The following is a 254,773-nucleotide window of genomic DNA, read 5'->3' as shown; positions in this document are numbered from 1 at the left end:
TTGTACAATTCATGGCTCCATTTCTTGAAAGGTATCATTGGGAGGCATATGCACTTAATTTCTGAGGTTACCCCAGACATAAAAATTCAGAAGATTAAAGTCAAGTGGCCTTGGAGGGCAAGTTGCAGACTGTGCTCAACCTATCCGTCTTCGAACATGCTGGTACAATAGATGGCGTCATTATCAGCAGCAAAACGCACCTGTGCCTTATCGTCCATGTACCACACACAAACCTTAAAGTTTGATGGGGCTTAATATAAAAGTTTACAGTGTGTGAACTATGATCATGCTGAAGTTGATAGCACCTCGTTACCACACGTTCATACAGCTCATTTGCGGGCTCATATTTACTAGAATGATTTCGCTTCTGTCAGCATATTCTTTCACACATCAGTTTTCAATAGATACATAAATCTCGTATGGCTCACAGATGCACATATTTTCATTTGACTTCATTTCAGTGATGGGTGTATAAATTTAAATTGGTACTGTCACCAGTAATCAAATGCAGGCCCACAACGCAGAAAGTGTGAATGCTACCGTTTAGCTACAGAGGGAAATGATTACAATTATGAAATGAGTCTGACTGGATGTTATTAGCCTTAGGGCAACTTGACTAATATATTGCGACTGCTTTTCACAAAGAAGCAGCAAAATACCGAGTGTTTTACCAATTATCAGAGATGAGGAGCAAACTGTTTGCAGACATGGAATTGTGCATATTTGTCGACTGTGGTGCCGTTCTTCTCGACTTCCCCACTGTATAGCTGACAATGATATCCAACGTAGTGGTACTTTTTCTATGGAAATTGCATAATAGCAAAACTTGATTGCTAATCACAGTGTTCATTAAGTCTCACTGAGTGTTCTTCTTTCATGCAAGTACTTTTTTCTATATCCGCTTTTCCAAGACTCTTGCAAAGTTGCTTTTTATGTCTACTGTCTCCATAGTGACTAACCAACAAACAAAATCATACTTGGAAGAAAGAAACTGTGTGGTGTAAATTACTGAAAAAGAAAAATAAAAGCGCAAGAAAGGAAGGGAAATTAAAAACTAGCTAAAGCTACATTGTCTTCTGCAGGCAGTGAAAAATTTTATGAAGATATACTGTTGCTGGAAGAGTTGAATCACTGCAAGGGAAGATAAGAGCTTAATTTATTTACTCATTGCCTGACTGTTCCTTGTATTTTATTTGAGAAAACGTGTATTATTAATGTAACCAATGAAGTAAAAGTAACATGATTTTAAGAAAATGATGAATACAGTACAATACTGACTATTTATTCAGACCTCCTTCACAAAAATGCAGCTTTGTGAATTGATTGAATGCAGACATCTCATTTCCTGCCTGTACGTACTGCGTGCAGATCACAACTGCATCATGAAAAGTACATTTTCCTCCTGTACCGTGCGGTTCTAGGCGCTACAGTCTGGAGCCGAGCGACTGCTACGGCCGCAGGTTCGAATCCTGCCTCGGGCATGGATGTGTGTGATGTCCTTACGTTAGTTAGGTTTAAGTAGTTCTACGTTCTAGGTGACTAATGACCTCAGAAGTTAAGTTGCATAGTGCTCAGAGCCAGCCTCCTGTACCAAGTGCACCATTTCATGTTATGTGCAATTAAGACAAACTTTATAGCAATTATCTTAAAATGGGCACAAGTTTATGGTCTTAAATTTCTTTTTCTGTAATCAGATTTAATACATACACTTTAAAGTCCAGGTTGGAATATCAGCAATTATGAAAAGGATAGATTCCTAGTCATCATATAAAGATGACACATTGAGTTGCAGAGAGACACAACAAAAAGACTGTTATACACTTAGCTTATGGCCAAAGCATTCTTCAGAAAAGAAAGGAAAAAAAACACACACACACATATTCACGCAAGCAGGCACACCTGATGCACACATGATCACGCACAAGGGGGCCGCTGATCGCAGTCGAAGCCTCAGGCCAACAGTGCTCCGCTGTAGCCAGGATGCCCTGTGATTGAGATGAACTCGTTGCCGCTCGGCGCCCCCAGTACGGGCACGCCCACGGAGCCGTGTACCCCTGAGGTCAGCTGCCGACACCTACCGCACCGGCGGCTGGGAAGCTGTCAGTCGCGATGTCCATGAGGTCCCGTCACGGTCGGATCACGTGCCGTGGGCCAGGTTGCCGTGAAGTCCGGGCATCAATCCCTGGCGGCGCCTGTGACCGAGACCGCGCTGCGGCCTGTCCTGCTGGAAGTTCTTGCTGTAGCCAGTCAGCCACGGTGCCGACCGGACTCGGGCTGACCTCCAGAACTGAAGTTGACATCTGGCGGCAAATGGATGACTCCTGCGAGCTGGAACAGACTTCCGGAATCATCACCTACGAAGATTGAACATTCGGACATGGACCGCGTCCGTCCTCAGATCCGAACTGCTTCCTAATGGCTTCTGTCCATTGCTGCCTGCGCTCCACTATTTATATCCGGCAGGAGGACATTTTTTACCCTCGGTGGTAGCTTTTTTTTATTACTCCCGCAGTATATTGCAGCATAACTTAGCGTACTGGCCTCACTTCCCCTTACTCAGCACTCTCCAGGCTTTGCTCGGCGCTCAGTCTGTGTGTGTCCTTGTGTCAGTCTGTTGGTAGACTGCTGCTGTCAGCAAGGCTATCTGTGCGTGCTTATTTCGCAATGCCTCGGTTGCCGGCGTGCCTCTGTTTTGCCATTCTCCACTGCGTAAAGCAACACTTACTACATGTGGCCGCAACAAAGGCAACGGATTAGCACTTGAGAAGAGTAGGGTTCAAATGCCTGTCCAGCCACCCAGATTTATCTTTTCTGTGGTTTCCCAAAATCAATTAAGATGAATGCCAGCACAGTACATAACAAACTGCCAGTGCTGCATGTTTCACAATTTAAAAGCTAGCACTCCAATCTGAGCCTGTAATTTGGTTTCTGCCATTGACTGCTGCTGTATCCTGCTATTAGTGCGTGTGAGTGTGCTAAGTGCAGTGTCACCACTTGTGTGTACTTAAATCGACTGCCATCTATAACAGTGTGGTCCGGCCACAAGATACTGCCTGTAGATAGAATGTACACGGTGCAGTCTCTGTAGTGCCATCTACCAACGACTTGCATATATATATATATGCAGAGCAGTACCAACTCATTCTCACTTTGTTCTTTTAGTTTGTACCACTCACGTAAGCTGTTCTGTTTATCATTTAAGTTGCACCTTCTGAATGATTCTTTTGTCTTGTTACATGTCGAGTCACAAGAGGTTTATTTATGCTACTGTTCAGAAGTTTACAAATAAACCCACATTTATGTTACAGCAGAGTCTCACTAATTTTTACCCCAGTAATCTGAACGTTTGGTTTATCTGAACATGAAAAATGTTAGTCTAAGTATGGAAAACTGTACGGTAAAGTGCTGTACATAAACACTATTTTAATTTACACAGTACAGTAAACATGTATTAGAAAAATTGGCAAGAAAACATTAGGTTCAAACAACGCATAACAATGAAAGAAAAGCTGTCAAACTTACTGAAATACAGTGGACATTTTATCCCTACTTTTTAGATGACAATAACTCAGTCATTATTTTTTGGCATAATGATGACTGTAGATTGTAGATTGTATTTTATTGGTCCTGTTGTCTACATAGCAGCTTATGCATAAGACATTGGACAAGTCAAGTTATAAATATACAGGCTGAAAGTAATTTCAAGGCATACATATTTAAGCTTACAATAATACACTTTACACACAAGTATTTATATAACACATTTCATAAATTTAAATATTCTTCAATGGAATAAAAGCAGTGATGCTGTAAATATGACTTTAGAGATTTTCCAAATGTATTGACCTCAGTGATAGCTTTTATGTTTTCAGGAAGTTTGTTATAAAGCTTAACTCCCATGTGAAAAGTACCTATTTGGCACAGTGCTGTGCTGATTTGAGTCATATGTAAGTTCCTGTTTTGTCTGGTAAAGTGCTCATGTATATCACAGTTTTTTTGTAGCCTCTGGTCCTTGCCTATTACATTTAATTTAAAGAACAAAAGGGTTTCCATAATGTATACACACGGTAATGGGGGAATACCAGATTTCTTAAACAGGGGTTTACAAGAGTCTCTAGGCTTGCACCCAAACAAGATTCTAATGGCCCTTTTTTGTAGTTTAAAAGTGCTATTAGCTATTTTAGAGTTTCCCCAGAAGGTGACCCCATATCTAAGACGAGAATGAAAGTACGCATGATATGCATTCAATACTGTTTTCTCACTACAGCATGATTTTAATGAACAAAGAAGATAACATGTTTTGCTCAGTTCTGCATTGAGACATTCAATATGCTTATTCCATCTGATGTTACTCTGCAGCCAAAGTCCTAAGAATTTGGTTTCAGTACTGTTACCAACTGGTTCGTCATTGATAGAGACTGATGGGATAAACATGTCCTTGTTAGGAACGTTGTGGAATTTTAGAGCAACGGTTTTCTTACTGTTTATTACAAGCTGATTACTCTGTGCCCAGCTGCTAAGTTGTTTCGTGACCGTGTTTACTGTCTGCTGTAACTGTTCATCATCGTCTCCTTTTAGTAGAATCGTGGTGTCATCAGCAAATATGATTGATTTGTGTGCATCAATATTTAAGCTTAGATCATTTATGTACAGAAGAAACAGAAGGGGTCCCAATACGGATCCTTGGGGTACACCACATTTTATTTGTTTATAGTCAGATAAGTGATTAGATACAGTTTTTAGTTCAATATTTGTGTGCTTGACGCACACTGCCTGCATACGATTTGTCAGGAAGGAACTGATCCACTTGTTGGACAGACCTCGAATACCATATCTTTCTAGCTTTGATAGCAGAATTTTATGGTCCACCATGTCAAAAGCTTTTGACAAGTCAATAAAGACTCCTATTGTTTCCTGTTTTTTGTCCAACAGGTTTAGGATGGAATTGATGCACTCATAGACAGCAGTTGTCGTTGACCTCTTATTTCTGAATCCATGTTGTTCATTACATAGGATGCTGTTTTTATTTATAAATTTCATAAGTTTCTCATACATAACTTTTTCCAGTACTTTAGAGATGCAGGAGGAAATTGTGATGGGTCTGTAGTTATTTACATTGTCTTTATCCCCTTTTTTAAATACAGGAATAACTTTTGATGTTTTTAACACATCAGGGAAAGTGCCTGCCTGAAGTGAGCAGTCGCATAAATGTGTGAGTACTTCAATTAGGTTTGATGCGCTCTTCTTTAACATTGTTGCAGGTATACCATCAATACCTGCCGATTTGGAATTTTTTAGTCCTTTTATTGCTTTAGCTACTTCATCTTGTGAAACAGAACTGATGTACATTGATCCTCTACATGTACTTATTTTATATTCATTTGCCTGGATGCTCTTAAAGTTTGATTGTAACATATTTTCAGCAACACCTGTGAAATAGTTGTTAAATGTGTTAGCTACTTCTAAGGGGTTTGTTACTTTTTTATTTTTATGTGATAGTGTTATATTTTTCCAAGGTTGTCTGTATTCTCCACATTCTTTTTTTATAACACTCCACATAGCCTTTGATTTATTAGCTGAATTATAAATTATTTCATCATTATGCATTATTTTTGCTGCTTTTATTACTTTTCTTAATATTTTGGAGTATTTTTTATAGTATGCGCGTACTACAGGTGAGGAATTTTTTGAGTTACATATTTCATGAAGTAGTCTTTTCTTCTGGCATGAAACCCTTATTCCCTTTGTGATCCAACTGTTTGTTCTAGAGTTTCCCTGTATGGTTAATGTTTTCAGTGGGAATGCAAGTTCAAAGAAATGGGTTAATGTATCAATGAAAGTGTCGAATTTTTCATTTATATCGTTCATTTTGTACACTCCTAGCCATTTTTCTTTCTGTAATAAGTTGTTGAAGTAGTTCACATTATGCTGATTATAACTTCGATATGCTGTTCTAAAAGACATGTTGTTAATAATACTGCCTTGTACTTTTATGCTTAATATTTGAGCAAGATGATCACTAAAACCTGCACTGAAAATTTTTAGTGAGGTGTTGTGTAAACTCTTCTTTACTAGAAACTGATCAAGAGCTGTTTGACAAGTTTCTGATACTCGGGTAGCTGCTTTTACTTCAGCCTTTAAATTGTAGGACGTTGCAAGGTTCAAAATGGTCTCCCTATTTCCACTATTCGTGAGGAAGTCAATATTGAAGTCACCACAGATTATCAATTCACAATCCATTTTATTTACTTTATTTAGCAATGACTCCATTTTGTTTAAGAAAAGTTCAAAATTTCCGGACGGTGATCGGTAAACTGTAGCAATAACCAGGTTGAACTGAGTAATTTTTATAGCTGCAATTTCATAATCCTTTTCGACATTTGCCCTAGTTAAGTCAGGTAGTGTAATAAAATCTACATTATCCTTTGTGTAAATTGCTACCCCACCCTGTTTGCTGTTATTCCTGCAGTAGTAAGCAGCCAAGACAAATTTGTTTATTTTCGTATTCTGGATTAATTCTGGGTTAAGCCAGTGCTCTGAAATGCATAACACTGAGATATCATTAAGTTCATGTGTTAATAGAACGTTAATTTCATCGATCTTATTACGCAGGGGTTGCACATTATGGTGATAAATTTTTAGTTCGGGCGTATTGACGATTTGGTAATTGGGAATCATATTTACAGCATCACATACCTCTAGTTTAAATTAGGAACGTCAGCAGCGTTGTATTTTCGTTCTTCTTTCTTGTTTATTTTGTTTTCCTCGCTGTTGGAAGGATGTTCAGGAAGCTGATAAATTGTTCTATCCCTTACAAGTCTTTCTTTGATTATTTCACTAACACGATCACAAACAAATCTTTTCCCATCATAGTTCAAATGCATTCCATGCTTCGTGTGCAGATTTCCATGTAGCTTGCTTATATCCAGTACATCGCACTTAGTATATTGAGAACACAGTTTCCTTATTTTAATGTTTGTTTTCCGAATTTCTTTGTTTACACACGAATTATAAATCAGATCATGCCTATGAGGAAGTGTGGCAACTACTGTGTTTCTGCATTTATTGGCTTGTAAAAAATTCTGTAGCGTTTTCACGCAAACCTCTGCTTCATTTTTTGCCACATCGTTTGAACCCATTATACAGACGATAAAGTCATTTTCTTGCATTAATTTCGTCTGAGAGTTAATGTCTACAACATTTTTACATCCCGCTCCCGGTTTCACTACACTAGTCACTGCTATGTCGCGATTTTTCTCACGGAGCATGCTGGATAGATTCCTGCCATGACTGTCTGTTAGTAATAGTACACTACTCTTTTTCCCTGATGATCTGTGTTTGTTGTTGACATTATTTGAAAAAACGCTATTCATTTTCAGTTCACTGTCTTTTTCAAGTTCACGATCATTTGGAGAGTCGTTATCACAGTCACTTGTTTGCAAAACATGATATTTGTTTTTCTCCGAAAAAGGGCATTTTTAGCAGATTTTGTTGTTCTTTTTGTAGTTGGAACACTATTTTTGTACGGCACTTTTACCCACTCGGACGATATATTTCTTTTGTCTTGCATCACTTCACTAAGTGTTGGCTTCGATCGCAGATCCCGATTTTCTTTCTTGAGTGAGTCAATATCGCTTCTCAAGGAACTGACTATGAATTGTAAGCTAGCAATTCGTTCTTTTAGCGTTGTTATTGCAGTGTTACAATTCTTACAAACACCCTTTTTAACAGCATAACTATAACTATTTCTCAAGTTAGATTCACACACTTCTAAAATCGCGGCCATCTTGAAATCCGTTATACGACGCATAGCTGCATCATCATCTTATAAACATCAAATCAGCAGGTGTAGCAGCGGGCTGTCACTCCAAATAACGTAGAGCAAGGTCAAGGGCTTCTGCTGCATCAATGAGTGGCACCAGCTCTCCTTTGTTGCTTTCAGGCTCATTGTCACTTGTTTTTTATTTATTTATTTATTTATTCATCCGTGGAACAATAAATATTGTATGGATGTCGTCAGTTTACAACTCATGAGCACATATTTACATTTACAAAGAAACAGGTTTCTCATATTTTGTGTAGTTTTTATAACTAGTCACACACATTTATAATTACATAATATTTTGGTGATAATGTCATACGTTGCTAATAATCTACATCTATGTTAAATATTCTTTTACAGTATAACAACTTTTACTTACTAAAAAGGTTTTAAGCTTTTGTCTGAAAGTGAGGGGCTCATTTATTTCTTTAATTTCTTGTGGTAATTTGTTATACAGTTTTATCCCATTATAAAATATACTTTTTTGCTTCTTTGCCTTGTTCTTTCTATCTAGATGGAGGTGGTGACAAGCTCTTGTTTCATGGTCATGTATTAGGCTGTTTGTGTTATACATGTTGAGATTTTTCTTAATGAACATTATGTTCTGAAAGATATACTCACAAGAAACAGTTAGAATGCCTAGCTTTCTAAATAATTCTAGACAGTGGGCCCTGTTGTTGCTGTTTGTTATTATCCTTATGGCTCTTTTTTGTACTTTGAACACAGTTTGTATGTTACTGGCACTTGTTCCCCAAAACATGATCCCATAAGCTGAGGACTGAGTGTAGATATCCATTATATGTTATTTTAAGACAGGCATTATTGCAAACCAGTGCAAGGATTCTAAGAGCATAGCATGCTGTGGATAATTTCTTTGCCAAAATGTTGACATGGTTTGTCCATTTCAGTTGGCTGTCTACATTCATCCCTAAGAATTTGGTACTTGTTACACATTCTAATTCATTATTATTAACTTTTATTCTAGTGGCATTGTGTTTTTTGTTCAATTGGAAGTTAATATAGTTAGTTTTCTTTACATTTAGGGTTACTTTATTTTTTAATGACCAGTTGTGGACATCATTGAGAGCCTCGTTTGCTCTTTCTGACAGTTGTGTTTGATTTTCATCTGTTAGTACTATGTTGCTGTCATCAGCAAAAAGTATTTTTTCTCCATGTCAGATACTTTGTGGGAAGTCGTTAATGTATATAAGAAACAATATTGGGCCTAATACACTTCCCTGTGGGACGCCTATATTCACATTTTCTGGGTCAGACAGGTGTTTTATAAGGGAATTGTTTGAAACTTGTGATATCTCAACTTGTTGACCTCTGTTTTCCAAGTATGATTTGAACCACTTCTTTGTCACACCTCTTATTCCTATTTGCCCTTGTGTCACAGCAGTCCAATTCTTCCTGGTCTCGAGTCACAGCAGCAACTAAATCAGCATCAGTATGGTTCTCTACACATGCCCCATCTGCTGCCATCCATTCATCTATGTCTCCTTCACTAGCTTCTTCACATCCCGGGATAGTCTGTATCATTTGTGGTAGATTTTCTTCTTCATGTTCAACTAGGTTCTCCTGAAATTCAAGAGATGTCCACAGTTTTCTCCACGATTTTCTCAGAGTATTTTCTGAAATATTCTGCCATGCCTCAGTGGCCCAATAAACAACATCCTTCACATTTTTATTTTGTCCACTAAGGGAATGCTATCATCTTGGATCATCATTCTTAAAAACTGTTTTCTGTAAATGAGTTATAATGTTGCAGTACACTCTGGTTCATCGGCTGTAGAAGTGGTGTAACATTTGGTGGCAAAAACTTCGCCACAATTTCTCCATCACATAATTTCTCAATGCTGGGGTGAGACGGGGAGACAAATTATTTTTCTTAGAAAACCATCAAACAGAGGGAACAAACTGGCGATGAAACCATTCTTTGAACAGCTTACCATCCATCCTTGCTTTTTTCTGGTTGCGATAATATACGGGCAGGGACTTCATGTTGCTGTTTTTAAAAGCTCTGGGCCTAGCAGATTTGCCAATCAGCATTAAAGGCAACTTGTGATTACCAGCAGTGTTGCTGCAAGCTAATAAAGTCACACGATCTTTGTACATTTTAAAACCAGGAGCATGCTCATCTGCTTTTGATGCCAGGCTTTTTGTTGGCAATGCCCTAAAATTAAGGCCAGTCTCATCAGCATTAAAAATTTGTAGGGGAGAATACTTTCTCTCTCTTATCATTTTTTCAAACTTAACCAAGTATTCCATTGCTGCATCATGGTCAGAAGAAAGCTTATCTCCAGTAATTGTTAGCTGATGGATTCCATTGTAACCTCCCCCTTACTTATCGACCTTAATGACAGTGAAAAATTAAACCGCGTGTACCTAATGGAAATTTGGGAAAAGAAATCGTCACCGAAGTCAATTTGTCGGTAAAGAGGGAGGAAAGGGTTACATCTAAATGAAAGGAAAAATGCAAATGAAACTAGAGGAAATTAATTTTGAAAAGGGGTAAAGTTAATAAAGAAAGTAAATGTGCGGCCATTATGTTAACAATTAACTAGCGGTAATTAGATATTTGAGATTTGGGGGAAATTACGGTCGCCAGTCCTATGGACAATTACTATAGTAACTGAAAAAGAAAGGTTATTACCCATATAATTAGCACTAGAAGCGTGGCAACTGAAGGTTGACACCTGTAGTGTGAAAACTGAAAGTTTGTCAGAAGTAATAAATTTCGCTACACTCTGACTTAATTTAGCAAAAGAATTAATGAAACCGGAAAATCGAAAGTTAATTTAGTGACTGAAGTTAATAGTGAGCTTTCTTTCTGAAGCACATCGAAATTCAGTAAAATACGGTTAGTCTTGGACTACCTCAACAATCATTTCAAAAGCTACTTGAATCTACGCAATTTAGAAATAAGAGATTTAACTTTGAACTTGAATTAAATTATTCTGAACAATTAACAATAGTAAAATTTAGTACGTACCAAGCTGAGCTGCAGTCACAGGTAAGCTAAAATACGGTAACAAAACTCGCACTCTTAATTTGTGCTTGTGTAATCTAAATTTTGTAGCCAGCTATGAATACCTTAACTGAACTTTGAAATTAAAGCAGTGAAATCGAATGATGCTGGCGTTTGAATTTCAACGACACTCGGGTTCATTCCGGAAAAGGAAGGGACCCTGCTTGGTAATGCAATTGGGACAATGAGCAACAACCATTCATGCTAATTTGCTGTAATTTTGTGATGCAACAATTTTAAAAGTTTGAAAAGCTGAGGTCTGCCATACAGTTCTAAAACTTTACGTGCTTCCAGTCTTCCTTGTTGGTTGATTGAAGGTTTGAAGCCGTCGATCGAGGAGGTGGCGACAGTCACTCATTGTCGGCCGTCGCTGCTGCAGACGCTGGATGTTGGCGCGCCTTCTTCTCGACACGGTCACCAGATGAAACGGGCTCTTGACGTGCGCCAGCTAATGCTTCCCGTCCGTGACACCATGTCAGAAACTATCATCGCAAGTCGAGCGCAATTACATTCTGCCAAACCCTGAAAGTGCGGCAACTTGCCGGAGCTTCACACAACACACCTGCTCCACTGCACCACCCCAGCCATACCCTCCCTCTGCCTGCGCTCCACGCGGCAGAGTTAACGCTACCAAAGATCCTAAACACTTTGGTCCTCCACATGACCTATCGATGTATTCGTTCGATAGCATAGTTTTCCCTAGGCCAGACCCAGCGTATAAATACAAATAATATTCACAAAACAAACCAACATAAATGCATATATATATACAAACAGTAAAACAATTACAATATATAAAGGCACAGAAATGTCATATATTCAGGTAACAAAATTTATAGTACAATAGATGGAAATAGGAGGATATGCATTTCCGGCGTTACACCATGACATTTTTTGATTTTGTCCAACTAACCCTTACTCACACTAAAAGACTCATCACCATTCATTAACTTGATCAGGTAAACAGCCTTCTCCCGAACCAGTGCTCTACTCAGGGGAGTTCCACTTTCTCTTTCCTGTGTAAACCAAAGGAAAAGAGCTCCAGCCACTTTATCGTACTGGGACTGTTACAATGTCTGCCAAATTTCGAGCATTTCTCTGAAGACATTGCACACGACTGTTCAAGCTCCACTCGGTTCTTCTTCCATTCACAAATGGTTGCTTTACCAATACCCAGTTCCGTTGCCAGTTTAAATACATTCTCACCATTGTCTATCCACTTCAAAGCATTCAGTTTTTCTTTGAGAGTTAACATAGTATGTTTCCGTTTACTCATGATGAAAATACATACACCACTACACCTGAATGAATACAAGACAACTGTTATGTGTGCCAGTGATCAATAACTAACATAAACAAACACTTTGTGAACTAACTGGCAGTGCACTGACCTCAGACACTACAAAGGTGTCAACAATTCACAACAACAAGGGCAGGGAGTGAGAGTGAGGCATTGTTCCCACACTTGTTCCCATTTGTTACTGTGGTGTACCTACTTATCTTCTTGGTATACTTCACTTGAGAAACTCGTTACCTTAATTCCGAGTAATCCGAACAAATCGGTAATTCGAACAAGGTATGGTCCCAGTTAGTTTGTACTAACTGGCCTCTACTCTACTTGGACTGGTTTCATGTATTACTTGGTTACTACATGGTTGGTGATGAGGATGGAATGGTTTCTGCATGTGCAGTCTTTACGTGCTGTTTCATCATGTTTAGTCATCATGGACGCCGTGCTACCAGCCGTGATTGAACAGCTTACCTTGGCAATGACAAATTGTTGGCTTCCATTAAGATACAGGGTACTGTTCCACTGCTCTGTCTGCCCACTTTTCCTCCAGATAATGATTCAGCCAAGGATTGGGAAGCTTACAAAAAGAAACTCACACCATTTCCTGACTTTCGGTGTGGCAGATTCGGATTTGTGCAAAGCCTTGTTCCTCTCGTGGATTCCACCCAAGGTGTACCAATTACTGTGTCAGTGTGCTCCTTTACAGAACTGGCAGCTCTTACTTTTGATCATTTGCAGTTTAATGTCCAGCTACCACTGCAAACAAATGCATGTCATAGTGGTTTGTTTTGTTTTGTTTTAGGATGCAAAAACAACTAGGGTCATAGGCACACATGTCGAAACTATAGAATACAAACACAAAGAGGGGAGTTGAAAATGACTATACATCAATCCCAATCAATAGAAGAGAAGACAGCTAAAATCAGGGGCATGGAGAAAGGTCTATAAAATATGCTATAGAGAAACAGAGGTCCAGAACTAAAAATTAAATGGCCTTCACCACATTGCTACAGATAAAAAGTAAAACTTGGTTGACGACCTGCATGTTGCTGCATGTTGATGTAAAATGTCTGATAACTCACATGGCAAACACAAACAAGAAATTAAGTAGTTAAAAAAAGAGCATTCCATCAGGAAATGGTGGACCTTCAAAAGTTGAGTGCAATGTGCACAAAGTGGTGGGGGAGCACCACTTAACAAATGGCAATGGCTAAATAGACAGTGTTCAATATGCAACCAAGTTAAAATGATCTCCTCGTGGTGAGAGGGCTGAGTGGAGGTCGTCCAAGCCACTGGGAGAGGCTCAATAACCTGGAGATTGTTCCCATGAAGGTAGGTCCAGTGGTGATGCCAAAGTGACACTACCAGCTGACAGATGACAACACAGAGATCATCAGAAGGAATGGGAGAACTAGTGGGCTGAGGCATGAGGACTTCAACCAATGGCAGCACCATTAGCAGCCTCATTTCTTGTCAGATCAACGAGAACAGGAATCCACATAAACATAACAGTGGCTCCATCAAGAGTGAGCAAGCAACAGCTTCCCTGGATCTGTTGCACTAAGGGATGGACGGTGTACAGCACACAGAGCCTTTGAAGGGCACTAAGAGAGTCTGAAGAGATGACACAATTGAAAAGCCTATGTTGCCAGGTGTACTGCGTGGCCTGATACAGCTCTGCTGTAAATACCGAGCAGTGTTCCAGAAGTTGACACCGAAAAATGTTGGTGCCAATGCCGAAGGCACATCTGACACCACAGTCAATCCAAGAGCCGTCAGTGTCCATGAAAGAACTATCACGAAGTTTGATGTGGAGGTCATGAAAGTGAAGGCAATAGACTGAGGCTGGAGTACTGCCCTTAGGAAATGAATGAAGGCCAAGGTGAACAAGGTCTGCCACATGAAGCCAAGTTGGTGAAGGGTACATACCCAATGGGAAAGTTGTAGGTAGCGGGAAGTTAAGCTGGAGCCAAACAGATGCCATGATGATGGATAGTGTTGAGATGGTGTAAGAGGGATGAACCTGCAGATGCATAAACAAAACACCCATAGTCTAATTTCTAACAAACAAGGGACTGGTACAAACAGAGGAGGGCGAATCGATCCACTCCTCAGGAAATACCAATGAGGACACGTAGGACATTGAGGGAGCACACAGAGCGGGCTGATAGGTAAAACACATGGGAGGACCAAGAAAGTTTCCTATCAAGCAGAAGCTGGAGAAATTTTGTAGTTTCAATGAATGGAAGAGCAACAGGCCCAAGTGAAAGAAACCAATTGCGCCACCAGAAATTCATACAAACGGTTTTGTCAGTAGGAAAACAAAAACCACTGTTGATGCTTCATGAGTAAAGATGAGCAAGACATCACTGCAGATGCTGCTCAATGAGACAAGTCTTTGGAAAACTGCAATAGATGGCAACATCGTCAAGGACAAGGGAGCTGGAGATTCCCGGCAGGAGACAGGCCACGATAGGGCTAATGCAATAGCAAAGAGAATGATACCCATGACAGAACCCTGAGACACACCGTTTTCCTGTATAAAGGTAACCGACGAGGCAGAACCTATATGTACCTTGAAAACTTGGTCTTTTAAAAATTCCTGAAGGGAACAAGGCACCAAATGTAGAGAGTACGGAGGATACCAACCTCCACCAGATGTCTTAGTCTTTCTCCAAATCAAAAAACACAGCCACAGTCTGGGATTTCCGCAGAAAATCATTCATGATATGGGTGGACGAAGTGATGAGATGGTCAATTGCAGAACGGCACATTCAAAATCCACACTCCACAGTGGTTAGTAAATTGCGAGACTCGAGCCACTAAACCAGTCGGGCATGAATCATATGTTCCACCACCTTACAAGCACAGCTGGTGAGAGAAATGGGGCAGTGACTGGAAGGAAGGTGTTTGTCCTCACTGGGCTTGGGTATGAGTATGACAGTGGCTTCGCACCAGTGTCTGGAAAATGTGCCCTCTGCTCAGATGTGGTTGTACGTATAAAGTAGAAAGTGCTTGGCTGCAAGAAAAAAGGTGCTGCAACATCTGAATCTGAATATCATATGACCCTGGGGTGGAGGATCAGGATGAAGTGAGAGCACAACCTAGCTCCCTCATAGTAAAGGTGGCATTGTGGCACTCACAATTCTGAGAAGAGAAGGATATCGCCCGAGCATCCTCTGCTCATTCCCAAATGGAGCAAGGCAGGGTGATAGTGGGAGAAGCCCAAAATCTCCACAAAATGGCAGCCCAAGGTGTTGGAGATACTAATAGGGCCACTATGACATCAACTGCTAATGTTAGTATGGAAATTGGGGGATTGATCTTGGTCTCAGAGACCTGTTGGAGGTTGGCCCACATGATGGGAGAGAGAGTGGAACTGTTAAAAGAACTAGTGAATGAAATCCAGATAGCTTTTTTGCTATCCTGAAGAACACAATGAAACTGTGCACACAACTTTTTATAATGAATGCAGTTTGCCATTGTAGGATGATGGTTAATATCTCAGAAAGCACATCTCCATGCACAAATTGCATCATGGCATGGCACAGTCCACCAAGGACCAGGACATGGCATGGTAAAGAGGAAGTGTGAGGAATGGAACATTCTGCAGTGGTAAGGATAACATTTGTAAGATATTCTACCTAGTCTTCACAACTGGGGAAGTGCTGTACATTGAAGGTTGCCAGGGAGGAGTAAAGCCTCCAGTCAGCCCTAGTAGGCTGCCATCTGGGTGTGTACTTAGGTGGGGTAGAAGTCAGCAAGCAGATACCACATGGGAAACGGTCGATCGAGTGTGAGAACGGGCCACTCAAGACAGCGGGCAAGCTGGGAGTGCAGACAGATAGGTCCAAATGGGAATTAGTGTGTGTAGAATCTGGAAGGAATGTGGGCGCTTCTATGTTAAGGTAGAGGAGGGTAAACTGACTGAAAAGATCTGCCAAATGGGCACCTCTCGGACAGGTTCTGGGAGAACCCCAAAGGGGATTATGCACATTAAAGTCACTGAGCAGCAGAAAGGGGTGAGGTACCTGCCCAATAAGCTGGAGAAGTCTGCCCTGGAGTCATCAGATGATGTGTTAATTATGAACATCATCCCTTATGATTAGCATGAGTCCTCCATAAGATGGAACACCATCCTTGGAGCGAAAGTTAAAACGGACTGGGGAGAAATTTGAGAGCTCAAAGTGGTCATAAGGACACAATTTTGTTTGCTGAAGGCAGAGAACAAATGGACACTGGTTCTCAGAGCAGCCGTAAATCCTCTTTGTTGGATCGAAGACCACAAATGTTCCTTTGGACGAGAGTCATGATGTGGAAAAATGAAGGGGTGTCACCTCGGCAGCTGCTGTGTGCCAGCCTTTGAAGACTTGCTGCTACAGGGCACAAAGGTAGGAGGATCCTTCTCCATGATGTTTACAGAAGTGTCAGTGTTCTCTTGTTGGCCTGTGGAGAACAGGGCAGAAAAAAGTTTGGTGGTGTGCACTGGCAACACGGAGGTCAGCCGGCCAAGGGTATCATGCGGTGACTCCATCGAAGAGGATCTTTGAGTCAGCAAAGGAGAAGACCGATAGACTTTGTTTGACTTCTCGGATCCTTTCTGATTGGCAGAGGAAGACTCAGATGTTGGTTGGCTGGAGGGCTGTAGGAAGTCTTCAGGGGAGTATTCCTTCTGTCCTTTCCAGCCTGCCAGTTGTGTAGCTGGTGACTTCGCCCTGTGAGGTGAAAGTTTGGTGGCTTGTTGCACAGCTGGAGGAGGAGATGGGGATGCTACCATGATGCTGGGCGATTTCACAACTGCAGTGCTAAATTTGAGGTCACATGTCTGCATGGCCATGTCCTTCGTGGGGTGAGATGTAGCAAGAATAGTACTGTAGGTGCCAGATGGTAGGACACAGGGTTTCTGACTAGGCAACAACTTGCAAGCGACCAGGTAAGGCACTTTTTACTTCAATCAGATCTCCTGGACAGCCCCCTCATTGAGATACAGGGGACAACTGTGGGAGGAGGCAGCATGGTCGCCATTGCAGTTGATGCAGCTCAGTGAAGGAGGTGGACATTTGGCTGGGTGTCAATAGGACACTCGAGTGTGGTTGTAATGATGACATTGGTAGCAGTGCATCAGGTTTGGTGTGATTGTAATAATGATACTGGTAGCACTACATTGGGTTCAGTTGGACTGTAATAGCTTCATAACCTGCTTTGATCTTTGATGGAATATCCATTCTATCAAAAGTGAGGAAGAGAGTGTGTGTGGGCACTAAGGAGGCATCTACTTTTTTCATCACCCAATGGACTGCAATGACACTCTGATCAGAGAGGTAAATTTTGATTTGTGCCTCGCTCAGACCTTCAAGCAGCCTAGTGTAAATAACACCATGGGAAGAATTTAGCATTTGATGAGCCCCAACACAAACAGGATAGCCATGGAGGAACAAAGGTGTAAGCAGTTGTTGTGCTTGAGGATCAGAAGTAGTCTCCAAAAGCAAAGTGCCACTGGTAAACAAGAGCAGGATTTCACAGGACCGGCAATTGCATCAACACCTTTCTAAATAAGACACGGATCTACCACAGTGACAGACTTACCATCTTCAGTATGTGAAACCATGGTGCATCTGAGAGAGTCTTTGAATCATTAGTCTCATTCCATTTATGTTTCATAGCCATTGACTGTAGAGATGATTGGCTCATTGCGAGAAAATCCTCCATGATTGCCACATTCTATTATGGTGCACTCCTTCCAACTGGGGCTCCCTTCAGAAGGGGTTGCATCTGAATTAGGTGATTGTTCACACCTCCCAAAGCCAACAGAGGGAGCAATCGGCAATTTGAGAAGGTAGCAGCTCAGGCAATCACCTCTCCCTGGGCCTGGCCTGTGCCGGGGGTACGTGTAAACCCTACCTGTTGACACGGTGCTGGGAACTACGCATGACCCAGTCACCAGTTACACATCATGTGCATGAGCCAGCCTTCAGGAGTGCACAGGGAGGAAGAATAAAAAGAGGATTCTCAAATGCCGAAGCAGAGGAAGCATAGAAGAGGGTGAATGACGAAAGAAAAAGGAATGAAAAACAGTGGAGGATATTCTAATATTGACTACCAAAAATGCAGAATACATTTCCAAAAACAGCCCAGACATGTTCCCCAAGGGAGGGGAAAAATAACAGGAAGAGGATAGACATTCAGCATGGAAATGAAAAGATGCTGCAAATTCATTGTACTGAAGCACAAACTTGCCAAAGAGTGGCGAGTGCCTTTGGGGAATGTCATAGTGGTGCGAACTGAATTCTACCAATGTCACAAGGAGCCAAATAAAAGTCATACAGGGCCTGGGCAGCCAAACTTAACTGTCTTAACCCTACCTAAGTGGCAGTTTGTTACTGATGCCCATAATGACTCTTATGGAGACTGTATGGTGCATGACACAATTATATGGTTAGGTCCAGAGAACGAAGTGTACCATAAGGCTTTGCTCTATGAAACCCCATATTGGGTTTTGCAAATAACAAGGCATTCAATGTGTGGGCCAATGTGGCTGTCCCTGACAGGAATTTATGGTAGTAGGTTGAAGTCTCTCAGGCAATGGGAGACCAATTATGGGGCCATGTGGCAGTAGTGTCTCAAGACTTGCTCACTAGGATGACAGCTAGCTTGCACAATGAAGCAGCAGTGGCAACAGTAAACATGTGGGCCCAGTGCAGAGCAGACCAAGGCTGGTCCAAACAACTGTGACCCCCACAGCGCCAGCATCAGCATTTTGTTTTTGTCTTGTCCTTTCTGTTCTGACCAGCATGAATGTTTGGTGTGCCTAAGCACTGGGCTACTTATAATGCATGCCAGAAGAAAGGCCACATTGCCTCCATGTGTCGTTCACTGATAAGAATATGAACATAAACTGTGTGGCTCCAATGCTTGTGACTTCTCCATAGTTGTTTATCAAGTTCAGCGCATTTCACGAAGTGCTCTGGCTGTAGGTTGTTACAGGTGCTGCTGTGATCTTGTTGAATTTTTAAATTTATGTGAGTTAAGCTTGCCACTGATTACACCGGTCACATGAAAGCCGGTCATTTGTGACAAACAGAACATAATTTACAGAGCCTGCCTCTTACAAGTCAGTGGCTCGTTCCATTACATTTTTGGTGGTTTGCTGAGGCTGGTGTGGAGAACTTGTTCGGGATGGATGCCTTTCAGGCTTTTGGATCTTCTGTCTGATCAGGCACTATGTTCTCAATTGGAAACACTCTTTGAGGAGTTTTTGGATTTGTTTTCAGAATATATAAGGTGTGCTACAAATATTTCTCCTCACATTTCTTTGAAATCCACAGCTCATTTCTGTCATGCATCTGATCTTTCAGGACGACAAGAATAGGTCTGTTCTTGTTGTAATGCAACCTATTATGGCTAGTGAATGGTTGTCTCCACTAGTTGTAGTTCAGAAGCTATCGGGGAAACTTCGCCTCTGTGACAACTGCAGTACTACTGTCAATGCGCAGTTGATCGTGGATATGTATTTGATATGTATCCTTTCTCACACCAGGAGGAACTGCTGGTGTAAATACCAGGTAGCCAGTACTTTTCTAAAATTGATTTGTTTGAAGTGTATCTGCAGGTTCCTGTGGATGAAGAGTCTCAGTAAGTTCTGGTTTTAAATACTCCTTTTGGTCTCTATTAGCATTTGCACTTTCCTTTTGCTAGTGTTCCTGCTATTTGTCAATGATTTTTAGAGCAATTGACTATGCCTATCCTGGGCTGCATTAATTAGCTGGATGATACTGTTGTCACAGGTCCCTCCATGGTTGGTCACTTGAAAAAATTTCCACTTTGTTTTCTGTCTTACAGTCTGCAGGATTCTGATGTAACCTTGTGAAATCTCAGTTTTTTCATCATTCTATTGTTTATTTGGAGTTTTAGGTCTCATGGAATGGGGTTTGCCCTCTGCCAGACCACATCTATGCTGTTACTATTATGCCTCACCACTTGGACACGAAGGAGCTTCAGTCCTTCATAGGGAAGGGGGCGGCCACATTGTCCCACCTGTTCCATGCCTTTTTATGCAAGAATGTGCCTGTTGACTGGAGCCTGGATTGGGAACATGCTTTACAAATGTTGAAATCCAAACTACTCTCGGCCCCTTGTTTAGCTATGTTCTCTCTGTATCAGCATACAGTTTTGGTGACTGACACCTCACAGTATGGCCTCAGCACAGTCCTAGCACACTGATATGCTGATGGCTCTGAACGACCTGTTGCTTTTGCCTCTAAATCTCTCACTCCAGTCCAGCAGTGTTAATCCCATGTCAAAAATACAAGGCTCTTTCCATAGTCTATGCTCTCCAGAAATTTCATGTATTTTTGTATGTCTCCAAGTTTCACATTATTACTAACCACAAACCCTTAGCTTCCTTGTTTATCTCTCATGTGTGCACACTGCCTACAATGCTGGGCACTGTTCTTGTCTCGCTACTATTATGAAATCCATTTTCAATGTATATCTAAACATGCCAATGTGGATACATTGTCCTGCCTTCCTGCGGGTCTTGATTCTGACTTTGATGATGAAGAATTGTTTGCTTCCATCTTGATATTGAAATGCAAGCCACAGTTAAGGATTTCCCAATTATGAGCTTGTGCATAGCAGCTGCTATTGCTGCTGACCCAGTTCTCTGCCAGATGGTCCAGTTTGTTCAACAGGGCTGGCAAGATAAAACACAGGGCTGGGCTTCGGACATTCTGCACAACTATTTTTCATTACTTTTATTTAACAATGAAATTGGCCAAACAGCAGTCCACTAAGGAGCCACTTTATTTTTTTTTTCACAACCAGTTTCAGCAATTCATTATGCCATCTTCATATGCACCTCTCAAAAATAATCAATATTGGCATGTTTCTGGATGTCGCGAATTCCCAAGTGCTTCCTTCAAACACTTGACTGTTACTCAAGCAAGGATCACCGGTGTGGGTACAAGGGTTTGGTTGCTGGCACAAGTGGGTATCAGCCAATATCAAGTATTTCTGAGAGATGCATATAGAGCCTGAAGATGACATTATGAACTGCCGAAACTGGTGGCAAAAATAAAATAAAATAAAACAACTTCTCAATTTCATGGCGTTTTGGCAACTTTCATTGGTTTAAGTGGTTGACTGTCTGCTGTCCCATGTTCACTATGGATCAATGGACATTTTTCCCTACAGTACCGCCTCTCTGTTCTTGACGGTGTTTTGCTGTTTTCCATTGCAGTGTGAGGTTCTACGCCTTCTCCATCAGGGTCATTGGGAAGTTTCACACACTAAACTTTTACCTAGGAGACACGTTTTTTTTTTGGGCAGGGGTTGATGGCAAAACTGTCAGATTTGTTGGGGCTTGTGATCACTGTGCCCAGCAACAGGTAGCTCCCAGGGTGTTCCCATTGTCTCCTCCACACCAGCCATGGGAACGCATTCATGTGGACCTTACTGGTCCCTTCTTGAATTCCAATTGGCTGTTGGTTGTGGATGCATTTTCCCAGGTTTCTTACATTCTCCGGTGTGAGTCGACATCAGCTGAGGTCACAATTCAAATGATTTTGAGAGTTTCTTCTATCAAGGGGTCGCCTTATACCTTAGTTTCTGATAATGATTCCCAGTTTGTTTCGAACACCTTCCAAATTTTTTTGTTCCTGTCATGGAATTTGTCATGTTACAGCTCCACCATTCCACCCTCAATCAAATGACAAGGCAGAATGACTAGTGTGTAAGTCCCAAATGAAAAATTTTATGATGGGTCCTTCATTATACAATGTCCTTCTTTGTTTTCTGAGCACATATTGCTTCACACCTATGGAGAAGCAAAGCCCGGCTGAGTACTTCATGGCCGGCAACCACATATGCTCCTCCACCTTCTGCGGCCTGCACCACTCCTGCCATTCATTCAGTGCAGGTGCAAGGGTTTGGTCACCAGCCCAAGTTGTCTGCTGCTGGGGATGCCACCTTTGCGATGTCCATATGGCTGACAGACTGGTGGCACCCCACTTGGACCAGTTGTGCCTCTGCTCTCCGCCTAAGACTACCAGTTCACCACTGCGGCCCCAGCCGCCATAGCCCACTCCACCGCCCTCCATCTTGAGCCCACAGTCGCCTGTTGTGTAGGTGCCCACACCCACTGGCTGCCTCTTCCACTTGCAACGTCCTGGGGTTCCAGCTTCCCGGCGCCAGTCCGCCTCTAACCTTGGGTCTGTTGCCACAGCCCTCGCCATCATCGCCTCAGCCATCCTCACTGGTGGGTCCGACCCTGCCTCCTCCACTATACCTGCCTGCTGATGAGGATGCAGAAATAGTAACTGCACCCACGTACGTGATGCCATCGTTAGGCACCGCACAGGGCTACCACCATTGGACGTGCCCACATCTCTGAGTGTTCTGGCCCTCTGCTCCAGTGCCTGCCCAACACAATGACCCGTCCCCACCGTTGGCATCTGTTGCCGCCACTGCGTACCCAATGAACGTGACTCTCATTGGGCCACTGGTGTCTCCTCTTATACTTGGACATCCTCTTCATATCCCTGTGTCCAGTGTTGTATTGCCGCATGTGTGTACTTAGATAAACTGCTAACTGTATGAGTGTGGGCCGGTCACTAAGAGGCAGATTGTAGAAAGTGTGCACATGACATGCTCTCTGCCATGGTGCCTACCGGCAATTTGTGCCATGTAAGTACGCAGCAGTGCTGAATTACTCTATGTTATTCTTTTGTCTTGTTACATGTGGAGTCATGTACGAGGGTTGTTTTTTAAATAAGGGCCGTTTTTATTTTTAAAAAAAAGATACAAATACTTTTGTAAAAAAACTTTTTTGTTTTATGATTCTACACACTTTTACCTATTTTTCTACATAGTTGCCTTGTTTATTTAAGCACTTGTCATACCGTACAACTAAGTTTTTAATTCCCTCTTCAAAGAATTCGGCCGCCTGCTCCGACAGCCAAGAGTTCACGGCCGCTTTCACTTCATCGTCGTCATTGAAGTGCTGCCCACCAAGATGGTGTTTCAGGTACTGGAAAAGGTCAAAACCGCTAGGAGCAAGGTCGGGGCTGTATGGTGCATGGTCCAAAACTTCCCAGCCAAAAGAATCAATCAGATCCCGAGTCTTTTGAGAGGTGTGAGGCCTAGCGTTATCGTGCAGGAGCAAAACTCCTTTTGTCAGCATGCCGCGCTTTTTGTTTTGAATGGCTCTGTGGAGCTTCTTTAGAGTTGCACAGCAGGCATCTGAGTTGATTATCGTTCCTTGTGGCATAAAGTCCACTAGCAAAACACCAAGCCGGTCCCAGACACAGTTGCCATTATCTTGCACTTTGACAGCGTCTGTTTGGCTTTGTCATTGATGGGTGAGGTTGTGTGTCGCCATTCCATCGATTGTCACTTGCTTTCGGGAGTGATATGGGATACCCATGTTTCATCTCCAGTGACAATTTGACTCAACATGTCATCCCCTACTTCCTCGTAACAAATCAAAAAGTCCAATGAAGTGGCAAATCTCTTCCCTTTGTGGTCCTCTGTGAGGAGTCTGGGTACCCACCGAGAACACAGTTTCTTAAAGTTTAGGTTTTCAGACACAATTTTGTACAAAACCGATCTTGAAACTTGTGGAAATTCCAAAGAAAGAGTGGAAATTGTGAATCTTCTGTCCTCACGAATCTTTGTTTCGACTGCAGCCACCAAATCATCAGTGATCACAGATGACCGGCCTGAGCGTTCTTTGTCATGGATGTTTTGACGGCCATTTTTAAACTCTCTAACCCATTGATGCACTTTACCTTCAGTCATTGCATTCAAGACATAAACTTCTGTTAACTGACGATGAATTTCTGCAGCTGATAGGCTTCTCGTGGTCAAAAAACGTATCACTGACCATATCTCACACGCGGCGGGCGATTCAATAATTGTAAACATTATAAAGTAGCACAGTGATGCGTACACGTCAGCTACAGAGCTGCAACTTGCATCAGTGTGAATGGGAAGGATGCCAGCAAGAGGCGCGGTGGCTTGTTGCGGCGTCCGCGCGAACTTCGGGACTATACGCGCGAACGGCCCTTACTTAAAAAACAATCCTCGTATTACTTGGTTACTATAATTCCATCTTGTTATTAGCACAGTGCCGCTTATACATCAGGGCCTCATTCAGGGTAACACCTAAGTATTCGGGTTAGTGCTCCAACAACTTTCCTATTCTTGTAACATGGAGGCATCTGGACGCATGCCTATTACTGAGATGAAACTTACACCTGGGCTTTAGTGGGAACCCCACTTAAATTGGTTCTGGGCATAGCATTGTTTCGGTCTCTTTAGGTTCAAATGGCTCTGAGCACTATGCGACTTAACTTCTGAGGTCATCAGTCACCTAGAACATAGAACTAATTAAACCTAACTAACCTAAGGACATCACACACATGCACGCCCAAGGCAGGATTCGAACCTGCAACCGTAGCGGTCACTCGGTTCCAGACTGTAGAGTCTCTTTAGGGGTTTAGTGGGTCTCGCTTAAGTCTTCAAAAAGATACTACCTTAGACAGCCACAGAAATAGAACATTGGCCACTAATGAAGGCAAGCAGAAGAGAGAGGACTGTATTTTTAAATGTGTAAATGTATGTGTGTGTGTGTGTGTTTTAACCATGCCCTAGTTGCTCTTGCTTTGGAAGTTATTACATTTTGAATTAGAATAAATTTTAATCACTCTACTACAAGATCTGGAATACTTTTGTTTCCTTAATGTGGTTAAAACGAAACCCAAGTAGTTCCTTTGAAAATGACAGGGCAGATTTCCTTCCCCATCTGTGTCTTAGGAGGGTAATTTGAAAAGTTCTCAAATTCAATAGAAAGAAATAACTTCCCTTAGTGAAACTTTTTTCATTTTTCAATGTAGTACCTCTGAACATTAATGCATTTGGTCCAGTGACGTCCCAAAGCCTTGACCCCTTCCCAAAAATTAGATTCCTGCAGACCAGCATAATATCCGTCAACTTCAGCAGTCAGTTCTTTGTTTGATGAGAATCTCTGTCCACAGAGGAAAATTTTGAGCTTGGGGAAGAAATAGAAGTCTCATGGAGACAAATCAGGCAAACACACCACAAGTGGCAATGGTTTGTATCTTAGTTCACGTATTTTTGCTCTGGTAATGACACTCATGACTGAGTATGCATTGTCTTGATGAAAGATGATTTTCTTCCTGCCCATTTTTGCCATCTTTGGCTCCAGTTGGACCAGGAGTATTATCCCATAATTGTTTGACCAGAAAGAAGATAATCTATCAGCAGAATCGCTTTCACTACTAATGCCATGACCTTTCCAGCTGTTCGTATTGCGTTATCTTTCTTTGATGAGTCAACGTATTTCCACTGCTTTAACTGTTCTTTTGTCTGTGGTCACCATTTATCATTTATTGCCATAGCTACACTGTTTGCTAGTCAAGACTGGATAGAATACATCAGGGTTACAAGATTAAGATTACACAAGCATTATAATACAAGAACAAATTAGCATAAGTGTGCATAATAATGTGCATCAGTAGAGCATAACCCTTAATGACACATACAGTGTGAACTTTTTAACAAATACATGTTGATTTCATTTCATACAGTTGTGCACTATTTGTGCAGTCAATTTGCTGTTCCACTGTCAAAAAACTAATTTAAACTGTACAGTGGTTTTTGGCATAGATTTTGTAGCATCTTTCCTTCAGATGTCACTAATTCCAAGAACAGGCTTTTAGTATTTAGGGTACTGAACATTTTAATAGCTGCTGTTGGAAAAATACCCCATGTTATGGAAATTTGACAGCTTGGGGTGTTTATGTTTTCCTTGGACTTTGCTCCTGTTGATGAATGTTTCATGATCTTCTTCCACTTACCTGAGACAGGTGAAGACATATTGAGTGAAAATTGTCATCATTCTCAGACATGTGAAGATGGGCTTGATGTGGTGTAGTGATACTTCCCATTCCTTAAATGAGAATTATCACATCCTTAAATACATATGTCAGAGAAAAGATGTTTGTGACTGAGAGCAGATGATAAGTAATGAGCACCAAACTGTTTGGAGGTGTTCTAAATCATGTGTGATAACAGAGCTAATGATCCAGTGACTGTATGGAAGTGGGTATCAGTCAGATGAACCTACTTGCTGAGGTGGAGACAGGAGTCCCATGGAGTGAATGGTGCAGAAGAAAGAGCTCCAGGAAATCTAAGAACACAAAATGTCAAAGATAACAAATGTATTGTAAATGTTAATTATGAAGTGGAATATCACATATTTTATGGTTGTAGTGCAGGGAGGAAGCTGTTCTCATTTATCATGTAGTGAGTTGTAATTTTGAATATAACATAAGAAGGTGAATTGAACCTCACTTCTTAATTATGTGGGGAATGAATGAGGATGAGAAGTTAATTTTTGCCACCATTATCTGCAGCCTGTAAGGAGGCACAGTCTGAGCCAAGTGGCAGAAAGAAAGCACATAGATTGAGGGCACAGACTAGCTGGACCCTAATTAATAATACTTAATGGCGACTGACTATTCAGTAAACAACATTCATTGTATATAAAACGAGAGTGTAGGTTACAACTTATTTAGGGGCTTTGTGCACGAGGTGAGGTATAACAAACCACCACGCAGCTCAAGTCAACCTGAAACATTTCACGTGGCGATGTTAGTAGCTAAAAGACAGATAAATTGTAACAAAAGAGCCAAATCTCAAGAAAATTTCGTAAGAAAGCGCCAAGGAGAAAACAGGTTGCTAAATGTAATGGGAATAAAACAAGCAGATGTTCTATATGGTACAGATGTCAAACTGAACAAGAAACGAAAAATAAAATTGAGTGAAAAAGGAAGAAGGACAAACCAGTATTCAACCAATGAAAGAACACAGCCTACAAGCAGTCACCTAATGATTGCAGCACACACATAGCTGTCAGCACATTGCAGCCTACATGCAGTTCGCCAGCAACACACAGTCATCCACAGATTGCAGACCACACCCAGCACATAGCCGTGAGCAACTAGCAATTGATACACAGTCGATCGGCAGCACACAGTATAAAGTTAATGGTGAGCTGTACCTGTGACCAATTTCAGAAGTTATACATGCTGTGAGTATACAATAAGACAAGTAGAGAATACAATTAATTTTAAAATTAAGAATGTCAATATAAACGATATGCATATAGAGATGAGAAATGAAATATTTGTTTATGCCTGCCATCACAAGAATGAGGACTACATCAGAAGAAATGAATTTAGAAACAATTTTGGGAAAATTCAATGAATTTACTATGTAGATTCAAACTCAGTTTAAAGAAATTAATAATAAAACTCAGTCATCAAAGGAGGAGGCACTTACCAGTAATATGACAGAGTTTCTCAATTTGATGAGAAACTTGAGCATTTGGAGGAGTGTTTAGTGAATACACTAAATCATAAATTAAATGTTTTTAAAAATGAAACTCATACTGAAATGCTTAAACAATGTGACATTATACATAATGAAATAGAAGAACATATTAGGAAAATTCAACTGATGTAGATAGTTTGCAAGAATTTGCAGTAAAGGAATGTAAACTTGTACAGAATCAGATCTCAGGTGCACTAAATTGTATTGAACTTTTAGAGCAAAGGAGCGAGAACAGATATACCGTTTCTTCACTTGATATCTTTACATGTTTGGAGAAAAAAGTACAGGCCTTAGTAGATAAAAAATTTCAAGAGTGTGCACGAATTATAAATAGTGTACAGCTTTTCAGGGATGAAGTACCTCATTAAAATAATGAATTTAAACAATTGTGAGATGAGTAAGCTAAAAGAGACAAGAAATCACAGAAAGTCAGTGTAGAGGGAAATCCCCAGATAAAAATATTTTATCCAAAGAACTACAATTTGGTAGTAGCATGAACCGGTGGCGTCGATACGTCATATCAACAATAGACAACATTAATCTTCGGGATTCAGGTCGCTCATCCGAGCCGCCGTGTTAATTCAGTCTGTTTTTATACCTTGTACTGTGTGCATGTGGATGATAATTGTCGAAATATATGTATGTGCAGATATTAGTGCGGACAGTTGATTCCATACAATGCCATTCATATCCTGTTCCCATACTGGTGACCCCGAAGTTTCTACGTCTTCTGCGACTTCCGCGCCAGGTGTTGTAAATCAAGAGGTTATGCGTACACCGCCATGGCTACCTCACCCGACGCTTTGTTTGAAGATTTGGAAGCCCAATTATGACCGCCAGACCCCTTCAATCCTTTGCCAATGGCCGGCTATCCATTATTCCATAGTGATTCGCGATTTCCAACCATGTTAACCTCAAATTTTGTTGTTCTACAACGGTCGAGTGCTACACTGTTAACTCAAACAATGGACTCGGGTTTCATGCCGCTGGACTGTGCTTGCCAACATGTGAAGTGGATAATATTCAGAACTGTGTACCTACCGATCGATCGTGTAATGTTCAAAGTGATCTACATTTGCACACGTACTTTGACTCTCAACAGGCTGCAACACCAGAGTCCTCTGGAGAACCTCACAAGCGTCCTCAAACATTGCACTCCGTCCACTCGTCCGCCCGGCTGACGGGTCGTTTGTATGTGACTGACATTTTGTCATGTCTCGATTTCCTAGTCGACACTGGTGCTGACGTGTCTATCATAGCTACATTGATGGCTCCCCGCTGCCTTTTCACCGATGAAGTCACTTCAACAAGCTGTCAACGCATCAACATTACAAACCTCAGGCTCTGTCTAAGTTATGGTGCACGTATCTCCTCCTCTGCATTTTCCATGGACTTTCTACACTGCCAACATCAATGAACCAATTCTTGGTATGGATTTTTTGTCCCATTACAAACTCTCTCCGAGCGTAGTTCAGGACTCAGTGCTACACCGTCCCACTAACACTCAGATACTGTGCTCCCGCACTTATGTTCCACGTTCTGTTTCTCTCGCGATATGTGAGTAGGTATATGAGTGCTCCACCCTCACGGGTGACATTGTGACCTGCGTCACTAACCTACTGTCATAATATGAATCGACAGTACAACTCCGCTAGGAAAACGATGAGCTGAAACAAAGAATAGCACACACTTACAACAAGCTTGTCATGGCTCGTACCTCACTACTGAAACTGCAGTCCACAGTCTCGCCACCTAATCGTGTTTCTCCAGCAGACACCAGCTCAGACACTCATCAGGTCGGTCCAAAAACATTAACTGCGTGTGACGACTCGTGTCCAGTAGACTTACCACCACGTTCACTACCGTACGTGTCAGACAGTGCTTCTAATAACAGTCGTGCACATGATACAACCACACCCACCACGCAATCGCCCCAAGTGTTGATAAACATTCCCCCTCTCTCGTGCACCAGCCACACGACTCAGCAGCCATCACTGTTCCCCGCGCGACAACAATGCTGCTCTCGCCCGTGCTGGGTACCGAGTGCGAGGTTGACAGCAGACAGTCACCGCGCATTCCAACCCACTCCGCGCTGTGCGCGCAGACACCCTCTCCAAACAAGCGCACACCACACTCGCACACTAGACATGTGACTTTTGTGCTGCCTTTTCCCACTCGCAATAATGGCTACGCCTCAGTGAATTTAGGACCTGTCATTGGACTTTTGTCATTGCAGATGTGGCAGAGTGCATATTAGGAGCAGATTTTCTATATGTATTCGGTATTGCGATGGACATTCGGTTATCACAGCTTAGAAGAGGCAAAGAGGTGGTGCATGGTCATGTAGGAATAATCACAGAGAAGGTACACGGTCCGGTTGGAGTGACAGAAGTATGCCGACTTAGAGAACTGTCAGCGCAGCCGATAGCCGGGGTGGCCCGTCATACAGTTCACCACATAAACACCATGCAGGGGCCTCTGGTCTCCCTCAGACCGAGAGGGTTAGTCCCAGACAGATTTGCAGGCACAAAAGCTGAGTACGAAGAGATGTTGGAAATGGGAGTGATACAAAGGTCTGATAGTGGATGGGCTTCGCCTTTACATTTAGTGCAGAAGAAAGACAGTAGTTGGAGACCTTGTGGTGATTATAGGTTGTTGAATGCCCGTACGATACATGATCGTTATCCGGTTCCCAACATTCGCGACTTTACAAATAAATTGGCTGGAGCTGAATGTTTCAGTGTAGTCGACTGTAAAAAAGCATACCACAAAATACCGGCATCTGACAGCGACATACCGAAGACAGCAGTCACTACAACTTTCGGTCTTTTTGAGATTTTACGCATACCATTTGGTTTGAAAAACACTGCACAGACATGGCAACGTTTCATCGATGAGGTGCTGCGAGGGCTAGATTTCACTTTCGCCTATTTAGACGATATACTTGTGTTCTCAGCGATAGCAGCCCTCCACAAAGACCACCTCAGGACAGTTTTCAAGAGGCTTCGTACTTATGGTGTAGTGGTAAATGACACCAAATGCAGTTTGCATAAAGATCGGGTGACTTACCTAGGTCACACAGTCTCAGCAGCTGGCATCCGTCCTTTGGAGGAGAAGGTCAAGGTTATACAGCAGATGCCTCGTACGTTAGATTTGATTTGCAACAGTTGCGGAGGTTCCTTGGTGTTTTAAATTTTTACCGCAGGCATCTGCCAGGAGCTGCGGCTTTACAAGCACCACTCACAGACGCTTTGGCAGGCATGAACACCAGGAAAAATCAGAAGCTACAATGGACAGCAAGCATGCAGTGCGCATTTGAGCGGATCAAGGAAAGCCTAAAGCAAGCGGTTTTACCAGCTCACCTAGAGAAAGATGTGAAGCTAGCTATTGTTGTTGACGCAAGTCAGGTGGCGATTGGGGCAGCGTTGCATCAGTGGACTGCTGGTCCCTGGCAGCCTATAGGATTCTTCTCCAAGAAACTCACAGACCCACAGCGGAATTGGAGTGCGTATGATAGAGAGCTGCTGGCTGCTTGTGAAGCCATAAGGTATTTCCGACCTTATGTGGAAGCCAGACCATTTACATTGTTTACAGATCACAAACTGCTCACTTTCGCGTTCTGCAAGTGTACGGATACTCTGTCACCTAAACAATCCAGGCAACTGGAATATATAAGCCAGTTCACTACTGATTTATGACATATTAACGGGGCAGAGAATACGGTGGCAGATTACTTCTCATGAGTTGCGGCAATAAAGTATTCAGTGAACTATGCTACAATGGTGAGAGAGCAGAAGGATGATACACAACAGAAAGTTTTTCGGCAGAGCACGCCCACCGGGTTGAAGTTAAAAAAACTGTGTCCAGAAGGTGAGACAATACAGTTATGGTGCGACACCTCACAGTGACGGCCTAGACCTTTTATACTGGAGAGTTTGCGCCAGGAAGTATTCGAAGGGTTACATGGTTTGGCTCATCCGGGACCCCGAGTGAGTGTAAAATTAATGACAGAGCGTTTTGTGTGGCCAGGAATTAAGAGAGACTGTCGGAAGTGGGCACAGACGTGTCTGGATTGTCAAGGATGTAAAGTGGGATGCCATGTGAGGAAGCCAGTGGGTAAAGTTGATGGGCCAACTGGTCGTTTCGAACATGTGCATCAGGATATTGTTGGACCGTTGCCAATGTCCGAAGGCTATCGGCATCTATTGACAGCAATTGACAGATTTACGAGGTGGGCAGAAGCAATCCCCATTTCAGACATATCAGCAGAGACAATCAGTCGGGCGTTCTTGACAACATGGATAGCACGGTTTGGATGTCCAGTACATGTCACAATGGACCAAGGACGTCAGTTCGAATCCTCCTTGTTCCTGGAGCTGGCAAACATGTGCGGGTTCTGCCATCACTGTACCACAAGTTATCATCCGGAAAGCAACAGCGTGGTAGAGCGGTGGCACCGAACACTTAAGGCTGCGTTAATGTGCCATGGCAAGAATTCGTCAGCAGCATTGCCACTAGTGTTACTAGGCATATGCACTGTTATCAAACCCAACCTCGGAGCATCTACAGCAGAATTAGTATATGGGGAAACCTTACGCCTACCCGGAGAGTTTTTTCAGAAGAGTACAGGTGAGACGGACCTACCGTACTTGTTAATGAGAGTAAGAGCTCAACTGGCCGAGCTTAGGCCACAACCAGTGACACGACATGGCATTAGGCCCTCGTTCATACATCGAGAATTGAGCAAATGCTCGCATGTAATGTTGCGAATCGACACAGTCAGAACTCCACTGCAGCCACCATATACGGGACCTTATAAAGTACTACACCGTACGGATCAGGCCACGACTATCCTAGTTTGCGATAAGAGTGTTACTGTGTCAATAGACCTGGTGAAGCCAGCTCACTTACTGCTGGAAGATGTAAGACAAGAAGAGGAGGCGGGCCTGCAGCAAGACGAGGGGCCCCTGCAGGGTACAATGGATCAATGGATGGTAGGACAGTGAACCGGATGAAGCCACGAGGGGATACGACGATGGAGGAAGTACAGCCAGAAATTCGGACAAGAGCCGGGCAAAGGGTCCGGTACAAGTTTTCGCACATTGCTGGAGCTCCGCTCCACAGGGAGGGGACTGTGTGGGAGCACGCAGACGAATAGTTGTGTGTGCACAGTACAGGGGCAGCAGCAAAGACTCTAGTGTGCACACAATCATTTACTCTTTGCTTTTTGTTTGTTTTGTCTTAGATGTTCCATGTTAATGTCTGGCTCATTGCTTCAGAATAAAGCAGAACATTAAGAATAGGAATGAGTCTATCATTAATAGAATGGAGCTACGTAGTGGCTACACACTGTTTCCTCTTTTCACTTCTTCTCTAAAAAACTATCAACAGCTCAGAAGACATACTCCGCTTTCGACAGAGAACTCCTTGCGGTCTACAAGGCCACAGCTCTCTGAGACTGTGTGTGTGTGTGTGTGTGTGTGTGTGTGTGTGTGTGTGTCTACTGCTGACAAAGGTCTTAATGGCTGAAAGCTTTAATTGTGTGAAGCTTTTTATTGTGCCTATCACGACTCAGCATCTCTGTTATATGTTGAGTAGCAACTTTCCTTCTCTGGTTTGTTACATTCCATCCTGGATTTCCCATTGTTTGACTAAACTGTACTTAATTATGTACAACACAACAAAATTCCAGAAAAACAATTCTTTCTTTCTTTCTTCTTCTCCTCCTCCTCCTCATCATCATCACCATCACTATTTTTGCAACTGTTGTTACTATTATTGGCAGTGGCTATAGTTGTATAAAATTGTTGATGAGCATAACTGTTATTCAGCAGATGCTGTTAATTTCACATTCTCAAATTTATGTGAGCCTAAAATTTGTGGACACCCAGAATGTATTCACCCACTGGAAACACTAGTGGTAATACAGATGGAGTTAACGTCTGCTTAACACAAACTAGTAATGTTATGAGTGCATAAATGGAACACAAGGTGAATTACAAGAACAAGTTAAAGCTAAAGCTTACATTTCTGAATTATTGAACAATTTACAAAAAGATGATTTGTACAAAATATTACTAAAGTACATTACAGTATTTTCAAATAAGCCTGATTATATATGTAGTTATAAGATCAAAGATGATGTTCCTTTCTTTTGCAAACTGTGTCCTGTACAACTGAGTGTACGCCCAGCACAACAGAAAGAACTTGATAAGATCTCGGACGAACGAATAACAGGATGTAGTTCAGTGTATGTAACAACCCATTAATGGTCATGCATAAAGCCATAGGGGGAGTACATCTGGTATTGGATGCATGGACTCTGAATAAATATATAGAAACTGAAGGAGATAGATGCATCAGTATAGATGAAATTTTGACAAAATTCAGACAAGCTAGATATTTAAGTTCAATGAATTTCACCTATGGGTACTGCAAGGTCAAATTGGACAAGAATTCAAAATTATTTACAGCATTTCTGTATGAAAGTAAGTCATAGCAATTTTTAAAGTCTTTGGTCCCTTCACAAAAAAAAATCACCTGTTGCATAATAGACCTATACAATGCGTACTTTTTTTTACAAGAATAACAGAGTGACATTAGATGCATAAAGGGGTTGCAAAATATAGTTCCTAATGCATTATCATGTTCACCATTAGGAACGAATGAATGACATGGTAAGCACACAAGGTCCTGGAGTTATCTTTGACATAAGCTTTCTAGCATTAAGCTATACAAATAATGAGTACAGAACTTAGCTTCATATATTAAACAAGACATAATTAACAATCCATATTTTGGTGAGAAATGGACAACATTGAACCAACGAAGAACAATAGACAACAGAATGTCAGACTGGACTATCCAAAAGAATGTGTTATTTTGGAGAGTCAAGAGAATTAGACTAAAATGGAGAGTGTGCATATCACAAACAGTGGAGTTTGACTTAATAAATTTTATTCACAGATGTGCAGATGTGCACAGATATGCAAATGTATAAAACACTCTTGATTCTGTTTTTTCACTCTCTTACTTCTTAACTTTGAGGACCAATTCTGAATTCCCTCTTTTCATATTCATATGCCTCTATTGTTGTGACCCTTCCCTGTTTTCTGTGTTAATGGCAACATTCGCCATGAAGTGATTGTAAAGTTTACTTCAGTGGACTGGCCAAGGATCAATGCGCACGCTCACACACAAGTGCACGTTTTTGTGCACTTGCAAACACACACACACAAACACACACACACAGTGTGTGCAATCATGCACACGATGTGGGGAACATTATAGGAAGAAAAACAGTTTTTTTAGGAGTTAGTCTTGTATTTTTTTTTTGAGGGGAGGAATAAAGGGACCAGGTGTCAGAATAACCCTAGGATAAGGGTGACATCTAACACATAGAAGGAAAAGGATTTTGGAGGACAGTAGCGATAGGAAGAACAGACAAGCAGGAGAACTGTCTGAAGAAAATGAGTCTGTAGGAGTCTGGTGGGGATGCAGAGATAGGAAAAAGAAACAAGGGAGAAGTACTGGAGTATGTGATGCACTTTATGGGAGTTTGTGGGTAAGTTACCCCAGAGACAGGAACTTATATCGGGTTCAGGTGGACCTAAGAAAGGGAGGACCCCAACCACTGTATGGGAAGAGAGGTACATCACTTTAGCAAGAGTACAAAGTTGGAGGAAAGAGTACTTAATAACTGGAAGAGCAGTGTTGAGAAACGTTCGACGAGCATTATTATTTGCACAAGGGTAGAGGCAATGGGTAAGGGAGCATTTCCTCTAAACTGATTAAATAAAATTATTAAAGTTAAGTAATTTACCTGTTAATAATAATAATAATAATAATAATAGCTTTATTCAACATCGAATGGTACAATGCACATGTACAAAGAAACAATAATGATTAAAGTTATTTGTACAATACACAAGACACATTCTTCTGAATATGTCATTAATTTACAACAAAATTACAATAAGATGTTTACTGATTTCTATTCACATAATTTCACAAAGCATTTGTTGTTCTTCATGTTAGTATGGTACTCTTCTAATGTGTAGAAAGGGTGTTTTAATACTGCTCTAGGCAGTGCATTATCTAATTTTATACCTGCATACTGAGGCCCCTTTTCATAAAGTGCTGTCCTGTGGCTGCCAATGTAAAATCTTTCTTTATTTCTAGTATTGTACTGGTGGAAATCTGAATATGTGTTTGGGTGCAGTCTTTTCACAAGCAATATGGCTTTTACAATGTATGTGTTTATAACAGTTAACACCTCTGTTTTTGGAAGCAAGTTGTGACAAGATTCCCTATATTTTGCTCCACAGATTATTCTCACTCCTCTTTCTTGAAGAATGAGTAGCTTATCTAGATTAACTTTGGTTGTTGCCCCCCAAATTTCAATACTGTAGTTAAAGTGAGAGGAGAAAAGAGCATGGTATGCAGTCTTTAGGACTACAGTGCCTCTACAGAACTTGCTAATAGTACTGATTGCAAATATATTTTTTGACAACTTAGTTGCTAGGGAGGCAATATGTGTGTCCCATTTCAGGTTGCTTTGGATTGTTACACCAAGGAATTTTACACTAGACTCTTTCTTTACCAATTCGTTGCCAATGTATAATTTAATTTCATTATTCAAGCTTCTTTTCTGAGGACACTATGTAATCTCAGAGTGCCCTGTGATTTGATCCTAGAATTATAGATAATATTTACCTTCTCAAAGGAAGAAAGAGATTTTCATGATAAGGAGTAATGAAATACACTGCTGGCCACTGTAAATGCAACACCAAGAAAGACGAGAGGTAGCACAACAAAATTTATTTTGTAGATAACATGTTGACCAAGTATCAAATGATTACGTTTACAGACGTCTGTGACGTGCTTCCTGCCAGAATCAGTAGCCAGAGTAGCCGCCATTGTTGGAGATCACCGCTGCCACACGTCTCGGCATTGAGTCAAAGAGACGTTGGATGTGTTCCTGGGGTACAGCAGCCCAAGCAGCTTCCACACGTTGCCAAAGATCATCTGGTGTGGCAGCTGGGGATGTAATCTGGGTCACTCGTTGAGCAACCATGGACCACATGTTTTCTATCGGCGAAAGATCCGGAGAGCGAGCCGGCCAGGGAAGCAATTCAATCTGGTTATTGATGAAGAACCTTTGGACAATGCGTGCCACGTGTGGTCACGCATTATCCTGTTGAAATACCCTGTGGCCGAGCCCTGAAGGTAAGGAAGGACAACTGGCTCCAGCACCTCGGATATGTAGCGCCGGCTATTTAAAGTACCGGCAATGCGTACTAGAGGCGTGCGAGAGTAATATCCAATACCGCCCCATACCATAATACCCGGTGCAAGACCAGTGTGGCGGTGCATATGCAGCTGTCCAGCATCCTCTCTCCACGGTGTCTCCACACTCGAATCCGACCATCGTGGTGCTGCAGACAGAAGCGTGCCTCGTCAGTGAAGACAACGTCATTCCATTCTGCCGTCCACATCCGTCTGTCATCACACCATTGGCGACGGAGACGTCTGTGGTTCTGCGTCAATGGTAGACGAAGCAATGGACGTCTTGCGGACAGACCACTCTGCTGTAAACGGCGTCGAATGGTACGCGCAGACACTGGATGATGCGTTACAGACGCAATGTGCTGTGCTATGGTTCGGGATGTCACTGAGCGATCCGTCACTGCCATGCGCACAATTTGCCTATCAGCACGTGCAGTGGTGCACCAAGGTGAATGCGATCGACCACGTCGGTCCGTCGTACCCTCCTGCATCCAACAGTCACATATCCACATTACAGTTGTTTGGTTTCGTCCAACACGACTAGCGATTTCTCTGTATGATAATTCACAATCTCGGTAAGCCACTATCCTTCCACTGTCGAACTCTGATACTTGATCAAAAGATGTTCGCTGTTTTCTACGAGGCATAACTGATCGTCTTGTGAAACAACCACAAGGTAAACACACGTGCCGAACGTACACTCGTCGAAATTGACAAGCCTTAAATGGCGCTATGAGGTGGCGCCACAGGCGCGCGTATTGTGCATCTGCGCTGAAATTCTAATCAATTGCATATCTCATCGCTGCAAACTCATGGTGTAAATTTCACTTGATTCGGATGCTTCCTTCAGGGTGTTGCATTTACGGTGGCTAGCAGTGTATGTTAATGGTAAAACCAAAAACAAAGAAATACTTACTGCAGTAGTGAAGCTATCATGTCTATTTAACACTGGTATATTAACTTTAGTTGAATGTGTGGTTGCAACATCTTTTCTCTTAGTGGAGGGAATATAGTGATACATCCCATTCCTTGAATAGAAGTATCACATCCTTAAATACATATGTCAGAGAAAAGATGCTCATGACAGAGAGTACTCAATAAGTGGTGAGAAACCCATGTTTGGAGGTGTTCTAAATCATAGGTGCTGATTGGGCCAGACAACCCTACCTGCTGAGGTGGAATAGGAGTTCCATGGAATGGACAGTGCAGAAGAAAGAACTCTATGAAATCTAAGATCATAAAAAGTCAAAGACCACAAATGTCTTGTAATTGTTAATTATCAAATTGAATATCAGATCTGTTATGTATGTAGTACAGAGAGGCAGTATACGAGTTGGCAGCTGTCCTCATTTATCATGTAGTGAGTTGTCATTTTGAATATAATATAAGAAGGTGAATTGAATCTTGCTTCTTAATTATGTGTTGGAGTGAATGAGAACACAATGTTAATTTTCAGCACCTTTATCTGCAGACTGTAAGGAGGCAAAGTCTGAGCCAAGTTGGAGGAAGAAGGCACACAGATTGATGGCACAGACTAGCTGGACCCTGATTAATGAAACTTAACGTCGACCGAATATTCAGGAAACGACAGTCATTGTATATAAAATTGTGTTCAGGTGGCAATTTATTTCAGTGTTTAGTACACGAGGTGAAGTATAACAAACCCCCACATAGCCCAAGCCAACCTGAAACACTTCAGTTGTCCAGTTTTCTGCTTGATGTTATGACTCTTATTGATTTTGTTTATAGTAGTAGATTTTCTTGCAACCTGTAGAGTGGCCCCAAAGGAACAGGCCACAGCTGATATTGCTGTGGAACAGTGAATTATATACCATTAGCAAATACTCGTCAGTTATAACAGGATTTAGTTTCCTCAGGAGGAGTATGACTTGTGACAGTTTGTCACATTATGTGTGCACTGTGTTCTTGCCAAATGAGTTTGGAGGCACTGTTCTTGCAACCATCAAATCATATTTGGAAAACAGAAGTCAGACTGCATCATTCTAATGATCACTATTGTGTGAACGACAGCTGGAATATGATGTGCCATGGGGATCAGTAATGGTCCCCCCTCCTGTTCTTAATTTTTGTGAATGATTTAAGCACTCATGGACAGTATTTGCAAGAGAGCCTGAAGCTCACTTCTTGCACTGTTTAGGTATTCTTTGTCCCTGAGGCTACATACCAATTTTTACAATTTTTCTTCATTTATTTTCATTTTGTTTGTAAGAAACCATTCATCTGTAGCATCAAACAAAGCATCTATTACTTATTGAGCCTTCTAACATCAGTGCCTTTTGAGCACAAAGTTGTGTCACGTGCAAATTGCAAATACTGTCCACGAGCGCTTAAATCATTCACAAAAATTAAGAACAGGAGGGGGGACCATTACTGATCCCCATGGCACATCATATTCCAGCTGTCGTTCACACAATAGTGATCATTACACTGATGCAGTCTGACTTCTGTTTTCCAAATATGATTTGATGGTTGCAAGAACAGTGCCTCCAAATGTATATTTACTCAGCTTGTTTAGGAGATCCTTATGAGGAATGCAATCAAACACCTTACTAAGGTCACAAAGTGTCAGTGCTACAGAGTCTTTTTTCTCGGAACTGTTCTTTACCCTAGTAACAAGACCTCGTGCTGCTGTTGTTGCAGATTTGTCTTTCCAGAAACCGTGCTGTGTATCTGTGAACAGTTCGTTAATTTCAAATTAATTTGATTCTTGGTCTTTCATTGCAGTATCAATGAGTTTAGTGAAGACTGGAACTAACGAGGTTGGTCTGAAGTTTGCTACCAAGGCTGGGCCATCCGTTTTATAAAGTTTCAGAAAGTCAGGAAATACACCTGTCCGTCTTAGGTGGTCACAACAGTAATTTGTAACTAGGAGGCAGGAGACAGAGCAGGGTAGTTGTGCACACTGCAGAATATCAATAGACAGTGCTATAACTGAATAATCAAACACATTTACTTTTCTTTTGAGAAGCAGTCCTGTAAAACATAGCAAGCATTTCCAATCTCTGTATAAAGTCTTTCGTCGACTCGACAGTAAACTATCTTTCTAGTTGCGCTGGTTCTCGTAGACCTAACTAACTGTGAAGATGGCAGCCACTGCCCAGTGGAGCCAAGCTGTCAAACTGAGGAGATAATCTGCGCTCATGAACTGCCCACTGAGTGCTGCAATCAGTGTCCTCCATGCGAGCATCAGAGAGGGCGCTGGTGTTCTGTAATCTTTCGGGAGAGGGAAGGTACGGCATATGATTTGCATACGAGGTGTGGCTAGAAAAAAACTGGATTAGTACTGGTGAAACAATAAAATGAATGCAATAAGGCTGAAAGTCGCGTGGCCTGTCACGTGACTCTCGCTCCGTCTACTGCTCGAGTTTCATCTGCCTCCTGCACTCAGTCTGCCCGTGGCGTCTGTTTTAAGTAGTTGACGTTTTGTCTGTGCGTCGGAAAATGTTGAGTGTACAGAAAGAACAGCGTGTTAACATGAAATTTTGTTTCAAACTAGGAAAATCTGCAAGTGAAACGTTTGTAATGTTACAACAAGTGTACGGCGATGATTGTTTATCGCGAACACAAGTGTTTGAGCGATTTAAACGATTTAAAGATGGCCGCGAAGACACCAGTGATGACACTTGCACTGGCAGACCATTGTCAGCAAAAACTGATGCAAACATTGAAAAAATCGGTAAACTTGTTCGACAAGATCGCCGTTTAACAATCAGAGCAGAGCAGCGATCTTGTCGAACAAGTTTACCGATTTTTTCAATGTTTGCATCAGTTTTTGCTGACAATGGTCTGCCAGTGCGAGTGTCATCACTGGTGTCTTCGCGGCCATCTTTAAATCGTTTAAACCACTCAAACACTTGTGTTCGCGATAAACAATCATCACCGTACACTTGTTGTAACATTACAAACGTTTCACTTGCAGATTTTCCTAGTTTGAAACAAAATTTCATGTTAACACGCTGTTCTTTCTGTACACTCAACATTTTCCGACGCACAGACAAAACTTCAACTACTTAAAACAGACGCCACGGGCAGACTGAGTGCAGGAGGCAGATGAAACTCGAGCAGTAGGCGGAGCGAGAGTCACGTGACAGGCCACGCGACTTTCAGCCTTATTGCATTCGTTTTATTGTTTCACCAGTACTAGTCCGGTTTTTTTCTAGCCACACCTCGTATACTGCCACACTGGCACTACCCCTCAGGGTCTGCAGACACTGACGTTCACACTGGTGAGCTTTTCACTGCCAGCACACAAGTCTTGTCTAATGATGACACCACAACATCGCAATGAAACATGTATTAATTACTGCAGTTAATGTTAAGAAATTTCATAGATAATTTTCTTGAGAACCTTAGTGGACATCCCATATTCTTCTATATTCTATCCGAAGGTTTATAAGATTTTACAGTCTTTATTATGTCATGTTTTTGTAATTCTTTTCAGTTCATCATGGTGTGCATTTTGTGATGTATGTGTGATGCAGCTGCAGGGTCTATATTGAGTTACGGGGATTGTACTTATAGTGTTTCCACAGCGCCAATAAAATAACTGTTTAAGTCATCTGGACTACATACGTTTAAGTGAGAGAGGGTTTTCTTCCTGTGTTCATTGGTCAGGTGCCAGGCTGCCTTGCTTGGGTTGTGAGCTCCTTTAATGAGCCTATCATTGCTTATCTGGCTTCTTCCACACCCTTTCTATGTCTTTTTGCATGTATCAACTGTAGAACACTTCCCTTACATTGCGATCTGTTGTGACACTATAATAGCAATCTTATACATTTCAATTTTTTTCAGCTCGTCAGGGTACCACAGGTTTTTTTTTTTTTTTTCATTCTGTGGCTGTTTTGTGAGATGCTCGTAGAACGTTTTGTGGTCATCAGTGGACAGATATACCGTATTTACTCGAATCTAAGCCGCACTTTTTTTCCGGTTTTCGTAATCCAAAAAACCGCCTGCGGCTTAGAATCGAGTGCAAAGCAAGCGGAAGTTATGAAAAATGTTGGTACGTGCCACCACAACTAACTTCTGCCGTCAAATATATGTAGCGCTACACGGGCGTGCTTTGTAGGCACAAAGATAAATACTGGCGCCAAAACCTCTGCGTCAGTAAATAATTTTTATAAAAAAATTGGAAAACGAGCTTTTTTTCTCTGCCGCGAGTTTCGACCACTGCATTTTCATACATTATCCAACGAAGTAAATACAAATTCCGTATTGTTCATCTTCGAATGTAGCACAATTTCAGTGTACTACGAAAATCTGACTGGCAAGACTGACTGGGATGTTTGTCAATATGGCCAACTCTACGTTCTGAATTTTTTCCTATCTGTGAGAAGAGATGGTTGCTAATCGGAACCTGATGAAATTTGAATCACATACAGTATTCTCTTCACCATAAGAATAATACGAATATAAACATTTTGCCATGTATTCTTTCGTGTTTGTTGCTATCTCATTTAAATCCTGTCTGCCTAATAAACTACGAAACTAGAGTGAGACAACAGCAAAGGCGGAAGAATATACGTATCGTGTCATGTTTGTATTCGTATTATTCTTATGCCTAATAGTGATACAGTCAGAAATGAAGCACGGCAAGTGACTAGATTTTTAAATCTAAGATGACTCTAATTTCTGTGCAGAATTTGATGTAATAAAGAAGCGGCCGCAAAGATTTTCAAACGAAGAAAATTTTCGCCTAACTCTCGTTCAGAACATGTTCTATCATACGCAGTCTATTATTTGATTCTTGTTGATCATTATCAAAGAAAGCAGCAGTGTAAGTAACGTCTCTTGTCATTGTTTCGCTAATGCAAGCCATGCCGCGAGCCGCAACAGGCCGTAAACACGCACTATCAGAATGCGACAAACAATGCATGACACAGTGCAGTAATGCATTTTCAGCTTAAGAGTGACGCAAACACCTATAACAAAGAAAACGGCACTTATCAGATCAAAGCAAAATAAGCAATCGATTCAAACCAGACGAAGCACGTGAAAAAGGAAGGGTACCCGTATAAATACGGACGGAGCGCCTGACGCATAGCAATGGCTACGTGGTAAAGCTTAACTGCTAAGGTTACGACTCGAACCAAACTACTGTAGCTGTATCGTCATTCATTCGACCTAAATTGTCTCATATTACTATGAACCAGCTTTGTATCGATTTGGAGGTGCGGCCTAAAACTTTTCTCTCCCCTTGAATTTCGAGTCTCAAATTTCAGGTGCGGCTTAGATTCGGGAATTTTTTTTTCCTTTATTTCGAGTCTCATTTTTCAGGTGCGGCTTAGATTCGAGTAAATACGGTAGTCAAATTTGGCTCTGATGATCTGTAAAAGCTCTTTAAATGCATTAGTCAGTGCTGTTTCCTGAAATCCAGGTTGCCACTGTACTGCAGATACTGCTGTCAAATTGGTTCAAATGGCTCTGAGCACTGTGGGACTTAACATCTGAGGTCATCAGTCCCCTAGGACTTATAACTACTTAAACCTAACTAACCTAAGGACATCACACACATCCATGCCCGAGGCAGGATTTGAACCTGCGACCGTAGCGGTCGCGCGGGTCCAGACTGAAGCGCCTAGAACCGCTCGGCCACACTGGCCGGTCTACTGCTGTCAGACAAGCTTTTAATGTTTCCTTATTTATGATACTTTTTGTTAATAAAAACAAGCAATAAAAATCTTGTTGGTTGCCCTGAAAATGGGTCAAACATTGTTTGGAGATTTCCTTTCTGAAGCATTTCTGTTCCTGCATTAGGAGTTGCAAGTCCATCTAGCAGACAATTTTCACTGTTGAAATGTGATATGTCCATTTAGGTGACATCCCTACTGCATCAAAACTTTCTTACACGTTCAGTCAGCATCCTCCATGATCATCTTAAGCAATTTAAAAATAATTTATGAGACAGTGGCACACCTTGGTCGAACACTATGCAGATCACTGTCCAATCTGTATCAAACAAATGTAAACTTGTTTGTGCACTTCGCAACAGCTGAATATGAAAGAGCAGAGTCCCCAGTGTTTACTGAAAATAGCTATGAATGTCCTTTGCTTTCATACCTTTCTGTACCACATAGTTAATCACTGTTCAAACACCAATTTTTTCCGTCTTCACAAATCACTACACAGGAGCAACAACAACAGAGACACATCCACACCATAGGTTTCCACCCAGTCTGGAACACCAAAATATCAGAAATGTACACCTCAATTGTAATATGGAAACAGAGAATGACAGCAGTGCACCTTAGGGCCAGGAAGTGAACTCTGAGTACAAGAAAATATAGTGCAAAAATCTGTGTTTTTAATTAGAAATACCCAGTTTAGACGATAATATCTTGGACACTTGTACTTTTTAGGTGCTCCTTGTGGTCTAGTATGAGGGGCATTCAATGAGTAATGCAACACATCTTTTTCCTCAGCTAATTTCAGTCGAAATATGGAGAATCTGCTGTGGCTCACCATGGAATATTTCCACTTCAGCCCTTTAGTTACATTAAGCTTCGATAGATGGCAGCGATATATGTAGCTTTCAAAATGGCATTTGTAATGGAGGTGTGTTCCATCAGACAGCGGACACTGAGTCTGTCACTCCTGCAATGTTGGAACGTGTGGACACTCTCATACATGATGATTGACAAATCACAAATAAACACCCCACTGCACAACTGATGTCTCTGTTGGTAGTGCTGACACATTCGACCACCTGGCGGGGTATTTACAGGTTTGCACCCACGGTGGTTCTCGCTGCCGAGCAGAAGACCATAAAGAGCAACGAAGGATCAACTGTGCAGAGTTGCTCATGTGTCACGAGGATGATTGTGACAATTTCTTGTCAGACATTTTCACAGGCAATGACAAATGGGTTCATCACTTCGATCCAGAAACAAAACAGCAATCCATGGAGTTGTGCCACACCACTTCTTCTCTGAATAAAAAGTTCAAAGCCACACCACAGGTGGCAAAGTCATGGCGACAGTTTTCTGGGAGTCTGAAGGGGTCATTCTGTTTGGTGTCCTCCCTCATGGTGAAACAATCAACTCACAAGTGTGTGTATCCTCAAAAAACTGAAGAAACGACTTCAGCGTGCTCAATGCCACAAAAACACGAACTTCTCCTACTCCATGACAATGCAAGGTTTCACACAAGTCTGTGCTACCACGAGGACTTCACAAAACGTCATTTAACTGTTCTTCCTCATCCACCGTACAGCCTGGATCTCACACCTTCTGACTTCCACAGGTTTGGCCCAATGAAGGATGCACTCCACAGCAAGCAGTATTTGGATAAGGGGGAGGCTATTGATGCAGCAAGGTGTTGGCACTGACATCAACCAGTAGAGTGGTACCATGCAAACATACATGCCCTGCTAGTAAGGTGGTATACGGCCATCGCACTGAACGAAGAAAAAGTTGAAAAATAGGTTTTTGTATCCAAAAGAATGGGGAATAATATGGTATATAGGAATCCTGAATAAAACCAACCTGCTTTCAGGAAAAAAATATTGTTTTACTTATTGAATGCCTTTCATGGTGAAGTGCGTGCCAGGAAATCATACGGTTTTTGTGACCTCGCAAAGTATTATATTCAAGACATCTCAGTCAAAAAGTATGATTAACTTCTTGTAACTGGGATTCACAGTGACATCATGGTCATTTTTCGACTAAAGTTATTTATTTGTAAAACCCATTATTGCAATTTTGATTGTATCACCATTATCAAGAGGAAATAATTGACCCTTGGGACATACCAAAAGGTAGAAATTATCTGACATGACATTATACAGAAGGTGGTTTCATTGGGGTGAAGTTGGTTTTGTCACATAGTGTTCTGTGGAAAGTTGTTCCTGCCTACAAATCCATGTGTGAAATGCTTGGTTTAAATGCTTTAAAGTATACTGTTCCTATTCTACTACAATGTAGTTCACATCCATTTTTCATAATTTCTCGCATTTAATGGAGATCATCATATTAGCAGCTTTTCACAGAACTGGTATTTAACTATAGTACATCTTGTCATGGAAAGAATAGGCTCTATATATTTCTGCTTTGAATGATGTTGCCTCTTGCAACTGAGTATGCCTTGTAGTCTTAGTGACTACGGCACTTGTCCTTGCGAGTCCTGAAACTCAACAGAAGTTAAATAAATGTGTTCACATGTAATTAACAGGTGCTACAAACAATACATTTAAGCATAAATCAATGTAGGCTACTACACTCATCCTCCCAGTCCACTGAAAAGTAAAAGCAAGTATTACACAATGTCATGCTTTCATCATTGGACCTAGTACTGAATTCTGTACAAAGTGAGTTAACAGAATGCAGTAACATTCAGTAAGGTGCAAGTACATCAATACTATACCGAACAATCCGATGTATAAATATGCACATCAATGTAGGATATTTTTGCTGCGTGGGAGTAATAGTACTAACTACAGACTCTGTCACAAACACTACAAAGTATACTGAACAGCAAGAATCGACACCAGTTAAGGCAAAAATACATATTCAGTCCATGACAAGATGTAATAAAATACACTACAAAGTATACTGAACAGCAAGAATCGACACCATTTAAGGCAAAAATACATATTCAGTCCATGACAAGATGTAATAAAGTTGAATATCAGCTCTGTCATAAGCTGCCAACATCGAGTTCTTCATTAAATGTGAGAAAGCACACAAAGTAAGTGTGAACTAAAATAAAGTAGAATATGAACACTATACTTACAATGGAAAATCCAGGATGGAATGTAACAATATTATGAAAGCAATAGTACTCACCATATAGCAAAAGATGTGGAGTCCCTGAAAGGCACAACAAAAAGACTGTTGGAAAGTTATCTTTTGGCCAACATGGCCTTTATCAAAAATAGACAAAACACACACACACACGATCAAAGTCTCTGGTAGCTGAAGCCAGACTGCTTCAGAAACACATTATGGGAGAGGCAACTGGTATGGGGTACAGAGGAGGCTGGGGCAGGGAAGGGGAGCAGTAGCAGGGTAGGGGTGGGGGATGGTAAAGTGTTGCTGGGAAGCATGTAGGGACGAGGTGAAGAATAGGGCAGCTAGGTGCAGTCAGGAAGTTAGATGGAGGGTGGAGGAGAGATGGGGGTAGACGAAAACGAGAGAAATAAAAAATACTTGGTGTGTTGCTGAAATTGAGCAATGTGTAGTGCTGGAATGGGAACAGTGAAGGGACTAGATGGGTAAGGACAGTGACTAATGAAGGTTGAGGCCAGGATGTTTATGGGAACGTAGGTTATATTGCAGTGAGAGTTCCCACCTGCGCAATTCACAAAAGCTGGTGTTGGTGGGAAGGATCCAGATGGCACAGGCTGTAAAGCAGTCACTAAAATGAAGAACATTGTGTTGGCAACAAGCTCAGCAACAGGATGGTCCAGTTGTTTCTTGGCCACAGCTTGTCAGTAGCCATTCATGCCGACAGAAGCTCGTTGGTTGTAATGCCCATGTAGAATGCACCACAGTGATTGCAGCTTAGCTTGTAGATCACATGGCTGGTTTCACAGGTTGACCTGCCTTTGGTAGGGTAGGTGATGTTTCTGACCAGACTAGAGAAGGTGGTGGTCGTGGGAGGATGTATGGGACAGGTCTTGCATCTAGGTCTATTACTGGGACAGGAAGCAAGGGGTTGGGAGCAGGGCTTGTATAGGAATGCGCGAAGGTATTGTGTAGGTTCAGTGGGTGGCAGAATACCACTGTGGGAGGGGTGGGAAGGATAGTGAGTAGGACATTTCTCATTTTGCCGAGAAAGTAATTCAGTTGCTACAGTACTGAGTGGCACTGTGTCACAAGGCAAGACGGCGGGACTTTGGGAGGTGCTGGATGACTGGAAAGATAAGGCACAAGAGATCTGTTTTTGTACAAGGTTGGGAGGGTGATTATGATCTGTAAAGTCCTCAGTGAGACATTTGGTATATTTCGAGTACGACCACTCGTCACTACAGATGCGATGGCTGTGGGTGGCTAGGCTGTATGAAAGGGACTTCTTGGCATGGAATAGATGGCAGCTGTCAAAGTGGAGATATTGCTGATGATTGAACAGTCTGATATGGGTAGTAATGTAGCCATCTTTGAGGTGGAGGTCAACATTAAGGAAGGTGGCTCGATGGGTTACAAGGTATTGAGGTTCTGGAGGAATGTGGGTAAGTTGTCCTCACCCTTGATGCAGATCATGAAGATGTCACCAATGAATCTGAAGCAGATCAAGGGTTTAGGATTCCTCTATGTGACTCATGAATAGGCTGGCACAGGATGCTGCTATGTGGGTGCCCATAGATTTGTTTGTAGGTAATGCCTTCAAAGGAGAAGTAATTGTGGGTGAGGATATAGTTGGTCATGGCAACTAAAAAGACAGAGGTGGTTGGTTTGGAACCTGTTGGGCACTGGGAAGGCCATGGGCTTCAGGGATGTTAGTGTATACTGAGGTGGCATCAATAGTGATTACAGGGCACTATGTGGTAAAAAAACAGGAACTGTGGGGAGTCGATGGAGGAAATGGCAGTTATCTTTTATATAGGAGAGTAGGCTGCGGGAAATAGGCTGAAGGTGTTGGTCTATGTGAGCAGAGATTCTTTCAGTGTGGGCACAGTAACCGGCCACAAAAGGGTGTCCTGGGTGGTTAGTTTCATGGACTTTAGGAAACATGTAGAAGGGCAGGGAATGGTAGGGTTGAGGATAGAGATGGACTCCAGGAAGAGGTTCTGGGATGGGCCTAAGGATTTGAGGAGAGACTGGAGATCCTGCTGGATTTTTGGAATGTGGACACTGTGGCAAGGTTTGTAGGTGGATGAATCTTACAGCTAATGGAGTCCTTCTGCCAGTAATCAATGCGGTTAAAAACAACAGTGGTGGAGCCTTTGTCAGCAAGTAGGATTATAAGATCAGGATCAGTTTTTAGTTGGTGAACTGCGGAGCTTTTTGTGGGTGTAAGGTTCCTTGCATGTTGAGGAATTTGGGGAATGATGGTAAGGCAAGGTTCGAGGTTAATAAATTCTGGAAAATTAACAGGTGGGTGATTTGTGGGCCGTGGGGGTGGATCACAGTTGGATGGAGGAGTGAATTGAGTCAGGCAGGGTCCAACATTGGTCTTTGTTTGAGTATGATTGGTAGGGTTGGCGGCAAAAAAGTGTTTCCACTATAGAGACTGGAAGTAGGAGAGAAGGTCTTTAACAAGTCCTGCATGACTGAATTTGGGAGTGACGAAAAAGGTGATGCCTTTGGGAAGGACTGATACTACTGGGGGTCAAGGATTTTGAAAGGAAGTTTCATGACTGTGTTTTGGGTCTGTTTAGGTTCTGGATTCTGTGTGGTGGTGGGAGGGAGTTTTGGAGGATGGTGTAAATGTAGCAGGTCTGCGAGACAGGGTTTGTCAGCTATGAGGGAACATGGGGAAGATTTGGAGGCTGTCGTAGTGGTGGTAGATAGTGTAGACCAACGTGGGAGTAGGAAGTTGCGGTGGCCCGGTGTAATGTTAAGCTCTCTCTATACAGCTTAAGCGTTTTCGTGGACTTACTTGTTGAAGAATGCTGGTTCTGCTTTCTTGCAGCGCCGATGTCTTCTGCTAGCACTGGACGCTTCTCCAAAGATTTCACTGCTAGGAAGGGGAAATTTTCACTCTCTCGCTTCTTATTTAAAAAATAAGCTACTCTTGGAATACCATTCAATGCAGCAGAACATATTTATTTCCACTTTGTACAAAAAAACAACTAAATTTTATGACGTAAGCCCACACATTACCGGTCACCCAGAATCAGTTCATTACACGTTTTTGAACACAATTAATACATAAGCTTTTATCATGGCTGACTATCCACGCCCAGTCCACGTACTCTCAACAGCAGTTCAACGTCTAATAATCAGTCACTATTTCGAGTCTCTCCATTTGTTTTTTAATAATACAATGCTACATTACTCTTTGCAGCCGGCCACGGAGCTTCCGGGCCGTATTTGCTTATTCTTGGCATGTCACGCTGAACACTTGCCAGCGTCGACGAATTATCTCCCTTCCAGTTTCACCTGCACAAACAATAAATGGGTGCAGTATCCCATGCTCATCCTTACGCCCTGCTTTAAAATAACGCATGTTCGAAACGGCTGGAACACAAGTGTCTCCAGACTTTCGTAAAATTCTGGGGGCACTATAAAGTGAGCAGGTTGGAGTGTTTTTTTGAGGTGGTGTTGTGTTGCTCTACTTCCTGGAAGGCATGAGCTTCAATGCATGTTATGGGATCCAGGAATTTGGGATTGCATAGTAGGCATTGCAAAGAGGTTTGGGCCTGACTGGCACGGTCCTGCAGGACTATGTTGCTGAGGACTAAGGATTGGCAAAATCTGAACGGATGGAGGTCATTGTGGAAGGAAGGGTGGCAGCCAGAGATGAGTAATTTGATGCTAAGGCCATATGGGGGGATTCCATGAGCCATGCAACAACGCAAAAACAGTATGTGGGACTGGGTTCTGTCTAGGGTAAGGAAACTTTTCTGCAATGATGCTGATGGAAGGAGCAAGGATCTATGATAGTAGCATCAATACAGACCTTCTCACAAAGCCTCCATCACTGTTCTTTTGAACTGCGAGGATTACTTGGTACAAGGACTCCATCAGCTGTCAGATTCATCCACCTACAAACCCAATTCCAGAAATCCAGCAGGATCTCCAGCCTCTTCGCAAATCCTTAAACCTTTCCAGAACCTCATTCTAGAGTCCATCTCTCTCCTCTTCCCAATCACTCCCCACACTTCTACCTTCTACAAGGTTCCTTAAGTCCAAAAAACCAACCACCCAGGACACCCCTTTTTGGCCGGTTACTGTGCCCATACTGAAAGAACCTCTGCTCATATAGACCAATGCCTTCAGCCTATTACGTGCAACCTACTCTCCTATATAAAATATACCAGCAATTTCCTCCACCGACTCCCCACAGTTCCTGTTCCTTTACCACACAGTGCCCCGCTTGTCACTAATGCTACCCCCTCCCTTTACACTAGCATCCCTAATGCCCATGGCCTTACTGCTGTTGAACACTACCTTTCCCTGTGCCTGACGGATTCCAAACCAACCACCTCCTTCTTAGTCGCCATGACCAACTGTATCCTCACCCACAGTTACTTCTCCTTTGAAGGCATGGAACCCACATGGCAGCATCCTATGCCAACCAATTCGTGGGCCACCTAGAAGAATCCTTCCTAAACACACAGACTCCTAAACCCTTGATCTGGTTCAGATTCATGATCTGGATTGAGGGTGAGGACACCTTACCCACATTCCTCCAGAACCTCAATAACTTTTCCTCTTTTGCTTCACCTGGTCCTACTCAACCCAGCAAGCCACCTTCCTCAATGTTGACCTCCACCTCAAAGATGGCTACATCACTCTGTCCATATCAGACCTTTCAATCATCAGAAATACCTCCACTTCGACAGCTGCCATCTATTCCATGCCAAGGTCCCTTCCACACAGCCTTGCCACCCATGGCCATCACATCTGTAGTGACGTGTGGTTGGTCTCAAAATATACTAAGGGTCTCACTGAGGCCTTTACAGATCAGAATCACCCTCCCAAACTTGCACAAAAACAGATCTCCTGTGCCTTAACTTTTCAGTCATCCAACACCTCCCAAAGGCCCACTGTCTAGTCACAGAGGAGCATTTCCCTTATGACTCACAACCACCCAGGACGGGAGCAACTTAGTTACATTCTGCGCCAGGGTGCCCTAAAATGAGAGATGTGCTACCCACTATCCTTCCCATCCCTCTCTTCTGTCGCCCACTGAACCTACACAATACCCTTGTCCATTCATATACAAGCCCTGCTCCCAACCCCTTCCCTCATATGCCTGTAATAGATCTAGATGCAAGACGTGTCACGTACATCCTCCCACAACCAACTACTTCAGTCCGGTCAGAAGTATCACCTATCCTATCAAAGGCAGGGCCTAATCATGTGATCTATGAGCTAAGCTGCAACCACTGTGTTGCATTCTACATAGGCATAACAACCAACAAACTGTCTGTTGGCATGAATAGCCACTGACAAACTGTGGCCAAGAAACGACTGGACCACCCTACTTCTGAGCACAATGTTCTTCATTTCAATAACTGCTTCACAACCCATTCCATCTGGACCCTTCCCTCCAATACCCGCTTTTGTGAATTGCTCAGGTGGGAACTCTCACCGCAATATATCCCATGTTCTCATAACCCTCCTGGCCTCAACCTTTGTTAGTCATTGTCCTTATCATCTAGCCTCTTCTCTGTTCCCATTCCAGCACTACACAGCGCTCAATTCCACCAATGCACCCAGTCTGTTTACTTCTCGCCTTTTCCACTACCCCCCTCTCTCCCCTACCCTCCATCTAACCTCCCAACTACACCTAGCTGCCCTACTCTCCACCTCATCCCTACACGCTCCCAGCAATAATTTACCATCCCCCACCACTGCCCTGCTTCTGCTCCCTCTCTCTGCCCCAGCCTTCTCCTTAACCCAATCCAGTTGCCTCTTCCATAATGCGGCACTGAAGCAATCTGGTTCCAGCTGCCAGACTGTGGTCACGTGTGTGTGTGTGTGTGTGTGTGTGTGTGTGTAGCTAAAATTCCAAAACACCGTTTGTTGTGCCTCTCTGCTATATGGTGAGCAGCAACACACTTACAATGCATTTAAATGTAGCACATGGATTTGTAGGCAAGAACAGATGTCCAAAGAATAATATCCAATGAAACCAGCTTGTTTTGCATGAAACAATTTTGGAACCATTTACTGCACCAATATTATGAATGTGAGCAAAAACCAAGCACAATACAAGCAACATATTCAGAATACAATTCTAAAAGTGAAATAAAAAATCAATCCAGAACACAATGAAATGAAAACAACTTCTCTTTACCATGAAACAAGAATTAATGTGGACAACTTTAAATTAGCCAATAAGAAATGATAGACTGATAAATGTGCAGCACTCCAGGTGGCCCAACAGTAAAGGAAGGTCGTGTTACTGGAAGTCCCCTTATGAGTTTCTCCCCATGCTACTCCGAGTATCAACTCCTCATGTATTCACTCATAAAGAACTCTGTCTGAACAGGCCTTGGAGGCCCAATAGTACCAACTGACTACGGTGTCATCATCAGCCAACATGTGTCACTAGATGCAGATGTGGAGGGTCATGTGGTTAGCACACTACTCTCCCAGCCGCTGTCAGTTTTTGTGACCAGAGACATTACTTGTCAATCAAATAGCTCCTCAACTGGCCTCACAAGTGCTGAGTGCACCCCACTTGCTAATAGTGCTCAGCAGTCATGGATGGTGACCCAACCAAGTCAAGTGCTAGTGTGAGGGGTACTGGTATTACCACTGGGGCACAGCTGTTGGCTTACTCATAAAGGATCATCTATTATTATGTGGGAATCTCATTCCACTAGCACTAACATGTGGCAAGATGCAACTTTTCAAACAACCCTAGTGTTGTAGTTTCTACTCTGTCAAACTGATCTCATAGCTGAAAAGACACTAAATACTAAACTCCCTTTCCTTTTTTTATATTTCCTCATAATACTTCCATTATATTTTTCCTGTTTCTCAGTCACTTGTTAATCCATACCACTGGTGACTTGATTCCATAATTTTTTTTTCCTTAATCACTAGAAAATAATGTGCTTATGACATACAAGGCATAAAATGCAAGTTCACTAATTATAAATTTAAAAAATCTACTTACGGAGTGGCAACAGGAAAAAACAAACACAAAAGTTAAGGAAATGTGCAAGCTTTTGGGGTTAGTGATACCTTGTTCTGGCAGAAGGATTGAAGGGGAAGAGGAATGGAGGAAAAAGACTGGCAAGGTTTAGGAAACGGGGAATTCAGAAAAGCCGCCTAGAAACTGGGCGATGAAACTTTGCAGGAAATGTTGAGGCCAAAGAAATTAATGTAAATTATGGCCAGGTGGGAGGCTAGAACAAAGGACATGTTCTAATGCCAGATCCCCCCTGCAGAGTTCAGAGAAATTGATGTCAGGAGGGAGAATGTAGATTGTACATTGATGAAACAGGACTCAAGGTCATGATCACCACATTGTAGAGCATGGTTTGTAACAGGATATTGTGTGTTGCCAGTATACACCCTCTGTCTAAGCCAATTCATTTTTACTGGTATCTTGATGGTAGCTATACCAATATAGAAAGCCATATAGTTTTTACATAACAATTGGTACATAGCATGTGTTGTTGCACAGGCAGCTCTCCCTTTGATAGTGTGTTTTGCCAGTTACATGGCTGGAATTGATGGTGATAGGGGGGCACACAGAGCAAGTCTTACAGCGGGAATGGTCACGGGTGGGAGCCACAGGGTAGAGAAGGACCAAGGTACTGACCACAATATTGCAAAGACTGGAGAGGGGGCAACGAAAAGCTGTTCTAGGTGTGGTGAGCAAAATGTGAGACAGAGTGGACCTCATTTCAGGGAATGATTTTAGGAGTTCATCCCCTTGTCAAAGTAGCAAATTAATACATTCAAGACCACGATAGTACTGAATGACAACAGATGTACTCTTAAGCTGTGTTTGGCGGGTGGGGGGGTGGGTTGCTCAGCAGTACCAGGATTGGATGTGATGGTACAGGAAATCTGTTTTTGAACTAGTTTCATGGGGTAATTACATCCAGTGAAGCCTGACGTGAGAACCGTGGTATATTGCTATAATGAGTCTGTATCAGAACAAATATGTTTGCCTTGAATGACAAGGCTGTATGGCACGGGACATTTGTCATGAAAAGGTTGGCAACTCTCAAAATGTAAGTATTGTTATTTATCAGTAGGTTTAATGTGAACAGAAGTTTGTAGCTGACCCTCAGTGAGGATGAGGTCAATGTACGGGAAAGTGGCTTGGGATTCAGAATAGGAAATTTAATTGACAGAATAAATTTAGACATTTGAAAAATTTTGGAGCCCGAGAAACCTTCAGGTTTTCAAATCTCTTCTGGTGCAGTCCCCAACAATCAGACTTTCCTTCTCATCCTATTGGGTATGTCTTGCCTGACCAGGGATTCTGGGTGACTTTTCTGTAATTCTCCCCACTTCCTAAACGTCGCCAGTCTTTTCCTTCATCCCTCTTCCTTCCTCTACAACCCTTCTGTCAGAAGGAGGAGCCACTGGCTCTGAAAACTTGCATATTTCCTTAAATTTTGTGTGTGTGTGTGTGTGTGTGTGTGTGTGTGTGTGTGTGTGTGTGGTTTTTTTTTTCAGCCACTGTTTGGTGAGTACTCTACTTTATCTCTCCAGCTACATTATATTTTCAAAATAGATTATTTTCAATGATATATAACGTCATCAATTAACTTCTTGACTCAATCACAACAAAATAGTTAATATCTAGAAAGAAACAAATTCATTTTGTGTCAAAATGACAAAAACACATTGTCAAAATGACAAAAACACATTGCTGATAACATCATTGTATCATTATTAGGAGAAGACCACAAACTAATGTTTGAAAATCAAAGCAGATTTACAAAGAAATGAAAACTTGAGAATGTTCTCACAAAATACAGTATGAAAGTTTGAGAAAGTAATAAGAAATAATGGTTGTAACCAGTAAAATATTTTAAAGAATAAAAGTTTTAATTAATATGAAAACATCCCTCAGATTTTTCAGGCATGATTAATAGTGCAGATCCAGGTGTCCTGCCCAAGCTGCTGTTTTTGTTTTATGCATAATGTTTTGACTACCAACCCAGCCATCTGGATGGAGTCCAGGAAGCAAGCACACATAACAGAAAAGCTCCCAGTAACTGAAGAAGACAGCTAGGTTCTTTGTCGAAATACTGTGAACAAAATGCAAACAATAACTCAACAGAAGACCTGGAACCACGCGTCATTAACATGAAAACAATAAAACAGATAGCAAACTTTGGGCAACAATAATTCACAGACTGCAACCCAAGAGAGATGTTCTTAACAAAACATAATAAATTAAATGAAATATAAAAAAGAAACTGACAAAATAATTTAATTGGGTGGATAAAAAAATCTACTCACAAAGTAGTGGCAGAGCACACACATAAAAGAAAGTTATAACTAGGCAAGCTTTTGGAGCCAGTGGCTCCTTCTTCAGGCAGAAGGGTTGAAGGGGAAGGAAAAGGACTGGAGATGTCTAGGAAAAGGGGTCAATTTCAAGAAAGTCACCTCAAACCCTGGATCAGGTGAGACTTACCGAATGAGATGAGAAGGAAAGACTGACTGTTGGGCACTGCATCTGACGAGATTTGAAATCCTGAGAGCTTACAGGTGAAACTCAGTGTAATATGCAAGACATAGATTACTGCTTAAACATAGTGCATGTGTTAATAAGAGTGAAAGACCAAGTGCAACAAAACAGAGGTGGGAAGAGTGTGGTGAAAGATAAACGGGTAAGACAATGAAAGATGTACAAAACAGAGTGAAGAAAAGAGCAGTTACTTTATGTTAATTTCTTCTCGCTCACCATTTCTTTACAGTAATTACTCTTTTCTTCACTCCAATTCAGTTTTCTACATCTTACATTGTCTCACCCATCTATTTTTCACTGGCCCCCTCCCACCTCTGTTATGTACAATGCACTTAGCTTTTCACTCTTATTAACTCATGCACGACATTTAAGCAGTAATTGCTGTCTTCAATATTACCGTATCTTTCACCTTTAAGCTCTCAGGTTTTCAAATCTTGTATGCAGTGCCCAACAATCAGTCTTTCCTTCTCCTACTGGCCGGTAAGTCTACCCTCACCCACAGTTCTGAGTTACTTTCTTGGAATATACCTCTTTTTCTAGACCTCTCCTGTCTTTCTCCTTCACCCCTCTCCTTCCCCTTCAACCCTTCTGCCTGAAGGAGGAGCCATTTGCCCCAAAAGCTTACCTAATTATAACCTTCATTTATGTGTGTGTCTACTATCACTTGGTAAGTAACTTTTATATCTATACAAATAAATTATTTTGTCAAAAATTGATTGTAATCATTGTTACAAAAAAGAAACTTTGGTAAACAAATGAGCAAATAAATATAATTCTGACTACTCAGTGTTATATCATAACCCTCTCTGCTATGTGGGAGTGATTTTTGAACTTGTCAACAAAATGATAAGGCACATAAATGAAATTCCTGGTGGTCATGGTGGTCTAGCAGACAGGGCACAAGACTTCCGGCCCCCTGGAGGTCTTGGGTAGCACCAGGAACGGTCCCCACTCCAGTCTCGCCAGGAGTTCCAGGCCCACTCAGCCTGCTTTCAAGCTGAGTACCGCAGGTCGCTCCTGGGGTAAAAGGCAGCTGGTATGATGAGCTCACCATAATCCACCTCCTAGTGCTGTGGCGAACAGAATGCTGCACTCAGGCCAGATGCCTGTTCATGGGTTGAGTGCCACAAACTTTACTGTTTTATCTTCACCAGATGAGATTCTTACAGCACCTAAATGGTGTAACTTTGAGAGCTAGAGCAAACAATGTCACATAAAAGAAATCGTACACATGGTGTACAAACATACCAATCATTATTGTACCATTGTGTTACAAATGTCAGTATTAAATATAAACAACAGAATGATCAAAGGTGCCCTTCACTGTGTAGTGGAGTCCCTTACCAATGGATAAGCATATAAACCAAAATTGGAATACAACTATTTATATACTTGTTTTCTTCTGGTTATCCCAGATTTTCCAGTGTTAAGTGAAGGCTAAGTATGTCAATTATACATTTAATACACTGTAGTTTTCTTACAAATAACACACAGCAACATTTTCACTTTGAAATCATTACAATTGTTTTCAAAGGAGGGCACAGACGTGTAAATATGTTACACAACAGAGTCTACGAAATCACTGATGTTCCTAAATGTACTGCAGCCATTTAGTAATTAAATGACTCAGTTTAAAAGTTTTAATGATGCCAAAAAAATAAAATTAACTACATTTTAAATGTGTTTAGTGAACAGGTTTTAATACAAAAAATAATTGGTTGTACATCTTTGTACTGTCATTACATCGCATTAAAATGAATTTCCTCATCTTGAAGAAGTATACACAACTTTTTATAAACATCATCTTTTAATGAACACCACTTTCAGTTCAAAGCATTTTATGGTGGTGAAACAAACTCATTTAAAATCACAGTTTGTGCCTGAATATGTCATTTCCACTTGGATGAGCATATCTTTGTTCCTAACTTGCTGGTTCTTAGTTGCTGTTTCTCCTTGAGGAATTCTGTGTCAGGTTCCAAAACAATTAATGACAAAACAGTCATAAACATTTCCTATGAGGAAAGCAAGATTTTCTCAAACAATTGCCTTATAATTCTGATTCCAACTGTATGGTTAATTTCATCAGCTAGCTGAAAACATGAGTCTCCATGATCTCAAATTTTATATACCAAGAAAGGAAAGCCATTCTCATCCCAAAGATTGGTTTAACACCACAGTGCTTCAAAAGACATGGCTCTATTAGAGGTGGTATGCTCTCAACTTCCTCCATGCTTGGAACTGTTTTACAGAACCAGTTACATGGGAACCTACAGTTTAATGATGACTCTGAACCACATCATAACTTGGTATTTTGTACATTAAGAAATCAACGCCAGAGGTGGAAAAAAGTGGTTGGTGACAGAAAAAGCCCAATTAATGGCTGGTCATTGAATCCTGGATGCTCCCATTCATAGTCTGCTCTTTATCTAATGAATTACTGAGCCACAGAATATGGCCAAAAGTAACTTTGAATTGAATATTCATAATCTCTCAGGTTCAGAGAAATAGTGGCTCCTATGTTTATTCTCAAACAATTACAGCCTAAAAGTTTGTGCAGCCAATTCAGCACACTAATATTTCACCTCTGTGACAAACAGAAAATTGATGAATTTCACATAGGTTGACTACAACCATATATTTCACATTTATCTTGTTTACACAATCACCAACATAAAAGTGGGCCCTGAAACCCATTAGGAGATTATTAACTAGAGCCAGATACTGATTTGTCAAATGGTTTAACAGTCACAGAAATCCAATCACACTAACATACTGTAATTTCACTAGTCATTGCATGGTCTGCATTTAACATAAATGGTATTTTGAAACTTAATGGAAAATTTTTCACACATTTCTGTCCAGATTTGGACTTCATGTTTCCTCACTGATCTTCAGAGACAGCTGAATGCTTCCACACACATAATATTTTCTCGAGTGGATGACAATTTATTATATTTAGTGCCTTCTTTGTGGCATTGTTACACACAGCTCCAAAGAGTAAGACGTGAAGCAATATCACACTGATTTAGTGCTGCTGATTTTCTGTTACTGAATGAGATACATTTAGTTGATCTATAATTTAAGGTTCATGAATAAATTAATCCATTGGATACAGTGAAAAAATTAATTACTCAGTGACTTAATCCTCATGGTCGGTACAACAGGATGACACACATGCTCAAAGAGAAACTGTCCTGATTTTCAACAGGAATAATTAAGCCTGGTCAATGTTCCTGCTTGATCCAGTATAATGCAATGCACCACCTTGGTATTCTAGCATGTGCCAATCTTTCAAATCTGGGAGCTGTTTTCATTTTATTTACTGACTGATATGGCTGGGGTTATTAAAATGGCATTTGATCATCTGTTCACTGCATTTTGTATATCTCATCACAGTGGAGAAAATCTAAAAATGTGGAATAAGTCAGAAAACACTTTAACAAAATAGAAACATAATTAGCCAGAAAGCTGCTACTTTGAATAACGCTACCGTTTTCTCAGTTACATTAAATAGCTGCCGTTCATCTCCAACTGGTAGCTTACTATCTGCACAGAAACAATGATCATACCACAGAAACCCTTGTTTCACACTAACAAGTTCAGGTGACAGTCTTACTGAAAATATTGTTGTAAATACTTTATGAAAAATAACACCTAAATTGGAAAATGTAGGTGAAACGGTGTAAAAGGCATCATTAACTGCCTTGTATTTATCAATTTTATTTAACAGCCAATAATGTACACTACAAAAAGAACACGAATTCTTTACATAACAGCGCCAAAAGCAATTGTTTCTACGAAAAAGAATCTTGAGTTAATCACATTTACATACAGAAATATACATATACAAGCAAATAATGGAAAGCACGACAGATCTGTAAGAACAGTCAACCTTCCAAAATTCAGCCATTCAACTTTTGTGTTCATACATACAAAAATATTGGATACATTATTAAAGTATTTGTTTGCGTATATACACAAATGAGATTTCCTGCACTCTTATTATGTTACTATTTTACAATACTGAGAAAGTATGCATTATTACAAGCATACCCATTAGAAGACAAAGTGTACTTGCAGCAGTTATCAAAAGGTGATTTTCAAAACATCCATTAAATAAATATTTACTGTAGCATTTACAAGTTTTACATTCACAAATACACATATCTTAACTACCCAATAACTTATTTACATGAACAAAGACTCAATACTACTAACTGCACAACAGATTTGCTATAGGGATTATGTTGAGAGACAGGAAAAGTGAGAACAAGAGGGAGAAAAGGGGAGAGGGGGAGGGACAGCAGTGGTGATGAGGGTTAGTTCCTCATTAAAAACAAACTTTTGCTTCCTTAAACAATAAAGCTTATCTCTATTCAACATAGTAATATACAATGATACAATGAAGCTATTCTTGAAAGGAGTTCTATGTACTGAAAAAAAAAACAATGGAAATAGAAGGAAAAAACTATCGCCATTACAGCAAGTTGTCATGAAAATATATGTACATATTCATTTTATCTTATATCTACTGGTCTGTGTAGGAATATATGTTTACACACACCTTTCCTCACTCTAAATGTCACAGTGTACTGTTTTGACAGTTACATAAAAGATCAGTCAAATAAAACGTAGTACTTACTCAGCCTGTGTTCAGTTCACACACGAAGAAAATACATATGATACGATGTATTTAACATTCATTCACAGTGCTACTAAAAAACCTGCATACAACAATTGACTTCATGGAAAATTCCAGATGATTGCAAATGTAAAAGGTGGAAAAGCACCTGAGCAGAAAAGGGATTAATGCTGTGAAAAAATGAAAAATGAGGATTCATACTGCTTAACTTTCAACAGTATAACCAAACTAACCCCATAAAGAATATATAATCTGAGTGACAAAACCAAAATCAGAATCCTGTTTCATGTTGCTTGTCACAAACATTGGATTTGTATTTGGAGGAGCAACTTTTGTAGAATCTTTGAAAGTGAATTTCACTGGTGGGCAGTGCTCAATGTTAGAAAGCTTCCTACACAAAAAGTATGTGTTACTTGTGTATATTTGAATTTTATAACCTGTATTTTTCTGCAGAAGAACAGGATCTTTAAGGCTAATGTCAAATGCAGACCCATAAGGAACTTTCCCAGAATAAACAGTATGACTGATTGGGCTTCCCGAAGAGTCTAGAACAGTAACAATAAAAGATTCATCATAATCTCTGGGTCCTAGAGGTCCCTGTTGAGATGGAAACAACAGTGTTGGAACTTGGATTCCAAACAGCATTATGGGAAAATCAACTCTTATCTCCAAAGAAAAATTTTTTCCACCAAGATTTCCACTTGGTGAAGCTGTAGGCATGGCAACAACAGCCATATGGGGAAATGTTGTAGGTGACGTATACGGGGGAGTATTGTATGAAGCATAAGGTGGCTGGGCAGATATCGGCTGAACTTTACGTATACAGCGCAATTTTGACAACTTCCTTGGTTTATTATCAACTGTGAAACCTGTAGGCATTGGATAACATCCAGGTACTGTCATATTCATCAGCACAGCATAACTTTCCTCAATAGATAATAAACAAGTAGTAGAATTCTCCGTAGTGTACGCCACTTTTTCCACAAACTGCTCTTTATTTAGTGCCAAAAAACGCAGTTTCCTCAGTATATCTGACCCAATAACTTCTCGTTTGTTGTTCCTATCAGCCGCTATGTTCACTTTTTCACACTGATGTTCAGCCCACTTATCTACTGCAGTGTAAATATCTATTTCTGGAACATCAAAGCAGTCCAGGTCAACCATCAAAAGCACAATATTGGCATCAACTTTGATAAAATTGTCATGCCGAAGAATTGCTAATGGATGTTTTCTGATGAACTGAAATGGAGGGAAAAAAACATGAAATTACATATTCATTCATAACTTTGTATATTTTCATTAATATGCAAAATTAACTGAGAAGGAAATACATATAAAAGGAAACAAATCATATTACGCCCAAAACAGATAATCACAAATTGAATGTCAATGTACCTTTTCACATTCTTCCTTAAGTGATGTTTCTTGGGTGTCTGATACCAACTTTAATATTGACCAGATATTTTCAAGATTTAAACTTTTTGATAAAACTTTGGCACTTATTTCACATAGATGAGGCATCTGATATGTTACTGCAGCTTTGTACAGCAAACAAGCATCTTCTGATGATTTGATGATTGGTTTATCCAAATACATGTAGCTGGAAGAATTAATATTCCATTAAAAGAGAGAAAGAAAGAAAGAAAGAGAGTGAGAGAGAGAGCAACAAAAGCACATGTGTTAGTATGATACTCAAAAATCCTGTGGAGCATACATGCAATGAAGTGAGTATGGACAATGTAACACTCCGTCTTGGCTAGTTTTTCTATTGTATAACTTTATAATTTTGTGTGTTTCAACTTTGAGCAATCTTACTGCATCTGTCAGATAAAAAGACACAAATGAGAGGCATGCAACTTACACATCACAAAATGTCACATACCCTGCCAGTCCAAAAAGTTTCAAGACCAAGCTAATAAAAATTACAGGAAAGTTAAGATGGTGATTTTAATGCTTCAGGTATTCTACTTATTCTCCCAGCACTTGAGTGCAATGCAAAGAACATTCATACAACCACACAAAACTGTCACAAAAGTCCTTCTTTGGGATGGTGATCAGCTCATTTGACACACTGGCTTCATTGTTGGTTATGTCATGTGAATTTCTGAAATATGCCATTTTGAAATTGGTTAGTACTGATTACACCAAGTTTCATCAACCAGGACAATTCTTCCCAGAAAAGAACTGCTTGCGTTTTGCATTTAAATCATTAATTCAAATCATAGTAGGTGCTGTTTTTGTTCAGTAGTTTGCAGGACAAGCTTTTCACACTATTTTCCCTTCTTCAAAACATTCTGGAGAATACCTTGAACACTGGATTTAGAGATGATGTTCCACTGCAGTTTGAAACACAACAATGCTGCACACTATGGCCACATACTCACTACTTAATATTGCCTATTTACGACTGACTGGTCAAATGCGCATCTGTTGTTTCCAGTTGTTAGTTCAAGCTGTCATCATAGTTATTGTGCTAATGTTGCTTATCAGGCAGGAATTAAATCAGTCACTGTACTTTTTGGAGGGATGGTGTGTGCCTATAGTATACTGTTAGTGCAGATTATTCCATAGTACAGTTTATATGTTTACAAATTTATTTATTTTACAGAAAATGACTATAGGTCTACTACCAAAACTTTTAGATACTATATTCAAAAGAGTGGCTGTACTAATGCCCCCCCAACTGCCACAGCTTGCTTTATGTAGGGCAGCTATGTCACTAAACACTAGCACTAGTTCATGGTACACTTATACATTGAAAATCTTGACGAGATGCTATGGATTCATGACCTAATAATATGGTCTGTTTGCTTCTATATAAACGTATGTTACATTTTGTACTCTGTAAGATAACTGCTTCTCATTCATGTCTCTTTACCTGACAGATTCTGAAGTTTAAATGTCCTAAGTTTATACAATAAAAGTGTGATTAAGATGGAGTCTGGAGCAATTACAATTGTGGTCTTTTTTAATTATTTTATGTCACTCATTCACAAAATGAGTGTAGATAACTACTCATAGTAGTGGACGTATAGGGAAGTACAGAAGCACTTCTCTCAGAACATGTTTAAGAACCTATCCAGAGCTCAGTATAAACAAAAACTGGAACATATGATCATCCACCACTCCATACAAATACTACACAGTGAGTAGTTATCTTCATTCATCTCACTGCTTGAAGGCTTTCTAGAGACTATAAAAAAATTTCTTATATTACTTACTCAAGCATCAAATGAAATATACGAGGTTCCACATCAGTTATGGTAATGGCATCTTCTGCTGAACGAGTCAATAAAATTTCCTCAAATTTCACACTTGACATGCAAAGAACCATTTTATGCGTCCGTATTGTCTGAAATCAAGTACTTCAAATTACATTATGAATGGAAAGCCTGCACATTTCTTAATTTAAACTTAATAGATTTTGATTGTAACAGAAAAATAAACAAAATATACTGTATTGTGATATTCACAGAATAATTTATCAACCAGAAATAAAGCAAGGTAATTAAGTGTATTAAGGAGTCCACCCAAAATTCTAATAGTGGACCAAGTCTGAAAATCTTTATGTTTCCAGGGCCATCTTCTGCAGTAGCTGTTATATATCAACTATTACTGCATTTTCCCATCTTAAGCTTACTGCAAATTACAAATGTTTTTTACTGTAAGGAAAAAAACCTCAAGAACGAACCCTGAAAATGATTTGTAAATAAAAGCCCAATGTGTCTGATGAAAACATTCTTAAAGTGCAGACAGCTTAAGATGGAGGTAGAAGGGGGGGGGGGGGCAATGATAACTGAATTAAATCATTTAGTCCAAAAGTTACAAATGCATTATTCTGGAAATCATTGTTGTTTGTACATCCACTTATTGGAAACTAAACTGATCCTTTGACAAAGACTTCACAAACAAGAAACATATTAGAAACAATAAGATTGTTTCAGACCTTACGGCATGACACAAAAATTATCTTTCATGTTTTCAAGACAGTACAGAAGATTTCTTACAATGACAATGAGATAAAGAAGATATTTACACTATGTGATCAAATGTATACGGACACCCCCAAAACATATGATTTTCATATTCAGTGCATTCTGCTTCCACCTAATGTCAGGTACTTCACATCAGCGACCTCAGTAGTCATTAGACATCGTGAGAGAGCAGAATGGGGCACTCTGCGGAACATACGCACTTCAAACGTGGTCAGGTGATTGGATGTCACTTGTGTCATACGTCTGTACACAAGATTTCCACGCTCCTAAACATCCCTAGGTCCACTATTTTTGATGTCATAGTGAACTGGAAATGTGAAGGGACACGTACAGCACAAAAGCGAACAGGCTGACTTCGTCTGCTGACTGACAGAGACCGTCGACAGTTGAAGAAGTTTGTAATGTGTAATAGGCAGACATCTATCCAGATCATCACACAGGAATTCCAAACTGTTGCAGCAAACACTGCAAGTACTATAACAGATATGCGGGATGTGAGAAAATTTGGATTTCATGGTCGAGCAGCTGCTCATAAGCCACACATCATGCTGGTAAATGTCAAATGACACCTCGCTTGGTTTAAGGAGTGTAAACATCAGACAATTGAACAGTGGAAAAACATTGTGTGGAGTGACGAATCACTGTACACAATGTGGTGATCTGATGGCAGGGTGTGGGTATGGTGAATGGCCAGTGAACGTCGTCTGCCACTGTGTGTAGTGCCAACAGTAAAATTCAGAGGCAGTGGTGTTATGGTGTGGTTGTGGTTTTCATGGAGGGGGATTGCACCCCTTGTTGTTTTGCAGGGCATTATCACAGCACAGGCCTACATTGATGTTTTAAGCACCTTCTTGCTTCCCACTGTTGGAGGGAAATTTGGGGATGGCGATCGCATCTTTCAACACGATCAAGAATCTGTTCATAATGCATGGCTTGTGGCGAAGTGGGACACGACAATAACATCCCTGTAGTGGACTGACCTGCACAGAGCCCTGACCTGAATCCTACAGAACATCTTCGGGATGTTTTGGGATGTCGGCTTGGTGCCAGGCCTCACCGACTGACATCAGTACCTCTCCTTAGTGCAGCACTCCGTCAAGAATAGGCTGCAATTCCTCAAGAAACCTTCCAGCACCTGATTGAACGTATTCCTGCGAGAGTGGAAGTTGTCATCAAGGCTAAGGGTGAGCCAATACCATATTGCAACCCAGCATTATTGATGGAGGGTGCCATGAACTTTCATTTTCAGCCAGGTGTCCGGATACTTTTGATCACATAGTGTATGTGGAAGAATAGACCTTACTAGTCCATGAAAAGAATGTGGTAAGACACAAGTGTAATATTAATCATAAATCCATGTATAAAAGTAGCAAAGTCCCATAAGTATAGCAATATTTCTAATGTCTACTCCTACACCTATAATCTGCAAATGACTGAAATGTAGATGGCAGCAGGTACTTTCCATTGTACCAGTTATTAGGGCTTTTTCCTGTCCCATTTGTGTATGGAGCACAGGAAGAATGATTGCTTAAATGCCTCTGCGGATGCTGTAGTTAGTTTAAATTCATCTCCGCAATCTCTACAAGAGCAAAGCCTAGGGGGTTGTCATACATTCCTAGATTCATCACTTTATATTAGTTCTAGAAATTTTCTAAGTAGGTTTTCATGGTATAGTTTGCCTCTATCTTCATGTACCTGCCAGTTCAGTTCCTTCAACATCTTTGTGACACTCTCCCATGGATCAGATAAATCTGCGACCATCCATTGTGCCATTCTTTGTATTTGTTCAATACCCATTGTTATCCTATCTGGTATGGGTTCCACACACTTAAGCAATATTCTAAGATGGAGAATATGAGTGTTTTGTACGCTGTCTCCTTCATAGACTGATTGCATTTCCTTGGTAGCCTGTTCTACCAATGAACGTCTGTCTGTCACCTGCTTCATCTACAGCTGAGAGTATGTGATCATTCTATTTCATATACTTAAAAATTGTTGCGTCCAGGTATTTGTACGAGTTGGATGATCTCGGCTGAAACTACTGATATTGTAGTCACAGGATATTATATTTCTTCATTTTGTGACATGCACAATATTACATTTCTGCATTTAAAGCAAGTTGCCAAACTTATCAACTGAATATTATTGCAGCTTCTTTCCGACAGTACTTCATTACAGAAGGCTGCATTATCTGCAGATTACTATTAATATTGTCAGCAGGGTCACTAATGTGTCAGTCAGACCGTCAGCAAGAGTGCACCGCTAGTTCCTGCTGCTAATAAGGCGAGTACACCATTCATTTGTTGCATATTTTTACTAGCTTCAAACAGGAGCGACTTATTTTCAGTTATCTGTGTAGTTACTAGTTTAATTTTGTAATTTCTTGCGTGTTTGAGTGCTTACTAGGCACAACTTTTATTTCAATAACAGTGTAGTGTACAGTACCACCGTTGCTATCGACCACTGTATCAACTCTCGTATTGTGCAGGCTTTTGTTTGTTTGCTTAGAACAGCTCGCTGTCAGTTAGACCATCAGCGAGAGCGCACCACTAGTTCCTGCTACTAATAAGGCGAGTACACCATTCACTTGTTACATATTTTTATGAGCTTCAAACAGGAGTAACTGCAGCAATGGGTAGGAACTGTGATTGTTGTGTACAGATGCAAGCTGAGCTTGCGACCCTTCGCTCACAGCTTCAGGCTGAGTTGGCTTCCATCACACAGCTTGAGGCTGCTGCCAAGGGGCGTCACTATGGGGGATCGGATGCGGGGATGTGAGGGGCGTCGAGCATGTCCCACATGTCCTCCGATCGATCCACTAAACTGCTGTGACCTTCCCGGGTACTGCCTGCACTGAGGTTGACCCCTCACCTGTGGTCGAGTGGGAGATCATTCCAAAGTCTGGCAGGCAGCGAAAAACTTTCCAAAGGGCCAACTGTAGGGCCACCCCGGTTAGTTTGCTGAACATGTTTCGGGCGTTATCTGAGGCTGACAATGTCTCTGAGCCAGGTGCAGTCGTCCACCCTGTTACAGAGGCAGCTTCTCGGCCCACAAGATCTGGGCATGGGTTTGCTGGTAATTGGGAGCTCCAACGTTAGGCGCGTAATGGGGCCCCTTAGGAACATGGCTGCCAAGGAGGGGGAAGGAAGCCAGTGTGCATTCCGGGGGGAGTCATTCTGGATGTGGAAAGGGTGCTTCCGGATGCCATGAAGAGTACAGTGTGCAGCCAACTGCAGGTGGTGGCTCATGTGGGTACCAATGATGTGTGTCGCTTTGGATCGGAGCAGATTCTGTCTGGTTTCGGGCGGCTAGCAAAAATGGTAAAGACTGACAGTCTTTCTTCCGAGATTGAGGAGGAGCTCACCATTTGCAACATCAATGATAGAAATGACTGTGGTCCTTTGGTGCAGGGCTGGGTGGAGGATCTGAATCAAGAGGGTCAGGTGGTTCTGTGACCGTGTAGCCTGCAGATTTCTTGACTTGCGCCATCGGATGCTGGGTTTCCGGGCTCTGCTTAATAGGTCAGGAGTCCACTACACACAGGAGGCAGCTACACGGGTAGTGGGGGCTATGTGGAAGGGACTGGGCGGTTTTTTAGGTTAGGGGGTCTCAGGGAACCACAGAAGGGGAGTCTGTCTAAAAGTGGGCAGGTAAAACACAGTCAGGTAGTTGTAGAAACAATTGGTATTGTAGTTGTAAATTGTCATAGCTGTGTTGGAAAAGAACCAGGGCTCCAAGCCCTAATAGAAAGCACTGAAGCTCAAATAGTTGCAGGTACAGAGAGCTGGCTAAAGCTGGAAATAAGTTCAGCCGAAATTTTTTCAAACGATCTAACAGTGTTCAGAAAGGATACATTAAATACAGTTGGTGGTGGAGTATTTATTGCTGTCAGAGGTAGTTTGCCTTGTAGCAAAATTGAAGTAGATAGTTCATGTAAAATAGTATGGGTAGAGGTTAAACCAGACAATCGGACTAAACTATTAATTGGATCATTTTACTGACCCCTCGACTCAGAAGACATAGTTGCTGAACAGTTCAGAGAGAACTTGAGTCTCATTTCAAATAAGTATCCCACTCATACAATTATAGTTGGTGGTGAATTCAATCTACCCTCGATATGCTGGAAAAATTATACGTTTAAAACCGGTGGCAGGCATAAAACATAATTCGAAATTGTACTGAATGCTTTCTCAGAAAATTATTTTGAACAATTAGTTCATGAGCCCACTCAAAGCGTATATGGTTGCGAAAGCACACTTGACCTTTTAGCAACAAATAATCCTGGACAAATAGTGAGTGTTGTGAAGAATACAGGGATTAGCGACCACAGGGCAGTTACTGCTAGGCTGAATACCGTAACACCTACAACCATCAAAAATAAACCCAAAGAATATCTATTTAAAAAAGCTGATAAAAATGCTCTTAATGCCTTTTTAAGAGACAGTCTTCACTTCTTCCGATCTGATTAAATAAGTGTAGAAAAGTTGTGGAATGTTTTCAAAGAGATAGTATCAACAGCAATTGAGAGATATATACCGCATAAATTAATAAGTGATGGTACTGATCCCCCATGGTACACAAAACGGGTCAGATCGTTGTTGCAGAAGCAACGAAAAAAGCAAAATCCCCAAGATTGGCAAAGTTTTACAGAAGTTCAAAATATAGTGGGTACTTCAATGCGAGATGCTGTTAATAATTTCCACAACGAAATTCTGTCTCGAAATCTGGCAGAAAACCCAGAGATTCTGGTCATACATAAAGCACACCAGTGGCAAGATGCAATCAATACCCTAACTGCCCGATAAGAACGGTGAAGTCACTGATGACAGTGCCACTAAAGCAGAGTCATTAAACACAGGTTACAGTATCTCCGGATGTAATTAACATTTTACAATGCAACAAACGGCACTGATTATGTATTTGTTTATATGTTCAGATGTGCTAACAAAACTAATGGGGTTCCATTAAAAAAACGTAGGTTTGTGTTAAAAAACATACTGCCGTGCATTTTTTATGGTTTCTATTAACCAATTACACTAGCCCCTCTCCTCACGTTCGGTCTGTGGAATCGATTCGTCAGTATTTGATGTGGTTTACGAAATATATCCAGCGGTAATGTTAGGTGACTCACCCTGTATATCACAGAAATCAGCAGAATTGGCACATAACCATTTACGGTATGTTGACATCACAATTAACATGCTTTGACATCCAACTGAAATCATGATGATGAAACAAGTGTTTTGAAATGTACACTGGCAAAGAAAAACATAACTGAAGAGACAGTAGCTTGATTTTATTATCAAGTTTAATATAAAATCATCTCCTATATAGAATCCTTTATATCTATTTCCTGACTCACAGTGACCTAGTTTTAGTTATTAAAGTGTCAGTAATGTCATATCTATTGAACTTACAAGCCATTTAAAAAATTATATTATATATGTTGGCAAAACAAAATATACGAGACAGTGTTCAGATCCCTATTATGTGTTTCTTTAGAAGAGAATGAAAAATCATAGTCAAGTTTTCCCACTGAGAATAGCAGAACACTGATGAATCCATCTTTTACACAGTATGGTTGGAATCTTAACTGGGAGCATATATAGAGTCATAGCTTACACTGTCTAATGATGATGACTACACAGCATATAATCAAAATACTGTACATCTTCTAAGAAAATTGTGGTAAAAGCTGGTTATCACCAGTTTACAGCTGTTTCCTAATGATATAATAGTTGCGCAATATTTTTTATGGGAAAAGATGAAACCATTCTCAAGCATTGTACCGACACAGCATCTCTGTTCAACCATATAAACTAAGTTATCAGTATTATCACAGTCAAGAAAAGAAAAGAGAAGCAAGTGAAGCTATACAATATAAGATCGGGACAATAAAAAGTCTTATTTATGTCTCTCCTTCCTTTATTTCCAACTTGTTGAGTGCCGTGCCACTACCAAATTCGCAAGTTTTCAAATATCATCTATTGGAAAATGATAACCATAATAAAACTTATTATTATTTCTTTATTATGTTAATTTCCCACCCATCATATCTTTCATGTTCTCACTGGTGAGAAATACTGAGTGATTTCCCTCCTTAAACCTCTAGTTGTTCCTTTCTTTCCTCACATTTTTGGATGAGGAAACTGATTTCTGAAGCTGATATTTGTGTTGCCTTTTGTTAATGTCTGTTTCTGCTGGGGCCTATTACAAAAATAGAAAACAATAAACAAAAATGAGGAAATGCAATAATTCATCATTAGCTGACTGACCCACAGTGTATAAAATGATGTAACAGCATAGACATTACCAGCATTAAAGCTACTGCTTTTTCTCTAGTTTCAGTACCATCTCAGTATGTTTATGTTGTCTCAGTGACCGTGTGTGTCAGAATGTGTATTTAAACTATAAAAAAGAGTAGTAGTTAAGAAGCTAGTAACATGTGTTCTGATGTGTATTTCTATGCACCACACATCAACAATCTGCAGGTGAGTGGTGTCTTTCCTTAAATGATGCATCATAAAAGCAATGCTTTTGTATTTTTAATTGCAGCTTCATTTCGTGGGAAATTTCCTGCATTAATTCAATTCATGTCATTTCGAGCACTCCAAATTAATTAAATAAAAAAAATTGAGTTATTCTCTAACAATAGTTGCAGCTCTCAAAACAATAGAAATGAGACATTCTACGCATTAGCAGGTAATCTCCAGAAAGTTTAAAAGAGAATTTAAAGCACAAATGACCAAAATATTAATTTCTGAAACTAAAAACAATACACTTCCACCACACACTAGTATAATTAATGATGAACATAAAATCAAGCTCGATCCCCACCTAAGACTGGAAGTAAATGCTAACCAATTATTCTAATTTTTTTCATTGCTAAATGCAATTTTGCAATAGCAATAATGCTGTAAAATGCTATTACCATACTGTGCATAAGAATGATATTACCATAGTCTACTTCTCATTTACTGTAGTTTACAATCTACTCGGCCCAGCTACCAATTATAATACTACACAAGGTATACTCCTAGTAACACCAAACTAGAACAGCTTATCCTTATGAAACATAAAAAATTTATGATAATCATCTGACTTGGCATACAGTATAAATAAAGTAACACAGTAATTAAAATGACATGTCTGCAACACTGACCTCTACGGCATCACCACTTCCTACAAGCAGCACGCAGTCACTGAAACTGGCTGAAGTTCTCAAATATTCCAACCTTTCTTTCACGTCAACTTTTGAAAGCTGCCATTTTGAGTTTTCCACTTTTGCATAAAAATTAAACAAAAATCACATTAACACGGGTACTTGAACCTTTTCAAAACATTTGTGATAAATTATTACACACAGTAAGGAAAAAAATCAATGTGACTCTACCTATTGCCGTTCCTTCATCTGCATCACCAGCTTCCATTTTGCTACTGAAAAGCAAAAGTATTGTCAATATTATAATGCAAATCGAAGATGGAAACAACACATAAAAAACCGTACAGGCTATCACTAACCTACAGATGAATGATAAACAGCACATACAAATATCTGAAGATGAGGTAGTTGCTACTGACATAGAGTGTACACTTAAAATCTAGTGCAACTGGCCTATCCTACTGTTTGATTAAATGATGATGGCGTCCTCTTGGGTAAAATAATCCGGAGGTAAAATAGTCCCCCATTCGGATCTCCGGGCGGAGACTACTCAAGAGGACGTCGTTATCGGGAGAAAGAAAACTGGCATTCTACGGATCGGAGCGTGGAATGTCAGATCCCTTAATCGGGCAGGTAGGTTAGAAAATTTAAAAAGGGAAATGGATGGGTTAAAGTTAGATATAGTGGGAATTGGTGAAGTTCGGTGGCAGGAGGAACAAGGCTTTTGGTCATGTGAATACAGGGCTATAAATACAAAATCAAATAGGGGTAATGCTGGAGTAGGTTTAATAATGAATAAGAAAATAGGAGTACGGGTAAGCTACTACAAACAGCATAGTGAACGCATTATAGTAGCCAAGATAGACACGAAGTCCACGCCTACCACAGTAGTACTATATGCCTACTAGCTCTGCAGATGACGAAGAAATTGAAGAAATGTATGATGAAATAAAAGAAATTGTTCAAATAGTGAAGGGAGATGAAAATTTAATAGTCATGGGTGACTGGAATTCGATAGTAGGAAAAGGGAGAGAAGGAAACGTAGTAGGTGAATATGGATTGGGGCTAAGAAATGAAAGAGGAAGCCGCCTGATAGAATTTTGCACAGAGCACAACTTAATCACAGCTAACACTTGGTTCAAGAATCATAAAAGAAGGTTGTATACATGGAAGAATCCCGAAGATACTAAAAGGTATCAGATAGATTATATAATGGTAAGACAGAGATTTAGGAACCAGGTTTTAAATTGTAAGACATTTCCAGGGGCAGATGTGGACTCTGACCACAATCTATTGGTTATGAACTGCTGATTAAAATTGAAAACACTGCAAAAAGGTAGGAACTTAAGGAGATGGGACCTGGATAAACTGAAAGAACCAGAGGTTGTACAGAGTTTCAGGGAGAGCATAAGGGAACAATTGACAGGAATGGGGGAAAGAAATACAGTAGAAGAAGAATGGGTAGCTTTGAGAGATGAAGTAGTGAAGGCAGCAGAGGACCTAGTAGGTAAAAAGACGAGGGCTAGTAGAAATCCTTGGGTAACTGAAGAAATACTGAATTTAATTGATGAAAGGAGAAAACATAAAAATTCACTAAATGAAGCAGGCAAAAAGGAATTTAAACGTCTCAAAAACGAGATCAACAGGAAGCGCAAAATGGCTAAGCAGGGATGGCTAGAGGACAAATGTAAGGATGTAGAGGGTTGTCTCACTAGGGGTAAGATAGATACTGCCTACAGGAAAATTAAAGAGACCTTTGGAGAAAAGAGAACCACTTGTATGAATATCAAGAGCTCAGATGGAAACCCAGTTCTAAGCAAAGAAGGGAAAGCAGAAAGGTGGAGGGAGTATATAGAGGGCCTATACAAGGGCAATGTACTTGAGGACAATATTATGGAAATGGAAGAGGATGTACATGAAGATGAAATGGGAGATACGATACTGCGTGAAGAGTTTGACAGAGCACTGAAAGACCTGAGTCGAAACAAGGCCCCGGGAGTAGACAACATTCCATTAGAACTACTGACGGCCTTGGGAGAGCCAGTCCTGACAAAACTCTACCATCTGGTGAGCAAGATGTATGAGATAGGCGAAATACCCTCAGACTTCAAGAAGAATATAATAATTCCGATCCCAAAGAAAGCAGGTGCTGACAGATGTGAAAATTACCGAACAATCAGTTTAATAAGTCACAGATGCAAAATACTAACGCGTATTCTCTATACACAAATGGAAAAACTAGTAGAAGCTGACCTCGGGGAAGATCAGTTTGGATTCCGTAGAAATATTGGAACACATGAGGCAATACTGACCCTACGACTTATCTTAGAAGCTAGATTAAGGAAAGGCAACCTACGTTTCTAGCATTTGTAGACTTAGAGAAAGCATTTGACAATGTTGACTAGAATACTCTGTTTCAAATTCTGAAGGTGGCAGGGGTAAAATACAGGGAGCGAAGGCTATTTACAATTTGTACAGAAACCAGTTGGCAGTTATAAGAGTCGAGGCGCACGAAAGGGAAGCAGTGGTTGGGAAGGGAGTGAGACAGGGTTGTAGGCTATCCCCAATGTTATTCAATCTGTATATTGAGCAAGCAGTGAAGGAAACAAAAGAAAAATTCGGAGCAGGTATTAAAATCCATGGAGAAGAAACAAAAACTTTGAGGTTCGCTGATGACATTGTAATTCTGTCGGAGACACCAAAGGACTTGGAAGAGCAGTTGAACGGAATGGACAGTGTCATTAAAGGAGGGTATAAGATGAACATCAACAAAAGCAAAACGAGGATAATGGAATGTAGTCGAATTAAGTCGGGTGACGCTGAGGGAATTAGTTTAGGAAATGAGACACTTAAAGTAATAAAGGAGTTTTGCTATTTGGGGAGCAAAATAACTGATGATGGTCGAAGTAGAGAGGATATCAAATGTAGACTGGCAATGGCAAGGAAAGCGTTTCTGAAGAAGAGAAATTTGTTAACATCGAGCATTGATTTAGGTGTAGCCACGTATGGAAGGGAAACATGGACGATAAACAGTTTAGACAAGAAGAAAATCCAGAAGCTTTTGAAATGTGGTGCTGCAGAAGAATGCTGAAGATTAGATGAGTAAATCATGTAATTAATGAGGAAGTACTGAATAGAATTGCGGAGAAGAGAATTTTGTGGCAGAATCTGACTAGAAGAAAGGATCAGTTGGTAGGACGTGTTCTGAGACATCTATGGATCACCAATTTAGTACTAGAGGGAAGCACGGGGGGGGGGGGGGGGGGGGGGTAAAAATTGTAGAGGGAGACCAAGAGACGAATACATTAAGTAGATTCAGAAGGATGTAGGTTGCAGCAATTACTAGGAGGTAAAGAGGCTTGCTCAGGAAAGTTAACTGCTGAGGTCATCGGTCCCTAGGCTTACATACTACTTAACCTAGCTTACGCTAAGGACAACACACATATCCAAACACAAGGGAGGACTCGACCCATCACTGTCAGCACCTACACGTTTTTCGCATCAGATTTTCATTAAAACCTTATGAATTTGTTGGGAATGAAAACTATGAAATATATCTAAAAAGGTTGAAGAATGAGTAACATCTGTTAAAAATTGATGTAAGAGTATGGAGAGAGCTATCATGATGCGCCATGTAGCATTAAACACAATATGCTGAAGCTCAAAGTGAGTGAGAAGGCTTGCAATGTACTACAATGATGCAGAAGATAAATGTAAAGTATTGTTGCAAACTGCAAAAACAGCAATGTTTATGGCAAGTGTATGTAACAGGGTCATTCCATGTCAGTTCAACCAAGGGCTGCAGCTCATAGGCTCAGATTTGACTGAAATTCAGTGCACTAATTCTACCAAGTGTGGAACACTCATGTACAAAGTATTAGTTTCCCCTGCCAATTAGTTCTAGAATTATGGCTTGTGAAAGAAAGTGGCATGTCCCAGAAACTGCAACCCGCATCTGGCAATCTATCTTCAGACCCAACTTCAGGTCTTCATAACTTTGGAACTATTCCGCACAGTCCAATGAAATTTTTACAACCCAGTAACATCCACTTAGAGAACACACTCTGTGAATCAAAACACCAACAACATATTTCTGAGGGAAAATAAAAAATTCCAAAATGTGATTTAAAAAATGTAGTACATTAAAAGTTACATATTGTAGGTGCCCTCTATGCCAAACATAATTTACTCAAAAAAAGGTATAAATTTTTTGTGGTAAGCTTAATGTGGCCTAAATGCACACAGAACTCATCTTGCCAATATCAGTCTCACAAACAGTTACATGCACACGAAAATACAAAAATTTGAAAAATTACCTGCAAAACATGGATTTTCTAAGTGTGGTAGCACAAAAGGGACAAGTGATATCCACGCCAAATTTCACACACTGCATAAGTAGACCATAATGATATATATCTCAAAATTTCAGCACGTTATTGCAAGACATTTGTGTACAATGGAAGTTGACCGATGTATTTGGTAATGTGGCCATTGTACCACAACACAATTTTGTAAAAACATATCGTAAACTGTTCTGCCTCTTCTTATCCTCTCCCACAACTGTTTACTCACTAAGCAACAACATATAGACTGATTAACACAACCTATCATTAATGTTTACTGCACCTTAACTGCTAAAAAGCAGTCGATTGTGCTACGAACAGGAGTTCTCCCACAATTTAGCTACTGTACTCTGTATATTGAGTGGCAAATTGTACTGTCTTCCAGGCACTGTGGTAGGAACTGGAACTGTCATAAGAATATGTTCAAAAAGAATCTAACACCTGTCTGCCGAATGTGGCCAATGAAATGATCTTGCTGGTCCTGCTGGTGCCATGAAGTTCACAAATACACCACCTTCTGCTTCACAGCACTCTGCAACACATCCTAAGTACCATTTGTCACCATAAACAGCAATAACATAGCAACCTGGCTGTATGTTGCTTTTGCTTCTGAATCCTGAGGCAGACACACTGTGAAGTCACATGTTGTGCATGAACCTATAGTTAGAACCGGACAGTCTGCTCATCTGCACATTGTCAGAGTCCGCTGGAGAGAAGTGATGATGGCTCCTTGTGCCTGCAACAGTTTTAACGTGTTCTAGTCTGCTTTTTAGCAACTCTTTGACTGATTTCACCTCATCTTTCGAAACATACAATTATTGTACGCCAGAGATATTTTTCTGTACCCAGGTAAATAATTGAAGAGGTGTTAGAATGTGACCTTCTGTAAGGTGCTGCAGACTAGCTCGTGATGCCATGCGCTTCATGGTAGCACCAATACCATCACATACATTTTTACCAAGAATTGTTGCGAAAAAATTCCATTCTGCATGAATCTGAAAATCAGGGTAATGCATGCATAAATTTTTGAGATTTTTACAGTTTTTGTACTGACTAGCTGCCCCATCACTGAAGTATTTCATAAATGTATGTGAGGCAGCTTGTTTTTCACATATGCAATGACAGTGCGAATGTGGGCATGAACGGCAATGGCATCATGAATTAAACACTCACTAAAAACGCACAGGTTCATCACAGACACATCACCTGATTCACCTCTATAGTAAATCGCAACTGGCTGGACAGTTCCTTGATTGTTGTCCCAATGATATCCTTGGATGGCATCTGGAACTATAAATGCATAATTTTCAGAAAAGTCTAGTATTACTATAATTTCATCTTGTTTCAAATTATCCTTACAAAACTGGAGATAAGCCGATTGTGCTGTTGCTGTGAAGCTGTGTGTGGTCAGTTTGTCCATATTTTGACAACACATTTCAACAAAATCTTCCACTGTACTTTCCTTTGTTTCAAGACTTGTCGATCCACGTGTGTCTATTGTTTTTAAGAAACAAGTTCATCATCCATAAGGAGTTCACCATGCAGTTTGTTATTCATGTGTTCTGCAAGATTTGCCTTACCAGGACACTTTTCACACCTGTGTATCATGCACTGGTAGGAACTGATGTCACACACTAGCAGCTTCAATGTACCTTTGTAATCCAGACCAGAATCCTTTATAGCAGCAAACATCAGCTTAGCATTTTGATGGGTCTCAGATACACAAACATTGTGTGTGCCCCTTGCACTTACAGGCACAACCCATTTTGGCCGAAGATTGAAAAAAGATGATAAACCTACTTTGGTATTGGGATACTTTTCCTTGATTTCTACATATAGTTCTGATATGTTGCATAGCAACAGTCTTTTTTGCATCTGTACATGTACATTTCCCATTTTCACCGTTACATAGTCTTTTTTTCCAGGCATTATTCAGCTGTAATCATTATTTTCATAAAACTCCAACATTAGAACCTTTATTTCTGAATTCAATTGCTTACCCTGAGCCTGCTGAAGTTGTGGAAGCACTCCTTGGGTTGCTTTTATTTTCCTAGCTTGTTTTACCATATACGTAGAAACATTGAATTCCTCTGCAGTGTAGTCAATAGACCAGCTGGAAGGTGCAAGAGTAAGGATAGCTACTTTTTTCTGGCGTGTAGGTATGGCACATTTTTCTTTCAAATCATGCACAATTTTGTCCAAATCAAGAGCATTTCTGGCACGATTTCTGTTCCTTTGGAGCAGATAGTTCTTCCTCTTCCACCATTAGTGTGTCAGCTATTTTGTGTTTTAATTCCATTTGAGCTTCTTGTAGTTTTCTTCTGCCATAGCTGGGCCTGTCTCTTTTCTCAACTTTGTGTGTTTTCATGGAAGACAAACCAAGAGCAGTCACTGAAGTATTTAATTGCTCATCCACTGTGGTTGTAGGTATCATCACTGTCATGTAAATTATCAGAATATTCTTCATTTTTTAGCAGTGTAACAAACCTGGAACATAACTTTTGTCCTGGTTTCATATTAGGTCCCATGCACTGATTCACTTCCAATACTGATTTTATACCAATTTCTCGGAGGCTAAACTTCACTGTCTTCTTATGAATCCGAAATGGATCAAAACAACTTCTTTGTAGGAAAGAATACTTATCCAGAAACACTTTCATGTGATGATAACAAACACTAAAGTCTCCTGGAACTGTACTTATTGTGCCCACAGGTTGTATCCCGGATCTCCATAGCAGCAAATCTTGGGTCGATTCATCCAGATCATACAGTACAAAGCGAATGCCACATTTTGTTCCATATGTTGTTTTATGACATTCAGATGCTTGTGCTCTACCAATACCACAACTTGTTTGAACAAAAGCACCACTAGTACACTCTTCTGCCTCCATACTGACTTTCCACAACAGTACTGGCCAGTCTGAACTAGAATCTTAAAAATATGAGTAACCAGTAATTGTTGCTTGTTTCCTTTGTTGTTTCTGATAACAATGACTCATTCTGTCCCTCAAAACTACCATTGTTTAACTTTCTGTTGCCTAATGGTTGCCAACAATTGCTGCAGCTTTATCTGAAACAAGCTGTCTGCATCATCACTATTACTTGCTAAATCGTGTTAAAAGAAACGTAACCAAATACATCTCTGTCAACTTTTATTGTACACAAATGCCTTGCAATAACAAGTTGAAATTTTGGCACATATTATGTTATGGTCTACTTATGCAGTGCTTGAAATTTGGCTTGGATATCACTTGTCCCTTTTGTGCTACCACACTTCGAAAATCCATGTTTTTCAGGTAATTTTTCAAATTTTTGTATTTTCATGTGCATGTAACTCTGTTTGTGTGACTTATATGGGCAAGATGAGTTCTGTGTGTATTTAGGCCACATTAAGCTTACCACAAAAAAATTATACCCTTTTTGAGTAAATTATATTTGGCATAGAGGGCACCTACAATATGTACCTTTTAACGTATTACGTTTTTTTACTCACATTTTGAAATTTTTTATGTTCCCTCAGAAACATGTTGTTGGTGTTTTGATTCATAGAGTGTGTTCTCTAAGTGGATGTTACTGGGTTGTAAAAATTTCACTGGTCTGTGTGGAATAGTTCCAAAGTTATTAAGACCTGAAGTTGGGTATGAAGACAGATTGCCAGATGCGGGTTGCAATTTCCGGGTCATGACACCTTCATTCACAAGCCATAATTCTGGAACTAATTGGCAGGGGAGCTTAAAATTTTGTACATGGGTGTTCCACACTTGGTAGCATATCTGAGACTATCAGCTCAAACATTTTCTCAAATTGGTTGAATTGACATGGAATGACCCAACAGAGACTGCATACCATACAGAAAAGATCTTAATAACAGCTTCAAATGCTTTTAGGATGGAAAGGAAACTGTCAAGGATATTCCATGTTCAGGGTGATCATCACAAAGCATAACAACAGACAATAACATGCAAATGCAACACTTCTGGCACAAAATTGGTAACTACACCTGAGATAGACAATGCATAAATTGGTGATTGTGAGTAAAAGTCAGCATTTAATAAGTTTTAGGTATGCAGATATGCATCCAACTTGTACCGTATAAATTGACGGGAATTTTATTGACAGATAAATCTCTCTCAATATAATGCGTTGATCATTTGTGACACATTAAAACCAAGTCTTTGACTGGAATTCTGGTCTTTTGTGAGTAGTGTGGAACCAACTACAGGAATTGAGGTTTTCTCATAAACCAAATGAAAGGCTTAACTTTCCTTTCAAACTCTGTAGAAGTTCTCCCACAGCGCTGTGAGACTAGCACCTCTGTGAGGAAGACTGTGGAATCTGGCTTACCCAGAGCATCAAGATTGTTACTAAGAAAGAAATCTTTTATACTAAGAAGAGTATATACTGCACTGACAAGACTTGCACTCTCAATGAGGTGTAGCTGGATGGGGTGATTGGCGGCACATTGCTTGCAAACAAAAGGAATACAGGTTTGAGTTTGTGTCAAGCACAGAGTGTTAGCTTGCTATTACAATCAACATTACACAGAGATTGCACAGAGCAAAAGGTTTCTTTCCCAGCAACAACAAGGCTCTGCATTGTTGGGAAGAAAAGAATAGCAGTGGGTGAAAAGTTGAACCTTTGTGCGACACACACTGAGATAGCATGATTGGTAACTAAATTCCCACAAAATGCATGAATCCAAGTTAAACTGCTGGAGACTTCACTAAGATGTACAAATGAGGTACACAATTCCTACAGACAACTGACAGAGGACAGGACCAGTCAGTTCAACTTGTTCAGTTTGGAGTAGGCAACCATCCAAACCACAGTTCAAGCCAGTGTGCATCACACAACAAAGACATTCAGACCTGAGAGACCAATGTTGTGACTGATTCCAGAGAGGTGTAAACTAAAATTAGATTAGATTCAGTTTTCCTTCCACAGACCCAAAAATGAGATGACAGTCTCCACATGCAGTTAGGGAGCATCTGTAACTTAAATTGTTCTTGGATTTTCTGCCAGGTTGAGATGTTTATTTTGCAGGAATCTACAACAAGCTGACTTGGTTCCATCTTGAGGTAATGGCCAATAAATTATGATCTAATTATTTTTTATACATTCTATCAGGACTCCCATCTCTAGGTTATAAGGTTCAGCATTCGTGTCAAGATAGCAGCAAATCTTGTCTACGTCAAAACTGAAAAAACTCTACTAAACAATGGCATTGACTTTTGCACGTATGTACTGTGTGATGTAATAAATGAGCAAAAAGAAATAAATCCAAACACTGATTGTATTTATTTTGTTCCTATAGGCCTACTTTTTTTTAAATATATGTTGTGTTGAAAGGTGATAAATTGGTTGTCTGTTGACAAAGCCACTGGATCTATCACAATAGCATGTTATTTTCTAGAAAGAAGGTTATAGTGGCAGGATGATCTGTAGCACAGCATGAGGTCTAGGTTGTGTTAACAGGTCACAAAGTGACTGAGTTGAAGACACCATTGGACATGACCGTAAATTTTTATTATTATTCAACAAAAATAAACAACAGTGATTCCAAACCTCACCAGAGCAATAGGCGTTCTCCAGCCAATTGGTACCTAAAAGCACACACTATGAACATTAAACAACCCACAGAAGCCACAGTGAAATTCAAACAATCAAGTGTACTGCATTGCATTTATTTCTGTAAAAGAAACTCTTGCCAGACTATGTATGCAGCAATGTGCTAATTTCTACAGAAATGCCTCAGCACTATTATTACCACAGCATTAAGTTTATAAGCATAAATCAAATATCAATAGCTCATATAACATTTCAAACATCACTGTGAATACCATCGTCCAATGTTACAACATAATCTATCTGCATGTACTGGTAATTACAAATTCCTTTTGCTTTGAGCTAACTTTCTGTAACAGTGTCCACATCTCTATTACTACACTATTATTTCACATAAATAATAGTTTTCTAGTACCAAGGTCTGGAAATTCACGAAAAGTGCGTGGAATCTAACAGATAGTAGTTATTATTTGTTCACCCATAAGAACAATGTGACATGAGAATGTTTTTTATAAGCACGATTTAAGATCCGTAGTGGAAGCTTTTAGAAGTTCATTTACCACACAACAAGCGCATGATTATAATTTATCGTAAGTGAAACACATCTTCAACAAAACTGACGTAGGCCCAGTGTAGTCTAATGTGAATTTCTTACACACATACTTGACAAACGCCTTTAAACCGGCAAACAACTCAAGTTAAATTCCTCCTAAGCCTGTAAATATGTTACTAAATTCATTACAGGCAGCGACAGCTTTTACAGAAAGTACAATGCAAAACAACAAAATAAAACAGCTCTGTACTTCTCCTGTATATCAATAGGCAGCATAGATATTTGTGAATGTAAATCTATAAGTATGTTCACAAAATAGCGAAGTAGTCAATCATGCCCTCGTAAATACAAGACGCTCACTACTGCCTGTTTAATAACTTCAGTGTATAACGTACCTTGTTCGTATTCTTTTTCCAGATTCTGGACTATCTGCTAAATTTTCAGGTTGAATATTTCGTTTCATGTTTGTATTCATTCCTGTTACAGTTCATGAAAAACTATCTTAGCAACTGTACACGAAACAAATACAGCGGCAATACAAACACGTCTTTACAAGTAAACAAAACACTGGCGCATTTGTATACACACTACCTAAGATCTTGCTGCAAAGATATTCATAAACACAAAAGACTTGAACTTTAAATTTATTTTTGTGCTATAACGTCAAGTTTTTCTATAGTACCATTGCTTCAAAATACTGGTAATCAATAAATATGTTTTCCTGGTTTATGAGAACGTCGACATAATCAGATCAATACAAAACTTCGATGACAACGGCAAAGCGTTTGGGCGGGTATTTCAGATTAATTATACAGCAAACATGTAGCGATGTTTATAGACTAACAATTGAACATCGCTAAATCACATTGACTGACGGCTCTGGATCTTCCTTATTTTCTGATGAAAAGGAAATGTTGTAAACAGAGAGAGACTGAAAACTTGTTTGTATTGCAAGGGCTTCATGCAGTAGTGATCCGTTATTTAGATTTCATTCTTAAGGTTCTGAATAAAACATTGCAAAGTCAACAATAATCTAATTTTCGTGTCTGAGATTGGCCTTAGTCACCTGCAAACTATTGGAAGTTGTCTATTATTAGCCCGTGGCATAATGGAATATGAAAATACGTTTATTCATCATTTGACGTAAATTGAAATGACCAAATACCATGGACTTCTTTGGTGAAAAGAAAGGTTGCATTTAATGCGAAAACTATTCACAGACGTGTTTGGGATTAATTATATATGTTACTTGCAGGTAGACAATACGTTTATTAACGTACGTAAGAGGTTACAAAAAAACTAAGATCGTTCATTACTCTTTACTGAGAAGATGCACTGAAAATTATAATGTCATTATTAAACTATATTATCAATACTAAATTTGTACTAAGTGTCTGTATATATTTCAAGTGAGCGCACACTCGACCCATTCCGCCCTTGTTACGAACTGAATGTATCTCTTCTTCGTTTGCAACGACATTGTGTTTATTCGTTACTAAGAAAGTATAATAATATTTGTGAAACGCTTAAGCAATCAAAGATTTGAAACAATGTTCTCAATAAGCAGAGTATCACCTTCCCTTGGTTGTCGGAAAATAGAATTTACTTTGGAAGAAAAGCTCGGTAAGGTTGCCTGCCCTGCTACGTCGACTGAGCGGTAACGCGCATGCGCAGCAAGGCCGCATGCGTTGTGTAGCTCAGTGAGTTCAGTTGTGTTGATGGCGAAGGTGGTGTTAGTAGTGTGGTTTGGAACTTGACGCTGAAATGTGTTTTGGAATGTGAGAGTCACGCGAGTGTTAATGTTGATAGCCTGAGCAGAAGTAGTGCAACAGTGACTGTAGCTGCAGTGTGACAATAATGTGAAGAACAAGAAATGTAATGTGCCCCGAAACAGTGTACTGAAATTTGTTGGAACGATGAATGCCCATGTAAGTCGGTGGCTTTTGTGGAACTGGGCAATTACTTTAGTCTCCGTATATGCATCTCAACACGGAGGAACATCGAAAATAACTGACACCGACACCCTACCACACCATGGAAGATGTGAGCCCATAACTGTTCCATTTTGCTTGGATTTGCAATATAATACGACTATCATGCCGAATATGTTTCATCATCAGAAACAAGAAGACGCTGGAATGGTTGTTCACCAATATTTTCCGTTAGTGAAAGTGAAATGTAGTCCAGACTTGCAGTTCTTCTTGTGTTCAGTGTATGTTCCTGTGTGTACTGTGCTGGATTATCCCCTTCCTCCATGCAGATCACTTTGTTTATCTGCTAGAAGTGGTTGTGAGGACCTAATGAACAGATTTGGTTTTCAATGGCCAGAGGAATTAGAATGCTCACGCTTCCCTGATCAAGATGAACTTTGCGTTGGGGAAAATAACACAAAGAAAGAAACGAATAACCCGTCTGGCTACCCACTCGATACCACTGCTGTTGGTTCTAATTCTGTACTCGACGATTTAGGCCCAAAGTTTCCAGTTGGAGGAAAAGATCGCGGTTTCGTTTGCCCTCTTCAGTTTAAAGTTCCCAAAATGTATGGTTATTCGTTGAAAGTTGGTGACAAAGTTGAAGAAGATTGCGGTGCACCCTGTGACGGCATGTTTTTCACAAGTGACGAGAGGAGTTTTGCCCGTGTGTGGGTAGGCGTGTGGTCAATCCTGTGTGCAATATCTTGTTTATTCACTGTACTGACGTTCTTAATTGACACAGATCGCTTTCGGTACCCAGAAAGACCAATCATATTTCTTTCACTGTGTTACCTCATGATAGCTCTGGCGTATGTAGTGGGCTTTGCCGCGGGTGACTCTGTTGCGTGTCGAAGACCATTCCAGGCACCTGTGGAACTTGCACAGCTTCAGATGGTTTCTACAATCACGCAAGGAACGAAGGATGAATGGTGTACAATACTCTTCATGGTCCTCTACTTTTTTAGTATGGCATCGTCAATCTGGTGGGTCGTATTGACACTCACTTGGTTCTTGGCTGCCGGTCTGAAGTGGGGTCATGAAGCCATTGAGGCGAATTCCCAATACTTTCACTTGGCAGCGTGGGCGATTCCTGCAATTAAAACCATCACGATCCTGGCCATGGGGAAAGTAGAAGGTGAGCTCTTGTACTAGCTGTTAAAGAGAACTAATTACTAAGTGTTAGTCTACATGATCTGTGTTCATATTTGTGGCATGTGCATTTTCGCTCAAGGTTTACACCAAAAATTGTTTCATTACTTCCTCGGTAAGAGATGAACTCTTCACATATAATTCTGTGCATAGGATGAAATTGTCAGTTAGTGTTTCCTCATTGCATGCTAAATAACAATTCGCCTATATGGGTTCTTTTCTGAAAAGCTCACTTTTAACATTCTGATCTATTTTCACGTCGCTTCTGTTGCTGTCTCGTTTATAGCTACTGTACTATGTAGTATTACGGAGGTTTCAAGATATATATATATATATATAATAACACTTAAGTGTTATTTTAAAAAAAGTGAAATTTTACACTGAGCTTACTGGCGTGGTACTTAACACTTGGCGTACGTATGGTTTCATTCGTTTCTGTAAATCGCGTTAGGTTTAGAGCAAGCACACGGACTGATTGCTCCTCCGTATCTTCTTCTATTGTGGTTAGCATGCGTCAAACGTGTGTCATTATACAGCATGGATAAGTTCAGTCTCTTCCGTACAGCCTAGTTCCTCCCCTCGATGTTTGGTACTGAATACTGTTTATTATTATGATACGCCAGGAGAAGTGTGTTCAGAACAGTAACTGTGGAAACTGATATTTTTGTTTCGGTACACTGACAGATGCAATTTTCATTGCGTTGTACACTGTATGTACGAAAAGCGAAGCGAAGATTCACTAGAGAAACACTTCAAAGACAGTTTAACTAGATTGTCAGAAAACAGGCTGATGTAATGAATAAATATATACTTACGAACAACGACCACCGCTTCGTGCTTGGTATGTTGGGGGATTGAAACTTCCTGTCAGATTAAAACTGTGTGCTGGACTGTGGGCATTGCAAAAATTATCATAGAAGTTTGCAGGAGGTATTAGGAACTTGTGATCGTCACAGGTAAACTTTCAACAGAAAATTGAAATTAATTGTGCCTTGAGGATCGTTCCCTCGACATTAAAATAATTGTTCAATCACTGAGCTTTTAACAAGTGATCATACGTGAAGTGGGAACCGAAGTATGGATACCCGTGTTAAACTGTTACATTCCGACTCTGAAGAGGAGCTGGGTTAGTTAAAATAAACGGGCTATCAAGGTTTAAGAGAAATGTAAGGGAGAGCAGTAATATCCGTGTGGACAATGATTCGTAACAAAGTATCATGTATCTGGCAGTGACAATCAGTGTAGACGTGGAGACTACAACGGTCATATAGGCTATATTTAATATAGGCGATCACAGATGGCAGGTAGGCATAAACTCATTCTTAGAATGCTAATAAACAAGTTAGTATGTGCGAGAGCTGTATTGTGAATCGCTTACTTGAATTACAACGTTTCATAGATCGAAAATATGGAACCTATATTGAAGCCATGGAGTGTATAAACAGACGGAGAGCAGGATTGGCCTAATGTGTCTTTGATTACCTGGAGATTGCCACGTTACGACGCCAAAAAATCTGAGTTTGCAGACACTCAAGGTCTGTTAAGTACTGTTTCGCGAAAGCTGAAGTCACAATATTTTGAAAAATCCAGTATTCGGTACCAAAGTAGGTATTGCTGACATAGGGAGCGTGAAGGTGAAGATGGCAACTCGCGCCAAACCATCACTTCCACATAGTGATTGCTGTAGCATAGAAGTACCTGTAAATTTATTGGATTTCAGTTGTTTTTATCTACAAGAAGAATTAAATGTCAACACGCATTGAAGTGTTTGAACGCAAACTTCAGGTAGGCCTATATATTTTTTACTATGTTTGTGGGCACTACCTCTTTTCGTAGTGATAATTGAGAATTTCACACAGCGCTGGAATAGTTTTCTGTACGTGCAGTAATCCAGAAGCTTATTGTTGGTATGCTCAACTATATCCAAACGATAGCGTTGTATTTTTATTTAGTGTGTATGTGCAGCTAACACGTATTGTAAAATCATGCATTTAGGAGTCAGATTTAGTAAATGGTATTGAACGTAGTTAGAATTGCGTTTGTTCCCATGAAACTTTCGAAACACACTTTTCCCATCGCATCATAGCCAACGAATGTAGATGCAAACACTCATAGGACCAAGAGCAGTGCATAATTATTTCGGTTCACGAAGTGCTGGAAAATCTGTTGTAATTTCCTTACCGTCCCGTATTGGGCTATTTGCGCTATGATCTTGTGTTGCAGTTCTCTCAGCTAGTCGTGATTCCCAACGTTTAATAGCAATAGCAACAGAAAAAAAACAGGACCAACAGCGGTGGTACTGAAATACAAATTTTGCCTGTATGTGCGCGACGATTAACAAGGGTGAAGACGAACACGGGAATTTTAATTTTTCGTTATTTACTATTGTCCGTTATTAGAATATATAACTGATATTCACCACATGTGGGACGAACAGTAGTAACTAGGATAACGGGTAGCAATGTGTAGGAGAAAAGATGCGCATTCGGGTTACACACAGCTGTTTTTCCTTGTTATGTTGTTTCGGTGCTCACTTATAAAGCAAGACTCATAAATTCATCGTTTTGGGGAACAGAAAACTTATTTAGGAACCGCTGAGTATTATGAATTTAGTCACTTTCTCATATCAATCCCTGTAGTGTATACCAATAAGCATCAATCGATTTCTGCTCAAATGTAACTTAGGTATCTCCATTCTTGGACTGACTAATTAGGTATATATCTTTCGATCTTCATTGTATCCGCTTGCGACATGTTTGGTAACTAGATGTCTACCTTGTTTACCGCGGAAAGATATGCAACACCTTAGAGTTATTGTATGAAGCATAAATGTATGTTGTGGATTCAATTTTTCATGTGCCGTGAGTACGTCACCATCTGTTTACCTTGTAAGCGCAAAGTGTGCTCATCCACAGGATGAAAAAGCATGTGTAGTCGATGTATAAACGATCTAGTTAATATTTTTGCCCTAATTTGGTGATGGAGTTTCTGCGTCAGTTAGTTTGACACTTACACACATTTTCGTTCCTGTGTCATTCGTGAATGTAGAGGAGAAAGTAGGTCGTGTGATTTCCTGCGTCGAAGTAATACGATATTTTGGAATACTACAACACAGATTGTGTAATCAGTATCGGTGCCCTGCACAGCCGTTCATTCTTCCAGGATTCCCAATTCTGGTCTCTGACTTGACTTGTGCTGACTGAATCAGCCAATTAAAACACTAATTAAATGAATAATATAGCGTCGGAAGCTCTTTAAGACTGTTCGCAGATGATGCGATTGCCTGTAAGAATGTAACAGCGCCAGAAGACAGTATCGATTTGCAGAATGACCTCCAGAGAATTGATGAATGATGCAGGCTCTGGCGGTTGACTCAGAACATTAATAAATGTAAGACGTTGCGCATGCATAGGAAAATTACTACACAACTACACTGTTCATGAGAGACTACTGGAAACAGTATCTGCCGTAAAATATCTGTTACTACCAAGGACTGATGAAAGGGATACAGAGGATCCAGCGAAGAGCGGCATGTTACGTCACGGAATCGTTTAGTTAGTACGAGGGAGTTACAGAGATGCTTAACAAACTCCAATGGCAGAAGTTAAAAGGCAGGCGTTGTGCATCACGGAGAAGTTTACTGTTGAAATTTCGAGGAGAGTCGCACTACATACTACCTCCTAGCGCATATATCTCGCAAAATGAGCACAGCTGAAAATTCGAGAAATTAGGTCTAATACAAAGGCATACCGACAATTCACCTTCCCACGCGATTCGGAGTGCAACAGGGTAAGTGGGAATAGTTAGTAGTACCAAAGTACCCTCCGCCACACGGCGTTACATGGCTTGTGGAGTATGATGTACATCAGATCGCTTGCGGGTTTTGCATGCTGCTTTCTTTGCAGATCCTATACTCCCAATTTTAGAAATCATTACGCGAACTTAAATTTTCTGTTCGCACTCCCCCAAATCTGAATTTGTATGGTTATTTGTTTCGTAAACTTACCAAATGTTCAAATATGTGTGAAATCTTATCCTAAGGCCAAACAAACAAACACACACACACACACACACACACACACACACACACACACACACACACACACACACACACACATGCCCGAGGGAGGACTCGAACCTCCGCCGGGATCAGCCGCACAGTCTATGACTGCAGCGCCTAAGACCGCTCGACTAATCCCGCGCGGCGTAAACTTACCGCTAGATTATTTTTCGACATTATTTGATTACAGTACTTTAACTCTATGCTATTTTACTCTGCCCCCGTTTCCGCGGCTGAGCCAACACTGATGCCCATTTGAGGCAAGCTGCCAACCCCTGCAAAAGTTAGAATTTCAACTATAAAATTCGACGAGATCCAGCTATGAAAGAGCGATATAATATGTGGTTTGACGTCGTCTGTATCTGAATGAATCACTGGCTTTCATGTCTTTTCAGAATGAGTGAGTGCCTTTCTGGGACTGTTCACACCGCCTGCGTTCATCTGTTGTAATCGTGTAATTCATTTGAATATATTTTGTTTTTGTATGTATGCTAGGAGTAATTATAATAATTTTATTCGGGTTAAGAGCTGAATTGGGAGCTTTACCAGCTGCTGGACACATCAGACTTCATATAAATATAGCATTATGTGAAGTCTTGGATTATGACTCTCAGCTAAATATTAATATAGGCCTATACAAACAGTTATTTAAAATTCCTCGCTATCACCAGGATGACTCCACTAAAATTAAGTATCACGAGTTATTGATTTTATATCATAAGATTTTGAGGGCAACCTGTGACGGTACGAAACGAAGATAAAATAGTCTTCAACCATATAAATATTGTGGTCTGTTTTCTCCGTTTTCGGACGTACAGCCGAGTTATGCACAATATTCCGAGGTGGGTTCCGTGTACTCGCTGACTGGATTCCAACTTGGCCATTATTGCATACATAACGAGTGAAGCTGTTTACATTTTTGTTGTGTAATAACATTTATCGGGAACGGTATTAAGATTTACAGTTGCTGCTGCTTGGCATAATGCACTCGTTGTCAACCAATGGGAGCCAAGTGGAACTAAGAATACGAAACCCAAGTTCCAATCACAAACTTTAATAGAATAAAATTATTTTAATAGCTGGATAAACTACTATTGTGGTCTTTGAAATTCGGCATACAAAGCCTATTTGTAGTAACATGTAGTCGGTGGTTATAACTGAAATAATTAAAGTGCAGGACTATGTGGGCTGTAATTATCGTATGACAGCGAAACTTGGTAGGTAGGCTAGCAGGCTAATGCAGAGCCGATTTACGCTGAAGAAAATTAGTTACAGTTTTGGACACCAGGTGCAAATCTGGCTCTGTACAGCATCCTGTCGACGTCTCTCATATTGAGCAAATTTTGTAAGCGGCGGTAAATAATGAAATCAACGTTACGCCTTCCTCGCGACTTTCAAATAAATGTCTCACCAGTACAGGAATATACGTAATGGATGTAAGAGTGCAGATTATAGACACACATGGAAGTTTGGATGTAGCCCGTGAAGTGCTCTCAAGTAGCCTAAAGTAAGCTGCCGCACGCGGTCATGGGGAAATTCGGGTTCGAGTCGCGGTCCGGCGAAAATTAAAAATGTCGTTGTCGTTATTCCAGTATACAGCTGATGGTAGTCCACATTCGCAACTGAGAATACATGTCATAGATTTACACTTACAAGGGAACCTCCCCATCGCACCCCCCTCAGATTTAATTATAAGTTGGCACAGTGGATAGGCCTTGAAATACTGAACACTGATCAATCGAGAAAACAGGAAGAAGTTGTGTGGAACTATGAAAAAATAAGCAAAATATAGAAACTGAGTAGTCCATGGGCAAGATAGGCAACACGAAGGCTAATGTTAGCATAGAAGCGCCGTGGTTAGCGTGAGCAGCTGCGGCGCGAGGGGTCCTTGGTTCAAGTCTCCCATCGCGTGAAAATTTTAATTTTTTTTATTTTCAGTTTATGTGACAAACTCTTATGTTTTCATCACTTTTTTGGGAGTGATTATCACATTCACAAGAAAACCTAAATCTGGCAAAGTAGAAGAATCTTTTTACCCATTCGCCAATTGTACAAGTTAGGTGGGTGGACAACATATTCCTGTCATGTGACGCACATGCCGTCACCAGTGTCGTATAAAATATATCAGACGTGTTTTCCTGTGGGGGAATCGGTTGACCTATGACCTTGCGATCAAATGTTTTCGGTTCCCATTGGAGAGGTACGTCCTTTCGTTTACTAATGGCACGGCTTTGCGGTGCCGTCGGAAAACACAGACACTAAACTTATGACAGTGAACAGAGACGTCAATGCTCGAACTGACAGATCATAACTTTGCGAAAATACAGAATGTAAACTTTTCACTCGAGGTGGGATTTGAACCAAGGACTTCTCGTTCCGCTGCTGCTCACGCTAACCACGGGACCACGGCGCTTCTGTGCTAACATTAGCCTTCGTGTTGCCTATCTTGCCCATGGACTACTCAGTTTCTATATTTTGCTTTTTTTTCATAGTTCCACACAACTTCTTCCTGTTTTCTCGATTGATCTGTGTTCAGTTTTTTAAGGCCTATCCACTGTGCCAACTTATAACTAAATCTGAGGGGGGTGCGGTGGGGAGGTTCCCTTGTTAGTGGCCAAAATTGGAACTATTATTTTTTTTCAGCGTAAATCGATCCCGCATTAACGCATCACGAAATTTACCAAGTGTTGCTGCCATACCATGATTACAGCCCACAGTGGACCTCTGTGTGCATCTGCACTTTAACTGCCCGGTACAACAAACAGCCGGCCGGAGTGGCCGTGCGGTTCTGGGCGCTACAGTCTGGAGCCGAGCGGCCGCTACGGTCGCAGGTTCGAATCCTGCCTCGGGCATGGATGTGGGTGATGTCCTTAGGTTTAATTAGTTCTAAGTTCTAGGCGACTGATGACCTCAGCAGTTGAGTCGCATAGTGCTCAGAGCCATTTGAACAACAAACAGGTAAATAAACAAACGTAACGATAATTTTACCCAGTTGAAAATATATAAAATTAAAACGTTGATAGTGCGTTCCGGATCTGGATAAGTTCTCGGGCCAGTGTGGTCTCCATATGCAGTACACTACGAGTTACGGTACCCCTGCACGTTACACTGACACACACACAAGTTTCAACTTGTTACTTGTTTCTCGTCATCCTTCGGAGCTGGACAGAGGTTCACCTGCTAATCTAGTGCATATGGAAGAAAGGGTAAAGCTGAAAGTTTGGGTTAATCATAGGTGTGATACTGGGACGATGTTTTTCTGCTCTTTAGCTGAATATTCGCTACGGCGGACATTTCTGATAACTTAGAACCGTGTGCTCGGTCCTCTGCGGAGTTTAGATGATCGGATTGAAACACTTGCCAAACCTTAAGAGCTCTTGGACTGTCTATGAGGCGTTTACGGAAGGCACAGTTTGTGGTGTACTGCACAGAAAAGGCAGGGGTTGAGGATTCCCAGTCCTGATCCGACTCCCAATTCAACCTATTGGTACACTCCGCGGAAAATTGGCGATCTCAGATTAGAAGATCGTTCGAATTCAGTGGTCTAGCTGGGACACAATTACATTGGATATGTAACAGAACAAGATCAGTACATAGTCTGGTTAATGACTCGCTTCTTACTATTGATTGTTAGCCATCTTTTATTTTTAAATGTAATGGGCAAAGATAAAATATATGCGTAACTGTGCACTTCATTTAAATATAACAGTGGGGACTCGGCTGTAAACAACGGTTGTTGGTTGTTTTGAGAAATTGGTCAGTAAAGTTTTAATAAAATTTCATAAATGAGATATTTCAACCACATGCAATAAGTTCTTTTTATTAAGATAAGTCATTGTTGTCAAATATATTAATAGTAAGGACAAAGTTTTAAAATGATGGATTCTACCCAAAATAGTTTTTAAAATTTGTCAATGGGTACAGCACTGTCCATTTGCAAACTGAGTGCACTTAGCAAGGATTAGCATTTACTTTCCACTCTTCATTTGCCGTACGAATAAATGAAACATTAGTGCGAAACCTCTCAATAACATAAATGTTTGATACTAAGGTTTCAGTTGGCAGTTTCTACAATTACGATGTACAACAATCTCAAAAATTTGCCGATGGTTCAGCACAGTATAAAACTAATTTTAGCAATCACCTTACTGCAGCAGGTAACAATGCTAAGGATGGCCCTTAACGTTTCTACCATCACCGTGCCACGTAAATTTACTGAAATATTCTTGATCCTTATCTGAGCTGTAGTTATCCACTTCATCTTCAAATTCGTACAAGTCTTACCTGAAAAGCGTTTTCCTGTCGCAAACACCACATCCGTTGTTTTTGGCACTGACCACTCTTTAAACGCGCGCATCCTGATAAAGTTGCCTTTAGCGAGAATCTGAAATTAGAGATAGAGCTGTCATTTCTCATTTTATCGTGGGACTGTCAACTAATACGAATATAGCACATCACTTATCACTCGACGCGCAAGTCGCCGAAGTGGCGTCAAATCGAGAGACTTGCACCCGGCGAACGGTCTATCCGACGGGAGGCCCTAGTCACACGACATTTTTTTATCGCTCATCGCGTTTTATAAGCAATATTTACATATCCCATGGACTGTCCTTTACCACTGTTTATAGCTGAGCTCTTCAAATATGGTACATTTTGTAGCTCATGGGTTAACTGCCTGACAAGACTTACGAATCCAAAGTTCCGAGATTCGATACCCGATCAGTGCTACCTGTTTGTCACTGATCACTTCCTCCACATTTGATAATGTTTGTTGCACCGTGGAACTACGTGCACTTAGAACTTATAGGTACCCTATATCTGGCGGAGCAAGCCAGTTCTGAAGTCGTGGGACGGCGAGGTCATACCGCAATGCTTTTTAAAGTAGCGTTGTGTTCAGACCAACTTTCGGGTTAATGACATCTGTACCTTCAACAAGTACGTGAGCCTGGCTTCGTTTCATTGACATTATCTGCGGAGTTGCAGCACTTATGAGAACGCTAATATACTATTAAGCGGTCGACCTTCTCTTGCTCCGCCCACGAATGAAGTGACACGTCTTACTTGTATTGAAATTTAATCTCCGATGTGCGTGTCACCAAGGTCTTTATTACACTGTCATGATTTTGACAAAAGGTTCCGGGTTCGAGTCCCGGTTCAGAACACAGTTTTAATCTGCTAGGAAGTTACAACTTTGGAAAATTTTTCTACAAGCTGTGACGACGCTGCAACCTTCATATACTCGAATAAAAGAATATCATGAAAGTATCCGAAACACCGTTAAAAGATTTTTCAAGGAACGTTTCTTATAGATTGTATTTGACGGAGCTCTTATACTCCATAACAAGGTCCTTGTACACGAAGCGTAGAGGAAGGCGGTGGCAGGAAGCAAGCCCGCCGTGTGTGCCGGCGCGGCGGTCACCCCAGGTGTCGGCACGCGTTGTGGGAACTGTGGCAACACTGCGCGCCAGCGGGGTGTCTGGCGGGAAGCGCCCGGCATCTTCTGCACAGCTGAGCGCCTCGTCAGCTCCCATGGAAACAGTTGACATGCTGGTGAAGGTCCCCGAAGAAGAAACGTTGCTGCGCCAACGATATTATTAGTCAAGCATCCCCAGGGTAAAGATCGTGTACCTAGTGCAGGAAAGTTCTCTTACACTGGATATGTAACGAAACAGACTTTAAGCACTAGCGCTTGTTCAGTTCACACTGAATCTTCTACAGTCGCAACGAAGCAGACAGTCGAAATTTTGTTTAAGGCGTGAGTCATTGCCTTAAACCCCACCAGGGGTTGCGAGGTGCCCAGCTCCTTACGGTCGTGTCCGGCCAAATTCGTAGAGGTACAGCCTGTCGGACTTTTGTGAGGCTTTTAGTGATTACGTGAAGCACAATTAGTCCCGATCCACGCTAAATGACGTAGGCGCGAGAAGTAATGAGATGCGCCGTAAGGTTATATAGGTGTACCAATCTCTCTCTCTCTCTCTCTCTCTCTCTCTCTCTCCCTCCCTCCCCCCTCCCATTACGACGTTACGAAAGAAAATCCCTGACCCGGTCGGAAATCGAACTCGTGCCTCTTTGCTTATCAATCCGCCGCGTGGCTACCGAGGCGCACAATGCTGTTGTTAGGTTTGTGTCCAACGATACCCTTTGTAACGAGCCAAACACACAGTGCAAACCACGTTACGCGCAGAGGGAGCTGGGAAAAGTAGAATGTGCCAATTAGCCGAAGCCAAATCAGGCAGAAGAATTTAGAACGAACGTCAATTATGTGTATATAATCGCCAAAAACTACTTAAAATCCCGGGCATCAGTGGATAAGATTAGCTGATGTTCCAGCGTCGGAACATGAAGCAAAAAGTACGGATATTAATTGTAGAAAAACGTAAAGCTGGATGACAAATTCTGTGATCAGTGGCAAAATTTCACAAAATTCGTGTAACCAGAAAAAGACTACTTTCCTTTCAAAAAGCTTCTGGCACGTAAAAGTGCACATCTTACTTCAAATCACACCGTAATGAAGAATTTTAACCGTAATTATTGAAATTGGCAGAATATTACTTTGCAATTTCGCTTTATAATACCAACGTCGAAAGGGCGTTCTCTTTCATAAACGCCGAGTTGACACAGGAATGCAATAAACTGCAAACCTATACGGCTACAAAAATGTTTTTGTGTAATTTCAAACTGTCTTGTGAAGAGTTCCACGAAAATATTTTTAAAATAATATTTCGTTCTTAATAAAGTAGCTTTAAATGAGAAATATTACTACGTAACTACAGAGTATTGATGTTTCTTTGTAAGTCAAATTGAATTGACAGAAGTTTGTGAATATCTCTTCGTTTTCGTTTCCAGAGGAATAAATATTTATTTTGTTTAATGAAGAACTTAGAGTTTATGTTGACATTAAGATTACCTTCCTAAGAAGACTGCGTACCTAGTTACTCTTGTAACTGTCAAATTAGAAGGCTGTTTGTTGACCTTTTTTATAGTTGAAGCACGTTTAAAGGTGATCTCACCAAAACCGGTTGAGATTGATTATTAATAAACGTGGCTCAGCCTATTCCTCCAGAGCGACACAAACGTGCAGGAATGAGTAGCGGATAAAAAGTAGGATTGTTTGGCTTTCAAATGGACGTCCAACCATGTTCATTTAGGTTTCCTGTGACCTCACTACATTACTTCAGGCAAATACCGGAGTTGTCCTCCTCTGAGGTCATGAACTCTTCCAATGCTCTTCCTTCTACAGCAGAGATAACAATCCGACTCTGATATACCTCCCTTCCCACGTACCAATAAGAACGCGCCACTAATCTGTAGATAGCCATTTATTAAAGATCCCAATACCACAACAGATAAATGCAGACTTTGCAAACAACAAATAGAAACAGTAGATCACATCACAAGCGGATGTACAATACTAGCAAATACAGAATACCCCAGAAGACATGACAATGTAGCAAAAATAATACATCAACAACTTGCCATACAACATAAACTAATAAAACAACACGTTCCCACATACAAGTATGCACCACAAAATGTACTGGAGAGTGATGAATACAAATTATACTGGAACAGAACCATTATGACAGATAAAACAACACCACATAACAAACCTGACATCATACTCACCAATAAAAAGAAGAAATTAACACAACTAATCGAATAACCATACCCAATACAACAAATATACAAAAGAAAACAGGAGAAGAAATTGAAAAATACATCCAACTGGCTGAGGAAATCAAGGACATGTGGCATCAGAATAAAGTGGGACATTATACCAATTATACTATCAACTACAGGAGTCATACCACACAATATCCACCAGTACATCAACGCAATACAGCTACATCCAAACTTACATATACAACTACAGAATTCTGTAATTATTGATACATGTTCAATTACCCGAAAGTTCCTAAATGCAATGTAACTTATACCGTACAGTTAAAAGGAAGTCACGCTTGATCAAGGTCCGCGTCACTTTCCATTTTTAACCAGACATAACGTCTGAGAAAGGAAAGATAATAATAATGAGTCTTGGCTTTGTTGATATGAGGTATTGAAAAACTGATTTTCTACTAAATCTAACTCATTTCCACTTGCCAAAATTTCGTTAAGCATTCCTTTTAAAGCTTTAGGATTGAAGTGGCAGGCTTGTGACCGGACGCCAATGGGAATTTGACGCGAGGGAGCAGCGCGGGGTGTTAAGGTATGAAATCCTACAAGCAGTCCACTGAAAAATTCTGCCGAAGAACCATATACGAAATAATTACGTCTTCCACGTGTATGATTATATGGGGCACCGCACCATAGTATTAAAACAAAGAAACATATTTGTGTTGTGGGTCCCTAGGTTGCCGCAACTTAGATAAGCCTGCGCGTAAACTCGGCGCTAGCCTTAAGAATCATCTTGAAAGCACTGGTTGCATGCAATACTGTATGACCCAGAGACCATTTGATTTTGGCAGCAGGCAGCGACGCTACTGTAGCCACTTCCGTGGGTACGAAACGTCTCCTGTCATTGTATTTCGTCGTCCAGTGCACTTCCGATTCGCATTGTTATTGCCAAGTAAGTGCTTCATAGCGCCTGTCAGCGTCCCGTAAAGGGGCGGTGTAATGTTGGCAAAATCAGCCATCGGTTTGAACTTGGTCTTTGTAAATAGGAGGTCTCTTGCAGTCAGTAAGGCGTACTGACACGTGCGGGCAGCTTATAGCTGGTACAGAGCGAGCCATTAAGCACGTGGCTTCTCAACAGTCAATGTAGTCATACCTCCCCACACCCAGCCACTCGGAGACTAGCGGCAGAGGCCAGGGTGGTCATGGCTCGCCTGTGCTCAGAAAAGACTTTGTCTGTTTCATTACTTTACTCTTTCTACGAGTTTCGTTATAGTTCGTATCATTTGCAATTGTTAAGGGATATACGAAAGCTGACAAATAGCTGACGTTACGTATTGTTTAGCTCGCGTCCAGAGATGAAGCTTTTCATTTAGAGATATTTCTATGGCGTGTGTCTATTATTATACGAGGGCAGTTCAATAAGTAATGCAACACATTTTTTTTCTCGGCCAATTTTGGTTGAAAAAACCGGAAATTTCTTGTGGAATATTTTCAAACATTCCCGCTTCGTCTCGTATAGTTTCATTGACTTCCGACAGGTGGCAGCGCTGTACGGAGCTGTTAAAATGTCGTCTGTAACGGATGTGCGTTGCAAACAACGGGCAGTGATCGAGTTTCTTTTGGCGGAAAACCAGGGCATCTCAGATATTCATAAGCGCTTGCAGAATGTCTACGGTGATCTGGCAGTGGACAAAAGCACGGTGAGTCGTTGGGCAAAGCGTGTGTCATCATCGCCGCAAGGTCAAGCAAGACTGTCTGATCTCCCGCGTGCGGGCCGGCCGTGCACAGCTGTGACTCCTGCAATGGCGGAGCGTGCGAACACACTCGTTCGAGATGATCGACGGATCACCATCAAACAACTCAGTGCTCAACTTGACATCTCTGTTAGTAGTGCTGTCACGATTGTTCACCAGTTGGGATATTCAAAGGTTTGTTCCCGCTGGGTCCCTCGTTGTCTAACCGAACACCATAAAGAGCAAAGGAGAACCATCTGTGCGGAATTGCTTGCTCGTCATGTGGCTGAGGGTGACAATTTCTTGTCAAAGATTGTTACAGGCGATGAAACATGGGTTCATCACTTCGAACCTGAAACAAAACGGCAATCAATGGAGTGGCGCCACACCCACTCCCCTACCGAGAAAAAGTTTAAAGCCATACCCTCAGCCGGTAAAGTCACGGTTACAGTCTTCTGGGACGCTGAAGGGGTTATTCTGTTCGATGTCCTTCCCCATGGTCAAACGATCAACTCTGAAGTGTATTGTGCTACTCTTCAGAAATTGAAGAAACGACTTCAGCGTGTTCGTAGGCACAAAAATCTGAACGAACTTCTCCTTCTTCATGACAACGCAAGACCTCACACAAGTCTTCGCACCCGAGAGGAGCTCACAAAACTTCAGTGGACTGTTCTTCCTCATGCACCCTACAGCCCCGATCTCGCACCGTCGGATTTCCATATGTTTGGCCCAATGAAGGACGCAATCCGTGGGAGGCACTACGCGGATGATGAAGTTATTGATGCAGTACGACGTTGGCTCCGACATCGACCAGTGGAATGGTACCGTGCAGGCATACAGGCCCTCATTTCAAGGTGGCGTAAGGCCGTAGCATTGAATAGAGATTACGTTGAAAAATAGTGTTGTGTAGCTAAAAGATTGGGGAATAACCTGGTGTATTTCAATGCTGAATAAAACAACCCCTGTTTCAGAAAAAAATGTGTTGCATTACTTATTGAACTGCCCTCGTAGTTCAGTCCTTCGATTGACGAATTTTGGCTGTATGCGGCTTGTACTTTCTGGATAATTGCTTGTAGTCATTAACACCCATATTAAGATTTTTTTTTCTGCCACAATCGCGGTAATGTAGTATAATTCGGTACCGCGCGGCTCCTTTGATGCGATATTATAGCCTTGCGTCGCTTTTCCAGCTTAATCCTTCAGCCTTTAAAATTCTCTCTTAACTGCTAGTCTATTTTCTTCTGCCGAGGGAAGTATTTTTCTAGGGATTCATACTCGGTTTGCAAAATTCGCAAAGATAATTCTTGTTGATAAGACTGTGAGGAACGATGAGCTTCAGAAAGCTCGAGAGACATTCCACCACGTTGCAAACCATTCTCACAGAATGTGTGGACTTTTATCAATGAGTGTATGGAAAAATAACTAAGATGTTATCGCAAACATAAAAATTAAAACCGGAATGAAGTTCTTCAGGGAGGTTTTCTGTGATTTGTCTCCCTGCTTTTCGGATAACCATCGTTATTTTCGTGTGTGTTTGACGTCTTCCGACGGCCATATTAGTAAGGTGTGTAACGTCCCAAATCTGATGTATGGAGGAACGAAAATCCAAATGGAAATATAGTCATAGTAATCAGTGTTGTTGCTCTTCCTTCCCAAGATTCAACAGAATATGCTATTCAAGTGACGAGTGATGATATTCGATCCAAGCCTCATAATTTTTTGAAAGTAAGCTTAGCGGTACCTTATCTTTCCGCTCCGACTGGAGAACGATAAGATAAGAAGTTGTAAAAGATAAGAATATAATGGGTAACCTCTCCGATGTGATAATACTAAGCACATTAGAGAACACTTTGGCTGCATGTTGTTGCTCAGGTTGCAGCCAGGATTTGGTAATTATTCTAGCTGTGGGTTTACTGGAGTTCTGGTGTTTAAACGCCATAATTCCCTGCGCCTTTCGCCCGTCAGCATCCTGAGAATGATATGTGGAATAATCTTCCCTAACACGTTAAGGGAACAGTGTAGCTACCCCGTAAATGGTGCACACATGTTTTGCTTCCATTTGTGAGGGGGTGGAGATCGAAATAAGCCCTGGTGTGTTACGAATTAGGGTGACAAGAGTGCATGCAAAGTTACCCCATAATGTATTCGTCGTCGTAGGATTTTCGTCGCAAATGTTGGAGACGAAAATGAAAAAGGAAATGCTCTTCGTAGTCGTAATACGTAGGTTGGAACTTAAATAGTGGCAACACTGCTGTGGAGACACTATGCAGTTGTTGTTGTTGTTGTTGTTGTTGTTGTTGTGGTCTTCAGTCCTGAGACTGGTTTGATGCAGCTCTCCATGCTACTCTATCCTGTGCAAGCTTCTTCATCTCCCAGTACCTACTGCAACCTACATCCTTCTGAATCTGCTTAGTGTATTCATCTCTTGGTCTCCCCCTACGATTTTTACCCTCCACCCTGCCCTCCAATACTAAATTGGTGATCCCTTGATGCCTCAGAACATGTCCTACCAACCGATCCCTTCTTCTGGTCAAGTTGTGCCACAAACTTCTCTTCTCCCCAATCCTATTCAATACTTCCTCATTAGTTATGTGATCTACCCATCTAATCTTCAGCATTCTTCTGTAGCACCACATTTCGAAAGCTTCTATTCTATTCTTGTCCAAACTATTTACCGTCCATGTTTCACTTCCATACATGGCTACACTCCATACAAATACTTTCAGAAATGACTTCGTCACACTTAAATCTATACTCGATGTTAACAAATTTCTATTCTTCAGAAACGCTTTCCTTGCCATTGCCAGTCTACATTTTATATCTTCTCTACTTCGACCATCATCAGTTATTTTGCTCCACAAATAGCAAAACTCCTTCACTACTTTAAGTGTTTCATTTCCTAATCTAATATCCTCAACATCACCCGACTTAATTCGGCTACATTCCATTATCCTCGTTTTGCTTTTGTTGATGTTCATCTTATATCCTGCCTTCAAGACACCATCCATTCCGTTCAACTGCTCTTCCAAGTCCTTTGCTGTCTCTGACAGAATTACAATGTCATCGGCGAACCTCAGTTTTTATTTCTTCTCCATGGATTTTAATACCTACTCCGAATTTTTCTTTTGTTTCCTTTACTGCTTGCTCAATATACAGATTGAATAACATCGGGGAGAGGCTACAACCATGTCTTACTCCCTTCCCAACCACTGCTTCCCTTTCATGTCCCTCGACTCTTATAATTGCCATTTGGTTTCTGTACAAATTGTAAATAGCCTTTCGCTCCCTGTATTTTACCCCTGCCACCTTTAGAATTTGAAAGAGAGTATTCCAGTCAACATTGTCAAAAGCTTTCTCTAAGTCTACAAATGCTAGAAACGTAGGTTTGCCTTTCCTTAATCTTTCTTCTAAGATAAGTCGTAAGGTCAGTATTGCCTCACGTGTTCCAGTATTTCTACGGAATCCAAACTGATCTTCCCCGAGGTCAGCTTCTACTAGTTTTTCCATTCGTCTGTAAAGAATTCGTGTTATGGAATTATGCAGTGGAATCTACTGTTGTCGCTGATAGCACACGTTGTTGACATACCTACCGTACCTACGAGCAAATGGACTCGCCCGTCCTACGTCAGCGACGTGCGCACAATCGAGGGAAACACAGTCACTTGTGAGCGAGCGGTCTGACGTAACAGTAGCACTGTTTTCGAGTTGGATCAAGATTGAATGTTTCAGAGGCCGTATACCACGACAGTGTCATCAAGTTCTTCAAGAGGCGTGCGGTGGATCGGCATTGCCGTACAGAACAGTGGCACGTTGAGTAAAAGCCTTCAACGAAGGTCGGCAAGCTGTGGCAGACATGCCTCGGGCGGGTCGTCCTAGCGTCTCTGAAGTGAAGTGAAGTGCATGCTGCTGCCGCGTTAGTGGACAGTGACCGACGCCATACGATTCGTGAGCTCGCCCACGGAACCGGATTAACGTATACGACTGTGCTTCGCATCCTGGAGGAACGCCTGGGTATGGCCGGTATTACACTATCAAATTTCTTTGTCCAATATCTTTGTCAAAGATTTTTGATAGTGTAATAGGGACTTTGTCAAATGTCGTCCAATATTTGATCAAATCTAGGGCCTCGCTGTATATTTGATCAAAGAAACCGCTTGTCTTCTGTTCACTGTAATGTGACATGTTACCATATGGAGCGCTAGCATCGCTGCAGCGTACTGTCGTCTGTAGTGTTTTTATAACCATTGCCGGTAAATACAATTGGTGTGTGCCGACAACTACAAAATTAATAGAGATGTCTGAAGTTGATGAGGCGCTTTACAACGTGAGGCACCCTGAATACAAAAATAGATTAAGAAGATTGGAGACCTAACCTGATCTAACCTAACCTAACATAACCCTCTCCTGTAGCAATGAATGGGAGTGTTATAGTGAGCCTGTCTTCTGAAGATGTAGCAGTTCTTGAGTGAATATTGTGCTTTGTGATATGAGGATACACTTCACTGAGCACATACAGAAATGTATGCTCATCCATTCTTAAGTAATTGATGTACGACTTGACGTCTTCCACTGTAAGCTCACGTAACAAGTTTTGTTGAATGCTTTTATCGTGTCGTCGTAAAACCCACGGCTTCACCCAGATTAGATTAGTTTTTCGTTCCATAGATCCGTGCTGAGGAGAGCCTCGTGTATGTGCAACATGTCGATTTTTTTTAAGCTGAAATAACAATACTAATAGTATGAATAAATACAATACACCATTTGTTTCTATTAAAAATTTCGCCAATGGAGTAGGAGTTGGCTAGTAGTAAGTTTTTCAGGCTCCTTTTAAACTGATCTTTATTTCTAACTAAATTTTTTGTGTTTCCTGGCAAATTATTGAAGATGAGTGTTCCTGAGTAGTGGACCCCTTTTTGAACTATAGTAAGTGCTTTTAAGTCCTTGTGCAGATCATGTTCGAACTGAGTTGTTTGTTGGAAAAAGAGATATATTATTTACGACAAATTTCATTAAGAAGTAAATATACTGAGAGGCAGTAGTTAGTATATCCAGTTCTTTGAAGAGGTTTCTGTAGGACGTCCGTGAATTTACTCCACAAATAATACGTATTACACGCTTTTGGACTCTGAAAACTTTTGTTTGACTTCAAGATTTACCCCAAAATAATATCCCATATGACATTATGGAATGAAAGTAGGCAAAGTATGCAAGCTTTTTCATTTTTATGTTGCCAATGTCTGCTAATACTCGAATTACAAATACAGATTTGTTAAGGCCTTTCTGCAGTTCTGTGGTGTGCTCCTCCCAACTGAATTTATTATCAAGTTGTAATCCCAGGACTTTAAGACTGTCAACCTCGTATGTATGGTTCCATTATTCCCCCACTTCTTTTCCGCATGTGCACACAATGCAATTGGGGTACGTACAACTGCTGCGGTTAATAACAAGTTGTTGTCAGCCATCTTGAACTTTGACGAAAAATCTGATGACCCCTTCTAGCGCTACGTCAAAGATCTTTGTCAAATATATTGGACGGAATATTGGATCACATCTTTGATCAAATCTTTGACAAAGAAATTTGATAGTGTAATACCGGCCTATGCGAAAAATTGCATCACGATGGGTTCCGCAAGACGAAAAATGCAGAAATGGATGCGTTACGACGGTGCTCAGACGCACTTGGAGCGCGAAGGAGAGGCTTTCTTACGCCGTATCGTCACACTGGATGAGACATGGGCCATATCGTACGAGCCAAAACTGAAACGCCAATCCAAGTAATGGCGTCATTATGGGTCGCCGCGAAAGTCGAAAGTGCGTCAGAGCCCCAGTATGGTGAAAGTTATGGTGATTCTCGTGTACGACTATGATTGTGTTATCTTAACGCATTACGTTCCTCCACGACAGACGGTCAATGCACGGTATTACTGTTCGTTTTTGGAGCATCACCTGCGACCGGCTTTGAGAAAGAAGCGGCGGCACTTTCTGCGCAACCCACCCATGATTTTGCACGACAATGCGCGGGCAGCATACAGCGCAAGCTGTGGCTGCTCTGTTCGGTCGATGGGACTGGGAAGTACTGTACCATCCACGATACTCCCCGAACTTAGTCCTTGTGACTTTGGCTTGATTCCGTGGCATTCGCTTCAGAACTGTTCGAGATTCGACAGGCAGTAGACTGCTCCATTCGCACCACCAACAGAACAGGCTCTGCTAACTGTATAGTACGCCTTCCACGTAGCTGGCAATGGGTTCTGCACAAGCTGGTGACTACTTTGAAGGACAGTAACAGGTGCATACATGTAACTCTTTTGTATCGGTCGTGAATAAATAGTTGCCAGTATTTAAGTTCCAACCCTTGTAGTAAAGGTAAACACGACTCACTGATTAGGCCTTAAGGCGTTTTTCGACTGCGCGTCTGCTGCCCACAGCGCAGTATGCTACTTCTTTAGTCGAGCTGCTGCTCATTTCGCATCACGGGGCTGACTGTCCCCCTTACGAACACTAACATTGTCGCGATTTCGTACCCATAGAGCAGCCCTCATCATCCTCCGCGCGTATCTTTTGTTGCGCGCACACACACACACACAAGATCGCTGCTCTGCTCTGATTGTTAAACGGCGATCTTGTCGAACAAGTTTACCGATTTTTTCAATGTTTGCATCAGTTTTTGCTGACAATGGTCTGCCAGTGCGATTGTCATCACTGGTGTCTTCGCGGCCATCTTTAAATCGTTTAAACCACTCAAACACTTGTGTTCGCGATAAACAATCATCGCCGTACACTTGTTGCAACATTACAAACGTTTCACTTGCAGATTTTCCTAGTTTGAAACAAAATTTGATGTTAACACTCTGTTCTTTCTGTACACTCAACATTTTCCGACGCACAGACAAAACGTCAACTACTTAAAACAGACGCCAAGGGCAGACTGAGTGCAGGAGGCAGATGAAACTCGAGCAGTAGGCGGAGCGAGAGTCACGTGACAGGCCACGCGACTTTCAGCCTTATTGCATTCGTTTTATTGTTTCACCAGTACTAGTCCGGTTTTTTTCTAGCCACACCTCGTATGACTATCTGGTAGTTTTGTTATAAAAAGAGTGTGTGTGTGTGGTGTGTGTGTGTGTGTGTGTGTGTGTCCTACATCTCCTCCTAAACCATTGGACCAATTTCAACTAAAGTAAACTTCATCGGGATACAGGGAAACGACATGGCCGACAAAGCAGCCAAGGAAGCGTGTCGGGATGGTGGTATTCGTCAATGTCCCATCCCGTTGCACGTCGTCATCTCATTTTCTGATAGACGCATCATGGAGGTGACAGAAAACCTGCGACCGCTCAAATCGACCACACAGGCATGGCAGACTTCATGTTAGCCTTACCGCTGAAAGGAGGTTCTGCTTACCGGGTTACGCCCCTTTCAACACGTGGCTTCCTTCCCTGGCGTGAGGATCCACCAATCTTGGGAAGTTTGCGGTGTGCCACTTTCAGTTCAACACATTTTGGCGACTTGTGTCCTATACACTGATATTAGGGCAGCCTCAATCTCGCTGGAGACCTGCTCACCATCCTCGCTGGTACTGATTCCGTGTTACGAGAGTGGTGAAATTTTGTGAACTGTCAGGCCTCATCCATAAATTGGTGGGGAAGGGAGGCAGATTTTATTGCATTATAAACTGCTCCGCATGTGGGGACAACCTTCGTCCACACCCGGGATATTGGCATGCTGACATTTTGTCAGGGCGCTGACGACCATTATGTTGAGCGCTCCTCACCTCAAATCATCATCAACATCATCAACAACAACAACAACCACACTTGGTACATATGCACCTTATAATCAGGCGACTATCACTGTGGGATTAAGGACCACCAATGAATCAAAATGGGTCGGAGTGAAAAAGAAGAGTATCTTGCGACGTGTGAATTCCTAAGCTTTATTTGTCCAGTATTTGGGAATGAGAGCACTTACCGACTAGCCATAAAATTTACACTCAATTTCAAACCATTATGAAATTCTTTTCGACTGATGACCTCAGAAGTTAAGTCCCATAGTGCTCAGAGCCATTTGAGCCAAATTCTTTTTCTCGTTGACAACCCTTACGTAATGATGAAAGGAAAAATGTTTATCGCTTACTACTTTTCAGCTGTTAATGCCGTAAAAGTATAGCATGAGGCATGACGTTGTAATTTATTATTTCTTTGCTACTAACTGTATTTGCAGCACATTTTACAGACAGTGTGCACATATACTGCTGAATGTAAGAGGAAAATTTCATAACGACCCAAATCTCAGCAGATATGACGTCATAAACAGTGAGATGCGGAAAAACTGGCGCATCCTGCATGACGTTTAAATTTGATGCCGCGTTGGTATTAACCCTGTTCGCAACACATTTTGCAGTCAATATCCACATATGCCGCTGAATACACTTAGAAAGTTATATCATTTGACGACACACAGTTCAGGAGATATGACATCATTAACATTAAGCACGAGGCTAGACCCTGCGTGGTACGGGCGTGGACGCAGAGCTATAAATAAATACCTGAGCAACGCCGGGTTTTTTCCAGTTAGTATGAATATAAGTGCTCTGACCATAACTGCCTCATTACAGTTAACATGCTGCTTTTAGCTTCTGCTGTATTTCTGGTCATTTCAATCAAAACATTGGATTTATTGCAAACTGCAGTTTTTATGTGTGTAGTATCTACAAGGAGCAGATTTCTGTGGAGGCTGACCCTTTTGGAAAGAGTTGATGAGAGAGCTCTCGACACTGTTAACAAATCGCACCAGCGAGTAACGGGTCATCAGGCGTAAAAGCAGTACTCAACGCGCGCTAGCCCACTGTTTGTAAATTGGTCGAACGCCAAAGAGAATCTGCTTTAAAGTGTAATCTGAACTGAGAGAGATGCGTTGCCAGGTAAAGGCGTACCATATGTTAGGATATGTGTCTAAGATTCTCCGTGCGCCCTGTACACTCACGCACACATCAATCATTTGTATTTTATCGCAGAAGTGTAAGAATATAGTTATTCTTCGACAGCAGGACGTCAAAGAAATGGCTGGAGTAGGGAAATATGTTGCAGAAAATAAGATGCCCCGAGTTACAGCTGTGGAACGATTACACGGACGAAGAAATACTCGGATTCGAGACTGATCAAAAGGATCTCACACGACAGGCAAAGAGGTTAAGGAACAGCCTGTCGACAAAGACTTGGTGGACCACTCTGCCTGTCATCTTCGCCTCTTACATTCCAAAGGCTTTCCTTTAACACTCGCAGACCAAAGGCAGCAGACATTTAAATTCACTACCAAGAACGGTCTAAAAATAAGTTTGACGGGGAAAGGATGATGACAGAGTACGACTGGCTCGGTTCTTTTGGAGGAGAAGAGTCATGATAAACTACTGTGCAGTAAGCAGTAGCGTCATCTATGCAGATAAGTCTCGTCAACCTGGGATACAGTGTATTGGAAAATGAGGGGGAAAAAAATGCTTTCGTGGAAGTGTGCGCAGAATGGGAAAGCGAAGCTTTGCCATGTGATGATTGCAAAGGAGTTACAACTTTGTGTACTCCTAGGTCGAGTGTCATCACCCCCAATCAATTAATGTGTATGTAGCACACCTAAAAAATTTCAGAATGTTATTTTTTATGTCTTGAACAACTAAAATCACTTACAAACAATCCTGTTGGAAGAACATCCACAATTGAGCATTATACCAGAGGTTCTTTACAGACGAATGGAAAAACTAGTAGAAGCCAACCTCGGGGAAGATCCGTTTGGATTCCGTAGAAATACTGGAACACGTGAGGCAATACTGACCTTACGACTTATCTTAGAAGAAAGATTAAGGAAAGGCAAACCTACGTTTCTAGCATTTGTAGGCTTAGAGAAAACTTTTGACAATGTTGACTGGAATACTCTTTCAAATTCTAAAGGTGGCAGGGGTAAAATACAGGGAGCGAAAAGCTATTTACAATTTGTACAAAAACCAGATGGCAGTTATAAGAGTCGAGGGACATGAAAGGGAAGCAGTGGTTGGGAAGGGAGTAAGACATGGTTGTAGCCTCTCCCCGATGTTATTCAATCTGTATATTGAGCAAGCAGTAAAGGAAACAAAAGAAAAATTCGGAGTAGGTATTAAAATCCATGGAGAAGAAATAAAAACTTTGAGGTTCGCCGATGACATTGTAATTCTGTCAGAGACAGCAAAGGACTTGGAAGAACAGTTGAATGGAATGGACAGTGTCTTGAAAGGAGGATATAAGATGAACATCAACAAAAGCAAAACGAGGATAATGGAATGTAGTCGAATTAAGTCTGGTGGTGCTGAGGGAATTAGATTAGGAAATGAGACACTTAAAGTAGTAAAGGAGTTTTGCTATTTGGGGAGCAAAATAACTGATGATGGTCGAAGTAGAGAGGATATAAAATGTAGACTGGCAATGGCAAGGAAAGCATTTCTGAAGAAGAAAAATTTGTTAACATTGAGTATAGACTTAAGTGTCAGGAAGTCATTTCTGAAAGTATTTGTATGGAGTGTAGCCATGTATGGAAGTGAAACATGGACGGTAAATAGTTTGGACAAGAAGAGAATAGAAGCTTTCGAAATGTGGTGCTACAGAAGAATGCTGAAGATTAGATGGGTAGATCACATAACTAATGAGGAAGTATTGTATAGGATTGGGGAGAAGAGAAGTTTGTGGCACAACTTGACCAGAAGAAGGGATCGGTTGGTAGGACATGTTCTGAGGCGTCAAGGGATCACCAATTTAGTATTGGAGGGCAGCGTGGAGGGTAAAAATCGTAGGGGGAGACCAAGAGATGAATACACTAAGCAGATTCAGAAGGATGTAGGTTGCAGTAGGTACTGGGAGATGAAGAAGCTTGCACAGGATAGAGTAGCATGGAGAGCTGCATCAAACCAGTCTCAGGACTGAAGACCACAACAACAACAACAACAACAACAACCAGAGGTTGAAAATACCGTTTCAGTTGTAAATTTCTTTTATTACAACACGATCGGTTTCGGGCTCTTGTAAGCCCATCTTCAGGTGTCGTAATTGTGCTGTGGTCCCCGAGCGCCGCGGTGAACTTGTATATAGGCGCTACCTATGAGCGCACACTCCCTGTTCTGTCTGCGCTCATAGGTAGCACACTGCGCCTATATACAAGTTCATCGCGGCGCTCGGGGACCACAGCACAATTACGACACCTGAAGATGTGCTTACAAGAGCCCGAAACCGGTCGTGTAGTAATAAAAGAAATTCACAACTGAAGCAGTATTTTCAATCTCTGGTAAAATCACTTAAACAGCATGTCTAACACACAGTATACAGATTTAAAAAATCCCTTTTAATGTGTTGAGCTTTACTCACATGTGACTCGCGGCTAAATTTCGGTCTTCTTGATTCAGAGGCTCGAGTTTAGCCCCTTTTCGGTCATAGAAAATATATAACTTTTTTTTAAATTTCGAAGCGCTTATCGTATCTTTCACCTCTGACACTACGTTTAAGTATATGAAAAATGACAAGTTGTAACATAGTTCGTATTCCGTGTTAAACTGCAGAACCGACAGCAAGTTGATAGTCGAGATGCTGCATCTTTCTTTGCCATAGTTCGTTGCCAATCGGGAGTTGTAGATTTCTGTAATCGTGTTGGTGATTGCCGGACACCTGTAATTCTGAGGTAGTTCTTTAGCTGCAGATCTAACTTCCTACCTGCTGTTCATTTCCCTATTTTTCTAATTGCAGTAAACAGTTCTAAACAATGCAAATAAATTACCCAAAGGAATGCATAGCAGCGCTGATATATGCAAAAAAAAAGTATTGGGTTTTCATTAACTTTTGTGTTTGTGACACAGAATGCCCGCAAACCGAGGTAAATGGGAAAGTTTATCGGCCCCACGAAGGTTCACAGCTCAACGACCCTCGTCTCGTTCACTTTGTAGTACCTTTCTCAAGTCTGTCAAAATTAAATGCTGTGTTGCCCTTTAAATAACATCCGGCAAGTGTCTTAATGAACGGCCTAGTCTGAACCGTGAAACAATTATCAGGTGCGCAATTAATATCTGCGAGGGCCCGTGTGGCAGCACAGCACTCGTTTCTTGCATTCCGAAATAAGAAATAAAAGAAAATGTTTGAAATTGTATCGATATACCCCATGGGAACTAAGAAGGGTTCTTTATTTTGTCAGGATGCTGATTGACAATGGGAAGTGGCTTCTTTATGATACTCCACGCTATTGTCATTGTTTGAGACCAGACGGTCCTCCTCCCACAGAACTAAACTCATCGACGCTTTAATGTCTTCAGTACCTCACTGCTACTGGAATGGAGTCACATGATCAGTTGAATCCGTCATTCGCAGCAGTTGAAACATGTGCGTAAAAAGTCGATTAGTGTGTAGTCGGAGCTTGCCAGTCACAAAGTGTCTCCCTACGTCGAAGCTAAATCCCAAATTATTGATGTCAACAGAGACTCCAAGTCGATAGGAATTTGCTCATTCGTGAACCACTTAACCCTTTATAGGGCACAGCAATTTTTTCCTTCCAAGCAGCAAACACGAACATTACTAAGTTTCTATTTACACATGGAAACAGCAAAATATGGCTTTTTACACTGACAAACAAAAATTTAATTTTTACGAACTTTTTTGCTTTTCAAAAAATCAACCACAATCCATTTAAGGTCACATACATTACCTGAATCTTTCGTGGTTGATTTTTTTTTTTACCACAATCTTTAGACTCATATTTAACTCGTATATTAGTAAAAAGTCATCTCTTGAGGCAGCTAAACAATTTTATTCCTGGGTTTGACATTAAAACAAATACTTTGAACAAAATTCATATTTTTAAAACAATTTTTGTATTGAAAATAAAAATTGCACTTTTCCATCTAAATTGTGTAAGCATATCCATCTTTCAAAATAGTTTTGATAATCAAGAAAAGTGCATCCAATAACAATCATTTTATACCGTGAAATGGTGCAAAGCATTGCTTGCAGGAACTAAAATTAAGAGAACCTCTTTTCTGTTTTGTTCGATTTACTGTACATTGTGCTGCAGTAGTAGGAGACAAGCAGGCCTTGGAAGTGATGTGTGATTTATTCTTACTAATAAGGGACTTTTGGGTGTGGTATAGTTGCTGTCCTTGATTTGGAACAAAAACTACCTATTAGATCATTTGCCAGTATGCACCGGAATGTTAAATGTGACTGCTGTTTGCTGTGCATGGCTAGTTTGCTAGTTTCTTTGTACAGAACATAGGCATTCACTATTGCTGCATCTGTAAAGTAATAAAAAATTTTCATCCAGCCACGACTAGACTTCCCTACTACTTTGTAGGATGCATTATGCTGGTCAAATCTATCTACATCACCCATATAGTGGTTGTAATCAGCAATGGCTTAAGGGCAAGGAATCATTTGCTTCCTCCCCTTCTTGTCACAACGTGTAACAAATATTTTCACTGTAGGATTGTGCATACTGATTGCAGAAATGACTGACTAACTACCCCCTGTCTTTCCATTTTGTTACAGACACATCTCCTGACATAGCGTGTCCCCCTATACTAAATTCTTTATTGGTTGAAAGAATTCCCTTTGGGAAATACCTCCTCGAAGATAAAATCGTCCCACACTCGAAAACACCTTTCTGCAATAATTTAGATAGGACAAGGAAGCTGGAGAAGAAAGATCATAAAACAAACAGTATCCGTGATGTTGGAATGATGATGAAAGTGACAATACAACTTTCTCTCCCAGGGGAGTATTACGTTCATTTGTATTTCTTTTATAAATCTGAAAGTTCAACATGTATCCTGTTACAGAACAGCATATAGCAAAAACATTGTAGCCACGTTTTATTGGTTTGAGTGGTATGTACGGCTTGAGAGAGGTCCTGCCTTTGAATGCTATCATACTTTCATCTACCGAAAGGCATCTACTTGGACTGAATGATGCTCAGAAAACTTCATTCACATGATTCAAAACTCGTCTTACTTTATAAAGTTTGTCATGGAGCGCCTTTACTGGGCATCATTTCATTGTCATTCAGATGCAAATAACGTGAAATTTGGGAGAGGGGGTGGGGTCAGTTGACCAACACTGAGGAATGCTCATAAGAGAATGGAATCCCATTATAATTAGTATACCAATAAAAGCTTTCAGCTCCTCTGAGTTCAGATTGAGGCTGCTCTTCTCTGAATAGCATACATGTTGGACTGACCAACAATGAAATTGAGAAAAGTGTCAGAAAAAAAACAGTGAAAATATCTCAGATGGGGAACTTAAATTTACTGGAACATTTGGCCCAAAATATTCACTATATACACTGTCACTGAATTTTCTTGATTCACCACCACATTTAGTGAACTGATATTGCCCCTGTGTTATTGCTATGCCGTCAGTCTCTGAGTCACTATCTGAATGTGTAGCCGAACTTGTCAAGGAATGTGGAGGCTGAGTAATAACTGCAGGATCTTCACGTTCATCACAGGTACTGTCACTGAAGTCTTAATTCCTCTGTCGAACTGCCACCCTGCACAGGTTGAACTGTATCAGGGAGGCACTGACTGGCCTGGTTTCAGTATGAATCCGTGAATCTTCTGCATCTGTATCACCCCCATACTCAGAATCATCCGAAGAAACATCAGAATGTTAATCTTCAAGAATCTGCAGTATCTCTGCTTCGTTCAATCTTTGTCTAGGCATTTCACTACAAAAGAAATTTCGCTAATGTACCCATTACTGACCACTGAACGCTCATATATTACATAGTACAAGCAGGTACGATAGATATTTCGTACATAAGAATTACTTCAAAGCAAATCGTCTTGACGCCAAGCAGAAAAAATTGTAGGGTGTCCACTCAGTAATGTACTGCAGCATGCCAAATGTGCATACAACTTGAAAATAACATCTCAGTGGAAAAGTTACTGGCTGTATGTCAAGTTCTGTGATGTTCTTTCAATATTTCACTTACCAAAAAGCATGAATGGAAATGATGACCATACCTTCCTGTGTGAAAGTTTACAAAAACAGACCTGTGTTTCGGCGGAATAGCAGTAATGAAGAGTTTGCTGAACAATGTAATTGCAAATCGTTTATTTCAAGACTACTAACTTTCGATTTCAAGACACTGTTGACACTTTTCCAAAGATAAAACTTAAGTGAACGACTACAGTGGGTAAAATTTGTACAACAATAATACGCTTGCCCGCAAAGTAACAAAAGCGATAAATGCCTCTGACGCGTTCGGCAACATTCTGTGGTCGATTTTTCAACCACAATGACAATGTGCCCCTGCCATCTGTTGAGAATTTAACGAACTACATTGTGGCTACGTTTCCAACCACTAAACGTTGTCACCGATGTGCTGGAGCCATAAGGACTAAATCACAACACAAATCAATGATAAAATGCGCCCTATGTGATGCGGTCGTCGAAAAATCAACCACAAACCTATAAAGGGTTACGGACGCTTAACCCTCCGCTGCGTGAAGACTTAAGTGGTCACCTGCTGGGTTTCATTATCTCTCTGCATGACCAGAAAAATGTCCATAGTCAGAGCCCAGATTTTGCAGAACGGTGAATAACGATGCGCAAATGCCTTAAAAAACACCTGTTTTCATAAGAGTGACAAATAGTTGGGTGAATAACGATTGTTCCTTTCTGGGACTATAATTATAAACATATCGACGTATCGCATCTTCAGCAAATAAATCAGCATTGGTAAATCCCTTTTCCGTACAGCGTTCTTCCCCCGAGGGGCCATCTTAATTTTCTGATTTCCTCTTCTTTCTTTTACATTTCCTTGTTAACCTTCACAATAGTATTTGTGTGTCTATTCGAAGTTGCAGCAGGTTTTTCGATCAACTTCTTAACGGAGATACGCGGCCCCCATTACACTTTTCTTTCTCGAGGTAGACATGAAGCGCACGAGCCCTTTCTCTCGACTGACCTCGTACGGCAATCAGCCGACCAAGAGAACGACATCAAACGTTTTTACTCGTAAAATTTGACAACCTTGCTTCTTACGTCGTTCCCTCACGCACTGCCGCTACTTCAAGAAAAGAAATCTAACAAAGTGACAGCGGGCCCGAGCCATCACACACGGCAGAAAACTGCCTGAAGCGGAAGCATTGTGCGGGCGAGAAGTGTAGTGGTGCCGGTGAAGGTTATGGCTACAAGACTCGTGAGATTGGCTGAATATCCAGCCATGCTTCCTGCTGCATCTAGCCCGCAAACAACCGGATGATGTGTGGCAGAGGGTACTAGGTGTAACGCTGTTCTAGTCACAAATAGGCGGCGGGTAGACTGATTGTTGGTAAACCACCGTGTCATCTTAATCTATATAATTTTACCTTCTGGGTCTTTTCGCTAGAGATACGGTGGAGCAAACAGTATATGGGGTGACTCGTCTAGGAAGTATACTCTTGCGATTTAAAGAGAAAACCAACCCGTGATGCACAACGCTTCTTTGTGCCGTCTGTCACGGCTGAATGAACCTGCAACGAAACGCGCTGCTCTTCTTTGGATCTACTCCATTAGTATTCTCATCTAGTACGCATTCCAGACTGACGAACAGTATTCAAGTACTGTCGAACGAAGGTTTTGCAAATTACTTCTTTCGTGGATTCTTCCACTGCATCTCAGTCTGCCGCCTGCCTTACCTGTGATTAGTTTTTGATGTTCGTACCACTTTAAATTGCTCCTAGGGCATACACCTTGGATGTGATTGCTTCCAGTGAGTGTTCTGCAATTGTGTAGTCGTACAATAATGGCATAATGTTGTCGTTCATGAAGCACTTGTGGGTTTTCAGTGGCCCAAAAGCCTACATTTTGTTTGTTAACCACACCGTCTAAATGGTAATGCGCCTCGTCTGAAAACCAAACGTTGTTGAGTGTTTCTTCCCTATCCTCCGCCCACTGAGCAAACAGTAGTCTCCGCTGCTTGTGTTCTTCAGTGAGCTTCTGTGCACAGGTCATCTTGTATGGGTACATATGGAGGTCACTATTACGAATGCGTTGAACGGAGCATCTGGATATTCCCAGTTGCACTGCTGCCTTTATACACGATTTCCCGGGACTTCTCTGTACAGCTACTCGTACCGCTTCAATATTCTCCGGCGAACAAACAGGCTTAGGCCGAGGTCGCTTCGCTTCCAGTACTGTTCATTTCTGTACAAATTTATCGTATAAAGGGACCCATCGTGTGTTAAACTGTTGTCGTAAACGCCTCTGAGTCACAACAAGGCTTTTCGTTTCAGGAAAAAGTAATACGATTCCAGAATGAGATTTTCACTCTGCAGCGGAGTGTGCGCTGATATGAAACTTCCTGGCAGATTAAAACTGTGTGCCCGACCGAGACTCGAACTCGGGACCTTTGCCTTTCGCGGGCAAGTGCTCTACCAAGTTTTAAGTAATACGATTGCCGATCGTTGCTGTATTGTCAGTCTTCCATTGTCAGCCATTGCTGCTTACTAGTCTCCTAGCGGCAGCATCGAGAATTGAACGTCATTTCGTAACTCATTTGTTTTTCCAAGCTCTGCTGGTACTGCTTGAGGTGTACAAAGCAGCTCATTAGGCTGTGGAGTGGAAGGGGTAGGCTAGCAATAGAACAGTGCATCACCATTGACTAGTCACATTTATTGAACACATAAGTCAGGTATTACCCAAAAGCAACAATCAGTACAAATTACAAAATAATATTCTTTTCCTTTAAGTCACTCAAACATTTAAACAGGCCAAATAGCAATCATTTAACTGAAAGCCTTTTAAGAAGGCAAGACCAGGAAATTTGAATGATGAGTTAAAATCCTATTTAAATAGGCTCTGACCGAGCACATATTTTAAAACGAAATACTTCCTTTAAGGAACCAGCGATCAAAATTACATAATCCTCAACAACCATATTACATCCAAGACATTTAAGATTAAACAGTAATATATAACCTCAGAGAGCTGCAGTCCCAAGTTTTAAGCAGCACGTTTCAGATGGACTGCACTGCAACAGTACAATACAAGTCCCTCAGAGGATCTCCCCACACTGGAAGTTATTGCCGCAATCGACAAAATATCAACATCATTCCATGTACAGACCTAAAACAAACTAAAAGCTCTCTTAAGTTTGGTACAGTAATTCCCTTTCCACATAACATACATCACAAGTCTAGCCCTAGGACGGCACCGACACCCGGCAATTTAGCACGCGAAAAACTACAGCGATGCACTCATCACGTATCCTTACAAAATCCAAGAACAGAGAGCCGGCTCCGTAATAGAGGAACATCCAACCACGCGCAGCGTGCGGAATTGCGGGATGCTGATCTCGCCCTTAACCTCAGCCTACAATCTTGAACCACCATACACATTCCTTCAGTTACTGCATACAAAGCCAATGTGATAGGCAAACAGACCAGTACATGATAAAAGCTTAAGCAATTTCCTTACTAGACAACCGTTATGAATAGTAGCCGTAATTTTTTGTTTTACGTGATCACACCCACAATCAAAAGACAAACAACGCCAATCATAAGGACAGTAGCACATAAGCAAGTAGCAATGGTAACTTCTGCTTAGATTGGCTATAAATCAGCGCGTGACTTAACACACCAGAGAACAGTCTTTATAACATAACCATCAATACAATAGCAATTTAGTCACATGTGTACTCCCCCACGATTTCGATTCGCAAAGCCATAGACAAAACATGGAGAACGTATCACTTAAACCAACATAATGGTGCTCCCTCAGTTACCCCAAATAACTGACTCCCTTAGTTGCACAGCAAAGAACCAGACGTAATGAAACCACCACAGTTTTCGCCTCTAAATTGTCACAGTACAAGTGAGACTCAATCACAAATGTAATTTTACATAACCAGTCCCCGTATAGTGAATACGAGCGCCTGATTTTCACCCGTTTATAACGGCAGGCAGCAACATCGCGCGGAAAAGAGCGTAGACACAAGCTCTTACCAATTCTCTTTTCCGAAAGCAGCCACCGCAACTCTCGGGAACCACTGGGACATCCAATGGAAAAATCGTTACCCCTTCACACAAATTACAGGACGCTCGCTTCCCGCTGCTTGCTACGGCGCCTTCCGTCCAGAGCCAACTTGTATATCTCCGTGCGATAGGTTCGGTCCCACACTCGCTGCGTCAACCCGACAACCGTCTCTCACCACGTCCCGGAGCACCACCCCCCCCCCCCCCCCCCACAGGACCTCGCCTCGTTACTCCTCGCGTAGGCCCCAGAGGGCGCTGCTTACCGCCCTGACCAAAGACCTTGTAAAAAAATAACTAGACTCACTGATGGCGCTGCAGTCGCGGGATAATTTGAACCTTCGGCTGGACGCCATTATAGTGGTTCTAGTCTGATGTGTTGTGTAGTATTGTTGTTTATGAAGACCCTGATTCAACGTTGTATATTTGTTGGGGCGTACATACAGTATTTGTTAGTCGTAATTGTACTGTCTGTACGTTCCAATCAAAAGAAGTACAATGGTGAAGAGTTGTGCAGCGATTAATTGTACAAATAAATTCGAGAAACGAACGAATATTACATTTCACAGGTATGTGATTATTTTAAGTTGTTTTGTATGCCAGTGCACTTGCTTAATAAATGTTTTTGTAACACGGTATTAAATTTGCACGTTTCCTTTCTCAAAACCACAGCTGTTATAAAAATGATTACACGCTGTCAGGAGGCTAGATTTCCGACCGACAGAATACCATTTTATATGTTCTGACCATTTTGAAGAAAGTTGGCTGATCGGTTGTGTTTTCATGGTCTAGATTAGGTTGAAACTTGATAATTTCGTCGTGAGTTGCCAAAGCACTATGCCATATATAACGCACTTCTCGTCATAAAATCTAAAGCAAAATATCTATTAATATAGTGGGCAAATCTGGGAGTATTTTGATGCATTTTGCGTACATCTATCGTAAATGAACTACGAAAAATGCTAGGGGACCAGTACATAACTTTAAGCTACGGCAGATTCCATGTAGTACGTAAGATAAATTCATAAACAGTGACTAGTTGTTGTTTGTTCATACATTAAAAAGTATATTGTAGTAACGTGTTTAAATGAGGCATTATGTTTGTGACCTAACTCAAGGGAAGTCATTTTATAACCAAAAGCGATGTATAAACATTCGAACTCCGCGCGTTAGTTTACCACTCTAATGGCCGCCGCCCAGCTATTCAATCTGTCCACTAGACTTGGCCACTGTTTCTATGTTTCGATACAGTGTATCGATACGTGGAACTGTTTCAGTCTTTAGGGACGGCTACGGTTCACTGTTTCGAAACAGTGGTGTTTCATTCCACCCCTGTCTCGAATAACTGGGCCAGATTGGGTCTCGAACCAGACACAGAAACTGTATCGTTGTTTCAAAATAAGGCTGTTTCAGCCCACCAGTGCTTGGAACGGACTAATTGTATGGAAACAGTGATGTTTCATTCCCCTCTGTGTCGGACGAGATTCGGGCTCGGCACAGGTACTGAAACACATTTAACATACCACTTCATGAAACACTTTCAAGAGTGTCAAAATCTTTTTGACAAGCAATAGCATGAAGCTTAAGATATCCGAAAATAAAGCTTCGTTTCTAGCTGACTTGTCATATTCCGAAATGGCGTAACATCTGCTTTATAAACACTAACCAAGCAATAAAACAACGCATACTATTCACATTCAAAATAATAAATATGTGAAAATCATTCAGTTAAATTACACTTTTTGATAACATACGCTTCTCTGTTCATCTACAGTAATCACATTAAGAAACGCAAGTAAGACTACAAGGATTTGAATAAAAAAAGGCGTAGAGTGACAGTTATTAGACATATACATTAATCTGATGTAGGTATAATTGCAAGCAATGTGTTTGACATATCACTGATAGTGTAATGGTGAACGGGAAGGACTAGGAAGCATGGTGAATTTATAGTAACGGTTCGAAACACCTTGAAAGACAAAATTTTTTTCTGTTATATTTTGTTATTTATTCGAATTTTTTGGCGTTATTTGTGAGTCTATAGTCACTGTGCCTATTATCCTCAATGATTCCCTTTGTGTGCATGGCAATTAGCAGGATGGGTATATTACCCATACTAACGGAATGTGGGAATTCCAGTAGCATATCCGTTGTTTCTGCAGTTTGCTCCCACCTCCAGTTCCGTTCGTGGTGGCCTTTCTGTCTTCAGCTATGGCTGTCCTCAGCCAATTGAAAAGTATGAAAGCCACACGACACGAAAGCAGCGCATTTTCTGCAGAAATACGAAACTTCCAAGACGCCTAAGTGATAATTTCATACTTTCTGCGATATGATTAGCGCTCTCGCAACTCATTTTATGTGGACATACTTATACAGTAGACATTCAAGATGATAAAATGTGTAGGTTTATTAGATTACAAAACACAAACTGTTTCACTGTTTCGAAACAGTTACGTGTTTCAGTTTGCCCATCTCTACTGTCCACTCTGCACAGTCGACCACTCGTGCGGTTGTGGGGGCCTGGCCCTGACCGTGGCACGAAAGGTAAACCACCAGAGTGGCACTATCGATATGAGCCGCCACGGCTCACTGGATATCTAATGTGCGTCGTAAATTGTGAAAGAAACAATTGGTAACACATTTGCTCTCCACCACAGTCTTCGAAAACTACAGTGTTTAAAAGCCAGACAGTATTAAGAGTCATCGCTGAGGGACGATTCCGACGTTGCGACTTCGGGAGCAGAACCGCCGGCAGCCGCGGCGGCTAAGGCGGCTCGGCGCTTGCCCTCCCGCGCTGATTATGCAGGCAGTAAGCAGCGGCGACTCGTCTTTCACGTCAGCTCAGCGCAGAATCCGCCGGCGAGCCGCATTGTCAGCGGGCGGGCGCGCCCGCTCATTAAAAAGCGCGTCGTTTTTGGGGAGGCCCGCCGCGGCCCGCTTTGAGCCCGGCGACCGCTGTATAAATTTCGCTGTCGATGCGCAGACAACAAAGGAGCGGCGGGCTCGCGCTACTAGCTACCTGCCAGCGGCCGCCACTGCCTGGGCCTGCGAGCGAACGCGCGCGCCCACTTTCACTGTCCACCGGGCACTGGACGCGGTTTATTAAACCCAGTCTCTCTCTCTCTCTCTCTCTCTCTCTCTCTCTCTCTCTCTCTGGTGTGTGTGTGTGTGTGTGTGTGTGTCGTCACTTTTCCCTTTCTCTCGTGCGTGCCTACGCACTTGCGCACCTCCGCGACAAGCCTGTAATTAGTGCGTCGCCAAAGACTCTTGTAACGCTAATGGGTCCACTTTCTTAAAAAGGAGTAAATTGCGTATGTGGTGTGCCATTTTATTCCACTATCATTAAATTTACTTTGTAACAGTTTTTCTTCTGTTCTGACTTTTGGCTTTTTAGTTCGACATGAGGAAATCTGGATACGTATTTGTTCAAGCATAAATAAAAACTGAAGCAATGACTCGGAATGTAGTATAACTCGACCACAATATTATTGCACCTGGGGTTAGAGGCACCGGCCGGCATACAGTGACTCGAGACGTAGGATACAACGGGGCCTGTCCCGTTCATTTTAACTATATGTTCAAATGTGTGTGTAGTCTTACGGGACTTAACTGCTAAGGTCATCAGTCCCTAAGCCTTACACCCTACTTAACCTAAATTATCCTAAGGACAAACACACACACTCATGCTCGAGGGAGGACTCGAATCTCCGCCGGGACCAGCCGCACAGTCTACGACTGCAACACCTCAGACCGCTCGGCTAATCCCGCGCGGCTCATTTTTAACTATGAGCCCTATCAATATGACATGAAAATTAAAAAAAAAAAAAGAACTGTCAGTATGATGCAATTATGGCGTGTTAGTTGTGAATATATTCCAGTATAAGAAAGGTCGAAATTCCTTCACACGAACAAAATATTAAACATCTGAAGGAAGCTACCCCGCCCGGCCTCAGGCGCCTTGCTACGGTTCGCGCGGCTCTCCTCCTCCCTCCCTCCCTCCCTCCCTCCCTCCCTCCCTCCCTCCCTTCTCCTCCCCCCCCCTCCCCCGTCGTCGTAGGCTCGAGTTGAGTTCTCCCTCGGGCATGAGTGTGTGTGTGTGTGTGTGTGTGTGTGTGTGTGTGTGTGTGTGTGTGTGTGTTTGTTGTCCTTATCGTAAGTTAGATTAAGTAGTGTGTAAGACTAGGGACTGATGACCTGAGCAGTTTGGTCCCATAGGAACTTACCACAAATTTCCACAAAGCAGAAATCACGGTATACAAAAATTGTGGGCAATTCAACTCGGTCAAGAGGTTATACCCCCCCAGCTAACTCCAGTGCCAAAATCACAGGCACTTATCACAAGTAAACATTGTTCGTCTTTTTGCTCCCAAATACCCTTCATGAAACCATGTGGCACATTACTGACACTTTATCCAAGAAAAACTGCCTACAACACGTCTTACTACGTGTTTGATATCTTCCTCCGACCATGAAGAGCTTGGCTTTCTCCCTTTGCATGTGCGAACCATCTGAAAACAAAACAGGAAAACGTATTCTCTAGAAATTCGCAGTAAAACGTCAATTAAACTAACAATGTGTACGGAGCGAAACAACGCTATGTGCAGACATTTCGAAAGACGCGGCAAATCAGACCTTTGTGAAAAAAGCGAGCAGTATTTGTTGATAGACAACATAACTTGTGTTGTTATACAAGTAACAACAAGTTTAAAACTTCGTTATTGTGCATGGTACACCTTAATTTGTTAGGCTGTATTCTGTAACTGTGGCAATAATCCATCGCAATTCGTTTACCTCTAGAGTTTGCTCTACTGTCCTGCCAATAATGTAACAGGAAACATCCTTACTACAATCACATGCGGTGACACAGGGATACTGGCACAAACGTAAGGCAAAACGACCTTTGACTTCGTGAGGAACTAGCGCTCTGGTGCAACATTTCTTATCTTAAACGGATTAGTCTCGTGAGCGGAATAGCCCCGCTGTACCCTAATCGGGGTTGATACTGCAGGCACAATTAACCTAAAAGCACTGACACTACGATGGGTTTTATTAGCCACCATTGTACTTGTTTGCTGTAACGTCACTGCATGTTTCTGGTAACAGTCAAGTGCAATAATATCGTGGCTGAAAAGGAGCAGGTTCCGCTAGATGCCCATTGGAGGTTTTCGTTTCAGCAGTAGTAGTTTTCTTCTTCTTCTTCAGCCCAAAGAACGCTTCGAGGCACCCACTCCAGTTTGCTCTATCCTGTGCAAGCCTCTTCACCTCTGAGTAACTACTGGATTCTACATCCGTTCGAAACTGAATACTGTGCTCAAGCCCTAGTGTCCATCTGCAACACTTCCAATTATTACTCAACTGACGATTCCTTAATGCCTATCAACCGAACTACTCAGGTTGTACAGCAAATTTGTTTTCCCCCCAATCCGATTCAGATATGTGGGGGCGCCAAATTTTGTCACCTTCTTAGGTTAGGACCTGTATAAGCCCTCAAAGGTTATGGAAAAGGCTACCAGTAAGTTTTGCGCATTAAATGTGTGTGTCGTCGCGCACCCTTTCGCTCGAGGACAAGTACACACATGGGCGCCCCTGCAATAAGCTGTAATCAGTGCGTCTCGATACCTCGTTGTTACTCTAATGAACCCATGGACCCACTTTTTGTAAAAAAAAAAGCACTGATTCCGCGTAAGTTCATTTTTATTGCAGCAAGTACAGTGCACTGCCATTAAAATTATTTGGTAACCGTTGTCTTACTTTCTGAATTCCTTCTTTTCACGTATGAAAAGAGAATATGGATAGAGATTCGTTCAAGTTTACTCTTAGACCAAAGCTGATATACCAGGCAATTGGTTGTATGTTTTCTGAGTATTACGCGAATCGACGTTTTTATTTTGCGAATAATATTTCGGCTGCTGACCTGTAAGACTACATTAGGCGCCCTGGCTGCTAGGACAGATACTTCGGACCACCTGAAGAATCCAAGTAGGTTACTCGTCGAGATGTTGTACGCTAAAGTAATCACCAACTACACAGGAAGACCGAAAACATGCCTTTAACCAACTACTTTGAGAAAACATGAGAAATCAGACCAAGCCGGTGTTTTCTAGTGACGAAGTCAACGTGTGATTATCTAGCGGTGTTTCCTTATGACAGATTGTCTTCTCAAATAGAACGAGATGGTAGAGACGAATAGTACCCAAGTCGTCGTCTGACTACTCTTATTGAGACGTTACTTCTGTTCCTGAAATCGCCAGAGGCGAATACTGGAGTTATTGCTTCAAAGCAGCAAAAAAAAAAAAAAAAAAAAAAAAGTGCAAGTGTCTGTGATAGTCTTTTGGGACTTAACTGCTATGGTCATCAGTCCCTAAGCTTACACACTACTTAACCTAAATTATCCTAAGGACAAACACACACACCCATGCCCGAGGGAGGACTCGAACCTCCGCCGGGACCAGCCGCACAGTCTATGACTGCAACGCCTAAGACCGCTCGGCTAATCCCGCGCGGCTCAACGCAGCGGCCGCGTTCCTGTCCTGTCGTAATCCAGTATCAAGCGAGGTAGTGCAGTGATCCAGTTCGGATCGATGGCGGTTTAAATCCCTGTCCAGCAATCCAGAATCAGGTTTCCCACATGGCTTCCCAAGTAGCTTACGGCAGTTGACGGGATAGTTTCTTTGAAAAGAAAATGGCCGATTTGTTTTTCCAATCCCAGGTGGTGCTCAGTCTCTAACAGACATCTCATCGACGGTATGCTAAAATACCGTATTTCTTCATTTTCCTTCTTTTGGTTCCACGGTATGTGTTACTACGCTTTCGGAACAATGTTTATTTGTTGACACTTGCCTTTTGAAAGGAGGAAGCTAGGACCGCGAAAGAAATTGGCGTGTTCTTTCCCAAGTAACCGACCCGCGGGGAGTTAGGAAGTCACCGAAAAATCTGGATGGTCAGATAGGGATTTTAATCGCCATCTTGCGGAATGCAAGACCAGAGTCTTTTAACACTGCGCCCCACCGCCCACTCCGTCTTCTTAAGAGGATCACGCCGCCATTTTTTCCCCGTTCAGTTTCGGAGATTTTGGAGACTGTTTCAAAGATTCCACAGTCACTGTCATTTGCCTTTTGGAAGCTCATTTTCGTTTCAGAATTTCCCCTCATCGTTCTCAGCATCTGACGTCATTTCAGATTCCGTATCAGAATCCTCTCACAATTATTAAAAGATTAAGGTAAATTCTGTAGCTCAAGTCCATAAACGGTACAGTGCAGCCTTTCTATCCACCGTGGCACTAGGTGGGGGGAGTATATAACGCATCTTCTCTTTTGCATGAGGCAAAACTGTGTGAAGCGGGATTTCAATCTATTTCGAAGCTGCAATATTTGTTTACTGATTGCACAAATGAGCATCGAACAGCGAAAGGTAAGGCAAAACTTGGAGATGCATCCGTGTTCGCAAAGGCGTTTGACGAGGTCTGCAGTTCAGCTGCTGCATTTGACACTAGGCACGCTATAAAGCGACAAAGCTACTAGTGAGATTTCCACCCGGCGCATTAAAACTTACGATGGAATGTACTTGTCAGGGACGATCATAAAACTATATGCCGTGACACTCCATCTCTCCCAAGAGAAACATTTATTCTGGTACGAATCAGGACCCAGTAAAAGAGAGTCAAGTGTAGATAAGGTCCTATAAAATCGTCTCCCCCCCCCCCCGCGGACCTTGCGCTGTGAACAGGTGCCATTATCTTGTTCATACACACTGCGCTGCGCCCACTCTATATCGATCTCCCCTCCGGGCAGCGTGCAAGTTGGCTGACTGGAGCGGCGGTATATTTCTAGGAGTCCTCTGTTGTCTCACTGAACCTCGCTCCACGAAACTTGAGTTGTGAACCGTGCTGTTTCTGCCTCCAATTACAGCGTGACCAGTACAGAGGCCGATACACGCGTTTCATCAAGAATTTTCCTCCAAAGTGTGCATCTGCGTACGTATCTGCAAATGGGCTCTCATTAAACTTTGACAATATCAGAAATCGGTAGCTAAGGTAGAATATTCAAAATTTCTAGGTGTATGCATTGATGAGGGGTTGAACTGGAAAAAACACACTTAGGATCTGCTGAAACGTTTGAGTTCAGCTACTTATGCTAATTAGGGTCATTGCAAATTTTGGCGATATACATCTGAGTAAATTAGCTTACCATGCCTCTGCTTTCCTATGGCATCATATTCTGGGGTAACTCATCATTGAGTAAAAGGGTGTTCATTGCACAAAAGCGTGTAATCAGAATAATTGCTAGAGCTCATCCAAGACCATCCTGCAGACACTTATTTAAAGAGCTAGAGATCTTCACTGTAGCCTCACAATATATATATATATTCACTTATGAAATTTGTTATTAACAATCCGAACGAATTCAAAAGTAATAGCAGTGTACATGGCTACAACACTAGGAGAAAGGATGATCTTCACTACTCAAGGTTAAATCTAACTTTGGCTCAGAAGGGGGTAAATTATGCTGCCACGAAAGTATTTGGTCACTTACCTAATAGCATCAAACTTCTGACAGATAGCCATATAGCATTTAAAAGGATATTAAAAGAATTTCTTAACGGCAATTCCTTCTACTCATTAGATGAATTTTTGGATATAATAAGTGGGTAATTTCCCCAACCCCCACAAAAAAATTAAAAACATTAAGTGTAATGTAATATTTTGTGTAATGTAATATCTTGTATAGACACCTTTTTTTAACCTGACACGTTCCAGATAATTACGAAGTGTCGTGTTCATGATCTATGGAACAAGTACTAATCTAAATCTGTCCCGCAAGCCAGCATAACGGTACATGGCGGAGGGTTCCTTGTACTACAGCTAGTCATTTCCTTTCCTGTTCCACTTGCACATGGAGAGAGGTAAAACGGCTGCCCGTGTGATTCCGTACGAGCTCTGATTTCCCTTATCTTGCCTGGTCCTTTCGCAAGACGAACATTGGTACCAGTAGAATCGTTCTGCAGGCTGTAGCAAATGCCGTTTCTCTAAACTTTCTCGACGTTGTTTTCCTTCCAGGGTTTCCAATTTGAGTTCACAGCGTTTCCGTAATATTTGCGCGTTGACAGAATCTGCCGGTAACAAATGCAGCAGCACGCGTCTAAAAAGCTTCGATGTCGGCTTCTAAGGCCAGGTTCTCATTCAAATGAACAAAAAATAGGCAAAGTTGGGAAATTTTTTTGAGACAATGAACAACATACATAGGATCTGTTTGGGGATTATGATTCATCATACTGTGAACTGTATTTTACATTTTCAACAGAAAGAAAGGTGCAAGTAATTATGTTTTGACCAGGGGCGTGCGAGTTTGAATTACGCAGACTGCGTGAAGTGTAGCCCCTCAGGAGTCATCTGAAATTAAAAATGGGTGACATCAGTTGATAGTACGTTAAGTTTATGGGAGATAATACGTGACCACAATGAAATAACCTTAAATTTAACAATATGGTGCTAACTCGGACTCTTGAGTTCGATTTTTGGGGATTTGTTTCATTCTTTATGGCTTTACAAAAAATAGTGAATACTAACAAATTTCATAAATTATTGGAATCGTCTTCTTTTAGTGTTCAACCCTGAGGTTGGTTTGCAGGAGAGCGCTGTTCCTCTCTTGTCTGCCTTCCTCTTCATTTCCACGTACGTGTTACATCCAACGTCACTCATGATCTGTTGCATATATGATATCCTTGGTCGACCCCGCCGATTCCTTCCCTCAATAGCTCCTTCTGCTGTTGTTCCAATGATGTTGTTGTGTCGTAGGATGTGCCCTTCAAATTTGTCTCTTCTTGTTTGGATATGCCTCCACAGAGATCTGGTTTCCTGTACTCTTCTAAGCACCTCTTCATTTGTTACTTTGTCTCTCCAGCTGATCTTCTTCATCCTCCTATAGCACATCTCCAGGGCCTCTCGCCGTCTTCTCTCTTCTCTTCCAACTGTCCAAGTTTCAAAGGGCCACACTCCACACGAAACCTTTCATGATACGTTTCCTTATTTTCAGACTGATGTTGTTGCTGGTGATTAAGTTCTTTCTCCGATATAATGCAATTTTGGCTTTTTGTATTCTGCTCGCAATTTCTTTCGGTCTTCTACCATCCCTTGTGATGTTGCTACCCAGGTAAGTAAATTCCTCTATCACTTCCAGCTCCTCTCTTCCAATTCTCATTGTCAGAGATTATACTCTGAGATTATTGGAATAAGCGTCCAATAAAAGTATTTACTTTTCGGGGGTCGAAGGAAGAAGTTAAACCGTTTTTATCTCATCCAGTTTTGAAAAATAGTTTCGACAATATCTTGTTTAAAGTTAAGGGAAAATTTTTTTGTGTATCATTAGTTCAATTTGCATAAAAACTACATGTTGCTATATATTTTTGATGTCGCTGAACACAAATCTGAAGTTAGATTATCAAAATTCAAAATGGATAATCCAATATGACAGACCAAAAATTATGTTTTGACCAAAATTCTTCCAAAAAAAGTGTTTTCGTCACGTTTAGCGTACAATTTCAGAACCGTATATTAACTCTTGTTCTAACTCGAACTGTTCCTGGAGAACAATTCCCTCGTTCTTCTTGGTGAGTGGAGCTGATCTGCCCGAGCTCGATATGCTGCGTTCGGTAGGCTGCACACTTTGTTCCTCAGAATTTTTGACGAATATGTTTGCCTGCACACTGCAGTATAAATCATAATGTGAACGTCACGTCACGGTTTCTACTTAAGCTGAGAGCGTCCCACGGCGGCCGTGACACTGCTTCGAACAATCGGCTGTAGAAAATTTTGTAGCGCATGGAATAAAAAAACTTTTTCGTCCCAACTTTCTAGACAAATATACCTTTCAAAAAATGCAGTTAAAATCGAATTTTCGACCACTTTGAATGAGAACCTGGTCTTAATCCGAGCAGGTGCGGATCCCAAACATTAGATCACTGCATTCATCATTTGGTTTTGCAGCTCCTTGTGTTTACCGTGTTTGCAGTTAAAATGGTTGGATGTAGGGTCCACCAGTTATGCGAAACACGGTTTTTCCAAGTTCCCAAACATGTTTCAGCACCTCCTTGCCATCGTCAGTAGGTTTCTGTTTTATTTAATCTTTACACTCGGTTTGCACGGTTTTTCAGAACCACTTGTGCGTTATTTATTACAGGTAGCCTGTCATGTTTTTGTGTGGCAGGACCTTTTATTCTCAGTGACAGTGTGTTTTGGCGAAGTGCTGGGTGTTTGTTTTGTCCTCATCATTTCATTTCATCTCATCTCCATCGACTCTGAAGTTGCCGAAGCGGCGTAGATAGAGAGGCTTGCACCAGGAGGCAACACAATCGCAGATGGGCCATTCCGGCTAGCAGTGCCAGAGGCTCATTTATTTATCTTCTAGTAATGCAGGGTAGCCGAGAGCGCTAACGCGCTGCTTCCTGGACTCGGGTAGGCGCGCCGGCCCCGGATCGAATCCGCCCGGCGGATTAACGACGAAGGCCGGTGTGCCGGCCAGCCTGGATGTGGTTTTTAGGCGGTTTCCCACATCCCGCTAGGTGAATACCGGGCTGGTCCCCACGTTCCGCCTCAGTTACACGCGTCGCAGACATTTGAAACACGTTCGCACTATTTCACGATTTACACTAGACGCATACAGCTGGGGTACAGTGGTTCCATCCCTGGGGGTATGGGGGTGGCGGCAGGAAGGGCATCCGGCCACCCCTAAAACTAACCTTGCCAAATCCGTTCTAATCGCGCTGACCCTGCGATCGCTGCGGGACTATGGCGTAAGCGAAAGAAAGTCCATAAAAAATCCATTCGTGCAAAATTCGGACAGTACATGACGGTTATTGAGTGTGTCTAACGTTACGGAAACTGTTCGGCGGGAGACTGCAATACACCATGCCCTGAGGACTTGCGCCGATAGTGGCCGAGCGGGTCTAGGCGCTTCAGTCTGGAACCGCACGACCGCTACGGTCGCAGGTTCGAATCCTGCCTCGGGCATGGATGTGTGTGATGTCCTTAGGTTAGTTAGGTTTAAGTAGTTCTAAGTTCTAGGGGACTAATAACCTTAGAAGTTAAGTCCCATAGTGCTCAGAGCCATTTGAACCATTTTGAACCTAAGGACTTGCACGTGCAACTTCTCGCCATAGTCTGGTCTTTGAGAAAGATTGAGTCGTTGGCACGAAGGACATGGGCGTCGGCATACCGGCATACGGCACTGTAAGCTGTCCGTAGCGCAATGACTGCAGAACGAGTGGTGACGGGACGGACTCAGGACAACAGTACGCCAACAAGAATAGGCACGAGTCCAACCAGGAGGACTACACCGTGAAAAGATTTGAGATGGGTCCACTGGGCCTGACAGGCAGACGGATGACAACAGCTGAAATATAGGCAGGGTTAACGTGCGGAATGTCAACGTGTACCTTCGGAAACAGATTACTGGAATCTGGGTTGAAATCTTGAATCGTCGCGCGTCGGTGACAGCATACCATTCAAGAGACAATAGGATAGTGAGCGCCATTATGTGGTGTTCAGCGATTAGTCTCGCTTCTGTTTGTGGCTATCGGGTGTACGCCAATGTTTGCACTGAAGACCTGATGAAAAGTCACTGTGCTTAGCGTTTGTCGAGACCCATAAATCTCCAACTCGTGGAATCATGGAGTGGGGAACTGAATGAATGCTCACCAGCGTGTGGCAAGGGTGGTGAACCCTGTTGTCATACCCTTCAGTACCAGAAGACGAAATGGCATTCTCAAGCATGGTAATGCAAGGCCCCGCTGTGCAGTTCATACCTCGAGCTTCTAGGTCTGTGTACAGATCCTTGGCAGTCTGCCTGGTTCGGTGATTTGTCACCTACAGAGTATGTCTGGGATGTGATGGGAAGACGTGTAGTTTCATACCAGCCCCCAGCCTCCACTATCAATGAATCGACACAGCATGTGTTCCAGGCATAACGAGAAATTCTTCATGGATGCCTTAACGAATACAACAATTTATTCGTGCCCGTGGGGATAACAAGTCACACTACGTCTACCTGCACCTACCTGTGAACATTGTCTCAGCAGATCATCAGTAGGAAAGGCGAGTGAAACCTACTGTACTTCGACGTGAACCAGGCTGCAATTTAAGTCACTAATCTACGTTTCGGGAGAAAGTTTTCACACAAATGAAAGGTTGGAAATTTTGTCCTCAATTAATATATTCTGAAACTTAGGTGAACAAGTATCACTGCCAAGCCCATCTTAACACACTCACTCATAATCCCTTTCCCTCACGTCAGCAAGTTGATGGTGTTGCATTTCCCGAACACGTAATAGCTACAAAAAAATACTGATTGTTTTTGATTGACAATGCTCGCCTAATATTAAGTCTGTCGGTACCAAATGCAGTCACAGTTTTTAGCCACCGACCTGCTCAATACGTCACGCGGAATATATGTCTTTTCTCGTCACAAAATTCACTTAAAATTTCCGAAATTTCTACACGCCCATCGGAATAATTATGCCGTCACTTTCCAACACTTTTGATGTATGAAATACTGCTAGATCCGGCAACTTATCGTTTCCATCGGAACTACTACTGCACACGTCCGAACTGTTTCATGGCTAGGCTTCCACACTTCTCTAGAATACTCCAAGTCTTCTCTACCAGCAGAGAAAGGCGCGCGAAGAATATTGCTTTACCATTGGTCAGTTTACTCAACAGCCAATAGCAAAACAACACTCTCCAGCGTCGGTCCGCGCTTTTCACCAGTAACCAACCGCAAAATAGTAAACCTAACGACTGCAGTTTTTGCCGACGTAATTATCTAATATGCTGAAGTTTTGTTTATGCATAAAGTTATTTATAACTGAATTAACTTTCCCTTCACCATTAACTTAAATTACAAATCTATCCTACAAAAATGCTCTGTGTCCACATCTATACTACTTAGAAATGTTCCCACACTAAATCCTACTACATAACTCGTTAAACAATTATCTTCATATTAACCTTAAACCACACTACGCATCATTCATACTGCTAAAACACATTTACAACATTATACAAACACAAAAAGACATAATAACACTTTATGAAAATACTAGAACAGTTTATGAAAAACATTCTATTCCTTTAGTGCACCCTAGTGGGCACAATCGAAACTCAAATCACAGTCCCCCTATCCAGTATTGTCCTCTATCGGCTCATACATGAACTACGTGCGCGTCCAGTCTCGCGTCACCATCTGTCACTATCCAGCTCTGAGACACGTCCCCCCAGGCAGGATCTTTATACGGCGCTACACCTCAATCTTCATGCATACTCCGGTGGTGGTGGTTAGTGTTTAACGTCCCGTCGACAACGAGGTCATTAGAGACGGAGCGCAAGCTCGGGTTAGGGAAGGATTGGCAAGGAAATCGGCCGTGCCCTTTCAAAGGAACCATCCCGGCATTTGCCTGAAACGATTTAGGGAAATCACGGAAAACCTAAATCAGGATGGCCGGAGACGGGATTGAACCGTCGTCCTCCCGAATGCGAGTCCAGTGTGCTAACCACTGCGCCACCTCGCTCGGTGCGCATACTCCGCAAGCTGCTGTACGGTGCGTGGCGGAGGGTACCCTATGCCACTACTAGTCATTTTCTCACCTGTTCCACTCGCAAATAGAGCGAGGGAAAAACGACTGTCTATATGCCTCCGAATGAGCTCTAATTTCTCGTATCTTCGTGGACTTTATGCGAAATAATGATATTAAGGACATCTTCCAAATGGAATGAAAGTGTAATCATTTAGTACGCGTTAGTAGTTAAGAGATGCGTGGGGTAGCCGAACGGTCTAGGCGCCTTGCCACAGTTCGCGCGGCTCCCCCCGTCGGAGGTTCAAGTCCTTGTGTGTGTGTGTGTGTGTGTGTGTGTGTGTGTGTGTGTTGTTCTTAGCGTAAGTTAGTTTGAGTTAGATTAAGCAGTGTATAAACCTATGAACCGATGACCTCAGCAGTTTGGTCGCATAGGAACTTACTGCCAGTTTCCAAATTTTTCCACAAAGTTTGATAAATATGAGAGTAGTATTTCATGGTTTAACACTTAGAAATTCCCTGAGCCTAAGTCACTGTGCAAATTTCTTTTCGGTATGTTTGACGTGTTTTGTAATTGCTTTCATGTATGATTTCAAACTTGCCAATCATTAGTTGTTGAAGTGTGTCACCACTGTAGGAAAACTGGGCTAGATCATCAATAAAAGCAGTGGTATTTCAGATATGTTCCATTAACACTTGTTCCCTCTTTTGGACCGGGCGAGGTGGCGCAGTGGTTAGCACACTGGACTCGTATTCGGGAGGACGACAGTGCTAACCCGTGTCCGGCCAGTTTGGTTTAGGTTTTCCGTGATTTTTCTAAATTGCAAAGGGCACGGCCGGTTTCCTTTCCTGTTCCGACGACCTCGCTATTTGATCCCCTTCCCTAAATCAACCAATCAACCGACCAACCAACCATCTTTTGACACACACACACACACACACACACACACACACACCATTCGGATAAAATCTGATGGAAGGTGTGGCATTGATGTGTGTAGCTTTAAAAGTGCCAATATAACTGAATCAAAGTAAAGTTGATATTGATGTCTTGAGGCCCGTCCCGTTTTAACCGGGACAGCAGCGCAAATTTTTGAATTTTAAAGAAGTGAGTATCTTAGATGTTGAACGTTTATAAAATTCGGAGCATCATACCCTGCCGCATAGTGTTCGTTCGCGCACCTGAGCTGCGTAGTAGTTTTGAAATGTTCCGCTGCAAGAAAAGTATCGAATTAAACTTCCCATGTACATCGGGGTCGCTGGTGACAGGATTGTTGCTAAATGCTGTTTGCAGTGCGGACAGACAAGTCGGTCTTAGAAGGGTCTGCGTGGGAACTGCACAATTTGTATGACAGGTGTATTACGACTCGAGTTCTTATGTAGTAGCCATCGTTGTGTAACATAGGCCTGAAAGTAGGTCATGGGAAGGAGAAGCAATCGGTCGCCGCTTGAAAGAGCATCTGGCCGTGCATACGAGTATAGTTTGGTCTTGTTTTTGTGCATAGAAGCCAGTGTTCCGTATCACACCCCCAACCCAACACCTTTCGCGTGGAACGAAACGCCAGGAAAGCCCGAACTAGCGAATGCGCTTTTCCACCACGTGCAAACCACGCCGACCTTTTTTTTCCGCCTCTCCCCCCCCCCCCCCTACGCGGTTCGTATTGAGCGGGGAGCGTTAATTTGGTTTTAATTGCGCGTTCGCGTAATTGCGGTGTTCCCCAATTACTTTCGGTTCGCCGTCGATGGAATCACTGCTGCAGCTCCTGGCAGATAGCCACCTGCCCCGGCGGCTGCGCTTAAAGTTCGCCCCCCCCCCCCCTCCCCCAGCCGGCGGTAATGTCGCGTGCCTGCGAGGCGAGGAAGTCATTTGCATCGGAGCACCTCGTCTGAGGGTATAATGCACTGAGCTGTTCCGGATTTCTTCATTTTCCCTCGAAGTTAAAACTGCTGAACTGAAGGGGTCTAGGTGTGGGTGGAGTATCACCGTTCTAAACTTCGAATTTTTTTTTTTTTATCCCTCTGGCTTAGACTCATCCTGTATGACCAGTGCACTGACAGCTAGCCGGTTTCATTATTTAAGAGTGTGTGTGTTTGTGTGTGTTTTAACAGTTTTCATTACAAAAAGGACTCTCGCACTGAGCGTTCCGTACAAAGTTAATTACGGATATCACAGTCTAACATAACAGTCGCGACACTCCGCCTCGATTTTGTTGCCTACCGCGCCAGCAGCGCCCCAAGCGGCCAGTAACTTAAACTGTGAGTTCGGCGCGATCGTGAAAGCGAATAGTGGTTGTTTATTTGGATTTCTACAACGGTTTTTACAAGCGGGAGCGTTTGTAGCGCAATAAATTGCAGCAACAACAGGAATAAGACACCACAGCTGTCTTTTTTTTAAGTTTCCTAAGGATCGTGAGAGGTATATACCATCATGTTACTAAACTGTATCGTCAGGATTCACTTCCAAACTACATGTGTATTAATGATCAATGTTTCGTTTTAGGAGCAGAAAATGGCTAGTTAATAGCAGACGGGAAGACCTTATGAAAAAAAGACCCAGTTTAAATGTATAATAATATTAGGTTTTTGTTTGCTACATTTCGAACAAAACCAGTTTATGAACGCAGATAATAATAAACACGTGTGGAATGCAGTACTCACACTGTTTGACATCCCAAATAAGCCACCTCAACTGACGATGAAGAGGAAACTGCCACAAAGATTCGACAATCCATCTAAAGCTGTAAAACAGTTCTGTGACACAGAAGCAGCCAGTTCAGCTCTCCATGTATCAGTGCCAGATTCGTGTCAATCGTCAACACAGACCTGCTTTGACGATTAAAAGGTTAAGTGCAGTTATGCGTGTCTTACAAAATCGTAATGTTTGGTATGTATTACATTCACTTCTGTAGGTTAGTCACTTAATTTTCCTTGCTTCCTTCGTGTGATGACTTTGTTAGCACCTTGTTCACTGACAGATTGTTTGCGAATTATTCAAATATTTGGTTTTGTCGTGAAATGTAATGCAATCAGGTCATAATGTTTTCAGCATATTTCACCCACTATTTGGCAGTTGCTTGTCCTGCGTAGAATAATATAAAGATGAAGGTCGTACTTGTGGCAACAGGCGACAATGACACAGTAGGCCTACAGAACCATAAATGAGCTGTCGATCGCTTTTACATGTAGAGGTACATACATGTCTGTGCTTACGTGTGAATCTGTGTGTTTATATTCTTTTGATATCAACGAGGTAAGCTGCAATTCTATCCAACGTCAGAAGTGTTTCTTCACGAATATGTTGTAGCTTGCCACTCGATTCATGGTTTTTGTCCATACTTGCGCTTATTTTAGAATCATTTTTGGAAACACATATGCCTTCTGATACTACGCAAACCCTTGGAGGCAAGAAAATAACTCAAATATTTCGTAAATGACGTAGGAAATGGATGCAAAACAAACATTATGCTTACGACGCGTCTGATGTTGACCTTACTCGCCGCTTGAGGCGCTAGTGTCGCTCCATCTGTCAAACGGTAACAACTTTCACAGCAGTGACTGTCGCGACTGTTAGTTAGACTGTGATGTATATCGACGGTTCATCCATCCCGGGAATCGAAGATCGACGATTTTTGCCTGTTATCGACATTGGTCCTGGCAAGATATCGGTCTCAGGTATTCCAAGTCTTTCGAAAACGTTTTAATTTCACATCTGAAGTCGGATAACAAATGACAGAAGAAATATTTCTTCGTGTGATATAATTACATTTTTTTTTTTACGTTCCGTTGGGTCTGCAGCATAGTGCATGTCTGTATAAGACATTATGGAAATGAATGCTCCAAACCAACTGCAGTAAGGTAATTGTATTTTTATTTATTTATTTTTAGTATTTCACAAGACACGCCTGTTTCGGCTTGTAGCCATTATCAGGTGACGTCTAGTTGGAAGCGAAGACCATATTGTATCTGTAGTAAAGTCTTTGTCATTCCTCGGTAAGTGTAAGTGTTCTTGTAGTGATCGAAATGTAAAAGCACGTTTCTGTCAGATATTTTGACGCTTCAGTTTTGACAGTTCTAAAAATGGTTCACATGGCTCTGACCACTATGGGACTCAACTTCTGAGGTCATCAGTCCCCTGGAACTTAGAACTACTTAAACCTAACTAACCTAGGGACAACACACACATCCATGCCCGAGGCAGGACTCGAACCTGTGACCGTAGCAGTCACGCGGTTCCAGACTGTAGCGCCTAGAACCGCACGGCCACTCCGGCCGGCTTTTGACAGTTCTCCATGATTTTCTTTTTATTTATTTATTTATTTATTGCTTGTAGTATGAAACCCCTCTTGCCAAATTTTACGATTCTGCGTCAAGGGGAAGCATCTTAAACGTTTTAATACGTGTGTTTGCGCGTATCAAAATATGTTATATAAATGGCCGTATGTATTGATTGCACTGACTTAGAAGCGTAACATTTTCAGGCCGCCAAGGGACCGTAGATCTTAAAACCTGACATAAATTTCAACTTGATATGTCTACTCGTCCCGGTGAAAAAGGGGGTCTTAACAATCGGACGGACAAACAGACAACAACAGAGTGAACCTATAAGGTTACCGTTTTCACCTTTTGAAGTAAGGAATCAAAAGAAAGGTGCATGTGGGGTTGGGGATGAAAGAGGAAATATTAAGTTTCAACGATGTTTGTACATGAAGCCTTGTGTATGGTAAAACAGCACTTTGATTCGATTCGTGAATATTATTTGCATCCATAATGCCGGTGTAGACCTCTGTCAAACAAATTCTGTAACAGTGTACCCCCCACAATATTGTTCAACAATTTATCAAACTCCGCATTGATAGGGTCGGAAGAGTTCGCCTTCCGGTACAGCTGGTAAGTTATGATGACGAGATAGATGGAGTGGTGAAGGCACTGGAGCAAGTGAAAAGCTGTCGCAGTAAAAAGTTTGTCATCTGCTCTGACACGCTCATTGTCTTGCAGTGTCCGCAGTTCGTGGTCGTGCGGTAGCGTTCTCGCTTCCCGCGCCCGGGTTCGATTCCCGGCGGGGTCAGGGATTTTCTCTGCCTCGTGATGACTGGGTGTTGTGTTATGTCTTTAGGTTTAAGTAGTTCTAAGTTCTAGGGGACTGATGACCATAGATGTTAAGTCCCATAGTGCTCAGAGCCATTTGAACCATTTTTGTCTTGCAGTATACAGGGTGAACAATTATAAGGACGAATTGCTGACTGGAAGTGGAGGAAAAAAGATCGTATGAACTTGCGTCTGGAAATGGACTGTGTGCTGTAACGACAACAGACCGTCCCGGAACACATCTGTATCGTATCGTATCGTATCCACGCCACAACAGATGTTTAAAGCTGCCTTCGTGGTATGCATTGCACGCGTTACACGTCGCATCATGGATTGCCAAACTCTTTCGTACGTTCCCGCCTCTCTCCGAATAGTGTCACAGGCGTCGTGGGTCAGGAACTGGTTGAGCACACACAACGCTCTTCAGATGCACCTAGAGGTAAAAATCCAAGGGGGGTCTAAGTCCTGTGATCTAGCAGACTACACTACAGGGCCCCACCGTCGTATTCAACATCTAGGGAAAATGTTGAGGTGTCGGCGAGCTGTAAAGCGGAAGGGGGGCGGGGGGGGGGGTGCTCCGTCATGCAGTAACCACATAACCTGTCGCCTGTCGTAAAACACGTTCCAAAACAGCCCAGGTAGAGTACTGTGCAGGAAGTGTAGGTACGTACCTCCGTCCATGTATACTGTCGCCACAAATCCCTGCCCACATATTGATGCTGAAGCGGTGATGGTGAGACGCCTCGCCCATCCCCTAAGGATTGTCCCTCAGATGAATGTTATGCAGATTGATGATGCCGGTTCTCGTAGACGGTGCTTCATCGGTAAAGAGGATTGATGACAGAAGTCCCATAATTGTGATGGTCTGGTGCAAAAACCATCGACAAAATCCTCCTAGTAGAGGGAAATCCGCTGCTGTCTGTTCTTGTACTCGTTGCAGGTGATAGGGATGGTAGTGGTTGTCATGCGGGATACACAAAATCGTGCTTTGGCTTACACCATGTTGGCGGGCAACTTGGCTGGAGCTTGTTCCTGGGTCCGTCTCAGTATCCTGTAGAAAACGGTCCTGTAAATCTGATGTATCTCCCTGAAAGGAACCATGGTCACACAAACATACAACAAGGGCTTGGAATGTTGTGTGATGTGGTTGGTGTCTGTGAGGGTACTTGTTTCGGTATAACCATGCTGCCTCTCGACCGTTTCCATCTGCTTAGCCGTACCCAAACACCATCTCGGCTTGTTCCCGACACGAATGCTAGGACATTCCGCTGATTACAGTATGCTGCGCCAGTAACACACAAGTAACACACGGCACGTGGTCAGAGGAACTGTCATTCCTCAGCGCCGTCTACTGTAGCAACAATGCATTTCCGGACACATGTTCGTAGGACCTTTTTACTCTACTTCCACAAAGGAATCCGCTCCTGCATTTTGTCGGTTTTATTAATCTTGACCCTGTACACATTACATGTATCCTGTAAAACAAGTCAGCCTGTTTACGATACGTTACACCAGATCAAAAACCAAGGTGAAGAATTGGCATTCTGAAACTTCCTGGCAGATTAAAACTATGTGCCGGACCGAGACTCGAACTCGGGACCTTTGCCTTTCGCCGGCAAGTACTCCACCAACTGAGCTACCCAAGCACGACTTACGCCGTGTCCTCACGGCTTTACTGCAAGGTTCGCAGGAGAGCGTCATCATTTATTCTAGGGAAGAGCTGCATGGTCATCAACAGTAACTGTTCTTTCGATAACAGTTACTGTATTCGTATATATACACTCCTGGAAATGGAAAAAAGAACACATTGACACCGGTGTGTCAGACCCACCATACTTGCTCCGGACACTGCGAGAGGGCTGTACAAGCAATGATCACACGCACGGCACAGCGGACACACCAGGAACCGCGGTGCTGGCCGTCGAATGGCGCTAGCTGCGCAGCATTTGTGCACCGCCGCCGTCAGTGTCAGCCAGTTTGCCGTGGCATACGGAGCTCCATCGCAGTCTTTAACACTGGTAGCATGCCGCGACAGCGTGGACGTGAACCGTATGTGCAGTTGACGGACTTTGAGCGAGGGCGTATAGTGGGCATGCGGGAGGCCGGGTGGACGTACCGCCGAATTGCTCAACACGTGGGGCGTGAGGCCTCCACAGTACATCGATGTTGTCGCCAGTGGTCGGCGGAAGGTGCACGTGCCCGTCGACCTGGGACCGGACCGCAGCGACGCACGGATGCACGCCAAGACCGTAGGATCCTACGCAGTGCCGTAGGGGACCGCACCCTCACTTCCCAGCAAATTAGGGACACTGTTGCTCCTGGGGTATCGGCGAGGACCATTCGCAACCGTCTCCATGAAGCTTGGCTACGGTCCCGCACACCGTTAGGCCGTCTTCCGCTCACGCCCCAACATCGTGCAGCCCGCCTCCAGTGGTGTCGCGACAGGCGTGAATGGAGGGACGAATGGAGACGTGTCGTCTTCAGCGACGAGAGTCGCTTCTGCCTTGGTGCCAATGATGGTCGTATGCGTGTTTGGCGCCGTGCAGGTGAGCGCCACAATCAGGACTGCATACGACCGAGGCACACAGGGCCAACACCCGGCATCATGGTGTGGGGAGCGATCTCCTACACTGGCCGTACACCACTGGTGATCGTCGAGGGGACACTGAATAGTGCACGGTACATCCAAACCGTCATCGAACCCATCGTTCTACCATTCCTAGACCGGCAAGGGAACTTGCTGTTCCAACAGGACAATGCACGTCCGCATGTATCCCGTGCCACCCAACGTGCTCTAGAAGGTGTAAGTCAACTACCCTGGCCAGCAAGATCTCCGGATCTGTCCCCCATTGAGCATGTTTGGGACTGGATGAAGCGTCGTCTCACACGGTCTGCACGTCCAGCACGAACGCTGGTCCAACTGAGGCGCCAGGTGGAAATGGCATGGCAAGCCGTTCCACAGGACTACATCCAGCATCTCTACGATCGTCTCCATGGGAGAATAGCAGCCTGCATTGCTGCGAAAGGTGGATATACACTGTACTAGTGCCGACATTGTGCATGCTCTGTTGCCTGTGTCTATGTGCCTGTGGTTCTGTCAGTGTGATCATGTGATGTATCTGACCCCAGGAATGTGTCAGTAAAGTTTCCCCTTCCTGGGGCAATGAATTCACGGTGTTCTTATTTCAGTTTCCAGGAGTGTAGTTAAAGGCTACCCAGCCATTGACCTTCGTCTGTGCGAATGCGCACAGGTTGCCCAAACTCTTACGGGAATCGCCAAATGTGCGCGAGTAATGAGTGGGTGGGCAAATGTCTATAAGGTACAATACATATATAGAATTGTGGACAGTTGGGAGTGTGAATCTCACGGGAAGCGTGCAAGGGATAAGTCCCTGCAGTCGTGCTATTCATCTGTGTCCTCGGTGGCTCAGATGGATAGAGCGTCTGCCATGTAGGCAGGAGATCCCGGGTTCGAGTCCCCGTCTGGGCACACATTTTCAGCTGTCCACATCGAGGTATATCAACAACACCTTTCGGCAGCTGAGGTTGTCAGTCATCATTTAGCTTGTGATTGTCCGTCGTCCCCTACAATATTCGCTCCAGTGCTCCACCGGATATTATTTGTTGATTACTTCCTCTCTTCAAGGTATTCGGTTCTGTAACTACGAACGTTGTGGACGTCGTTGTGTGCTATGTGATTACTATCGACGACACGAAAACGCTGCTTCCACGCAGCAAAACCGGTCGTGAATAAATCATCAAATAACAACTGTTTGCGGTTTATTCAAGTCCATTTTACCATCAGCTGAAACTGATTTCTGTGTTACACCATGCACCACTTATATTATTTTAATATGCCTTCAAAAGTACTAGAAACACAAGACGTATATTGTGAAGATAGTGTATATTTGTTAATATTTATTTCGGAAGTGTACACTGTGCTAATAAAAAAATTACTTTAGTTCACATCTGTTTACTAAAATGCTGCCGGGTCTGGGTGCTGACGAGTCCTCTCCACTTGGCTCGGTCCTCCCACCACTTCTCTTCCTCCACTTGCTGCCAGGTCACACCTCTCCTTTCCACAGATATTCTCACGCCCATTTTCCACCGTGTTCTTGGGCGCCCTCTAGGTCTTTTCCCATCCATCTTTAGTTCTTCCATAATTTTGGGGAGTCTCTGCCCATGCATCCTCTCAACATGCCCATACCATCTTAATCTCTTTCTTTCAATTTCTTCTCTCATACTTTTTTGTTTGAGTCTCTTTCTAATCTCTACATTCCTTACTCTGTCCATTCTTGTTTTTCCCTTAACTGCTCTGAGAAATTTCATTTCCCCTGCTTGCAGTCTGCTCCAGTCCCTTTCTGTCATTGTCCATGTTTCTCCACCATAGGTGACAATACGAATGTAATAATTCTTGTATATAAGGAGTTTTGCTCTTTCTGAAACTTCATTGTTCCAAATCAGATGTTTTATTGTTTGGTAGAAATTGCCTCCCTTCTGTAACCTCCTATTAATTTCGTTAGTTATTCTTCCATCCCTAGATATTTCACTCCCTAAATAAGTGAAACTTTCTACCGCTTTGAGGGGTTCTCCATTCAAGGTAATATTTCCGTTGATTCCTTTCTCCCTTCCTTCACTCTTATCTTTATTTATTTTTAATCCATACCTTTTCATTATTTCCTTCCACGCATCAAGCTGTAACTGTACATCTACCTCTTTATCACCCCATATTACCATATCATCTGCAAAAATCATCTTTTTGTCTTTTTATTTTACTATATCTTTAATGCCCTATTCATTCCCTCCATCACAACATTAAAAAGCGTAGGAGATAGAATACTTCCTTGCTTAAGTCCTTGTCTTATTTCGAAGTATTCAGAGTTCCCCAGTGGTGTTCTAATTCTACAATTGTGGCCTCTGTACATTGTCTTTATAACATTAATATATCCATCTTCTATATCTATCTTCTTCAGTTCTTCCCAGAGTCTTTCCCTGTCAACTGAGTCATATGCCTTTTCTATGTATATAAAAACCATTATCACCCTTTTGTTATACTCCCAACTTTTTTCCATCAGTTGACGGATAGAAAATATCAGGTCGATTGTGCTCCTTCCTTTCCTAAATCCATGCTGTTCTTCACTCAGCTCCTTTTCTATCTTTTCACTTATTCGATTTAGTAAAATTCTTTCAAAAATCTCGGCTGTATGACTCATGAGGGCTGTATGACTCTGTTTTTACAAAGTCTTTTATTGCCTTTCTTGAAGATGGGAACAATGTCTCCTGTTCTCCAGTCGCCAGGTCTTTTACTACACTCCTGGAAATGGAAAAAAGAACACATTGACACCGGTGTGTCAGACCCACCATACTTGCTCCGGACACTGCGAGAGGGCTGTACAAGCAATGATCACACGCACGGCACAGCGGCCACACCAGGAACCGTGGTGTTGGCCGTCGAATGGCGCTAGCTGCGCAGCATTTGTGCACCGCCGCAGTCAGTGTCAGCCAGTTTGCCGTGGCATACGGAGCTCCATCGCAGTCTTTAACACTGGTAGCATGCCGCGACAGCGTGGACGTGAACCGTATGTGCAGTTGACGGACTTTGAGCGAGGGCGTATAGTGGGCATGCGGGAGGCCGGGTGGACGTACCGCCGAATTGCTCAACACGTGGGGCGTGAGGTCTCCACAGTACATCGATGTTGTCGCCAGTGGTCGGCGGAAGGTGCACGTGCCCGTCGACCTGGGACCGGACCGCAGCGACGCACGGATGCACGCCAAGACCGTAGGATCCTACGCAGTGCCGTAGGGGACCGCACCGCCACTTCCCAGCAAATTAGGGACACTGTTGCTCCTGGGGTATCGGCGAGGACCATTCGCAACCGTCTCCATGAAGCTGGGCTACGGTCCCGCACACCGTTAGGCCATCTTCCGCTCACGCCCCAACATCGTGCAGCCCGCCTCCAGTGGTGTCGCGACAGGCGTGAATGGAGGGACGAATGGAGACGTGTCGTCTTCAGCGATGAGAGTCGCTTCTGCCTTGGTGCCAATGATGGTCGTATGCGTGTTTGGCGCCGTGCAGGTGAGCGCCACAATCAGGACTGCATACGACCGAGGCACACAGGGCCAACACCCGGCATCATGGTGTGGGGAGCGATCTCCTACACTGGCCGTACACCACTGGTGATCGTCGAGGGGGCACTGAATAGTGCACGGTACATCCAAACCGTCATCGAACCCATCGTTCTACCATTCCTAGACCGGCAAGGGAACTTGCTGTTCCAACAGGACAATGCACGTCCGCATGTATCCCATGCCACCCAACGTGCTCTAGAAGGTGTAAGTCAACTACCCTGGCCAGCAAGATCTCCGGATCTGTCCCCCATTGAGCATGTTTGGGACTGGATGAAGCGTCGTCTCACGCGGTCTGCACGTCCAGCACGAACGCTGGTCCAACTGAGGCGCCAGGTGGAAATGGCATGGCAAGCCGTTCCACAGGACTACATCCAGCATCTCTACGATCGTCTCCATGGGAGAATAGCAGACTGCATTGCTGCGAAAGGCGGATATACACTGTACTAGTGCCGACATTGTGCATGCTCTGTTGCCTGTGTCTATGTGCCTGTGGTTCTGTCAGTGTGATCATGTGATGTATCTGACCCCAGGAATGTGTCAATAAAGTTTCCCCTTCCTGGGACAATGAATTCACGGTGTTCTTATTTCAATTTCCAGGAGTGTATTTCTCCACACGCTTGATAGTACTCTATACAGCCACTGCATTCCCACTGGACCTGCTGCTCTTATAGTGTAAGATATCTTCCACTACCTTTTATTTTGAAGCGCAGTGAACAACCGGGTACTTGTCCAAATTCTGTGGAGTCATACGATATCGCCTATCAGAAAGCAAGTTTTTGCAGGAGAAAAATAATCTGTTCACATCACAGGATGTTGACGGTGCGGAGTTTAGGAGATGAGAAACTCCTGGACAGATGTGCGCTGGTGCGTCTTCTCCTCCTCCACAGAGGATATTGCAAATGGCAGTGAAAGTCAAGTAGCCTGAATTTTTTTCCCAAAACAGCGTGAAACTCATTCACTATATTTTTCCTAATATTAACTCTAATGTCAGTCACCTTGCATTTGAGATTCTCAACATTTTCTAACGATTTTTGCTGAGGCAGTCCAGTAAGAGCATTTTGTGCCTCTCGTACAAAAACTGAAAATTCTCTCGGAAATTAGTCAGTCACAGATTTCATGGCTTGAAAATGTTCATTAGAAAAACCGACAGTTTCATTCCATGCACAGCACTTCGTTAGGATTGGTTTACGTGGCAACGTTAGGTTCGGCAACCAGTTCTCTGCACAGCGACACACGATGCAGGGCATTGAGAAACCTTTCTTGGCCAATAAAATTATTTCATTTACTTCTAAGTAGCCGCGGTGCATGGGGCACACATGTGTAGTGTATTAAATGCATAGATATGACTGTTGCTGCCTTAAGCAGGTATGCCGCGGCATCTGAATACATAGCAGAAACTTTTTCTTCTTGAATTTCGCGAGGCCACAGCGCTTTCAGACTGTAATTCACAAAACGAGCTGCGATTATATGGTTTGTGGCTTCCTACATTGTAGGAAATCAGTAGCGGCTTTGAGTGTTCTTCTTCGTCGACATTGCCAACGAAGACATTTTCAACGAAACGTTCTCGTACGTTTGTTGCGTCACGGCTATGCACATGTGGTGACTACCGGTGCTTGTATATCCGCTACGCACTTTTCAGAAAACAAAATCTACATAATCTTTCCTTAAAGTCGATTCAGTAGGAAGCTGTTGCCCACAATACTTTTGTAGAGATGCCTGACATCCAGGAAGTTGTTTTTTGTACCGTGGATTTGTTCACATCAACCGTAGAGGACCACATACTATGGAAAAATTCATTTGTGGAGTTTTGGGACTTTTGCATCTGCGTCAATAACATTTACTCCGTAGACGATTGCACTACTTAGTTCTTTGGGTGCGCATCACTACGTTCAACAATCTCTCCCTCAGCAGTGAAAAAGTTGTCCATCGTCACGCAGTATCTCAATTTAGGTGATAATTTTGGTGCAACGTGAACTCTTAGAAAGTATTATTCGACAACCATTTCTTGGCGTACCCACTCTTCTAGTCAGGGAAAAAACATCGCTGACAGTTGGCAGTGTTGTTGCCAGCTTTCAGCTACGAAGAGAGAACGGCTGCAGTCTTGTATATAACCGCGACAGCACTGAGGCGTTGCCATAGAGACGTATACAAATTCGCGTCACGTGATTGGCTGAGCAGCCCACTCTGTCCTCAAGTGTTGTTGTTGTAGTCTTCAGTCCTGAGACTGGTTTGATGCAGCTCTCCATGCTACTCTACCCTGTGCAAGCTTCTTCATCTCCCAGTACTTACTGTAACCTACATCCTTCTGAACATCTCTTGGTCTCCCTCTACGATTTTTACCCTCCACGCTGCCCTCCAATGCTAAATTTGTGATCCCTTGATGCCTCAGAACATGTCCTACCAACCGGTCCCTTCTTCTGGTCAAGTTGTGCCACAAACTCCTCCCCAATTCGATTCGATACCTCCTCATTAGTTATGTGATCTACCCAACTAATCTTCAGCATTCTTCTGTAGCACCAGCATGTAGCATTAACTGTATTCGCAGTTACGATTATAGACAATCACTAGCTGCATAATGGAGAGACGACAATGAAAATTTGTGTCAGACCAGGACACGGAACCTGGACATCCCGCTTGCTGAGAGAGTTGGCCGTACAATTAGGCTATCCGAGCACGCTCCAACGGCAGAGCCAAACTTCCACACGTCGTCAACCAAGTGTCTACAACCTGCCTGCACTCGCACATCCATTATGCATATTCCCTTACGGGGGAGACATTTTAATTGGATGTCGCTTGTCTGGTGTCGACGCATAAATACGCTATTGCAGTGTCGTGTGTTATTCAGAATTACGTCACGGTATTCCGTGGAGCATGATCGGATAGCCTAATGGTAAGGTGACTGCTCGCGTTACGCGGGAAACGCGGGTTCGAGTCCCGTTGCGGCACAAATTTTCACTGTCGTCATTCCATCATACAGCTGATTTGTCCACATTTGCAACGGCGAGTACATTTCATGTATTTCATAACGGCTATAGTCGTCGTAGTGCCTGTTCCTTCGGACATAAATTCATATCCGACGGAAAATTGCACAGTATTTCTGAACAACAGAGGAACTGCAATATTGTACGTATAGCTCTGGTTCCGTAGAAGTCGGAAAAATTGGGGCGATAGTCTTTTGTTTGTCCCACTGCCCAACTCGACTGCACACGAAGCCGTTTAATACACCCAATAATGTCTACTAAAATGCTACACAATATTGCTATTATTTTGTCTGCGTTGCCTTTGAGTACTGAAATTCCTAAATCTTGAAAATTAAGCAGGAGCACGCCCTTCGTAATCTAACTCAAAGTGCAGTTAACAATGTCGTATTGCACTAGAACGTGTGTTTAGGCATAATTTACTCCCTGTCGTCAACTTTCCGATTCTGATATGTTTCTAAGGGAACGACCGGATAAAAAACCAATAATATGTAAATTCATACAGCATAAAGTTAAAATATATGAAAACATGCAGTGAAATCTGTAAAAAATGTAACAATAAAATGAATTACGTCAAAGCTGAAAACAAAATTAGTGAACATTTGCACGTTCCACACGCGCAGGAGCGAAGGAAAAGGTGTAATTACATAAATTCCGCGTGGTAGTTATCATCGTCCTTACAGAATCTGAACCAGATCCCTATTAGAATAAATTCTTTTCTCATAAGCAGTCATCTTGGGGCAATGTCCTATGGACACCCGTTACAGATCTGAAAGAATGTGTCCGCAGCTCGTGGTCGTGCGGTAGCGTTCTCGCTTCCCGCGCCCGGGTTTCCCGGTTCGATTCCCGGCGGGGTCAGGGATTTTCTCTGCCTCGTGATGACTGGGTGTTGTGTGACGTCCTTAGGTTAGTTAGGTTTAAGTAGTTCTAAGTTCTAGGGGACTGATGACCATAGATGTTAAGTCCCATAGTGCTCAGAGCCATTTGAACCATTTTTTGAAAGAATGTGTGCTATTGACAACACACAGAACGGTCGCTTATTGATATATTAAAACGGATAATAAAAATCACGTATGGGAGCTTGTATGTCTTCGTGTAGGTTGACGTCCTTTCCTCATACAAAACTACAATACAGGTATGTCATGAAATCCTAAGTAAAACGAGAATTACTAGAAAAAGGTTCACCGACGTTTCGTAAAAGCAGCCACTGTGAGAATAAGTAAATGTTACGTAAAACTTCTAGTCATGGATTTTAAACGTGCTAAAATAATAATCCGAGTCTCTGTTTAAAAATGTACAACTAAGGAGAAATGAACACGCAATTAAAATTAAAAACCGATTTAAGTAATTGATTTATGGTCACTTTGATATACCTTAAAATAAAAATAACTTACCCAGTAATGTGGGCAAGGATCCAGACACTACGTAAAGCCTTAAAACCTTTTCCATTCTCGTCTCGTTCTTATTTAAAATAGTGGCCATATAATGCAGACTTCGACAGCCGGTGTCTGTTTCTGCTAAAACTTCCGGAGTGAGGTGCCGTGCTGGATGTATAAAACTATTGCCTGTCGTTTCACTCCGACTGTGGGAGACATCTTAGGAGGTAAAACGGGCACGGCACCACCATTCGTCGGGTGATGGCGCAGTTTTAGTATCTCTTCGAGAATGTCTCCCGCAGTCGGGGACGAAACGTCAGGGAATGGTTAAACACAGGGAATGGACAAAAATAATGGAAACATCGCGAAGAATGCTTGCTTGAACTTATAACGCAGATGCTAGCCGAACCTGCACGTGGCGCTGCTGTATTTGACCGCGAACGCCAGCTCTGCAGTGCCTTCTACGGTTTTTGTGCTCGTATGGTCGGTGCTTCCGTAACTAATGTAGCCGAAGTGTTCGGTGTTTTAAAGAGGCACCGGATCGAAGATTCACACCGCAGACAGGGAAAGCAAAAAACATCGTTCGCTAAGTCACAACGCGGATTGAGTTTAGTGATCGTGAAAGACGCTCCTTGAAAACGACTGTAGCGCAAAAATAAGGGGACGACAGCTGCAAAAAAGTCACTGCAGAACTGAATGTCGCACACGCGATCCCTGTCATCACCAAAAGAACGCGAAAGGAGCTCCGTAAGCAGAGAATTGAAGGGCGAATTGGAATTCCAAAACAACGTATGATCGATGCAGATTTCCGTGACGGGGAAACGTGGTGCCGAAGCCGTAAACCTGGCGTATGGGGCAATGAAAGAAACTCGTTTGGTCGAATGGGTTTTCTTTCACACTGTTTCCAACTTCCCGCCGAGTTTACGTCAGGCATATCGCCATCCCAAGTCTACGGTGCAGGTCGCTTGCTCCCAAGAGTGAAACATGGCGTGGTTCGGTGAGGTTTTTGGCAGGTATTCCACGGACTCCATAGTTACTCTTCAAGGTCGCATACTGCCAAGGATTATGTGACGAATTCTGGATGATCAGGTTCATCCCACGGTCCAGTGTTTGTTCCTCAGAGGTGATGATGTGTTCCAAGGCGACAGAACCTGTATCTATCCATTCCGAGACGGCTGGAACCTGTTTAGACAGCCAACGGTTTTCGTACACTGTATTAAGCATGGTAATGTGTTACGTGTCTGGTGTTCCGTATTTTTTTCTACCCCCTGTATATCGGCCATTACCTATCAGCCCGAAAGTTTTAACAGAGAAAATGGTTCAAATGGCTCTAAGCACTACGAGATTAACATCTGAGGTCATCAGTCCCCTAGACTTAGAACTACTGAAACCTAACTAACCTAAGGACATCACACACATCGATGCCCGAGGCAGGTTTTGAACCTGCGACCGTAGCAGCAGCAGCGCGGTTCCAGACTGAAGCGCCTAGAACCGCTCGGGCACAGCGGCCGGCTTTTAGCACAAGTGGCCATCTGGTTGTCATGAAAACTTGTTGCCGTCTTATCAGAGCATAAAATGTAAGCAAGTAAAACGCGGCGCTCTGATAGTGGTACGCCAGAAGCTCCGCATACTGGTGGGTCCTCCCGTTAGAAGACCTTTTACGTCGGAGGACAGAGCCCTATACTCCGTCGGACTGGAGCGATGCCCATCTACATCAAGCCTTGTTAGCTGGGACAGGAAACCAAATTTTTTGTTAGCCGAAGGGTACGCTTCCGTTGTTTTCTCCATTTTTGTGTTCAAAAATGGTTCAAATGGCTCTGAGCACTATGGGATTTAACATCTGAGGTCATCAGTCCCCTAGACTTAGAACTACTTAAACCTAACTAACCGAAGGACATCACACACATCCATGCCCGAGGCAGGTTTCGAACCTGCGACCGTAGCAGTCACGCGGTTGCAGACTGTAGCGCCTAGAACCGCTCGGCCACAACGGCCGACCATTTTTGTGTGATTGTGTCACTCCTGGTCTCTCGGCACCCTATGCCACGTTTTACCTAGACTACGCGTAAATCCGGCCCTGCTGGTTAAGAGGTTTTCGGTCCTACACACAGAGAGTTTTAGCCTCTTGAGAATGTTCATCGCAGCGATCGCTTGGCGACGCGCCTCCAGCGCAGAGAAGCCCGAAAGGTCGCTGGAGCCGAGAGCGGTCGCTGGAACACTTTACGATCCCAGCAGGCGGGCGGCCAGGCAGGCAGGCAGGCGCCGGTTTATCGCCACGCCCGTTGCTCGCTGCCTTAAATAGCGGCAAGAGAGCGCGCCGGCGCGGGTAAAACTTCCCAGCCAACACCTCCACTCGCTGCGTTCCAGCCCAACGGAATTCACCAGTTACCAGAGGCATGTGGGAGAGGGTCCAATAGGCCATTGTTACTCAGAAGTGTTCGGGGAAGAACACTATCTACGAGGGTTGAACGCAAAGTAATGCCTCCACCTTCGTTATTTGGGTTTGGATGGGAATATTTTCGTCTGGAACCGCGCGACCGCTACGGTCGCAGGTTCGAATCCTGCCTCGGGTATGGATGTGTGTGATGTCCTTAGGTTAGTTGGGTTTAAGTAGTTCTAAGTTCTAGGGGACTGATGACCACAGATGTTAAGTCCCATAGTGCTCAGAGACATTTGAACCATTTTTGATGAACACGTTTTCTGAAGCCGGCACGGAAGAAGTCGACACTCTGTTTCCGCAACCACGGCAGTCTCACAGCTCTCTCGACGTCTTCATCAGAAGCTTAATGATGTCCCAGCAGATCGTCTTTCAGTATCGGGAACGGATGGAAGTCAGACGGTGCTAAATCTGGACTGTATGGAGGATGCCCTACGGTGGTGAGATTGTCACTGAAGTTCTGCTGTGGTGGCACGTGAAGTGTGTGATTTGCCATTGCCGTGCTGCAGAAAACATTTCCCTTTTCCTTTCCGACCTTTGTTAGCCGTCGATTCAGAGTTCGCAGCGTTGTGATGTAACGCTCTGAATTTATTGTTGTTCCACGATCAAGGAAATCAACATGGATCTGCGTCCCACAACACTGTGGCCATGATTTTCCCAGCTGAGGGCTGCGTCTTGAACTTCTTTTTCTGGGGGCGAGTCTTTGTGTCGATATTCCATAGACTGACGTCTAGTCTCCGGGCCGTAATGGTTTACCCACATTTCGTCTCCTGTCGCAATTGAATGGATAAAGGCGTCACCTTCTTTCTCGTAACGCGAGAGGAGTCCCTGGCAAATTTCAATGCGCTTTCATTTCTGGAGTAATCATCCGGGGTACATATCGTCCGCAGATCTTCTAATAGCGAAGCAAAGCAATAATGTGACCCACACGTTATTGTGAAATGAAATGCCGATTGTGCTTGCATGAGTGTACGACGATCGTACTGAATCAATCTGTTAACATTTTGCTCGTGAAACTCGGTGGCTGCTGTCACAGGAGAATCTTTGGCTGTCACGCAGGTCAGATGTTCCTGCCTCAACACCTTTAAACTTAATCGCCCACCGACGCACACTACTCACATCAACACAATCAGCATAAACTGCTTTCATTCTCCGATGAATCTCCTTTGGGGTGACTCCTCCTGCTGTCAAGAATTCAATGACTGCATGTTGCTTAAATCGTATTGACCGACCGTTTGCGCAGGGTTCCATACTTCACACTGTATCAACACAACCTGGTGGTCGAGCAGGTCAAGCTACTCTCGTAGTGCAACCTGATTTGCATCATCATAGTGGTGCTACTAGTGCCACTCTTATGCGACTGGCATGAAATTTGAATAGACATAATGTTTCAGATGTAGAAATACGCGTGCCAACTTTCGTTGCACGACTCCTCCTTGGTGTTATTGAGATTTTTTTTCCGGCCGTGTATTTAAGAGTTACCGGTGCTGAGAGTGTTCGTATACAAAGTTGCAGAGAGCAAGTGACTTGATTTCCGTAGTACACTTAAGGGAGGGAATACAGCACGCTCACCTGCGATTGAGCCTATGTGATCGAACTCCTCAGATCGCAACAGCTGGTACACCCAGGTATAGGTATGAGTTTACTGACTCCGATGACGACTCATTACTGTTTTGTGAAGCACACAGTTTTACATTTCTGTACATTTAAAGCAAGTTGTCAATCTGTGTACAGCTCTGAAATGAAACTTCCTGGTAGATTAAAACTGTGTGCCGGACCGAGACTCGAACTAGGGACCTTTGCCTTTCGCGGGTAAGTGCTCTGCCATCTGAGCTACCACAGTGCGACTCACGACCCATCCTCGCAGCTTCAATTCTGCCACTACCTCGTCTCCTACTTTGAAATGTTATCAACGTCTGAGTGAATGTTGTGGAGCTCTTTTTTTTCAGATTGTACTTCACTGCGTTTTCTCAGATTGTACTTCACTGCAGGTAACTGAATCATAGCTCTGAAGCTTTTAATTAATATTTTCCGCCGGGTCACTAATATGCAGCATGAACAGTAAGGGTTGTCGCTCACTTCCGTGGGAGGCATGTCTAGTTATTCCTATTTCTACCGTCGGTTGGACTGACAGAGTAATGGAAACGCCTTGACATCGAGAGGAGTTCGATAACACTATTCGCGAAAGACATTGTTTGTTTTGCAACGCGTGTACCTGAACGAAAACTTATGCTACACTTAAATTCCAAGACCATTTACAGTGCCCCCGTGGTATCAAAAAATGTTCAAATGTGTGTGAAATCTTATGGGACTTAACTGATAAGGTCATCAGTCCCTAAGCTTACACACTCATCATCATCATCAGTTATCTGCTATATTAGCAGGTCCTTTGCCTCTCCATTTTCTGCGATCCATTGCTTCCTTCTTAAGGCTGCTGTATGTTGTACCGTCCATCATGTCATCCAGTATCTGGAATCTCTTCCTTCCTCGCTTCCTTTTCCCTTCTACATAACCTTCTAAAACTGTTTTTATCAGTCCGTCATTCTTTCTTAATATATGCCCAATCCAATTTCTTTTTCTTCTCTTTATTAAATCTAGTAACTGTCTTTTCTCTCCCACTCTTCTCAGTACCTCTTCATTTTTTACTCTGTCCATCCAACTTATTCTTTCCATCTTCCGCCATGTCCAGATCTCAAGAGCCTCCAGCCTTTCTCTGTCTTTTTTCCTCAAGTCCATGTTTCAGCGCCATATAGAAGAACACTCCATACAAGACATTTTATGAGTCTCTTTCTGAGTTCTCTGTCCAGACCGCTGCAGAAGATTCTCCTTTTCTTATAAAACGCCTCTTTTGCCATTGCTATCCTTGTTTTAATTTCTATGGTGCACTTCCAGTCGGTGTCTATCCTGCTTCCAAGATACTTAAAATTTTGCACCTGTGTTTCTCCATTCAGCACAATTTTTATTTCCTTATTTCCTCCTATTGCCAATACTTTTGTTTTATTTGTGTTAATTTTCATTCCATATTTTTTTCCGTTAGTTGCAATGGTGTCCACCAAATCCTGTAATTCTTTTTCCCCTGTGGCTAGAAGGACCATGTCATCAGCAAATCTCAAGCATCCTACTCTTCTTCCTCCAATTTCTACTCCTTTGTCATCTAATGAGCATTGGTCAGTCATATTTTCCAAGTACAGGTTGAAAAGAGTAGGTGATAAACAGCATCCTTGTCTTACTCCTTTCCCTAGTCTGATCCAGTTTGTACTTTCTCCTCTCACGTTAACTGAAACTTTTTGATTAAGGTATAATGAGTTTATAAGTCTTCTGGTTTTCCAGTCCACTCTCTTTTCCCTCATAATAGTCGCCAGCTGGTCCCAAACCACATTGTCAAATGCCTTTTCTAAATCGATGAAGCACATATATAGGTCTCTTCCTTTTTCAATAAACCTTTCTCCCAAGATTCGTAGGAGCCCTATTGCATCTCTGGTGCCCGTATTCCGTCTAAAGCCAAACTGCTCCTCTCCGAGATTCTCCTCCATTACTTTTTCAAGTCTTTTATTAATTATTCTTAACATCACTTTGGCTGCATGTGAAATGAGGCTGATTGTCCTGTGCTCGCTGCATTTCTTGGTTCCTTGTTTTTTCGGTAATGGAATCATTACTGTTGTCAAAAAGTCCTCAGGCCATTCACCACTGTCATATATTTTATTACATAACCTCAATATTTCTGTTATTCCATTGTGGTTCAAGCATTTTAGTATTTCACCCGGTATTGTATCTGTACCTACTGCTTTGCCTTTTTTCATCGCAGCAATGGCAGACTTTACTTCTTCCATTATGATGATCGGTCCTTTCTCTTCTTCACTTACACTGTTGTGTGATTCAAGTTCCAGAGTTTCTGGTTTGCTATTTGTGTCATATAGCTCTTTTATATATTCTTCCCATCTCTGGAGGACATCGTCACGATCTTTGTACACTACCTCTTCGTCTTTACTCAAAATTTCCATAGTAGCACTTCCTGCTCTGTTTTGTTCCCATGTCATAGTCTTTACTCTGTTGTACTTACACACTACTTAACCTAAATTATCCTGAAGACACACACACACACACACACACACACACACACACACACACACACACACACACATGCGCGAGGGAGGACTCGAACCTCCACCGCGACCAGCCGCACAGTCCATGACTGCAGCGCCCTAGACCGCTCGGCTAATCCCGCGCGGCCCCGTGGTATCGATAGATAGAGATGACCAGTTAAGACATACCGTAGTTCATAGAGTTCTGCAGTCCTTCACAGGACAAGTGCGGTAGTGCGGTGTGGTGGACGGCCATCCTTAAAAGCTATCGTCGTACAGGAGAACCGCAACTGTCCGTTGATACGATACGACACAGTATTGCAGTGCGTATGTTACTCCGAGTTACGATGCAACGTTCGAACATGTCTGCATACATTTTCATAACGGCTGTAGTCACCGCAGTGCTTGTTCCTTTGGACGTATATGCATGTCCGAAGGAACATCGCATCGTAATTCGGAATAACACAGGCACTGCAATATCGTATGTATTCGCCGACACCAGGCCAGCGACTTCCATGTAAAATGTGTCCCCTGTACGGGAATATACATAACGGATGTACGTGTACAGGTTGTAGACGCTTGGTTGAAGACATACGGAAGTTCGGGTATGGCCTAAGGTCGTGCTCATACAGGTATATGATAAGGCAACCGCTCGTGATAAGCGCGAAATCCGGGTTCGAGTCCCGGCTCGGCACAAATTTTCATTGTCGTCATCACATTATGCAGCTGATGGTTGTCCATATTCGCAACTGCGGATACATTTCGTGTATTGTGCGTCGAGGTGGACAAGATCCAATACGAGGTGCATTCAAGTTCTAAGGACTCCGATTTTTTTTTCTCCGGACTGGAAAGAGATAGAAACATGCGCATTATTTTAAAATGAGGCTGCTTTCATTGTCAATACGTCCCAGAGATGGCAGCACCGTACGGCAGATGGAATTTTGCCGCCAGCGGCGAGAATGAGAACTGTTTTAAATACTTAAAATGGCGACGTTTTCCTTACTTGAACAGCGTGCAATCATTCGTTTTCTGAATTTGCGTGGTGTGAAACCATTTGAAATTCATCGACAGTTGAAGGAGGCATGTGGTGATGGAGTTATGGATGTGTCGAAAGTGCGTTCGTGGGTGCGACAGTTCAATGAAGGCAGAACATCGTGTGACAACAAACCGAAACAACCTCGGGCTCGCACAAGCCGGTCTGACGACACGATCGAGAAAGTGGAGAGAATTGTTTTGGGGGATCGCCGAATGACTGTTGAACAGATCGCCTCCAGAGTTGGCATTTCTGTGGGTTCTGTGCACACAATCCTGCATGACGACCTGAAAATGCGAAAAGTGTCATCCAGGTGATTGCCATGAATGCTGACGGACGACCACATGGCTGCCCGTGTGGCATGTTGCCGAGCAATGACAGCATGAATGGGACTTTCTTTTCGTCGGTTGTGACAGTGGATGAGACGTGGATGCCATTTTTCAATCCAGAAACAAAGCGCCAGTCAGCTCAATGGAAGCACACAGATTCACCGCCACCAAAAAAATTTCGGGTAACCGCCAGTGCTGAAAAAATGATGGTGTCCATGTTCTGGGACAGCGAGGGCGTAATCCTTACCCATTGCGTTCCAAAGGGCACTACGGTAACGGGTGCATCCTACGAAAATGTTTTGAAGAACAAATTCCTTCCTGCACTGCAACAAAGACGTCCGGGAACGGCTGCGCGCGTGCTGTTTCACCAAGACAACGCACCCGCACATCGAGCTAAAGTTACGCAACAGTTTCTTCGTGATAACTTTGAAGTGATTCCTCATGCTCCCTACTCACCTGACCTGGCTCCTAGTGACTTTTGGCTTTTTCCAACAATGAAAGACACTCTCCGCGGCCGCACATTCACTAGCCGTGCTGCTATTGTCTCAGCGATTTTCCAGTGGTCAAAACAGACTCCTAAAGCAGCCTTCGCCGCTGCCATGGAATCATGGCGTCAGCGTTGTGAAAAATGTGTACGTCTGCAGGGCGAATACGTCGAGACGTAACGCCAGTTTCATCGATTTCGGGTGAGTAGTTAATTAGAAAAAAAATCGGAGGCCTTAGAACTTGAATGCACCTCGTATACCGGATGAAGCAGAACTCCGCCGACAAAACTTAGGAGGCTGTTCAGGGGCATTCTCTGGGTGTGGTGGTGGTGGTGGTTGTTTGAGTACTCAGGCGCAACAACACTGAGACAGTCGTTTCAAATTATGATGATAAAACGGCTGCTCCTCGCTACTATTTGTCCGACAAGTGTAGGAGAGGTGGTTACATACAGTTGTTGACCACAGGGTTTCTCGTCGTTGCCCATCCGCTGTTCCTTGTGGAACGGTGGCGAGCGACGCTGTTGAGAGAGATCTGTTCATCGAATAGAGACGCTAAGCTCTGAGACGTTCACGATGCAATTCGAGGAATAAAGACAGAGATGACAGTTTAAAGAATGAAAGCTTGGACTGTAGAAGGAAATCATCTCCCGAAGCCGCACGGTCTCGGGCGCCTTACCACGCTTCGCGCGGCTCCACCCGTCGGAGATTCGAGTCCTCCCTCGTGTGTGTGTGTGTGTGTGTGTGTGTGTGTGTGTGTGTGTGTGTGTGTCTGTGTGTGTGTGTGTGTGTGTGTGTGTGTGTCCTGTCCTTAGCGTATGTTACTTTTAGATTAAGTAGTATGTAAGCCTAGGGACCGATTACCTCAGCGCCGGCCGATGTGGCCGCTGCGGTTCTAGGCGCTACAGTCCGGAACCGCGCGACCGCTATGGTCGCTGGTTGGAATCCTGTCTCGGGCATGGATGTGTGCGATGTCCTTAGGTTAGTTAGGTTTAAGTAGGGGACTGATAACCACAGATGGTAAGTCTCTTAGTGCTCAGAGCCATTTGAACCATTTGATTACCTCAGCAGTTTGGTCCCATAGGAACTTACCACTAATTTCCAATGTCATCTGCCGGTCAAGGTAAACATGAGGCTGGATGGGGCCAGCCGGGGATCTCCACCCCCATTACCCAGTACAGTAGTGAAATGTTATAACCAATGGACGCTTTCCTTGGTGTTATTAAAAAAAAAAAGGAGGCTGTACGCTGCAAGGGTTTCAGCTTCTCTTCTTCAAAATGGCTCTGAGCACTATGGGACTTAACATCTGAGGTCATCAGTCCCCTAGGACTCAGAACTACTTAAACCTAACTAACCTAAGGACATCACACACATCCATGCCCGAGGCAGGATTCGAACCTGCGAACGTAGGGGTCGCGCGGCTCCAAAATGAAGCACCTAGAACCGCTCGGCCACTCCGGCTGGCTTCTCTTCTTCCTTCTGTTTCCCCAATCATTCGTGTGACTAACTGTGCACTGTACAATAACCCAACAGAAATATGGAAATAATCCACTAGGCCGAAAAATCGACAGGAACCTTGCCCTCTCCCACCGGCTTCGGACAACTTCTCTCCTCTGTAGGGGGAGGGATGCAGTGGCGACTTTTCCGGCTTGACACCTACATACACATCATTTTGAATCAGCTGACCAATATCTGTGCGCAAGCGGTAGTTTGGTGGGCATGCTTGTTTTCGTTGATGTTTTTTCATATATTCAGCAGTTATGAAGCCTTGCCATAACGTAACTCTGTTTAAGTATGGAGCCTTTCTCAAAAATCATTTACAGGTTGCGAAACGTAGACGATTTGACAGAGAACCCAAGCAACAATAAGACGTCAAAGAACCCTTCATTGCCACAACTGATGAGAGACAAACAGGTGAGAACCTACTCGAAAACAATGCAGGCTTGATTTGTGGATGGTGTTATTCAATTCCACGTTGAATTACAGCAAGTTTCCACAGTCTCCAAGAGTTAAAATGACTGTGGGAAACACTGTAGAAAAATTGGCTGCATTGTGACGAGTATGAATTTGCTTCCCCTACCACAACAGCGCTTCCAATCGTGCAACGCTCGTTTTTTTGCCCAAAAATAAAACTCTATGGATTTTGCTGCCACACTCCTCCACTGTTCCGCAGAGTGAAACAGAACCTGAAATTTAAGTGTTTCGGGACTTCGAAAATCATTATTGGATACCCCTTGTATATGAACCCATGCGAAGTACCCCTTGAACATCAACCAAGCGAGGTGGAATCCCAGTGTCACGTGATTAAGATTACCTTAAGCCACTTCAGGAGAAAGCTAGGTAGATCTTAAGAGAAAATCACCTACAGTTTGCTATCCTTGTTCGACTGAGAATCCGTTCTCTTAAATGAACTCTATACCGATGAGATCTTTCTGGAATGTGGCGCCACAATTAACGCACAGCGGTACTTGGACACTGCGAAAATTAAAGGGCGCTGCCAAGTTCAAACGCCGGCCAGGAAAGTTGACGAACAGCATCATTCTGTTGCAGAATGTTACTAACGTTGTTTCGACAAAGCGACAGAATTTTCGCTGGGAAGCCCTGACATGTAATGCCGATCTGTCCCCATACGATTTCCATGTCTTTGGATCGCTTTGCACGAAGAGGTGCACGCTGGGTACATCATGGTTCGCCGCCCGCTGTGGCCGAGCGGTTATAGCCCCCTTCAGTCCGTAACCGCGCAGCTGCTACGGTCGCAGGTTCGAATCCTGACTCGGGCATGGGTGTATGTTATGTCCTTAGGTTAGTGAGGTTTAAGTAGTTCTAAGTTCTAGGGAACTGATGACCTCAGATGTTAAGTCCCATAGTGCTTAGAGCCATTTGAACCATTTGAACCTCATGGTTCCACAGGCAACCGCAAACTTTTTTTTTTCCATGAAATCATTTACCGTCTTCTACCGCAGTGATATAAATGCATTAACAGTTATGGTGGAGTTCATTATTAATAATAAATAGTTCACTTACTTTTTTTCATTTGTCTTGTTTTCGTTTGATTGCCCCTCTTACAATACACTGCTGTCGTTAAATATCTTTAAGACTTTAGTTTTCCCAGGTAACTGGGGGTAGGTAAAGCTCGTTTTCGCTGCGTAACATATCTTTCGAAGTTGGGTCCTTATTCCCTGGTGTCAGTGCAGATCTTCGTGTACGCCTGTAGACTATTATATCCTCTGCTCGTTGTAAAAGAAAAGAAAAAAAGTTACAGTCTTTGCAAAGTAGGCTCCAGATATAAGAGAGCTCGATTTTCGTATTTCGATACTAATTAAGTCTCATTTTACGCTACCAACGTTAACGTGTATAACAATCGAAGATTTGCAATGTTATAAGTAGTACAGCATTTTCATAGCAGACAAAAACTCAGTGGGTTAAATGTTGGAAACATTTCCGTTAATACAACGATTTTATCACTCCTCACTCTGGTTCACGCTGCAACGGCTGTTGCGTAGCGATAAAACTTGCAGTTTATAGCCCTATGTGAATAAGAGTGTGGGAGAAGCTTTTATGGTCGTGGGACTGGGAAGATCTTGTTTTACGGAATCTGACCATCTAATAAAGTCAGCCAGTCTCTTATGTGTAGGCTTACACAAGACAAGCTTGTGCCATTCCTGTCAGCTGCACTTGATCTCAAAATATTTACTGTATCTGAATGCTTGCTTCCGTTTCCACTCAACATTTACGACACAGAAACAGATGCATCGTCTTCATAACTAGAATCTTGAGATGTGTAATGTTAAAGCTGAGTCGAGAGGTTGGCTCGGGCAATGTTGTCCGTGCAGTTTTCTGTAGAGAATGTTCTAATGTAGATTACTGTGGATTATAACTTCAGCTATTCAGCCCGGAAGCATCTACAGATCTATAATGAAATTGAAATCATTCGTAAATTGTATTTTCCGTATACGTACGCATTGTAGCGGCATGGAGTTGGACCTGAATTCTGTAAAAGAGGAGTTTCAAGTGCCTTTGTGACAACAAAACGCTGGATTGGTTCGTTTTGACGAGATCACTGCCTACTTCTAACAATCTGCATCCAGCGACGCTGTCTTTGTCGATGGTAAATTTACCTCTGTGACCATGAGTTGTCAGGAATTAATCATCGGTCAGTGGAACTGAGTACAGCATCAAAACTGTTAAGCTCTATCAGCGCCACGGGTGACGATGGCTGCATAAAAAAACAACATATCCACTAACCCATTGGACTTGCTGGCCTCCTCTGTGTTAGCAGGACCTCAGCGAAAATATTCCAGCATTATTCTGCGATAGAAATAGTGACGAAATGGAGAGGACAAATAAAAGTCCATTTTAGTTACGTTCGCGATCCATTGTAAGGTTGGTGCCGTGGACTTACTGTTGACATAATAACGAATACATGCCAAATGGAAACGACGTTCGCATTGCTGCTTTTATCTTCGCCAGCACAGTGTCTTGTCGGCTGAAGTATGTGATGTAGGAAAGGGAAATGTAGGAACTGACGACAAAAGCGATACGGACGTCACCGTAAGCCCACAGCGGCTGGGCGTAGTTACGATCCCAGAAGCGATTCGACAATACTGCAGCGAAGTAACAAACCAGTATTGCAACTCTCCAAAATGAAATTAAGTAAATGTGTCTACAAAAAGAGCTGAAATAAACCAGTATTGTATTATTGTGCAGTTCTATTTTTGCAGTAATTACACTGTGTAATATATTTAAGGGGAGGAGTGACGTATACAAAAATGCAGTAAGGAATGTACCGTTAGGTAACTCCAACTGTATGAGGAAGTATTTGATCAAATTTTTGCGCGCGCACACACACAGACACACACACACACACACACACACACACACACACACACACACACCAAAATTTAATCAACGCTGACATTATTTTGAAGGAATATATATATATATATTTTGTTTGGATCAACTTCTTCAAAAATGATTTACTTTGGTTTACGCAATAAATATGTAATTCAGTTTAAAACAACTTCAGGAAATACTGTTCCACAGAATTTTGCATCAGATCTCAAATGCGTTTATGGTGATTCATTTTAATTGTTTTAATAGCTGGAGGGAAAATACGGAGATATTAAAAAATGTAAGGCTTCCAGAAAGGGTATAGCGTAGAAGAACAAAAATTTAGAGGTGTGCCTTGTGCATCTCATTAGAAAATGATTTTTTGATGCACTTGTACTTCGAAGGCAAAAACAATTTGAGATTTTCTATCTATGATATGCGCATAAAATATCAGTCGATTTTTAAAACCTCGATCTTTTTGCGCAAAAATGTGTTTAAACATCATCTTGTCAGTTTCTTTCGCATAACTATTTCTCTGAGAAATTCTTCCAATCCATACGTGGCATACAGCACACCAGTGCTTAACAGTATTGGTTAAAAACAGTCTTGGTTGCAATTTTAGTGAAAAAAATAAAATTGCAACCAAGACTGTTTTTAACCAATAGTATTTCTCTGAGACTAAAAATATGAATAATGTTTCTGGTAGGTACTTAAACCACAGACTTCACAATATCTACACTGTAATATTACACTACAGTACTTTGTACACTTAGTAAGCTACTGCAGTAAGTAGAAGTTCGCTGTTCCTCTCCTCGGTTCAGTCTCTGACTCATTGTTTATTGCTACTTGGAAGCCCAACGACTTCCGATTCATTCTGCATAAATCAAAGTCTGCTTTGCTTAGAACAGCTTCCTTCACTATTGTGAAGTTGCAATACTTCACTGTCAGCTCTGTCGCAACAGTATTTCTACTAAGGCTCTCAACTGTTTATGTTTCGCAGTACGTTTTTGGTATTGCGTGTGTGTATGCAGACGTGCCTGAAACGCACGCCAACCTAGCTTTACTTTGCCATCTTGTGCTTTGTAATTCAGTCTAATTATACATTTCCACAGAATATTCAGGCGTGTTCAGAAATCTTAGTTCAGTGCTTTCCTATAGTGAAGGGGGGAGGGGGGGGGTGAAGCTAGAAAAGAGGCAAATTATTGTGAAAAAGACATACTTCCGGAACCCATCTGAACTACTCATTTGCCAACTAAATGATATAAAAAAAAGCGAGAGTTAGCTCTAAATGCCGGCCGCGGTGGTCTAGCGGTTCTGGCGCTGCAGTCCGGAACCGCGGGACTGCTACGGTCGCAGGTTCGAATCCTGCCTCGGACATGGGTGTGTGTGATGTCCTTAGGTTAGTTAGGTTTAAGTAGTTTTAAGTTCTAGGGGACTTATGACCTAAGATGTTGAGTCCCATAGTGCTCAGAGCCATTTGAACCATTTGAACATTAGCTCTAAATAAGCTGATTTGGCGACACTGTACACAGAGCTCCATTGTTGAACGTGGTTCCAGCTGTTTTCGTGCCAGCGCAGTGTTTCGTCGTAAACCTAGCGAGCAGTACGCCTTTGTTTTGTAATTTTATTTGTTTCCCCTTTGATGCTAATTTGTCGATAGCGAACAGAATACGTTATCGTGGCAACAGTGTGCTTCTACAATTTCGGGCCAAGGGAAAAGTTTCCTTAACAGTTACAGGAGGAGGAAACGATAAGGGTGGGAGGGTTGACGTTCCCCTCTAAGCCTTAAATTTTGCTTGGGCCATGGCACTAGGAAGCTTAAATCAAGAGCCCGCACACCGTGTGTATGGAACGGCCTGACATACAGCCTTCGGTGGGCTAACAACGCCATCAGCCATGGATCCACGGTGTCCAAATGATCACACAAAGCAGTTTCTCCACACTGCACTCAGCAGTGCGTGCTAACAGTTATGTAGCCAACATAGGACAGTTTGAAGCGAGACTCGCCAGTTAAAGACCATATTTTGCCACACAGTATATCAGCAACTGTGTTGTAGCGCGTTGCATTTTGAGGGGGGGGGTGTTTATGAACACCAGCTCGCACCAGATGTCGAACCGTCGACGCAGACAGGTGCACAAATGTTGCGTTGTTTCAGCGTCGTGCTAATATTGTTGACAAAACTCTTTAAAACAAAAAGGGCGTTCGGTGTACATACAATACTGCCAGCAGCGTATTTAATAAGTGTTCATACGATTGCTTCCATGAGCAGTAATTGAGCGATACTTAAGGGGCTCCGGAACGCCCTATACTTGCAATGTTAAAGTAACGCTTATAAATTACATCTTTCCTCACAAAGTATTTGAGGTAGGAAGTTGAACTTTTTACAGATTATTTATTGGAATATGGGCTACAACTTAACACAGGGATTTTACAAAATTTTAGTTCAGTTATTAAAGATGATTTTTTTTCAATTGTAATGAAAATTCACAACATTTTTTTGCAATTTTTTATTTATATATTCAAAAATACAGTTTTTGGAAAAAGGCTGTGTTAAATTATGCAGAAGGTACTGTGTAACATTTACTGAAAGTTTGAAACAAATATGTTTGGAAGATCCTTAGAAAACATGTAATTAGTATGAGAAAATAAAAGTTCTGGGAATCGAGCGACAAAGATTTGGATTAACTTTTTAGTGCATTCCAGGTCCAAAGGATGGATTATCTTCATCCTCTGCAAACTCCTCCTCCAGCTTCCTCTTGTTCCTCCTCCTGTTTACTCTTGCTTGTATTTCTAGACTCTTTACAGCCCTGTCTGCAGCCCGAAGGCGTTCCTTGTCTAAAGCAAGCATCGCTCGTACAATGTTAGAATGTTATTATTTACAGTAATAACACATACCTTTGGCTTTCCAACATTTCTCCTTTTCTTAAAAGCCTTCAGAGGATTTCTAATAACTTTACTTTTACTCATTATTATACTTCAACAAAACAGAGACTCAAGAAACAGAATTAATTACGAATATTTTCGAGATAACGACAGAGTAAATAAACATGAAACAATTGACAATCACACCAGCGATATATATTGAACCATCACAGGTTAGCCACAACACATGCTTTATCTCACATCACTAAAATGTACCTGATGAACACGGACGTTAATAATAACACCATTTGGCAGCAGTTTAACAGCGCCACAGTGGGTCACGCCCATGTTGAACACATTTCAAAAAAAAATTAAAAATAGTTGTAGTCTTCGGAATTGAGTAAATTATATATCTATTAAAAGGTAATAGTCTGCAGATTCAGAAAACGCAAGAAAGTAAAAATTGAACTTTTCATGATTTTGAGCCTTTCCGGAGCCCCTTAATGTCGTCTGACAGTCCATGGATTGGTGCAGAAGCCCTCCAAGAGAATGCATTCAGTTACATGCGAACTACATAGCATGCTCTTGTGTCGAGCACACCACTTTCGTAACAGCGTGGTTATTACAAACAGAAATGCACTTCTCAGAGACCAGTCGCTCTGCCCTGCTAGAACTCAGTCACATACTGATACTGCGCCCATCGAAACCAATGAGGCGCAGTGGTGCTTGCTTCCACATTTCCAGTTCCATAAGTGGCTGTTTACTGGCTGGGCTTGACTTCACATTCATCTTCTCCCTGCCGCAAAAGCGAGGTTGCCAACTGCCTCCTCTGATGTGGCATCCTACATATCATCAGAGTTTACATTCATTCGTACCATTTTTTCCTGCTTTTGCAATTTTCAGTGACGTTGGGGTATTTTCTGTGAGTACTCATTGAATAGCAGAGAAGTTAACATACATATTTGGTGGAACAGACTGAATAAAATGGAGTAGAGTGCAATATTATCTGACTTCCTTCTCATTTAATGCCTCCGTTTCATTTCCTTCTCGCTTAAAACTGCAGTCTGATGTCTGTACAAGTTCTTCATAAGGTTTCGCCCCCTGTATTTTATCCTGCAGAATTTCAAAGGTGGGAGTGATACAAATAAGTTATCTGAAGATAGCTTGTCACAAGAAGCTGTCGAAAACAAACAGTTGATTAGACCTGCAGTAATTTTGCCTGAGAAACTGCTATAGTTACTAATACCGTGACTATCTTGAACGAGCCTTCGAGTAGTGGATGCGAGTGAGTACTCAGGGGCAGTAATTATTTTATGTTGTTTAAGAATGAGGTACATTATATGATGAAAAGTATCCAGACACCTGGCTGAAAATGACTTACAAGTTCGTGGCGCCCTCCATCGGTAATGCTGGAATTCAGTATGGTGTTGGCCCACCCTTAGCCTTGATGACAGCTTCCACTCTCGAAGGCATACGTTCAATCGGGTGCTGGAGCGTTTCTGGGGAATGGCAGCCCGTTCTTCACGGAGTGCTGCACTGAGGGGAGATATCGATGTCGGCTGGTGAGGCCTGGCATGAAGTCGGCAATCCAAAACATCCCAAAGGATTCAGGTCAAGACTCGGTGCAGGGCAGTCCGTTACGGGATGTTATTGTAATGTAACCACTTCGCCACAGACCGTGCATTTGGACCAGGTGCTCGATCGTGTTGAAAGATGCAGTCGCTATCCCCGAATTGCTCTTCAAGAGTCGGAAGCAAGAAGGTGCTTAAAACATCAGTGTAGGCCTGTGCTGTGATAGTGCCACGCAACACAACAAGGGGTGCAAGCCCCCTCCATGAAAAACACTACCACACCATAACACCACCGCCTCCGAACTTTACAGTTGGCACTACACATGCTGGCAGATGACGTTCACTGGGCATACGCCGTGCCCACACCCTGCCTTCGGATCGCCACATTCTGTACCGTGATTCGTCACTCCACAAACGTCTTTCCACTGTTCAATCGTCCAATGTTTACGCTCTGTACACCAAGCGAGGCGTCGTTTGGAGTTTACCGACGTGATGTGTGGCTTGTGAGCAGCCGCTCGACCATGAAATCCAAGTTTTGTCACCTCCCACCTGTCGTAGTACTTGCAGTGGATCCTGATGCAGTCTGGAATTCCTGTGTGATGGTCTGGATAGATGTCTGCGTGTTACACATTACTACCCTCTTCAACTGTCAGCAGTCTGTCAGTCAACAGACGAGGTCGGCCTGTACCCTTTTGTGCTGAATGTGTCCCTTCACGTTCCCACTTCAGTATCACATCGGAAACAGTGGGCCTAGGGATGTTTAGGAATGTGGAAATGTCGCGTACAGACGTATGACACAAGTGACACGCAATCACCTGACCACGTTCGAAGTCCGTGAGTTACGCGGAGCGCCCCATTCTGTTCTCTCACGATGTCGAATGACTACTGCGGTCGTTGATATGTAGTACCTGGCAGTGCAGCCCATATGAAAAACGTGTTTTTGGGGGTGTCAGGATGCTTTTGATCACATAGTGTATGTGGCCCAGCAACACCTGTTGGCTTACAAACACAAAACTACAAATTGGCGTTAATTGACTTTTCGCGAATGACTACGACGTCAACAAGACTTCATTCTCAGCTTAACCGTAAAAAAAATTGTGTTCTGCCTTACGGCAGGTCTTGTCATGGGGGAAGCCTCGTCAGAGAGGTCCACCGCATGAGCGCCTAGGGAAGTGATTCCAGCGGTGGTTTCCCGTTGTCTTCCACTGATTTGGATGAAATGATAATGAGGACAACACAACACACAGTCCCTGAGCGGACAAAATCTCCGACCCAGCCGGGAATCGAACCCTGGCCCCTTGGCGTGGCAGACCGCCGCGCTGACCACTCAGCTATCGGGGCGGACAGCTTAACCATAACGCTGAACAGACCAGGATTTCAAGAAAGAATAATCACCTACGTTGGGCTGGAGTTGTAGTTTGGTGTCTTAACTACGAGGAGCGTTCAACAAGTAATGTAACACATTTTTTCTCGGCCAGTTTCGGCTGAAAAAATGCGGAATTTGCTGTGGTACATCGGCCGCTCCAGCGGCTATAGTTTCATGAAATTCCGATGGCAGCAGCGCTATACGTAGCTTTCAGAATGGCGTCTATAACGGAGGCGCGTTCCAAGCAGAGAGCTGTAATTGAGTTTTTTGTGGCGGGAAACCAGACCATCCCAGATATTCAGAGGCGCTTGCAGAAGGTCTACTGAAAGCTGGCAGTGAACAGAAGCACACGGCGAGGCGTGTGTGAGCAATGTGGCGCAAATCTGTCCCATCTCCCGCATACCGGCCTCACGACAGCTGCGAGTCCTGCGATGTTGGAACGCCTGGACACACTCATTCGAAGTGACTGGCAGATCACAATCAAACGCCTTGCTGCTCAACTAGACGTCTCTGCCGATAGTTCAAAATGGTTCAAATGGCCCTGAGCACTATGGGACTTAACATCTATGGTCATCAGTCCCCTAGAACTTAGAACTACTTAAGGGGCTCCGGAAAGGCTGAAAATCATGAAAAGTTCAATTTTTACTTTTTTGCGTTTTCTGAATCTGCAGACTATTACCTTTTAATAGATGTATAATTTATTCAATTCCGAAGACTACAACTGTTTTTAAATTTTTTTTGAAATGTGTTCTACATGGGCGTGACCCACTGTGGCGCTGTTAAACTGCTGTCAAATGGTGTTATTATTAACGTCCGTGTTCATCAGGTACACTTTAGTGATGTGAGATAAAGTATGTGTTGTGGCTAACCTATTTTCAGAGACTTAGCAGCACCTGAACTGTTGAAAAAGTGTATTCACGGAAAAACTCAAAACACCAATGACAGTGTAAATAGTATTATATGGTCGAGAATCCCCAAGACTGTATTTGTTGGAATAGAAACACTTCACTTTGGTGTGTATGATGCTGTTGCGACTTTCAATGATGGCAACATTGTAAGGTGCAAGGTATTTAGAAATATGGGAATGAAGATAGGTTCTAACATGGTACGAGCGATGCTTGCTTTAGACAAGGAACGCCTTCGGGCTGCAGACAGGGCTGTAAAGAGTCTAGAAATACAAGCAAGAGTAAACAGGAGGAGGAACAAGAGGAAGCTGGAGGAGGAGTTTGCAGAGGATGAAGATAATCCATCCTATGGACCTGGAATGCACTAAAAAGTTAATCCAATCTTTGTCGCTCGATTCTCAAAACTTTTATTTTCTCATACTAATTACATGTTTTCTAAGGATCTTCCAAACATATTTGTTTCAAACTTTCAGTAAATGTTACACAGTACCTTCTGCATAATTTAACACAGCCTTTTTCCAAAAAACTGTATATTTTTGAATATATAAATAAAAAATTGCAAAAAAATGTTGTGAATTTTCATTACAATTGAAAAAAAAAATCATCTTTAATAACTGAACTAAAATTTTGTAAAATCCCTGTGTTAAGTTGTAGCCCATATTCCAATAAATAATCTGTAAAAAGTTCAACTTCCTACCTCAAATACTTTGTGAGGAAAGATGTAATTTATAAGCGTTATTTTAACATTGCAAGTATAGGGCGTTCCGGAGCCCCTTAAACCTAACTGATCTAAGGACATCACACGACACCCAGTCATCACGAGGCAGAGAAAATCCCTGACCCCGCCGGGAATGGAACCCGGGATCCCGGGCGTGGGAAGCGAGAACGCTACCGCACGACCACGAGATGCGGACTCTGCCGATAGTGGTGACACACTCGTCCACCAACTGCGGCGCCTCGCCGAACTTGCATTTGCGTGGTCCAATGAAGGTTGCACTCCACGGGAAGCATTTCGCGAATGACGGGGAGTTCATTGATGCAGCAAGATGTTGGCTCCGACATCGACCAGTAGAGAGGGTACGATGCGGGCAAACAGGCCCTACCAGTAAGGTGGAGTAACGCCGTCAAATCGAACGGGGGTTTTGTTGAAAAATATGGTTTTGTAGCCGGGAGAGTGGGGAATAATCTGGTATATTCGAATCCTGAGTAAAACCAACCTGCTTTGAGAAAGAAAAAAAAAATGTGTTGCATTAGTTATTGAACGCCCTCGTATTTGTGCCTATAGCGGACACTGTAACTTCCATCTAAATCTTAAGGCGTTACATACAAACCAGGGTCACTCAGTAAGTTTCTTAAAAATGTAGATACGAAAAACTGAGGCTTTAATGGCTTACATATACAAAATTTATTTTGATTTTATACATACTGGATCAGAGGTCGTGGTTGTGAATGTCAATGTTAAAAAATATATCGGCTCACCCGCTTGTTTATAGTGTAAAACGCTAAGATCGACGCGTTTCGGAAGTCAAGCTTCCATCATCAGAATAGTAAAAAGTAAAAGAACCTGTTAAAACTCGCTAAAATGGAACATGCACCAGGCACAATAAAATTGATAATAAAATTAAAACATCGTGGCTACTTCCCTTGTTGCAGCCGTCTCTTCCAAGGCGACACGGCTGCAACAAGGGAAGCAGCCACGATGTTTTAATTTTATTATCAATTTTATTGTGCCTGGTGCATGTTCCATTTTAGCGAGTTTTAACAGGTTATTTTACTTTTTATTATTCTGATGTTCGAACCTTGACTTCCGAAACGCGTCAATCTTAGTGTTTTACACTATAAACAAGTGGTTGAGCAGATATATTTTTTAACATTTACAAAATTTATGTTGTGCGTTTATTCCTGTTAATGTGATATGATTGAGATATTGATTTATTTATGAAATAATTGCCAAACTACGGATCCAAAGATCTGTCCTATGACGTTTTTGGTGTCATCAACCAGTGTTTCTTAATACTCGTATGAAAAGTGCGAAGTTGCACCGTGGTTTGGAGTTAAACTGCTAGACTCTCAATGAATGACTGGTTTACTGGTTGGAGGAAGGCAAGGACATAGGCCATAGAACCTTGGCTAGTAAATCACTGTGCTGTTGGGTCTAACCTTCCGGTTGGTGATAGATTTATCGTTTAAGGGTTATGTTATCTGTCGTGTAGCAGATGGTTGTAGCCTGAGCTGTAGACTTGGCTGAACTGTGTGACCGCACGAAAACTGGGGAATGTATCCGCGCAGATTAGTTTGTGCAGACAAATCGTAGCTTGTGGACCGGTCGTCACACAGTTTTGTAAGGGGGAGGGGGGGGGTGCGTTAGAGATGAGTTGTAGCCAAACGAATACCGCCGAGTAACCGGTCTGAGCCCCTTTACTGGCTCTTAGCAAAAGGGAAAAAAGAAACGCAGTGGGGCCGGCCGCGGCCGCTGCGGCCCTGAAGACGTGGTGTGGCGGCGTATCCAGGCCACGCCGGCCTGGAGCTGGAGCGCGTCAAGGCCGCGCGCGGCTCCAGGGCGTTGACTCGGCTCTGCCCGCGCCCCAGGGGGAGGCCGGCGGCGCGGCGCGAAGCGGAAGCGCGCGCGCGCGGTGGACTGCGCGTCTCTGCGGCCGCTGCCGGTCGCGTGCTTAATTGCAACCACAGTGTGCAGCGGTTGTAGGCGCTAAACAACAAACAGTGGTGAGTCAAACCGCCCACCCAGGCGTGGCAAACTTCATGCTACCCACACCGATGAAAGGAAGCACTGCTTACCAGGTTACGAACAGGGCGCTGTCCATAGACACAGAATGATGGCTCTGAGCACTATGGGACTCAACATCGTAGGTCATAAGTCCCCTAGAACTTAGAACTACTTAAACCTAACTAACCTAAGGACATCACACACACCCATGCCCGAGGCAGGATTCGAACCTGCGACCGTAGCAGTCCCGCGGTTCCGGACTGCAGCGCCAGAACCGCTAGACCACCGCGGCAGGCTCATAGACACAGAGTTGCCTCTTCCGGTGAGGGTTGGAAAAGGGCACAGGTCATCCCCGTTTTCAAGAACGGTTGTCGAACAGATGTGCAGAAGTATAGACCTAGATCTCTAACGTCGATCAGTTGTAGAATTTTGGAACACGTATTATGTTCGAGTATAATGACTTTTCTGGAAACTAGAAATCTACTCTGTAGGAATCAGCATGGGTTTCGATAAGGACGATCGTGTGAAACCCAGCTCGCCCTATTCGTCCACGAGACTCAGAGGGCCATAGACACGGGTTCCCAGGTAGATGCCGTGTTTCTTGACTTCCGCAAGGCGTTCGATACAGTTCCCCACAGTCGTCTAATGAACAAAGTAAGAGCATATGGACTATCAGACCAATTGTGTGATTGGATTGAAGAGTTCCTAGATAACAGAACGCAGCAGGTCATTCTCAATGGAGAGAAGTCTTCCGAAGTAAGAGTGAGTTCAGGTGTGCCGCAGGGGAGTGTCGTAGGACCGTTGCTATTCACAATATACATTTATGACCTTGTGGATGACATCGGAAGTTCACTGAGGCTTTTTGCAGATGATGCTGTGGTGTATCGAGAGGCTGTAACAGTGGAAAATTGTACTGAAATGCAGGAGGATCTGCAGCGAATTGACGCATGGTGCAGGGAAAGGCAATTGAATCTCAATGTAGACAAGTGTAATGTGCTGCGAATACACAGAAAGATAGATCCTTTATCATTTAGCTACAAAATAGCAGGTCAGCAACTGGAAGCAGTTAATTCCATAAATTATCTCAGAGTATGCATTAGGAGTGATTTAAAATGGAATGATCATATAAAGTAGATCGTCGATAAAGCAGATGCCAGACTGAAATTCATTGGAAGAATCCTAAGGAAATGCAATCCGAAAACAAAGCAGGTAGGTTACAGTACGCTTGTTCGCCCACTGCTTGAATACTGCTCAGCAGTGTGGAATCCGTACCAGATAGGGTTAATATAAGAGATAGAGAAGATCCAACGGAGAGCAGCGCGCTTCGTTACAGGATCATTTAGTAATCGCGAAAGCGTTACGGAGATGGTAGATAAACTCCAGTGGAAGACTCTGCAGGAGAGACGCTCAGTAGCGCGGAACGGGCTTTTGTTGAAGTTTGGAGAACATACCTTCTCCGAGGAATCAAACAGTATATTGCTCCCTCCTACGTATATCTCGCGAAGAGACCATGAGGATAAAATCAGATAGATTAGAGCCTACACAGAAGCATACCGACAATCCTTCTTTCCACGAACAATACGAGACTGGAATAGAAGGGAGAACCGATAGAGGTACTCAAGTTACCCTCCGCCACACACCATAAGGTGGCTTGCGGAGTATGGATGTAGATGTAGATGTAGATCATCCATCAGTACGAGGTGTGGCTATAAAGTAACGGGACTGATCTTGTCACAGAGTAAGTACGGGTGCGCCAGAGATAAGCGACCAAGAGCTGGTGAAGCCTTCTCTAGTGCTCTCTATACAACTTGTCCGCAGCTCGTGGTCTAGTGGCACAGCCTTGCTGCCTGTGGATCACAGGGTCCCGGGATCAATTCCCGGCCGGGTCGGGGACTAGGTCTTTGTGTTGTCCGCATCATTTCATCATCATTCATGAAAGTGGGGCGTCTGCACTGTGTAAAGATTGGGAATTTGCACGGACGCTGATAATCGTGTAGTTGAGCGCCCCACAAACCAAATATCATCATCATCCTACATCTATACAGTGTAGATGTAGATGTAGAAGTCTGGTCTCTGAGTATAGAACTGCAGCGTGACTGCAGATTCATGTGATTTGCATCGTCTGCCATTTTGTAGTTTGGTGAACAAATTTCCATCTTTCTGTACTTGACTAAAACTTGCAGACTGATTTCTTGTGCCGGCCGTTGTGGCCGGGCGGTTCTAGGTGTTTCAGTCATTCAGGAAGCGCGCTGCTGCTACGGTCGCAGGTTCGAATCCTGCCTCGGGCATGGATGTGTGTGCTGTTCTTAGGTTAGTTAGGTTTAAGGAGTTCTAAGTCTAGGGGACTGACGACCTCGGATGCTAAGTTCCATAGTGCTCAGAGCCATTTTGATTTCTTATTTTGAACTTTATGTGAACATGCGATGTAATAGGCTGATGTGGGAGCAGAATCGAGAAATATTTTCTTCCCGTGTTATAGTGACATTTTGTAGCAGCCATGTTGTAGTTTGGCAAGAAACGAAATACGAGCATCTGTGGCTGGCAAGATCAGACAGCTGACGTTCAACATCCAGGTAGTATAGAGATTACTGGCCTTCTCAGTCGAATGCGACATCTCTGGTATCTCTAGGCAAATCAGTGTGGTCGTGGACTTCGTCTGTGAGGGAGCTGTTATCTTCCTTTGCGGGAAAAATGTTAAATGTAATAATAGTGCCTGAAATGGTCGTGTTGTTTGACATGAAACTTGGAAAAATCGCTGCTGAAACCTATGTTTTAATGAAAGAAGCGTATGGCCGGCCGGTGTGGCCGTGCGGTTCTAGGCGCTGCAGTCTGGAACCGCGTGACCGCTACGGTCGCAGGTTCGAATCCTGCCTCGGGCATGGGTATGTGTGATGTCCTTAGGTTAGTTAGGTTTAAGTAGTTCTAAGTTCTAGGGGACTGATGACCACAGATGTTAAGTCCCATAGTGCTCAGAGCCATTTGAAGCGTATGGCGGAGACTGTTTATCACGTACGCGAGTTTTTTGAGTGCTTCGAGCGTTCCCAGGATGGCCCAGATGGTGTTGAAGAAGACTCACGCATGGGACGGCCTTCAACAGCTCATACGGATGAAAATATCGAAAAAGTAGGTAATCTGGTTAGATCTGACCGTCGGTTGAGTATCCGATCGATAGCTGAAGCTGTAGGAATTGGCAAAGAATGCGTAAGGCAATTTTTACGCAACCCATTTAACGTGAGAAAAGTGTGTGCGAAACTGGTGCCGAAAATTCAGACATCGAACAAAAAGAAGCTCGTGGAAATGTTTGTACTGACACTTTGAATACCATTGAAAATGGTTCTACTTTCTTGGAAAGAGAGGGAACACCTGCTGAATTTTTTTTCCACTTCTAATCCCGAAACTAAGCGTCAATCCATGGATTAGAAGGGCCCAACATCAGCGATAGCGAAAGAAGCTCCAATGTGCAAATCAAGATTCAAAGGGGTGATAATTTTTTTTATTATAATTTTCCTCGACAAATGTGGAATAGTGAATCTTCACTGCGTCCCTGAAGGTCAAGCTTTTAGTCACCATTACTACCTTGGGGTTCTTGCCCAACTCCGTGAGAAAATAAGATAAAGACCTATTCGTGGAGGAACAAGTGATGGGTTCTGCATCAAGACAACGCGCCGGCTCATACCGCATTGTCTGTTAAGACGTTTCAAGCCAAGTACAACATCCCATTGTTATACTGCCCAATTATTCGCCTGGCCTAGCACCATGTGACTTTTTGTCAGTTGCTCAAGGTCAAATCTCCGTTAACTGGAAGAAGATTTCAGTCCGCTGAAGCAGTAAAAGGAAAGGCGGCACGCGTCAACTTAAAGCTCACAGAGGAAGACTTCCTTCCAGCGCGGTTTCATCAATGAGAGCATCGCGTGGAGCGTTGTAGCGCCAGAAGAGGGGATATACTAAGGGTGACAACTAACAATGTGTGTTTCATAGCCACACCTTGTATACGTGAAACTTGCGGAATGCCGGTTTTAGGAACAACGTACACTGCCTTAAAAAAAGTAAATAAATAAGTAAATAATGAACCACTCAGAAGGGTAGGAGAGAAGGAAATGTAACATCGTGGGTTGAGAGGTTATCTGATGTTATTCCAGTGATAACAAAATAGTCAAATTTACAAAGACCTAGGCAGTATGAGCTCACTTATACGAGGTGCATTCAAGTTCTAAGGCCTCCGATTTCTTTTCTAATTAACTACTCACCCGAAATCGATGAAACTGGCGTTACTTCTCGACGTAATCGCCCTGCAGACGTACACATTTTTCACAACGCTGACGCCATGATTCCATGGCAGCGGCGAAGGCTGCTTTAGGAGTCTGTTTTGACCACTGGAAAATCGCTGGGGCAATAGCAGCACGGCTGGTCAATGTGCGGCCACGGAGGGTGTCTTTCATTGTTGGAAAAAGCCAAAAGTCACTAGGAGCCAGGTCAGGTGAGTAGGGAGCGTGAGGAATCACTTCAAAGTTGTTATCACGAAGAAACTGTTGCGTAACGTTAGCTCGATGTGCGGGTGCGTTGTCTCGGTGAAACAGCACACGCGCAGCCCTTCCCGGACGTTTTTGTTGCAGTGCAGGAAGGAATTTGTTCTTCAAAACATTTTCGTAGGATGCACCTGTTACCGTAGTGCCCTTTGGAACGCAATGGGTAAGGATTACGCCCTCGCTGTCCCAGAACATGGACACCATCATTTTTTCAGCATTGGCGGTTACCCGAAATTTTTTTGGTGGCGGTGAATCTGTGTGCTTCCATTGAGCTGACTGGCGCTTTGTTTCTGGATTGAAAAATGGCATCCACGTCTCATCCATTGTCACAACCGACGAAAAGAAAGTCCCATTCCTGCTGTCGTTGAGCGTCAACATTGCTCGGCAACATGCCACACGGGCAGCCATGTGGTCGTCCGTCAGCATTCGTGGCACCCACCTGGATGACACTTTTCGCATTTTCAGGTCGTCATGCAGGATTGTGTGCACAGATCCCACAGAAATGCCAACTCTGGAGGCGATCTGTTCAACAGTCATTCGGCGATCCCCCAAAACAATTCTCTCCACTTCCTCAATCATGTCGTCAGACCGGCTTGTGTGAGCCCGAGGTTGTTTCGGTTTGTTGTCACACGATGTTCTGGCTTCATTAAGCTGTCGCAACCACGAACGCACTTTCGACACATCCATAACTCCATCACCACATGTCTCCTTCAACTGTGGATGAATTTCAATTGGTTTCACACCACGCAATTCAGAAAACGAATGATTGCACGCTGTTCAAGTAAGGAAAACGTCGCCATTTTAAGTATTTAAAACAGTTCTCATTCTCGCCGCTGGCGGTAAAATTCCATCTGCCGTACGGTGATGCCATCTCTGGGACGTATTGACAATGAACGCGGCCTCATTTTAAAACAATGCGCATGTTTCTATCTCTTTCCAGTCCGGAGAAAAAAAATCGGAGGCCTTAGAACTTGAATGCACCTCGTAGGTATGAAGTTGCACCCTCTCGGAACTTGATGCTTGCTCTGAACGGTTGGCGAAAGGCCGTTGTATCCTCTCCAGAGGCCGGCTGACGCACAACTTCTGTAACTGGTCCTTGACATTCTGGACACTCATACGAGGACCGTGTTGACGCCCGAGGCTGGTGCTAAACGTTTTCTATCGGGGATAGAGCTGAGGTTCTCGGTGGTCACGGGAGTATCTCTGCATCACGTAGACAGTTCATAGATACACGCGCTGTGTGGACGAGCATTGTCGTGTTGAAAAATGGCATCACAGTACCGTCGCATGAGAGGCAACACTTGGCGACTCGTCGTGGCTTTGACTTACCGTTGTGCCGTCAGAGTTCCGTCATTCATTATCACCAGTGATCTGAAGCCGTACCCGGCAGCTCACCACTGTCTCTCTCCGAAAACATTGGGTGGCGGGGGGGGGGGGGGGGGCACGTATCTGCAGGTCGCTGCCATTCTCGCCAACGATGGTCATCTGGCGGGTGATGCAGGGCCGCGAGTCACCGCTCAACACAGTGCGACGCCAGTCATTAGCAGTCCCTTTCCCAGTCACGTCACCATTCCACACGCACCCGTTTGTATTGTGATTACTAATCTCCCAACAATGTGCGGGGCGACACATAATGTTGCATGGAGTCGATTACTTGTTCTCGGACGGCAGGCGCGCTTGTGTGAAGGTGCTACGATATGCTGAGTGCGCAGTAGGGCGATCCTCTATTGTGGTGGCCAGATGCGATGGACTTCAACCTTGACGACCAGTATGCGTGCCTTCACGCTCCCAAGCAGATCAATATCAGACCACTGACGCATCCGTATGCCCCTCAAACCTGAATACTGCACGATCTGTGGCATTTGTTGATCTAACTGCCGCCTTCGACACTGTGTGGAGGGAAGGCCTTATCTACAAATTTCTCCGCATCACACCCTGCAGAACAATGGCTCGACTGATTAACAGCATGCTAAGTGATCGGAAGTTCCAGGTAATCACTGGAAGCAACATAAGTAAGGAGAGGAAGCTGAACAACGGATTGCCTCAAGGATCAGTTCTCTCACCCTTACTGTTCAACCTATATCTATCTGATCTACCTGACACTTCGTCCAGAAAATACTGCTGTGCCGATGACCTGGCTCTAGCCGTCAAACACCAGGAAATGAAGACAACAGAAGAGATTTTAGCCAATGACCTGTCTGCGTTAGACAATTACTTCAAAATCTGGAGACTCCAACCCAGTGTGAGTAAAACAGAAGTGTGTTGCTTCCATCTAAATAACCAGTTGGCGAACGTAAAACTGGAAGTAAGTTTCAGAGGCAGAATTCTTCGTCACAATTGGAACCCAAAATATCTTGGTGTCATCCCGGATCGTACACTATGCTTCAAACAACACCTTCTTAACTTCGCTCAAAAGCTGAGGACTCGAAACAACATCCTCCATAAGCTATGCGGAACTACCTGGGGATCTTCAGCAACCACCCTGCGAACTTCAGCTCTGGGCTTGGTATACTCAAGTGCTGAGTATTGTGCACCTGTTTGGATGATTAGTCATCATACAAGGCTTTTTGATACCCAGCTGAATACGACAATGCGCATAATATCTGGCACCATCAGATCTACTCCAGTTTATTGGCTTCCACTGTTAACCGGTATAACGCCTCCTGATCTACGCAGATGTACTGCCCTTATGAGAGAATTCCACAAGATCTCCAGGAATTCTAACCTACCCGTGCATAGCGACCTGCCACTTTTAAATCAGAAGAGACTGAAATCGCGTCATCCAACTCTGTGCGATGCTGCTGACATGGTTGCTAAGAATTTCAAACCTCTCGAAGAATGGAAAGGTCGGTGGGAAGCAGTGACAGATGTGCACCTGCATAACATCTTATGAGGTGCTAAACTTCCAAGTGGATTCGACTTACCACGCAAGACCTGTCTACTCTCAACAGAATCCGTACCAGCCATGGGCGATGCAGGGATGCTCTCTTTAAGTGGAAGAAGCTGCCAGATCCAGCTTGTGACTGCGGGGCTCCATACCAGACTGTTCACCACACTGTCAGTGAATGCAGGATTCGAGCCTATCACGGCGCCAAAGAGGACTTCCTGCTAGCAACTCCAGATGCAGTGCGCTGGATTGAAGGACTGGATATTCAGTTGTAAAGACAATCTTAAGTTTCTTGTGTGTCAATATGTACATATGTATATGTAATTTGATGATATGTCTGTATTAGCCATACGCTAAACAAAAACTGCACGATTCTACCAGCCGGCCGAGAGGAGACGCCCCTTCAAACTGTGAGGTACTGATAACGCTGTCTCATACGAGTACGCGCCGTCTGCGTGTCCAGTGACTATTCAACAACTGACGCTTTTGACGCCTGTTATACACCCTAATAGGTCCGGTTACAAATTTAGATACGAACAACGCTAACGCACTACAGTGACCTTTATGCCTGTCATAGAGAACTACAACTCTAATCAGTTGCATTCAACCGATAATGTGTACACGCAAGAACTTACACTGACATCCGATAGTGTCTCTGTGTGTTTCACTTTTTTCTTTCTTTGTCAGTCACTGTATTTTATCTGTGTGTTTGACGTGCAGCGTCCGCCTCGTTAGCTGAGTGGTCAGCGCGGCGGCCTGTCACGCCAAGGGGCCCGGGTTCGATTCCCGGCTGGGTCGGAGATTTTGTCCGCTCAGAGACTGTGTGTTGTGTTGTCCTCATTATCATTTTATCATCGTCATCAGTCGAAGGCAACGGGAAACCACCACTGGAATCACTTCCCTAGACGCTCATGTGGTGGTCCTCTCTGACGAGGCTTCCCCCATGATGACCTGCCGTAAGGCGGAACACAAAGTTAGTGACGTGCAGCTTGGCTGCCCACCTGTCCACCATCCTAGCTGAACACGACAAGAGTGAAACTTCCTGGCAGATTAAAACTGTGTGCCCGACCGAGACTCGAACTCGGGACCTCTGCCTTTCGTGGGCAAGTGCTCTACCATCTGAGCTACCGAAGCACGACTCACGCCCGGAACTCACAGCTTTAATTCTGCCAGATGGTAGAGCTCTTGCCCACGAAAGGCAGAGGTCCCGAGTTCGAGTCTCGGTGGGGCACACAGTTTTAATCTGCCAGGAAGTTTCATATCAGCGCACACTCCGCTGCAGAATGAAAATCTCATTCTGGAAACATCCCCCAGGCTGTGGCTAAGCCATGTCTCCGCAGTACCCTTTCTCTCAGGAGTGCTAGTTCTGCAAGGTTCGCAGGAGAGCTTCTGTAAAGTTTGGAAGGTAGGAGACGAGGTACTGGCAGAAGTAAAGCTGTGAGTACCGGGCGTGAGTCGTGCTTCGGTAGCTTAGATGGTAGAGCACTTGCCCGCGAAAGGCAAAGGTCCCGAGTTCGAGTCTCGGTCGGGCACACAGTTTTAATCTGCCAGGAAGTTTCGTATCAGCGCACACTCCGCTGCAGAGTGAAAATCTCATTCTGACGACAAGAGTGTGTCACCCATTCTAAAATTCTGTGAAGCGTCGGGCCTTCTACCTTAAATGTTGAGGAAGGGATGAGAGTGATGTCCGAGAGGATAACTGCGCCCCTGTTTTTTTCCTAAGTGACCAGCCTTCCAAATAGAACTGATAATTTTAGCACTTTTACTTAGCTGCTAGTTGTTCAATTGAGTAGCGTCTGAAGTCGGATTCAGTACAGATTTCTTCGACTACGAAGACGCCAGTGTGAATGCACATGCAACCACGCACAATCTAAACAGCGGTATCAGTATTGTGTCATATTTCAGTGTGTCATAAGGACTTCGCTTCAAACGATTGATAGGTGTTTGTACAAGACAAATTAACTGATAAATTATTTTTTGAAGTGACGAACCCCACATTTTTGTCGACATATGCCGATATTCCGAAGAAAACTGCTAATGCGTGTTCCAGGGGAATGTCAGCAATTTCGCTTGTAGCAAAAGATATCATTCAAAACAAGACACGTGATTGTGGATATCCAGTAAGAGTGCTGATGACTATCCCGTTGAGCACTCTATAGCTGTCATCGTCGTCGTCATATAATCATTATCAGTATACGTCTAGTAATAAGGACAGTATCCTTTAATCAGCACAGTAGAACAGACCGTAAAATTATTAAAGAAGTCAAGAATCAAGTTAGCGACTGAATTTACTCTGTGAGGGAACCGTTACATGGCTGTTGGATCTGTGACAACTCCTTCATAATGCTGAATGGTTATTGCTGCTGTCACGTACACTATCTGGTCAAAAGAATCCAGACACGTCAATGTAATGCGGAGTTCACCCCGAGAGGCGGGTATTCTAGTTTTTTTTTTTTTTTAAAGAAAAAGGCGAGACTATTATTTTTGTCTGTAGGGAAGCCCTAACAGCAGAATGGGTCAGTCAGGACAGCTCAGTGACTCCGCAAGTGGACTAGGCACTGGACGTCACCTGAGTAACAAATCCATCAACCCTCCTGCAGCTGCCCCGGACGACAGCTGGTGACGTTTTGGTGAAGTGGGAACGCGAAAGAGCGTCCATGGCTAAAACAAAGACCGGGCAGAGCTCATGTACAATGTACAGGTCCCGTCGAACATTGCGCTGCGTGGTTCCAGAAATGTGCGTGTAATCAACAGAAGCAATGACCCGTGAGCCCCCAGGCCGTTGTGGCCGAGCGGTTCTAGGCACTTCAGTCCGGAACCGCGCTGCTGCTGCTGCGGTCGCAGGGTCGAATCCTGCCTCGGGCATAGATGTGTGTGTCGTCCTTAGGTTAGTTAGGTTTGAGTAGTTCTAAGTCTAGGGGACTGATGACCATAGATGTTAAGTACCATAGTGCTGAGAGCCATTTTTGAGCCGTGAGCTCCCATGTGCTACCAGCAGCCGGACTAACGCAAAGGCTGTGTGTAGGGAGTTAACAAGTATGTGATACAATGGCCGAGCAGCTCGTCACAAGTCAGTGCTAAGGTGGTGCAAAGGGAAGACTGGAAACGAGTGATTCGGAGTGATGAATCTCGCCATACCTTGTGGCAATCCTATGGAAAGGTTTGGGGTTGGCGAATACCCGCAGAAGGTTGTCTGCCATCATGTGTAGTGGCAGTAGCGAGTACGGAGGGCATGGTGTTAATGTATGGGTGTGTTTTTCGTCGTTAGTGTGGTCTCCTTATTGCGCTTAAGAGAATACTAAATGCGGAAGGATATGAACACATTTTATAATATTGTGTACTGGGTGCAGTAGAGGAACACTTCAGAGACGCTGATTGTTTATACCATCATGATAATACACATTCTCGTAAAGCAGACTGTATGAGGGGATCTTTCGTGGACAATAAAATTCTTGAAACAGATTGGACTGTGCAGACACCCAACCTGAACGCAATGGAATACCATCAAACGCCTTGTTAGTACGGCGCCCTAGACCCCAGCACGCTACGTCACAACCTGCCCTATTTTCGGCTCTTGAGGAAGAACGTGTCGCCATTCCTCCGCAGACATTCAGGAACCTCATCGAAAGTACCTGCAGCAGAGTTAGATCCGTCATGAACGCCAAGGGTGGACACACTCCGTAGTAACGTCCACCAATAGCTGACTTGGTACTAAACTGTGGCTTACCTGACGAGATTCGAGCTAAGTAAATATTTTTGATCGTTTCATCTCCTCTGTGCGCTAGTACTTGCTGACTAAAATCGGTAACTATCTCTTTTATTGTGAACATGATAGCTACTATTGTTGTTGTTGTCTTCAGTGCAGAGACTGGTTTGATGCAGCTCTCCATGCTACTCTATCCTGTGCAAGCTTCTTCATCTCCCAGTACCTACTGCAACCTACATCCTTCTAAATCTGTTTAGTGTATTCATCTCTTGGTCTTCCTCTACGATTTTTACCCTCCAGTCTCCCCTCCAATACCAAATTGGTGATCCCTTGATGCCTCAGAACATGTCCTACCAACCGATCCCTTCTTCTAGTCAAGTTGTGCCACAAATTTCTCTTCTCTCCAATTCTGTTCAATACCTCCTCATTAGTTCTGTGATCTACCCATCTAATCTTCAGCATTCTTCTGTAGCACCACATTTCAAAAGCTTCTATTCTCTTCTTGTCCAAACTATTTATCGTCCATGTTTCACTTTCATACATGGCCACACTCCATATAAATACTTTCAGAAACGACTTCCTGACACTTAAATCTGTACTCGATGTTAACAAATTTCTCTTCTTCTGAAACGCTTTCCTTGCCATTGCCAGTCTACATTTTATATCCTCTCTACTTCCACCATCATCAGTTATTTTGACCCCCAAATAGCAAAACTCATTTACTACTTTACGTGTCTCATTTCCTAATCTAATTGCCGCACCATCACCCGATTTAATTCGACTACATTCCATACATTTTGTTGATGTGCATCATAGCCTCCTCTATACACACTGTCCATTCCGTTCAGCTACTCTTCCAGGTCCTTAGCTGCCTCTGACAGAATTACAATGTCATCGGCGAACCTCAAAGTTTTTATTTCGTCTCCGTAGATTTTAATTCCTACTCCGAATTTGTCTTTTGTTTCCTTTACTGCTTGCTCAATATACAGATTGAATAACATTGGGGAGAGGCTACAACCCTGTCTCACTCCCTTCCTTGTTTCTTGCTTACAGTGGGGGTGTGTTGGCCGCGTACACGTTTCGCTAGAATTTTTCTTTTTGACTCTGGTGCTGTACAGAACAAGTAAAAAAAAACTGAGACTGCGAACGCCAAACAATGGAAGACAACAACGGCGATAACTGCGCTGGCGAGGCAATATTTTTCGGACGACCGTTAACACAAACCATTGGCAGCGGCGGGGCGGAAGGGAGCGAAGAGGGGTGGAATGATTCCCTGCTTGGTGTAATTATATTTCCTTGTTTATTGGTTACCAAGACCAAACTCTGTCTGCTGCAATCTGGGAGTTTCGTTGCAACGTTGTAGAGATTTCACGCCTCCTGTCGATATGATCCCACGTCTCTGCTGTTCCCCATTTCTTCAGTTACAGGACCTTACAATAATGGAAGGACCTACAGTGGATGGATATTGGAAACTACTGAGAGCTGTGCAACTGGATTCAGTCTAATTGGCGAACCTGCCGTTCTCGTGGTATTGGTGAATAGGGCGTCAACCCTCCAGTAGCGAGCATCCGATAGCCACACAATGGCACGGGTAGAGCTGTTAGAGCGGCATTGTGCTGGACGCGAGACATCGTGACTCTGTCTCCCCTCCCGCTGGTTTTTACCTCTCCCTCCCTGAGAACTTCCAAGACATTTTTAGAAGTCTTCATGCTCCGCTCTGCCGACACCTCCACTCCACAGTCGAATATTCACAGTAGGCATCTAGTGATTACATTGAAGCACCAGACCGCAATCTTACACGAGGACGCTTTCTGACGCAAATTACTGAAATATGAGTGAGGCTGGGAGCTTGTTCTCAGACGAGATGCGCTTACACTTGTTCATTAATTATTTGAATGAATGTAGATGAGACTAAGGAAATAGATCCTTAAGTACTATCGGTGTACTGTAACAGAATTAAAAATACTAGAGCTAACAAAGTTCTCTTCTTTCCTCCCATGCAAAGCACATATCTTAAGAAATTAACAGGAGAAAACCCAAGTCCACGCTAGTAACGACTGCGCCATAACAAATCACAACGGGGCAACAATCATAGTAATTTGGAGAGGAAGCAACATGGTAAAAGTTTACGGTTTACTTTGCCTTAACCAATTTCAAGGCTACGCCCATCTTCAGACAGCGTCTTATTTGTTTCGTACATTACGTACTGCTTGCATAAAACTAAGAAGGAAAAAGTGTTTATTAGTACAAACAACCAAATTATTGTTTGCATATTTTGTTAAAACGTTTCTGGATAAAACTACCTCCCCGAAAGCAGCCTTGGCTGTAGAGCAGTCTGCCAGTTAACTGCGCGGCTGAAAAACAGAAGTCCGCAGCTCGTGGTCGTGCGGTAGCGTTCTCGCTTCCCACGCCCGGGTTCCCGGGTTCGATTCCCGGCGGGGTCAGGGATTTTCTCTGCCTCGTGATGACTGGGTGTTGTGTGATGTCCTTAGGTTAGTTAGGTTTAAGTAGTTCTAAGTTCTAGGGGACTGATGACCATAGCTGTTAAGTCCCATAGTGCTCAGAGCCATTTGAACCATTTTTTTGAAAAACAGAACAAAAAAATGAAAGAAATAATCCTGCGTTATGCTGCTTGTTGAACAGAATTTTGTGATTCAAGTTTTAAAACAGTATTTCACGGTGATGTTTCTACTTCACTATTATTGAAAACCGTACGCTGATACGACCATGGGCGACGTTAATGTAGGGCGCCAGAGATATTACACAAATGTAAACACACTCTAGCTCACGCTTATGGCGATGTTTCGCGCAGCGTGTTTATTCACTGGCTGTAGCGCTTCCCCGTTCCATTAAAATAGATACACAGTATATAGATTAGTCTCTCTCCACAGACTGACAGTAAGTACTCAAAATTAGTCAGAAAAAGTTGAGTGTTAGGCGGCCAATTAAAAGACTTGCAGCTCCAGACCATTGAGACACTCGAAAATTATTTGTTACGAAGCATAGTGTAAACCACGGGAAATTGCGTCCGTATTTTATAATTGTTTTCTTGTTGTTAATCACCCCCTCTTCCACCCATCGCCGATGTAATACGGTCTCTAAGTAAAGAGTGCGCTAATATGAGAAGGAAACATTCATGGCGCGAGGCCACATTTAGGGCACATATGGTTAAGAAAATTAGATTAGAACCGTCGGACCAGGATATGGATTGGATTTTCTCTGCACGGTCCTGGTTTAACATCCATTCGACAAAGAGTAGATTGGAGACGAAGCGTACTCCGACTGGACAAGAATGAGCATGGAAAGCGCTTGTGTCTTCTTCAAAGAAAACATCTCAGCATTAGCCTAATACTATTAGGTTGACCGTACAGGAATCTGAGCCGTCATTTTTCCAGAATATGAGTTCACTGCAGTTGGTGTTACTCCGTACGAATCCAGGAACTTGATACGCCACAACATTCGCGATTTTGATTTTTTATTAACAGACAGATATCTTTAGACATTTTGATAGTGACACTTAAGGCTTAGTTTGTTGCTTCTGTTTTCATGCTGTCTGTTGATCGTGAGTAAAAAAAGAGCGTGGTTTTACAGTGTGCCCCTCAGTGTGGTGGGAAACCCCAAGCAGTAGTTCGACCTTGTGTTGTCGGCTATGATTACAATGTGCCATTTGGCGTTTCAGTTACTTTCTCCATTATCTGCAGGCGATGAAGAGCTACGCTCTCCAGTGCCCGAGTTATGTATATAATATAGTAGTAAATTATAATTTGATCTGTCTGTGGTACATTCACCGGCCCTAAGGTTAAAACACCAATGTTATGCACTGCTTTTTCTATTCCAACACATACAGCAACAAATCGGTGTTGCCACCCGTCCCGATATGTCGGGACCGTCACCGTTATTTATCTTCATGTTCCAACGTCGCGATTTTGCGAAATGGTGTTACAAGTACTGAAGTAACGTCATTTGCTAGCACGACATGTAACTGCAGCCCCAGTTAGTTTTATTTATGTCACCAAGTTTATTTCGGGGCTGGAACTACTTAAGCAGCGCCACGCGGAAGAATCGGGCAGTTCTCATTTGAATACTGATCTGATGACACGATTCTTTCTAAACGTAAGACGAACAGAGAGCGCAAGTTAGTAATGTTGGAGCTGTTTACTGCGGGAATATAGGGCATGAAGCGTACCTGTACTTCGACGCCGGCCGAAGTGGCCGAGTGATTCTAGGCGCTACAGTCTGGAACCGCGCGACCGCTACGGTCGCAGGTTCGAATCGTGCCTCGGGCATGGATGTGTGTGATGTCCTTAGTTTAGTTAGGTTTAAGCAGTTCTAGGGAACTGATGACCTCAGATGTTAAGTCCCATAGTGCTCAGCGCCATTTGAACCATTTTTTGTACTTCGACGACTAAAATGTTATTGTCGACTGTTTACTGTATTTTAATAAATAAAATTTGATTGGATGACGCTATCTGAAACCCAAAAGCAGGTGATGATTGAAGACACTATTATATGTCTGACTAAAAATGGTTTGAAGATTTCAGGCAACAATTGTTCTCAGCAATATAGATATCTGAAGCGCTTTTCAGAAACGAAGCGTGACTCGGAAGAACGGAAATCGGAAAAATCCGTGGAAGAAAGGTGGATTTAGTTTCTTAAGGAAACCGAAAATCCTGAACGCAAATGCCAACTGTAAAAATTATGCGAGTACTTGTTTTCTATTCTGGCACACAACGCCACTCTGGAAAGAATATTTTAGGTGATGATGTCGGCGCAGTGGACTGATGAAACAAATCGACTGCTGCCAGGGTCTGTGGACTCTCACAGTGCCAGATTAACTACACTCCTGAAAATGGAAAAAAGAACACATTGACACCGGTGTGTCAGACCCACCATACTTGCTCCGGACACTGCGAGAGGGCTGTACAAGCAATGATCACACGCACGGCACAGCGGACACACCAGGAACCGCGGTGTTGGCCGTCGAATGGCGCTAGCTGCGCAGCATTTGTGCACCGCCGCCGTCAGTGTCAGCCAGTTTGCCGTGGCATACGGAGCTCCATCACAGTCTTTAACACTGGTAGCATGCCGCGACAGCGTGGACGTGAACCGTATGTGCAGTTGACGGACTTTGAGCGAGGGCGTATAGTGGGCATGCGGGAGGCCGGATGGACGTACCGCCGAATTGCTCAACACGTGGGGCGTGAGGTCTCCACAGTACATCGATGTTGTCGCCAGAGGTCGGCGGAAGGTGCACGTGCCCGTCGACCTGGGACCGGACCGCAGCGACGCACGGATGCACGCCAAGACCGTAGGATCCTACGCAGTGCCGTAGGGGACCGCACCGCCACTTCCCAGCAAATTAGGGACACTGTTGCTCCTGGGGTATCGGCGAGGACCATTCGCAACCGTCTCCATGAAGCTGGGCTACGGTCCCGCACACCGTTAGGCCGTCTTCCGCTCACGCCCCAACATCGTGCAGCCCGCCTCCAGTGGTGTCGCGACAGGCGTGAATGGAGGGACGAATGGAGACGTGCCGTCTTCAGCGATGAGAGTCGCTTCTGGCTTGGTGCCAATGATGGTCGTATGCGTGTTTGGCGCCGTGCAGGGTGAGCGCCACAATCAGGACTGCATGCGACTGAAGCACACAGGGCCAACACCCGGCATCATGGTGTGGGGAGCGATCTCCTACACTGGCCGTACACCACTGGTGATCGTCGAGGGGACACTGAATAGTGACGGTACATCCAAACCGTCATCGAACTCATCGTTCTACCATTCCTAGACCGGCAAGGGAACTTGCTGTTCCAACAGGACAATGCACGTCCGCATGTATCCTGTGCCACCCAACGTGCTCTAGAACGTGCTCAACTACCCTGGCCAGCAAGATCTCCGGATCTGTCCCCCATTGAGCATGTTTGGGACTGGATGAAGCGTCGTCTCACGCGGTCTGCACGTCCAGCACGAACGCTGGTCCAACATAGGCGCCAGGTGGAAATGGCATGGCAAGCCGTTCCACAGGACTACATCCAGCATCTCTACGATCGTCTCCATGGGAGAATAGCAGCCTGCATTGCTGCGAAAGGTGGATATACACTGTACTAGTGCCGACATTGTGCATGCTCTGTTGCCTGTGTCTATGTGCCTGTGGTTCTGTCCGTATGATCATGTGATGTATCTGACCCCAGGAATGTGTCAATAAAGTTTCCCCTTCCTGGGACAATGAATTCACGGTGTTCTTATTTCAATTTCCAGGAGTGTACAAGCTGACTTGAATGGAGGGTTATAAATACATGAAAGGGGAAAAAAGACTTGCTGAAAAACGTGAAATCTTCCGAAAAGCCTGCCGGTGTGGCCGAGCGGTTCTAGTCGCTTCAGTCCGGAACCGCGCGACCGCCACGGTCGCAGGTTCGAATCCTGCCTCGGGCATGGATGTGTGTGATGTCCTTAGTTTAGTTAGGTTTAAGCAGTTCTAAGTTCTAGGGAACTGATGACCTCAGATGTTAAGTCCCATAGTGCTCAGGGCCGTTTGAACCATGTCTTCCGAAAAATATGTACGAACAGCTGCCGCTACAAGTTCCATGTAATTTTGTTCTGTGTGAAAAGTAATTATATTGAATTAACTTTTTACTTCATTTCTACACTTCCTAGGAGGAAGTTATTGTCTGTTCTACAAGATTATGGAATAGGAGGCAAACTTTTGCAAGCAATTAAAGGTCTTTACATGGATAGTCAGGCAGCAGTTAGAGTTGACGGTAAATTGAGTTCATGGTTCAGAGTAGTTTCAGGGGTAAGACAAGGGTTCATATTATTTATGGATCATATGTTGAAAACAATAGACTGGCTGGGTGAGATTGAGATATGTGAACACAAAATAAGCAGTCTTGCATATGCGGATGACTTAGTTGTGATGGCAGATTCGATTGAAAGTTTGCAAAGTAATATTTCAGAGCTAGATCAGAAATGTAAGGACTATGGTATGAAGATTAGCATCTCCAAAACGAAAGTAATGTCAGTGGGAAAGAAATATAAACGGATTGAGTGCCAAATAGGAGGAACAAAGTTAGAACAGGTGGACGGTTTCAAGTACTTAGGATGCATATTCTCACAGGATGGCAACATAGTGAAAGAACTGGAAGCGAGGTGTAGCAAAGCTAATGCAGTGAGCGCTCAGCTACGATCTACTCTCTTCTGCAAGAAGGAAGTCAGTACCAAGACTAAGTTATCTGTGCACCGTTCAATCTTTCGACCAACTTTGTTGTATGGGAGCGAAAGCTGGGTGGATTCAGGTTACCTTATCAACAAGGTTGAGGTTACGGATATGAAAGTAGCTAGGATGATTGCAGGTACTAGTAGATGGGAACAATGGCAGGAGGGTGTCCACAATGAGGAAATCAAAGAAAAACTGGGAATGAACTCTATAGATGTAGCAGTCAGGGCGAACAGGCTTAGATGATGGGGTCATGTTACCCAAGAGGCTCATCGGTTCAGCAGTAGAGGGTAGGAGGAGTCGGGGCAGACCGAGGAGAAGGTACCTGGATTCGGTTAAGAATGATTTTGAAGTAATAGGTTTAACATCAGAAGAGGCACCAATGTTAGCACTGAATAGGGGATCATGGAGGAACTGTATAAGGGGGGCTATGCTCCAGACTGAACGCTGAAAGGCATAATCAGTCTTAGATGATGATGATGATGATGATGATGATGATGATGATGATGATCTACACCCCTATCCAGTGTATCTCTGTGGTTTGGATGTGCATTAAAAATCTATTTCTGCCAATGACCGCATGCGTGAGTGGACTCGCGTAAGGAAAGAGAATGGGGTACTGCCTCCGGTAGGATGTTTTGTTGTTTCTATTAGTAGAGGAGACATGCGGTTGATCCTCCTCTTTTTTTATATTCCTTAGATTTTTAGGTGTGTTATCATTACTATCATTACTGAACTTCGTACTTCTGCTAAGAAAAACAAGTAAAAAATCTACTCATGATAAGCTGATAAAACTGTGCAAATATTCAAGGAAGTATTGTTATATGGTAGAAACGTGCAAACGAATTGCGACGATGCCTTTCGCCAGTCGCGCGTCGTTAGCTGCCTACTCGCTGTTTATAAGGACGTGCGCGCGCCAGCCGTTCCGTTGCGTCACGCCAGAGCATAACGCAACGGCGCTGAGGCGCGCAGCAGCTGCCAACCAACCGGGCCCTGACTTCCGCCCTTTCTGCAGATGGCGTCCGGGCCGCAGGTTCGCAGCCGTCTGCGGCCGGCAGAACTGGCCACGTGCCACGACACTCTCTCCACAATAACAGACCGTCGCGTATTATGCGTCACGTCATCGCGCTGCAACACCGCGCCCTTTGCTCACGCTGTCGTCCTACCATGTCACTGCAGTCAGCCTATTGGCTAGTGAGGTTGTTACGTCTCTCTCCGGTTTGTTTTTTATATGTGCGTTAGACCAGTGGTTCCCAACCTAGGGGGTTACATATACTTTCAGAAAAGATGTTCTGATACTTAAATCTACACTCGATGTTAACAAATTTCTGCTCTTCAGAAACGCTTTCCTTGCCATTGCCAGTCTACATTTTATATCCTCTCTACTTCGACCATCATCAGTTATTTTGCTCCCCAAATAGCAAAACTCCTTTACTACTTCCAGTGTCTCATTTCCTAATCTAATTCCCTTAGCATCACCTGATTTGACTACATTCCATTATCCTCGTTTTGCTTTTGTTGCTGTTCATCTTATGTCCTCCTTTCATGACACTGTCCATTCCGTTCAACTGCTCTTCCAAGTCCTTTGCTGTCTCTGACAGAATTACAATATCATCGGCAAACCGCAAAGTTTTTATTTCTTCTCCATGGATTTTAATTCCTGCTCCAAATTTTTTCTTTCGTTTCCTTTACTGCTTGCTCAGTATACAGATGGAATAACATCGGGGATAGGCTACAACCGTGTATCATTGCCTCCCCAACCACTGCTTCCCTTTCATGCCCCTCGACCCTTCTAACTGCCATGTTGCTTCTGTACAAACTGTAAATAGCCTTTCGTTCCCTGTATTTGATCCCTCCCACCTTCAGGATTTCAGAGTATTCCAGTCAACATTGTCAAAAGCCTTCTCTAAGCTTACAAATGCTAGAGACGTAGGTTTGCCTTTCCTTAATCTATCTCCTAAGGTAAGTCCTAGGGTAAGTATTTCCTCAGCTGTTCCAACATTTCCACGGAATCCAAACTGATCCTCCCCGAGGTCAGCTTCTACCAGTTTTTCCATTTGCCTGTCAAAAATTCGTTTTAGTATTTTGCAGCCGTGGCTTATTGAACTGATAGTTCGGTAATTTTCACACCTGTCTACACCTGCTTTCTTTAGGCTTGGAATTATTATATTCTTCTTGAAGTCTGAGGGTGTTTCGTCTGTCTCATACATTTTTCTCGCCAGTCGGTAGAGTTTTGTCATTACTGACTCTCCCAAGGCTATCAGTAGTTCAGATGCAATGTTGTCTACTCCTGGGACCTCTTTCCGACTTACGTCTTTTAGTGCACTGTCATATTCTTCACACAGTGTCATATCTCCCGTTTCATCTTTGTCTACGTGCTCTTCAATTTCCATAATATCGCCCTCACGTACATCGCTCTTGTATAGACCCTCTATATATTCCTTCCACTTTTCTGCCTTCCCTTCTTTACTTATAACTGGTTTTCCTTATGAGCTCTTTATACTCATACAAGTGGTTCTCTTTTCTCCAAAGGTCTCTTTAATTTTCCTGTAGGCAGTATCTCTCTTACCCATAGTGATATATGCGTCCACATCCTTACATTTGTCCTCTAGCCATCCTTGCTTAGCCACTTTGCACTCTCTGTCGATCTCATTTTTGAGTTTTTATATTGCTTTTTGTCTACTTCATTTACTGAATTTTTATATTTTCTCCTTTCATCAACTAAGTTCAATATCTCTTCTGTTACCCAAAGATTTGTACTAGCCGTCGTCTTTTTACCTACGTGAGCCTCTGCTGCCTTTACTATTTCATTCCTCAAAGCTACCCGTTCTTCTTCTCGTGTATGTCTTTCTCTCGTTCTTGTCAGTCGTTCCCTAATGCTCTCTCTCAAAGTCTTTACAACCTCTGGTTCTTTAAGATTATCCAGATCCCATCTCCTTAAATTCCCACCTTTTCGGAGTGTCTTCGGTTTTAATCTACAGTTCGTAACCAATAGAGTGTGATCAGAGCCCACATCTGCTCCCGGCAATGTTTTACAATTTAAAACCTGGTTCCTAAATCTGTCTTACCATTACATAATCTGAAACCTTCCAGTGTCTCCAGGTCTCTTCGACGTATACAACCTTCTTTCATGATTTTTAAACCAAGTGTTAGCCATGATTAAATTATGCTCTGTGCAAAATTCTACAAGGCGGCTTTATCTTTCATTCTTTACCCCCAATCCATATTCATCTACAACTTTTCCTTCTCTTCCTACTATCCCAGTCCCAAATGACTATTAAATTTTCGTCTCCCTACGCTATCTGAATAATTTCTTTTATCTCGTCCTATATTTCTTCAGTCTCTTTGTCGTCTGCAGAGCTAGTTGGCATATAAACTTGTACTACTGTGGTAGGTGTGGGTTTCATATCTATCTTGGCTACAATAATTACTATTCTCAGTTAGTAGCATTAATGCGGTGGAGGTTACTGCTTCCTCACGTACCCCCTCCATTTCACACATGTGTTGTGCTTTGTCCCGTACATCGCTGATGACAAAAGTGAGTCGTATACGTATATACGTAACAAATGGCTTCATTGATTTTATTATTTAGTCAGTGTCCGTGTTTTTTTGGTCAACCAGGTCGCCAGTAAATGCGTAGTCCTCAGATTGATGATGACAGCCGGCCGCAGTGGCCGTGCGGTTCTAGGCGCTGCAGTCTGGAGCCGAGCGGTCGCAGGTTCGAATCCTGCCTCGGGCATGGATGTGTGTGATGTCCTTAGGTTAGTTCGGTTTAATTAGTTCTAAGTTCTAGGCGACTGATGACCTCAGAAGTTAAGTCGCATAGTGCTCAGAGCCATTTGAACCATTTTTTGATGATTACAGTAATAACTATACGACAGCACTGCAATAAATCAAAAGGCTCCCAACAACTAGGAAGAATCTCATACTTCCCATTCCTGCCGGTAAACTTCTGCAAATGCAACTTGCAGAAATTCGCACCGATTGAGGGCACGTAAGGCGAGAGCAAATCGTTTTTGTGTCAGCTATTCAGCTAGTGAATGCTGCTTTTCCTTTTAAACGAGTTCCTCTAATTAACGACGAATCCTTTAAGGGAGTTTAAATGCTGAGAGGACTGTTCGATTTCCTGAACGCGTAGGTAAAGCCGTACTTTGTCTTAGAGAACTAAACCACAGATCGTTCCTTTGGAAACCACGTAGTGATGTGGCGTAATGGGTACCGCACTAGACTCACATTTGAGAGGAAAGAGCTTCAGATCGTCGCCCGTCCACCTGATTTAGCTTTTCGATAGTTACGCAGTGTCGATTTGCATGAATTCTGGAGTGCAGAATATTTTCACTCTGCAACGGAGTAGGCGCTGATATGAAACTTCCTTGCAGATTAAAACTGTGTGTCGGACCGAGACTCGACTTCGGGACCTTTGCCTTTCGCGGGCAAGTGCTGAATTAATTCCGGAGTGGCCGCTTAAAAAACTTGTGCCGCGTATCTGTCTTCGTCGCCGCCGATCTATAAACCACTATTTCCCGTCTTTTTATTCAGATGGTTCTAAGCACTATAGGATTTAACATCTGAGGTCATCAGTCGCCTAGAACGTAGAACTACTTAAACCTAACTAACCTAAGGACATCACACACATCCATGCCCCAGGCAGGATTCGAACCTGCGACTGTAGCAGCAGCGCGGATCCGAACTGAACCGCCTAGAACCGCTCGGTCACAGCGGCCGGCTTTCTTTTTGTCAGTCCACAGTTCTGCTCTAGTATATTGTGCTATATGACATAATAGAGTGAAAATAAACAAACTAAATGAGCATTTTTGTCATAATAAAATATAACTTTTAGAAAAAGTTGTTCCTGAAACTGTGTACTCTGTGTTTTGTTGAAGGTAAGCGACAATGACGCCCGTAAGTCACGGACTGGCTTAAACCATTTCTCTGTGTACCAGTCGTGTGTATTACATTTCTACATCCAAACTGTGCAAACCGCTGTCCCGTGCCATTCGCGTCGGATCTCGCAGAGAATGATTGCTTAAACGCCTCCGTGCGCGTCGCCGTATGCCTCCGTGGTCCCTACGGGAACGATACGTGCCAGGTTCTAGAATATTTCTACATTCGTCACTTACAGCTTGCTCTAGAAAGTCTGTAAGTAGCCTTTTGCGCGATTACTGGCGTTTAGCTCGAAGTGTCAGCCTTTCAGGTCTTACAGAATTTCCGTGGCGCTTTCCCATGGGACAGTCTGACCTGTGACCATTCGTGCTGCCCTTCTCTGTACACGTTCGTTATCCAAAATGCACGTCGTTCACACTGAAACTCGACAAGGAGCTGTCGCAATGTTTTAAGACACTGGACCCGGATTTTAATAATGTTGCGGCCATTGTGATTTATGTTTTCTTCTGTTTACGTAATTGTCTTTAGTCGAATACCAGAACGGCATCTTAAAATCTGAATGATGTTTACTCACCATTGTTTACTGACTTAGGGATTTGTCTGTAATGAACTCGCTGTTGACGAAGCGCTACGTTTCAACCAAACCTTTCTTCCACAAAGACGCCAGTGCCATTCGCAGATTGAGAGAAACTTTTGGAGAGCTTGTAATAATCAGTGACAGATCACGTATACAGTGGTCAGAGGCCGGCTCGAAAACATTTTTCCACTTTTCATTTCCCCCCTCCCCTCCCCTCTCCGCTCCTCGTGTCTTGTCCAACTCCAGTTTCCCTGCTGCATTTTCACGTCTTGTCGGTTTCCGCTAGCCTGTTTGGTGCGCCAGCGAGCGGCCGCTACCAATTGTGATACTTCCTTACAGCAATCTTACATTCGCGGGACCTCTGGTGACCCCCTCAGCTTGTGTCGCATGGAACATAACCCAGCCCTGACAGTGGACCGCGAAAAGAACCCTGTGACACACCCTTTTTATACCAACACAGTGTTCGAACTCAATATACAATGGTGCTTGTTCTTGAGATTGCAACATCGTGTTTAAGTTGTACACTATTGGCCATTAAAATTGCTACACCAAGAAGAAATGCAGATGATAAACGGGTATTCATTGGACAGATATACTATACTACAACTGACATGTGATTAAATTTTCACGCAATTTGGGTGCATACATCCTGAGAAATCAGTACCCAGAACAACCACCTCTGGCCGTAATAACGGCCTTGACACGCCTGGGCATTGAGTCAAACAGAGTTTGTATGGCGTGTACAGGTACAGCTGCCCATTCAGCTTCAACACGATACCACAGTTCATCAAGAGTAGTGACTGGCGTATTGTGACGAGCCAGTTGCTCCGCCACCATTGACCAGACGTTTACAATTGGTGAGAGATCTGGAGAATGTGCTGTCCAGGGCAGCAGTCGAACATTTTCTACATCCAGAAATACCCGTACAGGACCTGCAACATGCGGTCGTGCATTATCCTGCTGAAATGTAGCGTTTCGCAGGGATCGAATGAAGGGTAGAGCCACGGGTCGTAACACATCTGAAATGTAACTTCCACTGTTCAAAGTGCCGTCAATGCGAACAAGAGGTGACCGATACGTGTAACCAATGGCACCCCATACCATCACGCCGGGTGATACGCCAGTATGGCGATCACGAATACACGCTTCCAATGTGCGTTCACCGCGATGACGCCAAACACGGATGCGACCATGACGATGCTGTAAACAGAACCTGGATTCATCCGAAAAAAGTACGTTTTGCCATTCGTGCATCCAGGTTCGTCATTGAGTACACCATCGCAGGCGCTCCTGTCTGTGATGCAGCGTCAAGGGTAACCGCAGCCACGGTCTCCGAGCTGATAGCCCGTGCTGCTGCAGACATCGTCGAACTGTTCGTGCAGATGGTTGTTGTCTTGCAGACGTCCCCATCCGTTGACTCAGGGATCGAGACGTGGCTGCACGATCCGTTACAGCCATGCGGATAAGATGCCTGTCATCTCGACTGCTAGTGATACGAGGCCGTTGGGATCCGGCACGGCGTTCCGTATTACCCACTGAACCCACCGATTCCTTATCCTGCTAACAGTCATTGGATCTCGACCAACGCGAGCAGCAATGTCGCCGTACGATAAACCGCAATCGCGATAGGCTACAATCCGAACTTTATCAAAGTCGGAAACGTGATGGTACGCATTTCTCCTCCTTACTCGAGGCATCACAACAACGTTTCACCAGGCAACGCCGGTCAACTACTGTTTGCGTATGAGAAATCGGTTGGAAACGTTCCTCATGTCAGCAAGCTGTAAGTGTGGCCACCGGCGCCAACCTTGTGTGAATGCTCTGAAAAGCTAATCATTTGCATATCACAGCATCTTTTTCCTGTCGGTTACATTTGGCGTCTGTAGCACGTCATCTTCATGGTGTAGCAATTTTAATGGGCAGTAGTGTAGTTCACTCATCATTTTTACAGGCTCATGTCAAATTTCCAGGTTTCTGTAACCGCTGAGATGCGAATCTCCGTGACTCAGTGGGGAGCGAGGGGCGCGGTGATTACAGGCAGCACTTGTCAGCTGCATTATTAATGCGCGCGACTGTACCTCCGCGGCAACCTGTTGCGCGCCGCCAGAGGCGACGGCGCCGATTGCTCCCTCCGCCAGCGCCGCCGCCGCCGCCGCCGCAATTTCTTTTCACTTCTTCTTCCTCTCCCACGGCAGCGGCAGTTCCTGTACCGGTATCGAAATGGCGCCCACATTCGCCTGTTGTCGGCGCCCCCTCTTCTCGAGTACACCGTCGGGCGCTCTTTCATAATCTCCCTCGCACGGGGGGTGCCGCGGTTGTAATAAAAGTTGGCACCTATTCACCCCAGAAGAAAGAGACGGCAGCAGAGTAGCTGCTGGGCTATTTAAATTGTGCGGTCCGTGCGCTTGCCGACAATACAGCACGGACAGAAAGCACCTGTACGCTGCGCCCAAGTATAACCACTTTTGTACAGATACATATTCTTAGTTAATGAATCGCTACACATCGCAAAATTAGAGGAATGCCTCATACTTCTCCGGAATCCGAACATTCCCTGCAGAAATCGTTAAGTATAGCGCTAATAAAAAGCGGAAACGGCGGAAGAGTTCCTGCAGAAATTCTTCACCTTTGGACTGCAGTACCGTATCACCAATCCTGTTGCATTAGGCTGTAAGTATTTTTCAGTTTTATTGCTCTGTCAGTCCACTAGGCATTTCCCACGGCTTGAAAAAACTTGCAGGGGATAAGGTAGATGAATCCTGACGTCTCCAAATATACAGGGTGAGTCAGGAGGAAAGGTGCATGCTTTGAGGGGTGACAGTATTATTGATTCTGAACAAAACCTTTGTATAGACGTATGCCCTATTCCGGATGGTTTCCGGGATAGAACACGATTAATATCACTTTTGTGCGTTTTTCTTGAAGAACTCGAACACCGCACCCTCCAGCGAATTTTGTACTGCGACACGTTTTCGCTGGAGGAGTTACTGAAAAAAAAAGTACAAAAGTGACATTAAACGTCTTCTATCCCGGAAAACATTCGGAATAGGGCATACGTCCATATGAAGACTTTTGTTCAGAATCACTAATACCATCACCCCTCAAAGCGTGTACTTTTCCTCCTGACTCACCCTGTATGCACGGTGTATCATAATTAGTGGCGTAAACGCATACTATTGAAAGTACACGAAACTGGAAGCAAAAGAAGTCTCGATAGACATAGGGTCGAAAATGCATACGTTAAGAACTACGAGCAATTTTTCATCTTTGATACTGTGAAGCGTATCTCTTCTGCTGAAAGTTCTTTGCTTTCCATAATTTGAGAACTGCTCGTATGGACCTAAAAAAAGAAAAAATGCCCAGTAGAACCATGTGGTCTAAGATGCATCCCTTAACCCTTTCGTGGGCAAAATTATTGAGCAGTTTTTTTTAATGAATGGAGAGCAGATAGTAGTTAACAGACAAAAACAACTCTCTCAATATATGTCATTTTATAAATTTACTTCTCTTGTTACAATGATTGTTCACAATTACTTGCCATGAAATTTTCTGAAACATGGGTCTATGCAATGTGGTATTTGGCAATACGTACAAACACAGCGAGTGCTCTTTTTCGCAGCTTTGGTACTACAATGACGGCACGTCCAGTAGGTTTCTCCTAAAATGGGTTGACGCTCCCCTACAGCCGCATGACGAAAATCTTCCGGTACTATACCCCTTTTTGCCAGAAAGACAGGTTTTTTCCACGCCTTTTTTCGGATGAGAAGCCAGCGATCAATTGTCTGGCTAGATGGATCCTGTATGTGAGCTGATCATGCTGTCCACGTTCTCTTTTACTTATTTTCCACAGGATAAAACTGTTCACTGCAGCAATTTCCACCAGGAAATAAAATATTCTGTGCCACCATTTTACAGAACGTCTGCCAGTAACATACCTTTCTCGTAATTGATCAAACTTTTCGACACCACCCATTATTTTGTTGTATTCTGCCACAGCTTCAGGACAGCAAATCTCTGTGCTAGTACCATCCTTGTTTTTCCTTTTCACTGTGGCTGTTTCTCATGGGTCATGAACTGAGGACAGGAAAGTGACTGGACGGTTATCCATCCATTTTACTGCAGAAATGGCTCCTTTTGTTTCAAACTGGAATTCTCCATGTTGCAATTTTACGTTTTCCTTCATAATTTAGGATAAATCAAAAGTATTTGCCTTATACTATAGGTTTGAGGAAAAAAATCACAAAATGTCACGCAAACAGCACCGAAAGGCTCCTCTACAGAGCAACACTCAGCTATACAATGCCTCTGCGCGAAGATACAGCAAAACCGGAGCTTCCGATTGGAAGTAGTACCCTATACTGTTCACTAGGTGGTAGCACCGAACAGAGGTGGGAACTTTGAATCCCACGGGACTAGGAGCGAGCTCATTGTCGTGGGAAGCATCTTTCCCACGGCTCAGGAAAGGGTTAAGAGCTATGGACACTTGTTCATCTTTGATACATTGAAACGCAACTCTTCTAATGATCAAGTGCTCGTAACTTTTAAGGTATGCGTTGTAGAGCACATGTTTGCTGGACATATTTTTCTTATTTTGGTCCATACTACCACTTCCCAAAATATGGAAAGCAAAGAACCTGCGGTAGAAGAGACTTTTTTCACAGTATGGAAGATGAAAAATTGCTCGTAGCTCTTAAGGTGAGCATTTTCGACCCTACGTTTACTGAGACGTTTTTGCTTCTAGTATCGTGCACTTTCAACTGTGTGCGTTTACGCCACTAATTATGATACACCCTGTATATACTCCTCCAGGCAACATACTGGTGAAGGTGAGGGCAATTTCGTACCAATGTTAGTGAGTATGTTTTAGTCAAGGACTCGCTCTATTAAGCGAGGGAAAATGAAATGCTTCGGTACCCGTCTTATACACATGATCGCCACACAAGATATACGCCTGTTGACAAAAAAAAACGAACCACAGAAGGGAGGCGGAAACGAAACAAAACTACACGGGTTGACATGGCATTTATTTCAGTGAATGCAAAATGGCGTCAAATTCACAATGAACTTGGCAGTAGAAGCCCAAATACCTGTGTGAAGTTTTGGACCCCTCTAACCTTGATGCATGTGCTGATGCCGCTGGGAAAGGAGTCACAAAGCTATTGCATCCTCTCCTGATTCACCTCGGCCCACAACTGTTGTACGAGGTGCATTCAAGTTCTAAGGCCTCCGATTTTTTTTCTCCGGACTGGAAAGAGATAGAAACATGCGCATTGTTTTAAAATGAGGCCGCGTTCATTGTCAATACGTCCCAGAGATGGCAGCACCGTGCGGCAGATGGAATTTTACCGCCAGCGGCAAGAATGAGAACTGTTTTAAATACTTAAAATAGCGACGTTTTCCTTACTTGAACAGCGTGCAATCATTCGTTTTCTGAATTTGCGTGGTGTGAAACAAATTGAAATTCATAGACAGTTGAAGGAGACATGTGGTGATGGAGTTATGGATGTGTCGAAAGTGCGTTCGTGGGTGCGACAGTTTAATGAAGGCAGAACATCGTGTGACAACAAACCGAAACAACCTCGGGCTCGCACAAGCCGGTCTGACGACATGATCGAGAAAGTGGAGAGAATTGTTTTGGGAGATCGCCGAATGACTGTTGAACAGATCGCCTCCAGAGAATTCAAACAGAGGACACTCGTATGCAAGGGAGGGGAGGAAATATTGCAGTGTAGCGGACAAGCCAAGGGGTTTAGAGGCTGCACGAGCGTAGATAAGAAAATGTAAGCGTCTTTATTTTAAAAGTATAGCCATTTGGCCGGCCGGAGTGGCAAGGCGGTTCTAGGCGCTACAGTCTGGAACTGCGCGACCGCTACGGTCGCAGGTTCGAATCCTGCCTCGGGCATGGATGTGTGTGACGTCCTTATGTTACTTAGGTTTAAGGATTTCTAAGTTCTATGGGACTGATGACCTCAGCAGTTAAGTCCCATAGTGCTCAGAGCCATTTGAACCATTTTATAGCCATCTGAAACGTACAGTTTGGTCGTAAACAGGAGCTTCAACGTTATGATGTTTGCAGAGAGCTTCTGTAAAGTTTGGAAGGTAGGAGACGAGATACTGGCAGAAGTAAAGCTGTGAGGACCGGGCGTGAATCGCGCTTCGGTAGCTCAGATGGTAGAGCACTTGCCCGCGAAAGGCAAAGGTCCCGAGTTCCAGTCTCGGTCGGGCACACAGTTTTTATCTGCCAGGAAGATTCATATCAGCGCACACTCCGCTGCAGAGTGAAAATCTCATTCTGGAGATATATCATTGCAGACACATTTGCTCATTACAAATAATAAAGCTGATCGCTTGGCATAGTACTGTAACTGTTTCCACAAAGACGATACACAGTCAGAAAATGCTCCACCCTTCCTCATTTTCAGTAGACGCGTCTGTTTCACTTCCACTGCCAGAGTCAGATGATTCATCTTCACTTGCGGAATCTGTATCACTTCCATCACTATGACTACCACTATTAGAGTGTATAACACTTTCCCCCCCCCCCCCCCCCATTTACGATCGTCTTCAGCGCTTGGTCCAGTATACCTTCACTTGAAATATATTGCTCTTCAAATTTACTAACGTGCCCACTGCGTTTCTTCCAGTCTTCTTTTGTTATGGAAGCAATTGGTTCATCTGTAGGTGTTACTAAAGTGTCTATTCTGAATGTGACATTACGTTCAAACACTTGACTGTTGCCCATATGAGCATTATAGGATTCAACTCTAGGTGGTATAGAGGAAGTAGTATCACGGTATAACTATGTTCGGTTAGAATACTGTCTATTTTATAAATGATGGACCTAGTGTGTTCATTTTGATCAGTGAATACAACTGGGGTCTCAGCATGTACATGTCTTTTCTCACGGAATTTGATGTTAGAGCACGAATTCGAAACTTTTCGTGACGGGGCGTTACCTGTTACGAGGAAAGTGTGAGATTGTACACTAGGTATTAATCTCTTTTTCCGGAGGTAGTTTTCATAACTTAATAAATCCATGTCGTAATAATCCTCTGTTTTCTGGCCAGGTTTAAACCTTACATATGCATTCGGTACGAAATCGTCCTTCCAGCCAGCGTGGATGATGATCATTCTGCTTCCTGTCGGAATCAATTTCAAAAGACCTTTAGTGAATTGTCACTCCATCCGTATGATGCTGTGTGACGTGTGTGAACATATGTCTCGTCCAGAAGACAATTGGACGACTCTCACGTCTGTTCTGTCGGATAATTTTTAAAGGAGGAGCACATTTTTCCTGATACTACTTGGTTCCTACTTTCCTGTTATTCGCCATCTTCTTCCATGTAAATCCTACAGTGTGATGGATTTTACGAAGTATGTTCATACAGTCTTCGAAATTTAATATACTTCGTAACTTCTTACGAGTGTCCTTTAAAGTGGATCTTCTTTTATCTGTAAAGTAGAAATTATTAATCATGCGGTGAGCGACATACTCATTAAAATAGCTTAAGCTGGCCTTCCAAAATCTGCTGGGCCTTTCCTTGTGCGGTGCTGAAAATGTGGAGGATTTACTTGTGTGGACTATACCGGTTCTCGCTTGATACGCCGAAAGCAAGCAAACGATACGGCAGTTGCTTCGGCAGTGCGTTTCTGTGTAGATTTTAGTATCAGTGGAGCACAGCTTCTTTCTTCATACAGTGGTAGACACTTGCAAGCACTTAGCGTGTTTGACTATGAAGAACTTTGCTCTTTAAATTGCCTTGTACTGTTAGGATCTTCAACTTCTCCCAGAGTACGTAGTGATGCAGCGCTCCGCCTAACTCGATGGCAACACATCCGACGCTGGTGATGAACACATCTTGTGTGGTGTTCACGTCTGTTTGCATAAATGGTAAACGAGTTATGTTACTCCGGCTACCTGCGTTGTGTGCTATTACAAGACAGTCAACGTCTATTGTGTGTTACGTTGTAATGGTGTCATGGTGTCATGTTTACTTGGATGGTACTCCGTGATAGGTTTTTGAAGAGATCTTGAGCAGAGGGAATAGGTTACTGAATGAAAAGTATTTGATGGTGCTTTTTTTTTAAAAAAAAAAAAGGCGTACTGCTGTCCATATCTTCGTAACGAATAGAGTTACAAGGAAGGCAATCATGCTAGTTAATGTGCTCCTGGTAGCTAAACAACGCGTGCTTGATACATGCTGTATTTTGCTTTTAGACAGGAAGTTGTTCGGGAGTGTTCAAGTTACAGGGGGGCGCAAAACAGGCGTTAGAGAGCTTTTCTATTGCAGCATAACACGTGGTGACAGACAATGCGAAATTTATTACAGAAGGTTTTCAAAGTATTTTCCCTCTGCACGAATGACTGCATAGAGCAGTGGTCTTCAAATTTTGTCGCTTGAGAGCCAATACTGGCATCATGGGGCAGAACATCGAACCGCATGTGTATTAAATGGTAAGCTATAAGAATAAAATAAAGGCGCAGTAAGTTTGCCCCCCCCCCCCCCCACAAATACTTATCGTTAAAAGCCAGCACCATCCGGAACACTTCACGTCGACTGTCCTCTGTTGCAGACCCCAAACTGGCGGCACTGTGATTGCCTCCGTCTCATCACTAACCAGATCTGAACCGTATCGACTGTTCCATTTTCAGAGGCCTCAATCATCCCATTTCGAAAGAATATCCACGCTTCACAATCCTGTCCTTCAGCGGTTGACACAGTTGAATTCTGTGAGGGGGAAGGTTGAAGTTTCGCTTTCATTTTTCTCTGGGGAAACCGCCGTGACAGCCTGAGTTGCTGTGCTGCATGCCTTGTTTATATTGGGGGGGGGGGGGAAGGGGGGAGGCGGCGCTCCTCATTCAGTAAAGTTCTCACTCGTTCCATACACTCCAGGATTACAACTGAGAGTGGTCGTCCTGAATGGCTCTTCCTGGGACCATCTAGGATCTTGTCTTTTCAAAATAAATCGCCAACCTGTTGAGAACCGGAAAAACGTTAAGGAAAACCTGTATTAGAGGATGCTTAAATTTTGTCATTCCAGATGTTACTGTTCTTGGCCAATGTGTTGTTTAATGCGCTTCTCAGTAAAGCGCTACTGCAGAATTTACGTAAAATACCTGAACGATCAGCAAACGCTGTTCCAGTGTTACAGTTTCTATCGTGAAATGTGAATTTAGACATCCGTGAATGAGCTATACAATTGTCAGAGATCGCAAGGAGAATGATTTACGGTACGCAATTAAACCACGTTAGACACACTCTTCGTAACACGTATTTCGCGCCATCCTGCAAGTGGAAAACCCAGTTTATGCAGGGGGCTTGGAGTATACGGCCCCCGTCACACTGCACGTTACGAGAATTCCGCGACTGGAACTTCTCGTGGTATTCGAGTCGGAGATTCCCTCGCCGCTACCGTAGTGAAGAGTGAAGAGTGGAGCCACTGTGTTGGACGGCCCCGGCATCCAGCGGTGAGGCTGCGAGGCGCTGCGGCGGGCGGCGTTTTCGTTGAGACGAGATCGGGCGAGTGAACCGGTTCCGCCGCGGCTCTGATTGAATCACTTTGAGTTTTAACGAGGCTCGCATGGGAACTGGCGGGTTACGGAGCACCGCTTTTACTGCCCTTGCTGCATAGTAATGACCGGCCTGTCCCAGTAGTAGTCATTCTCTTTCTCTCTCTCTCTCTCTCTCTCTCTCTCTCTCTCTCTGTAATTTGGAGGACGGGCAAGGTGCCACAGTGGCCTTCGTGCAATAAACACCCTCCGCCTAGCACTACAGTAAATTTTTGAGCAGCTCCGGCACCTTTGCCCGCGGCAGAATCCCCACGCCTCGAACTCCTCGGCTGCCTCATTAATAAATTTTTTAAAAGACTTTAGGACGTACGAGGGTCACTCCAAATGAAATGCACACTATTTTTATAAATATACAGTTTTCATTCTGCATGTGTGAAAGTTTTACAGTGTGTAGATACATTCGCCCCGCTTGTTTTCGAACTTAGTTCAACCTGTTCCCGTGAGTGGCGCCGTCACAGCATGTCTTCAAGATGGCCGCTACACTTGACCTTCCTCGGAAGCAACGTGCTGTCATAGAATTCCTGTGCTGTGAAAACGAGACAGTGGGAAACATCCCCAACAGGTTGAAAAAGGTGTACGGAGATAGTGCTGTCGATCGCAGTACAGTTAGTCGGTGGGCAAACAGGTTACGTGATGAAAGCGGGCACGGCAATATTGAGGATTGTCCTCGCAGCGGCAGGCCTCGTACTGCACACACTCCAGACAATGTGCAGAGAGTTAACGGATTGGTGACTGCTGACAGACGCATCACAGTGAACGAATTGTCGCGCTACGTTGGGATAGGGGAAGGACGTGTTTGCAGAATACTGAATGTGTTGGCGTTGAAAAAGTTTTGTGCCGTGTGGGTTCCCAGGGTGTTGACAGTGGCTCAGAAAGAAACCAGAAAAACAGTATGCAGCGAACTTTTGGGGCAGTACGAGAATGGTGGCTGCATCATTTTTCACCAGAGACGAAGAGGCAATCAATGGAGTGGCATCATGCAAGTTCACCCAAGAAAAAAAAATTCAAAGCCACAGCTTCTACTGGAAACGTTTCGATTCCGAAGGACTCTTGCTTGTGGACATCGTGCCAAGTAGAACCACCATAAATTCTTATGCACATGTGACGACACTGAAGAAACTTCAAGCTCGACTGAGTCGTGTTCGACCACATCGGCAAAAGCAGCATGTTTTGCTGTTGCACGACAATATGTCAGTCAAGAAACCATGGAAGCGATCACAAAACTCGGATGGACAGCACTGAAACACCCGCCTTACTGTCCTGGCCTGACTCCATGTGACTATCATCTCTTTGGGAAACTGACTCTCTTCGTGGAAAGAGGTTTGAGGATGATGACTCCCTCGTGCACGCTGCCATACAGTGGCTCCAACAGGTTGGTCCAGAATTTTACCGTGCGGGTATACAGGCGTTGGTTGCAAGATGGCGTAAGGCAATTGAGAGGGATGGAAATTACGTGGAGAAATGAAAATATTGTTCCTAAAGGATGTATCTACACACTGTAAAAGTTTCAAACATGTAGAATAAAAGATGGATTTAAAAAAAATAGTGTGGATTTCTTTTGGAGTGACCCTTGTGGGACCGCCGAATGCAGCGTTTCTAGGCTGCCCGGCCAGATGAGCGCGCTCGATTCGGGAAAGAAACGCTCCTCTGGGGGCGGAGCTGGGGAAGGGGAGCGTGCCGACTCGAGGGCGAGCCTCGCCGCCGGCAAACCTGTATTTCAACTCCTCCGCGGCGGCGGCGGCGGCGGACGCAGTATGTCCGTGTCACCGGCCGGCCGTCACTCGATCGACAGGTACAGTCGCTGCACCACGGGGGCGACCTCTGCAGCCCGCAGGAGTGCGCTCTCAAACGGCGAGTGTCGGGGAACTTCCAAATGGACCGCCATTTGTCCACGAACGTGCCGACCTATCGCAGTGACGTGCTCGTAAAGGGTAGCTGGCGGTGCTGGCGAAGCGCAAGTAGCCAGCAGCGGTGTACCGTCTGACACTCAGGCCTCGAATACAGCGTGCAGTTCGGAGTACACGTTCAACATTTTGCCTCGATATTCGTGTACAGCAGGGCTGGCCAGAAATTCGGCACGCGTGCGGTGCTCCTGCACATGTGCAACTTCCGGGTCACAGCGTGCACGCCGCAGCCGTCAGCGTTCATGTAGTGCATGTTTCAGGCCCCCACAACCGTGCGAGTGGTCGACTGTGAAGAGCGGACAGATTGAATAGCTGGGCGGCGGCCATTAGAGTGGTAAACTGACGCGCGGAGTTCGAATGTTTATACATCGCTTTTGGTTATAAAATGACTTCCCTTGAGTTAGGTCACAAACATAATGCCTCATTTAAACACGTTACTACAATATACTCTTTAATTTATGAACAAACAACAACTAGTCACTGTTTATGAATTTATCTTACGTACTACATGGAATCTGCCGTAGCTTAAAGTTATGTACTGGTCCCCTAGCATTTTTCGTAGTTCATTTACGATACATGTACGCAAAACGCATCAAAATACTCCAAGATTTGCCCACTATATTAATAGATATTTTGCTTTAGATTTTATGACGAAAAGTGCGTTATATATGGCATAGTGCTTTGGCAACTCACGACGAAATTATCAAGTTTCAACCTAATCTAGACCATGAAAACACTACCGATCAGCCAACTTTCTTCAAAATGATCAGAACATATAAAATGGTATTCTGTCGGTCGGAAATCTAGCCTCCTGACAGCGTGTAACCAGTTTTATAACAGCTGTGGTTTTGAGAAAGGAAACCTGCAAATTTAATACCGTGTTACAAAAACATTTATTAAGCAAGTGCACTGGCATACAAAACAACTTAAAATGTTCACGTATCTGTGAAATGTAATATTCGTTCGTTTCTCGAATTTATATGTACAATTAATCGCTGCACAACTCTTCACCATTGTACTTCTTTTGATTGGAACGTACAGACAGTACAATTACGACTAACAAATACTGTATCTACGCCCCAACAAATATACAACGTTGAATCAGAGTCTTCATAAACAACAATACTACACAACACATCAGACTGACTACAACCACTATAATGGCGTCCAGCCGAAGGTTCAAATTATCCCGCGACTGCAGCGCCATCAGTGAGTCTAGTTATTTTTTACAAGGTCTTTGGCATGTTTCTACGCACAGATGTCGCTTTATCCACTTGCTGGGATACTCTGTACCGGCGAATTCTAGTGCTCTTTGCACAGCTTGCAAACCAACCGTGGGAAGGTATTTAGCGTATTAAACATTTAAAATAGTGTCACAGTCTACTCAATGAGACGTCTACTTTTATGTCAACAGTTTAACCCAGTAAGACAAGTAATACAGTTAACAACCGTGGGTTTTTATTAAGCCAGCTTGACTGACGGCACATAAATACGCGTAATGTTTCTGATATAGGATTTAAAAAAGAGAGCACTTACCGACTTCCAAGGAACCTTATTCATGATTTCAAATAACAAACTAATGCAACGTTTCCTATAACTAATTCTCGGTGCCCTCAGTTAGACCCACATAATTTGTCTGACTGACCTCTGAACAGAATGATAACCGCAGACCTCTGGATGATCACCTGTTATTTCAGTACCATTATTGCTACATCTTTCATCAGTTACGTCTGAAATCTGCATAATAACCGACAATTAGATGAATGTTATGTTTTATCGACTTCAGCTGAGCGTAGGCCTTCACACTTAAAAAAAAAACCTAAATGTAAGTATACATTCGAACAGTCGGTTCAATGGCCAACTTTCCTGATAATAATGTAACATGGAGCAGAATGAGACAATAATGCACAGTTAGTAAACAATTTTTAACTATGAAAGGAATAAATCCAAACACGTTTATCACTGGTCATGAGAAATGATAATCGAGTTGATGTGTGTCATCCATTTTCTTAAGAACATTTAATTTTGCTTGCCGTTCTTCACTGTTGAGTACACTGCCCTCGTCTTTGTGATATGTATTATAGTGTCTTTCAATTGAAAACTTACGCTGGCTGCCTATTATTCGGCGGCACAGCAAACATTGTGAGTTTTCACCAACGGCTACAAAAAAGAATTGCAGTTCCCAGTCATTTTTAAACGACTGAGAACATAGATGTCGCGTCCTTTGCTTTTTCACAGTACCTGCCATTTCTCAGTACCTCTGTTAATGTTACGGTCACCAGGGGTAAACGAGACTGGGTATGTTGTGCTCTTGCTTGTACCACATAAACAGGGAAGTGGAGAGGCCGCCGTTCATTTAGGACACATGTCTAATAACAGATGTCGCTGTCGCACATGTGCAGCACTTCTGCACGACTGCACACTGTGCAGCGTTTGGCCGGCCCTGATGTACAATATGTTCCACAATTACAATTAACAGCAATAGCAGCCCTCGGTCGCAAAGAGAGGAGTCTTTTGATCCAGGTTTCGGCACTGTTGTGAGTACCTTTATCAAAAATAAAACTCTCAAATTGGCGTGTCAAGTTTTAAACTAATAATCAAGCGATAAAGCTTTAGTCGTAAAATTTGTGAAACAGAATACATATTTCTGATGAAGGCACTCACAGCAGCGCCGAAACCTGGGTCGAAAGACTCCTTTTTTTGCGGCCGAGGGCTGCTATTGCTGTTAATTTTACTGTGTAAACGGTCGATGACCACGCAGGCATATTCAAAATGTTATGCTTCACAATTCATGTTACACACATCTAGTGGTTGTAGAGGGGACTTGGTAGATCGAGTCTTACATTGGAACCCATGTCTGGAAACGTCATCCAGTGACGCTACAGAGCGTCGAATTTATAGACGCCGGCGCTTGGAAATCTATGTAATTACAGGGTAATTCCGTGATGATGATACAAACTTTCTACGATAATGAAGAAGCTAAATGTATCAATTTAACTTACGGATCCCTCTAGCACAAAGGAAAGAGTCGAAAGCTATAAGTGAAAACCGTTCTGATTCCTCTGATAGTGGAATACGTGTACCGATACTGTTGTTGTTCTTAACTTTCGGATGTGGTGGTATGGACCAAAACAAGGAAATGTCTTGTAACCATACGCTCTAGAATGCATACCTTCCCTAGTGTGAAACACATGTCTACTGATCAAATTCTCGTAGCTCTTTTTAGAGCGCATGTTTACTAGTCATTTTTTCTTGTTTTGGTCCGTACTCCATCTATGAGAGTTGCCAACCCTACAATCTTAGCAACGACATTACCGGTACATGTATTCCACTGTGAGAGATATCAGAATGATTTTCGCTTGTATCTTTCGACTCCATTTCCGAACCAGGGACTCTTACCACAAATTAACACATTTATACTTCTACGTCTTCCTAGAAAGTTTGTAACATCATCACGGAACCACCCTGTATGTACACTCCTGGAAATGGAAAAAAGAACACATTGACACCGGTGTGTCAGACCCACCATACTTGCTCCGGACACTGCGAGAGGGCTGTACAAGCAATGGTCACACGCACGGCACAGCGGACACACCAGGAACCGCGGTGTTGGCCGTCGAATGGCGCTAGCTGCGCAGCATTTGTGCACCGCCGCCGTCAGTGTCAGCCAGTTTGCCGTGGCATACGGAGCTCCATCGCAGTCTTTAACACTGGTAGCATGCCGCGACAGCGTGGACGTGAACCGTATGTGCAGTTGACGGACTTTGAGCGAGGGCGTATAGTGGGCATGCGGGAGGCCGGGTGGACGTACCGCCGAATTGCTCAACACGTGGGGCGTGAGGTCTCCACAGTACATCGATGTTGTCGGCGGAAGGTGCACGTGCCCGTCGACCTGGGACCGGACCGCAGCGACGCACGGATGCACGCCAAGACCGTAGGATCCTACGCAGTGCCGTAGGGGACCGCTCCGCCACTTCCCAGCAAATTAGGGACACTGTTGCTCCTGGGGTATCGGCGAGGACCATTCGCAACCGTCTCCATGAAGCTGGGCTACGGTCCCGCACACCGTTAGGCCGTCTTCCGCTCACGCCCCAACATCGTGCAGCCCGCCTCCAGTGGTGTCGCGACAGGCGTGAATGGAGGGACGAATGGAGACGTGTCGTCTTCAGCGATGAGAGTCGCTTCTGCCTTGGTGCCAATGATGGTCGTATGCGTGTTTGGCGCCGTGCAGGTGAGCGCCACAATCAGGACTGCATACGACCGAGGCACACAGGGCCAATACCCGGCATCAGGGTGTGGGGAGCGATCTCCTACACTGGCCGTACACCACTGGTGATCGTCGAGGGGACATTGAATTGTGCACGGTACATCCAAACCGTCATCGAACCCATCGTTCTACCATTCCTAGACCGGCAAGGGAACTTGCTGTTCCAACAGGACAAAGCACGTCCGCATGTATCCCGTGCCACCCAACGTGCTCTAGAAGGTGTAAGTCAACTACCCTGGCCAGCAAGATCTCCGGATCTGTCCCCCATTGAGCATGTTTGGGACTGGATGAAGCGTCGTCTCACGCGGTCTGCACGTCCAGCACGAACGCTGGTCCAACTGAGGCGCCAGGTGGAAATGGCATGGCAAGCCGTTCCACAGGACTACATCCAGCATCTCTACGATCGTCTCCATGGGAGAATAGCAGCGTGCATTGCTGCGAAAGGTGGATATACACTGTACTAGTGCCGACATTGTGCATGCTCTGTTGCCTGTGTCTATGTGCCTGTGGTTCTGTCAGTGTGATCATGTGATGTATCTGACCCCAGGAATGTGTCAATAAAGTTTCCCCTTAATGGGACAATGAATTCACGGTGTTCTTATTTCAATTTCCAGGAGTGTATTACATATGCCGGCTCTCTGTACCGTCGATGGATGACGTTTCCACACATGGATTCCGTGTAAAACTATCTACCAACTCCCTCTATAATCTCTAGAAGTGTGTAATATGAATTAAAAAATGTCATTATTCAACTACTACAGTACTTTTAAAGCTGATTTTTATGAAAATATTTTATTATGGAAGCATTTTTAAAGCTAAATCTATGAAAATGTAAACTTGGCTTCTCAGAACTAAAAAAATAAGCGTTGCACGGTGTTCTTTTTGTTTTTTTTTAATTCAACCCCTTTGGGTGTGAAACGGGGATGAAAGTTTTTATGGAAATATTTCATAGCACAAGCATTTTTGAACCTAAATTTATGACAATTTGTATTTAGCTTCTCTGTTAGAAATGAATCATACACCTGTCACTGTTTCTGGAAATTCAGCCCCTGTGGGGGTGAAACAGGGTCAGTCTGATTCACTGACCCACCATCGCCCAGCCCAAACCGTTAAGGATAGGAACTTCAAGTTTTATCCGAAATTCCACTGCTAATTGGGTGAAGTAGGGGACGAAAGGCTTTTTGAAAGTAAATCTGAAAATAAAATAAAAAAGTTAAAACTAATTTTACGAAAATTAGCATTTCACTTCTAGGCTAGATGTAACGAAATAGTTGTTAGGGGATGAAATTTGCTATGGATATATCTCCACGAGAACGGAAAAGGCATGACTGACAAAAACTTTGGACTCAAACTGCCAGAATCGCTGTTTAGTCAGACGTACATTCGGATAATTAATTAGCGTGTGAAGCTTAGAAGGGGTTGCCGTTTTGTGAGTAACATAAAAATACAATTAATAAAAACGAAACAAAAAAATCTCTGCAGCCCATACAGACGGTCTACATGAGCGAAGCGGGATGCGCTAAGCTAGTTGAGGATATTTAGCCACTTTATGGGACATGTGCTTTTTCAGTAGACTGGACTACACTCCTTGAAATCGGTGATAAAATACAGAGAGTGGAAGGTTATTTACAACTTACGCAGAAAACAGACTGCAGTTGTAAGAGTCGATGAACATGAGAGGGAATCGCTGGTTGAGAAGGGAGTGAGACAGGGTTGTAACCTGTCCTTTAAGGGAACGTAACTCATCGATGGAAGAAGTGCTTACAGAATATTCGTTCGAATGGTCCTTGAGTGTAGTTCACACGTGTAGGACCTTCACCAAACTGTAATAGTAGAAGAGATGAAGATCCGCCAAAAAGAGACGCGTCTTGTTGTAGGATCTTTTACCCGGCGCGGGAGCATTTGCGGAAGAGTTCAACAAACTCCACCGCCCGCATCTCGTGGTCGTGCGGTAGCGTTCTCGCTTCCCACGCCCGGGTTCCCTGGTTCGATTCGCGGCGGGGTCAGGGATTTTCTCTGCCTCGTGATGGCTGGGTGTTGTGTGCTGTCCTTAGGTTAGTTAGGTTTAAGTAGTTCTAAGTTCTAGGGGACTGATGACCATAGATGTTAAGTCCCATAGTGCTCAGAGCCATTTGAACCAACTCCATTTTTGAACAAACTCCACCGGCATACGTTACTAGAGAGGCGCTGTGCTTACGCAGGGGTTCGCTACAGAAATTACGAGAGCGAACGTTACGGAAAGATTTTGGGTGGGGATATTACTCCGTCCCACATACGTCTCACGAAATGACAACGGTGAGAAAAATCAGAGAAATTATAGCCCTTACAAAGGTTTACAGACAGCGATTATTTCGATGCGCTATTCGCAACAGGACACTAGACAGGGGTGGGGGGGGGGGGGGGCGCGTTGGTACCAGTAGTACTGCTATAGGAGTATGGGGGAATGTACTGCATGATAAGCTAGCTACGAGAGCAGCCCAATCACGGAAATCAGTTAAAACAAAGAAAAAACTAAGAGAAGGATTTAGAAACAAATGGGGCGATTGTGTGGCAAAGAAACAAAAATGGGGGGGAGACACATTCACGCAAAACCATATTCTCTTACGAGCCGCCAAAATCATACCATTAAGCTACCACTATCCCCGAACTTTCGAACTTTACTGCTTTACACTTAATAGGCCATGGAGCAGTGAAAGCCTGTTATAAATGGTTAAAAAATAATAGATCAAGCTCTCTGCGGATGTAATAGAGGAAAGCCAACTACTGACCATGTGCTTTTCAGCCTGTAGTAATTTAACGAGAGAGAGAGAGAGAGAGAGAGAGAGAGAGAGAGAGAGAGAGAGACGTTTTCAGGGAGCAACTGGTAAAGGAAGACGATGGCCCATCAGTAAATCATGGTTCATAAATTAACAACGGATGTTTAGAAATTTTGCAATTCAGTAAGATTGACAGTTGTGTGACAAATCTTCAGCGTCACCCATAAATTACCGCATACCCTGAAAAACATGTACATATGCTAGAGTACTGACAGATTGGTAACGGAAGACGTAGATATGAACGTGGTGTTTCAATTAATTGTTAAATCTGAATATATTCTAATTTCGTATTTGGGATGAATAAATGAACCTGCATTAATTGTGTTACCTTTGTTAATGTTAAACTCTGCTGATAATACTTTAAGTTGGCCGCCCTACGTAATATTACACTGTAATGGAGGATGTTAAATAAATAAAACAATCATATCGACCGGCCAGAGACATGTTGCACCTGTTCCTACGGAATTCCTTTCATAGATCTTCTTTTAGCTTCATTTCACTGCACAATTCGTTGACTCCTTTTGGAGAAAGGATCATAGGTTTTCGGTGTACAAAAATATGAGTCAATCTGATCAAAAATTTCATTAACTTCAATAAAGTTATTTAACGTTCCCAGATAGATAATTTATTTTATAGCTGTCATACTACTAATAGGCTTATGTACCGGTTTAATAACTGCCGGTTCCAACCCAGTTAACTGATCTACAGAAACATAAATGATTTCACTATGGTCCAAACCCAGAGATCTATGCGGATAAGCGAAAAGCTATCTGTACCTTACGTTTTATGTGGGTACTCCACTTTTGGCTGCTCCTGGGTAATTTACAGTATTTACCATTTGCAGCTATTTGAGGACAACAGCGTAATCGAACACTGGTTGATTTCTTCCCAGCCAAACTGACGAATGTCAAGTCAGTCTCAGATATCTCCTTTCAAATGTAGGTATTTGCAGTGTGAAGACGTCTTGCATCAGTAAAGCTATCTTCAAAGAAATTAAAGAGAAATGAAAGGAAGGCCGTCAACACTACATGCGATTCAACATGAAGACCGACCGGCCGCCGCGTCATGCACGCAATCTGGATGCGGTGTGGTGGGGCTTGGGGTCACACACCGCTCGCCAATTCTTACACTGTGGCTCGTCAGCTGGCGTCGCTAAGCTGGTTGCACCCGTCGTCATAGAATATGAGGAAAGAGTGATGACTGGTATTTACGATAATTAAATAAATTATTAAATAAAATTATGTTACTGAGCGTCAAGCTAAATGGCACTACGAAATGATCACACTCCACTCCCGTTGTTTCCGCGATAATAATTGTCAGAGATCATACTCTTGTCTAAATTGACGCACAAGCAATATGTACCAACTGTGGAAATTATAGATATGATTGCATATGTCGTACCTTAGCAACGGTGAAGCCTTACCTGGAATTTAATATTGTGCGCGGGGTGGATTTCATCCGGGTTCATCTACGCCCTTTTATGGCGGTACACATTAAATGTATGCCCAATTTCGAATGCGGACAATCAGCTGTAGAATGGAATGACGAAAATGAAAATTTGTGCCGGATGGGGACTCGAACCCGGATTTCCCACTCATTATGAGCGATCGCCTTATCATTTGGCTACCGTGCAAGACTCACGGCCAGACCAAAACTTCCGCATGTCGTCAACCATGCGTCTACAACCTGTGCTCTTACATCCATTATGTAGCCTATATTCCCGTACAGGTGTGACATTTTATTTGAAAGTCGTTTGCCTTGCCCGTTGTCGGCGGATAAACACGACATTGCTGTGCCTGTGTTAATTGTGAATTACGATGCAAAGTTCCTTTGTGCATGGATGAATGTCCAAAGGAACTTCGTATCGTATTTCAGAACAACACTGGCACTGTAGTATCGTATTTTCTACGGTAGTCTTTTATGCTATTTAATAAAATCGAGGGCAGCACTGCAAAACGTGTTGTATTTTAAGACAATCTGCTCTTCGAGCAATTTGATTATATGATACATGAAGCAACAGGAAAGTTTTTGTAATTGTAGCACCATTGAAGGTAAAAAAGTGGCAACTATAGGTACGCTTTAACCCTTGCAGATGTTTGCGCTTGGAAGGATTTCGCTTATCCGCACAGTTCCCTGGTTATGGTGCACAGTGAAATCATTTAGTTGTCTGATTGGATTGGATTGTTTGGGGGAAGAGGCCAAACAGCGAGGTCATCGGTCTCATCGGATTACGGAAGGACGGGGAAAGACGTCGGCCGTGCCCTTTCAAAGCAACCATCCCGGCATTTGCCTGGAGCGATTTAGGGAAATCACGGAAAACCTAAATCAGGATGGTCGGACGCGGGATTGAACCGTCGTCCTCCCGAATGCGAGTCCAGTGTGACAACCACTGCGCCACCTCGCTCGGTGTTAGTTGTCTGAGGAAAACCATACTTAGTCGGAGCCGGCAGTTGTTATACCGGCACATAAGCCTATTAGCAGTATGACAGCTATAAAATAAATTATCTGAATCCGTAAAGTGATACCAGATGCAACAGACATGTCGAATGTTTGTTTGCATTTCTCATTTTTCTTTTCCTAAAGCTCCATAATCAGGCACGGAAACAGCAGTTTGCCGACTGGACGCCATGTAATTCTTTGCCACTGGCTTCACTTGGACGCAGTATTGGCGGAGGAGGGAGGGGGGGGGGAAGGGAGTGCTCTGCACACCGCTCTCCGCCTCCCTGACCTTGGGCTTGGGGAGGCAGGTCTCACTCATGTAGCTCCGTTTGGATTTTATGTGGTTGTTCCACTCTTGGTTACGTCTAGGTATTTTACAGTATTTACCGTTTTCAGTGATTTCAGGTCAATACAGTAATCGAACATTGCTTATTTCTTCATATAATTATGCGCAGTGCAATACATTTATTCACGTTCAGAGTCAACTGCCCATCCCTGCACCAGTTGTCGATCTTCTGCAGGTCGTCCTGCATCGAGCTACAGTCTTCTGGCCTTTCATCTTCCTTGTAAACATCATCTTCGTCCTCCGTGAATAGTCTCATTGAGCCTCTAACGTTATCAAAGGGACCGTTAGTTAACAGTAAAAGCCGTATCATTCTTCCTGAGGGCTCTCCTGAAATTTACTGTGTCGATTTGTTCCATTAATTTATTTTTATTTATTTATTTATTTTCACGTCAAGTTCCGTAGCACCAAATTGAGGAGCAACTCTCCAAGGTCATGGAACGTGTCAGTACATGAACTTACAACATAAAAGTAATAACAGATAAAAATAAATGTTCATGAACCTGAAAAAAGTCAGTCCATCAGTAAACGCTATCAGCAATACAATAAGAATCAGCTTAATTTTTCAAGGAACTCCTCGACAGAATAGAAGGAATGACCGATGAGGGAACTCTTCAGTTTCGATTTGAAAGCGCGTGGATTACTGCTAAGATTTTTGAATTCGAGTGGCAGCTTATTGAAAATGGATGCAGCAGTATACTGCACACCTTTTTGCACGAGAGTTAAGGAAGTCCGATCCAAATGGAGGTTTGATTTCTGCCAAGTATTAACCGAGTGAAAGCTGCTTATTCTTGGGAATAAACTACTATTGCTAACAAGAAACGACAATAAGAAATATACATATTGAGAGGCCAATGTCAAAATACCCAGACTCGTGAACAGAGGTCGACAAGAGGTTCGTGAACTCACACCACTTATTGCCCGAACCGCCCGTTTCTGAGCCAAAAATATCCTTCTAGAATGGGAAGAGTTACCCCAAAACATAATATCATACGACATAAGTGAATGAAAATAAGCAAAGTAGACTAATTTACGTGTCGAAGTATCGCTCACTTTCGATACCGTTCGAATAGTAAAAATGGCAGTATTAAGTCTTTGAACAAGATCCTGAACGTGGGATTTCCACGACAGCTTACTATCTATCTGAACACCTAGGAATTTGAACTGTTCAGTTTCACTAATCATATGCCCGTTCTGTGAGATTAAAACGTCAAGTTTTGTTGAATTGTGTGTTAGAAACTAAAAACTGAGTCTGTGATTTAACGTTAGTTTATTTTCTACACGCTATGAACTGAGATCATGTACTGCACTATTTGAAACCGACTCAATGTTGCACACAACATCCTTTACTACCAAGCTAGTGTCATCAGAAAACAGAAATATTTTATAGTTACCCGTAATACTAGAGGGCCTATCATTTATATAAATAAGGAACAGGAGCGGTACCAACACTGATCCCTGGGGCACCCCGCACTTGACAGTACCCCACTCAGATCCCACATCACAGCCGTTATCAACATTGTGAATAATGACCTTTTGCTTCCTCTTGCTGCAGTAAGAGGTTGTGTTGAGTTCTGTCGGCCAGAAAGTGCTGAATCCAACTGCAAATCTGGTCCGATACTCGGTTCGCTAAATGACAGTGGAGAATTGTGTCGAATGCCTTCCTGAAGTAAAGGAACACGTCATCAGGGTGAGCACAGTGCTCTGTATCTCGTTGACGAACAGAGAGTGCCGAGTTTTGCCCGATCTGTGTTTGCTAACTCCATGGTGTATAAAGGGAATTTTCGTTCTCCAGGCCCAAAGAGAACTCATCCATAGTGTATACCGGGTGATCGGAAAGTCAGTATAAATTTGAAAACTTAATAAACCACGGAATAATGAAAATAGAGAGGTAAAAATTGACACACATGCTTGGAATGACATAGGGTTTTATTAGAACGGAAAAAAAACAAAGTTCACAAAATGTCCGACAGATGGCGCCGGACAGCAAAACGTCAGTGACTGCGCATGACAATCGTGTATAAAAGGAGCTGTAATGAGAGAGAGAATCAGATGCGCCAGCAGTCGCAGCATGTTGACGTTACCTGAAAAGGCGCTTTTAGTGAAGCTGTATTATCGGAATGAGGAATGTGCTAGTTCAGCGTTACGATCCTATCGCCATAGGAAGGGGATTCGAACGGGTAAAGGTCCGTTGACAAATGCAGCTGTGGCGAGAATGATTTCAAAGTTGGAAGCCACGGGTTGTTTAGACGATAGGCCCCGTAGTGGCCGACCGAGCACAAGGCGCAATGCTGCTGAGACAGTTCAGGAAGAAATGGAGACTGTAGCGGGTTCGCCTATGCACGAGGAAGACAGCGCTCGTGCAGTCGCACGTCGCACCGGCATCCCATAGACTACTGTTTGGCTGGCACTGAGGCGCACCCGCCGATGTTATTCGTACAAAATCCATCGGCATCATGAACTGTTAGTTGGCGATCGGAGGGCATTTGCGGTGCGGGCGTTTCAAAAGATGGCAGAAGATTACGATTGGTTAACTAAGGTATTGTGGACCGACGAAGCTCATTTCACGCTCCGAGGGTCTGTCAACGCCCAGAACTGCGGAATTTTGGCTACCGAAAATCCTAGAACTGTCGTGGAAACTCAATTGCACGACGAGAAAGTCACGGTATGGGTTGGATTTACCACATCTACCGTTATCGGGTCTTTTTTCTTCGAGGAAATGCATGATTCTGGTTTCGTAACTGCTACCACGACGGGTGAGAGGTACGCCGATATGTTACAGAATCGCATCATCCCCAGCCTGGCTGATAAACACCTGCTGGAACGTACGATGTTTATGCAGGATGGCGCTCCACCCCATATTGCTAGACGCGTGAAAGATGTCTTGCGCGCGTCGTTTGGTGATGATCGTATGTTCATCCGCCACTTCCGTCATGCTTGGCCTCCCAGGTCCCCAGACCTCAGTCCGTGCGATTACTGGCTTTGGGGTTACCTGAAGTCGCAAGTATATCGTGATCGACCGACATCTCTAGGGATGCTGAAAGACAACATCCGACGCCAATGCCTCACCTTAACTCCGGACATGCTTTACAGTGCTGTTCACAACATTATTCCTCGACTACAGCTATTGTTGAGGAATGTTGGTGGACATATTGAGCATTTCCTGTAAAGAACATTATCTTTGGTTTGTCTTACTTTGTTATGCTAATTATTGCTATTCTGATCAGATGAAGCGCCATCTGTCGGACATTTTTTGAACTTTTGTATTTTTTTGTTCTAATAAAACCCCATGTCATTCCAAGCATGTGTGTCAATTTGTACCTCTCTGTCTACATTATTCCGTGATTTATTCAGTTTTCAAATTTATACTGACTTTTTGATCACCCGGTATTGCCCCCCGTAACAGAGCTGTGTACAGCTGTAAACTGTAGTGTTGGCCACTGCCTACGGTGTTGACTACTTGTTCACTGATGGCATCCCGTCCGTCCTCTGTTCCAGGTGACATCCTGAGCGGCGTGTGCTACGTGGGGGTGTGGGACGCAGAGTCGCTGCGCGGCTTCGTGCTGGCGCCGCTGTTCGCCTACCTGGTGCTGGGCACCGTGTTCCTGATGGCGGGCTTCGTCTCGCTGTTCCGCATCCGCACCGTCATGAAGCACGACGGCACCAAGACGGACAAGCTGGAGAAGCTGATGATCCGCATCGGCGTCTTCTCCGTGCTGTACACGGTGCCCGCGCTCGTCGTGCTCGCCTGCCTCTTCTACGAGCAGGCGCTCTTCGACAGCTGGATGATGACCTGGAGCCGCGACATGTGCTCCAAGAGCGGCAAGTACGCCATCCCGTGCCCGCCGCCGAGCCCGGACCCGCCCCGGCGGCCCGACTTCGAGTTCTTCATGATCAAGTACCTCATGGCGCTCATCGTCGGCATCACGTCCAGCTTCTGGATATGGTCCGGCAAGACGTTCAACAGCTGGCGGGAGTTCTTCCACCGGCTGCAGGGCAGGCCGGCCCAGGCGTACGTGTGAAGGCGGAATTCTCTGCCCCTGTTACAGAGAATTTCATCAATGCAGAGGGGGAAAGGGTTTTCATTGAAAACCCTGGTGACCCATCTGGAAGGAGTACAGCACAGCATCTGTTTGCGTTACTATTTACAAATTAGCAGATATCCTCTTATTGTAGCTGGGAAGACACTTTCTCAAACGTCTTCACTTGCAAAAAGTGCTGTGGTCATTGTAAATTTTCTGTTTTGCACGAGTCACGAAATGTTATAGTGCTCGACAGCTCATTACTCAGTTTCCCCTAAAAGATGAAAATCGTTCCTTTTCATATGTACAAAACGTGTATTGCATCTCTTATTCTTTCTGTACATACCGACGTAGCTTCCTGTGTAGCTTCCCAGAATTATACTGTACCAGTGTAAAAATGGCTGTAATCTTGTTGTCAGTGTTTCTGTGTTTGTTCAGGGTAAGTGGAAGTGTGAAGAAATTACATGCCCTGCCATGCAAGGCATGTGTGTCTGGCAGTGAGGTTAGTGCTGTGGCCAGCTCTGCTTCACGCAATCCAGTGGGGGCTAACAGCATACTTAACACACATCGTATCGGGTAAACCCTCGTTCTTCTGTAATATTATCTTCTATGACTAAGGAAGGTGAGGGAGTGTCGATTGAACGTGCCTCGGCAAATGACCCGTTGTTGCTCCAATCACCTGCTTTGACTGGTGGGTATACAACTCACATCCAACAATTATGTATGTTACAATTTGTATGTTCCTGTAATTATCATGTGTGTCTACATGTTTAACAATGTATGTGCATGGCAAAATGTAATTGTGTTAGTGCCCTCACCATTTTACAAACAATCCTTATCACTGTCTGCAATGCAAACTTTAATCAGAATTATGGCATGGCCGTCTGGCAGTATTATGAAATATTTGCAAAGATTTAACTCAAAGTAATTCGCCGGGCATATGAAAATAAGTTTCCAGTCACTTTTGCAGTATTTAAGCTATTCTTTGGTTAGGTATGTTGCAATCATTGTTGCTAGTATCCTTACAGACGGGCAAACCAATTAGTGCTACTACACATTCTCTTTATCATATGTACAATCATTTTCACCATATAGTTGCTTTATTTGTCTCAAAAATATTCTGTGCAATGATGTATCCTCTGTGCTTACGAACAAAATATGTTCTGATGAAGTAGTTCATTCTTTTTTATTGTTTCTCTTTGACACAGATTTTCCTTTCATTTTGATGGGCATTTTAAAGCTTCAATATCATCACATTGCTCTTGTCCCACTAGTATTGATGAATAAATGTGCTTACAGAAATAAAAGACTAATCATGGTGGGAAGGAAGGGGACAAACATTGTAAGACTGAAAATGGAAAGGTTTTGTATGATGTCATGAGCCCCCCTTTATTTGTCATTTATCTTTTGATAGGGGAAGATATATTCCAATCCAGCGTAATCCTGATACAATAACTTCAACCCTCTGTTAATCAGATACCTGCACGAAATGTTTTTGTGACTTCATTTATTAGAATTTCTCAACATTTTGTTAAAATCCAGTGGTACATGGAAAACGTTTTTATACTGCAGCAAATACATAATGTTAAGTGTTTTTGTGATAGTTTTACGTGCAAGTCACAAGCAGATAGTTACAAAGAAGGATTTGTGCTATAGTATTTTAATGCCTGAAAATTTTCAATTGAGAAAACACAAAGCTGGATTTGAAAGTCAGAATGTTATTGCAGTGGATTAGTGCATTCACCAGGAGCAACTTCATTGTAATTAAGAAGAGAATTTATGGTAGAAGTATATAATTTATCTTATTTATTATACACATCTGGTTTCACCAACTAAAATTTACAGGTGTGCCACAGATTGACGTGTAACTCATAGCTTTATGAAAGCCGACCATTTGATACAAACTGCATTATTTTATTATCACACAAATATTTGGTAATTAGTCAAATTTTAATGAACTGCATAATTATGAGGGTTAATCATGCCTACAAAATCTGTTAAAGAAGAGTAAATATATGTTCAATGTTAGTGGTTCTGCTGATGTCAAGGTTTTCAGACAGATGGTTACAGTTAATATTTTGTATAGAAAGAAAGGTGCATTAGAGTCACAAATATATTATTTAGATTTTAGTTATTAACAGTTCTGAAATTACTGAATGTAAGTTAATTTCTGCCAGCTTTTCCAGCTGCAAAGCCTTATGTTTTTGAAATAATAGTGCCTTATTTCAGAGTATTCTGGAAGATTAAAGTACAGTTCAGGTAACTTTTGTTGAAAATTTAGTGAAGAGCTGCATTTTAAAGCAAAAGTAGTATTTAAATTTTTGCTGATACAATGTATTTTTAAAATACTATTAACTATGAAATGTATATATTGTTAGATTTTTAAAAAAACAATGTGTCTTGCCATATGATACTGCCAGTTTCAGACTTTTTTACCATTACAAGGCATTGCTTTGACTGTAGACTCACTATAAATTTATAATACATTTGAATTGTGATTGTTAGTATCTGACAATGTACACATTGATAAATTTTATAATTTTTTGTATACATTATTTTTTGTCTTTTAATGTATGCCTAAAAAGCTATATATCATTAATATAATTCCAAAAGTAGTCAGAACATTCACACATATCTTTGTTTATTTGGAGCATTAAATTTGCAAACGTCAGGACTAATTAGATTCTCAAGGCATTAATTTCAAATTTATCTGTGTAAGTCGCTGGTTTATTGGGGGACTGGAAGGGAGCACTTATAGATATTGGCAACGTTTTACCCCAAATTAGTACAAAAAAATCATTTCACTGCCAATAGCTTTTACTTTTTTGTATCAACTTGCCTTTAGTTCAGTGTTTAAGCTTTCAGAATTACTGTTTTCCCTTTATATGTCAAACAAAATGCTTATTGCATTTCATGTGAGGGTCAGTATCCTATAAGGAACAACTGGAACAAATATCTGCCAAATTGTAGCATTCAGAGAGTGATTTCTTTTTGTTTCCTTGTACCTGTGATGGACTGAAGAATCCATTGCTTAATGGTTATTATCTGTACAGTACTCCTCTGCTTGTATTGATGTTTTACACATAATACCTCACTTGTAAATATAATGTATATACCATGTATATTCAGTGTAAAAGATGTTACAATATGCATGTAAAAATGTGTTCGATGTGTGTGTGTATATATGAAACAATATAGTGCATAAACAATTGTAAAGTATTTAAGTTTCTAAAACACATAAAGCACTGTATTGTAATTGAACTTAAGTATTTGTCTTCTATATTTTGTTTTAAGTCTCTCTGTTTCTGTCAGACTATAATTTACAACATAAATAAATATTTATTTAATACTATTATGTACATCTGTAGAATGCAAGTCGTATCCTCAGATGATTTCACACTACTGCCCAGAATACGATAAACTAATTGTTATTAAATAACAGCAACAAAACAATACATTATGTATTTTTAACAGTGGCTTGTCTAGTCTCATTTCAAAATCAATAATTATATACTTGTTTAAACAAATGTAAAATCTTTTATAGCCATTCAGAACTTCTTGTCATCAAGTCACACTTAATCTCAAGTGGCATTTTATTAAAATTACTGTTTTATAGCTCTTAGTCTGACTCAATGTTCCTTCTTGTCTTGTATTATTTATATGAAATTCTCTGTTTTTTTTATTTCTGTTAAATCTATAGACAAGACCATAAAAATAAACTTGAGCTGTATGTTGGAATATTGTGTTTTTTTCTTGCAAATTCCCGATTTCTCATGATCACAATAAGCCTGATGGAATTAAAAGGGAAGTAAAAATACAAAAATGAGATAAGATGCCCTTCTATGGAAAGGAAAACACAAAGTGGCAGTAATTTTATCATCATTCTTTCTGCAAGCACAGGGCACACCATTGTGATTTCTACAAAAGAAATTAAGGTAAATCTCTCCGAAACTTGAACCCAGCCATTTGTAGGTCGTCAGTTTCTAGTTTCATCAAATTAACTTGCGTTAGACTGGAGGAAAAAATAAATATGCACACACACAATTTGTGAAACCTCAATTTGGCCCGAAATGGCAGAAGCCCATTATAAAATGGAGCCCAGAGCATGTTGTTTATTAAGAACCAGTGCTGCTCAACAGTTACTCGCATCAATTAGATAATGTACTAGGCAGGCTCCTCAGTGTGCCCATTCCTCTACAGCTTACTTGTATTTAATGTTCAACATACAAATAGAAAGTTACCAGCAGCAATGTGAAGGGGTAACGGCCATTCATATGGTATTAATCACAGCAAGTGGAGATACTTAAAATGAAATGTTGACACTGTGGCTGATGGAAAAGGGGCTGCTCCCCTGAAGAGATGGGGTAGTGCAGGAGATTGTGTAAAAACCCAGTGTGCCCCCTCTCCCTCTCCCTCTTTCCTGACGAGGCAACCGTTGGTTGCGAAAGCTAGAATTTTGTGTGTATGTTTGTGTGTCTATTGACCTGCCAGCGCTTTTGTTTGGTAAGTCTCATCATCTTTCTTTTTAAATATATATATATATATATATATATATATATATATATATATATATATATATATATATATTTTCGAAAATTGTGGTTATGTATATGTCAACACTGAATATAACATGCCAACAGAGATGTTCCTAGATTTCAGTAGACCTACACCACATTAACCAGTACATCATAACTGTAAATTTATTGACTAGCTCAAAATTATGTACAATATTGCAAATACAAGATCCTCCTGCAACATAAAATGCTTAATCACATTATCCCTACATACTGAAGGAGAGTATAACAGAGTTCCAATTTGTTTGTGAATCAGTCTTTCACTCACAGATCACCTCATTTGAGGGCTTCTCAGTTCAGAACACGTTTAGCAAAGATTTTAATTCTGAGCACAAATGAAAACTCAGAATTTCAGTCTATGCCCAGTACAGAAGAAAAGCAAGGTACAGTGTTGCCCTGCCGTAAACTTCACAGTGGTTTGCAGAGTATAGATGTTGGCAGTTCATACTGAATCAAGAGAAGGTTTGGTGTGGAGCAGATGTAGCCTAGTTTCAGTTTTGCTTTTAACATGTAATGAACGCCCCCCCACTATTACAGATGGTTACTTTTGTAAAATCTAAAGAAGAGGTTTCAGTCTTTTCAACCAAAAGAGAAATTTGATAGGTTCTATTTTTTTAAGAAGTTACACTTGTACGATTTGATGGGTAAGTGTCATGTTACAGATCCAAATGTCCAGCGTTCACTCACTGGTCAATTTAAGGTTGGTTTTTTTTTTTTTTTGCCAATCTTAGCTCCATTCATGTCTGGAGATGATTTCTTAGCATGGAATTGGCCAAGTTGCACTGTTGTTCGGAGTCCATATGGAACTGTAGGTCCCACTATAACTGTCTAGGTACATTAGCTCAGAGTTAGGAGGGAGGCACGGGCATACTGCCTGAACACAACGAAACCTAGTAAAACAGGGTAGTGATCAAACCAACCTTTGCATTGATGGCAGCTTCTCACTTTTGAAGATGGTATACATTGACTGCTATGAATTATAACATCGATATACTGAACCAGACATGTACAGAGAGCAAATGACAGAATGATTGGGAAGATATTCAGCACCATGCCTGCAGGAACCATGAGAGTAGGAAGACCAAAGGTAAGGTGGGGGGAAGGCGTCAGAGAGGACATAAGGAAAATGAGATTTCGAAGTTGGTGGAGTTTGGCACTAAACAGGGAAGGTGAAATAATCTACTACAGAAGGCCAAGGCACACAGAGGTCTGTTGAACCAATGATGATGATGATGATGATGATGACAGTGACACACTGACTGCATGTTCTAAATGAACTTCACACTTACATTTGCCCATATGAACATGTATATTTAACTGAGCAAATTAATAATGTGCAGTCTCACATTGTATAATGTACAGTCTCACATTGTCATACTACAAATCCAAATGTTTGCTATTTAATATTACTCACTCTGAAAACTACTTCTAATGTTAGTTTAAGTTCCGGCAATACTTACAAGAGCCGTCTCTTGGATTGAACAGCAATTTGTATATAACATTTGTACAGAGATCCATCTCATATTTGTGACTATACCTGCAATTGTGTGATCATGTAAATCTTGGTGTGTACAGACCAGTGCGCGCAATCTTGGAGGAAGGGGGAGAGGGAGGGTTAACAGGCCAGTCAATCAGTTACATTACGCCGTAGTTGACATGTTTAGAATGCATGTGTCAGTATTGTCATACATATACCCCAAAAGTGAACACCATTAGTGTTTGGAACGTTTCAAATGTTGGGTATACAAGTTAAGAAGGCGTTATCCAAGAGAAGACGGTGTAAAACAGGATGATGACACTTTTGCAAATGATTTAGGTGGATCGGGTTATTCAGAAACATGAATATTCATTTGACTGCTTACTTGACATTACGTTGGGTAGGGCAGTGGATGAAGAAAACGACTTTATAACGCTCGGAACATCAATGTAATTCTGGTTATGTGGAGGAAAAAACGACGCAATGAACGTCCATTTTGAGGAAACAAGGCAATCAAAGAACTGGAGATAAGACAACACATTCTTTCCCAATTTTACACAGCAAGAAATGAAGGAAAATGTGTATTACTGGCACCAGGAATTTGGGGCAATGCAAAAAGCAAGAGAAATTGGGCACACAGCGTTTAAATGTAATGCAGTTTTCATAGTACGTCTCAAGAAAGAATATAGAATGTGCAGTAGATACACCACCGCTTTCATGGCACCCAGAGATGTAAAGGTAGAACAAGATATTCATCAGTTTGGGGACAGTTTTGTCAAAAAAGTAAACCAGAAAACTGGAAGTTTCCACATACAGGCATACTGCATTTGGAACACTGATCAAAGTGGATTTAAGTATGAACTAACATCTGCTGCCACACTATCTAAAAAGAGGGAATAATCCATCAGTTGCCTTTGTCTAGTCTACACACAATACAACTCATAGTTATACAATAGATGTTGATTTTCAATGAGTGGACATGTAACAGAAAAATTACATATTTGTCTTCTGGAAGAAATTTTCGGGCCACAAGTTAAAAACGCTTTTGAAGACAATCTTCCACCGAAAGTACATTCAGAGGCTTGCACAAATGAGAAAGTATCAAAACACAATTTAAAATCCTTTTTCGTGAATATTGTTAATGACAGTGACCCAAAGAAACAGAAGTGTACATTACTTTGTGATTCTTGGAGGACACAACAATAGCATATCAATCATTTGCAGGTAAAGACATTGAATGCACGATCATTCCACCAGAAACAACAAAATACATACAGCCTGTGAATGTATATTTCTTCTGGCAATACAAAATATGTGAAAGAAGGATAACAGCAGACTCTATAATCCTTGCAGTGACTTCGACACTAAATAAGAAATAGAACTTTCTTAAAGAAAATACTTTCTGTCACTTATAAACATCTGACTGCTCCAGCGTATCAACCTATGCCTCAATACTGGGTGTACATAAAGTCCAGGAAGACTTTCAGTTATTCATTGCACAAGAACTAAACATTATACAGATGTCGTACGAGGGTGAGTCAAATGAAAACCTTAAATTTGTAATAACAAATCGAAATTTCGCGCCGTTATCCTGTAAGTTGGTTAGCGTGCAAAAAAAACGTGCAGAATGACCTGTAGGTGGCAGCAGAGTGCAGATGCACACATACCGTCGCCATATCAGAATAAAGATGGCCGCCCCACTTGTGACTTGCACCAGGGAAGAACAGCGTACTGTTATTCAGTTTTTGCGTAGTGAAGGTGTGAAACCTATTGAAATTAATCGTCGAATGAAGGTTCAGTACGGCTATGCATGTTACTGCGGACGAAAGCTGGGTTCACTTCCACCAACCGGAATCGAAGAGAGCGCCGATCAAGGAACGGCGCCATTCCTCATCACCAAAACCAAAGAAGTTTCGAACAGAACCATCAGCAGCGAAGGTTATGCTGACTCTCGTCTGGGACGAAAAAGGCGTCATTTTGGTACATTACATGCCTAGAGGGACTACTGTCACCAGTGCATCATACACAGATCTCCTAAAAATCATCTGTGGCCTGCAATCAAATCAAAGGGACGTTGATTGCTGTCAGTAGGTGTCCTTTTACAACATGACAATGCAAGGCCCCCACACTGCCCGTACAACAGTTGCAACAATCATAGACCTGCATTTTGAGTGTCTTCCTCATCCACCATACTCACCAGACCTTGCCCCAAGTGATTTCCATATGTTTGGACCACTCAAAGACGCAATAGGAGGAAAGAAGTTCCGTTCTGATGAAGAGGTACGCCACGAGGTGCATGAATGGTTGCGCGAACTATCGAAAGAATTTTTTTCCAAAGGAATTTATGCACTTTGTAAGCGCTGGAGAACTTGCATTGAGCGTGGGAGAGATTATGTTGAAAAGTAATACAGCTTTGTACCACTTCTGCACAATAAATAATATTTAAAAATATTTGTTTTCGTTTGACTCGCCCTCGTACATACTGCATTTTGAAGATATACTCTGAAACTTGTTTTTTGTTTTGTTTTTAACAAATATTTGATATGTGAACCATGAGTGACCCGGCAGATGTCAATATGGTAATCGAATTCTTGCCATACCCGTCCCAGCATGGCATCGTCGACTGTGGCAGTCGCTTCCCGTATTCTCTCCCGGATGGTTTCATAGACAGCTTCTGTCGCAGGACTTTCCACACTGTCATTGGAGACATTTAGAGTTCACGGGATGCACGACGCACCGATTTCTTTGGACTCCAAACGAATCTCTCTCGTACATGCTCCACATTCACTTCACTCACATTGGGACGTCCGCTTCTCTTTGCCGGGCACAAGCAACCCATCGTAATGAATTTTTTATGCCAGTGGTAAATGGCCTTCCTTGTTGGTGGCTTCTTACCGTACATGATTCTAAACACCCGTTGAACAGCTGTTGCACACTTGTTTCTGTCGAACTCCCAACACACAGAAAACTCGCTCCGCACCTCGCCATGTTTGCGAGTAGCGCCGACTATTGGTAAATTACTAAACTACGCTGTGGTGGTATACATGAAAAAAACTTTCAGGATTTCTCTTCAAAATGACTTAAGTATGATACCTGTACAGTGTTTGGTTCTTATGCAATAACTAATTGAAAGTGTTCCCGGACTTTATGTACACTCTATATTCCTGGCAAGCTGCTGGGTACTATACTCCCACACATGTTGCTGAATTCAAGAATGTGACTGAATTTGCATTTGATTTTGCAACTCAAGAATGTGATTCTGAGGTTTATCCAGGTATTGCTTTCGCCAAATGTGCCTATTGGGTTTCTTCATATTGTTGCATGCATTTTGTTCAGGGACCTCATGTACATTTTTGAAGTTCGCAAGCGGGCAAACTAAGAGTAACACAATCGAATGCTTTCACCATCCTAATTGCACAGAACACTGTTACCTGCTCTGGCTTGGTTCACAGTTGGCAGAATGTAAACTGCCTCCTATAGCACTGTGATATCAAATATATCTTCAGATTTATTAGGGAAAGAACAAGATTTATTGGGCAGACACAGAAATGATGTCAATGACGTTTTGCCCAATAACATGAGTCAATGGTTGTTTTCCGTTTTAAAACGCCCTGTTTACGTATTTTGTTAAAATGGATAAATTGAAATACTGTCTTGAATTTCTTTTGCAAGTCTTTCAAAGAAGGTTAAGTTGTATAAAGAGACTGTTACGCCATTTCCAGCCATTAATAACTGGGTAGCTGAAATCAGTCGTGACCGTATTTCCATTAATTATTAAATGAGAATTTCTCGCAATGTTTTTATCATTTTACTACTGTGAATGAAGTGTGTGATTACATCACACCGTAATGAAACGCTATTAGAACTGTGGATGGCTAACAATGACCCTGCACCGAAAAAGGGACACCGTTTGTTATAACGGATTACTAGTAATCTCTGGGAAGCAAGAAGGAATTTTCTAATACATTACTTTGCAAAAGGAACACAAAAACATTGTAATTTTGCACATCCACGATTCACAACCCCACAATTATCTCCCATTACCATACAGATTTTGAAATTGGCTTTCAAAGTTCATATTAGTTGTAAGGTGGCTTAATGACGTCACATCGCCAAAAGGTGGATCTGCAATGTCATATCGGCATCAAACTTCATCACCATTCTGCCCAACGCCATCGTGCACGTCTCACATGATGCGAAAGTCGTCACAACCCCTTCTTACCAACATTTCACCACTTCTCTCGAAGCCTCTACTATGAAGGTCAGAACCGCGACGACCAGCACTGAAATCAAGCGGTTTTCTTACGGACGGCAGAAAAAACATTTCAGGCATATCTTCACTTGCAATCGACGCGGAAAGGCCCCAGGGGCTGGCGTAAAAGGCGTCAATGCGACCACCCCTTCCCATAGTGCGTCGATACATACATCGTGGTGACACTGTTGATACCACGTGAACGATCCAGCCCTTCCCTGAGGACATCGAGTGCCTGAAACCCCACTGAATGTGATCACATCCCTCTGGAGTGTCGCATGAACAAAATTTTTGCTCTGGTGGACAGTCTGAAATTATTAGGGACCGTTACAAGCCATTTGACGAAATTTGAAGGTGACCCGATGCATCCCCACCACGAAAAGTATAATGTTTCCCATTGGATAGACAGAATTTTTGTAAGGGGAGCTTAAGGTTAACATTGAGACCCTGATTGGTCAGTTGAAAACACAGCCAGATAGCTTTTCTAAAACCAACTTCGGTAAATTGTAGTAAGGAGAAGTTATGAGAGAGTTGCTTCCGAGACGGCAAGATGTGTGGAGCTGCGCCGCCCGCCACCCCCTGACGCTGCCTAACCAACGACAAGGCAATGAACGCACGCGATGCCGCATAACGCTTCACTCAGAACTGCAGAAGTCTCATCTGTTACGTCCCCTTTTTATGTAATACTAGTGTCGATCGTCAATTAAATCTCATGGTGTTCACATTTGCTACTTGAAGTAAAAATCTGGAGCGTGATGATTTTTCTGTTATATAATTATTGAGAAGCCACATCAGCCACTGTAATTTACCACAAGTTAGATAAATAATTAAAGATAATTGAGGGTCACTGTAGACCATTTTGATAATTTTCTCTTTTGTGAAACTTAATTTAAACCTAGATTATATATGTGATCTGGTGTAGGTCATCCTTCGATCCATTGTAGAACTTGGAAAACTTGGAAACCCATTCAGGGAATATTCGTTCACATTTTTGTTGAACGCAGTTGGTTTTTAGAATGAAATTTTCACTCTACAGCGGAGTGTGCGCTGATATGAAACTTCCTGGCAGATTAAAACTGTGTGCCGGACTGAGACTCTAACTCGGGACCTCTCCACAACCCATATTACAAGTAATCAGAGCTCCCTCACCACAGAGTACAAGGAATTCGAGCAGAAACGTGTCACCGCACAGTTCAATGTAATCGGTTGCAAACCAACACTTGGGAGGAAGTACAGAGAGTAGGACATCGGAAGAAAACGTAATAGGACCCACCAATCTGGCAGAATTATTACAACAAATGACGGAAACCATGACAAGACAAAATAAAGAAATTGCGAACCAAATTAAAATTCAGAATGCAGAAACGACGAAACAAATTGCAGAAACCATGAGACAAATGCGTGAGATTAAAGAACAAAACAAAAAAAAATTAGTTACACCTAAGTCATATTGAAGATGAGGCAAAAGAATCTCGAGAAGTGATAGGAAACTTAATAACAGATCACAGTCAATTGAGATCAGACATTGACAAGGTACAAGCGGACGTACTAACATTGCGTAATGACACTCAGGACGAGATCAACACATTACGTAACAACATCGAGGGAGAAGTCAAGAAACTAGAGAAACAGATAAACGTAATTACTAGACAAGCAGCAGGTACAGCGCGTGAAATTGTTGAAAAGAGTGTGTTACACAAATGTATCACAAAAGCAGCGCTGATAAGATATGATAATCCCATAGTCAAAATAGAAGCGCAAACAAAGCAACAATTTCAGAAATTGCGAACCTATTGAAGAGCGTAGTGAACAGGATCGAACAAGCACTGAGTCTGCAACCACATCCGTATCTGTAACAGCACCGGAAAAACAAGCAATTAACGAACATATTATGCATTTGCGATTCCAATCACAGGCGTAAAGTAACATACGTGAAGACAGCCTGCACAGCAACAAACACGTTTCGAAATTCTTTATGAACAAGCGGCACCACGAACACATGCAGAACCACAAATGTATGTTTCAAGACAGTTTGGATCGTGCAACGAAGCAGCAAGGTTAGCCAGACAAGATACCAAACCAATACCTGACAATGGAAAGCCAGGTCGTGAAGAGTACAGTGCAGCTACACGTTCACAACCGATGGAAGAAAATTATTGCGTACCACTCCAACGATACTACGCAAGGGTAGGAGAAAGTTACAGTGGACAATATCCAATGGATCTACCACAACCGGAAAGAACGACGGGAGAAATGATCAGAAACAAAAGTGGCAAAGAATGGCGAATTTCATATGGAACTATGACGCAGTACGACAACGGTCATTTCCTCACAGTCAGAAAATTTCAACACTTTCAAGAAGGAAACTCATTACATCCACGAACTTTTATTGATCAATTCCGAGTAGGATTACCAGAACACTGGACGCTAGCACACAAATTAGACTTTAGATGTGCACACATGTCAGGAACAGTCGCAGAAACCATGCAAAATGTTGCAGTGACATGCCGATCGTACGAAGATTTCAGAGAGAAGTTTCTCTCACGATATTGGTCCAGCGAAGCACAAAACAGAGTGAAGTACGAATTATTACAGAATCCATATTTTGAAAATATTCAGGAGAGAAGAATCCCGTGAAATTTTTCGAAGTAATGGCAAAGAAAATTCAATGCTTGATGCAAGAAGAAGAAGAACAGAACCAACCCTTTCAAATTCAACCGATTGTGAAGGCCATGATAAAGCATATCCCAGTCAATATTGTAATTGATAGCGGAAGTGTCCTGACTGCGATCTCAGAAAATTTATTCATGCAGTGTAATGCCAATGAGTAATTGCCAGCTCTGAAAACATGTAAGATTAAAGTAAGAGGTCTTATTACAAACAATGCTGCGGAAGTTACGGGACAAACAAGGTTAACTCTTTCATGCCAAGGTCAAAAGATCGAAGCCAACTTCATGATTATACCTAAACTAACTGTAGATTTGATTATAGGTGCAGATTTTTTTTAAATGAGAGACGAGTGATAATAGATATGGGGAAAGGTAGCGTAACATTCGGAAATGTCACACTTCTCTTTGAGCAAAAGCTAAAATTAGAAGAAATACCAGTTACAAAAAACAATTAAGAATGATGCTAGATAAAGAGGATGAAGAATTAGAATGGTATGCACAAAAGGGGGAATTGCCTCAACTGATGTTAGAAGTCCATAAAGAAATTGACGAAAAATTTCAAGAAGTTCAAGTAAATAATTAGCACAATATTTCAAGTTTATATTGCAGATAAGATCGTCAGGATAAAGAAGAATGAAGAGAGAGGAAGGTGGGGAAAAGAAAGTAGTTTCAATAAAAACAAAAACAAAAATAACACCAATAGTAGCATAGATTAAGGTGAAGGGATAAAGCGTAGATAGTCTAACAGCATGAAATACTAAAATGCTATACACCATGACACTATACAAAAATAAGAAACGAATTTGAGAATTCTTGTAGAAGTTAAGACTCAAAAAATCTTATAATTGTAACATGGAGAGGGCGCCGAAATTTGTAAAGCTTTTTAAAAAGGCGTAAAACAATGTAGGTACTAGATATGTTAGATGATTATAAGTAAAACTTTTTGTAAGAACCATTGTAAAAACTCCAGCAAGAAGCAAATGCAATGACCCACAAGTTGCAACGAGAGAAGTATCAAGAAAGAAAAGGATGTAATTAGCAAGACACGATTCCTACAAGGCAGAAGCGTTGAGAAAAGGGAAAGGACAGAGAGACCAACAGAGGGCCCTTGTAGCCGAAGTGGGCAGTAAATCTGCTGCCAAGCGGAACCACAGAGTGGCAGAACCCTGCTGGGACAGAACACCGAAGGCCAAGAGGGCCCCGGAACGCCCTGAGACTTAGCAGAGCGAGGAAAAAACGGCCTGACGAGAAGACCGCTTGGGCAAGCCACCTCGGGCAAAAAATATGTGTAAAAGTCACACTACTGCTGTTAAACAGCACGCTGCAGTACGAAACTTAAGAAAACTTCCACAAAGTAAAAATGACACGTCCAAACAATTTATCAAACTGTTACTAAGAGGTGAACTTCAAAGCGACTAATTATCAATAAATATTCCCATATCCTGCCCAGAGAAGAACCAAGAATCAAGTAAGAAGCAGAGAAAAAGCAGGAAGAACAGAAGTTGAAGATTCGCAAGGCTGAGACCAAGAAAGAAGATGGGTGAAGAATAGACGACATACCTTCCCAAATCCCTATCCTATTGTAAAATAGTCGTCTGTGAAGTATTACAACGAAAAACGACTGCTTTCAGCGACACATATCGATGACTTTCATGCATACAAAGCCAGCGAAACACGAAATTCTGCACTTACAGCTCCATTCCATTATGGGACCTCCACAACAGCAACACACAGTTGCAAAGCCGACAAGGAACGACGAACGAAGCTGTACATCAAATACTTGCCCACATCCATCTCGCTCAAGTCCATTAACTTCACGCAAAAACATTTGTCAACCTCATGCATAAACATTCATAGGATACTGAAAAGGTGTGAAAGGATCTGATGTAGGAATTGTGTAGAAGTCGCGTGTGAAAAAACTAAATAAGTAAAGCACACCAGACAGATAATAAACTACAAGATAACAGTCATTGACTATGGACTTAAGTAAAAAATAGACTATCGATAAAAATAAGTCATTAGGTCTGAAATGGACAGTATATAAAGAACAGAAGTAAGGCACAACAAACACTAAAACTTTATGCCACTTATTTTCTCCTCATAAAAATAAAAGAATGACTATATTTTACTTATTTTCTCCTTATAAAAAACAAAGAATAAAAAATTATCTTGTTGGATGTTTTCCATTTTTCTTTAACATTTGTACCATTTGTTATGATAATATCTCAATACTTTGCGTATATTTCTTTGTCAAAGCAATTCTTGGAAATAATTCTTATTAGTGTAACAATGTTGAAACGAGTGTCTAGAAACAAAAACATTTTATTTGTACATGATAGTTAGAAAATGTGTTAGAAATAGATTTTAATTGATTACTACATTTATAAAAAAAAATATTTCCAAGAAAATCGATGTGAAAGACTCCTCACTTTTGATAACAAACTTCTTAAAAAACAAACTTCACACTTAAATAAAGAAATAAAATAATTAAAAATTAATAATGATAATAGTACAAAAATATTCTTCTCTTGTCAATATAAACATATTTTTGAGAATAATGTGGAAGAATATAAAAATAAAAATTAGTAATACAAACTAGCATAGAACTAGAAAAATGTCGCTGAACAATATGCAACAAAATTTAGATAAAGGAGTAATTTCTGACTGATTTAGACAACCATTCAATCATTGCCTAACTTCAGTGCAAAAATTAAGTTCAAAGGGTGGTGATACGTAAGGTATCAGGCAAATCCAACACCTTCCATGAAAACCCTGACATGATAGCAAATCCAGCAGTATGTCACATAGCTCAGAATAAATCCTGACATTAAATTAACTAAAGTAATACGATCAACGAGTGAGCAAATGGAATACCACCCACTAACACAAGAACGCCTAAATGCATGTCATACCTTCCCACCATGAAACAGATGCAGTTCCGAGGGAAGAAACGAGAACAGAAGCCGAGAGCAGAACTGTGTTAATCTAGAAGGACCTACGATAAGGGATGGACACCAACATCTACATCTACATCTACATTTATACTCCGCAAGCCACCCAACGGTGTGTGGCGGAGGGCACTTTACGTGCCACTGTCATTACCTCCCTTTCCTGTTCCAGTCGCGTATGGTTCGCGGGAAGAACGACTGTCTGAAAGCCTCTGTGCGCGCTCTAATCTCTCTAATTTTACATTCGTGATCTCCTCGGGAGGTATAAGTAGGGGGAAGCAATATATTCGATACCTCATCCAGAAACGCACCCTCTCGAAACCTGGCGAGCAAGCTACACCGCGATGCAGAGCGCCTCTCTTGCAGAGTCCGCCACTTGAGTTTGTTAAACATCTCCGTAACGCTATCACGGTTACCAAATAACCCTGTGACGAAACGCGCCGCTCTTCTTTGAATCTTCTCTATCTCCTCCGTCAACCCGATCTGGTACGGATCCCACACTGATGAGCAATACTCAAGTATAGGTCGAACGAGTGTTTTGTAAGCCACCTCCTTTGTTGATGGACTACATTTTCTAAGGACTCTCCCAATGAATCTCAACCTGGTACCCGCCTTACCAACAATTAATTTTATATGATCATTCCACTTCAAATCGTTCCGCACGCATACTCCCAGATATTTTACAGAAGTAACTGCTACCAGTGTTTGTTCCGCTATCATATAATCATACAATAAAGGATCCTTCTTTCTGTGTATTCGCAATAGATTACATTTGTCTATGTTAAGGGTCAGTTGCCACTCCCTGCACCAAGTGCCTATCCACTGCAGATCTTCCTGCATTTCGCTACAATTTTCTAATGCTGCAACTTCTCTGTATACTACAGCATCATCTGCGAAAAGCCGCATGGAACTTCCGACACTATCTACTAGGTCATTTATATATATTGTGAAAAGCAATGGTCCCATAACACTCCCCTGTGGCACACCAGAGGTTACTTTAACGTCTGTAGACGTCTCTCCGTTGATAACAACATGCTGTGTTCTGTTTGCTAAAAACTCTTCAATCCAGCCACACAGCTGGTCTGATATTTCGTAGGCTCTTACTTTGTTTATCAGGCGACAGTGCGGAACTGTATCGAACGCCTTCCGGAAGTCAAGAAAAATAGCATCTACCTGGGAGCCTGTATCTAATATTTTCTGGGTCTCATGAACAAATAAAGCGAGTTGGGTCTCACACGATCGCTGTTTCCGGAATCCATGTTGATTCCTACATAGTAGATTCTGAGTTTCCAAAAACGACATGATATTCGAGTAAAAAACATGTTCTAAAATTCTACAATAGATCGACATCAGAGATATAGGTCTATAGTTCTGCGCACCTGCTCGACGACTCTTCTTGAAGACTGGGACTACCTGTGCTCTTTTCCAATCATTTGGAACCTTCCGTTCCTCTAGAGACTTGCGGTGCACGGCTGTTAGAAGGGGGGCAAGTTCTTTCGCGTACTCTGTGTAGAATCGAATTGGTATCCCGTCAGGTCCAGTGGACTTTCCTCTGTTGAGTGATTCCAGTTGCTTTTCTATTCCTTGGACACTTATTTCGATGTCAGCCATTTTTTCGTTTGTGCGAGGATTTAGAGAAGGAACTGCAGTGCGGTCTTCCTCTGTGAAACAGCTTTGGAAAAAGGTGTTTAGTATTTCAGCTTTACGCTTGTCATCCTCTGTTTCAATGCCATCATCATCCCGGAGTGTCTGGATATGCTGTTTCGAGCCACTTACTGATTTAACGTAAGACCAGAACTTCCTAGGATTTTCTGTCAAGTCGGTACATAGAATTTTACTTTCGAATTCACTGAACGCTTCACGCATAGCCCTCCTTACGCTAACTTTGACATCGTTTAGCTTCTGTTTGTCTGAGAGGTTTTGGCTGCGTTTCAACTTGCAGTGAAGCTCTCTTTCCTTTCGCAGTAGTTTCCTAACTTTGTTGTTGTACCACGGTGGGTTTTTCCCGTCCCTCACAGTTTTACTCGGCACGTACCTGTGTAAAACGCATTTTACGATTGCCTTGAACTTTTTCCATAAACACTCAACATTGTCAGTGTCGGAACAGAAATTTTCGTATTGATCTGTTAGGTAGTCTGAAATCTGCCTTCTATTACTCTTGCTAAACAGATAAACCTTCCGCCCTTTTTTTGTATTCCTATTAACTTCCAAATTCAGGGATGCTGCAACGGCCTTATGATCACTGATTCCCTGTTCTGCACTTACAGAGTCGAAAAGTTCGGGTCTGTTTGTTACCAGTAGGTCCAAGATGTTATCTCCACGAGTCGGTTCTCTGTTTAATTGCTCGAGGTAATTTTCGGATAGTGCACTCAGTATAATGTCACTTGATGCTCTGTCCCTACCACCCGTCCTAAACATCTGAGTGTCCCAGTCTATATCTGGTAAATTGAAATCTCCACCTAAGACTATAACATGCTGAGAAAATTTATGTGAAATGTATTCCAAATTTTCTCTCAGTTGTTCTGCCACTAATGCTGCTGAGTAGGGGGGACGGTAAAAGGAGCCAATTATTAACCTAGCTCGGTTGTTGAGTGTAACCTCCACCCATAATAATTCACAGGAACTATCCACTTCTACTTCACTACAGGATAAACTACTACTAACAGCGACGAACACTCCACCACCAGTTGCATGCAATCTATCCTTTCTAAACACCGTCTGTACCTTTGTAAAAATTTCGGCAGAATTTATCTCTGGCTTCAGCCAGCTTTCTGTACCTATAACGATTTCAGCTTCGGTGCTTTCTATCAGCGCTTGAAGTTCCGGTACTTTACCAACGCAGCTTCGACAGTTTACAATTACAATACCAATTGCTGCTTGGTCCCCGCATGTTCTGACTTTGCCCCGCACCCGTTGAGGCTGTTGCCCTTTCTGTACTTGCCCGAGGCCATCTAACCTAAAAAACCGCCCAGCCCACGCCACACAACCCCTGCTACCCGTGTAGCCGCTTGTTGCGTGTAGTGGACTCCTGAGCTATCCAGCGGAACCCGAAACCCCACCACCCTATGGCGCAAGTCGAGGAATCTGCAGCCCACAAGGTCGCAGAACCGTGTCAGCCTCTGATTCAGACCCTCCACTCGGCTCTGTACCAAAGGTCCGCAGTCAGTCCTGTCGACGATGCTGCAGATGGTGAGCTCTGCTTTCATCCCGCTAGCGAGACTGGCAGTCTTCACCAAATCAGATAGCCGCTGGAAGTCAGAGAGGATTTCCTCCGATCCATAGCGACACACATCATTGTTGCCGACATGAGCGACCACCTGCAGATGGGTGCACCCTGTACCCTTCATGGCATCCGGAAGGACCCTTTCCACATCTGGAATGACTCCCCCCGGTATGCACACGGAGTGCACTTTGGTCTTCTTCCCCTCCCTTGCTGCCATATCCCTAAGGGGCCCCATTACGCGCCTGACGTTGGAGCTCCCAACTACCAGTAAGCCCACCCTCTGCGACCGCCCGGATCTTGCAGACTGAGGGGCAACTTCTTGAACAGGACAAGCAGCCATGTCATGCCGAAGATCAGTATCAGCCTGAGACAGAGCCTGAAACCGGTTCGTCAGACAAACTGGAGAGGCCTTCCGCTCAGCCCTCCGGAATGTCTTTCGCCCCCTGCCACACCTTGAGATGACCTCCCACTCTACCACAGGTGAGGGATCAGCCTCAATGCGAGCAGTATCCCGGGCAACCACAGTTGTAGCCCGATCGGGGGATGCGTGGGACGAGCTGGCCGTCCCAGACAAACCCCCATCCGGACCCTCACAGTGATGCCCGTTGGCAACAGCCTCAAGCTGTGTGACCGAAGCCAACACTGCCTGAAGCTGGGAGCAAAGGGATGCCAACTCAGCCTGCATCCGAACACAGCAGTTGCAGTCCCTATCCATGCTAAAAACTGTTGTGCAAAGAACGTCTGAACTAATCTACAGAGAGCGCAAACAAATCGACACAAAATTTAAACGGTTATTAAAATACGAGATTGCCTAGTAAATGCAGTAATGCTGCCACTTGTGCACTGCTGACACACTGCTCGGCGGCGGAAGGAGACTACGCGAATTTACACTATTCAGGTACTAAAACGCGATGCTACAACTCTCACATACTATAATACGCCCGAAATTTATGAATTTAACAATGCAAGTACCAAAAACACGCAAAGAAATTAAGAATTAAACTATGTAACAAATGAGTGAGCTAGGAGTATACGACTTGCTGCTGCAGCTGCTTATCCAACGGCGGCAGGGACCGCCAGGACCACCCCCCCCCCCCCAGTCCATGTTAAAAGATAGAGCCCTCCACAAGAACAGTATAGATCTTACGATAACACTAAAAGGGCCACACCAGCTGCAAGTTTTTGCGTGAGACTTTTTCGTGTCTCTGTTACGTTGCAAACGTTAAAAACATTGCCTCACCACGAAAAGTATAACGTTTCTCATTGGACAGACAGAATTTTTGTAGGTGGAGCTTAAGGTTAACATTGAGACCCTGATTGGTCAGTTGAAGGCAAAGCCAGATAGCGTTTCTTTAACCAACTTCAGTAAATTTTAGTAAGGAGAAGTTAGGAGATAGTTGCTTCCGAGACGGCGAGATGTGTGGAGCTGCGCCGCCCCGCCGCCCCCTGATTCTGCCTAACCAACGACAAGGTAATGAACACACGTGATTCCGCATAACAGCGCATAATGCTTCACTCAGAACTGCAGAAGCCTCATCTGTTACATCCCCTTTTTATGTAATACTAGTGTCGATCGTCAATTAAATCTCATGGTGTTCACATTTGCTAATTGAAGTAAAAATCTGAAACGCGATGATTTCTCTGTTATATAATTATTGAGAAGCCACATCAGCCACTGTAATTTACGACAAGTTAGGTAAGTAATTAAAGATAATTGAGGGTCACTGTAGACCATTTTGATAGTTTTCTCTTTTGTGAAACTTGATTTAAACCTAGATTATAGATGTGATATGGCATAGGTCATCCTTCGATCCATTGTAGAACTTGGAAATCTTGGAAACCCATTCAGGGAATATTCGTTCACATTTTTGTTTAATGCAGTTGGTTTTTATCATCCTGTATTAAAATAATTCCTTTTATCAACAGTGCAATTTATAAACAATGTTTTGTGAGTAGAATAAAATTTCCAATGGTAAACTTAACTGCTTTTTCGACGTTATTTTACCAGCTAAATAAAAATAGGAATGCCTTGAACCCCTTCCACTAAATTTGTTTAGTATTAAGATTCTTTTACAGGGAGTGCAGTGGAGCTGACGCTGAAATCATTAAAAATTTGATTATATCATCGCTAGTCTCACTGAACTCTTCTGAACTCTACATGTCATGTGTGGTCGTGCGTCTCCTTACCAACAACAGGTCCCAGGTTCAAACTAGTCAATTCCCTAAAAAACACACTCAGAGCGTCGTTGCATGAAAGTGGTAGGGAGACACCACGCAGAATGTTAGAGCATGACAGGACATTTTAATTTGGACTGTCTCCACTTTTACAACTAAATTCATAAAACTTTGTCAGCATGACCAGGAAGGATTCAGGATTCACACTGATAGAAGAGGAAGTTCAAAAACATAACAAAACAAAATTTTTTTACATGTGAAATTTCATCATTTTTCCACTTGGTATTGGCTGCATTTGTTGCTGTAGGTACACTTTTCTTCATAAGTAAGAGAGATTCTTCGATGAATTTTGCAGAGCATACAAACCATACTTACAGGTGTATGAAACTCTAGAATTTCCCAAATCTGTTAAAAACTGTGGTAAAAATTGAGATAAGTAGCTATAAGATTCGAGTTTTGTCTAAACACGAAGTTTGAAACGTAACAGCCCATTCATTTTTCCATAGATTAAATAAATTCTACAGTTTCATACACCTGTAGGTATGGTTTGTAAGCTGCGCAAAATTCATCGAAGAATCTGTCTTACTTATGAAGAAAAGTGTACCTATAGCAACAAATGTAGCCAACAGTAAGTGAAAAAAAGTCAAGAAATTTCACATTTAAAAAGTATTATTTTTCGTGTTTTTGAACTTCCACTGCTATGAGTGTGAATCCCGAATCCTTCCTGGTCATGCCGACAAAGTTGTATGAATTTATTTGTAAAAGTATAGACAGTGCAAATTAAAATGTCCTGTGGTGCCTCTCCTTCTCGAAGTCGGCCCGTTTGACGTTCTATCCCCCCTTAAACCTAACTAACATAAGGAAACCACACACATCCATGCCCGAGGCAGGATTCGAACCTGCGAACGTAGCAGTCGCGCGGTTCCAGACTGTAGCGCCTAGAACCGCTCGGTCACTCCGGCCGGCAAGCGTGAGAATCAATGCCTCAAGTAAAGAGCTAGTTTCACTGACGCTAGTTTCACTGACACATTTATGCTAACCCCTGAGACCTTTTATTGTCTATTCGGAGCGGCGGTGTGTGTGAAATATTTTCCTCGCCCAGCCATAAGAAAACTTGCGTGATCTTAATGCTGTGTGTTGCTGTTCTGACCTGCATCGCAGAGGCGTCAAGAGAAAGGGTGAAATATGGCCAACAGGGGGTGTGACGACCTTCCCATCGCGAGGGACGTTCACGGTGGTGACGGACAGAACTGTGGTGAAGTTTGATACCGATGTGACATCATTACTCCTACTTACACCTCACGTGAACTTCAGAGCTCTGGCCTGTGTCGATGTCTTAATGTTTGATGCATCCCCGAGCGCTAGGGTGGCGTCGCAGGGCGCCACACTTTTTCACCATTAGAGAGGGAGGTTGCACCACCTTTCAGCCTAATTTCGAACTTTTGCGTCGCAATGGGAGCCAATTACGGGGTTTCGAAAAAGTGATCCGTTAATCGTGTTCCCGAGTACTCTTGACCAAGTGACGAACAAGAGAACTTGGCAAATCAGTATGGAAAAACAATAAATCGTAATAGTGCACATGCCCTCAAAGATTCATTGACAGTGGCAAGATTGAAGGATTGAAGTAGGAACTGTTGAAAAAGTATGTCTTATCAGATTTAGTAGTCTCTGTCATCCATGTATACCCATCTAAACACAACTTTTTACCCATAAGACTTTTTAGTCCAGAAAACAGTGTTACAACAACCATAATCGGTATTTTTCAAATTTTCCAGAAATACATTTAAATTCAAATTCTGGAACGACTTATAATAACAACATTATACATTCAGAATCTGATAGGTCTCGAACTTCAGTCAGCTGAAGTGCATGTGTATTATTAATTACGTGTTTCCAATTCATAATGTATTTCCCTACTTGTGCAAGCAGGTTAACTATGATTATTAATTCCAAACTGAAGATTTAGCTGTTTAATTAAGATGTCAAATTTCAAAATTTCATTACCTTGGCAGTCACACTAATCATCCCAAACAGGTATATAAATTTGAACAATTAAACACTTGGATCTGGCCAGTAGATCTCAGCTTGTGGAACAATTCTGGTCATGTTCTAAGCCATGCCTGCTTAGAGACTGGTCTCACGAGCAACCCATGTTGTGTTGGTATGTCAAAGAACAACAGTAGCGAAGACATTTCCGTTTCATAGAAGGACGAAGGTTATTCAAATGACCGTATGTACAGCTTTGTTGTTATTGGTTTGTCTCGTCTAGTGGCAACAAGTCGTTCTTGGCTGACAAGGGGAGTAAAAGTTGTGGTGTAAAGTTCCTGATCAACAGTCTTTGCGCCATTGTCCTTCATTAAATTCCTAACCTCTCTACAGTCTCTCATGAAGTGAGGGCATGTGACACTGTTTATGGTGATCTGTCCACTGAATGTGGACATCAAGCCATCGGGTCTCTTGGACTCTTAGTGCTGTTTGAGAGGCGTGGGCTATATGCGATCACCTAGTTTTAACCTCTCCCTACTCCTCCTCATCACCGCCACCGTCATCGTCATCATCATCATCATCATCATCATCATCATCCAACACAAACATAACACCACACTATACACTCATCCATTACCCTCATCAACACTCAAAAAATACAAATAAGACATTTGTTGATAGTGTTGGGATAGCAACCAGCTACAAATTTACTTTCAGTTCCTTTATTCAAAGGATTATTTCTGTAAGTTTTCACTGTACCATTGATTCAAAAATGCCGGCCGGTGTGACCGAGTGGTTCTAGGCACTTCAGTCTGGAACCGTGCAACCACTACGGTCACAAGTTCGAATCCTGCCTCGGGCATGGATGTGTGTGATGTCCTTAGGTTAGTTAGGTTTAAGGTGTTCTAAGTTCTAGGGGACTGATGACCTCAGATGTTAAGCCCCATAGTGCTCAGAGCCATTTGAACTATTTGATTCAAAATAAACATCATGTCATATTCTATTCTGAAGTCAGATTCTTTCAGTCACTGTCTTGTTACATTGTTACCCTCCCCAGCTGCTAGATCCAGTTGTCAAAACTGTATGTAACTTACAAGCAGCTGATGCTTAAAATTCATACTGCCAGCAATTTTCTTTCCGCTGATAACGAAAATTGAGTCATGAAAGTGCATACTTTTAAAGGCATTAGCACCATAACACGCATTTCTGGGATGAAATTAACTCACTGACAGAAATTTGACTAAAAGGCATTTACCTTAAAGGTGGCTATGTTGAAATGTAAGATGATTTTCATTTAGAAAAAAGTGTAAAACATTGAAATAGAGTGACATCAACAGTTTTTAGGGAGAAAAGGACACATCTTTGCACTATGTGCATTTATATTCCTTAAAGTGTACAAAAGTCTAGGCAGCAAGGAATTTCTAATGATGTTTAAGATTCTCCATATAGATGCTCATACTGGAATGCTGAAGACATAAAACACCCAAAAGGTGAACTACTTTGTTGTACATATACTGAAATGTAACTAACTACAGCCTATATTCCTATTGGAGCACCAGCAAGTACTTGCTGATGAATGTGAAGAAGCATGATTTTATCATAATTACAATATACTAACTGTTTCTTATAGAAACAAAGCCTTTGCTCGAGACAGAGTGTAAAATATAGTCCCAGAAAAAGTCTCATGCATTATCCATGTTACTGCACCACGTGCACTGAACTGAAAGTTGGTTCCAGAAGAAACAAAATTTCTTTACATAACAAGTTGATGTAATCAACAAAAATAATTGTGACATATGTGTGTGGAACTAAATGTAACAAACAAAATAATTAAGCCTAACAACTTAGCATTTTTCTTGCACATGGTGCATCACCAGAGACAATTGCTGTTATAATTCCAAAATAAATGAAAAATAATTTTGTCTCCATGTTTTATACTCTGGCACCAATTAAACGTTTTCAAGTTTAAGGATGAATATTATAGTGTACAGGAACGACTCGCCATGGGATCATCCATAAGTGGCTTATTGGCCAATATTTCCTTAACTATCCTGGAAACAAAATCTTTAAAGAAATAAAACCTAAGCAGTATAAAATAATACAGGCTATTTGTACCACTATTTTTGTTTGTATTTGTTTGTTAAGTGAAATATATGACTGGATACTACAGCTATACCAAAACATCAGTTTTGCCCATCCAAACTTCAGTTGCACACTTCTAATTGAAACTGACAAGAAATTTTACTTCCTAGACATCACAAAAGAAAACAAAACCTGCCAACACCAGTTCTCAATATACAGAAAACTTAACAACAAGCGCAATAACACACAACAGATCTAACCATCTCGCAGAGCACAAACAAGCCAGCCTCAGAAACCTCGTACTCAGACTGAACAGAATTCCAATGGATAAAGACAGCTATATATCAATATTAAACATAATCAGTCAACCACAAAAAATGGTTACAGACTAAACACAGCAGACAAATTGGACCATAAACTAAAATCACAACTGACACAAAACACACACAACAACATTACTGCACATGACATCAGAAATGAGTGTGCAGTAGACAACAAATGAGATGAGGAAACCACAAACAAAAGGAGCACATGATACACTCTACCATTTGACAAGAAAATAATCTGAAGAATAGGAAACATTGTAAGAAAGAAAGGAATGCATGTGACACAAGGGACAAATGATACACTATGGAAAAAGATTAGAACACCAAATACTGCCTTATACAAATTTAGGAAAGCAGATACATACCAAATAACCTGCAAAGATTGTGATTCAGTATTTGAGAGACAGACATGTAGAAATTTCAAAGAAGATACTCGGAACATTTAAGAGCGCTGAAAACAACTAATTCAAACTTCACTTCCATCAATACAAAACAAAACAGTTAAACAAATAATTATCAACAGCATGTCTGAAACATAAACGTGCATAAGCCACAGCAATGTATTAACATGAAAAATTCGCCAATGAGTTAGGGAAAATGTAAGTACACTTTGTTATACACTCACAACACAATATGTAAATATCGAACCATGCCAAATAATTTTCCAAACTAAAAACTCAAACAAATTTGATGATGCATACAGGCCAATTTAAACATAAAAACAACAACAAAATACTTAGCAGGAAAGCTTTAACCAAGTACAGATCAAGACAGATCAACTATAACAATGATGAGTATTAAGAAAGTGGCATATGGCACTATTTTACTGGAAGGCATAGTTTAGAGATTAGATTACATGTAAAATTTTCGGTAGGCATAATGAAGTTCATACATAATGTAACTCTGATGTTAGTATATTCTTAACCTACATAAAATTTGTATGTACACATTTTGGAAAGAACAGAAAAGGAAATCCAATGAAGATGGCACAACTGTGATGAAACATATTTGAGGATTAAACAAAACAGAAATTGTGTTCTTGCAAAAAAGCTAATTCCCTTTAATTCATTATGATTTTCTGTAAGAACGAGAACAGAGCTTAAAATTATGACTTTAACAAGTATTTTACCAAGGTCAAGATACATGTATCAATACTAATATAAATTCAACATACTGGGCACATTAGGTGGTGGTTACTTAGGAGCCACCAACGTGGGAGTTTGATGCTCAGTCGCAGCAGCTAATTCTGGCAGAAAGAACATCTTCAGCAAGTGTACATAACGTTCAGAATTCACTGTCACTTATGCCACCCTCCGAAGGGTAAAAAAAGTCCAATCAATCTAGCTCTGAAATTATGTCAACTATTACAGGAAAGTCATTACTGCAACAAAAAATTAAACAATGATTCATAATTAAGTAGAAACAAGGCTAACAGAAAAGTGAAATCAGTTTGAAAAGTGATAAGTTCAAACTTAGGCAAAAGCAAAGTTATAAACAATCTGAGGGGAAAGCTACAAATGATCCCTTAAATATCGTGAGTATATTCAACCATCATTAATACAATAGCTCTATGAATCCTAAACTATGTATCTGTATTCGTAATGCTAAAAGAGGTAGAGAATGCAGTCAGCAAGTAAAAAATAAGTTATCCTGTGGCACTGATGACATTCCAGATAAAGTAATTATACACAGCAAATAGCTTGTAGGTGTAAGTAGGCTGTTTATATTTTCTTATTGGCAACGTTACGTAGCGCTCTGTATGAAAATCACTGGCTGTGCTGTGTGCAGTCTGTGGATAGTTAGCATTGTTGTCTGCCATTGTAGTGTTGGGCAGCTGGATGTTAACAGCACGTAGCGTTGCACAGTTGGTGGTGAGCCGCCAGCAGTGGTGGATGTGGGGAGAGAAATTGCGGAGATTTGAAATTTGTAAGAATGGATGACATGAGCTGCTATATATATTATGACTATTAAGGTAAATACATTGGTTGTTCTCTATTAAAATCTTTCATTTGTTAACTGTGCCTATCAGTAGTTAGTGCCTTCTGTGGTTTGAATCTTTTATTTAGCTGGCAGTAGTGGCGCTCGCTGTATTGCAGTAGTTCGAGTAACGAAGATTTTTGTGAGGTAAGTGATTTGTGAAAGGTGTAGGTTAATGTTAGTCAGGGCCATTCTTTTGTAGGGATTTTTGAAAGTCAGATTGCGTTGCGCTAAAAATATTGTGTGTCAGTTTAAGGACAGTCATGTATAATTTTTCTAAGGGGACGTTTCATATGTCGGCCCTTAGCCGAGGATACCTCACTGGAATCTTCTGATTTTTTTCTTGTAGTTTGTGTAATTAGTGTAGCTATTGTTTATTGCTAGCGCGTAATTGTAGAGAGAATCTCCTTTGTAGTTGCAGTCTTTCATTGTTGTACAGCACCACTGTGTAGTGAATTAACAGACATTCCAAGAAGTAATTTGGTAATTGTGCATAGGGAAATGGAGCGGGCGGCAAATAATGGTGTAGACGGTGAAACAGGTAGTGAACAGGAAGCATTATCGATCGATCGGTCGGCAACAGCTGGCCTCAGGAATCCGAAATGACAGGACACAATTTCGCAAATACTGTAGATTCAGATTTTGGGTCATCACCGTTTTCTCAAATAAGTCAAGACACATTTTCTGCTTGTCAAAATGTGAATGTTGCCGGTGCAAACTCACTGCCGAAAAGCACTGAGGAACATGTTTCAGACACCAGTGCACTGTTATTACAGTTAATGCAACAAATGGGACAAAGGCTTCAAAAGTTAGACACAATGGAACAAAATCTTCAAAAGTTAGACACCACGCTTGAACAAACACGTGAAGATTTAACTACTGAGTTACATAACATCGAATCGAAATGTCAAAAAGTCTGTAATGACGTAAAAACACAAATTTGTGAGCATTTCCAACCTATTTTTTCGCGTCATGAAAATGCATTACAGAATCGCGAAGCAGCCATAAAAGAACTGCAAACCATTGTTCATGAAAATCACGACACCTTGCAAGCTAAAATTGACTCAGTTGCATCTACCGATTCGGTTATGCAACTTGCAAAAACTCAAGAAAACTTAAAGGACACAGTAGATACGATTTCAACACAAATGGACACTCTGAAACTTGGTTCAGAAAAACACACTGAGGAAATAAGTACACTATCGGAGAAAGTAGCCGAACTTTCGGATCAGTTCACTAACTTATCTGCAAAGGTAGATGATGATCTGAATGACACAAGACCTGTAGCCATCACTGACACAGAAGAGTGTGAACAAATTAAGAAATTCATACAAAATCAGAATCAAATTAATACGCAATACAAAAGAGAAATTCGGGAAGTACAAGATCAGTTGGCACAAGTAATACAAAAATTTCATATTTCAGAGGACACTCGCGATCCAACACGGGAAGAGGAACTTAGAAATACGGAAAAGCCACAAAATAATAACACAGGGTATTTCGGAAATTATGAAAGAAATTGGCAAGGTGCATCGAATTTTGAGATGCAACCGCCGACACGACGTAACAATGACCGATATGCTACTCGCCGACACGATGATTTTGACTATAAGCTGTTCATTACTACACGTAAATTCAAAACATTTAAGAATTCTGCCAACGACATTCATCCACAAGCGTGGCTCCATCAATTCTCTCATTGTTTTCCTCCCAACTAGTCATTGGAGCACAGGTTAGAATTTATGTGTGGCTACTTGGAGAATGAACCAGCTGTAAGAATGCGATCGCTCATTCACGATTGCCACAGTGAAGGAGAATTTTACCATGCCTTCCTCTCAGCATATTGGTCTCAAGCCACACAAGACCAAGTAAAACATAGCATCATGATGATGAAACACTTTGAACAATCTGAATTTTCCAGTCTTGTCAAATATTTTGAAGACATGTTGCACAAGAATCAGTATCTTTCAAACCCATACAGCACCTCAGAACTCATCCGCATTTGCTTAATCAAATTGCCTGAACATTTACGACATATTATTTTAGCAGGACGTTGCAAAGACGACATTGAAGCTTTTCAGGGACTGTTACAAGAACTGGAAATTGACACTGACAATCTCGGAAGGCGAAAACAGGAACACAACAATTACAGGTCACATCCGTCGCAATTCCGCGATGACGGAAATAACTGGACACGACAAGTCTATTCTTACAACGCAAATCGTGACCAAAACAGACACCACCCATATGACAACCGTTGGCAGAATAATAGTTACAGAGAAAGATCGCTTTTCCATAGTAATGAATGTGACAGAGACAACCATAGAAACAGACAATATGGGATACAAAATAATTATTATCAAGGGAGACAGAATAACTTCAGATGCAACGGTACACCACGCAGTTACGATTCTGGGAGAAATTCTCCACCACATGACCGACAAACAAGAAACTATGTAAACTACCGACAAAACGACAGGCCTGAATTCCATCAGAACTGGCGAGATTCTAACAAGGCTGGTCCCTCTCGGCAAGGCGAATTTGTAGAAGTTAGGTCTCCTAATGTCAGGAACGACGCGCGCCAACAAAGAAACAGATAATGACTCGCACCGCAGGCAGCCACGTGCGCCCGCTGGCTCAGGGAAAAATAACATAGACGCTAACCTTGAGAAATATTCCAGTACCCTTTACCGACGTATACCACATGATAATCGCGTTAAAGTTGAAACTCTGTGTACTAGGAAGAGTAAAGGATTGCACTACATTTCACATGTAAAACCGTTTATTGAAAGATAATCTGCTTTTTAACTTTGTCTTTGCCATATAACTTTTCACTTTACATAGCTAGTACCCTTTGTCAGACTTAGAATCTGTTAATATGCAACAATGTTTAAAGTTAAATATCCAGTCAAGAACCAAGAGAACTTATTTCAACAGAAATTATGAATGCATTGTTATAGTGAACAGATTACACAATGTTGTTATTTGTACATTCTTGCTTGTTAGTTGCTCGATTACGTAACAACTATAAGGCTCACATACTTAGAACATTTACTAGTACTGATAAAGAGATTTTAATGCAACATTTTGGTTTACTTGAAAATACATTCTGGATTTAAAGTACTTTCTGTGAAATACCAGATGACACAGTGGTTAGTTTATGTGACAGCTACACGATTTTATTACGACGCTACTAATGAGTGACAATTTACAATGTTGCTTTTGCGGTGTATCTGTTTTATATCTGCACAGTTTATCTGAATTCTTCTGTAAAGTAAAACATGTTTTAGTAGTAACTTTTGCGGTATAGCTACAATGAGACAACCTTTTCCGTAGTACAACAATACGTTACAGCACAGTACTTTCCTCATCACGGCAATAAGCGTAATAACTAAGATATCTATACATAAAAGCATTTCACTTTTGTGTATCATGAGGTAAGTACATTGGCTTCTGCAGAACTTAGCTTTCGGAGGACGATAACTACGACACTACCACAGAGATTATCTTACAGCAAGACGCACATTTAGCGCTATAGGACACATATTTGAGTGATTAATTTTGTACTTAAATCATTTATTTTTAAAGATATTTGAAGTACAATGATACAAAGGTTTTCCGTGATACATTTCATTCCATTGCTGTAATCTGTAACACCTGAGGGTATAATTACATTAATCCTCAGGGGGGTACACGCTTACTTTGAGTACCATGTGTTTGGCAAGCACAAGGAGCCCTAGCTAATATGGTATTTGCTTATACAACTTTACACATCGGTACCATATTTCTCTAACACACAAATTACACAGCTATCTGATCATTTAACTGAGAGATAAACATTTTTTTTACTACATCAGTGACACATGTTTACGCAATTACACAGTTGGATAACTTCACACTTATGAAACTGTATTTTGTCTGTACTTTGTGAACTCTTCATATTTTTTCAGAACCATTGTGATACTATAGGGCTTTGAATGATGTATTTGGTATGAGATCATGATTTTTAAAGTACGTTCGAGGTAGATGACGCTATTGAAATGAGCAGAGAATTTTTTTTAGGTTTTGAAATTATTGCAGAAAGCTACGACGTTTCTGAGCTTTGACTGAGGTGTTATGATATTATTATGACGACGATGTGTATTGTGCTGTTGAGGAATGTTTATTATGCTACATATTTATTATGATGAAATATTGAAGAAGTGTCGACGAATATGTATATGTGTAATAAGGTAAGGAATAATGAGTAGTGGTTAGGGACTCTGGTTTGTGAATAAGGTTGTTGGAAACCAAGAATCGTACTTTAAGAGTTATGAAATGTATGTAAATGCGTGAATGTATCACAATGCCGGTGAAAATTTTTTGGACACTGTTATATCAATAGGATTTTGTTTCTACAGATTTGTAACGCAAATTCTTGACCTGTGAAATATTTTTATATGAGACTGTCACTGTAGCGGAAACTGCTGTCGTAAATATTTCCATAAGAAAGTTAAGTGACCACCTGCACGTAATGCATCGTGGGCACCCAGCTGTGTCAGACGCCTGGAGAAAAAGCCATTAGTGTGTGCCTTTTCAGAGGCACAGGTAGAAAAAAAAAGGGAAGCCATTATCCTCGCTATTGACATTCCTTTGTAGAAAGCATCGCAAATACGACATGCTCAAACTTGAAAACATATGATTATACTGTGGAGCTCTTAATTTATGATATTTACTAAAATGCCTAATGAAACGATGAGAAACATTTCACGGCTATTGTCTTGTTAGTTGAGAGAAATGCCATATGGCTTGCTTTATGTATTTATTTACTCATTTTGTTTAATATCTAGTTTCAAGTTGCACTGCAGCAATGGTTAAAATAAGATTTTATAGATGTACTAATATAAATATTTTATGCCTACAGACCCAGTAAACACTAACTTTATGATGTACTTCAAAAAAACGAAGGAGCACAAAAACACATTTCCCTTCACAGGAATTGCATACAAAATTGTCTTTTCAAGTACTTGGTAATTTCTTTTGTAGAATAAGTTGTGGTGCACCACTTTCATTACATAGACATTAAGATGTGAATATACATTTCCCTTATCTGCATTGTTGTCTTTAGTGTAATATTCTTTCTGCTTGAGCTTTGTCATGTTTAGATATTAGTTACTGCATTTGCTGCTGCTGTTTGCCAGGCATAGTGCTACTAAATTTCACTTTGTATTACTCTGTTAAGCCAGTTTTACTACTGATTTATTTTTCTTCTTGCTGCACATTGGCTCATATTTGTTGTAATGTTGCATTTGCTTGGTAATTTAGATTTACTGTAGCTTTCTTTACCAATCTGAATTTTTTTGTCATTGCTGTTTCTGTTAATTGTTTTGTGCTGCTGCATTGCCTCATCCCTTAGTTTAGCATCTGAGCTCAGTAGATTTAAGTTAGCTTAAGAGGGGGTAGCCTATAAGAGAATGAGTTGTGATGAATTTGAAGAAATGCACTGAGAGGTTATATGAGAAAAATACAGGAAGCATGCTTGGATAGGGTTTTTTTGGCTGGAGCAAATATCGAAATAAGAGGAATGATCTATGGAATGAAGTTTTTGGTTGGACTGCAGTACCAAACGTTACACTGAAAACAAACCCTGTCCTTTCCTTTTGTGTAATCCCACTATGTGTTTGTGTACCCTTGTGTATTTGTTTTCTTCCTGTCTCTGCGTAGTTTCATAGATTTTTTTCTTCTTCTAATACTAAGCTACATTCACTATGATGAGGAATACTGTTATCCGCAAATATAATTGGCATTAATAATATGTTATTTACCTTGTAAATATGCTTAGACATCATTTATTCTGTATTGTTTTAATTCTCATACGTAAAGTTGATGTTTCAAAAGTTATTCTGATCTTTTATGTATGTACTCATGTCATAATTCCTGTAACACTGATGTATATGTTATTTCTATTCTTTTGTAAAGCTTGTACTACAAATGTTATCTGTATTGTTATGTTCTTTAATGATGTATTTTGTACCTTTGTAATTGTATTCTTATGTTATAAAATTGTAATTGACACCAGTTCATCATATTATTAACTTGTAAGTTCCATTTCACTGCACACGTTTCTGTTTGTCATAGTATATGGACAATTTGTGAGAAGTAGGGACTGTTAGTGTTTGCACGTGTGTTAATAATTCAGCAAGGGACTGGATAACAGCATTGCTGGTTCTAAGGACAATTCCAAAAACTTTGTGAGTGTACAAGTGGTGGTTTATGGACTTGCTATATTCTCTGCAAGACTCTTCGATGGTGATTGTGCACCTGCACAGTCGCAACAGATGGCTGCTAGCTATCTCTACAAGGACTGAAGTGGGTCTGCATCTTTGATGACCCACCAATACCATTATTTCTGCAAGGACTGCAGTGGGTCTGCACCTCTGGTGGCTCTTCAATACCGTAATCTCTACCAGGACTACAGTGGGTCTGCTCTATGATGATCTACCTACCAATATTCTTCAAAACGTCGAATGACTCTGCTGTGGGTTTGCTCTGTTGTGGCCCATTACCTGTCAGCATGTCAAGAGTCAGCACTGTCTTTCGGTTGGAAGGACAACACTACTTCTTCAAGACTGCACTACTTCCGTGTGCATTGTCTTTTACTGCTCAGACTTTGAGAAAAGAAATGGCAGTTTTACTGTGATGAATGATCAGAACTGTCTTTATGGACTGTGAGAAAATTTTAGCTTTTGACCAACATTGTATTAATAAGTATGTGCATTTGATATCTTTGTTATTGTAATTTTGAAAAATTTTATCATATCATTATTGGCCACTGCCCAAAACAATTTGTAAAATTTTTTGTGGGGAGCATGGGGGCTATGAAAGTAGGCTGTTTATATTTTCTTATTGGCAACGTTACGTAGCGCTCTGTATGAAAATCACTGGCTGTGCTGTGTGCAGTCTGTGGATAGTTAGCATTGTTGTCTGCCATTGTAGTGTTGGGCAGCTGGATGTTAACAGCGCGTAGCGTTGCGCAGTTGGAGGTGAGCCGCCAGCGGTGGTGGATGTGGGGAGAGAAATGGCGGAGATTTGAAATTTGTAAGAATGGATGTCATGAACAGCTATATATATTACGACTATTAAGGTAAATACATTGGTTGTTCTCTATTAAAATCTTTCATTTGCTAACTATGCCTATCAGTAGTTAGTGCCTTCTGTGGTTTGAATCTTTTATTTAGCTGGCAGTAGTGGCGCTCGCTGTAA

At 42.5% G+C, this 254,773-nt stretch overlaps 2 protein-coding genes across 2 annotated transcripts; one reads left to right on the top strand and one right to left on the bottom strand.

The window, feature by feature from the left end:
- Positions 1 to 60,542: 60,542 nt before the first annotated feature.
- On the bottom strand, positions 60,543 to 82,990 carry LOC126191399 (uncharacterized). The gene is made up of 6 exons (XM_049932264.1): positions 82,795 to 82,990; positions 72,170 to 72,213; positions 71,939 to 72,057; positions 64,003 to 64,133; positions 62,177 to 62,381; positions 60,543 to 62,020 (listed from the first exon to the last, which is right to left on the bottom strand). Exons 1-6 carry the CDS (start codon positions 82,872 to 82,874, stop codon positions 61,010 to 61,012), a joined length of 1,590 nt encoding a protein of 529 aa, XP_049788221.1. The 5' UTR covers positions 82,875 to 82,990; the 3' UTR covers positions 60,543 to 61,009.
- Positions 82,991 to 84,099: 1,109 nt separating this feature from the next.
- LOC126190803 (frizzled-7) lies at positions 84,100 to 223,560 on the top strand. Its single transcript, XM_049931362.1, has 2 exons — positions 84,100 to 85,507; positions 219,319 to 223,560. Exons 1-2 carry the CDS (start codon positions 84,316 to 84,318, stop codon positions 219,840 to 219,842), a joined length of 1,716 nt encoding a protein of 571 aa, XP_049787319.1. The 5' UTR covers positions 84,100 to 84,315; the 3' UTR covers positions 219,843 to 223,560.
- The last annotated feature ends 31,213 nt before the right edge of the window (positions 223,561 to 254,773 follow it).

The sequence above is a fragment of the Schistocerca cancellata genome, chromosome 6 (assembly GCF_023864275.1).
Source record: "Schistocerca cancellata isolate TAMUIC-IGC-003103 chromosome 6, iqSchCanc2.1, whole genome shotgun sequence".
Taxonomy (NCBI): domain Eukaryota; kingdom Metazoa; phylum Arthropoda; class Insecta; order Orthoptera; family Acrididae; genus Schistocerca; species Schistocerca cancellata.
The sequence above is the reverse complement of the archived record's forward strand: the minus strand, read 5'-3'. Positions and strand labels throughout refer to the sequence as shown.

Excerpts from the sequence above, each read along its gene's own strand:
- LOC126191399 (XM_049932264.1), bottom strand. The coding sequence starts at position 82,874 with ATGAATACAAACATGAAACGAAATATTCAACCTGAAAATTTAGCAGAT. Across the intron at positions 72,214-82,794 it reads GGAAAAAGAATACGAACAAG|TAGCAAAATGGAAGCTGGTG; the intron begins GTACGTTATACA and ends TTTGCTTTTCAG. Across the intron at positions 62,021-62,176 it reads TTAAGGAAGAATGTGAAAAG|TTCATCAGAAAACATCCATT; the intron begins GTACATTGACAT and ends CCTCCATTTCAG.
- LOC126190803 (XM_049931362.1), top strand. The coding sequence starts at position 84,316 with ATGAATGCCCATGTAAGTCGGTGGCTTTTGTGGAACTGGGCAATTACT. Across the intron at positions 85,508-219,318 it reads GGCCATGGGGAAAGTAGAAG|GTGACATCCTGAGCGGCGTG; the intron begins GTGAGCTCTTGT and ends CCTCTGTTCCAG.